The sequence below is a fragment of the Lithobates pipiens genome, unplaced genomic scaffold (assembly GCF_037356315.1).
Source record: "Lithobates pipiens isolate NorthernLeopardFrog02 unplaced genomic scaffold, aLitPip1_a1.2 Scaffold_13, whole genome shotgun sequence".
Classification (NCBI taxonomy): domain Eukaryota; kingdom Metazoa; phylum Chordata; class Amphibia; order Anura; family Ranidae; genus Lithobates; species Lithobates pipiens.
In genome coordinates this window covers 482,741,972-483,030,329 of record NW_027507718.1, presented here as the reverse complement: position 1 = coordinate 483,030,329, position 288,358 = coordinate 482,741,972, and the positions used below count along the sequence as shown (strand labels likewise).

Here is a 288,358-nt window from a genome sequence, read left to right as displayed (position 1 = left end):
ACACACATTACACATAGTTAGGCACATATTATACCCGTTGATTGCCCTAGTCTTAGTCCATATAATTCAATATTGAGTTGACCCACCCTTTGCAGCTATAACAGCTTCAGCTCGCCTGGGAAGGCTGTCCACAATTTTTAGGAGTGTGTCTATGGGAATGTTTGACCATTCTTCCAGAAGCACATTTGTGAGGTCAGACACTGATGTTGGACAAGAAGGCCTGCCTCGCAGTCTCTGCTCTAATTCCTCTCAAATTGAGGTCAGGACTCTGTACAGGCCAGTCAAATTCCTCCACCCCAAACTTGCTCGTCCATGTCTTCATGGACCTTGCTTTGTGCACTGGTCCAAATCATTTGGTGGAGGAGGGGGTTGTTTCTCAGGGGTTGGGCTTGGCCCCTTAGTTACAGTAAAGGGAACTCTGGTCCTTGGACTTTCTAATATAATACAAGACTATGGACTTTTGTCATGTTATTTTAATTGTGCATAAATCAATATGATTAGCTTATACTATCTAACACTGCGGGATACCTATTGCTCTAGTTCCCTGCATATTTATGTGTATATTGTTTCTTCCATGTGACAATGGAGAACAAATGTAGACACCTTCCAAAGGGAAGTCAGATCACAGCAGGGAAACAAAAGACTTTGGAGTAGTCTGGGAGCGTTAGAAGCTATTCTTTGAGTTAGAAATACATACAGTAATGGAATATAATATTTATTTTAACCCCTTAGCACCGATGTAACACAAATATATGGCCCCGTCGCACTGGGCTTTTTGCCATGGGGCTGCATATTTGCGTGCCTTCCTTTGTGCTGGGGGCGCACCGCACAGCGTGATCCCAGCACAGTGACTGGGGTCTTACCAAGAGCCCCGAGCCCCATTATAATGCTCAGGACCCGGAACGGCCGATTCCACGTCACCTGACCACTGTGATAGCCTCCGATTGACTACCACAGTGATCAGTCAATGTGAAGCCACCCCTGTGTTTTTTGTCTCTGTGAATGGACAAGCGTGGAGTTCGGAAGAAAAGCAATTCATGCGGCTATGTCCTTGTCTATTTAAAATACGTTTGTTAGCATCAAACCCAAACGTGTAAAATAGTTATTTATTATTGGTATGCTGCCATAGAGGTACCAGGAAAATGGAAAATGGTATCATACTTACTGTAATTTTGCTTTCCTAGTGCCTATCCATGGCCACACACTAATGATAGCGCTCCACCTTGACTCCTCCCTCCGGACCAGTGAATAGCATAAATTAAATACATGGTCGCCCCCCCCCCCCAACATTCCCCATAATATAGAATACCGAGGGTGGGAGCATATGCTGCCATAGATAGGCACCAGGAAAGGAAAATTACAGTAAGTATGATACAATTTTCAGTTTTCCAGGCGCCTCCATGGCAGTATACCAATGATAAATAACTAGCTTATTTAGTTCCACCTTGTCTGGGAAAAAGGAGATGTGGTTGTTGCCTATCCCAAATTAATTCAGCTCTGAAATTCTTCTTCCAGATCTAATGGTCAGAAGAAAATCCATCTACAGTGTTAATTTCCATATCAAGGTATGCTCTACAGGTGCAAAAGGTTGATTGGTTAAAACCTCTTGTATTAAGGAAAAAGCCCCTTTAGGAAATGAGCGCCTATTAGGTGGATGGATCTTCAAAACACCTCTGAAGGAATATGATGACTAGAGGGTCTTTTGCCCATCCTGTGTTAGTTGCCGCCAAAATTGCTGCTACCTGAACCTTAAGGGAGCTTAGGCCAAGCCCTAGATCAAGGCCAGTTTGAAGAAAACCCCAGTAAATTAGTGGTAGAAGGGGAAACTGGGTCGATACCTTTATCAGCAGTGTATGATATAAACTTTTCCCAGACCCCTGAATATATGGCATTCATTGTCGATTTATGTTCATGCTCCAAGCAATGTTGACATGGCCTCTTGAAAACACCCTAGAGATTCGAGCCTCCACCTTTCAGCCTCTATACTCGAAGATCCAGCTTCTGCGAATTTGGATGAGCTAACTCTCCCTGTCAGAAGTTGTGGAAAAGGAGGAATCCTGATTGAAGGAGCCACACTGAGGTGCATGCTTAGGGGAACCAAGGTCTCTGGCTAATATAGTAAGACTGCCATCACCTGTACCGATTCCCTTTGAAGTCTCAGGAGGAATTTCAATATGAGGGGGCGAGGTGAAAAGGCATATGCTGTTATGAAATTTATGAAAAGGGAATGATGGGACATCTACCTCTTCCACCTGTGGATGAGGGAGGCGAGAGAAGAACCTCATTAGCCTTGCTTTCTCAGAGGTAGCGAATAAATCCACTTCAGGAAACTCCCAAAGGTTGACGATCTGGTGGAACATGTGGGGATGAAGCGCCCACTCGTTGTTGTCCCTGAAGTTCCTTGGCAAAGCGTCTGCTTCTGTGTTCAGCTTGCCCAAAAGTTACATCGCTCTTAGGTATACTAAGTTCCTTTCTGCTCAGATCATTATTGGTTCCATTTCCCTGAGGAGTGTTCTGCTGCGGGTGCCCCCCTGCCTTTGTAAGTATGAAACTTCTGCCCTGTTGTCTAGGTGCAAAAGCACCCTCTGACCTGAGGTGGTAATAAAGTTAGGGCTAGAAAAGCTGCTCTCATCTCACGAATGTTTGAGACCAACCTGTTGGCGGCAAAGGACCATCTTCCACCCTTGCCCAATTGCGTCGGACGTAATTATGGTCCATGAGTGTGAATTCAAGCGATGGGGCCTGAAGAGATTTTCTGGCTTTGTCCACCAGTGCAGGCTTATGTGCATCACTGATGTCAGCAGGACTGTTTTAGATAGTCATCCTCTCCTCCATTGTGTCAGGAAACCCGACTGGAAGTTTCCCAGATGCCAGTAAGACTCTGAAATGAGAACCTCAGAACTATGAGGCTCACACATCATGAGGCTGTTAGATGACGATTCTGCATGACTCTGGGCATCCTCTGAATGATGAACTGTATCTTCAGTTGCCGCAATGAGACTGTGCCATGTTGCATGTTGAACATAATTAAGTTCAGTGCTCGCAACCTTTCTTCATAACTAGTCTCGCTCTATTTCCAGTACATCTTTCCTGAGGACTGGTGCCCAGACCTGGACGGCATACTCCAGACCAAAGCCTTGTAGAGTGGGAGAATTATCACTTTATCCAGTGGTGGTGCTTCCATAAAGGGCACAGGAGCGCCACCCCCCCCCCTCCTATCACTCTCTAAGCACCTTAGATAGGTTCATGCATTGCAGGAATCTATCTATGGTCGCTGCTGACACCCCACCCATCCCGACCCCATTTTCGGGCACCGGGCATCTGAATTACACCAGTGTATGTTAACAAAGTGAAGGAATTTGCTTTGCTAACATTGAACCGCCTCTCAGACAATAAGGTTGCCGGGCCTTGTTACCTGTCACCTGATTGGCTGAAATGACAGACACTGTGATTAGATGCCTATCAGGCGTCCAATCATAGCAGAGGACGAGAGGACGTGTGGGCGGGACAAGACATCAGGATCGGGGAAGAAATGGAGGACACCAGACACCACTCGCCACCTGCTGCCGTCACCTGCTGCCCACCCGAGACAAGGTAAATGCTGGGCAGATGGCGGGCAGGGGGCACAGTGGCAGCACTTGGGGCACAGCGGCAGCACTTGGGGCACAGCGGCAGCATTTAATGGGCACAGTGACAGTGTTTAGACAAAGTGGCTACGTTTGATGGGCACAGTGGCTGCATTTGATGGGCACGGTGGCTGCGTTTGATAGGCACGGTGGCTGCATTTGATGGGCACAGTGGCTGTGTTTGGGGAAAGTGGCCACGTTTGAAGGGCACAGTGGCTGCATTTGGTACAGTGGCTGCGATTGATGGGGGGGGGGGTTCCAAATTTTTCTGTTTGTTTGCGCCCCCTCAAAAATTTTGAGCACCAGCTGCCACTGGCTTGCTTTGTTAGGCTCAGCAATGGCATGCAATGCCAAGCTGCTGCTATCATCTACTAGGACCCCGGGTCCTTTTCAATCCTAGATTCCTCTAGAGGTTTACCCCCTATTGAGTAGATTGCATTCATAGTTTTGCCACCCAAATGCATTATTTTACATTTTTCTACATTAAACCTCATTTGCCATATAGTTGCCTGCCCATTAATTTGTTCAGATCTTCTTGCAAGGTTTAAACATCCTGCGGAGAAGTTATTGCCCTGCTTAGCTGAGTGTCCGCAAATACAGAAATGTAACTGTTTACCCAATCCTCCAGGTCATTTATGAACAAATTAAATAGGATGGGTCCCAGCACAGAACCCTGGGGGATCCCACTTCCCACCCCTGACCATTCCGAGTATTCCCAATTTTATTTGCAAAATCCAGATACACCAAGTCTATGGGCCTTCCTTTATCAAGATAGCAGCTCACCTCCTCATAGAAGGTTAATAGACTGGCTTGGCAAGAACAGTTATTCATGAATCCATGCTGATTACTGCTAATGACCCCGTTTTCATTACTAACATCTTGTATATAGTCCTTTATCATCCCCTCTAAGGGCTTGCATACTATTGATATTAGGCTAATTGGTCTGTAATTGCCAAGGATGCATTTTGGCCCTTTTTTAAATATTGGTGCTACATTGACTTTTCTCCAATCAGCTGGTATTATTCCAGTCAGTAGACTGTCAATAAAAATTAGGAACAATGGTCTGGCAATTACTTGACTGAGTTCCCTAAGTACCCTCGGGTGCAAGCCATCTGGTCCCGGTGATTTATTAATGTTAAGTTTTCCAAGTCTATTTCTAAATTCTGTTCTCTGCTAGCCATGAGGATGCTTCCTGTGATGTGTTATGAGGACAAACGCTGCAGTTTTGGTTACTGAGGCCCTCCAATTCCTTTGTGAAGACTGAGGAGAAGAATAAATTCAATACCTTTGCCATCTCCCCATCCTTTGTAACCAGATGTCCTTCCTCATTCTTTATGGGGGCAATATGGTCTGTCCTTCCTTTTTTACTGTTTATATACTTAAAGAATTTCTTGGGATTTTTTTTTGCTCTCCTTCGCTGTGTCTTTCGTGTTCCATCTTAGCTGCCCTAATTGCACCCTTACATATCTTGTTGCATTCTTTGTAAAGTCTGAATGCTGATGATAGTGGTAGAGAGGGACTAGGGCAGATATTAATACCTTTGTGAACAACCGAGGAGAGGTGCACAGACCGAAAGGCAGGGCTTGAAACTGTATGTGGGCATGACCCACTGTGAATCTTAGATACGTTTGAAAAGAGGATAGGCACATGTAGTTACGCATCTTGTAGATCTATCAAGTCCCCTGGTTGTACGGCCTGGATGATTGTGTGTAGTGACTCCATATTGGAGACCTTGAGATAGATCTAAAGAGACTCAACCAATACATCTATCACTGGCCTCCTATCGCCTGTCTTCTTTTTTACTAAAAGCAGGGTGGAATAAAAACCTGTGAATTGCTCTGGTCAAGGAACAGGCATGGCTGCCCCTGGAGCTGCAGTGATGTTATAAACTGTCTTAAGGCAATCGCTTTTTGCAGGGAGTCCGATATCTCTTTGAAGGCTCTTTGCGGCAGCCGATGGGAAAAATTCCAAAAGTGTCTGTAATGAATTGTGGACAGCACCCATGGGTCCCAACATCTGAAAGCCCGTACTGGCAAACCATGTTTTAGCCTGGCCCCTACCGGGAGCATCTGGACTCTTCTGGCATCAAAGGGACCTTGTCCCATCCTGGGAAGTGAGAAGAGTCTTGTTTCTTTTGGCACCTAGGAAAGTTGTCCTTGAATTGACGTGATTGCCTAAAGTCTCTGAAATTCGACTGCCAAAATTTTTACGTATAGACTTCTCCTTTGCATTTTCCTATCCTGGGGAAGTAAGCCGGATTTTCCCCTTGTTTCTGTAGAAATAGCCTTGTCCAGCTTTTCCCCAAACAAGGATTTTCTGTAGAAAGGGATTTTGTACCAATTCTGTTTTGATGCCAAGTCGGCTGTCCATGGCTTTAGCCATGGGGCCCGCTTTGCCATAACTGAATGTAACATGGATCTGGCTGAACAACGAAATCTGCTGCCAACTTGAGCCTTGATTATATCATCCTTAGGGACCTCCTGGCATAAGGCTGTCTCGGTATTCTCAGTCCATGCTCTAATGGCACTCAAGACGGAGATAAGAGCAATAGCAGGCTTACAAGCTGCTCCTGTGGCCACGTAACGTCTCTTAAGGTCTATGTCCATACGTCATTCCAAGGGGTCCTTGAAGGATGCTGTGTCTTCCATAGGTAGGGTTATATTTTTTGCTAGGCATACCACCGCCGCATCCACCACTGGCATAGGGTTTAGACACTGTGTATCTGTATCGGCTAATAGATATAATTTTGTTAGACAACCCAAGGAGAATTTCTTGTTCATCTCAGGGAAAGATTTTTTTTATTATTTAAAAGAAAGGAGGAAAAAAAAAAAAGCCTATCATGACCTAAGGAAAGCTTCTGTGCATCCACCGGCATTCACCAATCCATATGACGACAGACTGCGTTCCTATGTGGAAAATCTGCAAGCAAAAAACCCCAAGATCCACAGAAGGGGTTCCAAATCTTATCAATGCTGTTAGCAGCCCAAGAACAGGGAAAGGCTGAACCCTGCGGAAACTGCCGACGGCAGAGGCAGGGACATAATGCTCCTCTTCACCAGTCAATGAGGAGAAATAGGAGAATGTTTGGAGGGGGACTATTTCTTTAATTTATGCTATTCACTGGTCCTGAGGGAGGATACAAGGTGGAGCTCTATCATTGGTATGCTGCCATGGAGGCACCAGGAAAGATACACAGGGGGTTATTTACTAAAGGCAAATCCATTTTGCACTACAAGTGCACTGCAAGTGCACTCGCTGTAGATCTGGGTGGGACATGCAAAGAAAATAAAAATACAGCATTTTTGCTTGCAGATGATTGGATGATAAAATCAGCAGAGCTTGCCCTCATTTCAGATCTTCCCCTCGGATCTAAAGCGACTGCACTTCCAAGTGCACTTGTAGTGCAAAGTGGATTTGTCTTTAGCAAATAAACCCCACTGTATCTTTCTCTGTCCTTGCAGAGATAGAAAAATGTGTACAAAAGTTTGTGTAGAAAAATAATAATAATAATTAAAAAAATAAAATAAAGACAATTAAAAAAAAAAATCTAGATCAAGGTTTGATCCAGAATTTTTTGGATTTTTTTTTTTTTTTTAGTCAGGTAGGATTAAAAAAATAAAAAGCAAAATGTGCACGATCGGAAATCCCACCAGCAAAAGTCAGATGAGAGCTTTTGGTCGGAAATTCCGATCCTGTGTATGCTCCATCAGACTTTTTTGCTTTTCTTTTTATTTCTGCCAGCAAAAGATTGAGTCCAGGCTCTCTATTTTTTCGGATGGAAAAAGTTCTGATCGGAAATTCCGATCGTCTGTAGCAATTCCGATGCGCAAAATTCGTACGCATGCTCGAAAACAATTCGACACATGCTCGGAAGCATTGAACTTGATTTTCTTGGCTCGTCGTAGTGTTGTACATCACCGCGTTCTTGACAGTCAAAAGTTTAGAGAACTTTTGTGTTACCGTGTGTATGCAAGCCAAGCTTGAGCGTAATTCTGTCGGAAAAACCATCCAAGATTTTTCCGGTGAAAACTCAGATTGTCTGTATGCGGCATAACATTCACATATGTGGTATTGCTGTGATTGTCAGGAGCGGAAAAATCTGTCGTGGGTTGTTCTTTGGTGGTAGGTTATGGTAGTAGTAAGAAATATACAGCTAAATTTAATATAATATATATATATATATATATATATATATATATATATATATATATATATATATATATATATATATATTTTTTTTTTTACTATTTTTGGCCATTTACCACCATATACCACCAAATGAAAGCCCAATATGCCCTGAAAGCCCCATATACCACCAAATGAAAGCCCAATATGCCCTGAAAAAAAAAAAGGTCTAATCCACCTGGATGCACAAAATAGTTGTGCATCCAGGGATTTGCTTATCCTCAACATATGGTGGCCTTTATCAAGCAAACGTCCCTTCTCTATTTAAAAAATTGACTAAATTGCTGTCCTTTTGGAGTCACTTTCCATTGTCTTGGTTTGGCAGGATCAATGCTATAGGTATGACTGGCCTCCCCAAGCTGTTTTAGGTCCTGCCAGTTCCAATCCCCCCCATATACTTCGCATTCACCAACGCAGGGTTTTAAAGTTTTTTATTTGGGGGACTTCAGTGCCTAGAATTAAAAAACAAAATTCTATTTACCCGGAAGATCAACGGCGGCCTCTCAGTCCCTAATCTTCAGGCATATTATTTGGCGGCCAACATTGCCCCTCTGTCTCACCTCCACAAGTCGCATCATTTGCTACTTTAAGCTATTATCGATTTAGTTGTCTCATATCCTGCACCCTTATCTTCTCTGCCATGGCTCTCTCCTGCATCCCGCCCATCGACCTTTGCCCAATCCTGCCTCACACCCTTCGACTTTGGGACTCGGTTAAATATTCAGCCGGTCTGATCTCGCCCCATCTTCCCTGCTATGTGTTTTGCGCTGTCCACAGTTCCCATGGAGCTCAAGAACCCTGGGCAGTTCGCTTGGTGGGCTGAACATGGGCTTACTGACATCCATTCTCCCGCTAGGAGACTGATGTTTGACACACTAAGGTCATCCCATGAAATTATGTTGTGGGAACACTACCGTTAAATGCAAATTCATCATTTTGTCTCACAACTCCCTAAATCCTAGTCCCAATCCCAGTCCCCCCTTACGCGCTCACACTGTTTGCGTACACTCTTCCAATTAGACATCAAAAAAATCCGTATGAAGCTCTCCTTTGTAAGCCTATTAAGGAGTTACTATGGCCCAAGCGGCAACTAGCGTTGCACTTTTGTGCACCAACAAACTCACCATAGCGAGAGCCTGGAAAACCCCAACTCTGTTTTCGAAGCAGTCAAGCTTTGTATGACCAACATTATGGTCAACAAAAAATTGACAGCCATTTTACTTGACACCCATGAAAAATGTCTCTGGATATCCCATGTTCAGTCTTCGCGTTTTGATAACCTCCTTATGTCAATCTGAGGACTTTAATCCACAGTTCCCTGAGACCTCTTTATTTGTCTCTTCTTTTTTTTCTCTTTCTCTACCTTTCCTGGAATCTTCCTCTTGAATCCGGCTCACCAGCTTTTTCTCTTAAAAGCCCTTTCACAGTGGCTGTCAGCCTCCTTTGCGGTAAAGCGCCGCTAAAACTGTTGTGTTAGCAGCACTCTTCGGCCGCTAGCGGGGTGCTTTTAACCCCTGCTAGTGGACGAAGAAAGGGTTAATAGCGCCCGAAAAGCGCCGCCGCTGAAGCGATTTGCATTCGCATCGGCAGCGCTGCCCATTAATTTCAATGGCAGGGGCGGCGGAGGAGTGGTGTATAAAGATGCTGCTTGCAGGACTTTTTTTCTAACGTCCTGCAAGCGCACCACCCCAGTGTGAAAGCAGTCGGGCTCTTACACTGAGGCTGCAGGGGAGGCATTTTTCCAGGCTCTTTACAGGTGTTATATTTAGCCAAAAAGTGCCTGAAAAAGGCCCCAGTGTGAAAGAGGTCTAACTTTGCATTCTTAATTTTTGTGTAGACCAGGGGTGCCCAACCAGTGGCCCGAGGTGCCCCCTGATGTGGCCCGCGGTGCCCTCTGATGTGGCTCGCGACCTCCTGCTCTGGGATGGCGGGTTGGCAAGCCTAGATTGTGGGTTGCCAACCCGCCATCCCAGAGAATCAGTGTTGTGAATAAATCCACATAAATCCCCCAAAAAAACACATTGGCAGAGGAAGCAAGTGGCTGCAAAGCCGCATAAGCCGATGCTTCCTGTATAGCGCCAACTCCTATCACTGGTGGATTGATACCAAATGCGATCTGCCTGGGACAACAGCCGGCGTTACCTGAAAGGAAAACTGTTATTAAAGGTACATTTATTACTTAAATCACAGTGTGTATATGGGCATATCTGTTCTGCGGTGGTTACTGGGCTGCTTTCAAACTGATCCGCAGGTACAGTGCAGAACACCTGCACTGAGCCATAGACTTCTGTTATTACCTGCAAGTTTAGTGCACTTTCAGAAAGTGCACCACACCTGCAGGATATAATAGAAGTCTATGGCAAAGTACAGCTAACCTGCAGGAAAGCCACAGGTGTACTTGTCTGCACCCTCTGTGTGGGTAAACCACAGCGCATCAGTGTGAAAACAGCCTTAGGCCCCATTGACACTATCAGTCTGACCCTCCATTCACCTCTATTGAGCCGCACATGTAAACGTACTTGTGGCCGTTTACACCCCACCTACCTCCAATCCGATTCCTTCCCTTCTATCTGGGCAGATGGGATCCAAGGGCCCATAGAGTAGAGTGGGTTGTATCCACATCCACTCTGCATATGCAGAGTGGACATGGAACTGTCATCCTTCTGCTACACTCATTGTGGTCCGTGACCGGTTACCAAGTCGCTTAAGTGGCCCTCAATCTTCAAAAGGTTGGGCACCCCTGGTGTAGACCTATAAATTGTGGCCTGGTTATCGCATAATTGAGCTTACAGCTCTTCTTTGTTTTTTATTCTATGTTCTCTTCGGGGATTTACAATTCCTCTGGTTTGATAGCTCAACTAACCTTACAAGGGTCACTCCATTTGTGCTGCCTCAACGGGGCATAGAATTTATATAGACTGTTTCCTAACCATTTTCTATGGACGTTTATAGTTCACATGTTGCCATCTAGTGACCTTTTGTAGTAATGCACTTGTTTCTTATGTTCTTTTTCCCTTATGTTATGACACACTTCCTTTGTATATAATGTTCCACCCTTCTTCCTGTGATTGTACTTCCTGTGTCATGGATGCAGCTACAAGCCACATGTAGGAGGGCGCATGTATTCTGCATTGTAAGTGTAGCGCCGGCTCCTGAAGAACACGTGCTACGTGTTTTTTTTTTCTATTTAAAATTCCTATAGCCACAGTTGGGTTTTAGGGTCAATTATACCAAATTATGGTTTCAATACCAGTCTAGCTGGATTGCACTGGGTTCTGCTTGGCCACTGGGGTCACTGTCACCACTGGCAAGTGTGAGAACACAGTTTAGCTGGGCTTATTGAGTGCCATTCTATCTCGGAACCAGCCCAGTGGGAGTGTCACCTTGCTGTGCATTCTGGGAGAGGGTACTTAAGGTACTGAGATCACATGCTTCTGCATTCCCCGTCCAGAAGATCTTTCTGTCTGCTTGGTCCTGGTCCTTCTGACCAGCCCCCATGGCCCTCATGGTCTGAGGTGCAGATCCATCCAATCTCAAGTCTCAGGGCTGGCTAGCCCGAGGCAAAGTAACTGGGAGGAGGATTCAAAGGTGGTCCAGTGCCATCTCATCTGTGGAGAGGCCCAGCAACTGGAGAAGCAACCAGAGGAGGACTCTTTGGGAGAAGGCCGCGCTGTAGGCTGGCTTCTCAGAAGGAGCCCGGAGGCTCAGTTGAAAGACACCAAGTGAATCTACACTCATACGGTATTGTATGATAGCTCTCTGAATTTACCTATGTCCCTCAGTTACATTCAAGTCTGTAGCAGAGACTTTATTCACAAGTGTTCTACATCCAAGTCTGTGGCAGAGACTTTGCTTTATTTAAACACTCTATCGGCTGCTAGGCATGGTGAGAGGAGGTCTATCAGGTAGCTGTGAGAATCCAGTTGTGAGCCGTAATTCTCTGGATTTCTATAGTGAGAGACTTCTTATCTTTTGCAGTTCCAAGAGTACATGAACTTCCTACCCAACCTTCTACCCTTCATTGAGAGGCTGTTTTGTCTACCTGTTGTCAAATAAATATCCCAAAAGTGGATCCAGTGTCAGTTTCTGCAGTTCTTTGGGCCATCTACCTTGGGAAACCCCTAGATGTACCCAAGGTCAAGAAGGTAACAGTAAGCCCAGTTAAATCAGCCGCTCCTTTGGGAGTCAGTGCTACATAAGCTACAGACAATATCATCTTTTCACTACATAAATACTACAACCTATTCATCTGTTTGTATCCTGTCATCCGCTGTAACCTGATGTTCAGAGTAAAATCATCTTATGGATGAAATCGGTATTTGGTGAGTTCAAACTATCTGATGAGGATTGTCCTCGGTGATTATATCTTATACAGGCCAGGCATAGAGGTCTCACAAGGGATAAATCGCTTCGTAACAATCGAGTCAGAATACCATTCAGATGAAATTTAGTTTTGCTCATTCTGACGTTGTGCAGTTCTGGTTTACTTATTTCTTTAGTTGCAATGATCCACATCAATGTTATGTTCACAATCTCTATACTTGTGTACATTCTGTATGTTATGCAATTGTCATCCCATCGGCTCTGTTGTGTATGTTTTAAAAGACAATAAAGACTTTTGTAAAAGAGAAATTCAAATGAACATTCTGAAGTCGCTAGTTTTATTGAAATTTTACATGTGTGTACACACCATAACCTCCTGCTTATAGCTTGACATCAAAACCAGCTAATCGTCTAGCTATATCTGAATACTGGGGCCATGCTGACTCTGTCAATTGCTAGTTGGTCAGATATCAACTTGGCAAACATTTCTCAAAAACACTCTATTGGACAGAGTTCTTGGAGGAGTGTCTAAGCTGTTGGAGTATACCATAGCTCCCAACTGTCAGTGATTTTGAGGGACTGTCCCTGATTTGGACCAATGTCCATATTCCCCCTTCATTTGTCCCTCATTTTAGTCTGATCCATATAGTTGTGTATAAAATGCACTTTTTATCTTTCCACAAGTGCTTCTCAGTGCTAAACCTTTCGTTCAATTTCGAAATTGTTGCCTTTGTACATTTTAAAAGCCAATATAAAGCAATAGTAGTGGTAAAAAAAAAGCCCTTGTGGATTTAATGAACATTTTTTTGGGTTAATTCTCCTTTAAGGGGGTGTGCCAGGGGGGCGTGTCCTATGCCTACATTTGTTTACTAGTAGGTGTCCCTCATTCCCATCTGAAAATGTTGGGAGGTATGAGTATACTGATGTCCCTGCCATGTTTATAGAACCAGCTTGAGATCATGTGTGCTTTGTGACATGGCCCATTATCCTGCTGAGCACAGGGAAAAGAAAACCCTGACTTTCTTTGTCTGGTAAAAGGGAAGAGCTGATCTGTTTGGACCGCCTAGAACCCAGGCATAGGTGAGCGCAGCCTATTGCATTAGGGTGTGTACCCGAAAGCTCAACCACACATGCCTTTCTCTGCAGCCTCAGCTGCACTGGACAGTGAATGAATGGGAAGTGCTCTGTGTTGAGCCGCTTCCTGTTCATTCACAAACTGAAGCATAGTAAACACGGTTTACTATGCTTCAGTTATGAATGAACACAGCGAGTGAGTGTCTTCAATGTGTTCGTTTGGAAAAGGAAGGAACTGGTAAACGACATAGTTACTAGCCCCTTACTCCGCTCTCCATCCTGAAACATCCCCTCCAGCAGCTGAGAGGAAAGGAAGAAAATCTGCAGCACTGCAAAGCGGGGGCACCAACACAGGGGAAGCCTAGGTAGTGGGGGGAGTCTGCACAGCAACTCTTGATTTGGTTGTGCCCAGGCATACCTGGCACACTCCCTGTGTATGCCTATCGACCCAGGAACTGTTTGCACCTTCTGCTCCTCATGTTCATACACCCTAAACTGTGCATATAGAGTGATCACTATAAACTGTAGGAATTATTTTTGTTGCTGTTTGAACTAACCACATAAATAAAACAAATGCAACCGTTTCTGGCTCCCAACCAGCAAAGTGATTATTTGTAACACTAACAGTCTACAGCAGATCGCTATCATGTTGGTGGTTTGCTAGTAAAAGTGATTTTAATGACTATTCAGCTAGTTTCATGCATAGCGGTATTCATGTAAGCTGTTTATATGGCAGATGATGCCTGAGATTTATAAACCGGTTTATTACATGTAATACTTGAGCATATTTCTTTACTGGGACAAAGTCATGATCTTGACGGTATGTCTATAAAAAGGTAAATATAATTAAGGTCATTTATTAAACCAGTATAAAGAATGGCGACAAAAAAAGTCATGGGTCGTGTTTCCTGATCTAGGTAGGATTGCTTACATGGTAACTAGGTTCAGAATCTATGCATAAAGTTGCGCAATTCAAATAAAGGAAAATCACAAGCTCAGCTTCAGTGAAAGCCACGGGTCAGCGCAAGCAGAAGATCCAAATATCGGCAGATGAACTCATATGTAGATCTTTTTTTTTATATTTGTTTCTGCAGAAAAAAATAATCTTTATTTCACATGTTATCTGAATCAAGCGTCACATTTCCTGTTCAATAAAGTTGAAACAAATCAAGATGAAAGGTTAAAGTGTTACTAAACCCAGGACCCTGTATTCACTATATTTCTGGTCTCCCACAGTACAAAGATCATGGGAATGCAATTCTTTTTGTAAATATAAACGGATAATTACCTTTTCTCATCAGCAGTTTGTAGCAGTCTTGTGACTTCTATCAAAAAATCTAAAACTTCTATTAAAACTTGTAGGAGGAATTTTCTTCTCTGACTGTTCTATGAGGTTGCATGCCCCCTGACCCTCTGTCTGGACAGTGCTGATTGGCCCTGTGCTGATCACATGCACACTCTCCCCCTCCAAAAAAAAAAAAAAAAAACTCTCTATACACACCAAACTAAGCCTATGCAGAGTGCTCCCAAGGCCATTTACTATCAGCAGATGGATTAGGGACAGTAACAGAAGGGGGACATCAGAGAAGTCAGGATCAAAAGCCTTTTTTACACAATGTGGAGGATTAACCCCTGAGGTTCAACAGTGAGAATATATATATAGCGTGTTTAAAGTACTGCGGAAACTGTTGGCGCTATATAAATCCTATATGATGATAATAATACTGCACATACAGACTGATGTTACTACTGTGGGTTTAGTAATGCTTTAAGTATAGCCAACACTATTCTTTTTAATTGTAGGCCCCATTCACACCTGATCGTTTGTAGTTTGAAGCATGATGCTACAAAACGCTGCAGGGTAGGGTTGCCACCTGTCTGGGATTCACACGGACAGTTTGGGTTTGGACTCGTGTTCGGGTTTCAAACTGTTTGAAACCTGGACACATTATTCAGACTGGACTATGGCTTCCCAGCAGGGTTTCAATTTGAAGTCTAGCAGCCTCAGATACATCTGGATGAGCGGCGCTGACTGCCTAGGGGTGAGTGCGCTCACCATCCATCCCTGTTTCTGACTGAAGTCTCCCCCCTTCTCTCTCCTGTCCCTGAGTGAGTACACTAAGGTAAATCTGAGTTATCAGATCACCCCTTACATCAGAGTTCCCCTTTACACCAGGAGCCACAGAGTTCCCCCTTACATCAGAGTCCTCTCCATGCATCAGCGTTCTCAGTGTTTCCCCTTAAATCTGGGTTCCCAGAGCATCCCTTATGTTAGAGTCCCCAGAGTTCTCCCTTACATCAGAGTCTGCAGAGTCCCCCCTTACAGTGTAAGGAAGCTCTGCGAGTTCAGATGTAAAAGGGGAACTCTGTGGACTCTGATGTAAAGGGGGACTCAAATAACTTCATATGATTAGAAATGTTATTTAATTGCAAAATATACCGTATTTATCGGCGTATAACACGCACTTTTTCCCCCTTATAATCGTGGGAAAGTCGTGGGTGCGTGTTATACGCCGATCCCCACTGTCTGTGAGGCTAAAATACTGAGCGGCGCCAAAAAAGACCGAGCGGTGCTGAACAAGACAGAGCCATCTGCTCGGCTCCGCTCGTAGTGCCGCTCGCTCCAGAAACAGCAGGGAGGCAGGACTACGAGCGGAGCCGAGCAGACGGCTCGGTCTTTTTCGGCACCGCTCTGTCTTTTCGGCGGCGCTCGCACAGTCTGTCTCAGCGGCGGGATATTTAAACATGGGCAAGGCTGCAAACGGCGCTGGGCGAGCTGGAAATGACACTGGCAAGCTGCAAATGACACTCTGCAAGGCTGCAAACAGCGGTGGGCAAGCTGCAAATAACGCTGATCATTCTGCAATTATGGACAAGGCTGCAGATGCACACTGATAAGGCTGCTTTGACGGGCATTTAAATGTAAGTTTTTTTTCCCTTAAACTTCCCTCCTAAAACTTTTTTCCTTAAAATGCCCTCCTAAACTTGGGGTGCGTGTTATACGCCGGTGCATGTTATACCCCGATAAATACGGTATGTATAGTTTATCCACTTAAGGACCAGGCCTCTTTTTCAGACTTGGTGTTTTCATGTTTAAAACTGTTTTTTTTGCTAGAAAATTACTTAGAACTCCCAAACATTTTATATTGTTTTTTTTCTAACACACTAGAGAATAAAATGGCGGTCATTGAAATACTTTTTTTTACACCGTATTTGCGCAGCGGTCTTACAAGCGCACTTTTTTTTGAAAAAATTCACTTTTTTGAATAAAAAAATAAGACAACAGTAAAATAAGCCCAATTTTTTTTTATATTGTGAAAGATAATGGTATGCCAAGTAAATTGATACCCAACATGTCACGCTTCAAAATTGCGCCTGCTCGTGGAATGGCGTCAAACTTTTAGCCTCAAAAATCTCCATAAGCGACATTTAAAAAATTCTACAGGTTGCATTTTTTGCGTTACAGAGGAGGTCTAGGGCTAGAATTATTGCTCTCGCTCTACCAATCGCGGCAATACCTCACATGTGTGGTTTGACCACCGTTTTCATATGCGGGCGCTACTCACGTATGCGCCCGCTTCTGTGCGCAAGCTCGTCGTGACGGGGTGTTTTTAAAAAAAAAAAATTTTTTTTTCTTATTTATTTTAATTGATTTTATTTATTTTTACACTGTTTTAAAAAAAAAAAAATGGATCACTTTTATTCCTATTACAAGGAATGTAAACATCCCTTGTAATAGAAAAAAGCATGACAGGTCCTCTTAAATATGAGATCTGGGGTCAAAAAGTCCTCAGATCTCATATTTGGGCTAAAATGCAAAAAAAAAAAAAGAAAATCTGACATTTAAAAAAATATATACCTTTAAGAGGTATGGGCGGAAGTGACGTTTTGACGTCGCTTCCGCCCTCCTATGGTATAGAGACGAGTGGGGGCCATCTTAGCCTCACTTGTCTCTATGCCCAGCTAGGAAGAGGACCCGATCGCCTCCGCCGCTACCGACAGCTCCGGTAAGGGGCGGAAGGTGCGGGAGGGCGGCGGGAGGGGGGATGGCACCTCTCCCGCCGCCGATAGCGGTGATCTCGCGGAGAATCCGCCGCGGAGACCACCGTTATCGTACAGCCGACCGCCGCCTGAAGAGATGGATATCTCGGTTGTGGCAGCAGCTGCTGCCGTTACCGAGATATCCCTCTTCAAAAAAAGGACGTACATCCCCGTGAGGCGGTCCACAAGTGGTTATACTATAAAAAAGATTGCTGTGCACCGCTAAAGTGTTCGGGTTTGACTTGAAGAAAAGGTGGCAACCCTACTGGAAGGGACAAAATCTATTATTTTCTATGGAGATAGTTCACATCTCCACTCCAAAATGCCTGAAGCCAGAAGCTCCAAAATGCTCGAAACTCAAACAAGTTATGGAACTTTTTTTTAGGCAGATTTGGGCATTTTTTGTGCTCAGGTGTGAATGGAACCTTAGAGTAGGGGAAAGGTGAAAAAAACTTTGCAAATTTATTTTTTTATTTTTTGCTGTCTTTTTTTTTTATTTTATGTGAAGGAGGAAAATGATGCAAAAAGGAGACTCCCCCTTAAAGCGCCAAGGCGAGGGTGACATCATCATCCCCCAGTGTAGACATAGGTGTACTTCAGCTCAATAAACACAGTTCGGTTCTGGGATGCCTCTTGATTTTGCATACTTTTATTAGTATCTGTGACTGAAAATGCTTGAGAAACGCTCGCCTAAAATACTTTTCACTGCAGGTCTGTAGAGACACAGAAAAGTAGCTCCCTTTTCACTCCTGCACCACCTCTGCGTAACTTCCAGGTCATGGCTGGTGCACAGGAATACTGGTTCTCTGCCTCTCTATAACCCTGTGTGGCAGACTGCATTGCCAGCAGGGAGACCTGGAGCTAGTTGGATAGCAGTTGGAAGCAGCAGACCAATGAGCTCATCTTATTTGCATTTATACATTCAATAATATATTAATTAACATGTTGCATCCTCCTAGGTAGGTGCTATGATTAGGTAAATATTGTTCTGGCTCACTGTATTTATTGGAGCTGTATTTCATTGTTAGGCAAATTTAGTTTTTAACTGCTTACCCCTGGTTATCCTGAAATGTTCTGGAAGATAGTGGGCAGGAAGAGTAATTAGCAGAGGAATAGTTATTAGACCAATCCCTTGGGAGAGGTGCCCAGATGGTGACTGGGAGTCTGTATAAATACTCTGGGACTGAGATCAGCCTGTTCTTTTTCCCTTAGGAGTAGATCGCAGCCTAGGGGGGCTGTTGGCCCCCTGGGCTATTCTGCTGTGTGCCTGTGGGCTATCAAGGCCTCAGTGGAGCTAACTGGCGGCCTAGTTTGTTGAGGGGCTGTTGTCTGAGGAGTCTGGTACCACGGGGGGGGGAGATTTTGGAGGATATTGAAAGGAGGCAACCAATTTTCCAAGGACATTGAGAGAGATCCTAGAGGCTGTGTGCTGCCACCCCCCTTATGCTAGAGTCAGTGTGTTTAAAGGGGACATTTTGACCCCATACAAAGGGTGCTGCTTCAGGCTCTAGTAGATCCTTATATACTGGAAACCGCTGGGAGTGCAGGCAGGGATAGAGCTTGTCTCAGTTCTTTAGAAGTCATTGAGGAAGGAAAAGAAGCCCTAGGAGCCGCACATCACACAAAACCATCATATAAAAGGTGGAAGCAGCCTCACCCTAGACCAGGCCATACCCTCAATGGAGTGAGTGATCTGAGTTGTGTGTTTAGCTACGAGGAAACTACTGGGTAAAGGGATCCTGGCATCTGCTTAGCAGTTCCTACGGGGGTAGCGCTACAAATAGCTGCATCAATTTGTGTCTTTTATATTTGCCATCAGCTTTTCAGACTCGGTGTGATAGCAAAAAAGTTAAGTAAGGAAAAAAAAGAAAATAGAGTTAGATAAAATAAAACATTTTAAAGCCCCCCCTCGTATGTGAACCTAGCACAAATGTGTGTGTAGGGTGTGCACAAATGCCTAAAACATTATAAGGCAACACGTACTGAGTATTGTCTTGTCATTAGAGTGAAACAGATAATTCTAGTAACATTATTTTCGGTTAGCTCTAAATTGATGAGCTGCAAAGGTCTTTAAACCTTTTAAATGTTGAATATCATAGTTTGTTGCTGTTTCACAGGGCAGACAATTTTGAGGCTTAACAGACTGGGTATCTATGTACTTGATATAACCAAATTTTTCTATATATTACTACAACAGTTGGAGATCATATGGTGTTTGTGTGCACTAAAACAAATGTTATTTTTTTATTTATTTTTTTAAACTCCATATCTAATAAACAGTAGTGCAATTATTCTAAATAATACAATTGCAACTTCCACCATTTTATGGGACCGGCTCTCTGCTTTCAGAACATACATCATTTTTGAGTTTGAAGAAGTGCGTTTTCATGAGCATGTATGCGAAAAATTAGCAAAAAAGTTAAAGCATAAAGACTGAATTTATAACATATATTATATATACTGTATATTTGCTGCGGTTTTACTGGACTAATGAAAAAAAATATATATTTGTATGATATTATTCCTGGGGGATATGCAGCACGGTTGTTGTGTTTGTAAACTTCATCAGACTCACCGTAAATGAACCTGGGAATTCAGAAGAGCCTCCAAAGTGCGTCATTTCATAAAGAGATGGTTCACAAGGTAGCCTATTGTGCTCAGTAACCTGGAGAAGAAAAATGGGCTGAAACCAGGCTCTGGAGGGACAATGGGCCTCTTGTTCTGGTCTATCGAAGAAGAACAAGTTGTCCTAGAAAAGAAGTATGCGAACGTAGCATGGTTCCCAGGCATTGGAGTAAGGTCACCTGAGGCCTCTTTCAGACTCACTCCAGAAAATAATGGGCAACACTACGCTTTCCTACACTGTTTTCTTATTTTGTTTTTTAGAGAGCACCCAATGTCTGGGTGTCCACAATGTGTTCTGTCTGACACAATCTCCTGCATTTCCTAATTTCATCCAGGACTCCTATCCCACAGCGCCGATATACGTCCTCTCTTTGAAGATTGGCTCCAGATCCTGCCCCGCCCGGCTGGCAGTTCGGACCCCTTCATATTCCACAGCCTGCTGCCCCGCCGTCAGCAGAGATCAGGACGGAGACGCCGTCCATTGTGGGTAATAAGTGGGTCCTTTTGCCACCCTTCTGCCCCCACCCATCAGACATGTCTTACAATCCCCTACCTTCTATACCCTGGTCATGACCACCCAAGCTTAGTCAAACAATGGCAACACATGCCCCCTGATCCCCAGTCGTAATGGAAAACACTATTTTTATTGTATCGTGCAGTACATCACAAAGTAACTTGAATCGTTTTTTTTTTTGGCCTTAAGACTCACCATAAATGAACCTGGGAATTCAGAAGAGCCTCCAAAGTGCGTCATTTCATAAAGAGATGGTTCACAAGGTAGCCTATTGTGCTCAGTAACCTGGAGAAGAAAAATGAGCTGAAACCAGGCTCTGGAGGAACAATGGGCCCTTGTTCTGGTCTATCGAAGAAGGACAAGTTGTCCTAGAAAAGATGTATGCGAACGTAGCATGGTTCCCAGGCATTGGAGTAAGGTCACCTGAGGCCTCTTTCAGACTCACTCCAGAAAATAATGGGCAACACTACGCTTTCCTACACTGTTTTCTTATTTTGTTTTTTAGAGAGCACCCAATGTCTGGGTGTCCACAATGTGTTCTGTCTGACACAATCTCCTGCATTTCCTAATTTCATCCAGGACTCCTATCCCAAACTGTGTTCTTCCCACTTTCCTGCTTATGATAGATTCTGGGACAGAGGCTAGACCTATCCGTTCTAAAAGAATGTATTGAGCTCCTATCACCGGGTTGCAGCCTCCCTCCTACAAGGTCCTCAGCCAGCTGCAGAACCCCAAACCTTCCACAATGACTCACAACTCCCATAGTGTCTTCCAACCTTACATAGTGGACCACAATGCAACTCAGCCCCCACAGTGCCTCCAACTTCCCAACATACCTCTCCAGCTTAATGCAGAGCCTCCAGACCCCCATAGTGTATTCAAAGCCCCATAATGTTACACACTGCTCCCTGTCCTCTCACAGCCAACCTAGAGATATTTTTAGACAGGCCATGGAGGATACTGAGTAGAGCTGCACGATTCTGGATAAAATGAGAATCACAATTTCATTTTGCTTAGAATAAAGATCATGATTCTCTGCGTAACATTATCTTTCATGTTATACAAAAATGAGGCTAACTTTACTGTTTTATTTTTATTTAATTGAAGTGTATTTTTTCCCCAAAAATTGCTTTTGACAGATCGCTGAGCAAATACAGTGTGACATAAAATATTGCAATGGCCCCCATTTTATTCTCTAGTCTCTCTGCTAAAAAATATATTTAATGTTTGTGGGATCTAAGTATGTTTTCCAGCAAAAATTACTGATTTTAACTTGAAAGCAACAAGTGTCAGAAAAAGGCTTATTCTTCAATTGGTTAAACTGCCCTAATTTGCAGAATGAAATTCATACCTTTGATCTGAAAGAATCAAATGATACAATGTTTCTTTTTGTCTCACAATGTTGTGATAAACTTTGCAGCTGCCTTTTTTTTTTTTGACAGTTGTAAGCAAATAACGGCTCTGCATGTGTTACATGAATCGTGAAAATGCCGGATTAAGATCGGGAGGGGGGGTTGAATTTAGATCACATTTTTTTTTAATGATTAATCGTGCAGTTATAACACTTAGGTATGAAATGGGAAAGGGCCAGATTTTTCAACCACTTCTGGACCGCCGCACGCCGATATACGTCCTCTCTTTGAAGATTGGCTCCAGATCCTGCCCCGCCCGGCCGGCAGTTCGGACGCCTTTATGTTCCACGGCCTGCTGCCCCGCCGTCAGCAGAGATCAGGACGGAGACGCCGTCCATCGTGAGTAATAAGTGGGTCCTTTTGCCACCCTTCTGCCCCCACCCATCAGACATGTCTTACAATCCCCTACCTTCTATACCCTGGTCATGACCACCCAAGCTTAGTCAATGGCAACACATGCCCCCCGACCCCCAGTCGTAATGGAAAACACTATTTTTATTGTATCGTGCAGTACATCACAAAGTAACTTGAATCTTTATTTTTTTTTTTATGCCTCAAAACTTCAGCGGCACTTTGGGTCTAGAACTACACCCGCACAGAGAGCACGTCTGTTCTTTGCAGCGGTGGACTTAACATCTCTGTCAGACAGATGCGGCTTCCTGGTATGCCCATGTTGATCTATTTTACAGCCCAAATGTGCGTACTACTGCTCCCCCCTTTTTGGTCACAGGATCACCTGGAGACTTATCCCATCCTGCCGGTGCCACCACTCCCTTCCCCTGTGAACCCCATGCAGCCCCCACCTGATGTTCGGGGAGGTCACCATCAGGGGAATGGTGAGGCTGGTACTATTGCGGGTTTGTGCTTTTTGGTGGAGAGGAAGTGATCCAGGCCCTCAGGCAGTCAGACCTCACATGCAGAGTCCCTTTGCTTATTTTGGACCTCCGGACATTGGGGGGAGGAGCTGGACACTATAATACTCGTGAGGTACCGTGTGGTAGACAACTAATAGAGACTTGGGTTATTTTGTGTAGCATGGTTGCATCAATAGTTGGGAGTTCCGTCTGTTCCCTCCCCCAACCCCCCCTTTTTTTTATGGGAGGGAATTCCCTCATGTAGGTGGGGAGAGTAAGGATGAAAAATTCCACTAGATAACGTCACCATGGTTACCCCCTGCTTACCACGTGAGTGGGCAGCGGGAATGATGTTGTTTGGAGGTGGGCCGTGGGGTCGGACTCTGGAACAAGAGCTCTGGGGTATCACCACCCGGAATTTCTTTCCTACAGCCCTCGCGGTTCCCCTGTGTGTCTCACGGCCTGACATGAGAAGGGAAACAACACGTCTGTCCTGGGGACCCGATTACCCCACTTTTGACCTAATAGTATAGCTGGTCATTGATGATGCTGTTTTGTAAGCCGGGGTCATGATCCTAAATTTGCTAATAATTATGGTCATCAATTCGATCTCAAAAGTTTTACCTCTCAGGGGCTGAATGTACTCCTATGATTTTGGGTGGGGTGCGGTTTTGGCTCATTACATAATTATTTCTATACTCTACAGGCTCCCCTGCCCATGCTCATTGGTATGGTGATACGAGGGGGCCCTTTGGGTGTGATTATTCTAAACTTTACCCTTATCATGGTTATATTGTTTTTGGTTTTGTGTTATTACAGCTATTTCTTTTACCTGTGTACTGACATAGAAAAAATGAATTATCATTGCCGGGTGTGGGGAAAGAGGTCCTGGAGTTCACTTTCCGATCTGTCTGTCCACCAACCCAAATAGGACTGTGCTTTAAATCTGGTGTATAGCTGGTAAGCGCTATAGAATATCTTTGCTATCTTAGACTAATTCTGCCGTTCCGCTAGTGCGGACAACCCCACCCTTTTCCCTTCATAGGGCCGTAGTGCCCAGCCTTTCCCATCCCTTCCCACCCCCTTTTTCTCCCTCTCGCCTTTTCTCTCTCTTCACCTTATCTTGCTTTTCCTACTACTTATCTTGGTCCCGCTTCTCTTATCCTTTCCTGACATTTCCTATTAAGATGACTTCTCTTAACACGAAGGGGTTGAATTCCCCTGAAAAAACACGTACAGATGTGGCATTTGTACAAGAAACGCACTTTAAACAAGACAAACTTCCCTTTCTCCAATCCAGATTCTTCTCTCTGGTCTACCACTCTGTTATATTCTTAATATCTAAATTTAAATTGGCTTTATTATACTTTATTTAGAATATGAATTCTCCATTGTGTGAAAGAAAAACTTTGATTTGGTCAATCCCTATGTTATGACATGCAGTAATTGAAAAAGTAAACATTTAAAACCTGTCAGGATTTTGATGAATATTGTAAATCTTATATATGCTTTTAAGAGACATGCTGTCATGGTTATGCAGTGATCTTCCTGTGTTTGCTTACCTCCCCTCATGTCTTCAGACTAAGAGGCCAGCCATTTCCACCTGGTGGTTTTTATAACCTCTCCTCTAAGCATGGCTCCACCCCAGGCCCTATCAGGGAGCCCTATATTAACCTGTGCACTGCAGGCCATCGGTGCTGATCAACCTTTGTGTGTTAGCTTCCTGTTTCCTGCCATGTGCTCTGCTACTGTTTTCCGTTACCGACTTTGGCGTGTCTTGACTATCCCTGTTTGCCTGCGATCCTGACCTTTTGGCGTGTAGCCGACTATTCTTGCCTGCTTGTGGCCCCGACCTTGGCTTTGTCCCGCACCATCCCTATCCTCCTGTTGCCTACTGTGGGTGTGAGCTGGGGGACCCTGGAGGTCGCGACCTGGAGCCAGCTGCAGCCAAGTCCATCCTCACCACCAGAGGCGCTGGTGAACACCTGCTGGCTCTTAGACTCCGCGCCCCAGGGAATCTTACGCTCTAACCCCAGTGGGATCTGTCTCCCATCTGCAGCAGTCAGCCGTAGGGTCCACAACCTTGCGGTGCACTCCTGATCCCTACGGTGTGCACCTGTCACCTCGCCTCAAGGTGACCTGACACATGTCTATGTAACTGATATGTTGTTTAGTTTTTCCTTCCCCCCCACTTCATTAGAATGGTACACCAGATTGCTATGGTAACCACTCTTTAGCCCACACCCTTGTGAAGGAGGGTTTATTCTTTTGGCGCAAATTTAGAAGCTTGAGTTCATATAAGCGAAAGGCTGAAGAGCAGACGGTCTCTTGGATTCCTACAGCTTTGAAAGATACATCTCAGCACACAGACTTTTCAGCATACAAAGGGTTATTCCGCCATTTTAGAACACATGGTCAAGCTTGAAGAATTATTGTTATATCTTTGAAACTAAAGAACGATACTAGAATTTTATCATTGTACTATTTTTGTAAGTATTATTTTCTACTGTAGTGTGTACAATAAAACACACTTTTTGATTTACGCTGACTCAGAACTAATTAAGGAAATTCGTCTCACAATCTCAAGTTTGTCTCACCAGATATATATAAGATATATATATATATATATATATATATATATATATATATATATATATATATATATATATATATATATACATTTTTCAAATATTTTTACACTCTACTAACTCCTCTTCCAAGACTAAGGGGGTTTCCATTCTGATCTCTAACAAGCTCCCATGGTCCTTTCAGGACTCTCTGACAGACCCCGAAGGTCGACTCCTTTTTCTCAAGGGTCGCATCGGGGAGACTCTATTCACATTCACAACGATTTACGCACCCAATGATCACCAAGACAGATTCCTTCGGGCTACCTTGGACAGATTGGTGGAATATAGAGAGGGTCAATTGATATTGGGTGGAGATTTTAATGTTCCTCTTTCACCCTCATTTGACACCTCTACGGGTAGTTCTTCGGTTCCCATAGCAACTAGGAAGCGAATAGCAAGGTCTCTTCTAAAGGAACAATTAGTTGATGTCTGGCGTCTCCAACATTCAGGAGAGAGAGACTACGCCTTTTATTCTCCCCCACACAAATTATACTCCAGGATCGATTTTTTCTTAATACCACATGATTAACTACACTTAGTGAGCTCCTCCTCCATCGGCCATATCACATGGTCTGACCATGCACGATAGCCATTACCTACATCCTTGCTGAGAACCCTTCACCCGGGTCTCTATTCTGGCGCCTTAATGAGAGCCTCCTCCAGATACCTGAAGTCCTAGCTGAAGTGACCAGGGAGTTAGACCTCTACTACCAAGAAAACTAAACGCAGGATTGTGATTCGGGGATCGTTTGGGAAGCGCACAAATTGGTGCTTCGCAGGGTACTTATCACACACTGGGCTCGTATCAAAAGAACACGGAACAAGCAACTTGCAAAACTACTTGCTGATCTAGCCCCTACAGGATCAAAACATAAACACTCCCCCTTCCATCAGAACTTGAATTAGGGACCCTACATGCGCAGATAATGGATCTACTTCATTATAAAGCGAAAGCGGCATTACAATTTTGCTGTAAACTGACGTACGAGTCAAATGCGAAGTCTAACTCTTATATACCGCAATTGACAAACACAACAACACTACTCTGATCCAGATAGCCAAAAGATTTGGAAGTTTTTACTCCGATTTTTACAATCCACCTGACTCAGGCTCCAAACAGGAATATATTGACAGCTATATTACAAATTCTGGCCTTCCGTCACTCCTGACAGAGACCCAAGAATACGTGGATGACCCGATCACCTTAGAGGAAGTCCAGGCAGCCATAGGTTCCCTGAAGATGGGTAAAGCCCCGGCCCTGACGGATACACAGCTCAATACTACAAGACTTTCCTTCCTATTGTCGGGCCACGTTTAGTGACTCTATTCAACACCCTGGGCTCAAGTGGGGACTTCCCTAGGGACACCCTTAGAGCCCACATCTCGTTGATCCACAAAGAGGGTAAAGACCTGGGTCTCTGTGGGAGTTACAGACCCATTTCCCTTCTAAACCTAGATCTAAAGTTGTTCTCTAAAATCCTGGCCACGCGGTTAGCGCAACACCTCCAGTTCCTGACACACAAAGACCAAGTAGGTTTTATTCCCTCTAGAGAGGCAAGAGAAAATGCCATTAAGGTGCTTAATCTAGTCCACAAAGCAAAGTCTTCCGGTACCCCCTGTATTTTTGTGAGTACAGATGCCGAAAAGGCCTTTGATCGGGTAAACTGCAACTTTGTTCTTGGTTCTACGTCACATAGGCCTGGGTGAATGGATGTTATCCTGGATAAGCAAGATTTACTCTCACCCCTCAGCCCAAGTAAAGGCGAACGGGGTGCTCTCACCTTCCTTTGACATCGGAAACAGAACCAGACAGGGATGCCCCCTATCACCCCTCCTCTTTGCTCTCTCTTTGGAACCCTTCCTCTCCACAATCAGGCGAAATCCAGACATAACTGGGCTCCAAATGGTAACACTAATTGTAAAATATCTGCCTATGCGGATGATATGCTGTTTTCTCTGACAAACCCCAGAATTTCCTTACCAAATCTCCTTTGGGAATTCCAGACATATGGGAAGATCTCTCACCTAAAAATAAAATCAGAGGCCATGGGGGTTGCAGTCTCCCCACAAATCTTACTAGACTTACAGTCTAGTTTCCGATTTAAATGGACCGACATGGCCCTTAAGTATTTGGGCGCTTGCATTCCACCTGAAATCTCAAATACATTTACGCTGAACTTCCCCCCCTCTTTTAACCAAGACACCTACCTTAGTTCATAAATGGCACTCTGGCTTTCATTCCTGGTTCTGGAGATGGAATCTAATTAAAATGAATATACTTCCTGAATGTACTTATCTCTTTCAAGCTCTTCCGATTCAGATCCCAGCCCCATTTTTCAAACAAGTTCAATCTCTACTCACCCAGTTTGTCTGGGCCCATAAAAAACCCAGACTCAAGCGGTCACAGCTGACACTCTCTAAACAACAGGAAGGGTTAGTTCTCCCTGATCTGCGACGTTACTACCTGGCCTCCCACCTTGGCCGCATTTTAGACTGGAACCGTAATAAAACTACAAAGCTCTGGGTGCAATTAGAACAATCCCAATCCAGCATCCTGATGAAAAGTGCCCTGCGGTGCTACAAAGATCTACCACCAGCTTTGAAGTCACATCCTACCATAGGTACTTCTCTGAAAGTTGGCCACCTAGTAGCTAACCAAAATGTAATCACATCTATGACTTCCCCCCTGTTCCCAATACTTGGCCATCCGAAGTTTGAAACGGGTTTACATTCCCTAGAGTATAGCTCTCTGAGAAACTCTAATCTAGACCATGCGTCTAAATTTGTCATTAATGGAAAGTGGCCATCCATTTCATCCTTAACCGAGCCAACAGGAACTTTTCAATTTCCGTTCTGGAGGGCAGCACAACTACATCACTTCCTTCACTCCATCCCCAACCCCCAAAACTTTGCTCGCCAACAGACGGAGTTTGAAAACCTATGCACGAATGAGGGTCCCTTAGCCCACATCCTTTCCCAAACATACGCTCTCCTGAACACACTACCGGAACATCCACATTTATCATCTTTATCCAATTGGGAGCGAGATCTAAACTGCTCGTTCTCACCAGCGCAGAGACAGCGTATTCTCACCCTAGCCCTTAAAACCTCACTATGCACTAGAATACAGGAGACAAACTTTAAACTCCTCACCCTTTGGTATTTGACACCTGCTAGGCTACATAAATATTTCCCCTCTTCTTCGGACCGATGCTTGCGCTGCAGTGTGGAGGAGGGCACGCTGCTCCCCATCTTCTGGTCCTGTCCCGGATTAACGGACTTCTGGAAAGAGGTCAGACGCATAACACAAAAATTCACAGAATTCCCCATCCGAGAGGAGGCTGCATTCTTCCTCCTTACACCATTCACAGATTCCCATTAAGAAGTATAAAAAAATCGCTATTAAGGCATTTATTAAACACAGCAAAGTCCTGTATTCCCCTCTACTGCAAACAAAGCACCCCTCCCTCCATTGTACACTGGATTACGAAAATAGAAGAGGTCAAAAAAATGGAGGTCCTGATACTCACATGACAAAATAAACAAGAAATTTTTAAACAAACATGGGATCAATGGAATACCTTTATATACTCATCTGAGGGACGCTGCCTCCTGGCACCCTAGTGACACGAGCTTTACCTGCTTAGGCCCCAGAACCTTGACTACTATCGTGTCTCAATCACTTATCTCTTCCCCCCTCTCTCTTCCTCCTTTTCCCTTCCCCTCCTTTCCCCCCTTCACCTCAACTTCTTGAAAAAAGTGAAAAGCTGGGAACGACGGCCCCCATCCTCCCCGGTAGTGATGGACTACCCCCGGTGGAATTAGGGCTTCACAATCCCGGATCTCCATACAGTATTTTGCACTTCCATTGAAACATTAGGTTATGTTTAAGACAAAATCCCATGTTGCAGATATACCGACATGTAGTGTTGTTATGATGTATTTTGTTTTGTATCCTTATGTATTTGTATGTAATTCGGGGACCGTCTTCCCTTGTTTGGAGTTGAATAAAACAACATTTGAAAAAAAAAATTGTGTTAACTTTAAAAAAATAAATATTTTTTCCAAAGTGCACTTGTAAGACCACTGCGCAAATGCGGTGTGACAAAGTATTGCAACGACCGGCATTTTATTCTTAAAACGGAGTTCCGCCAATTACTGCAAATAAAGGCAGCTTCTAACTTTTAAAATAAGGATACTTACCTGTCCAGGGCGCCCGTGGTGTTGGCACCCGAAGCCAATCTATTCCTCAGCTGCCGAGTGCTGCTGCCGCCATCTTCGGTAAGGGCTTCACTTCCTGGTTCCCTACTCCACATGTACGACTCCACGCTGCGCTATCCCACTGGTCCCTGCTGTCTCCTGGGACCTGTGTGTCTCCCAGAAGACAGCTGGGGGATGGAGAAGGCGCCGGAAGTGGTGTAGCTACCCGCGGGTGGCTCGGGTATCTGTGCCCGGAAGTGGGAGCAAAATACCTGTATTAGACAGAGATCTGCTCCCCCCCCACCACTGAAAGGTGCCAAATGTGACACCGGAGGGGGGGAGGAACTAGAAAAGCGTAAGTTACATTTTTGGGTGGAACTCCGCTTTCATTTACAAAGGTTTTATTGGAAGATTCACTGACATACAAAAAGTGCGTATATAAGAAGCAACATACGTAAATGTTACAGAAAGACAGAATTGTACCATTAATACAAAAACATCAACTACACAATTGGGCTCTGTATATATTGTCAGCAGTCCAAATAACAAAACAAATGAGATTAGTGAGGGACATCCCAATGCTCCCATTTCTTATCGAAGAGATGAATTGTGTCATACAGGGTGTGGTAGATACGCTCAGAAAGCCAGATTTTTTCCATTCTGGCTGGGACCTGAGGCCAGAATACCAAGGCGGAATGCCAGTTCAGAGCTGTCATCTAGTGGATGGCTACAAACATTGTGTGAATTAGTTTCTGACAGGGAGCTGGAACGTCTGGGATAGTCGTAAAAAATATGCACATCTGTACTGTCAGAGTGAGCTGGTGACCCGCTATCATGGAGGCCCTGGTGGCTGCCTGTTGCCAAATTGGCTTGAGGTTGCTGCAACTCCAAAAAATGTGAAGGAGAGAACCGGGTTCAGGTTAGCCACGAAAGCAGGGTGGAACTCCGCTTTAAGACTTTCATCCTAGAGCAGGTCAAGTTTTTCTATGCAGCTGAGAAATAACCATTTTTGGAAAGCAAATTTAATGTAGATAACTCCAGTGCATGCATCAAGCTGACTAATGAATAAGATATTCAAGAATGAAAAGGCCCACTAACTATCCCCTTCCACCCGATATTGATAAACTCCCACAAGTCGTATTCACAAACTTAGAATGAAATAAAGACTTATAATTACTGTTCTCATCACTGACTTCCACTGTTATTAAAGATTAAGTGACGGAATTTGTGCTGGAAGCAAGCGTTCTACTTTGCCCTATAGAGTTCCACACGCTTTAGAGACTGCCATTAACACAAACAAGAAGAACTTCTATACCAATTAATGAATATGGCTATAATTAAGCAGTGGCGTTGGAGCGTTGGATTACGAACATGCATCCGCCTCCGAAACACTTGGGTGCTGACACCAGCCTAACAGGCATTCTTAGTGCAGTGGGAGAAAACACTAATGTATATTTTTATCCTAGCAGGAATTTCAGCTCCTACCATCAAAGAGCACAAAGTATACATAAACCCAATCATATAAGCTTTAACATGTTGCAATTTCAAAGGTAATTTTCAATATTTTTAATCTGCTGCTTTTATTAAAATAATACTTGGTGATAGTTATATAGTTAATCATATTGAAAAAAAGACACCAGTCTCTGCAGTCATATCCTTTTATAAAGGCGGCTGTTCAGGCATTACCTGTTATAGGGTGACAACACTGTCCCTATCTTCCAAAATGTGATTCTGTGTTGTCCAGTGCTAAACCTTTCATCTGATTTCTAAATTGCTGCATTTGTAAATTTCAAAACCCAGTATAAAGGAATAGTAGTAGTGAAAAAATCACTTGTGGGTTTAACCAATCTTTTTTATTTTTTGTACAATTCTCCTTTAAGGGGGCGTGGCAGGGTGTGTGTCCCATGCCTGCATACTTTTGCTGATAGGTGTCCCTCATTCCCATCTCAAAAAATTGGGAGGTATGCTTGAAATCTCATCTAGGTGTTTTAGAGGCTGTGGTCAGGAGGATTCACTGTACCATACATGGTGGACCTGTCCTAACATTAGGCACTTCTGGATGAGGGTGCGTGTCTTAATATTCTCTGTAACTATGATTATTATTTCTCAAAAAGCACAATTAGCTCTTTTAAATGTACCTATTGATAATATTCTTAAATATACACAATGATTTTTTTATATGGTCTTGGAGGCTAAAATCTATATCTGGACTATTTGGAAGACCCCAGTGGTAGAAATATTAGTTATGAAGCATAAGTCCACTTGGATTATGTTAAACGATAAATTGGCCAGTATACTGCCAGACAAACAAGCCGAATTTGTGATCTTTGGTTTTGCTACTTACAATCCTCATCTTTATAAGTGCTGGCTGGTGAGTGAGGGGTGCAGAGTTCAGGTTGGGTTTTCTGTTTTAATTCCCCTTTCTTACTACCTTTCTATTTCTTCTTTTACTTTGGGTTGTCATTTTCGAATTAAACTGTTGATCGATAGTTGATATGGTACCTGTTACGTACCTGGTGGTTTTGAGCCCGAATTGCAGAGAAAGGCCTCCCCTATGGTTCCTACTCACGGCCCCCTGGAATGGGAGAGGGAAGTGGGAGCATGGGGGGTTCCTTGGACTCCAGTAGGGTTAGACAGGACTAAAACCCGTGTCTTCCAGCCGGGTGTACCCTTGCTGAAGGTTCTTGACTGCTTTGGTCAACCCTGCCAGGTGAAGGCACAGTTTCTCTATAGGAGAGGTTCCCTGTTCGGGTTCAGACATGGCTGTCTGCTACAGTTGCGTACCTAGTGGTTTTGAGCCTGAACTGCAGAGAGAGGCCTCCCCTATGGCTCCTACTCACGGCCCCCTGGAATGGGGACAGAGGGCACAGGAGTGAGAAGTGGTATGAGTGCCTGACCAGATCAACAGTCAGTTCAGGAGACTGGAACTGGAGAGTAGATTGGAACAGGAGTGCTGGACTGGAACGAGGAACTAGCAGCAGGCAATTGGGCTGGAGACCGGAGTGCTGAGCTTGAACCAGGAACTAGCAGCAGGCAGGAATACACAGAGAGAGGTCAGGTAGGCCGGGTCAGATATCAGGCAGACAGCAGAGGTACCAGGGAACAGGCAGAAGAATGGTCTTGGCAAGCCGGAGGTTAGATGCAGGCAAATAGCTGGAATGGTCTGAAGGTGTTCTGTATTTATACTAATGATAATATGTATTGTGTCTTCTGAGCTAGATGACAGCAAGTCTAACCTTAAAGGTCAGACCTCTGAGTCACCTAGGCTGGTTAAATGACTATTTAATTAGCTCATGTTAATTTATATTTCTGGTTACAGTTTGTATTGTTAGGGTAATATGATCCGGAGGGTAAATCTCCTTCTCAAGTGTATAAAAGCCTGTATTCTTGTTCAAACAAACTGTCCCAGCTTTGCAGCCAAATGAGTCCTGCCTAGTTCTTGGATGTAACATGTGGCTATAAAATCTAAAATCTATATTTAGACTGGAGGAAGCGGTATATGATGGAAGCACTTAAGCGGAGTGTGGGACATTCCATTACATTGGTGGCAAGCAGTGGAATGCTTCCTGCAGTCTGGGACATCCAAACCTCCATGTGAATCCAAGGTCTGGATAGCAGAAGAGGAGAGGTACAGATACCAGCTGCCATGGAAGTGGAATTCAGGAGAAGGTTGCGAGAGATGCGGATACAGCACAGGGGACCAGTGTGGGAGCAGGTCCTGTGAGGATGGTATGATTCTGTCCACTGGGAACTTTGGAAGGAAGCACTAGCCTGTAAGCAGCGACACCAGGGAAAAATTCTCTCCTTCCAGGAAAGGTACTGGTCGCAGTACGAAGTGCAAATGGTGTTTTTGGGGAGACAACCACACAAAGAATGGAAAGCTGAGTTAACCAGGGTGGTGCAGGTAGAGATGTGGTTGGACAAGAGCTACAGATCCCTCCGCTGGTGTGTAGCCCAAGTAGGCCCATGGACAGTGGACGATGACCCCAACAGAAGGCTTTGACTATGGTGGCCTGGGGCTGTTATTAGAGAGGCTGTCCCTAATTTTGGGAGCAATTTGGAGTGGCGTTTGGACGAAATCTTGGAATACAGAGAACGAATGCTGAATGTCTCATAAGTTCCCTGGGCACTGGAAGATTTGGAGTTTCTAGCCAATCGGGAATGGGAGCTGGAGATTGCCTACAGATGGCTTCTAGATTCTGCTAAGTCGCAGGTCTGGGCTCCCTTTGCTTGAGACTATCCAGAAGTACCAGCCAACAGTCCGAAATCCTGGCTGCAGAATCGGCAATGGAACAGAGTAACAGTGTGCTTTGCCCATCTCCGCCCACAGCTATGCATGCGGAGGTCTTATGGCAGATGTAGTGAGTGTTGACTGACCTTGATTATCCTGTTTCTGCACAAGATGAGCTGCGATGGAGGAATGCAGCTGTCCAGCAGCCGGGTAAAGGTACAGGAGATGGAGCAGCCAGCTCATCTTCCCATTTGCAGTTCCAGAGCTCGGAAGAGGAAGCCATCCTCATTTCTCAGCCACAGATCACAAAATGTATGTATTTCATTGACTTTTCATTGGAGAATGTTATGGATTATGAATCACCTGCCAATGTGTTGGCACTGGGCCCAAGTGCCGTCAACACATCATGGATTTTCAGCAGTTCAAGAGACTAGTGATTTATTCAACTTCTCTACTGAGGAACAACAACTGAGTGAGCCCCTAGCAGAAGAGCTGGTATCAGGGGAGAACAGGGGCGTAACTATAGGGGGTGCAGCAGTTGCGACCGCAACCGGGCCCTGTGATGCAGGGGGCCCATGCAGCCCCCTCTACATATGGCTGCTCTTTAGTTGTGCATTCCCCGCATGACCTGTGTCCTCAGCCGGCTCCTCAGAGTACCCCTCTCCTGCTCCATGCATTGCCACTCAGCCCGATGTCTGTTCTCCCCAGCCAGAGTCCCGCCCACCCCGAGTCCGGCCCACTCTGCACTGCAAACTTTTCCCGGGTAAACAAACTTTAAGCACACAGATGCAGTGCAGCCCTATGAGAGCCGGCTCCCCGGAGGACACTGCAGGCTTGTCTGCCAGCCCCCCCTCCTCCTCGTCATACACAGATGATGAAAGGTCTTTCTGGGAGATATGCTGATCGCCTGTGCAGCACACTGGATGGAGCCCAGGCCAACATGGATGAGTGCATGGCCTACAGCTTGGTCATGGTGAGTGAGAGGACCCCATCCCGCACACACCATTACATACCCCCTCCATCTCCCCCTGGGGACAGGGACCCCTTCTCACGTGGGGACAGGGACCCCCACTTCCCCTGGGGACAGGGACCCCTTCTCACCTGGGGGCAGTAACTTCATCTGCCCTGGAGAAAAGGACCTCATCTCTTCTGGGGACGGGGACCCCATCCTGCCTAGGGACAGTCCCCCAATGGGGCACCTAAAAATAAATAAAAATACTGATACCAGTGGTGGAACTACAGGGCTCACAAAGGTCATACCTGTGACCACGCCCTGGAGTTCCACCGCCGGACTCGGAGGGAAGGGCCCTGGCTGGGGTTCAGGGGGGCCCTTCATGGTTTCTTGCATTGGGGCCCTGAAGGTTCTAGTTACGCCACTGGGGGAGAACATCTCTGAGCTCTGCCCAGCACCAACAGCAGCTTCAGGCTTCCCGAGAGAAGAGGCAGCCGGCCTTTTTCCCACTACCTTGACAAGGACATGGGGTTTCCTGTCAGCAGCATCTGGGAGTTACAAGTCACTTCTCCAGCTGAAATGCTGACAACTGAACTGAGGGTCAAAGACCTCTGCCCCACCCCTGCAACAACTCCCCAGAGGCGGTCACTCCCAAGCAGCAGACCAGGATCCAGGGGGAGAAGGGAGAGGAGGTTGTTGTCAAAAGTCAGCTAAAGTGGAGGAAACTGTCTCCCCAATAGTTAGCTAGAGCGGATGATGCGAGAGCTAAAGCGCTAACAGGGCAGAGTGCTACTGGCCTCTGCCCCCCCACAAACAACTCTGCATAAGCTTCAGGGAGAGAATGCAATCAGCACCTCACAACTGCAGCTTGAGCTGGTGTCGGTGGATGGGCCTTGCGCTCTCCTCAACAGCAACCCAGCAGAAGGGCTGACAACAGGGCAGAGTGCTGCCACAGCTTCAGGGTGCTGGGACGATCAGCCCTTCTCCCCTGCAAACCAAGCCCCAGATCAAAGCAGTGATGCTTCTAATCCCAGCTGAATCTCTGCCAACAGGACAGAGTGCTACCAACCTCTGCCCAGCACCGGAAACAACTGTGGAATTCCAGGGAGCCAGGACAGTTGGCCCCGCTTTCCCGCGACAAGTTGATGTAGTGAAACTTCTACTCCCAGGTGAATCGCTGGCAACAGGGCAGAGTGCCGCTGGCCTCTGCCTAGCACCCACAGTGTCTCCACAGCTTCAGGAAGCTAGGGCATGCGGCCCCTCTGTCCATCAGCAGTCCTAGCCCCAAAATGTTACAAACCACCCAGCTGAAGCATTGGCAGCTGGAAAGAGAGTCAATGACCTCTGCCCCACACTTACTGACGACAACTTTTCCTTGCACTATTCACTGCAGCCAAGAATGGAGATCATGCGGACTGACTATGTGACTATGTGAGTTCTCTCTGCCTGATTAACGCATGTCCAGACCATGTGGAGTTCTGGGACCTTGTTAGACCTTGTTGATGGGGATAAATGTGACAGACTCACCCGGGACAGAGGCTTTTGGATGGGACTGAATGCTAGCCTCTTGCCTACCGACTATGGGCCCTGGCATTTGAGGGAGCTACAAGCATTTAGGAAGATGTTCTGTTATGTAATGCAAAAGGACATTATTAAAAAGGCCATGATGGTCTCTGCCAGTGTGGGACTCGTAGCAGATGCTGATTTCATCAGCAAGCCAACTGTCTGGGGCCCCCGCCATAACAGCGGCGGATCCAAGCGGGGCAACGGGGCAATTGCCCCCTCCGGGAATATGGCCAGCGGGTGCCAGCGCGGCCGGTTCCGCGGTGCCAGCGTGGCCGGTTCCGCGGGTGGCCGGTGAGGGGGGGGGCAGCTGGGCAGCTTAGGAGGGCTGCTGGCCAATCAGGAAGCCAGCGGGCAGGGGAGCAGGGAGATGACATCATCTCTCACTGCCCTGCATCCTTCCAGTTCCGCCCTGACTGTGCGGGAAGCTGTGTGCAGCAGAGAGATTACATCATCTCTCTGCTGCCTATCTTCACTCTGGGACTCGACAAAAGAACACCTTAGCAGAAAAGTAACACAGTAGGTGACAATCCGCAATGTGTGGCAGGCTACGTGGCAAGTGGCAATCCACAATGTGTGGCAGGTGACGTGGCAAGTGACAATCCGCAATGTGTGGCAGGCGACGTGGCAAGTGGCAATCCGCAATGTGTGGCAGGCGACGTGGCAAGTGACAATCTGCAATGTGTGGCAGGCTACGTGGCAAGTGACAATCCGCAATGTGTGGCAGGTCACGTGGCAAGTGACAATCTGCAATGTGTGGCAGACTACGTGGCAAGTGGTAATCCGCAATGTGTGGCAGGTGACGTGGCAAGTGACAATCAGCAATGTGTGGCAGGCTACGTGGCAAGTGACAATCCGCAATGTGTGGCAGGTGATGTGGCAAGTGGCAATCCGCAATGTGTGGCAGGCGACGTGGCAAGTGACAATCCACAATGTGTGGCAGGCTATGTGGCAATCCACATCTGGTGGCAGGTGACGTGGCAAGTGGCAATCCGCAATGTGTGGCAGGTGACGTGGCAAGTGACAATCTGCAATGTGTGGCAGGTGACGTGGCAAGTGACAATCCGCAATGTGTGGCAAGCTACGTGGCAAGTGACAATCAGCAATGTGTGGCAGGTGACGTGGCAAGTGACAATCCGCAATGTGTGGCAGACTACGTGGCAAGTGGCAATCCGCAATGTGTGGCAGGCTATGTGGCAATCCGCATGTGGTGGCAGGTGACGTGGCAAGTGGCAATCCGCAATGTGTGGCAGGTGACGTGGTAAGTGACAATCCGAAATGTGTGGCAGGTGACGTGGCAAGTGACAACCCGCAATGTGTGGCAGGCTACGTGGCAATCCGCAATGTGTGGCAGGCGACGTGGCAAGTGACAATCCGCAATGTGTGGCAGGTGACATGGCAAGTGACAATCCACAACGTGTGGCAGGTGATGTGGCAAGTGACAATCCGCAATGTGTGGCAGGCTACGTGGCAAGTAACAATCCGCATTTGGTGACAAGTGACGTGGCAAGTGGCAATCCGCAATGTGTGGCAGGTGACGTGGCAAGTAACAATCCGCATTTGGTGGCAAGTGACAATCCACGTTTGGTGGCAGGCGACATGGCGAAAGACACCCTCAGGGCTCCCATTGATTCTGCATTATGGTGAGTTGAACCATTTAATTTTATATTACAATGTATTAATAGAAATAATGCGCTTCAATCATCCTGACACCATAACAGCCATGGTGCCATAATGATTGAAGTGCCAATACCAGCCATTTCCCATATAAATTGCCCCCCAAAAAAACATATTTTATAGAAGTGCCCCTCCCGAGACTAGACTCTGGATCCACCCCTGCGCCATAATGGGTTTATTGTAAGTAGGTCTGCTATTGCCTGAAGGAATTCTGTATTTATACTTATGATAATGTGTATTGTGTATTCTGAGCTATAAGACAGCAAGTCTGACCTCTCAGTCACCTAGGCTGGTTAAATGACTAGTTAATTAGCTCATGTTAACTTATATTTCTGGTTACAGTTTGTATTGTTAGGGTAATATGATCAGGAGGGAGAACCTCCTTGTCAAGTGTAAAAAAGCCTGTATTCTTGTTCAAATAAACAGTTCCAGCTTTGCAGCCAAAACAACTCCTGCCTGATTCTTGGTTGTAAAATGCGGTTATATCATTTAATATCTATATTCAGACTGGAGGAAGCAGTATAGGCCACTGAATAGCACTAAGCTGAGATACCATATGAACAAGCTAAGCGGGGACTTAATCTGCTGTTGCGACCTAAAATTGGTTATTTTTGAGCCTTCATGACCTTGGATTGGTTCAGCCATACTTAAGCTGTACTTCTAAGAATAATAGTAGTAGTAGAATGTTTTGCCAGTTTTACGTTTTGATGCGGTGACCCAGAGGTGAAGCAACCAGGAGCAGTCCAGGCCCTTTCAAACTATGCGTTACTGTAATGAACCATCTGAATGGGCCCTAATGTTACTATATGACACCAGAGATTGCTATACATCTACACCGTTACCTTTATCTGTACCACAACATTACAGGTATGCTTTAAGGTACTTCTGTTGGTGCCATTTGGACCTATGCCTATGAGTTTTGAGTCTGTGTTGATGGTATCAGTTTTAATTGCCAGGTGGATCTGACCGGCAGTTGACCTTCTTCTGATCTGCATTTATTATTATTATTATTATTATTATAATATGCAATTGCTTGCTTCAAGTGGGTTTTTACGTCCCCATTCTGGGGGGGGAACGGGCAATGCAAACTGGCACTGGGAATGCAAAACTCGTCTGTCCCGAAAAGCCCATTGACACAGGCCCTAAAGGTAGCTAATGGGCTGTGGCAGTACACAGAAGGTATGTAGCTGTGCCTTTATGTACGTTTAGGTGAACTGTTGTGTGTCTGTACAAATACTCAGTTCTGCCAACTCTTCTGTTTGCAGCTGCTAAACAAATTCCTTCAATCATATAAGTCAAATGAAAAATGAACTGGTCCCCAATTAACCAGAAGATGGTAGCATTCCTCAAGGACTTGGTTCATATAGTAAATTTGAACAAATTTGGACACCATGTATAGCCCACTATCTTTCCTGCAGACTTTGTTTCACAAAAAAGTTATTACGTTTTTAAAAAGTTGACAAAGCAAGGGGGGTACCCATACAATTATACAGTCATAAGAAAAGCATTAAGTATGTTGGGTAGCGAAATAACACCGTAAGTGGGTAACAGAAATTCGATTATAATGCAATACAGTGGTTGCTGTGATATGTGAAAAAATAATAAAACGCATAGTGGTTATCTGCATTAGGAGCCATCAGCAGAAAGATAAACCCCTTATCATATAGCCAACAGATGGATACGGTAAGGAGGTTAGAGTTGATTTGGGTTTACCTTTACCATCACAAACCTTCCAGGGTCTTCTGCGGGGAAACATCCTCACAGCATGATGCTGGCACCACTATGCTTAACAATTGGGATGGTGTGTTTATGATCATGTGTAGAGTTTGGTTTAATGGCCAAAGGGTTCAATCGAAGAAGTTTATTGAGCAATATTTATAGGTGACTTGTATTAAAAAATAGCGCATACTTGTAAAAAAACTGAGAACGTTTACAAAACTTCATAAACTTTCTCAAAAAGGCTGCTAAGATGCTACTGCAGGAGAAGCACTGCCCTCTGATTGGGTAGTGCAGAGTAGACGTTTTTGCATGTAAGTTATTTTTCTGTGCTAGTGTAGCACACAGACTGGATTGGTCTGGCGGTTTGGTCCCAGATTAAATTCCCTGTTTGGCACATAACAGCCAGGCACACCACCAGTATTTTCATACTTGAAGACAACCTCTTTTTGGGGTAGAACTTGGATGGGGTAGGGGTGAGCCTTTGGATACTCCAACAAAAGAAATAGAACTGACAATGAGGAGTCTAATCTGATCCAAACATCATGATGAAGACATCCCCTTTGAAGTTGTAAAACTGAGAAGCAAGCAAACAGGAATCATAATAGAGATGCAGAAAGTTATAATTCTGAGCAGCAGGCAAACTGGTATACCAATGGAAGGTGCCGCCCTAAATGCAGAAAATAGTAGCCCTAGAGGAGTTTAAGAAAGTCTCTAGAGCCCAAAAGGCTGGTACTTGCTGTTTCAGATTTCCAGGCAGCCATGTGCAGGGTCAGCAAATGTCAATGCTCCAGCAGCCAGTATCCTGGATCTGTAGTGGACTTGTGGAAGGATAGAGCAGAGGTCCCCCACCCAAGCTGTAGCTGAGACCCCACATAAATGCTGAAGCCCAAAGTGAAACTCCCAGAGATGCCACAGCCATGAGGCTGGGTCTTCCTCCCCCAGGAACAAGCCTCCTCTGTTCTGGGCCTTAGCCCATTTATACCTCCTCCAGCCCCCTGCTGATCACCTGCCATACTGACCAGGGATTGGTTGGAGAGATATTAATATGCAGACAGGGGTCATATTCTCCCACCACTATGTCCCAGGATCCCCTGGGAGAAAGGGGGAATTGATTGAGCCCAAATCTACCGAGCCCAGAGCTGTCCTAAGTAATCAAACCATGCCTCCTTGATTACAGGAAGGCCAAAAACTAAATTTAACAATAGCAGCAGCTTTATGAGGTGCTACACTAGTTAGAAAAAGAGAGAGAGCGTGCAGCCTCATTGTTTTGCAACTATAGCTCTGTGCACAAAAAGAATAGTCTGTCACATTTCAAGGAACTTGTGAGGGAACCCCGATGTTTCATTTGCCTTTGTACTTTAAACAAGGATTCAAGAAACAGGAGCCCTGTTTCTTAAATCCTTGTTATTGCCTGCATGCCCCTTATCCTGAATGGGCTGCCCATTTCTGGACATCTCTCTTTCTTTCTCTAACAGTCTCCCTACTTAATTATTTTTTTTTATTCATTAGATACCGGTACTTATTATTGTGTAATAAAAAATGATTCCAGAGTATTTTGTTCACAAACATGTTAAATAAGACCTAAAAAAAAAAAAAAAAAAAAAGAGGACACCGATAAGTCGCGAAATAGATTTATCAGAAGCAATACCATATATGAGGATAATAATAGTGAAAAGAAAAAATACCAAAACCGTATCAGTCAGATGATGCCATACTCCCTAGTTATCTCTCGCCTTGACTACTGCAACTCCCTCCTGTCATGGTTATGCAGTGATCTTCCTCTGTTTGCTTACCTCCCCTCATGTGTTCAGACTAAGAGGCCAGCCACTTCCACCTGGTGGTTCTTATAACCTCTCCTCTAAGCATGGCTTCACCCCAAGCCCTATCAGGGAACCCTATATTAACCTGTGCACTGCAAGCCATCGGGGCTGATCAACCATTGTGTATTCATTGTGTGTTTGGCTTCCTGGTTCCTGCTTGCCGTGTGCTCTATGTTTGACTCTTACCGACCTTGGCGTGTTCTCAACGATTCCTGTCTGCTTGTGACCTTGACCTTTTGCATGTCCCTGACCATCCCTGTCTGCCTGTGACCCTGAACCTTTGCCGTGTACTCTGTTGTTCCTGTCTGCTAGTTGCCCTGACCTCTACCGTATCCCCTTACTAGGGGATCCTTACTCATTCCAGCCTGCTGCTTCCTTCTCCTGTAGTCTACTGTGAGTGTGAGCTGTGAGACCCTAGGGGCCGCGACTTGGAGCCAGACTGCAGCGAAGTCCATCCTCACCACTGGAGGCTCTGGCGAATACCCGCTGGCTCATAAGCCCCGTACACACGAGCGGACTTTTCGACATCCAAAGTCTGACGGAATGATTCCGTCAGACTTTTCGATCGTGTGTGGGCTGCAACGGACTTTTGATTCGCAAAAGTCTGACGGACTTTAGAAAATGGAACATGCTTCAAATTTTTCCGACGGAACTCCGCCGGACCCGGTCCCTCCGAAAAATTCGCTCGTGTGTATGCTATTCCGACAGACTAAAACCGACGCTAGGGCAGCTATTGGCTAATGGCTATGAACTTCCTTATTCGAGTCCAGTCGTATGTCATCACGTTCGAATCCGTCGGAGTTTGGTGTGATTGTGTGTGGCCAAGTCCGCTCAGTCGAAAAGTCCGTCAGAACTCTGTCAGAACTCCGGCAGAACTCCGGCAGAACTCCTTCGGAAGTCTGTCGGACATAAGTTCTCTCGTGTGTACGGGGCTTTAGACTCTGCACCCTGGGGAATCTATGCTCCAGCTTCCATTGGGATCTGTGTTAGTGATCCAGTAGACCTGTGTCCAGAATCTCCCTGGGTACAATCCGCAGCAGTCAGTCCTAAGGTCCACTACCTAGCGGTGCACTTCTGACTCCTACGGAGTGCATCTGTCACCTGGTCTCAGGTGACCTGACACCTCCTCATTGGCTCACCTTTAAATAGACTACCCCCCCTTCAGTCCATCATGAATGCTGCTGCCAGACTCATACACCTTACAAACTGCACAGTGTCTGCTACCCCTCTCTGCCAATCCTTCCATTGGATGCCACTTGCCCAACAAATTAAATTCAAAATACTAACACTTACTTACAAAGCCATCCACAACTCTGCCCCCAGCTACATCACTGGCCTAGTCTCAAAATACCAACCGAATCGCCCACTTCGTTCCTCCCAAGACCTCCTGCTCTCTAGATCCCTCATCACCTCCTCCCATATCCACCTCCAGGACTTCTCCCGAGCCTCGCCCATCCTCTGGAGCTCACTACCCCAATCTGTCAGAATGTCTCCAAAGTTATCCACTTTTAGGCGATCCCTGAAAACTTTTCTCTTCAAAGAAGCCTATCCTGCCTCCATCTAACAACTGCACTATTTTCTCCATGAGCTCATCCCCCACAGCTGTTACCCTTTTGTATAACTTGACCCTCCCTCCTAGATTGTAAGCTCTAACGAGCAGGGCCCTCTGATTCCCCCTGTCTTGAATTGTATTGTAATGTCTACCTTAACGTTGTAAAGCGCTGCGTAAACTGTCGGCGCTATATAAAACCTGTATAATAATAATAAAATGTCTTAGGGAACCGACATTGACATTTTTATCTACAGCTCATGTAGATTAGCAAGATCAATAAGTTATAAAATCATGATAACAAATAGATAAAGATTGGGGAATACCTTGAATACACAATGCCAAAGGTGGTTAATATTTAACATACTCTGCTCTATATGATAAACCAAGAATGTTTTTTAAAATATGAATTCTGTCCAGAAGAAAGACAGACTTCCTTACATTGGTAATGCCTGTATTGGTGTTTAGTGAAAGGCTTCCTTATTTTGGCAGTTAGGTCCCCCTTTACATTTATATTAATTAGAAAATGCCCTTTACATTGGTGGTCAGTTGTTAGAATGTTAACTATACAGACAGCTAAAAAGATCATTGGTGTGGCTTTGGCTCTGGCCAGTGACATTGACTCTGGAAGTATGTACGCACCATCAAGTTGTAGGCAAGGGTTACATTTAGTGCCCCTTTTAGGGTAAGCCCTCTTCCTTGGAGGTTTGTCTTTAGAGTTGACCCAGCCCACTTCCTAAATTAGGAAGGTAAGAAGCCAATCCAAGGGTCTTGGGATGTCGGCAACTCGAGGAGTAAGTAATTCCTGTTAGCAGAAACCCTCCCTTTAGGAGCCTGGGGAAGTCCATGGGACCAGTAGAGGTCTATGAGCAGCATGCCTGAACTGTAAATGGCACCGCAGTACCCTTTCTGAAAATATGTCACAGTTCACCAGTAAGCCAGAAATTGGAAAGCATTGTTACTGTCCTTTCTGTTCTCCAAAGCTATGGAACAATGTGTTTGTTACACTGAAGGTTTTTCATCTTTATTCATGAAGGTAAAAAAACCTTCCGTGTGCTGCTCCACCCCCCAGCCCCCTTAATATTCACCTGAGCCCCCTCTTGACCCAGCAATGTGCAATGGTAGCTTTGCCATTGGCTCCCACTGCTGTCAATCACAGCCAGTAAGCCAATGAGGAGCGAGCAGGTGGCTAGGCTGAGCTTTGGCACTGTGTCTTATGGACGCATAGAGCACGCACCAGTGCCCCCATAGCAAGAGGCTTGCCACTGGGGCACTGGTCAAGGGGGAGAAGCCAGAAGCACTGGCGTCAGACCTGAGAAGAAAAGGATCAGGGCTGCTCTATGCAAAACCAAGTGTGAGGTGTTTGTTATTTGAAAAAAAAAAAGGACCTTTAATATCACTCACTATTTCAAGAGTTTGAGTAAAGTTAATGGAAAATAAACTTCTCATGTTTCATGCACATGGTGATAGAGAGTTAAAAGAACCATGGGCCAGGAGGATTAGTCAAAGAGCCCTTTGGCCTGCATCCACCTTGGACAAGGTGTGAGATGGTGCTGGAACCGATGGGTGCCCCTGAAACTCTGTAACCACTTGCTGCTGCCCATACTGATCCCCTGCATGGAGTTTGTGTGTAAAACAAAGTTAAAGGTCACTCTGCCTCACCCCAAGGTACCCCTCGCAACTTCTGGAGGAACCCACAGGTCCCACTGAACCGTGGTTGAGAATAGCTGGCCCAATGTATTCTCGGAACTTTCAACAGAACCCTCAATGAAATGAACATCTAGTTATATGGAAGCCAAATATGCTGAAAGGTACTGTATTTATTTATGTATTATAATGTATGTATTAAAACAGATATTGTAAGTAGAAATTTTTCATAAACGAAAAGCTATAAATTAAACAAGTGCAGTCTCCTTAAAGCGGAACTTTAGTCATTTTTTCATCTTTTCATCTATGAAATCTTCTGCCCGCGTTGTTTTAACTTTTGATAGTAAAACATTTTTTTTCTGACAGTAAATACCTTATACAGCCCACTTCCTGTTTCTATGACATCATGCACAGCTCTCTCTCTCTCACTCTTGTGAGAGTTTGCCAGGAAGGGAGGGGTGAGTCATAAGAGGGCCAATGAGGGCTGAAGAGCTGGAGGTGTGCCTCTGTGTGTCTGTGTAAATCCAGGAAGTGAACAGACAGCAGCTTCAGCTGACCACAGTTAAAATGGATGCAGCCAGACTGAGCGGATGGAAATTTCTGCTGCATATTTGGCACGTACAGAATCACAGTATATATAAAATAATATGCAATGTAGTTGGAGGGAAGCTTCAAAATGGCAAAGATGTTTTTATTACAAATTATGTGAGCAGACTGCAGTTCCTCTTTGAGGGTCTCAAGTAAGGTATTATAATAGGGTATTGTGGCAATGTGTGCTGTGTAATACAGTATGTTGCAGTTGCAGGGGGACTCAAGTGGGTGCTGGGTGCCTGGTCCCATGTCAGGAGTTTCTTTGAGCAGTGTGTGTTATCCTAATTATACTGCATCAATAATTTATTATGTACCTCACTCAATTTATTATATACCTCACGTGTAACTACCTGCCATATTAAATATATGACCAGACAGACACACAGACAGTCTGCAGGACCCTGGCATTACACCCACGATCTGCTGATCATTGGTGCAATGCTTTACAGGTCCATTACAAGAAAAATAATAGACACATTTTTCTCTTCCTGCAAAAAGAATGTGCATTTATAATTTTTTTGTAAAGGTGAACTTAACTCCTTTAATACATTAAGGTAAAAAACTTCCAGGTACAGCCCCCCACAGCCCCTCCTTATACTTACATGAGCCCCATCTTGATCCAGCGATGTGCATGAGAACAGCGGCTCTACTGAGTCTCTCTCTCCTCATTGGCTCACAAAGCAATGGCTACTGAAGAGAGAGCAGGGGTGGAGGGGGGGAGCTATGCTCTGTGTGTGAATATACAATGTCCATTCACAGGAGGGAGTCTCAGGGGCAAAACTGCTTAGGTTATCCCATAGCGAGAAAATTGTATTGGGGGCACTTTGCAGGTGGGAGGAGCCAGCACCTCCAGCGGGGTGCCCAAAAAGAAGAGCATCAGGGCTGCTCTGTGCAAAACCATTGCACAGAACAGGTAAGTATAAAATGTTTATTATTTCTGAAAAAATTAATTACAAACTCTAGAATCACTTTAATAATAAAACCTCAACTAATAAAACATATACATACTGTATATCAAAAGTCATAAAACATGTGCATATATCATAAAATATCATAAAAGTCACGGCTGACATCGTACCACGTTACGCCACTAATTGTGTGCATGCATGATAAGGTGTAACACGATGTCAATCAAAAGTCCCATTATTAATGTCGATTGTATTTTAAATTGATGTTTATATTGAAAAAAGTTTTACAACTGAAGATGGTCATTAACTGATTTCATTTCAGCCAGTTCCTGATAAACTAGCCAAAAATTGCTAAGTGGTGGCCCTATCGTCCCTCCTTAAGCCTCATATCCTTTGAATAAAAAAAAAATCAAAAGAGCAGGGCGGAAAAATGTCAGCAGAACAGCAGCTGCATCCCACTAGATGCAGCTGCTGTTTGGGTATCCTAACAATACATAAGCCTGGGAGATTCATCCATCCACACAGGCTGAACTGGGCACAGCTTTACTGGTCATGTACTGTGAACCGTAGGTATAACCATTTTTCTCTGCTTTGATAAACTGGATCGTCTAGTTGCATCGATTTCTGTGTAATAAAGTGGTGACAACCCTTCTTGATCTTTGTACACCAATTCTGCATACCGAGTCTAAACCTGTACTGCCAATTGTGGCTGTCACTAGCCAGCTTAGTATAAAAAGAACAATGTTAAGGTTTATACACCCAAGAAAAACGTTTGAAGTGGCTTAACCTGTATTCAGTATTGAAAGAGTTTTTAAGACTTAAAAGGATGCAGTCACATCCAGTCACAACCCACCCCAAAAATAAAAATGAATACACTGAATACACTAATCAGCCATAGCTTTATGTCCACCCTCCTAATATTGAGGTTGATTTACTAAAACTGAAGAGTGTAAAATCTGGTGCAGCTGTGCATAGCAACCAATCAGCTTCTAACTTCAGCTTTTTAACCACTTTCTTACCGGGCACTTAAACCCCCCTCCTATCCAGACCAATTTTCAGCTTTCAGCGCTGATGCATTTTGAATGACAATTGTGCAGTTATACAGCGCTGTACCCAAATTAAAATTTTATAATTTTTTTCCCCCCAAATAGAGCTCTCTTTTGGTGGTATTTGATCACCTGTGTGATTTTTCTTTTTCTTTAAAAAATTTAAAAAGACCGAATTTAAATTTTTAGTTTTTTATTTTGTTATAAAATTAAAAAAAATAGGTAATTTTTGTCCGTCATTGATGTTCACTGATGAGGCGGCAATGATGGGCACCGATAGGTGACAGTGATGGGCACTGATAGGTGGCAGTGATGGGCACTGATGGGTGGCAGTGATGGGCACTGATCGGTTACACTGATAAACAGCACTTCTAGGCACTGATTGGCACCACTGGTGGGCATTGATAGGTAGCACTTGTGGGCATTGATAGGTGGCATAAATGAGGCATAATTGCCTCTTCCTTTTCGAAACCGATGTTCCTTTAAGATGAGCCGGTGAACGGCTTTTTTTTTCCTCCTCCGCTGTCAGCATGAGGAGGGAAAAAAAACAATCACCAAGCTTTTGTTTTGATCATTGGCTGACAGCTAATCACATGGTAAGGGGTCGCGACCGTCCCCTTACACGGATCAGTGATCACCGAGTCTCAGTGACTCTGTGATCACGGTGCATGCAGGGAGCGTGCACAGGGGAGGCCATCATATGACTGCCTCCTGGAAATTCAGATCTGCGATGTGGCCATCATTCAGCCATAGCGCGGATGTCAAGTGGTTAAATTAAGCTTTGACAATAAAACCTGGAAGCTGATTGGTTTCTATGCAGAGCTGCACCAGATTTTACATTCTCCAGTTTTCAGTTGCGGTTGGAGCTCCAATTTTCTTTTTGGGGGGGGGAGCGGCAAACAAACCCCCCCGCCCCCCGTCAGGTCCGCACTCACCCCATCCATGGTCATGGCTTCCTCAGCTTCTTCTACTGGCTAATCCGGTCTTAAGATCCGCCTCCTGTCCTGATTGGCTGGGAGGAGAAGCAGTTGGGTTTGCTGCCCTCCGTCCACTGCAGGGTCTTCTACAGATGGATCGGGGTAGCACACAACACAACAGGATATGCACAATCATTTGTTGATGTCTGGAAACAGATGCTATGTATATTGTATTTTGTCAATTTTAATGTTTCTATACTATTAAATTACGTATTGTTATTTCAATTTAATCTTGTATATTTTGTATGGCTACTTGCCCATGTCAAAGTCCTCTCCCTAGAGGAGTAAAAGTGTGTTTTTTTTCAATTTATTTGGTATATTAGGATGGGGCAATGTTAAGGCCTTTCTAGATTTGTGATGTTCAGCACCTGGTTCAATCTGATTCATGTAGAAATTAGGGGGCGGCTGCTGCTGCCAGTTTTAGTAAATGGAGTATGTCTTCCTTTTACCGCCAAAACAGCCTTAACCCATCAAAGTCATGGACTTGACCTCTGAAATTATGCTGTGCTATCTGGTGGCAAACTATAGGCAAAACATACTTTTTAAAATTTTGGGTAGAGTAAGGAGATGTTATAACCCGTCAGATTTTTTTGTTTTTATGCCATCTGTGTCTCATCGCGGAGATTTCCCTTTACTTCCTGTCCCATAGCCAAACAGGAAGTGAATGGAAATCCCTGCAAATTAAGGGAATTCCTTGGGGACCCCCAGATCACCAGAACCAGTGTCCCCATTGGAAGATTTCCCCTCTATTACTTTTCTGGTGACAAATCATAATTTGGAACTTTCATTTACTTTCACTTTCAATGATAATAATAAACAGGACAAATAGAGAGAGTGAATTTCCCTAACGAGGGCACAGACTGCAAAAATACTGACCGGTGTTCCATCTCCACTCTATCCAAAACTTAAAAAAAAAAGTTACAAGGATCGGACTTGTTTTTCTTTTCAAATGTTTTTATTGAGATTTTTAGCAGAGTTAGTTACAACAAGGGTTACAAAACAAAAAAAAAATAATATATAGTAATAAAAGTAGCATAACACAGTATAATGTAGTGACAGGGTTTTCTCAGCACAATATAGCATATAAACAAATAATCCACAATAAAGAATAAAGTAGTATTCCCAAGTATCTAATATTCATAGTCATAAAGGGACTCGAACAAGAGTAAGTCTCTTAGAATTTGTATAATAAAGTCCGTAATATAATTATTGTAAGATTTATAAATAGCGATATGGATAATGGCCACTTCTGGACCCCAAGACACCCCTCACAGGGATCTATCTGTGTCTTGGAGTACCTAGTCCAACATCCTAAAGGAAATTCAAACACAGTAGTTATCTTTTATGAAGGAAAATAAAGATCTATTCTTACTCCGCAGCTCATTTCAGATAAACAGACATGTGATATATTTGTCACTTTGCTATGAAATTATTTTTAAAGCCATCCAAAAAAAAATATTAAAACGCACAGGAGTTCTTTCTTCTATATGATTAAAGAATCAGCATTATCTAAATTGTGGAAGTATAATTTTTGTACCATGTACTCCAAGGTTCCCATAGTTGTTGTTCCTTAATATATAGGGATTTGTCATTAGGAAATAACAATTCGTAGGAGTGGTGGAGTTGGGTTAATTCTATAACTTCTGTCATAGTAAGAAGAGAGTCAGTTTTCCATTTTCTAGTTATGGATAGTCTCGCAGCTAAAAGTGTATGTGTTACTACTTTACGATATTGTTTGGGAATCGTATGTAAATTCATATTCAGAATGGCTAGTTCTGGTGAAAGTTGAAGGACAATACCTGTTACGGAAGTGAGTAAATGGGAGATTGCCTGCCAGTAGTTATGTAAGCTTGGGCAGTCCCACATAATATGAAATAGGGTCCCCAATTGGGTACAATTTCTCCAGCAATTAGGTGACGAGTTCCCCTTGAATTTTGCTAGGATATGTGGAGTCAGGTATTGTCTTTGAACAATTTTCTGTGCCAGTTCCCATAGTGTAACACATGCAGTGGCCCTATATATGCTTCATAGGGAAGCCATCCATTGTTTAATTGAAAAGTCTTGCCCCAAATCTTGTTCCCATTTAAGGAAGGAAGGTAGTTTGCTGGGTATGTTTTTTTCCCCTAGAATTGGGTATATTGTAGCTACTCCTTTCTGTGAGGTGGCATGGTTATTGAGGAAAGACCATATTTTAACCGGGATTGAAGCTCTGAGTTGTGGATTGTGTAGCAGACACTTTTCTATTTGAATATATGTAGATCGCTCAGAATTCGGAAGCTGTAATTCATTACTTAACTGAGAAAAAGACTTTAATGAGCCCTGTTGGAAGAAGGAACCAAGTTTGATATCCCGACCCAAATTCCAGTCGTGTATTTGTACGCCAGGAATTAATGTTGGTATAATTGTTAGAGGAGGGTTTAACACCGTGATTGGAGTTTTATCCCATTTTTATGTGATGATTCTCTGCCAAGAGTGTAGCGTCGCTTTCACCGTTGGTGGGTATTGAGCTGTAATTGTGGACTTAATTTTCCTACTAAGTAACCAGAATTGCATATTAGGCTGTCGTGTGAGGTCTTTCTCAATTTGTCCCCATAAAGTTTTAGGAGTAGGCAAGAACCATTCTTGCAATTGGGTCAAAAGAGTTGCGTCATAATAATCCTGTAGATCAGGTACGGTCGCACCACCTATATTTCTATGTTTAATTAGTATATGGTATGCGCAACGGGATTTTTTGCCATTCCATAGATATTTTCCCAAACTGCTTTGTAAGGATTTAAAGTAGTATTTAGGGATACATATTGGAAGGGACCTGAGTTGATATAATAATTTTGGTAAGGTCATCATTTTGAAAGCTGCCAGGCGACCAGCCCATTTAAATTCGAATTTACTAAGTGTTGTCAGATCTGTTTCAAAATGTTTCTTAAATGGTAAAAAGTTTGTTTTAAATAACTGTTTTGTTTTGTTAGTGGGAGTGATTCCTAAGTAAGAAATCCCCTCGTCTTTCCAGTGGTAGGGGTATTTATTAGACAATAACTGCCTGGTTGTGTTATCTAATCCTAGGTCTAAAATATTGGACTTAGTTTCATTGATTTTATAATATGATGCTGCTCCAAATGTCGTTAGTATATTTTGGAGATTCGGGAGAGATGAAATAGGATCAGACACTATAAGCACTATGTCATCTGCGAAACAGACTTATTTTATTATCTATTTGCCCAATTTTTATACCAGATAGTTTTGTGTCAGATCGTATACGTTCTGCTAGAGGTTCGATGGCTAAATTAAATATTGAAGGAGATAAGGGGCAACCTTGTCGTGTTCCATTCGAGATGCCAAAGGGCCTAGACATCATATCATTTGTGTATACTCTTGCTGAGGGGCCCTTATACAGTGCAAAAATTGCCAATAAAATATTTCCATGAAAGCCGAATTTTAAAAGCACTGACTGTAAATAGCCCCAATGGACCCTATCAAACGCCTTCTCTGCATCCAAAGAAAGGAGCAGAGAAGGCGTTTGATGTCTCTCAGTGAAGTGTATAATATCAATCAGACGTCTTGTTGCATCTGAAGATTGTCGACCTTTAGTAAAGCCAGATTGATCTTTGTGAATGAGGTCTGGTATGTAGTTCATCAGTCGATTCGCAATTGCTTTGGCGTATATTTTGATGTCAATGTTCAATAATGAAATCGGTCTGAAATTTTGGGGAGCATTGGGATCTTTGCCTGGTTTCGGCAGTGTTATGATCAAGGCCTGAAGCATCTCAGCCGGAAATTCTGATTTGGATGCCGCTTCGTTAAAAAGAGCATTAGTGGGGAGCCAGTATATCTCGAAGTAATTTATAGTATTCTCCTATCATTCCGTCTGGGCCCGGAGATTTATTGTTGGGCAGGGAGTCTATAGTTCTAGCAATTTCTTCCACTGAAAATGGGACGTTAAGATCAGAGATTTGATCAGTAGTTAATGATGGGAGACTAATAGTATCTAAGAAATCACTTATTATCTTTGGGGTAGGTGTGGGAGTTTGAGAATCATCTTTAAGATTGTAAAGGGAGCTATAATAACAGCTAAATGCATTCGCTATGTCTTGGGGGTCTTGCAATTTTTCTCTAGTAATAGGGTGGTATAGATATGGAATCTTTGATTTGGAATATCTGCCTTTGATCTGAAGTGCCATGTTTTTTCCTGCTTTGTTGCTAGTATGGTAATATTTAGCTTTAAGTTTTCTAGTATGTTTTTCTAATGTATCCAATAAAGTTGTTCTGAGTTCCTGTCGTAATATTTGTAGTTTAGTTTTCAGTTGTTGTGATGGGTGAGATTGGTTTTGGGAATCTAATGTTTTAATGTCAGCAGTAAGTTTCTCAATGAGTTTCGTTTTATTTTTCCTGAATTGAGCATTCAGTTGCATTAGGATTCCCCTACTAAATGCTTTATGAGCACCCCATAGGGTGGCGGAGTCTGACACCGATCCCACATTATATTTAAAGAATTCAGTTATCTGGTTTTGTATAGCTGTAGCATAGGTAGGCATTTTGATAAGATATGCATTTGTTCTCCATAGAAAATGGATCGTTTGAGAGTGTTTAGGTAGAATAGTCATACTAATTGGGGCATGATCAGTCCAAGTGATGGGTGCAATGTCAGACTCCCTCACCCGCTGCAATAACCACTTATCCGTAAAAATATAATCGATACGAGTATAGGTATTATGTACCAGGGAATGATATGTGTATTCACGATCTCCAGGATGATGGCATCTCCATACATCATAGAGATCGCTGTTATTCAAAAAAATTTTAAGTGCACAGTTGGTTCTGGTTTTGGGATTAGAAGTGTCTAGTTCTTGTTCATGTATTGTGTTGAAGTCTCCACAAATTATTAAGGCACCTTTTCGGCATTTACCTATTTTTCTCATCAGGCCATTCAGAAAATGGGATTGCCTTTTATTAGGCGCATACACATTTACCAATGTAGTAAGTGTATTATCAATGGTACATATTAATATGAGGTATCGTCCATTGGTATCTACAATAGATTCATGCAATTGAAAATTAACTGAATGATGTATGACAATAAGTACTCCTCTTTTTTTCTGTTGGCCTGATGCTGTAAATATGTGAGGAAAGTTCTTATGGGTGCAAGTGGGAATAGCGCCTGTTTTGAAATGGGTTTCTTGTATACACAATATTTGACATTGCTGGGTGTTAGCCATTTGCCACATCGACGCTCTTTTTGCTGGATGGTTAAGACCATTAGTATTTAAAGATATTAACTTTATACTCATAAAAGGATATTAATAAGATGGAAAAAGTAAGTACATACTAGCCTGATAATAGCTTTAAATTCTACTTCCATGTGAACAATCTGTAGTCTGAAATGACTATGAATGTCCAAAAACTTAGTGACTGAAAAGCTTTGATTCAAATTTTGTAGGTTCACAACATACCTGTCCCTTTGAATGCTATGAGTTGTTTATAGGATACTGTGAAGAAAAAAATAAAAGTAAAAGCACAAACAAAAATATAACCAAACATTAAACTTAACTTGCAGTGGTAAACATTTCAATGTATACTGCAACATTAGAATGGGGAATTAGTTCAAAGGTCAGCTGTTCCAAAGATTTAGTATCGCACGGCACGGCGGGCAAGCTGATAGATCGGTTTCCTATAGATAGGATTGTATTTTGACCGGATCTAGTCAATGAAAGCTAATGCCATTGTGGCGTAAGTTTCTCCGGATTCTTCTTAGCTCCGATAGGTGGAGTTGGTTCGGGGATAATACCCCATGCGTGAAGTAACTTAATGCCTTGTTCCACAGAAGTGATTGTATGGTAGGTGTCGTTCTTCTGTATCAGTAGTTTAGATGGTTGTTTCCAACGGTATTCAATTTTATGATTACGCAGAGCTTTTGTAATCGTGGAAAGTTGTGTTCTCATATCTAGAGTATGTTTGGACAAGTCAGCATAAATCTGGATTGTATTATATGGTTGTGGAAGTTGTCCTAGATGTCGCACTTTATATAGGATTTGTTCTTTAACATGATAGAAGTGTACTCTAAGTAGTACATCACGTGGTATCTGTGGAGGGAGAAATGACGGTTTCGGAATCCGATGGATACGATCAATTGTGAGCTCTAAGGCTGGTATAGCTGGCAGCAAGTTGGAGAATAAGTCAGTGGCATATTTTTTAAGATCAGACTGCTGTATATTTTCAGGGATACCCCTGATTTTGAGATTGTTCTTCCTTGAGCGGTCTTCTAAATCTGCGACTTTAAATTTAAGCCACTCTTTTTCAGCTTTATTTTCTTCATGAGTATCTATTAAATCATTAATAGTATTGGTTATGTCTCCCATAGAGTTCTCAATAGTGTGTACTCTTTCACCTAAGGAGTTCACTGCTTTAGAGAATTGATTTGTGAGTTGTAAAATATCCGTATGAAGCGAAGTATGTAAAGTTAATAGCATTTCTTTTAATTGGGTGTCCAGAATAGGCTGGTTATTAGTGGGGAATGCGGCTATAGGTGAAGCTATAGGAGTTATGACTGTGTTATCTTGACTAATATGAGGTATTTTATAGCTTACCTCCTGGCCTGTGAAATCCAGTTTGATACGAGTTTTAGCCGGGCTGCGACATGTAGGGCTGAGGTAATCTTCCTCATGAGGAGATTCCAGATGTGTTTTCTGAGGTGATTCTTCTAGAGCAGCATCAGGCCTGTCAGTGTATTGCGCTCTCCCTGAGGAGGCTGTTGCTGGTACAGCAGCTGTGAGAGGATCTGTGCCATCTTTTTTTCTCCCTCCCGCTGACTGAGAGGAGAATGTCGTTAGTTTTTTCATTTTCCGTTCGTCTTTCCGCTTTTTTGACATCACCTTCGGATTCAGGAACTCTTCCGTCGTCTGTTCGTATCTTTTTTACCGATATTGGCTGTGAATTGTCGCTAATATGCCCGTTCGTGTCACGGAGCTCTCTCACAGAGCTTCCATTCAGCTCATGCGCTGGCCACGCCCCGGACTTGTTTTTCAAGTACATCCACCAGGTGCTTGAAATCTGGATAATATGGAGGTCAAGTCAACACCTAAAACTCGTTGTGCTCCTCAAACCATTCTTGAACCAACTTGGATGGGGAAGGGGTTGTATGGGATGCCCAGAACTGTATTGTAATAGATAACAAATGAAAAATAGTCACACACTGGAAGTCCAAAATCTTACCTGAATATATTCTTTATTGTCAAAGGTTTGCCAGACAAATACAGGGGTTTCACAAGCATGTAGCTTGTAACTTTTTTGACACTTTTTTTGGTGAATGTTTTGGGGTACAATGTACCCGATACCCATTCACATAGGGGGACAGACGGGATCTGGGGATCCCCTTGTTAGGCCCCTTCGATAAGCCCCCCACCCGCAGACCCCCACAAACACTGGGCAAGGGTTGTGGGGAAGAGGCCCTTGTCCCCATCAACATGGGGACAAGGTGTTTGGGGAGGCCCTAAAGTACCCTCCCCATTTTAAGGGCATATGGCCTGGTACGGTTCAGGAGAGGGGGGGCACTCTCTCGTCGTCCCCCCTTTTCCTGCAGTCTGCCAGGTTGCATGCTCGGATAAGGGTCTGGTATGGATTTTGGGAGGGACCCCCACGCCATTAAAAAAAAAAAAAAGTGGAGCAGGGTTCCTCTTAAAATCCATACCAGACCTGAAGGACCTGGTATGGATTTTGGGTAGGACCACCACGCCATTTAAAGAAAAAAAATTTGGTGCGGGGTTCCCCTTAACCACATGCCGATCCCCTGCATGAATCGCTGTAGCTGTACGGTAGCCGCTTTAAGGGGTATATGGGGTGCGTCACTGAGGAGCGCTCGCGACAGAGCTGGAACATGGGATCTGTGTGTGTAAAATCACACAAATCCACGTCCTGACAGGGGAGAGGAGACCGATTGTGTGTTCCTAGTATATAGGAACACAGATCGGTCTCCTCCCCCAGTAGTCAGTCCCATCCCCCCACAGTTAGAACACACAGTGAGTGAACACATTGAACCAGTTGATTGCCCCCCTAGTGTTAACCCGTTCCCTGCCAGTGACATTTATAAAGTAATCAGTATCTATTTATAGCACTGATCTCTGTATAAATGTCAATGGTTTTTTAAAAAAGTGTACGATCTGTCCGCCACAATGTCGCAGTCCTGATAAAAATCGCAGATCGCTGTCATTGCTGGTAAAAAAAAAATATATATAATAAAAATGCCATAAATCAATAACCTATTTTGTAGGCGCTAAAACTTTTGGGCAAACCAATCAATATACGCTTAGTGCAATTTTTTTTTTTACCAAAAATATGTAGAAGATTACATATCGATCTAAACTGAGGAAAAAATAAGTTTTTGTTTTTTTAAATTTGGGATAAGTAAAAAATATTGTGTTTTTTCAAAATTGTCACTCTTTTTTTGTTTATAGCGCAAAAAAATAATAATCGCAGAAGCTATCAAATACCACCAAAAGAAAGCTCTATTCGTGGGAAAAAAAGGACATCAATTTTTTTCGAGTACAATGTTGTACGACCATGCAATTGTCAGTTAAAGCGACATAGTGCAGTATCGCAAAAAATGGCCCAGTGAGAAAGGCGGAAAATCCTTCTGGGGCTGAAGTGGTTAATATCCATACCAGCCCTAAAGGGCCTGGTATGGATTTTAGGGGGGACTCCCACGCCATTTTCTTAACATTTTTTGGTGCAGGGTTCCCCTTAATATCCATACCAAACCCAAAGGGCCTGGTAATGGACTGGAAGGGACCAATGCCATTTTATTCACAGATTTTTATGTATATTGCCGGTATCATGTCAAATAGTGTCCCCCGTCGGATAGTGTCCACTGTGTACTGCGCATGCGCAGTACACAGGACAAGCAGATTCAGAAAATATCTGAACATGAACGGCACCTGCGCCGTGAGTCCAGGTTCTAGCCCCACCATCCAAGTGGACATAGAGTTAGAATAAAAAGAGCTGAGAGAAGCGAGGCCGTGCCCGAAGTGTGGCGAGCGGCCCTCTAATATGTGCAGCCCTATGTCCACTTGGATGGTGGGGCTTGCACCTGGACTCACAGCGTAGGCGCCGTTCATCTTCGGAGATTTTCCAAATCTCCTTGTGCTCTGTACTGCGCAAGCGATGCGCCTGCGCAGTTCAGAGCGGACACTTTTCGATAGGCGGACTGTATCTGTCAGAACACCGGGATCCGGCAATACATTACAGCCGCAAGCAGTTTTAAATTAAATTTTTTCCTTTACAAATGTAATTTTGCTGCTCTCATTCATAACACTATGTACAGCCACGATGTAAGCAGCCTTACATAGTGTGGGGCGTAGACTGCCTGCCTTTGACCAATCATAGCTCTCACAGCAGAGCGCGCTGTGATTGGACTAACGTTTGACTCGATCATCGGGCTCATCCCTACTGATAGGTCCCTTCCACCGCTCTGACTAGATCACTACTACTTTTACATGGTAATGTCTGGGCTTGCACACAAAGTGGATTTATATTTATATTAATGTTTTTGAGCACTTTTGTGTGCGTTACTGCAAGTTTAACGCCATATAGTTCTGTGTGTCACTGTACATTTGGCGCATTATATTGCAGTATATTATAGTGTATCTGTGGAGTGTGTCTGGGTAGTGTGAGTACTCAAATTAAAGTGCACCAAACACTGATTTACATTGATTAAAGTGCATCTACGTACAGATTTCAACTTCTTCTTTACATGTGCTTTTAACCACTTAAGCCCCGGACCAATTTGCAGCCAAAGGACCAGGCCCCTTTTTGCGATTCGGCACTGCGTCACTTTCACTGACAATTGCGCGGTCATACAACATGACTCCCAAACAAAATTGGCGTTCTTTTTTTCCCACAAATAGAGCTTTCTTTTGGTGTTATTTGATCACCTCTGCGGTTTTTATTTTTTGCGCTATAAACAAAAATAGAGCGACAATTTTGAAAAAAATGCAATAATTTTTACTTTTTGCTATAATAAATATCCCCAAAAAATATATAAAAAAACTTTTTTTTTCCTCAGTTTAGGCCGATACATATTCTTCTACATATTTTTGGTAAAAAAAAAATCACAATTAGCGATTATTGATTGGTTTGCGCAAAAGTTATAGCGTTTACAAAATAGGGGATAGTTTTATAGCATTTTTATTATTATTTTTTTTTTACTAGTAATGGCTGCAATCATCAATTTTTATTGTGACTGCTACATTATGGCGGACACATCAGACATTTTTGACACATTTTTGGGACCATTGTCATTTATACAGCAATCAGTGCTATTTAAATGCACTGATTCCTGTGTAAATGACACTGGCAGTGAAGGAGTTAACCACTAGGGGGTGGGGAGGGGTTAAGTGTGTGTGTGCTTTTTTAACTGTAGGGGGGCGTGGCTTGGCGTCTGACATTACTGATCGTCTTTCCCTATAACAGGGAACAATCAGTGACAGGCTCAATAGGAAGCATGAGGAGAGGTTTGTTTACACAGACCTCTTCTCATTCTTCAGCTCTGTGACCCGATCGCGGGACACGAGCGGCGATCTGTTCGCTGGTCCCGCGGCCACGGTCACGGAGCACTCACGACCCATGGCTGGGCACTTAAAGAGCAACGTTCCTGTACGTGCTTGTGACCAGCCGTGCCATTCTGCCGACGTAAATGTGCAGGAGGCGGTCCTTAAGCGGTTAAGCACCACCACCTCCCTCCCAATGATGTCTGGGAGGACAACAAGAAGACGCAGACGTTCCCATGGGACTGTAAGTGGGCCATCAACAAATGTGTCCACAGGCAAAGGTGGATGTGGTGGTCAGTCCTCAGGCAGGGTATCATTTTCTCTGTTTAGTGAGTTTGCCCATGCTATCCAGCCACAGCATGCAGAGGAGGTGGTGGACTGGCTTACTAAACCTTCCTTATCCTCCTCATCCTCTATCACGCAAGCAGAGACAAGTGTGCAGTCCCCTGCAGTTACCAGAGTTGATAAACCTGCCTCCTTGTCCACATCTATTCCTGCCATAGCCCCAACATCAGCCATTGAGGAGTCAGCTGAGTTATTTGATCACAGCGTCAGCCACTTGCTCTTTGATGATGCCCAGCCATTACTGGATTCAGATGTTTTTTCTGAGGTTGAGAATGACGGGAACATGAGCCTAGAGAGAGGGAGGAACACTGGTAGACAAATTGGCATTCATGTTCACCAAGCCGCAGTGCATTGCCAAGTTGTCTCCAGTGGTAATGATGAGGTCACTGATGCGACTTGGGTGCCAGATAGAGCAGAGGAGGAAACTGAAGGTGAGGCGGCACAACCCCAAGGAGGCTGACATCAAGAAACAGTAAAGAGCAGCCACCTTATTCCATCACATTCTGCAGCTGTTATCTCCCGGCCCACTCCCCAAATCTCAGCTATCTTTTCAGCACATCTGCAGCAGATTGCTTTCATCAAGAGTACCTCTAGGGTTACAGTGGTAAGGCGCCACTGACACCCGAAGACCAATTTGTACACACCCAGTACTTCTATACAAAGTCAAAGTGACACCAGAATGTATCCAAAAAATCTCTAATCTTGTTCCCAGTGCACTACATTGTGGCCGCATCATGCTCCCCAGCTGTTTCTGAGCAAAATAAAGGCAGCCTGCAGGAAAAATTTCATTTTTTTTTTGGCTTTATCAATGCAATTATTGCTGCAGCAGATTCTAGACATGGTACAGATCTGCCACTTTACAGGTAGACTAAAGGGACCCCCCAGGCACTATATTGGAAGGAATTTTTCATTTTTAGGCTTTCACTTTAAAAAATAAAATAAATCACTGCAAAATGACGTTTTTCACAAACTTTTTTGTTTATTGATACATGTCCCCCAGGGCAGGACCTAGACCCCTATAACCATTGCAAGCCCAATTACTTGCATATGAGCCTTCAAAATGGGCACTTTTGATTTTTGATGTTCGGGTCCCATTGACTTTAATGGGGTTTGTTATTCGGGTCCAAACTTTCGCAGTGTTCGGAAGTTCTGGTGCAAACCAAACAGAGGTCTGTTTGGCCCATTCCTATTCACCACACACAGCCGCAAAGGCAAGAGAATTCTTGTTGGGCAGTGTAATAGTGCTCAGATGAACACACAAAGCCCTTGTACACACGGTTGGACATTCCAACGGAAAATGTCCGATCGGACCATGTTGTCGGATAATCCGACAGTGTGTGGGCTCCATCGGACTGTTTCTGTCGGAATATCCGACCGTCGAAGTTTTAGAGCTGGGCTATAAAATTTTCCGACAACATGATCCGATCGGACCTTGTCCGATCGTTTGTAGAGAATTCCGATCAGACAAAGTGCCACGCATGCTCAGATCAAATTCCTAGACCAAAGCTATTGGCTACTAGCCTGAACATAGTCCCATCGTAACGAAAAAACGTTATCACGTTCTGAACGATCGGATTTTGTTGTCGGAATGTCCGACCGCGTGTACAAGGGCTTAGACTTAGTTTTCTTTCTCTGTGAATGGACGGGGCAGATAGATTGCATGTTTCTCTGTGTTTGCAGAGGTAGAAAAAAAAAGATGATTAAAAAATTGTTATAAAAGAAATACCTAGATCAAGCTTTGATCTAGGTCAGCCCCTGGGTTAGTGTTTGGGTCAAGGTCAGGATCAGTATTTTTTGGACAGGATTTTTATTTTTATTAGTATCAGTGTGACAATGTTAACAGTAACTGTGAGCGCAAGGTACAGTGTAATGTAAAACAGTATGATAGTAATTAAAAATCACTATTACTGAGTCTGTATTTAAAGGAGCTCATTAGTCCATAAGAACATCAATAGTCCAAAAGTAAAGAAAATGGTGGGATGATAAGGACGGATGTTATCCTCAGAGAGCTGGCTCTGTGCACAGAAAGAGAAGGGCAGAACAAAGGAAGAGCCACCTAAATGCAGTATTAGAAGCTGATTTTTCATGGCAAGGTATACATAAACACTCACAAGAAGTAAGGAAGCTACAGGCTCATCTGTATAAGTAGTCCAGAGGGCTCCTCGTGCACAGCGCTGGAAAGATCAGGCCCAGGTAAGTATCAAGGGGCTGCTGTACAAAGGAGGTTTTAACCTTCATGCATAGAATGCATGAAGTTAAAAAACCTTGAGCCTTTAAAACTAACTTTCAACTGTGGATTCCCACCATTAGCCTCATTTAAAAGTGTAGTGCTACCCCCATAAGAGCCTGGTTTACCTGGTTCTTCCCAAAACAGTGCAGAGGCTACCAATCGCACAGGCAACAGTCAGTGGCGTCGCTAGGGGGATGCGGGGGGTTCGGTCCTGGAGGTAGCAAAAGCCCTGGCTCACTTTGGCAGTTTTTTTTTCAGCCGAAACACCTCTGACACTGAGGCCGTGCCTGGCCTGTGTTTTCCTCCTCCTCTCTCACTACTGTGCTGCTGGGCCTGTGTATCATGTGTGGTATGTTGGCATGGTGTCCGCCACCCAGTTACACCTGCATCGCCCAAAGCTGGTGTGACAAGAGGGAGGAGTGTTTGTGTCTGGCGCTGTGTGCCCTGTGCTGGTCCAATAAGGGGGAGGTGATATATAATATAGCTGTGTCCAGCAGCACCTCTCCCCCTGGTTATCAGATCAGCTCAGGGTGGGCGGCTCAGCTACTATACCTATATATTGTATATAATATAGCTGTGTCCAGCTGCAAATGCCTGTCTGGTAACTGGGGGGGGGGGGGGGGGGGGTATTGCTGCTGAACACAGCTCAGCTATATTATATATAGGTATAGTAGCTGAGCCACTCACCCTAACCAGGAAGGGGGGTATTAACGCACCAGGTGACACCAACTCTAGTGACGCCACTGGCAACAGTCCATTCACTCTGGCTCAATTAAACAATCTAGGGGATGTCTTCATTAAGCTTTATTGCTAGCAGAATTTGCAACAGGGGAGGAGTTGGTGTGATATGGGGCACTCCAAAAGTGCTACCTGTAACAGGAGGACACATTTCACTAGGTGAATCTTCTTTGAACAGTCTTTAGGCCAGAAATATATAGGAAGGCCAGAACTGAGACCCCTATGTACTGTCCCAGACTACTGCTGGTACCCCAAAGGTTGAACTACACACACTCACGAAGATCCTAAGCTCAGGTCAGTACTCACAATGCCCCAGGGCAGCTACACACCTTCCAGCTCCACCAGGCACTATTCAGTGAGTTCTCCAGACCACTGTTAATTTCATCCACACAAATATTTTCAAAATAATTTTCCTCAGCTGCATGTTTCCAGTGATGAAAACTAAACAAAAATAAAATCTGAATTAAGTCAATTGACGAAAACTATAACGAAAATAAATTCAAATTTTCGTCAATAAATGAAAACAGAAACCCACCCAAACCACCGATTTCCTTGAAGCTCCGCCTATCTTTTAAAGCCCCAGCCCCTTAACACTACTGGCAAACTGTATTGGCTGAGAGATGCAGGCTCCCATCAATGCTTTCCCTTTCCTATGCAGTTTCACACACTCATTCACACTATCTCTTTGGCGTCCTCTGCTGGCCTTTTCTAAATTGGCAACACAATTTTATCCCCAGCTATAATAATAGCACATTAAAGCCATAGTAAAGCCTGCTTGGTGATTTTTACTTAAAATGAATACCTCTTAAACGTGCACACTCTAGGAGATATTCACTCTGGATGCAGCCAGTTATGTCGCCGGCTGAGTGCTATGGCTATTAATCACTTTAAGAATAATATAGAGTTAGATTTTTAAGAACATATGTTTACAGAGGCTCTTCCCCTCCACTGATATGTAAATAAACCAGTTAGAGAGGTTTAGGAGCTGAGACAGCAAGTTGGTATACAAGAAGTTGGTGTGAGGGGCTTGGGGTCTTTCAAAAGAAACATGTGGTCGGCCAACAGTTATGTTTGAAGAGACAATGAGGAAAGACATGGCTACCAGAAGCTGGAGAGTTTTGGAGAACTTTTGAGGTGGACTGAGCAAGGAACCATGAAGGACATTACATCTTAAAGTGGTTGTAAACCCTTACAACCAACTTTGACCTACAGGTAAGCCTAGATTAAGGCTTACCTGTAGGTCCAAGAAATATCTCCTAAACCTATACGGTTTAGGAGATATTTGCCCGAAGACAGCCACCGCTGTCTCCGGCACATGCGCCGTAGACAGCGGCGCGCAGGCGCACTGGGGCAGGCCGCAGATCGCGGCGATATGCCGCGAGCGTCAGCTCCCGTGCGCATGCGTGGGAGTGATGTCATCGCAGCTCTGGCGAATCACAGCGCCGGAGCCGCAAGACCCGGAAGTTGCTCTGAGATCCATGGCAGCGGTGAAGAGGAAGACGGAGGACTGCTTCGGGGGCTTCATTCTCAGGTAAGTTATTCATAATGAGCTAGTATGCTATGCATACTAGCTCATTATGTCTTTGTCTTGCAGGATTTTTTAAAAAGGGCTTACAACCACTTTAAACCCTAAGCTGAATAACTGTTTAGTTTACTTATTGCTTATATTTGTAGGCATATTTTTGTAAGCTATGAGTTGTGTTGTATTGTGTATTCTACAGTTGTATGTGCAGCTCTCCTGTTTAGTAAAGCATTGATACACTACAGAAGTCTAAGCTTCCTTGGTTTTACCACAAGAACTTTAATAGATAGACGCAAAGCAAAACATTGGGGGCTCATCCGGGATTTGAGCTAAAATCTCAACTGAAGTAGACCTGTTTTCTGTTGTGTGTTTTGCTTGTACTGGGGGAAAATGCTATGTACACTGTTTAGGATGAGTAATGCCTCGTACACATGATCGGACATTCCGACATCAAAATCCCACGTTTTTTTTTTCTGACGGATGTTGGCTCAAACTTGTCTTGCATACACACGGTCACACAAAGTTGGTCGGAAATTCCGAACATCAAGAACACGGTGACGTACAACATGTACGACGAGCCGAGAAAAATGAAGTTCAATAGCCAGTGCTGCTCTTCTGCTTGATTCCGAGCATGCATGGCACTTTGTGCTTTGGAATTGTGTACACACGATCGGAATTTGCGCAAACGGATTTTATTGTTAGAAAATTTAAGAACCAGATCTCAACTTTTGTGCGACGGAAATTCCAATGGAAACTGTCCGATGGAGCCTACATATGGTCGGAATTTCCGCCAAAAGGCTCCCATCGAACATTTTCCATCAGAAAATCTTACCGTGTGTACGAGGCATAAGGCTGCAAAAGTTTCTGGTGTCCAGGAGGACTTGAAGGCGTGCACCCTTCCTACCTGGACCAGAAATAGTCAGTGGATGTCTGTTGTAAAGGAGCTGGCTGGATATGCTTCTCCTTTAAACAGAGCTTGGGGGGTGGAATCTCTGATCTTTCCTCAGATTTTAATCTCAAAAGTTTTGGGTTCGGTAAGGGAGAGATGCGGGCAGTTGCTGTGTTTGGTTTGTACTTCCTGCATGCTCTACATATTGAAAAGAGGGAAAAGGCAGAATTAGAAATAGATTTACTGAAGAAGCAGCTTGCAGTAGCATCCAAGTGTTTGTAAGAAACTGCAAGCAAGGCAAAAGATTTAGAAAGGAGGGTAATCAAAGTTAAACCTGCAGTGGCTTTGAAGTGTGTTAAAATCCCTTTAGGCTGAGCTGAAGATTTGAATGAGCAGTGTGCAGCCTTCATAAACAATTCTAATGGTGCCCTGACAAAGGCCCAAAGCTTGTAAGCAGAAGTAGGACATGTGCCACTGTTACTTCCCATAAGCGGGAAGCTGAGGATTTGATCAGCTCAAATAACCGAGCTGAGTCATATACAAGGAAGGCAAGGCCTATGATCTCCAGGAGACACATGTGGATTGATTTACTTAAGGTGGGGGTCCCTGGAGAGGAAATAGATGGTATTCCTTCACCAGCATTGCTGAGGAAGTGGAAGCAAGTGATTGGGACTGGTAGATTCAGTCACGTTAAGTGTTTCTGTTGCCATAAAATGGGGAATTTTACAAACATGTGCCATGCTGTGAAGACTGGACAACAGCAGGCCTGTGTTCTTCCCAGGACAGCATGGAGGGACATTCAAGTTTATTTGTTACATTGGAAGTTAATGCCTTTCTGTGAAAGTGTTTCAAGGCAACAATGGGCACCCTACAATAGTTTTGCAGTTAGAAATGGGCAGATAGAGAAATGTGAGCAGTGAGCTATGTTTTTGGCACAGTTGAAAGGAACATATAATCTGCTTGGTCTCTTACTCTTTTCAGGTACTGAGCATCGAGGGGTGGAGCAGGAAGAGCAGATGACTATGCTAGATGGGAGGAAGCAGACCAGAAGAGAGCCTGAGGAAGATGCTGTTGATTTCCTAATGGTGGCTGAGTTAGAGTGGACTTTCATCTGAGCCTTTCCTTATGACCAAGAGGACAAGAGATTTTCATCTGGGGCTTTCTTTACACAAACTGCCAAAGACATTGTTAACCCTGCTCAAAAGTAATGTTTCAGCCTTCCAGGGACAACAAAACAAAAGTCTGACCGCCCAGAAGATATGGGGGGTCGAAAGGGAATTTTTTTCCTCCCGCTTACAATATGGGGGGTTTATTTTGCTCTTTCCTGGACAAAGGGTTTTAAGAGATGTTGACATTTCCTATATTATGCTATGAAGTCAAGAGGTGGTAGTGTTGCTATGGCTATTAATCACTTTAAGAATAATATAGAGTTAGATTTTTAAGAGCATATGTTTACATATGCTCTTAAAAATGCATAATGTTTTCCCCTCCATTGATATGTAAATAAACCAGGTTTTGGAGCTGAGACAGGAAGTTGGTATATAGGAAGTTGGTGGGAAGGGCTTGGGGTCTTTTGAAAGAAACATGTGGTCGGACAACAGTTGTGTTTGGAAGGACAATGAGGAAAGACATGGCTACCAGAAGCTGGAGAGTTTTGGAGAAACTTTTGAGTTGGACTGAGCAAGGAACCATGAAGGACATTACATCTTAAACCCTAAGTTCAGTAACTGTTTAGTTTACTTAATGCTTATATTTGTAGGCATATTTTTTGTAAGCTATGAGTTGCGTTGTATTGTGTAATTTACAGTTGTATGTGCAGCTTTCCTGTTTAGTAAAGCATTGATACACTACAGAAGTCTAAGCTTCCTTGGTTTTACTGCAAGGACTTTGATAGATGCAAAGCAAAACATTGGCGCATGTGCTCTGAAGGTACGGCATAGCTTGCACCAGCACAATAAATTATCAAGCTGCCCATTTCATTCTCTCAGTCTCTCAGGCCTCAGAATGCAAGGGGAAGCAATCAAACCTACAACCTGTGAGATCTAGAACAGCACAGAGAAATCAATAACTGCTCCAATTATTACAGAGGGGCAAAAAGAAATAAATGTACCTATCATCCTTGCAACCTACCTAGGAGGGTACTACATATGTAAATTTGGAAGGATTCCCTTGATGTTCAGGATCCATGCTCCTTTATTTGTATCGCTTGCTGGCTGGTTGCTCAGGTAAGCAGTAATGGAAGCACTATGTGTACATTGGAATTCCAGAGTTGGAGTTTGGTTGTTGCAGCCTAGGAATGTGTTACTGTGCTGACATGAGCGGAAGTTCCATATAGCAACATTCCATAGAACTGCAATAGCTTAAAGAGTGCGGAATCCAACATCTAGAGAAGAGGGTGTGACAGGCTCCCTGCCATTTCCAGGACTGAGTAGGCTTCCAACATGTGTGATGCAAGCGTTGATTTCCACAAGTAAACCCACTGATTTAAAATATGCCGACAACATCTGAGACGTAAGCCATTAAAAATTCAGAAATGTGTCATTGTGATGACACAAGCTGTAGCTCCATCATGCAACATCCAATAGAACTGAAATAACTCAAACAGCATGGAATCCAACATCTAGAGGAGAGGATGTGATAGGTTCCTCGCCATTTCCAGGACTGAATGGAGTCTTCCAACCTGGGTGGAGCAAGCATTGATTTTTCCCAGTAACTCGACTTCTAAAACTATTATAAAATACACCCAACAACTTCTGAGATGTAAGCAATTAGAAATTCAGGTTCAAATTGAAAAGTTTCATTGTGGTAGCAATATTATAAGCGTCTAAGTCAATGGGCTTTGGACTTGGTGTCAACGCCATTCGTTTGAGAATAGTATGAGGTGCTTCTAAGGTCATTCAGAAATCACTTATGTTGTGATTTGACCTTCTTACCTGTTTCAAGCAAATTCTACATGACCATAGATTTGTATGGCAATGCAAAACCTGTGACCAATGATGTCCCAGAGGTAACTTTTATCCTTGGCCCACATCTCCTTTGCTGTTATGAAACCTGTGTTATAGTAAACCAATGCTTTGTCTATGCAGAGAAATGAATGACTGGAAACAAAACCAGGCTGCCCACTGGAATATTTACTCCCCTTCATGACCAGGCCCTTCTTTGCGATATGGCACTGTGTTCATTTAACTGACAATTGCGCGGTCATGCAATGCTGTACATAAATTAAATTGATGTTCTTTATTCCCACAAATAGAGCTTTTTTTTGGTGGTATTTGATCACCTCTGCATTTTCTTATTTTTTGTACTATACATAAAAAAGGGCATTACATTTTTGAAAAAAAAAATATTTTTCACATTCCGTTATAAAACATATCCAGTAAAAATCTAATAAAAAAATCAAATGTCTTTATAGATTAAGGCCAGTATGCATTCTGCTATATATTTTTGGTAAAAATTCCAATAAGCGTATTTTGATTGCTTTACACAAAACATATAGGGCCTACAAACTATGGGATATATACTGGAATTTTTTATACTAGTAATGGCGGAGATCAGCGACTTTTAGTGGAGCTACTATATTGCACTGGACAATCGGACACTAACTAACTTGGCTTGTCCCAACTCAAGAAGCAAGGGATTATGCTATTAAAATATTATCTCTTATCTCACACTGCCAGCTACAAAAAGTCCCATTGTGTCTTCTTTCGTTAGATGCAGAAAAGGCATTTGATTGCCTAGATTGGGAGTTTTTGAAAGCAAAATTAGAACCACTAGGTTTATCTTCAGGCTTAATTCAAAAACGTATGGCCTTGTATTTTGCTCCATCAGCTTGTATTAGAGTGAATGGCCTACTTTCAGACCTGGTTCATTTATCGAATGGAACCCGCCAGGGGTATCCCCTCTCGCCACTCCTGTATATACCAGCAATGGAGCATTTGGCGATGGCCTTTCGCGCTAACAACTCAATACAGGGTGTTGAAATTGCTGGTAAGCAATATAAGATCAGTTTGTTTGCGGACAATCTCTTGCTCTACATAACTAATCCAATAATTGCATTTCTGGCACTTTTAAAGGAATTGGAACTTTTTGGTACTCTAAGCAATTTAAAAATGAATGCAGCAAAATCACATTGTCTAAATATTACTATTGTGGAGGACATTCAAGTTTCTCTTGCTGATAATTTTCCGTCCCAATGGGCCCAGTATTCTATCAATTATTTTAGGATTCAGATACCTAGACAACTTTATAAATTGTACAAGCTCAGGTACTTGCCACTTGTGAACATTATGCAATCTCGTCTTAAGAAATGGTCACCAATGCGACACTCATGGCTGGGAAGGATGTCACTCTTTAAGATGGACATCCTTCCTAGATTTCTTTATATTTTTCAAACAATTCCAATCAGGGTTCCACATTCTTTTTTTAGATTGACCCGATCTATATTACTAAAATATATTTGGTCTTGATTCCTAGCTAGACTCAGATATGAAATCTTAGTGAAGAGAAGAGATGCTGGCGGCACAGGCCTGCTGCACCCAGAATTATACCATGCATCGGCTTTACTTAGTAGGGTGCTAAATTGGTTTCATCATGGATCTCTCAAGCAGTGGGTTACACTTGAGTCTAATTTAGTGCCTGTAACACTGACTTCTCTCCCATGACTTCTTCCTATTGATCAGCCACATTCAACAAAAGTAACTCCTTTGATTTAGTCTCTATTGACTCCAATATTGGGTAACCCAGGTTTTCCATTGGGAATGGCAGAAAAAAAATTTCTTTGCTGGAAACCACTACATCATTCGCCTATTTGTCATTCATGTACAGATAGAGGATGAAAACCATGGGTGAGCTTAGTTCTTGCTCTCGCCTGAAGGCAGATGAATGGCTTCAATACTTTCAGCTAGGTAATTTCTATAAAGGTTTGAATAGTTTAAGTATCTGTAGGGACTTAACTCAGATTGAGGAGATGTGCCTTTCTGACTCAAAATGTCGACATGCATTATCTAAAACGTATGGTATTTTATTATCGCACGCATTTCCAGATCGCCCTTTTTATGTCCGAGACTGGGAGCGAAAATTAGGTAAAAATCTGTCCCATGAAGACTGAGACAAGGTGTTCTACCTCACCTTTAAAATAATTTTGTCGTCTTATTCACAGGAACGTAATTATAAGATTATGACAAGATGGTATTGCTGTCCGGTCTTACTAGATAAAATGATTCCAGCTATGTCTGACCTATGCTGGAGATGCGGTGAATCGAGAGGCACATTATTGCATCTATGGTGGTCTTGTTCGAAAATAAAACCATTTTGGTCAGGTATATTTAAACTAAGTCATGTGGTCACTGGCAGGAGACTCAGAGGTAGCGCTTCTCTCTTCAATTCCTGGGTTGATTAAATAAATTAAAAAGGGAATATTTTGATTTTTTTTGGTGGCAAGAAGAGCCTTAATTCCAAGACATTGGAAATCCCAAATAACACCAACAATATGGGAATGGGTAGTAGAGATGAACCATATAATTCAGATGGAAGAGCTGGTATGTACAGTAAATAAAGTGGAGTTGCTGGAGTCTCCTCAGATGTTATCTTTTCTGTAACTGTCAGGATCCTGTCTGTTCGATGCTATATTTAATTTATTTTTTCCTCTTCCCCCTTCTTTTTTTTAATTTATTTTTTATTTTTTTTGTTTGTGGGTTGTTTGGTGTTGTTGTTTGTTTATGTCTTGTTTTTTTGTGTTTTATTTTTATGCATGCGTATATGTATACAAAAATTGGCATTGATAGCAAATATGTCGGCAGGTTATGTTTAGGCAATTTTCAAAAAATGTGGAAAGCCTTTGCAATGCCATTACTTCTTAATGGCGCCTCGATCGCGGCAAAATCACAACAAAATTGTGGGATGCGTGTCTTCCAAAAGAAGTTCATACACATTCTTGTAAAATGTCCTTATCTTCACAATTTTATTTGTAAATGAATGAAGTGCACTAAAGTCTAATACTTAGAATGTTTACATGACTAAAAGAGCCTGCTTCATGAATTTTACAACAGTCGTTCTATCATCCTGTCACTGCATTGGCTAGATATGATTTTATTGCTATCCTATGTTTACTATACAGTAGCTTACAATATTCTGCTACAGTAAGTACCTGGCAGAAATCTGACACTATCAGCTCTCTACATGGATATATTCATTTGCACAAATGCCATTAAAGGTGCACTTCAGTCAGATGTAAATATATTTACATTTACACAAATTGAGCTTCATGGTGCACCTACTTTGTTCCATTGCGACAGCTCAAGCAGAAACAGTCATCCAGAACACAAAAGCAGTTGGAAGGTTTCATTGGAGGTAAGATCATCAGAGGCGGCCATGTGGAAGGACATGCTTGAATGCTATTACTTTGAAAGGTTAATGTTTATTTATCATAATATTGACAGAAAGAGCCATCAACGTGTAGCAGCTGCTGGATATTGTGGTCACCCTGCCCCGGCCTGGCATTTCATTCCCAATCACTCTTGAGACAATGAACAGTCCATATGTATGTTTGTCCAGATCCTCCTTTGTTACTCGAGTAGGCTCCAAATTGCACCCGGACCCCTCAGGCTCAAGGTCTGCCCCCCCAGACTGGGAAATACCATCTTCAGCTTCTTCTACACAACTCCTCCTCAGCTGGGCTGACTCTAGGTATTTAAGAAGTCCTGCCCTCTGCCAATCCAGGTTGAGGATTGGTCAGGGCTCCTTAAAACACCCCAGACAGTTCCACCTCTCTCCCCCCCTCCTTCCTTCTAGAATCCTCTAGAAGCAGAAGGGAGGTAATGATGCTATCTATGAGTCACCAGCCTATTCTGAGCCACTCCCAGCCCGCACAGATCAAAACAAACAGACCTCATCCCTCTTGGACGAGGGGAAGTGATGCTCTCTCGCTGGGGGAGGGGCCTGATCATGGTGCCGAAATGAGCATGAGAAGGCGAGCCGTGAAGATCTGTGGTAGACCCGTGGCGTGAGAGGCTGCGAAGTCCCCATGGTGGCCCTGATCTTCGCTGAAATCCATTGCTTCCCGGCTGGACATGCGGGATATCGGAGCACGGTGAAGAGTGTGCTGGACAACCAGAGAACCCCCTGCTGCCCCCCCCGCTATCCCCCCTGCCTGTAAGACGGCATTGACTGGCCGGGTGTGAGAAAGCCGCGCCGGGGAACCAAGCAGATCGATGAGTGGAGGAGAGTGAGCGGAGTGTATGGTAGAGCAGTGACCGGAGAGGCCGAAGCTGGTGTCAGCTGATGATATCCAAGTCTGACTGCCTGCATACCAGCCTGTCAGCAATTGTAAGAGATCGGGGGAGAGTGGTGAGTTTGGGGACAGACATGGAGCTGGAGCAGAGAGGGGGGAATCCCTGAGTCTGATACAAGAAAGACAGTATCATAGCACAAGCTCATACAGCTCTGCTCTCCTGAAGTTGATCTGCCGGTGCCACTGCCTTTTGATTGCCCTCTATCCCCTTCCTCTACTTTATCCCTGAACTTTTGTATATTCTGCCTGAAGAAAATGGAGGGGGAGAGGAGAAGTAGGAATACCACATGGGCTCCTAGTAATGCCGGGAATAAAGAAATGAGTGGACAAGAAGGGGGTGAGTGTTAACTTGCACTTAAAGTGATGAACGTGAGTGTTTAGCTTACAATGAACTGCCTATGAAACATATTATAAATTGTTACGACAATATGTTCAAGCCACACAGGAAGTTGCCTAAAGAAGTGTCAATGAATCCGCATATATACCATTTATGAAACTGGTATGATTTCGCTATGAAATACAGAAGAATGTGAATAGCTAAGGAAACTGTTTATAATTTTTCCATAAAAATGCCTCTGATTCATTTATGATATCGCTCACAAACTATATATGAAACGGTTTAGGAACTGTCTATGATAGGATGGAGGAAAGTATTTCTTGTAGAGTTCTATATAATCCCTTAATGAACTATGTCACCAGTAAGGTCCATTTGAAATAATACCTGCCTAGGACACTGTGCATGAAACACATATAGCTTGGAGCATGAAATGATTATTAAACAGCTCACAAATGTTTTACGAAACTGTTTGTTTAAATATACGTGAAATTGTCTATCAATTGTCTATGAACTGACATTGAATGGTCTGGTCTGGGGAAAGATATTTTTTGAATAAGTTCTATATACCTCTTATTGAATCGTGTGATTAACGGATACAAACCAGATTGGGAAGAGGGAAGAAGGGAAGGAAGGAAGGAAAGAAATAGAAAGGAAAAGAGGAAGTGGAAAGTAAGTTGAACCCCCCTGAGAATTACTGGAGGACCTATATACTTATACGGGTCTAAGGAAACTGAAGAAGGTACATCAAAACGAAAATCAAACTGGGGAGACGAAAAACCACAAGCAAAAAAAAAAAACTATGGGAGGGAGAACTATAAAGTGTAATGAGCCAAAAACCCCAAAAGAAAACACAAATACAAGCATAATTAAGAAATTTCTGACAAAAGACGCAAGCCCTAAGAGCCCAGGACCAGAAAAACAGCAACAAATGAATAAAGACAAGAAAAAAGACCCTGGAAAAAAGAAAAGCGAGACCTCTGACCAATCCAGAGAGGACAGAAATCAAACTGGAGACAAGTAAAATGGACGAATGAAGTGCTGGTGCCCAAATACCAACAAAGCTGGAAATGATAGCCATGTTCACAAGATTGGAAAACTCTATTAAATCAGAAATTTCCACATTACGAGCTGATTTGGGACAGTTGCTGACACGAGTAGAGGAGACAGAAGAGAAAACAGATAAACAAGATCAAGAATTATTAAAATGAAAAGAACAAGTTAAAGAAATGCAATTAGACCAGAGGAAAATTTTATATAAATTAGAAGCTCAGGAAAATCAAAACAGAAGGGAGAATCTGAGGATCCGGGTGTTACCAGAAGAAAAAGGAAAAAATTTAAGAAAAATAAGGAATAAAATATTTAACCATCTGTTGGAAAAAGTGGCAGAGGACTGTCTCAAGATTGAGAGAGTGCACAGGATCAGAAAGCTTCAAAATTTATCAGCTGATTTACCCTGAGATGTCATAGTGAGATTCCAACTATATGAAGAAAAAACACAAATCTGGGGGGAAATAAGAGGAAGACCACCACTAAAATATGAAGGGGTTGATCTTCAAGTTTTCACTGATCAGGCGCCTGAAACAGGGGCAAGGCGAAGACACCTGAAACCTCTACTTGAGCAAATGCGAACAATGAATATTAAGTACAGCTGGGCGTTCCCAGCATGCCTAATAGGCCAGAAAGATGGAAGATCAATGAGATTAAGGTTTCCTGAAGACCTACAAGAATTTTGTAATAAGTTGGACCTACAAGTGCCGGTCATCTCAGGATGGTCAGAAGAAACTTTCTTACAGAAAGATGATGAGAATTGGCAAAAGTCACTTAGAGTCACAAGAAAGACCTAAAAACAAGAACTAAGAACCCCCTAGAGAATGAATAGAAAATGTGGCCTGGGAGAATGTGATAAGATAGACAGAGTCTAAGTTAAATAGAGCAGAAACATAGGAGAACAAGTAGGAACAACAACAGCAGAACAGGCTTGGGTGAGCAAGACGAGGAAATGGGGTGGATGGGGCGGGATTGATGACAGCAGGGTAAAAGGCAGAGAAACTCTGGTTGCTGTCAGACTCCTGGCCTGCCCCTTTTTTTTTTAACTGTAAGGAGGGGAGGCAGGAGAGGAAGGCATCCTGAGCCCTCATGACCCACTGATGGTAGGTGGGTGCTCTGGGTGGTGGAAGGCCTGTTCAGAAAGACCTGTCTCCTGCTTACCAGGGTTCCTGAGGCTGGCTTAGATCCCGCTGCTGACTCTGGTCCATCCCCACCTTCAAGGACCTGGGATTCCCTGGTCGCCCATTCCTCTTCTGAATCTTCACTAGGGGATGACCACTCCGCCAACCACTCAAGGGACCCAAACTCGGCCTGCACTCTGGGGGAGCGCTAATCAATGACCCGGCCCTCACTTTACCTCTCCAGCTCACCTGAAGGGGCACCTTCTTCTGGTAATGGCTCTCTCTGGACTGGGATGATAAGGGGCTTGGAGTTGGCCAGTTTTTCAGGGGTTGAATCTGGCTCCTGCACTTCACTATTTACAGTCACCAGGTCCCTGGCCAGGCAACAGGTCACAGCAGTCTCTTTTGCGCTAATGCCCTCTGTTTTATGGGGGGAATCATCAGGTTGCAATTCCGCTCCGCCTTTAGGGGGTGATGCTAGGTCCTCACCAGCCCTCCGGTACCTCCGCGGTTGCAGACTACAAAGTCCTGAAAGCAGGTCTATGGTGTAATACTTTGGCTCCTGCTGGATAAGCCAGAATTGGGTAAGTGGTTCTCCACAATGGCTGCACCAGGCCCAAGTAGTGACCACTGTGGTCGGAACCCAGCACTCTGGACAGAGCAGGCACAGTCGCTCCGCTCCATTGACCACCCCGAGGGCGAATTTCCATGAGGCTCCAGTCGAACACCGGTATCCACCAGTGTCCTTTCCTGCATCTCAGGCAACCATTTTAAGGTGGGTAGTAGCCGGCTACTTTCTGCCATCTTCCTCTGCCTCGTGGTGTCTGCTGCTAGCAGGAAACTGTAGGTCTTCTCAAGGGTCTGGCACCGCCCCCTTGCTTCCAGACAGACTTGTGCCTGTGGAACTGATAGGCAGACTCCTCCCTGGGCACACTGTTGTAACCCCTTGTTAGATGTACTGATGTTTGCAGTAATACTGATGCCAGCAGGACTTATCCAGACTGTACCCAAGCACCTGGGAATTGATGACCGCTGACTTTTGCGGTGGTTGCCAGTAGTAACAATAAAGTTTGTAACCAATGTCTTACTGAAGGGTACTATCTAAGCACAGTCCCGCCCACAATCACCCGTAGGTTTATGTCACGGGTGCTCACCAAGGCCGAGATGCTGAGAGCGGCTTCCCTTGCAGCTGAGTGCACTTTACCCCTGAAGGTGGTAAAGAGGGTATAGAGCACAGAGAGGTATGGGTCACAGCAGGTATATGGGTATTGAAAGGAGGACTCTTGCAGAGTGGAGATGCTAAGCCGAGATGAACCAGACACCTGGACTGAAGTAGGAGATTCGGCTGAGGTTCTAACCCAATAGACCCAATAGTAGTTTGGACTGACTGCAGGAGGATGCTGGGGTTTAGGCACTGAGCACTCAGTGGAAGCAAGTCCTTAATGCAAGCCGGGGTCATACACAGAAAGCAGGCCGGTGGAAAAGTCCTTTAAAAAAGCTGGGGGTCAAACACAGAAGTTCGCCGGCTTGATCAACCTCGGTTGCTAGGGGCAATGACTGGCAGGTTGCCCATGAACAGGTGCTCCCGGAACAAGACCCTAAATGTACTGGTACCCCTGTAGGGGCTGCTGGATATTGTGGTCCACCTGTCACCCTGCCCCAGTCTGGTATTCACTTCCCAGTCACTCTTGAGACAATGAACAGTCCGTATGTTTGTTTTGTATTTTATTGAGGGATTTTGAACTTGGATAGGGTAAGGAAGATTATGGGATTTGGCAGAATCAATATCAGAATCAATAAGGCGATCAGTTGGAACCTCTATTTACTCTTCTAGAGTTCCGGTTTCCTCCTGCACAATGCTTATTTGTAGACTGTTCCTCTCTCTCCTGTACAATACTTGGTTCCTGGTACAGCTAGCACATGTTTAGGCCCGTCTCTTGTTCCAGCCAGGCCTTAGCAACTGCCATTTGCAGACAGGGAGTGCAGGCCCCTTTAGTGTAGCAACAAAAATAGAAAAGTCTTTAGTGCTAGCTGACCTTGGTGGACTACTGCTTCCAGTCAGTCCTCTTCAGGCCCTGCCAACCCTTCTGGCTTCAGCTGCCCAACTTCACTGCCCATGACTTCACAATCCTTCCTGCTGGTTCTACATCCATCTCAGAATGCACACTCCCAGTCCACTCCAGCATGCCCCCCTAGCTCTAGCTCTCCCAACTGTGCCTGTCACTCACCAGCCCTCCTGGAGGCCCTCCGGTGGATCCATCCTGGAGACTTGCCCGGCCACCCTAGCTTCTGCTGTCTTTCTCTGTTCCTCTCTGTGCCTCCTGTCCAAATCCTCTTTTGTTACTCAGGTAGGCTCCGATTTGCACCTGAACCCCACAGGCCCAAGGTCACTCCCCCAGACTGGGGAGTGCCTCAAAGGCCCCGACAACCTAGTGCTCCATCTCCAGCTTCTTCCTTCCCAGCTGGGCTGACTCTAGGTATTAAGGGAGGCTTGCCCCCTGCCAATCCAGGTTGGAGATTGGTCAGGGCTCCTTAAAACTCCCCTACATAGCTCCACCTCTCTTCCACTCCTTCCTTCTAGAATCTTCTAGAAGCAGAAGGGAGGAAACTGAAAGATAATTCAATCTGTGAGTCACCAGCCTACTCTGAGCCACTCCCAGCCTACACAGATAAAAAAAAGGCTTAGCTGTAAGCTAGGCCTGACTAAATTTTCCTGCACTACAAAAATCCTACTTCTAGCACCTACCTAAAGTACCTACTACCTACTACCTTTGTGCCATTGCAGTGGCCACTTCTTCAAGAATAGTGTATGAAATTCTGAATAAAAAATACATATGGAGTAGAATTAATTGTATTACAGTAAAACTATAATATATACCTGAAAAATGAAATCTATAATGTAGTGTTAAAAAAAAAAGATTTTGGTAATAAAATTTCCTTTATGTTGGTTGTTTTCTCTTTTCCTTTTTTCCATGCACATAAAATGACATAAATTATAATACAATAAACACCTTGATATAAAGAAAAATAAAAAAAATAAAAAAAAAGTTTGTAATTCTATTACATGTCTTTGTAAAAGAATAAAAATGATTGGAAAAAAAAGTTAAGGCATAATAAGACTCATGACTGTTTCCAGGACTATGAAAATATTGTAATTACCGGTGCATAGAATAGTGGAGGTAAATCTAAATAGTGTAAATAAAAATCCTGATGATAAAATGATAATGCGATAAATTATTTTAATTAATAAAGGATATAGTGTTTTTTTATAAGAAAAAAAATATGAATCAATTTTTTTCATGAATAAAATTTATGGAGATGATCAGATAAAATTAAAGCTTCTAATAAATAAAAATATAGGTAAAATGGAATAAAATCAACATTAGATGTTTAAGCTCACAGAAGATGATAAATATGCCCATATAAAATAGAAGTGTCCATACAGAGTCAATTGGATTGTGGTCTAAAGCTGTGCTTGAAGGCAAATTCCTTCTTTTGCAAGAAATTAAAAAATGCACCCACAGTAATTTTAAAATATGTGGATTTTAAAGCAGTAGTAAACCCATTTAGACTTTCCAAACTAACATTTTTCCAAAGGGACAAACTCCAAAAGATTTCTGGTACATGAACAGAACAAACAATTTTTGTTTAATATGTACTGTTTTTGTACAAGAAAAATCATATGCGAAAGACTGCGCATGATCAAAAACAATAAACAACAAAAAAAAAGCCTTTGTTGTTGTACGAGAATGTTCATACGTTATTTCCATCCTCGGTTCCGACATGCTGTGAAACATCAAGGAAAACCGGACGATTGTTCTTATAGTGTTAACCCACCTTAACCGAACAGGCTTCCGTTTATTGACTACATCATGACAATCCTTTGTATACACAGACAGGAGATACGCTATAGGTAAATGCTTTTTAATCTTTACCACCATTTCCTGGTTACAGGTTGAATTGATTGGAGAGAATGAGCTTCTGTTATACCTTATTATGTATTTGCAGTGTTAGTTTTATAGAGTATAAAGGTAAGGTGTATAGACTTGTATTAAAAGGGAAAAATCAATTAGCCCATCTGGTGAGTGTGATATTCTTATCCGATCCTGGTCATTTGTGGTTTCCTGTTGTGTCCAGGAGCTGGCATTGCTTTAATCATACCTCTCAACTTTTTGAGATGGGAATGAGGGACACCTATCAGAAAAAGTATGCAGGCATAGAACACAGCCCCCTTGAAGTTGTATTTGTACAAAAAAACAAGATTAATTAAACCCACAAGTGCTTTTTTTTTACCACTACTATTGCTTCATATTGGCTTTTGGAATTTACAAATGCAGCAATTTAGAAATCAAATGAAAGGTTTAGCGCTGGAAAACACTTTTTGATAGATAGAAAGTGCAGTTTATATCTATCCATATAGATCAGACCAAAATGAGGGACAGAGGGACATTGCTCCAAATCAGGGACAGTCCCTCAAAATCAAGGACAGTTGGGAGCTATGATTTTAATGTGTACCTGTACCGAAGCAAACCTCGTAGAGCCCAACTGTCCCTCATTTTGTCACTTGTTCTCTTTAGTTGTCCCTTTTTTAAGCCTGATCTATAGACCTCTATAATACATTCATCGTTATAATACACCACAGCAGTGTTTCTCAACCTCAGTCCTCACATACCCCGGGGTAGGCCATGTTTGCAGGTTTTCCTTTATCTTGCACAGGTGCTTTAAATCAGTCAATGGCTTGGTATTTTGGGCAGCTATTTTATCTAAGTTACCGAAGTTATCGAAATTCCTAAAATATGGCCTGTTGGGGGTACATGAGGACTGAGGTTGAGGACCACTGCACTACAGCTTTCATCCAATCTCTACATCAGGGATATGCAATTAGCGGACCTCCAGCTGTTACAAAACTACAAGTCCCATCATACCTCTGCCTCTGGGTGTCATGCTTGTGGCTGTCAGAGTCTTGCAATGCCTCATGGGATTTGTAAATCTGCAACAGCTGGAGGTCCGCTAATTGCATATCCCTGCTCTACATTATTGCATTTATTATTTTAAAAATCTAGTATAAAGGAAAAGTAGTGGTGGGTAACTGGGGGAACGGCAGAGGTGTGTCCTCTGCCTACATCAGCCTTTCTTAACCTTTTTAGCACAGGGGAGCCCTTGAAATTATGTCACGGTCTCAGGGAACCCATGCTAAAAATTACTAGATCTACAACTCATGATACATTGGTGTGATGGTCAGTGGGAAGAATGCTCCTAAAGCCTTGTACACAATGAGAATATTGGACAAATGGTCGGTTTTTTGTTGCATGCTAGTCTTATATCGAAAATTAAGAGGTTGCTAAAGTTACGAAAATTCATTTACGACAGAATACAACTTCTGAAGTTGTGTAATGTGTTGTATCATATTCTTTAGTTTCCGAGCATGTGTGGTCTTGGTCTTCTGATTTTTTTCGGATGAATACTGTACTGATTTAATAAAAATCATTCGCTCTGCTATCGTCCGAGAAAAAATGTTGCGGTTGTCCCTTACAATATCGTTGGATGAACTGTTGAGATTGGGTCTTGAAAGCTGTGTACTAATGATCAGATTATTGTACGATCACTCCGAAAGCGAGTTTTGTCATCCGATTTTCTGATCATGTGTATTAGGCATTACACTTGTGGTCATTGGGAAGAATACCCCCTTACAGATAGCTAAAAACATCAATGGTGTCAGTGGGAACTAATCAGAGAGGCAGAAATTGTTTATAACTCAAGAAACCCCTAGCATCCTCTGGTGGAACCCTGGTTAAAAAAAAACCCTGGCATACATACTTTCTCATTTCAGAAAGATGTTTGGTATGAAAATTATACTTACTATAACAATCTAATAACTATGGGTGCCCCATAGTCGAGGGTGCTGTGTTCTTCCACTTTCAACTTTATCTCTTGAAGTCTGGGCTAAGCTTGGCCCCCTTCCTCTACCTAAGTCTTATTGTTGGCCAGTGAGATTGGCCTTCACTTTGTGCAACCCATGGCAAGGCTTAGGAGGGTTAAGGCGCTTGAGTTTTTGTGTTCCTTAGGTAAAAGAAGTTAAGATTTGGCAGCAGTTCCCACTTAAGAAGTGCAGAGGTACTAGGGGTTCCTCTTTCACCTCCTGCCCAACACTCATGAAGGTGGTGACGGCACATAGTCGCATAAGTGCTGGCGTTTGCAGGCTGGACCAGATCTGTGTTGCAGCCAGGTGAGTAGACGTTGAAGAGTACGGGAACAACGGGTTACTGGATAAGGAGACGAGGACAGATTACAGACGGTTTTCCGGGTCAGCCACAGCCGGGGGCAGGGTGGTATCAAATCAAGAGGCAGAGGCAGAGACAGAGTCCAGGAAACAAGCCAAGGTCAGGAAAAATAAGACAAACAGGATACAAGGCAGTAGGCAGTATACAGAAAGCAAGCTAGGTCATATACGATGAGGCCAAATCAGCTGAGCAAGCTGAAGACCACTCAAAAACATCCTTCTGTGGTGCTTCAGTTTACACTGAGCCACTGAGCGCCAGTATCAAGTGTGCATGATAATTTTTGCGAGCGTGCATGCTAATTCTTGTGCATGCTAACATGCTTACACCTGCTTGCTAACGCACAACCGGCATTTCCCTTATGCACAGAGGTGTGGGCATTGTATTGCGCTCATGCATATGCCCACGCTGGTTTCTTTCTGATGCTGAGAATCTGGGCTTCCTTACAGGTACCCTCTCCCAATAGTCATTCAAAAGGTTGCAGGTTTTTATAAACATTTTCTTACATGCAGGCAGCCCCATAGCATATTGTAATAACAGGATGCTGAGGGGGGCCCCAGACTTCAGTGCGGTCCATTATTAATATGTTATAGTAAGTCAATGCCATCTTTACAAGTCTTTCTTTCAGAAGGAAATCAGCAATGGAAACCATTGTATTCCTTCGGAATACAGGTTTCTTTATTAAAATTGAATGATTTATCACATTACTCGTGTACCTGCAAGCATACTTTGCCCGTCTAGGCTCTGAGGAAAGGGGTTCTCCCCTGAAACGCGTCAGCTATTGCGTTGGGGTATCGGTCAATTTACTTGACATCAGGTCCAGGCTTGTTGATGTTCGGAAAAGTGGATCCTGTTGTATTGATTATGCCTTTTATCAATACTCGTTTGTGAGTATTCATTTTGCTTTGTGTTTGATTTGAATAAAGCTCTATCAGTGGTAATGCACTAGGTCAGTGCGCCCCCTTTTTTGTTTTGTTTCCTTTAGCCTTTGAATACCCATCATTCTGAGGAGGGCTGCAAGATGCTAGGCACTACCTTGTGAAGCCGTTTGCACCACATACTGAGGACCTTGACACCATAGCGCAGGAGAAGTGTTCTCTTTCTTGTGTTACTGTACTATTTCAAATAGTAGTGGTGACCTTAGTGAACTTTGTGGGACAACATTGGGAAAAGCTACTAGACTAGAAGTGGCTTGCCAGACAAAAAGACTGGAACAAACTAAGAAACCAAACTTTGTATTTTATGCACGTAAAGTAATCTTATTGCACTGGAAAGAGAATGTTCCTCCCAGAATTCAATCCCTGTATGGTATTATTAATGGTGAACTCCCTAAATTTAAAATTGTGTATAAAAACAGAGCTTGCTTGAAAAAGTTCCATAAGGTGTGGCAACCGTGGTTGGATGTCTCTAGTTCTTTCTGGGGGACGGTGCTATCCTCGCAGGACCCCCTGGGGGGACTGTAGGGGTGGGGCCGGGGCCTCGGGCAATGTAGAGGGTGATGCCGGGTATAGGGGGGAGGGGCGAACCAAGGTGGTAATCGGCTATTGTATGACCTTACGAGGCTGCTATTTATGTTAAAAATAATACTGCACAGTGGGACGGTGACTTGTGTGAGTGTGCTGTGTGTGTGTGTGATGGAACGCCTGTATGTCCTTTGTTGTGTCTTTGTTTTGTTGGGGGTTTTTCTGTGTTTTTGCATATAACAGTAATAGTTCTGTTTACTCCAGTGGGGCATCTCCACCGATACCTCTGTATGCACCTCTGGAGGGAGACTATTCGCCATATATACTGATTGTTTTATATGCTGTATGTTGGATTTTTTTTTTTAAATAAACACCTTATAAAAAAAAAAAAAAAAACTTTGAACCAACTTCAAACTATATTGCTCTTGTATCCTCTGCAATAAAAGAGAAGTACAGTACAGCAAAAGTTCATTTGGCTGTACTTCTCCTGTGGAACACAGGTTTGCCAGTTCGTTCTGCACTCCTGTGACCCATTTTCAGCAGACAGTGGGATAAAGCTTGCAACAATATTGTCGGGATCCGTCCACAACCAAGGACCGAGACCTGGCTCAGCCTCTCAGCGAGCCACTGAGAGCCTGAGCCAGCCGCTCCCGCCCCTCCATTTTACCTATTTTGTTACATTACAGCCTTTAGTTCAATGTTTTTTTAATCTGAATTATATGTGATGGATCAGAACACAATAGTCTAAATTGGTGAAGTAAAATTAGAAAAATATATACATAAAACTATTTTTCAGAAATAAAAAACTGCTAATTGGCATGTGCGTATGTATTCACCCCCTTTGTTATGAAGCCCATAAAAATCTCTGTTGCAAACAGTTGACTTCCAAAGTCACATAATTAGTGAAATGATGTCCACCTGTGTGCAATCTAAGTGTCACATGATTTGTCATTACATATACACACCTTTTTGAAGGGCCCCAGAGGCTGCAACCACTAACCAAACACTGCCATGAAGACCAAGGAACTCTCCAAACAAGTAAGGGATAATGTTGTTGAGAATTACAAGTCAGGGTTAGGTTATAAAAAAAATCCAATCTTTTTATGATCCCTAGGAGCACCATCAAATCTATCACAACCAAAGGGAAAGAACATGGCACAACAGCAAACCTGCCAAGAGACAGCCTGCACACCAAAACTCAGGGACCGGGCAAGGATGGCATTAATCAGAGAGGCAGCACAGAGACCTAAGGTAACCCTGCAGGAGCTGCAGAGCTCTACAGCAGAGACTGGAGTATCTGTACAAAGGATGACAATAAGCCGTACCCTCCATACAGTTGGGATTTATGGCAGAGTGGCCACAAGAAAGAGATTACTTTCAGCAAAAAACAAAATGCCACGTTTTGAGTTTGTGAAAAGGCATGTGGGAGACTCGCAAAATGTATGGAGGAAGGTGCTCTAGTCTGATGAGAATAACATTGAACTTTTTGGCCATCAAAGAAAACGCTATGTCTGGCGCAAACCCAACACATCACATCACCCAACTGTGCTGTGGGGATGTTTTTTAGCAGTCAAGACTGGGAAACTGGTCAGAGTTGAGGGAAAGATGGATGGTGTTAAATACAGGGATATTCTTGAGCAAAACCTGTACCAATCTGTGTGTGATTTGAGGCTAGGATGGAGGTTCACCTACCAGCAGGACAATAACCCCAAACACACCACTAAAGCAACACTTGAGTGGTTTAATTGGAAACATGTAAATGTGTTGGAATGGCCTAGTCAAAGCCCAGACCTCAATCCAATAGAAAATCTGTGGTCAGACTTAAAGATTGCTGTTCACAAGCACAAACCATCCAACTTGAAGGAGCTGGAGCAGTTTTGCAAGGAGGAATGGGCAAAAATCCCAGTGGTAAGATGTGGCAAGCTCATAGAGACTTATCCAAAGCGACTTGGAGCTTTGATAGCCTCAAAAGAGGTGGCTCTACAAAGTATTGACTTTAGGGGGATGAATAGTTATGGACATTGACTTTTTCTGTTATTTTGTCCTATTTGTTGTTTGCTTCATAATAAAAAAAAAAATCTTCAAAGTTGTGGGCATGTTTTGTAAATTAAATGATGCAAATCCTCAAACAATCCATGTTAATTCCAGGTTGTGAGGCAACAAAACACGAAAAATGCCAAGGGGGTGAATACTTTTGCAAGGCAGCTCTTGCCACATTTTCACATTCTAATCTCTCCTTACTACAGTGTTGTAAAAATTGCGTTACCTACAAAGTTCCTTGAAGATATTTCAAAAGAGTTTCAAGAAATTAAACAGTTTAGAAACCACTGGATCATTCTTCTCCCACAGAGGGGCAGCTCAGGCTACAGCCTCGCCGGACTGGAGGGAAATAATATATGCTACCTTTTCCCGATCAGACGGGGAGTTTTGGAGCTGGAGTTCAAAATGAATGGTACATTGGCTAAGGAACCCCCTGCAGGCCTGGGAGTCCCCAGAGTAACGGGAGGGACGGAGCTGGTAAATTCAAAGGGTTTGTGACTGTTACTGGAACAGATACACCCGCAGATTGCGGTTGAGATTGTCGAATCGGGGGTCCTGAGGAGATGGAAAGCCAAATCCTGAAGGAATCACATGACCTGGGTCTGATTAGATTCCTGAATTTCGAGTCTGCAAACTATGTCCTGCAGCTGATCATCGGCGGGTAGTGGCACATCAGCCGGGTCCATGGTCCGAGCAAACTGTCAGGTCGCCTGAGGCCAGGTGACAGATACACATTGCTGGGGTTAGGAGCACACGGATAAGGTTGTGGATCCTTTGGCTGACTGATGCGGATGGAGCTCTGGGTGGTTCAGAAAAGCAGCTCCACCTGAGCACCGACATGGATCAAACAGGGAGCTAGTGTGCGGAGTCTAAGAGCCAGCAGGTTTTCACCAGAGCCTCTGATGATGAGGATGGATGCTGCAGCTGACTCCAGGTCTTGGCCCCTATGGTCTTCTAGCTCATTCTCATGGCTGACTCTGGTGGATGGAAAGGAAGCAGCAATCCAGGGCAACAAGGAATAGTCAGGAGGACAAGCCAAGGGTCGGGGCAACAAGCAGACAGGGATGGTCAGGAGAACACGCCAAAGCTTGGGGCCAGGGCCGCTGATAGAAATCATGGGGCCCCGTACAGCCTACCTGATGGGGCCCCCTTCAGCTCCACCCCTGGTCCCTCCTTCAGCCCCACCTCAGACTCCACCCCTGGCCCCTCCCCAGACCCTGCCTTGAAACGGTCTTTGCAGCACATTACGTCATTGGCAGCATGGGTGGCACTGTCTCTGCAGGCAGCACATGCGCATGTGCTACCTGCAGACAGTGGCACCCATGCCGCCAAAGCCATATTGTGCTGCAGACAGTGCCACCCATGCTGTAATGTGCTGCAGACAGTGCCACCCATGACACTAATGCCATAACGCATGTGCTGCCTGACGAAAGTGTCACCCATGCCGCCAATGCCATATTGTGCTGCAGACAGTGCCACCCATGCTGCCAATAATGCCATTGGTGGCATGGGGGGCACTGTCTCTGCAGGCAGCACATGTGTTATGGCATTAGCATCAAGGGTGGCACTACCTGCAGCACATTGTGGCATTGGCGGCATGGGTGGCACTGTCTGCAAGCAGCACATGCTTTATGGCCCATAATGCATGTACTACCTGCAGACAGTTCCACCCATGCCGCCAATGCCATAATGTATAGATGCTGCTGCAGTAGTAATGGATCTTGAACCCCCCCCCCCCCCCAGCAAGCACATACCTGTGTTAGCCGAGCCCCAGGAGTCACTTCCTCCCTGATCCTGCTGCTGCCTGGACTGAACTGCAAGTGCCCACAAACTATTCTGGTCAGATGCCTCTTTTTTTCTTCTCCCCCGCTGGCGCCGCCACTCGCCTCACTGCTTCTTCTCTCAGGCCAAGTGAAGAACAGAACAGAGGAGGAGGAATCACTCCGTGGGCCAGGGAAGGCACTATAGAGGACGCGGGCACGGAAGAGAGATTCTGACATTCTTCCGCACCCGATATAGGAGAAATAGTCCCTTCCCCTGCCGCCACCTACATAGACACGTTGAGCTATTGGAATAAAAAAATAAAAAGATTTGGTGGGGTAGGGGCGGTTTGTTGTTGGTTGGAACAACGTTTGGTCATGGTGGCTGGAGGATTTATTTTTCTTTTTTTTTTTTTACATTAGTTGTCTGTTCAGGTTGCCCGGGCCCCCCTGCTGGTCGGGCCCGGTACAACAGGGTCAGCTGTACTGGCCTATCAGCGGCCCTGCTTGGGGCTACAAGCAGACAGGTATAGTCAGGATAACAAGCCAAAGTCGGAAACAAACGTAGAGCAGACGGTAAGAAACACACAGGGAGGCCTTAACACACTATTGCTCGGGCAAGGCTGGCTTTCAGTGCATTGAGTTACGTAGCGTTTCCTGTTAGAGCAGGGTTTCTCAACCAGGGTTCCATGGATCCCTAGGGTTCCTCCAGAAGTAGCTAGGGGCTCCTTGAGCAATGAGCAATTTCTGCATTTCACAGCTATCTGTATAAGGGTAATTCTTCCCTGTGACCATAAGCATATGGACCACTATTCCCACTGACCATCTCACTAACATACCATGAGTTGCAGTTAAAGTCATTTTTAGAAGGGGTTAACTGGGACCGGAAAGTTATTTCAACGGTTCGCCTGTGTTGAAAAGGTTGAGAAAGGCTGCGTTAGAGGCTGTGATAGAGTCATGCTGAGAGAAGATTACTTAAACATGTATGTGATACACAGACCAGAGAGGTAAGCAGACAGACAGGGCATGAAACATTACCGCAGATTCATGACAGTGTGTTTGTGTGGAGCTCCATTGCTGCTCTGCAACTACTGTCAGGTTGTTCCTCCATGATCAGAGTCCAATGCAGATTCTAATATATATCTGTGAAGTCACTGGTTTCTCTGAATCCATCCAAGTTTCATCCTGTGTTAAGCCTCGATAAAGAGGGAGTGGTGTTGCCCCCAAAACATGTTGGCTGAGAAAGGGATCTCTTCCATCCACCAGTAGTTCCAAGACTCTTCCCCAAAACCTTTCACTGTTCTCCAAACCAAATTTAGCCTGTCTCAGTCTGACCTCTTCACTTATCTCCAAGTGAAACATTGTCTTGATAAAGTCAGAGCTCCTTTCTACACGATCCCGGCAGCAGCATGGGAATATCTAAATTGTCCCTCCCCTAAAATGAAGGGAATATCCCTCATGTATAACATCCTACACCTAAAACACCACTTCCTGAAATCAGCATCCCACACACATTGGGAAAATGACCTGGAAACATCTTTTACAGAACTACAATGGGAACAAGCATTGAAATCCATCTATACAGCCACAAAATGTTCCGCACTTTGGGAACTCACTCAAAAGCTGTCCCTTAAATGGTACTTAACTCCCTCAAGGTTAGCTTCATATGACCCCAAGACACCTGACAACTGTTGGAGGTGCAACTCTGCAAAGGGTGATTTACTCCATATTTTTTGGAATTGTAGACATGTCCAGAACTTTTGGAATACCGTATTCTGAATCATTGCTGACGTAACGCATCTCCATATCGCCCCCAAACCCCAAGCCTAGCACTTTTGAACCTGAACATAGAAGATATTCCTTACCCTCTTTGACATGTAACGACTCACATCCTACTAGCAGCAAGATTTCCATAACCAGACTATGGAAAACGGATAAGACTCCCTCAACTGCCCAGCTTCTAGAATTAGTCAACCTCCACTACGTTTATGAATTAATGATGGCCTCAAGTGAGGGATGGTTGCCCAAAGAAAAAAGTAGGTGGTCACCGTGGGAACAGCGGTCGGGAGCCGCTGGTTTCCTATGATATCCACCATTAATATCTTGATATATTCTTACTGTGACCTCAGGTGATACATTACATGTCTCACTCAAACCTATGAATATAGAGAATATGCTATACTCAAGTTCCACGACACCACCCTCCCCTGGAACACAGTTGAGTTCCCATTGGGGTGTCTAGGGGAGGAAAGAGCGAAGTAAGATTGTATATCCACTGAGATAGCATATTGGTGTAAACATTTGTTGGTTGCACTGTTTCTGCTGTAGATATGTTTGACCACAAACCAAGTCAGCCTCTCATAAATGTAAATGTATGTTACCTTGTAAATCGTTATACAATGTACAAATTGTATTCCCTTTTGAGTATTTTCATAAACAATAAAAAAGAATTGATAAAAAAAACATGTTGGCTGTTTTTATATCACTTTTTATCAATAATTAATGTGTTAATTAATATGATCCTAGATTATTTTATCTGATTTTGGCCTGGCACTCCTTTCTGTATTTTTATGGTTTGAGGTTGGCTGTTGGGTGACCATCAAGAGAAGCCTTGATGTGTGAGAACCTCCTTGCAAGAGCAGTTGAGCTCCTTTGAAGATTTCCTTCTTCTGAATACTCTTGCAAGTCTAAAAGTTCCCAGCGCTGCTGAAAAGGCAGTACAGCCAGCCATCCTGTACTGGGCCTGGGCCCCATCAGTTCAAAAGGGGGGCCCAGTCACCTGCTGAGCAGATGGGTCGGTTTTACTGTTTTATTGTGGACACTAGTCTTCTTCTACCTTCCCTTGCAATGCTGCCAGCTTCTCTCTCTGGCTGTAATACAAGGGAGTGATTCTTACACATACACCCCTTCCATCTGCTGTCTGGGCTCCCCTGTGTGCCCCTTTCCCCTGCAGCACTGCTGGTTTCCCTTCTCTCCTGCTGGCAGCTGCTGCGGGCACACAGGGGGATGGTGGAGAGTGGGGGAAGGGGCTGGTAAACATGTAATTCATTAGCCCATTAATTTCCTAAATGAACACAATGAGTGATCAGTACCTCATGTGTCCATTCATCACTGAAGCATAGTAAACTGGCCTTACTATGCGTCAGTTTGTGAATGAGCAGGAAGCCTCAGAGCGCTTCCAATCAGATTCCTTCCTTTCTCTCTCCCTTTCTATCTTTTTCTCTTTCTCTCTCTCTCTCTCTCCCTCTATCATTCCTTCTTTCCTTCTCTCTCCCTCTATCTTTCTTTCTCTCTCCCTCTATCCTTCTTTTTATTTTTATTTCTCCCTCTTTCTTTCTCTCCCCCTCTTTCTTTCTCTCTCACTCTTTCTTTCTTTTTCCCTCTTTCTTTCTTTCCTCCTTCCTTCATCCCTCTCTGATTCATTCTGACTTTCTCTCTCCCTCTTTTTTTAGATTTAGCCCAGCGCCAGCCTGCCAGAATAGTAAGGATCTGTGAGAGCAGCTTCCCTGCATGGCTCTGCTTGAGGAGACCATATCTGTATTTTTCAATAATGCCCCTATACTGTACCCTCCTGCACCCTGTAGTGTGTCCATTTACTCACCCCCTGTACTGTGCCCTTCTGCTTAGACCCCTGTACTGTATCCACTTACCCTCCCTCTGTACTGTGCCCTCCTGTCCCCTGTACTGTGTCCACTTACCCCCCCCCCCCCCCCTGTACTGTGCCCTCCTGCCCTCTGTACTGTTTCCACTTACTCACCCCCTGTACTGTATCCTCCCCCTGTACTGTGCCCTCCTGTCCCCTGTACTGTGTCCACTTACCCTCCCCCTGTACTGTGCCCTCCTGTCCCCTGTACAGTGTCCACTTAACATTTCCCTGTACTGTGCCCTCCTGCTCAGCCCCCTGTACTTTATCCACTTACCCTCCCCTTGTATTGTGCCCTCCTTTCCCCTGTACTGTGTCCACTTACCCTCCCCATCTGCTGTACCCTCCTGTCTGCTGTACTGTGTCCACTTACCCTCCCCCTCTGCTGTGCCATCCTGTCCCCTGTACTGTGTCCACTTACCCTCCCCCTCTGCTGTGCCCTCCTGGTCAGCCCCCTGTACTGTCTCCACCTACCCACCCCCTGTACTGCGCCCTCCTGCTCCCCCCTGTACTGTTCCACAGCACTGCAGTGCCAATGGTATAGCAAGCATTGCAGTACCACTTCTGTACGCCTGACAGCAAACTTCAGAGCCAATGAAGGTCCTTTCTCTGCTCCAGTCACATGACACAGCTATGGGGAGAATTTCCTCTTATTCTGAACTGCTGCTCCTTCTGGTAATTTAAGGGGGTGGGGCTGGGGGGTCTGTACTGAGAGGTTAGTCTGGGAATAAGTGGTCTGTACTGAGGGGGTGGGTGTCAGAAACCATGAATCAGGCTGAGACAGAAGTACAGTTAAATCACACTTGTTTAATAATTATAAAAAAAGGTAAACAGAGTAAACGTAGTCAAAACATAGCCAGAGTTCAGGAACCAGGACGGATAGTCAGGCAAGCCAAAATGTTAGGGAGCCAGAGAACAGTATAGTAGAACAGCAAGCAGGATCTGGAGCCAGAAGGAATGCCAGCCAAGCAAGTCTTTAACAGGAACATAGGAGAGCGTCTCTGAAATAGGACCAAGGTGAAGGCAGAGATCATCTGGGCTGAACAGCTTAAGTAAGCAGGACTGACAAGCAGGATATCATCAACAGGTGAGTCACTGTGGAGAGATAGGAACTGCCAATTATCCGACATCTGAATGGCCAGCTCAGGGAAGGAAGGGCTGAGCCCAGCCCTGACAGTACCCCATCCTCAATGACCCCTCCCCCTTGGAGGACCACCAGGCTTGAGGGCAAAAAAATCGATGGAAATCACGGAGGAGGACAGGGGCATGAACATCTGAGGTTGAGACCCAAGAGTGTATCCTCTCCAATGCACCAGGTACTGTATGCGCCCAGGGAACCTACAGGAGTCAACAATGGACTGTACTTCATACTCCTCATGGTTCTCAACCTGTACAGGGTGAGGACGAGGCACCGAGGTGGTAAAGCGGTTGCAGACCAAAGGTTTTAATAAGGAGACATGAAATATATTTGAGATACGCATATTAGGAGGAAGGTCTAATGCGTAAGCCACTGGGTTAATCCTGCAAAGAATGCAGTCAGCATGGAGTCTGTACCTATCATTAGCATGTTGCAAAGCCTCTTGGACTTGTGCCCAAGTGAAACGAAGACCACGGAGATGCTCCTCTAACGCAGGGATACTTTGCAGAACAAATGAGTCAGGCAACATGGAAGGTTGGAAACCATAGTTTACCATAAACGGGGACAATAAGGGCCGGTTCACACAGGGGGCGACACGAGGCGACACGACTTGCCGTGCCGCGACCTGACAAGTCGCCCCCGTTCTGTACAATGGAACCGTTCTAAGAGGAGCGACTCGAGTCGCTCCGACTCAGAAAAAAGGTTCTTGTACTACTTTTGGGCGACCTCGGGGCGACTTGCATTGACTTCTATACAGAAGTCATTTGCAAGTCGCCGCTGAGGTCGCGGCGAGGCAAGTCGTGTCGCCTCGCATCGCCCCCTGTGTGAACCGAGCCTAAGGAAGCATCATTCAAGGCAGTATTGTGAGTGAACTCCGCCCACAGTAAGAGGTCTGATCAGTTGTTATGATGGTCAGAAATATAACAATGTAGGAACTGCTCCAAGGACTGATTGGCTTGTTCTGCTGCCCCACTAGACTGCAGGTGACATGCAGAGGAGAAAGCAAGCTGAATTCCCAACTGTGCACAAAAGGCTCGCCAGAACCGGGACACAAACTGACTACCCCTGTCTGAGACAATCACTTTGGGTAGCACATGTAAGCGAAAGATCTCCCGAGCAAAAATGGAAGCCAGTTTCTTAGAAGTGGGCAACTTCTTATGTGGAATACAATGAGACATTTTCGAGAACCAGTCAACCACCATAAGGATAACTGTGTTGCCCTGGGAGTTGGGTAATTCCACAATGAAATCCATAGACTGGTGGGTCCAGAGCCTCTATCCATTGGGTATGGTTTGTAGTAGGCCCACTGGAAGGTGTCGTGGAGTCTTACTCGTCAGCACATAGACTAGGCCACCAGAATGGTTGGGAAATGTACCAAAAGAGTTGATTCTTCCCAGGGTGGCCAGCAGCCTTGGGAGAATGGGAAGTCTGGAGCATGGCAGTATGAAGACTCTCTGGGAAAAAGCAGTGGTCACAAGGTTTCTCAGGAGGAGCATGGACCTGAGTAAGAAGAATTTTGTCACCCAAAACCGTGACAGGAACTCAAGGTTTGGGCGTTCCCTGGACGGGTAGGACAAGACTTCAAAAAGTGACCTGCCTGGCCACAATAAAGGTTTATCTTCACTGACTGACTCGATACCAGGAGGCATGGGAGGTGAGGGAGGCATGGGTGGGACTGCGAAGCGCAGAGACAAATGTACAGGAGGCTTCCGCAAGCGCTCCTTAAAAGAGAGTATTTCTCTGAGTCTGGAGTCAATTTAGATAGCAAACATGATCAACTTCTCCAGATCAGTGGGTAGATCTCGGGCTATCTCATCCTTGATGGTATCTGAGAGACCATGAGAAAATGCAGCCACGAGGGCCTCATCCTTCCACGCAACCTCTGCTGCCAGAGTACGGAATTCAATGGCGTAATCTGCAACAGTTCTCGTACTCTGTTTGATGGACATAAGGCATTTGGCAGCAGAAGCGGAGCATGCGGGAACGTCAAATACCCTTTTAAAAGAAGACAGAAACTCAGAGTAACTCAAAAGCAAAGATAACATGAAACCTACTTTGCTTCTGTCCATGGGAAACACCTGGGGCAGCATGTCAAAGTATATCTCAACCTGGTTGAGAAACCCTCTGTATTGGACTGGATCACCCCCAAATGGCTGAGGAAGAGGGGCAGAAGCAGACATATCTCTTATAGAGGCAATACTCGAGGCGGGTGCCTGCACAAATTTGTAATATGAAGGGATGGGGATAATGGCACCCCATTTGCGAAGCTTCTTTTGGGTGACAGGCGTTCCACTATTCTGTTTGTGCGATTTTGCCAGGATTTGTCGGGTGACATTCGCGGCAAAATTGTGCCACAGTTGGGAAGCCATGCCATGCGCTGGTAAAGTGTTCAGGTTTGGCTTGAAGAAAACATCACCAAATTTGATATTTAGGGGAGGACTAGTGCCCCATACCTGGTATTATTGGGAGGACTAGTGCCCCACACCTGGTATTATTGGGAGGAATAGTGCCCTTTCGCTGGTATCATTGGGAGGAATAGTGCCCCATCGCTGGTATCATTGGGAGAAATAGCGCCCTATCGCTGGTATCATTGGGAGGAATAGCGCCCTATCGCTGGTATCATTGGGAGGAATAGCGCCCCATTGCTGGTATCATTCGGAGGAATGGCGCTCCATCGCTAGTATCATTGGGAGGAATAGCACCCCTTCATTGGTATCCTTGGGAGGAATAGCGCCCCATCGCTGGTATCATTGGGAAGAATAGCGCCCCATTGCTGGTATCATTGGGAGGAATAGCGCGCCTTTGCTGGTATCATTTGGAGGAATAGCACCCCATCGCTGGTATCATTGGGAGGAATAGCGACCCATCGCTGGTATCATTCGGAGGAATTAGCGCCCCATCACTGGTATCATTGGGAGGAATAGCACCCCATCGCTGGTATCATTGGGAGGAATAGCGCCCCATCGCTGGTATCATTGGGAGGAATAGCACCCCATTGCTGGTATCATTGGGAGGAATAGCACCCCATCGCTGGTATCATTGGGAGGAATAGCGCCCCATCGCTGGTATCATTTGGAGGAATTAGCGCCCCATCACTGTTATCATTGGGAGGAATAGCACCCCATCGCTGGTATCATTGGGAGGAATAGCACCCCATTGCTGGTATCATTGGGAGGAATAGCGCCCCATCGCTGGTATCATTGGGAGGAATAGCGCCCCATCGCTGGTATCATTGGGAGGAATAGCGCCCCATCGCTGGTATCATTGGGAGGAATAGCACCCCATCGCTGGTATCATTGGGAGGAATAGCGCCCCTTCGCTGGTATCATTGGGAGGAATAGCGCCCCTTCGCTGGCATCATTGGGAGGAATAGCACCCCATCGCTGGTATCAGTGGGAGAAATAATGCCACATTGTTGATCTCAGTTGGCAGAATACTGTCTCATATCATTGGGAGGAATAATGAGTGTCCCAAGGGACCGATAAAAGCAAGCAAAGGGTCACAGTTTGGAGACAAGTGCTCTGAAGCATCAGTAATTGGAGATTTGGATTGCCGTATTGACACATCACCGTATAGACTCCGCTTCACAATATTATGAGTGGACATTGTTAGTTCACCCAATACTAACCAACAACATGGCCGCCTCCAAGGTGGCGACAACTCTTTCCTCTTTAGCCCGTGTTATGTCAAAACAGCAACTCATCCAAATCCTCAATTACTGATGCTTTAGAGCAGGGGTAGACAACCTTAAAAAGGTAGAGATCTACCCGAACAACAGGGGAGAAGATCGCCAGGCACAGTGTCGCCTCCTCACACCAATTATAAATCTTTATTTGCTTACTACCGTGACGCAATCACTTGCATTGTACGGCAATCATGGGTTTAAATCAAGTGGTGTGGAGGCAACATATCTCCTCCTCAGCAAACCCAGGCCGCGATCTACCAGTCACCTCTCCGTGATCTACTGGTTGCTGACACCCCCCCCCCCCCCCCCCACTTTACAGTAAGCGGATGTGATAAATAAAATAAAAATAAAATAAATAATAAAAAATATTTTTTTTTAAAGCGCCCCTGTCCCCTCAAGCTCGCATTTGTAAATGTTGTTCACACTACACATGTGAGGTATCGCCGCGAACATCTGACCGAGAGCAATAATTCTAGCGCTAGACCTCCTTGGTAACTCTAAATTGGTAACCTGTAGTACTTTTATAAAGCCTTGCCTATGGAGATTTTTAAATACCATAGCTTGGCTCCACTCCATGAGCACACACAGTTTTATCACGTAAGATATTTAAGTACATGGCGTAAAGTCATCTTTTATATTATATAAAAAAAATTGGGGTATGCTTTGTTTTAAATCAAGTGTATTCCCCCCCCCCAAAAAAAATTGCGTGTGAAAAACCGCTGTGCAAAAATCATGTGACATAAAAAATTTCAACGACTGCTATTTTATTCTCCAGGGTCTCTGCTAAAAAAAAATATACATATAAAATGTTTGGGGGTTCTAAGTAGTTGTCAAGCAAAAAAAAAAAAAAATTTTTACTTGGAAGCAACAAACGTCAGAAAAAGGCTGGGTCCTTAAGCGGTTAAAGCGCCGCTGTCCTCACATGCAAAACTGAAAACATACGTAGGTTGCACCACACATGTGAGGTATCGCCACGAACGCAAGAACAATAATTCTGGTACTAGATCTTCTCTGTAACTCCAAACTGGTAACCTGTAAAAAAAAAAAAATTTAAGTACCGACCAATGGAGATTTTTAAGTACCAAAGTTTGGCGCCATTCCAAAGATGTGTGTGCAATTTTAAAGCGTGACATGTTAGGTATCTATTTACTTGGTGTAACATCAGCTTTTATATTTGACCCAAAAAAATGTGGTTATATATCGTGTTTCTTTACATTAAAATCCATTAAAGTGTATTAAAAAACAATGTGTGACATAAGTTGCAACAACTGTCCTTTTATTCCCTAGGGTCTCTGATTATTTATATATATATAATGTTTGGGGGTTCTCAGTAATTTTCTAGCAAAGAAAAAAATTATGTTTTAATTGTAAGTGAGGAATGTCAGGATTGGCCTAGGAAAAGGGGTTCATGGAGCATTAAAAGTATAATCCCAGCCCTAGAGATCAGTGCCAGCTGATATACTGAGGAGATGCTGGGGGGAAGGGAATGGAACAAACGTTGTCACCCCTCCCATCCAGCCATGTGCTCTCCTGGACCTCCCCAGCCACTGGCCATGTGACCGTCCAGTGAAAGTTGCCTGACTTTGCAGCGCTGGGTGAATCCCGGGGAAAGTTGCTCATTGGCTGCCCCTCTGGCACGTATTCTTTCAGGAATCCGCTGCCTGACATCATTGACTCAAGCTCTGGCCGCGCGCCGCGATTGGCTGGTTACCCACCCACCCCCCTTTCTTTTATATCTCGTGCCCGGGCAGTACACCGCCCCTCGGGCGGATCCGCTACACAGTGATGGAGATAGCCGGTCTTGGTGACATCACGCCGGAGGGGGGGAGAAGAGATCGGATAATACGGGGCGGAGCATCGGCCGGCCAGAATACTGTAACCCCGGACTCCCCAACCCCCACTATGTAGTCTCTAGGCTCTTTATATATATATATATATATATATATATATATATATATATACACACACTCCCCCCTCTACTGTGTACTGCCCTTTCTGTATACTTTGCTCTTTACGGTATACTGCTCCCCTCTGTATACTTTGCTCTCTGTATACTTTGCTCTCTTTATACTGCCCCCTCTGTATACTTTGCTCTCTGTATACTGCCCCCTCTGTATACTTTGCTCTCTGTATACTGCCCCCTCTGTATACTGCCCCCTCTGTATACTGCTCCCCTCTGTATACTTTGCTCTCTGTATACTGCCACCCTCTGTATACTTTGCTCTCTGTATACTGCTCCCCTCTGTATACTTTGCTCTCTGTATACTGCTCCCCTCTGTATACTTTGCTCTCTGTATACTGCTCCCCTCTGTATACTTTGCTCCCCTCTGTATGCTGCTGCCGCCCCTCTCTGTATACTGCCACCCTCTGTATACTTTGCTCTCTGTATACTGCTCCCCTCTGTATACTTTGCTCTCTGTATACTGCTCCCCTCTGTATACTTTGCTCTCTGTATACTGCTCCCCTCTGTATGCTGCTGCTGCCCCTCTCTGTATACTTTGCTCTCTGTATACTTTGCTCTCTGTATACTGCCCCCTCTGTATACTTTGCTCTCTTTATACTGCCCCCCTCTGTATACTTTGCTCTCTTTATACTGCCCCCCTCTGTATACTTTGCTCTCTGTATACTGCCCCCCTCTGTATACTTTGCTCTCTGTATACTGCCCCCCTCTGTATACTTTGCTCTCTGTATACTGCCCCCCTCTGTATACTTTGCTCTCTGTATACTGCCCCCCTCTGTATACTTTGCTCTCTGTATACTGCCCCCTCTGTATACTTTGTTCTCTGTATACTGCCTCCTCTGTATACTTTGTTCTCTGTATACTGCCTCCTCTGTATACTGCCCTATCCGATGGCCCCTTCTGTGTATTATCTGATCTATCACCCCATAAGTAATGACACCCCTGTACTGATACAGCCGTACCCCATCACCATTACTCCCTGCTGACCTGATCACTAAGACCCCGTTCACACTAGAGGCGTTTTTCAGGCACATTAGCGCTAAAAATAGCACCCAAAAAATGCCTCATCTGAAATCTGAGAGCCCGAGTGCTTTCACACCAGGGCGCTGCGCTGGCAGAATGTCAGAAAAAGTCCTGCAAGCAGCTTCATTGGGGCGCTTTAGGAGCGGTGTATACACTGATCCTAAAGCACCCCTGCCCATTGAAATCTATGGACAGCTCTGCTGAAGTACCTGCAAAGCGCTGCGACGCTTTGTGGGCACTTTTAACACTTTATTTGGCCGCAAGCGGGGTTAAAAGTGCCCAAAAAGCACCACATAAATGATAAAGCGCCGCTGGGACTCCCACGCTAGCAGTGTGAAAGGGCTCTAATGCACCCTGCTGACCCGATCGCTAATACTCTTCACTGACCCGATCACTAATACTCTTCACTGACCCGATCACTAATACTCTTCACTGACCCGATCACTAATATTACCCGCTGACCAGATCACTAATATTACCTGCTGACCAGATCACTAATACTCTTCACTGACCCGATCACTAATACTCTTCACTGACCCGATCACTAATACTCTTCACTGACCCGATCACTAATACTCTTCACTGACCCGATCACTAATACTCTTCACTGACCCGATCACTAATACTCTTCACTGACCCGATCACTAATATTACCCGCTGACCAGATCGCTAATACTCTTCACTCACCCAATCACTAAAACTCCCTGCTGACCCGATCACTAATACTCTTCACTGACCCGATCACTAATACTCTTCACTGACCCGATCACTAATACTCTTCACTGACCCGATCACTAATATTACCCGCTGACCAGATCACTAATACTCTTCACTCACCCGATCACTAAAACTCCCTGCTGACCCGATCGCTAATACTCTTCACTGACCCGATCACTAATACTCTTCACTGACCCGATCACTAATACTCTTCACTGACTCGATCACTAATACTCTTCACTGACTCGATCACTAATACTCTTCACTGACCCGATCACTAAAACTCTTCACTGACCCGATCACTAAAACTCCCTGCTGACCTGATCACTAATACTCTTCACTGACCGGATCGCTAATACTCTTCACTGACTGGATCACTAATACTCTTCACTGACTGGATCACTAATACTCTTCACTGACCCGATGACTAATACGCTTCACTGACCCGATGACTAATACTCTTCACTGACCCGATCACTAATACTCTTCACTGACCCGATCACTAAAACTCCCTGCTGACCCGATCGCTAATACTCTTCACTGACCGGATCACTAATACTACCCACTGACCGGATCACTAATACTACCCACTGACCGGATCACTAATACTCTTCACTGACCCGATCACTAATATTACCCGCTGACCAGATCGCTAATACTCTTCACTCACCCAATCACTAAAACTCCCTGCTGACCCGATCACTAATACTCTTCACTGACCCGATCACTAATACTCTTCACTGACCCGATCACTAATACTCTTCACTGACCCGATCACTAATATTACCCGCTGACCAGATCACTAATACTCTTCACTCACCCGATCACTAAAACTCCCTGCTGACCCGATCGCTAATACTCTTCACTGACCTGATCACTAATACTCTTCACTGACCCGATCACTAATACTCTTCACTGACCCGATCACTAATACTCTTCACTGACTCGATCACTAATACTCTTCACTGACCCGATCACTAAAACTCTTCACTGACCCGATCACTAAAACTCCCTGCTGACCTGATCACTAATACTCTTCACTGACCGGATTGCTAATACTCTTCACTGACTGGATCACTAATACTCTTCACTGACTGGATCACTAATACTCTTCACTGACCCGATGACTAATACGCTTCACTGACCCGATGACTAATACTCTTCACTGACCCGATCACTAATACTCTTCACTGACCCGATCACTAAAACTCCCTGCTGACCCGATCGCTAATACTCTTCACTGACCCGATCACTAATACTCTTCACTGACCCGATCACTAATATTACCCGCTGACCGGATCACTAATATTCTCTGCTGATCCACTCACAAATACTTTTGCTGGTCCGATCACTGATACTCCCTGCTGACCCGATCACTGATAATCCCCGCTGACCCGATCACTAAAACTCCCCGCTGACCCGATCACTAAAACTCCCGCTGACCAGATCACTAAAACTCCCGCTGATCCGATCACTAAAACTCCCCGCTGACCCGATCACTAAAACTCCCCGCTGACCCGATCACTAATATTCTCTGCTGATCGAATCACAAATACTTTTGCTGGTCTGATCACTGATACTCCTGATGGTTTGATCACAAATACTTTTACTGACCCAATCACCAATACTCCCTGCTGACCGGATCAGGAGTACTGTGTGCACTTCTCCCAGCAGTGTTCTGGGATTGGGTGGCAGCCCGCAGTATCGGTGTCCTGTGTACAGATCTCCCCTGCCCCACACCCCCCTCCTCCCTCCTCCTCCTCCTCCTCATCATCATCGCACGCTACCTCCCCCCCACTCCACTCAGCCAAGGACTGTTACTACATGTTTCCTGTGAACTTAGCACAATGATACCTCCTATGGATGGCTGGATGAGTCTGTCTCTGCTCCCTTTCACTTTTTCTGCCTCTTTTGATTGCCCTCATCATTCCTAGGATTATCATATCCCTGACTCTGACTGGGAACGATGTGGATGGAGAGGCGTTGGGACTGATCGCACTTTCCTGGAAATGTAAGTGGTGTGTGTGTTGCTCCTGATTGTTGGGGGTCCTTGTTAGCGAGTGACAGTCCCACTTATGGGCTCACTCCTGGATGTCCGTCCTTGTATTATGGAACGCTTTACAAAGTATCAGCTGGCTGAGTGCGAGATCGAAGGTGGGACATATGATGGATAGAGATGAGGAGCTCCTTGTACGCAGGAGCTTACCATCTAAATTGAGTGGAAGAATTCTCCTAAGTAATCTCAAAGCCTGTATGTACTGGCCCTTTAAATGCAAAGAATAGACTCCTTGCAGGCATGTTACATGTGTGTTCCCTGCTTGTGCTGCCATGTACCTAACCTGCAGAATAAGCCACTTTAACCCCCATTATTGCGCGTAATATATATATATATATATATATATATATATATATATATATATATATGCATTTTTTTTAATGTCGTGTGCAGTACAGGGGCTTTCTTGGGCAGGATAGGATGGTGCATTTTTGACTCCACAGACTTTAATTATAGAGGGTGCCTAAAAAAACTATAAATATATAACGTATTTCAACTTTTTTTTTTTTTTGTTTTTAATATGCTCACATTAAAGTCTATGGGGCCAAATCTGTTTGTTTTTGCCAAAGCTCCTGTACTTTAAGTGGCAGCTTTTGATCTTCATGCGTCTGATCATTCAGAATCTAGGACAGTGGGAATTTCCATGTTGACCGTGATAAAGTGCACAGGCATGTATTTCCACTTTTGCAGTCAAATCTCACCCCCCCCACCTCACTCTATATGTCCCATTCACACACCATACCAGAAAATACATAAAAAATGTATTGTGTGTTCTTACACGGCATATGTTAATATATATATATAATAAAAATGTTAGTTTTCCTGTTTACACAGCATAGTCTTCCCTTTCACACAGCCTAAAACATAATTTTAAAAATATGTCTTCTCTTTCACATAGCATACCTAAAAATAATAATAATAAAAAAAGAATAATATTTGTCTTCCCTTTCACCCAGCATACCCAAAAAATAATTTAAAAAAATGGATGTCTTCCCTTTCATGCAGCATGCCCAAAAATAATTGTAAAAATATTCATGTCTTCCTTTTACACAGCATACCCAAAAATAATAATAATAAAAAAAATTGTCTTCCCTTTCACACAGCATTCTCAAAAAAATAAAAATAAATATGTCTTCCCTTTCACACAGCATACCTAAAAATAATTGAAAAAAAAATGTTTGTCTTCCCTTTCAGACAGCATACATAAGAATAATTATGTCTTCCCTTTCATACAGCATACCCAAAAATAATTAAAAAGATATTTATGTCTTTCTATTCACTCAGCATATCTGAAAATTATTTAAAAATAAAAAATTGTCTTCCCTTTTACACAGCATACATAAAAATAATTATGTCTTTCCTTTCACCCAGCATAACCAAACATAATCTCCCCCCAAAAAATCTGTCTTCCCTTTCAGACAGCATACCTAAAAATAAATATGTATTCTTTCACACAGCATACCCAAAAATAATCGTCTTCCCTTTCACACAGCATACCCAAAAATAATTAAGAAAAACGTGTCTCCCCTTTCACACAGCATACCTAAAAATAATTAAAACAAATATCTGTCTTCCCTTTCACGCAACATATATAAAAAAAATGTATGTCCTCCCTTTCACCCAGAATACCCAAAAATAATTTAAAAAAATTTGTCTTCCCTTTCATACTGCATACCCAAAATTAATTAAGAAAAATATTTGTCTTTCTATTCACTCAGCATAACCCAAAATAATTGTACAAATATTAATGAATATCCCTTTCACGCAGCATGCCCATTTTTTTTTAAATGTATGCATTCCTATTTACATAGCATAGCTAAAAAATTTTTTTTTTAAATATTTAGGTCTTCCCATTCACACAGCATACCTAAAAAATAAAATATGTCTTCCCTTTCACACAGCATATCCAAAAATAATTTAAAAAAATGTATGTAATCCTGTTTACACAGCATACCTAAAAAATGATGAAAACAAATATTTGTCGTCCTTTTCACACAGCATACCCAAAAATATTTTTAAAAATATGTGTACACAGCATAATAAAATGTTAAATAAAATATAACAATAAAATGGAGAACCCAGCAGTATATATAAGGTGAATTCCTGACATCAGGTATCTCGAAGGGAAGGTGACATAGCCCCCAGAGTTGGGGATCCGAGTGCATCTGATGGTCTTAGTGAGGGGGGGGGGGGGTAATCAATATTATATAACATGTATCTGTATGAAATCACCTGTAATAAAATTAGAGCAGGGTTAGAATTAGGACACTCTAGGCTGCTTGTATCTAGAATAACATGCATTGTGCAATTAGGAGACAGACTGAAGGAGACCTGACATACAATGTACCACCCAAGCCTTGAGATCCTTAACTCTTTGTTAGGACAGCCATCCAGTTTACAGTTGATAATGAGATCTGCAGGCACAGTATAGTCAGAGTTAATGATGGTAAACATAACTTCCCAGCCCCCTTCCTATGGCAGGACATACATATTTCAAATCTCAGCCGGTTCAGCAGGGACCGGCCTGAGATTCGAGCCATGTATCAACTGGCTGATTGTACCAAGTTGATCGATCAACTTGGGTACAACCAACATGCCGGGTTTTACCTGTGACTCTTGCTAGTGACTGCTATAGCCACTAGAAATAATCACTGTCTTCCCCCAACCCCCCACCCCCACTGGAAGAAGACAGTGGCCCGGCAGGAAGGATTCCTGCAGCGATACTCTCTGTTAATAGGGGAATCAAGTGAATTTCTTTCCCGTTGCTTGTATAACAGTGTAAATTTGCTGTCCCCTCAAAATAACTCAACACACCATTAATGTCTAAATCGCTGGCAACAAAAGTGAGTGCACCCCTAAGTGAAAATGCCCAAAATGGGCCCAAAGTGTCAATATTTTGTGTGGTCCACAGGTTGCCACTGGAGTCCTCTTCCACTCCTCCATGATGACATCACAGAGCTGGTTGATGTTGGAGACCTTGTGCTCCTCCACCATCCATTTGTGGATGCCCCACAGATGCTCAATAGGGTTTAGGTCTGGAGACATGCTTGACCAGTCCATCACCTTTACCTTCAGCTTCTTTAGCAAGGCAGTGGTTGTCTCTCTTGTTTGGGGTCATTATCATGTTGGAATACTGCCCTGCGGCCCAGTCTCTGAAGGAAGGGGATCATGCTCTGCTTCAGTATGTCACAGTGCATGTTGGCATTCATGGGTCCCTCAATGAACTGTAGCTCCCCAGTGCCGGCAGCACTCATGCAGCCCCAGACCATGACACTCCCACCACCATGCTTGACTGTAGGCAAGACACACTTGTCTTTGTCCTCCTCACAGGACATGGTTCCAGTAATCCATGTCCTTAGTCTGCTTGTCTTCAGCAAACTGCAGGCTTTCTTGTGCATCATCTTTAGAAGAGGCTTCCTTCTGGGATGACAGCCACGCAGATCAATTTGATGCAGTGTGCGGCGTATGGTCTGAGCACTGACAGGCTGACCCCCCACCCCTTCAACCTCTGCAGCAATGCTGGCAGCACTCATACGTCTATTTCCCAAAGACAACCTCTGGATATGATGCTGAGCACGTGACCTAAAGTTCTTTGGTCAACCATGGCGAGGCCTGTTCTGAGTGGAACCTGTCCTGTTAAACCACTGTATGGTCTTGGCCACAGTGCTGCAGCTCAGTTTCAGGGTCTTGGCAATCTTCTTATAGCCTAGGCCATCTTTATGTAGAGAAACAATTCATTTTTTTCAGAGTTCTTTGCCATGAGGTGCCATGTTGAACTTCCAGTGACCAGTATGAAAGAGTGAGAGCGATAACACCAAATGTAACACACCCGCACACTAACACACACACACTAATGAGTCACGTGATACCGGGGAGGGAAAATGGCTAATTGGGCTCAATTTGGAAATTTTCACTTAGGGGTGTACTCACTTTTGTTGCCAGTGGCTTAGACATTAATGGCTGTGTGTTGAGTTATTTTGAGGGGACAGCAAATTTACACTGTTAGGCTCGGTTCACACCAGACGCGGCACGACTTGCCGCGCCGCGACCTGCCGCGACCTTAGCGGCGACTTGCAAAACGACTTCTGTATAGAAGTCAATGCAAGTCGCCCGAGGTCGCCGCAAAAGTAGTACAGGAACCTTTTTTCTAAGTCGGAGCGACTCGAGTCGCTCCTATTAGAACGGTTCCGTAGTACAGAACGGGGGCGACTTGTCAGGTCGCGGCGCGGCAAGTCGTATTATACAAGCTGTACACTCACTACTTTACATTGTAGCAAAGTGTCATTTCTTCAGCGTTGTCACATGAAAAGATATTATAAAATGTAACACGTATAAGCTTGGTGTTCTCCCATCTTGCCATCTAAATTGAATGGGAAAAAAAACAAAAATCATGCTTTCTTGTTTTGCATCCATATTGGGATAACTCCCTGCTATTTATTCATGTCTCCCCATTCACACAGCATACAAAAAATAAAATAAAAGTGTAAAACAAAATTTCTTACCGTTTTAGTTGTTTCTTTACAGCAGGACTATACACCAACACCAGACACTCTTCTCAGCATCTATTTAGAATAACCTGCAATGTGTAATTAGGGAACAGACTGAGGGATAGTTTTTGTTTTTTCTATAGCGGTATTAAACCGAAAACCAAAAATATATTGCAACTTACTGATCATTAGATGTGGTGGCTGCATTCATTTTCCATTTTTATTTGCTTTTTCCCTCTCTGTTTTCACCTGGTGATCTGGTCAGTAAAACACCTCCTGTATTAGAGTGACCCCCACTCTGGATGAAGGAGCACAGGGGGCATCTTTGGACAAAAGCATTGTCAGTCTGGGGGAGTGTTAGGTGTACTAGCAGATTTAGATTTAGTAACAACTAAAGGTGCACCGAATGGAAATTTTGGTGGTGAACCAAAATGATAGTTTAAAAAAAAATATATATAAATTGTCACTTTATCTTAAAGTGATTGTAAAGACTCGCTTTAAAAAATAAATAACAAACATGTTATACTCATCTCCTGCAGTTAGATTTGCACAGAGCAGCCCAGATCCTCCTCTTCTTGGGTCCCTCTTTGCTGCTCCTAGCCCCTCCCTCCTTTGAGTGCCCCCTCCACCAGCAGCTTGTTATAGGTTGTCACCCAAGCCAAGTCTGAGCTTTGTGTATCCATTCAGACACGGAGCCCTGACCTGGCCCTGCCCCCTCTCTCCCCTGATTGGCTGATTGACTTTGATTAACAGCCGCGGGCGCCAATAGCGCCATTGCTCTCTCAGCCAATCAGGAGGAATGTACCGGATGGCTGAGGGGATCATGGACATTGCTAGAGAGAGAAGGAGCTCAGGTAAGTATTGGGGGGTGCTGGGGGGGCTGCTACACACAGAAGGTCTTTTATCTTAATGCATAGTATGCATTCAGATAACAAACCTCCTGGCTTTATAACTCCTTTAATTCATTCTATACATCTACAAAAAAAGCCTTCTATGTGCAGCAGTCCCCCTAATACTTACCTGAGCCCCATCTAGATCCGGTGATGTTGTCTCGGCTGTCTTGGACTCTCCCTCCTCATTGGCTGAGACAGCAGCGTGGCGCCATTGGCTCCCATTGCCATCAAAGTCAGTTAGAGAATAGGGAGAGAAATGGGGCGGGGCTTGGCCTTGGCTCCATGTCTGAATGGTCACAAGGAGCTGTGACTCGGCTCGGGTGCCCCTATAGCAAGATGTTTGCTGTGGGGGCACTGAACAGGAGGGAGGGGCCAGGATCACAGAAGAGGGACCCGAGAAGAGGAGGATCAGGGCTGTTCTGTGCAAATCCACTGCACAGAGGAGGTAAATATAACATGTTTTTTTAACTGAAACAAGACTTTAGTATTACTTTTCCTGTGGGACCACATATTTGCCTATTTCACTTTGTGCTGGAAACATGCCGCACCGAGAGCCCAGGGCCTAATGCTAATAATTGTGACCCGGCTCTCCCAGTTCCGGGTCACCCGATTGCTGTGATGACCCCTGGTTGGCTATCACAGTGATCGGTCACTGTGAAGTCCGCCCCTGTTTGTTCTTTCTCTATGAATGGAGAAGAGAAATACTTAGCATCTCTCTCTCCTTGCAAAAAAAGTGTGTGTAAAAAAAATAAATACATTATATTTATATTTATATATATATATATATATATATATATATATATATATATATATATATATATATATATATATATACTCATTTATTTGTTTATTTCTATTTGCCAGTTTTTTTTTTTGTGTCACTGTGTTTTAGGAAGGAACTATTGTTTCTGGGCTGTACTACGGTACATATAACAACTAACATACACATATGTGGTATCACTGCGATTGTCAGGAGTAGAAGAGTCTAAAGGAATCGTAAAGCTTAAATTTTTTTATTTTATTTTTTTAAAATAAAAATAACAAACATGCCTATACTTACCTGCTCTGTGTAATCCTCTTCTGGATTCCGGCGCCCCTGGCCCTGTCCTCTTCATTGGGTGCCCCCATGGACAACCACTTTCTATGGGGGCACCACCCATGCAGGCTCCTGAGTCCCGCTGGTGCATCCATTGACACAGACAGTGGGACTCAGCCCTGCCCCCCCCCCCCGCTCCCATGTCACAAGCTGTGACCCAATGGCTCCTGCTGCTATCAATCTGTCCAATGAGGAGAGCGACAGCGGCTGGAGCCACTGCTCTTGGACACATCGCTGGATGGGGCTTGGGTAAGAAAAAAAGGGGAGGGGAGAGCTGGGGAGGCACTGCAGCACAGAAGATTTTTCACCTTAATACATATATTGCATTAAGGTGAAATACCTTGAGACTTTACAACCCCTTTAAATTGGGTTGTATATATATAATTTGTTTTTACTATTTGGGGCTAGTTTTCCTTTTGATATAAAATAAAAAAATCAGGAGATATGCATTACCATTAACCACCAAAAAATAAATAAATAAATGTGGTAAAATCCACCTGGATGCACAAAGTTGGTTTTGGTGATCTGTACAGTTTTACTAACACATGTCAAGGTTTCATAATTGTGCTTAGGCATTTCTATTTGTTTTGCCCGTAGGCACGAAGGGGTTGAAGCTAGTCCTAGGCTAATATTTAAACACTGTACTGTTTTGCCATATATGAGGCATTATACGAGGATTACACAGATGTCTGTTTAACTACTGATAACGAGCATTTATTATCCTGTCTACACACATAACAATACGATTATTTGCTATATTGATAGTCTTTATGAAAGAATCTACAAGCATTGAGAGTATACATAAATGGTTACATGCGAGCTTACGTCAGCGCAGTGAATTCTGAGAAGCGCGCTGGCCGTCATCTTACCGTGAAAGGAGTTTGTTGTCTGTTTGCACAAGATTTAAACACGTGTGGACACTTATCACTTGCAGTGAATCGCTAAGCACAATACATACAGAGCTCGCTTATATACCATTCGGAGGAACAAATAAAGATATTTGTTCACAATGGCAATATATATATTCTTATCAGGACAAACCATTATGCAGAACCTTCACTACCTATGGTTAGATGTATGGTCAATGCAATTGCACTTCCTGCAAATTCTTGATGCGTAACATGTGCGGGTCGGAGAAGCGTGCATTTTCGCGACCTGCAGGCAAAACGCAGCTCAAGATTGCATGGTGCCATAGCATGCGGCTTTTTTCCCCCAGTGTTTTTTTTTTCTCCACATGTACAACCGTCTATTCAAATGCATTTGCGTGGGCACAACAGCCCATTCACCACCACAGAACCACAAGGACGTAAACCAAGGCTTAGACACAGGCATATATTTATCCAGGGTGAAACATTTTTGGGCGCTTACTGGTCTGCATTCGTCTCAGGGTGCACATTAGAGGTGGACCGATATGGGTTTTTCTCTGGCTGATGCTGATATTTAGAAATCGGGTCGGCTGATGGCCGATATGATACTGATTTTTGCTGCCAATATTTTAGGCTGATTTTTTTTTTCCTTTTTTTTTGGCAGGTACCACTGGTTGGCACTGGCAGGTTTCACACTGAGCCCATATAGTGTAACTGTGTGTGAAACTGACATATGTACCTGAATACAGAGAGGGAGACCAGCTGTCAAAACTCAGCAGTGATGTCGGGGCCCAGGGTGAGCGGGACCCAGCAGCTATCAATAATTGGGCTGCTTAAGAAAGGGGTGAGGCCACCTACACGTAGCGGCCCACCCAAATCCCATCCCATTGGCTTGTGTTTGATAGCTGCTGGGTCCCGCCCACCCCTGACATCAATGCTGAATTCTGACAGCTGGTCTCTCTCTACATTCAGTTACATAATGTCAGTTTCATACACTCAGCAGCTCTGGGAAGCGTCAAGCACCGCTCTGCCAATGGAGTGTGGGGAAGGGAGGAGGAACACTTGTGGGTCGACAGGGCACGGTGCGATTAAATTGGCCGAATTTGCATAATAATCGCCCAATGACGATTTCTTAAAAAATGCCAAATATTGGTCGACCTCTAGTGCATGTTGCCCTAATCATTTGTACTGCTTTGTTCATTATCCAGCCGCAGTACTGGTCAGGCTCTCATAGAGAAGCAAGGGCTGGTCCTGGATGAAACTGAAAGTTCACTTGAGTTTTACCACATTTTAGTGTTTTTCTTTGCATGGTTCTTCTTTTGCTTTTATATTACACGTATGACCATACATTTTCTGAAATTTGGTTAGCCTAATTGTGCAGTTGAGGATCTATTATGTGAGTTGAGGTGTGAACTTGTGCCAGAAGATAGAACAAACAGCCAGAACTTATTGTATGTACAGCTAGACTACAATCTAGTTTTTTTATCTTATTATTCCACTATCTGTGTGTGTACTAGGGGTTCAACCGATCCGTGATCCGAACGGGTCACCCCGCTCGGATCGGCACATGCCGCGATCCGGGGAGCGCTCCGCGGTCTCGGCCTTAGGAAAGGCCGCGGCTTCAGCCTAGCTCCGAAGCGGCGGCCATCTTTCTACACCCAGGCGTTTACAATGTGATCGCTCCGACGGAGCGATCACTTGTAAACAAACCGGCGTCATGACATGACGTTGGTTTCTCTCTGTCCTCTGTACTGATCTGTACAGTGGAGGGGAGAGGTCGGGTGGAAGCAGCCATCCCTCCATACCCTGCCAATACCCAGCCGTGCCCAGCCATACTCAGCCAATATTACAGTGGGGGAGATTGTGGATATTACAGTGGGGACTATATGGTGGTGGAATTTTCATAGGTTTTCAAATTCAGTTATTTGCTGATCCGAAAAATGATCCGACCTGTGACTCTGATCCGAGGAACGATCCGATCCGTGAGTTTTTTGATCCGTTGCACCCCTAGTGTGTACTTTTTATTTTTTATTTTTTTTTTACATCTGCCACACATTAAGGTACCTGTAATATTCTCTGTAAAGTGCAGAGATGCATGCTGCGTGCTTTCAGCATTTTCTTTTTTGATTAGCTTCATTTTATTTTGTGTTTTTTTTTGATTAGCTTCATTTTGTTTTTTGTTTTTTTTTACAATGAGTGTGAGGTTCACATATGCTGGTTGTGTGTTTTTGGTGTGTGTGGTATGTGTATGAGATTTGCCCAGGGGCAAACAAAAAAAAATCTAGGAAATAATTCATTAGTCATAATGTGAATGTGCTTTTGAGATGCATTTTTAATGCAGAGTAATTTGAATAGAGGAACATAAACAAAACATAAACTGATATCTTTCTGATCTCAAAGTCCATATGCATTAGCACTAAATGTGCAAAAAAATTTAATTGGTATATTCTAAAATAAGGAGGGCATTTTTTTTTACCTTCTTTAGGTGACAGAATACGTCTTAATTTAGCATGTGAGTAATAAAGGCAAACTCCAAACTTTTGCAAACTGTTGCAATTGGCTGTCCAGGAATACAGAGGCAAAGTGCAAAGAGACTTTGCTGAAGGAGATGCAGCCTGATTTTTCTTTTTAACTACTGTAAATGATGTTACTAATTTTCCTGATAAATATCCCTCCTGGATATGTAACCTCTAACAATGAGCTTCCTATTTGCTCCCTTCCAGTCTGTTTATATTCCATTAGAAGAATTTTGTTATTTATTTTATAAGTGCAAAAAAAAAAAAAACTTGCAGGGGCTTTTTGACCCTTTTGATGCCACAACATATGGCATACGGGGGGGGGGGGGGGGGTTCACAAATGCTCCCGGCTGACAAGTCGGCTTTCAGATGAGAGGGTGGCTGATCATTCACCTGATTGTCCCATGCAGCCCTGGTATGTTCACCCCCCCCCCCCCCATTCCATATACACTCCCAGGTTGAGGGAAGGGAGACCAACTCAGCTGTTCCCTGATTTCGATGATCTCACTGATCTCCCTTACCTAGTAAAAACTCAGACGCAACGTGTATCACATCACTTTTGGGTTTGCTTTCACTTTCCCCAGCAGCTCTTACCGGGGAAGTAGCTAATGGAGGAAAAGTTCATAGTTTTATGTATGTAGTTAGGTTCAAATTGGTGGATGCTGTATCCATACACCAGGGCTAATGCAAATGGCCATCTAGAGAATACATCATCCAGATTAGCGTATTTCTGCGGTTTCCGATCAAACATGGACAGGAAGCTTCACTGACAGGATGACACTGTTTTATGACTGTTTGTTTGTAAGCACACATGGAGCGATTACCTGCGGTTAGGGACAGATGTATGTCATATATTATAAAGAAAGCTTAGCCTATCCTAGAATATAAATACTTTTTATACAAATGATACCAACATCCCAATGTGATTATATAACTGCACATCAGTATGGTGCTCACAGGCATGGTGACGTGTACACTTGCGGCTGCATTGTGCGAGCGGCATGGGACACGGGATAGGGAGGGGCTTTAGTTAGAGAGCCCAGGTAAATTGGAAGGCACTCCTGTCCACCCCCAGCATTAAGCACCAAGGGTACATGTCCTACACCGGATGTAAGGATATATTTGATAATTGCACGCACAACTGAGTTTTTTTTGGGCTAGTAGATATCATTATTAGGATACCTATTTTGGCACTTTACGTTCTCTTATATTCACCGACTGACACAGCTTCTCTCTATAGACCATTGGGTTGTTATGCCACCTTCAGGAGAGGACTAGGCATTACATGTTAACATGTGATAAAGCTAGAACTTTCTAGTTCCGCCCAAGGGGCGGTCCCTTAGGTAACAACCCCTCAGCATGCGACTGCAGCCTCAGTTTTATTTTGCCTAGTGAAGGAGGTCGATTCGGGGGTCCCTCACCTCCCCTCTCTTCTCTCCCTGTCCCTATCTTCCATCCCCCCTCCCTGTGGGGGATGCTGCATTTGGCTGCTGAGCAGTGTGTGTGTCTGTACAGGGGCTCTCCGGGGGGGGGGGGGCTCTCCCCTGTGTGGGGGGGGGGGGCTGCGCTGGCTGCGTTCTGTGATGTGTTTTTTTATTTCCCTGGAGGTGCCTGTGAGGCTGTGTCTGTGATCTCTGCAGCGCTGATCACCACCATTTTCAGTCACTGTTCCATAGGATTTTTTGTACTCGCCGTAAAATCCTTTTCTCTGTAATTCACCGACTGACGCAGCACCCGCTGCTGTAGCATGCTGAGGGGATGCTACCTAAGGGACCGCCCCCTTGGGCGGAACTAGAAAGTTCTAGTTTTATTATCACATGTTAACATGTAATGCCTAGTCCTCTCCTGAAGGTGACATAACCCAATGGTCTAAAGAGAGAAGCTGTGTCAGTAGGTGAATTACAGAGAAAAGGATTTTACGGTGAGTACAAAAAGTCCTATTTTTTTATGGGCTTTTTCAAGCGTTTTTTGCGGCGTTTTTTACCGCGATTCGCGGCGTTTTTTACCGCGATTCGCTGCGTTTTTTGCCGCGTTTTGTCGCGAATTTGTGCAGGGCAAAAGGTCACCAATGTTAAGCATTGCAGATAAAGCGTCAAAACGCCCATAGAAACGCTCGTTGTCGCGCTAAACGCTCGAATCGAGCGTTTCCATTAGTTTCTATGGGAATGAAAACGCCCAAATCAGCCCGATTCACGCGACAAAAAAGGGTCCGGAACTTGTTTGAGCTTCAGGCGTAGGGCTTCAGGCGACTTGGAGTGGAGATGTGAACCATCTCCATTGAGAATAATGGATTTTTTCCCCTCCAGCGTTTTGTAGCTTCAGGCGTAGGGCTACAAAACACTCAGGTGTGAATGGGGTCTTAAAGGGGTTGTAAACCCCTGTGTTTTTTTTTTTTTTAAATAACAAACATGTCATACTTACCGCCTCTGTGCAGTTCGTTTTGCACAGAGTGGCCCCGATCCTCCTCTTCTGAGTTCCCTCAGCGGTGCTCCTCCCTGTATCGTGTCCATGTTGAAGAAGGCTCTCCTAGAGAAGACACCCATGCGGGTGCGTTACCGAGTACCGCATCTGTGTCCATTCACACAGAATGTAGGACTCGGCCCCATCCCCTGGTGCCGCATCATTGGATTTGATTGACAGCAGCGGGAGCCAGTGGCTGCGCTATCAATCTATCCAATCAGGACAGGGGACACCAGCTAGAGCTGGTGTGCTCATTAGCAGGCAGAGGATGACAGCTTTCAGGTAAGTAAAATGGGGGGCTGCAGCACTACAGAAGGTTTTTCACCTTAATGCATAGAAGGCCAAATAAAAAAAAAAAAGCATAATAATATTATTCTTGATATCACTAGAGAAAAAAAGCTTTTGAAAATTAGTTTGCAATAACTCCATCAGATTCTTCAGCAAAGCAGCTTCATTATTATCCCATTAAAGAAGAGAATTGTGCGCTGCATTTCGAGATTTCATAAATTGCCACGTCACGAATGTTAATTCTCCATTACGAACGCTAGTTTACAAAACCGACCGCTTCCGGCTTGTCCTTGCTTGTGAACATGCGCGTTTGTACTTTGGACTTTTGTCCGATGGACTTGTGTACGCATACTCGAAAAATCTGAGATAGACATTTGTCCACGGAAAATTTTAAAACCTGCTATCCAACATTTGTCCACAAAAAATATGACAATTTTCCGATTTCCGCCAACATCCTGTCATCACACAATTCCCGCCATTAAATCAGATTGTGTACGGGGCTTTAGGCCGACCTCTACGTAGACTATGCCCCCTTCGCTCTATTATAAATGATGCTGCCAGACTCCTCTACCTTACCTACTGCTCAGTGTCTGGCCACCCCTCTCTGCCGTTCCCTCCACTGGCTTCCGATTGACCAGCGAATTCAATTTAAAATACTAAGACCCCTTTCACACCAGGGCGTTTTGCAGGCGCTATAGTGTTAGAAATAGCGCCTGCAACCCGCCCTAAAAAAAGCTGGACCATTGTTTGTAGGGCTTTCACACTACAGCGGTGTGAAAAGTCAGGGAAAAGTCCTGCGAGCAGTTTCTTTGGAGCGGTGAAGGAGTGTGTTTACCGCTCCTCCACCGCTGCTCCCCATTGAAATCAATGGGGCAGCGCTGTAATACCGCCGGCAAAAAAACACTATTACAGCGTATTGCTGGCGGTTTTAACCCTTTCTCGGCCGCTAGCGGGGGGTAAAATCGCCCCGCTAGCACCCGAAATGCGCCGCAAATCCGGCGGTAAAACGCCGCTAAAAATAGCAGCGTTTTACCGCCCGCGCTATGGGCGGTGTGGTGTGAAAGGGGTCTAACATACAGAACCATTCACAACTCTGCCCCCAGGTACATCCCCAATCCTGCCTCCAAATATCACCCAAACCGTCCTCTCTGCGCTTCCCAAGACCTCCTGCTCTCCTTCTCCCATGCTCATCTCGAGGACATCTCCAGAGCCTCTCCCATCTTCTGGAATTCTCTATCTCAATCAATATCTCCTACTCTGGCCACCTTTAGACAATCCCTGAAAACTCATCTCTTAAGAAAAGCCTATCCCGCCTCCACCAAACAACTGAACTTATATGGCATTGTGCTCCTAAACCCGTGTTTGCAGCTTTTGGCATTTTTTGCCATAGCCCTTGAGCACAACTCAATAAAAGTCTATGCGTCCAATGATAGGCTTTTACTAGAGTTTAGAAGCAGTCAAAGCTTCTTTTCCTGAATGCAGAAGAACCTCATTCAGATGAAGAGAGTTTTGGCAGAAAAATGCTAGACTTGTCATGTGTAAATGCATCTAAACGCATGTTAACGCTTGAGTGTTAATTTATTTCAGTGGCCAGAAAAAATGTGATTAACACCCAAGCAATTGGCACTGCTAAATGTGGGTAAACGCTACTAAAAGTGGTACATGTTTACCAGTCTTCAGCATTTTTTCTGCTACCAGGTGTAAGGCATCTAGGGAGCACCGCTGAGCAGGCGGGTGGCTGGTCCTTGTCCACTCTGCTTATGCAGAACAGACAGAGCCTACTCTCCTCTATGGGCAGTCCTTTGTAAACGGACCACCTGTCTGTCCGTTTACACCCGACTTCCATCTCATCTGCCAGATGGGTGGGGAACGTATCCCTATCCATCTGTTTTTAGCGGAACTGATCAGATGTCGGCAGGTGTCAACAGACACATACTCGTTGACACCAGCCGCTCCACAGAGGAGACTGGAGGGTCTAATCGGGTGTGCCTGAAAGATGACCGGTGGACTGGAATGGTCCGCAGGTGTATAATGGGCCCTAAGTGAGTTATTTTGTTTGATTAATGGCCAGTGATTTATCACCTTTTGGGTCATTGAATACTTTGGGTGGATACTTGTCTTTGTTCCCTCCATACATACATACCATAAATTATGGTACCTTAAGGCCAGCTTTACACTGAGCTGCCGCCATGTTAGCGCTACAGCACTGCTCGATTTAGCGGCGCTTTTCGGCTACTAGCGGAGCGCTTTTAACCCCCGCTAGCAGCCGGAGAAGGGGTTAACTAGGCCCCTTTTGCGGCGATTCCAAAACACTTTTCAGGCATCCATTTCAATGGGCAGGGGTCCCAAACTGCCCCAAAGATGCTGCTTGCAGGGACTTTGCGGGACGTTAGGAAAAGCGCACAGCCCCAGTGCGAAAGGTCACACTGAAATAAATGGGAGGCGGTTTCCACCTGAAAACCACCTGAGTGTAAAGCTGGCCTTAGGCTGGATTCACACCTATGCAGTTTTAGTGCTTTTTGCATTTGCACTACAAAAAGTGTTCCATAGGAAACCATGGTAAATGGACTGTAGTGCAAATCTACAAAATGCAAAAAGCATTAAAACTGCATAGGTGTGAACCCAGCCTAAGGCTGCATTCACATTGGTTGGGGGTTCCCCTCCATCCAATTTGCATGACAGGAGACTGTGACCAACTTTCAATGGAGCCGATTCACACATCCTGGGGGCGGCCTCGACGTGTAGTATGAAAAGGGTCCCGTGCGTCTTTGGCTCCGTTTCAAGTGCGAATTATGTAAAAAAATCGGTGCTGATTAGCACCTAAAACGGTGTACAAGGACACACCGGACCAAAGGAATACAGTGGATAGTGGCGCAGGTTATAGTATACAAAAGGTAAAAAGGTAGTGGTGCGCGGTACTATGGTGAAGAATCTAGTTAAAACAGGTTTAATATATTCAATAGGTACTCAAAAGATTAGAAGATAAATGTAATATCGTCTCCACTACAGGTAATAAATGGAACGTAGAAAAAGAAAAGACAATATATGTATATAAAAAATATAAAAAATATATATATATGTATATATAGTGAGGGACCCTCACTCCTATGCGTAGTAGTATTTTGAGTGGTAGACAAATGGATAATAAAAACAATTAATGATAAATAAGACTGGTGGTCCCAATTTTATACTTAGCAGGTTATAGTATGTAGCATGAGGTCCATACAAGTGTCCTTTGAGCTATTAAGCTCTGTGTGAGAAAACAGTCTATGGAGACATGGCAGCCCTGCAGGGCGAGCCGAAGCACACTCTAAACATGTAGAGAGAAAAAACAGGAAGCAGGTGCCTCCTAGATATGACTCTCTTGTCATTTAAAGTGGTTGTATACAATTTTTTTTAACTTTTACCTACAGGAAAGCCTATAATAAGGCCTCTTTCACACTGACGTCCCGTTCAGGCCCGCCTGTCAGTTTTTCAGGCGGACCTGAACGGGTGCTCCATAGAGGTCTATGGAGCGTCGGATGTCAGCGGTGACATGTCCGCTGACATCCGACCCGCTCCGATCCGAAAAAGTGTAACGGAGGAAAAAGCTATTTTTCCATCCGTCTGCGGATCGGATCGGGTGACGACGGGCACTGCGGTCCGTCGTCATCCGATCTCCCATAGGGGAGAGCGGCGCTGTGACAGGTTCGTCCCTGCGCAGTGTGCAGAGACGGAGCTGTCATCTCCCTGCTCAGCGGGGATCGGCGGAGTGATCCCCGCTGAGCAAACGGACATCCACGGGGCGGATCAAAACTGATCCGCCCCGTGTGAAAGGACCCTAAGGCTTACCTGTAGGTAAAAAAAATATCTCCTAAACCTGTACGGTTTAGGAGATATTCCTCTCGGTATGCGCCGCTGACTGCAGCGGCGCATGCGCACAAGGGGATTCTTGGCTGAAAGTCCGGCAGTGGCCGGCCCGGCCGGGATGAAATCTCCCACGCGCGGGAGTGACGATATCGCAGCTCCGGCCACTCACAGCACCGGAGCCGCGATACCCGGAAGAAACGCAGAGGGAGCATATCAGCTCCCTCGGCGTGGATCGGGCCAGATGTCGGGGCCTCGTTCTAAGGTAAGTATTTCATAATGAGCTAGTATGCGGTGCATACTGGCTCATTATGCCTTTTGCTTTGCAGGTGGTAAAAAATAAATAAAAATTAGCCGGTTTACTACCGCTTTAACCACTTGCCGACCGCTGCGCGCCGATTAGCGGGGTTAGCGGCCGCACCCACCATGTACAGCGTGACCGTGCCTGTGGACTCGATGTCCGCCGGTCTCCCAGCGATTGTGTCACAGAGCCGCAGGACTAGGAAGTAAACAAGGCATTTCCCCGTTCTGCCCTGTGACATGAGAGAGATCACTGCTCCCTGTCAGAATCACTCCCTAGGACACACTTAACCCCTTGATCGACCATGGAGGGGAGCGCTGGAACACAGCTTGTGACGTAATGACATCATGGACGTAATAGCGACGCGTTTCCGAGCATGAGCACTAGGGGGGATGTCTTTAGTGTGGGCTCGTCACTCAAGCTGAGAGAAAGGAGCGCGCACTAAAGACAAACCCCTAGTGCACATGCTCGGAAATGCATCGCCATTACGTCCGTGACGCCATTACGCCACATGCTTTGTTCCAGCGCTCCCCTGTGATCCACCAGCTGCCTTCCAAGCCTCACTTTGGACTCTGCTCACACACTGAAAGACCCCTGCTGGACAGGACGCCGGCAATGCTTGGATTCACAGGACGTGACCCCTGCTGGAAGCTGTGATGGAGATCCGTGTTACTTAAAAGTGAGTGTTTTTAATGCGCTTTGTCTATTAAATTACTAAAGTCTTATCTAAGGCTGGATTCACACCTATGCATTTTGCAGATTTGCACTACAGCCCATTTAACATGTTTCCCTATGGAACACGTTCTGTAGAGCAAATATGCAAAATGCATAAAGCACTAAAAATGCATAGGTGTGAATCCAGCCTAAGAGACGTCTGCTTCCTGTTTTTTTTTTTCTCGACACACCAGACCGCCTGCTGTGAGCTGTGGCCGCAGGTAGTGTGAACCCAGCCTAAAAGTCCCGCTATTAGCCCAATAAATAAGCTATCCTTGGCTTTGGGTGCATGTCGGTCCCTTCTCACCAGGGATTGCTTCATGTGCAATTTCATATTAAAAAGCCACAGAATAAAAAAGCTGCAGAAAGTATCAGACTATTATTGCTTTATACAGGCTTCCAGTCTGCCTTTGATTGAAAACCTAAATACTGCAGAAATACACTGATATGGACGGTGTACAGCAGTGTTTGTCAACTCAGTCCTCGAAGCGCCCCCAACAGGTCATGTTTTCAGGCTAGCCATTATTTTGCACAGGTGATTTGATCAGTTTCACTGCCTTAGTACCGTATTTATCGGCGTATAATATGCCAAGTTTAGGAGAGAATTTTAAGGAAAAAAAAACCCTTACATTTAAATGCCCATCATTGCAGCCGTGTCCATCATTGCAGCCGTGTCCATCATTGCAGCCTTGCTCCAGTGCAGCGTTGCCCCCAGTGTCTATTGCAGCCTTGCCCCATTGCAGCCTTGCCCCAGTGCCCATCACTTGGACGATTTAAATTTGGCGCCGCCAAGACTTGCCGGAGTGGAGAAAACACCACCAAGATCGCAGGGACTGGGCGGAGCCAAGATACACATAGCCAAGTGTACTCAGCTCTTCTCGGCTCCGCTCACAGTCACGCCCACTCCCGCCCTATGATGGGCATAACACAGGTCCAATGACGGGACTGGGCGTGACTGTGAGCAGAGCCGAGTACACTCGGCTATGTGTATCTCGGCGGAGATCGCTCCACTCACAGTCAGCGGAGATCGGCGGGGGGTAGGCGTATAACACGCACCCACGATTATACGCTGATAAATACAGTAATTACTACAGCCTTTTCATCTGAGGGAAATCCTGAAAACATGACCTGTTGGGGTGCCTTGAGGACTGGAGTGGAGAAACACTGCTGCACAGCATGAGCCCCAAAGGTCAGAAGATTGGGATTTGTGCAGTTTCGCGTACTTGGAACCGCCTCCGCTACAATAGCGTGACTCCTGGAACATTTACATGCACGTGTTTTGTTTCCCTTGTTCTTTTTGTGCAGCTGTGTTTCCTTCACGTAAGTTCATGTAACATAAAACGCACAGAGCTAGCGAGGAGTAGTAGGAAGGGAATGTGTTTAAAGTGTGATGGGACCGTTGTAACTTAATAGCCTTTAATTATTCAGTTTCTAAGTCGGGATGTAGAGCAGTTTATGAGGAAGCATGGGTCTGGATATATTTGTTAAATGGATGTTAACGTTTATTGCATGTAATAACTGTTGGTGTAAGTTTGAGTTGTGTTAGTGTGTTTTTTTTTACTTTGCGGTGTATATTTAAAGCTGGCGCATGTGTTATGATCGTTTATTGGAAGTAAAGCTATTGCCACCCTTTAGTATGCCGGTGCAGTTATTTAACCACTTCAGTACCAGCCTGAAAAGCCCCTTCATTACCAGACCTTTACGAAGCTTTCAGTGCTGTGATAGTTTGACTGACAATTACTTTGTCATGAAACAGTGTACACAAATTATTTTATTTATTTATTTTTGAGGCAGAGCGTTCTTTTATGACTTTAAAATGTTTTTAAGCCCTGCATTCACAATGGGGGGTTATTTACGAAAAGGCAAATCCACTTTGCACTACAAGTGCACTTGGAAGTGCAGTCGCTGTAAATCTAAGGGGTAGATCTGAAATGAGTGGAAGCTCTGCTGATTTTATCATCCAATCATGTGCAAGCTAAAATGCTGTTTTTTATTTTCCTTGCATGTCCCCCTCGGGTTCCAGCTTTTCAAGTGCACTTTCAGTTCAAAGTGGATTTTCCTTTAGTAAATAACCCCCTATATCTGGTCTCCTACAGTACACAGAACATGGAAGTGCAATTATTTTAGCAATTATAAACTGCTAATTACCTTTTCTTATCAGCAGTATATAGCAGTCTTAAGACTTCTAGCGGTTCTTGGGAAAGCTTGTAGGAGGCATTTTCATATTGCGCTGGCTGTCCTATGAGGCTGCAGGACCCCTGACTCTGTCTATACCAGTGATGGCGAACCTTGGCACCCCTGATGTTTTGGAACTACATTTCCCATGATGCTCAAACACTCTGCAGTGCAGTTGAGCATCATGGGAAATGTAGTTCCAAAACATCTGGAGTGCCAAGGTTCGCCATCACTGGTCTAGACAGTGCTGATCACATGCACTCTCAAGAAAAAAAAAACAACTCTCTAGTAATACACACCAAACTCTGCATGTGCAGCCTGACTCCACTTTTATGCAGACCTGTTCTGGATTCATTGGAGGAAGATCTGTGCATACAGGATCAAACAGCCTTTTTACACACTGCAGAGGATTAACCCCTTAGGTTACATAGTGAGTATAACAAGCATGCTTTACTGCATATACAAACTGATTTTACTGTTGTGGGTTTAGTAACACTTTTTAACGTTATGACTCACTCACAGGTTAGTGTTAATAAACCCACAACAGTAAAATCGGTCTGCATATGCTGTAAAGCATGCTTGTTCTACACGCTGTGGAACCTAAGGAGCATTGTGTAAAAACGCTGTTTGATCTAGGGCTGCAACTAACGATTATTTTCATAATCGATTAGTTGGCCGATTATTGTTTCGATTAACTGGTTAATAACCTTTAAAAAAAAAAAGTGGGTCAAATTGATGTTCATTTTCAACCACAGTGATGGGAAAATTTGGAAATAATAGAAAACCTCTTAGTCAAGGGAATTTTCAGACAGTGTATGTGGTTTTCCTTCAGAAATTACATTAATTTTAAAAACAGATTGTTAAAAACAAATGAAAATTTCAAACAAAATTCTTTCATTCAGCGAATGTACAAAGATTGTTCATCTGAATATTCTCATCTGAAAATTGATCTGTGTGACCAGCATAAGGCTCGGTACACACCTATGCAGTTTGCTTTTGATCTGTTTCTGCAGTGCTTTTTGCTGTACGTTTTGATTTTTGCGCACATGATTTTATGGCAATTTGCATTTTTGCCTTTTTTTTGGGCAGATTAAAAAACACAAATTGCTGCAAAAACACATTACATGCTTTTCTGCAGCTTCTCCATTGAAGTATATTGAACCAATAAAGCACCATTTTGCGTTAAAAGTCCCTGACCCTTTCAGATGTGAACGTGTCCCATAGGAAACCATGTAAATGAACTGTAGCGCATTTCTGCAAAAAGCACCAACACATAGATGTGAACAAGGTCTAAGCTGTTTACTAACATAATGGGGTTAAAAAAATTTAAATTAGCCCTTTATAGTAGAAAAAAGCAGATAATCACTACTGTAAGGGGTTCATTTTTATTTTTTTACTGTGGAACAGTGAGTAATATTTACAGTATCGATTATTTGCTCATTTTAGTTTTTTTTAACCCCATTATGTTACTGGGCGATTAATCGATTATGAAAATAATAATCGATTAATTTCATAATCAATTAGTTGTCGATTAACCGGTTCCCGACCAGCGCACGACGATGTACGTAGACAGAATGGCACGGGCAGGCATATTGGCGTACAGGTACGTCCAATATTCAATGCTGCCCTGCCATCGGGAGCGCGCCGCCGGCGGCACGTTCCCGCGCTGGTCGGGACCCCCGTGAGTCCGGTTGCGGGACCCGCGGACTCGATCGCCGCGGGCATCCCCGCGATCGTCTCACGGAGCGGCCGAATGGAGGAAATGCCGTGTAAACAGCATTTCTCCATTCTGCCTAGCAACTAGTGACGCTGATCTCTGCTCCATGTGATTGAAGCAGAGATCAGTGTTCACTAAATGAAAGCCCAACCCCCCCACAGTTAGTAACACATCCCTAGGAACACTTAACCCCTACACTGCCACCCACTGGTTAACCCCTTCACTGCCAGTGTCATTTACACAGGAATCACTGCATTTATATAGCAGTGATTACTGTATAAATGACAATGGTCCCAAAAATGTGTCAAAAATGTCTGATGTCCCCCCCACAATGTCGCAGTCACAATAAAAATCGCTGATCGCCGCCATTACTAGTAAAAAAAAAAATAATAAAAAATTATTAATAAAAATGCTATAAAACTATCCCTATTTTGTAAACGCTATAACTTTTGCGCAAACCAATCAATCGCTTATTGCGATTTTATTTTTTTTACCAAAAATATGTAGAAGAATATGTATCGGCCTTAACTGAGGTAAAAAAATGTTTTTTTATATATTTTTGGGGGATATTTATTATAACAAAAAGTAAAAAATAATGCGTTTTTTTCAAAATTGTCGCTCTATTTTTGTTTATAGCGCAAAAAATAAAAACTCCAGGGGTGATCAAATACCACCAAAAGAAAGCTCTATTTGTGGGAAAAAAAGGACGTCAAGTTTGTTTGGGAGCCACGTCGCACGACCGCGCAATTGTCAGTTAAAGCGACACAGTGCCGAATCGCAAAAAGTGGTCTGGTCTTTGACCAGCAAAATGGTCCGGTCTGTAAGTGGTTAATCGATTAGTTGTTTTAGCCCTAGTTTGATCCTGTCTTCTCTGATCCTCCCCTTCTTCCACTGTCCCCAAGCCATTTCCTGATAGAACAGAGGCTAGGGGGTGCTCTGCACATGCCCAGCACTGTCCAGACAGTCAGGGGTCCTGCAACCTTAATATAGGACAGTCAGAGCAGAATGAAAACTCTTCCTACAAGCTTTGACCAGACACTGATAGAGGATACAAGACTGCTATATACTAAAATAATTGCATTTCCATGTTCTGTGTACTGTGGGAGACCAGATATAGTGAATGCAGGGTCCCGGGTTTAGTAACACATTAAGTCCTGCTAGATCACTTCAGGTTGACCCCTTTTGCAGGTATAGCTATGTAAAACATTTAAAATAAGTGCACGGTTTAGGAGATATTCTCTTTGCATGCAGCCACTGATATCAGCGGCGCATGCGCTCTGAATGCCCGGCTGAAGGTCCGGCAGACGCTGCTGGACCTTTCCGGGAAGAAGACTGCCATGAGCAGGAGTGACATCATTGTGGCTCCGGCCACTCACAGTGCCGGAGCCGTGAGCCCGGAAGAAATGTCGAGGGCAAGATGTCCGCTCCCTCGGCGTGGACTGGGCCGGCGATACGGGGGCTTCTATCTATGGTAAGTATTTCATAATGAGCTAGTATGCTATGCATACTAGCTCATTATGCCTTTGCCTTGCAGGTTTTTTTTTTTTTTAGATGTGCGGGTATACAGCCGCTTTAACTGCTTGCTGTCTGCCTACCGCCAAATGACGGCGGGGGGGGGGGGGTGCAGCTCACATTCTGGGACGACGTCCTATGACAGCATCACAGAACAGACGCTCTCGCGGGGGCATGCAGCTCGGCGATCGCGGCCATGCCATGTTGCTAGGACACGACACGATGCAACCCCGATCTCTGTAAAGAGCTGCGCTGTACTCTTTAAAGTAATCGGCACTCCTCGCCTCACACTGGCAGAGTGTGAGGAGAGGAGAGCTGATCAGCGGCATCTCCTCACAGGGGAACATCTAGGGATGTAATCAGGGCACTGATCAGCAATAAATAAATACATAAATAAATAAATACAGTGTCACAAAACAGTGCCCACCAATGCCAGCATATAGTGCCCATCAGTGGCAGCAATCAGTGTCCACCACGGCCCACAAGTGCCACCAATCAGTGCCATTAGCAATGCAAGTCAGTGCCGTCTATCAGTGCTGCCCATCACTGCTGTCTATTAATGGCCATCGGTGCCCATCTGTACCACTTATCTGTGCTGCCTATCCATGCCGCCCTTCAGTGCTCATCAGTGCCACATATCAGAGCCACCTATCAGTGCCCATAAGCGTGGCATATTAGTGCCTCCTCATCAGTGCTCATAAGTGCCGCCTCATCAGCGCACATCAGTGAAGGCAAAAAATAACTTTTTGTAAAAAAAAAAAAACAGCAGTGATTGAATATCACCAAAAGAAAGCTCTATTTGCGTGAAGAAAATTATAAAAAAATTGTTTGGGTACAGTGTAGCATGACCGCGCAATTGTCATTTAAAGTGCGACAGTGCTGAAAGCTGAAAAATGGCCTGGGCAGATAGGGGGTGTAAGTGCCTGGTAGGTTAGTGGTTAAGAGTTACTTGACACCAGTTGCCCCACCCAAACCCTGCCCTGCCCCGCCCCCACTCCTAAACATGCCCTTTTTAGCACATCTATGTCCCAAATCCCCCTCCCCCTAGCATACCTCTAATTCTTTCCACCATAATTCTTTATAGCACTGATCACTATATTGGTGTCAGTGTCAGAACGTCTGCCCTAATATCGCAGTCCTGCTATAAGTCGCTGATATCACAGTCCTGCTATAAGTCGCTGATTTAGTAAAAAAAAAAAAATACAAGTAAATAAATATATCCATAGTTTGTAGATGCTATAAATTTTGCATAAACCAATCAATATACGCTTATTGGTATATTTTTTTTTTTACCAGAAATATGTAAAATACATATTGGCCTAAATTTATGAAGAAATTATTATTATTATTATTATTTTTTATTGGGTATGTTTTATAGCAGAAAGTAAAAAAATTTTTTTTTTTTCTTTAAAATTGTCTTTCTTTGTTCATAGTGCAAAAAGAAAAAAGGAGGTGGTAATCAAATACCACCAAACGAAAGCTCTATCTGTGGGGAAAAAAGGACATCAATTTTACCCTCTGGAGGTCAAGCGGTTAACTGGTTCCCGACCGGCTCACACAGATATACTGCGGCAGAATGGCTCTCCTGGGCAAAATCCCGTATATATCGAGTCCCCCCGCTGCGCATGGCTATCGAGTCCCCCCGCTGCGCATGGCTATCGAGTCCCCCCGCTGCGCATGGCTATCGAGTCCCCCCGCTGTGCATGGCTGGCGGGCACAATCGCCACCACGTGAGATCACGTGCACGAGAGCCAGCATGGATGTTTCTGTGTGTAAACACACAAATCCCTGTGCTGTCAGAGGAGAGGAGACAGATTGTGTGTTCCCACAAAGTAGGAACAGCGATCTGTCATCTCTCCTAGTTAGTCCCATCCCCCCACAGTTAGAACACAGTGAGGGCACGCACAGTTAACCCCTTAATCGCCCCCTAGTGTTAACCCCGTCCCTGCCAGTGATATTTATAGCACTGATTGCTCTTTGAATGTCAATGGTCCCAAAAATGTGTCAAAAGTGCCTGATCTGTCTGCTGCAATGTCACAATACCGCTAAAAATCGCAGATCACCGCCATTACTGGTAAAAATAATAAAAATACCATAAATCTTTCCCATAGTTTGCAGACGCTATAACTTTTGCGCAAACCAATCAATATACGCTTATTGCGATTTTTTTTTTTTCTTTTACCAAAAATATGTAGAATACATATTGGCCTAAACTGATGAAGAAATTTTTTTTTTTATTTTTTTTAATTGGGGGATATTTATTATAGCAAAAAGTAAAAAAAAAATATATTTTTTCAAAATTGTTGCTCTTTTTTTTTTTTATAGCGCAAAAATTAAAACCGCAGAGGTGATCAAATACCACCAAAAGAAAGCTCTATTTGTGGGGAAAAAAGGACACAAATTTTGTTTAGGTACAGCGTTGCATGACCGCGCAATTGTCAGTTAAAGTGACGCAGTGCTAAATTTTGAAAAGTGCTCTGTTCAGGAAGGGGGTAAAATCTTCCAGGGACCGAAGTGGTTAAAGCAGAACTAAACTTGAAGAAGTTTCCTCATTCCAGGGAGGCGGCATGTTAATCCCTCGCCAGTCGCTGTCATCCTCTCCCCGGCTGCTCCTAGCACCAGGTTTTTGATTGGCCAGTCTGGGAAAGACTTCATTATGTGTATGGAAGTTTTTTTTTTTTTTTTTACACCAGAGTGTACATTTAATAGAAAACTGAGAGCAGGCAGATAAGTGTTTTTATTTTATTGCCGTATATATTAGCGAAGTAATACTTTTTTAAAATGAAGAAGTGGTTCATGCCTTTCACGCCTGTGTGCATTGTTGTTAACCACCATTTCCGTTGGCTTTGCTTACAGTGGTTGGAAATTTACTTGAATAGTTTCATAATAGTTTCATGTAGGGATGCACCGAAATTTCGGCCGCTGAAACATATCCGATAATTGAGCTGAAAATGGGGTGGGGCCTGGGCGGGGGAGAGCTCCGCCCCCGCCCCTGGTGCCGCCCATCATGGGAGATCTGTAACGCAGGAGAGCCGCCTCCGCCGTCTGGCTCAGTAGAGCGCCGGGAACATCACAGCTTTAATTTCAATAGCTGTGTGTTCCCCTGTCGCGCGCTGTCGCATACAGCCCCTCCCCCTTGTCCGGGGAACTGTGATAGACAGATTACCCTTCCAGATTGGACGGGTGATCTGTCTATCACAGTTCCCCGGACAAGGGGGAGGGGCTGTATGCGACGGCGAGCGACGGGGGAACACACAGCTATTGAAATTAAAGCTGTGATGTTCCCGGCGCCCTACTGAGCCAGACGGCGGAGGCAGCTCTCCTCTCTCTTCGCCGCATCGCTGGCTGCACGGGGACAACACACTGGCTGCACGGTGGCTGCACTGGGGACAACACACTGGCTGCACTGGGGACAACACACTGGCTGCACTGGGGACAACACACTGGCTGCACTGGGGACAACACACTTATCTCTTTTATCATGTCGCCAGTCTCTGACCACCTCCTGTACCAATGCCGCCAGGCTCTGACCCTCTCTTGTACCATGCCGTCAGTCTCTGGCCACCTCCTGTACCATTCCGCCAGTCTCTGACCAGCTCCTGTACCATGCCGCCAGTCTCTGACCAGCTCCTGTACCATGCCGCCAGTCTCTGACCACCTCCTGTACCATGCCGCCAGTCTCTGACCACCTCCTGTACCATGTCCCCAGTCTCTGACCACCTCCTGAACCATGTCCCCAGTCTCTGACCACCTCCTGTACCATGTCCCCAGTCTCTGACCACCTCCTGTACCATGTCCCCAGTCTCTGACCACCTCCTGTACCATGTCCCCAGTCTCTGACCACCTCCTGTACCATGTCCCCAGTCTCTGACCACCTCCTGTACCATGTCCCCAGTCTCTGACCACCTCCTGTACCATGTCCCCAGTCTCTGACCACCTCCTGTACCATGTCCCCAGTCTCTGACCACCTCCTGTACCATGTCCCCAGTCTCTGACCACCTCCTGTACCATGTCCCCAGTCTCTGACCACCTCCTGTACCATGTCCCCAGTCTCTGACCACCTCCTGAACCATGTCCCCAGTCTCTGACCACCTCCTGTACCATGTCGCCAGTCTCTGACCACCTCCTGTACCATGTCGCCAGTCTCTGACCACCTCCTGTACCATGTCGCCAGTCTCTGACCTCCTCGTGTACCATGTCCCCAGTCTCTGACCACCTCGTGTACCATGTCCCCAGTCTCTGACCACCTCGTGTACCATGTCCCCAGTCTCTGACCACCTCGTGTACCATGTCCCCAGTCTCTGACCACCTCGTGTACCATGTCCCCAGTCTCTGACCACCTCGTGTACCATGTCCCCAGTCTCTGACCACCTCGTGTACCATGTCCCCAGTCTCTGACCACCTCGTGTACCATGTCCCCAGTCTCTGACCACCTCGTGTACCATGTCCCCAGTCTCTGACCACCTCGTGTACCATGTCCCCAGTCTCTGACCACCTCGTGTACCATGTCCCCAGTCTCTGACCACCTCGTGTACCATGTCCCCAGTCTCTGACCACCTCGTGTACCATGTCTTCAGTCTCTGACCACCTCGTGTACCATGTCCCCAGTCTCTGACCACCTCGTGTACCATGTCCCCAGTCTCTGACCACCTCGTGTACCATGTCCCCAGTCTCTGACCACCTCGTGTACCATGTCCCCAGTCTCTGACCACCTCGTGTACCATGTCCCCAGTCTCTGACCACCTCGTGTACCATGTCCCCAGTCTCTGACCACCTCGTGTACCATGTCCCCAGTCTCTGACCACCTCGTGTACCATGTCCCCAGTCTCTGACCACCTCGTGTACCATGTCCCCAGTCTCTGACCACCTCGTGTACCATGTCCCCAGTCTCTGACCACCTCGTGTACCATGTCCCCAGTCTCTGACCACCTCGTGTACCATGTCCCCAGTCTCTGACCACCTCGTGTACCATGTCCCCAGTCTCTGACCACCTCGTGTACCATGTCCCCAGTCTCTGACCACCTCGTGTACCATGTCCCCAGTCTCTGACCACCTCGTGTACCATGTCCCCAGTCTCTGACCACCTCGTGTACCATGTCCCCAGTCTCTGACCACCTCGTGTACCATGTCCCCAGTCTCTGACCACCTCGTGTACCATGTCCCCAGTCTCTGACCACCTCGTGTACCATGTCGCCAGTCTCTGACCACCTCGTGTACCATGTCGCCAGTCTCTGACCACCTCGTGTACCATGTCGCCAGTCTCTGACCACCTCGTGTACCATGTCGCCAGTCTCTGACCACCTCGTGTACCATGTCGCCAGTCTCTGACCACCTCGTGTACCATGTCGCCAGTCTCTGACCACCTCGTGTACCATGTCGCCAGTCTCTGACCACCTCGTGTACCATGTCGCAAGTCTCTGACCACCTCGTGTACCATGTCGCCAGTCTCTGACCACCTCGTGTACCATGTCGCCAGTCTCTGACCACCTCGTGTACCATGTCGCCAGTCTCTGACCACCTCGTGTACCATGTCGCCAGTCTCTGACCACCTCGTGTACCATGTCGCCAGTCTCTGACCACCTCGTGTACCATGTCGCCAGTCTCTGACCACCTCGTGTACCATGTCGCCAGTCTCTGACCACCTCGTGTACCATGTCGCCAGTCTCTGACCACCTCGTGTACCATGTCCCCAGTCTCTGACCACCTCCCGTACCATGTCCCCAGTCTCTGACCACCTCCCGTACCATGTCCCCAGTCTCTGACCATCTCCTGTACAAAAATATTTTTTTAAAACAGTCATTTTCGGTATTGGTGCTGTTTCGTTATTGGTTTAGATTTTCGGCCTAGTGTATTTTTCATTTTCGGTATTGGTTTCGGCACCAAAAAACCCATTCGGTGCATCCCTAGTTTCATGTGGGACCATCCTTGCCACCCCACTGATAAGCGATCAGCGATGGATCGCTTTTGCTTTTTGGAGGGCATTTGACAGGCAGTGAGGAGACGGTATGTGGTCTCCTTGCCACCAGTTTTACCTTGAAAATGCAACCATGTGACTGTAGGCTGTACTATTAGAAGACAGTGAAGTGCAGAGGCTTCTATTACAGGAAAAGTTTCATATATTTTTTGAAGTTACAAGGTCACTTTAAGGGGACATGCAGATGGGCACAATAAACGCAGCATTTTATCAGTGTGTTTGTTTTAATGGATCTAAACACAGGTGTACTTTTGTCATTGAGCTTATGCAAACATCAATAAACCCAGATCCATAAAGTGGACTATATTTAAAGTGTTACTAAACCCACAACAGTAAAATCAGTCTGTATATGCAGCATAGCATGCTTGTTGTATGCACTGTGGAACCTAATGGGTTAATCCTCTGCATTGTGTAAAAAGGCTGTTTGACCCTGTAAGCACAGATCCTCCTACACTGTCTATCTGGGGAAGGCCGGCTAACACAGGCAGGGTAGACAACCTGCACATGCTCAGTTGTGTCTTTTATGCTGGAGAGAACAGTTACTCGTTCTAGGAGCTAGCCAGGTCACATGATATTGACATCACACATGTGGGCGTGTATACAGTCTGCAGTGGAAATCTCCTCCATCCTGAACTCTCAGCAATGGAGAAACTGCGCAGTTTATCATGTAACCGTGGTATACAGGTCATCCAAAAAGGTATATAGTGGCAGTATTTTAATGTAAAAAGAAGATTTATAAGCTGTGGACACTGTGGCTGCGAAATTATGGCGGATACATCGGACACTTTTGGCATTATTTTGGGACCATTCACATTTATACAGTGATCAAAAATGCATTGATTACTGTGTAAATGTGACTGGCAGTGAAGGGGTTAACAACTAGTTGGCGCTGTAGTGGTTAAGTGTGTCCTAGGGAGTGATTCTAACGGTGGGGGGAGGGGCTGTGTGTGACACGACACTGTTCACCACTCACGATTACAGGGAGCAGTGATCAGTGTCATTAGGCAGAATGGGGAGATGCTTGTTTACATTAGCATCTCCCCGTCCTTCCTCACCGTGAGACGATCGCAGGTACTCCCACGGACATCGGGTTTGCGGGACCGGCAGTCACGTAGCCCCCGGCGAGCGCACGCCTGCAAGCTGCCTATTAAAGGGCAACGTACAGGTACGTTATCTGCCCTTCTGCTGTAGTATATCTGTGTGAGGCAGTCGGAAAGCGGTTGAGGCTTTATACATGTAAATTTTTGTGCTAACTGTACATGTACAGTATACATGTATTTTATATTTTATTATGGCCTGCTCAGGGACAACATGTAAATATCAATAATGTGTAATTGACCTCATTGCACACTATTGTGTTGATGTGTCTGCCCTAAATTGCCACCTGCATCCTAACAACCAAGGATGCCAGGCAGCAGGGGCTGCCTGTGCCCTAGCAACGATATGTATTTTCGCTGTACCCATGTAAATGATAGCACAGACAGGATTTTATGGCTAGTATAATCCTACATAAAATGCATACAGTCATGTGCATGGCCCTAAGGCACGCTTGTTAACCACTTAAGGACCAGGCCTCTTTTTCAGACTTGGTGTTTTCATGTTTAAAACTGTTTTTTTTGCTAGAAAATTACTTAGAACTCCCAAACATTTTATATTGTTTTTTTTCTAACACCCTAGAGAATAAAATGGTGGTCATTGAAATACTTTTTTTTACACCGTATTTGCGCAGCGGTCTTACAAGCGCACTTTTTTTAGAAAAAATGCACTTTTTTGAATAAAAAAATAAGACAACAGTAAAATTAGCCCAATTTTTTTTTATATTGTGAAAGATAATGGTATGCCAAGTAAATTGATACCCAACATGTCACGCTTCAAAATTGCGCCCGCTCGTGGAATGGCGTCAAACTTTTAGCCTCAAAAATCTCCATAAGCGACATTTAAAAAATTCTACAGGTTGCATTTTTTGTGTTACAGAGGAGGTCTAGGGCTAGAATTATTGCTCTCGCTCTACCGATCGCAGCGATACCTCACATGTGTGGTTTGACCACCGTTTTCATATGCGGGCGCTACTCACTACTTAATTGATTTTATTTATTTTTACACTGTTTAAAAAAAAAAAAAAAATGGATCACTTTTATTCATATTACAAGGAATGTAAACATCCCTTGTAATAGAAAAAAGCATGACAGGTCCTCTTAAATATGAGATCTGGGGTCAAAAAGTCCTCAGATCTCATATTTGGGCTAAAATGCAAAAAAAAAAAAAAAAAAAAAAAAAAAGAAAATCTGACATTTAAAAAAAAATATACCTTTAAGAGGTATGGGCGGAAGTGACGTTTTGATGTCGCTTCCACCCCCCTATGGTATAGAGACGAGTGGGGGCCATCTTAGCCTCACTTGTCTCTATGCCCAGCTAGGAAGAGGACCCGATCGCCTCCTCCGCTACCGACGGCTCCGGTAAGCGGCGAAAGGTGCGGGAGGGCGGCGGGAGGGGGGGTGGCACCTCTTCCGCCGCCGATAGCAGTGATCTCGCGGCGAATGCGCCGCGGAGACCACCGTTATCGTACAGCCGACCGCCGCCTGAAGAGATGGATATCTCGGTTGTGGCAGCAGCTGCTGCCGTTACCGAGATATCCCTCTTCAAAAAAAGGACGTACATCCCCGTGAGGCGGTCCACAAGTGGTTAAACTCATAAAAAAAACTGGGCAGAAATAAGAGGACAAACTTGCTTTGTTGTTTAGTCATGCCTGACTCTCCGTGGCCTCATGGACCATAGAGTGCCAGGCTTTTCTGTCCAACACTGCCTCCCGGAGTTTGCCTAATTTCATGTTCATTGATTCGCTGATGCTATCTATCCGTCTTATTTTCTGTTGTCCTCTTTTCCTTTTTCCTTCCATGTTGCCCAGCACCAGGGTCTATTCTAATGAGTCCTCTCTTTGCATTAGGTGGCCAAAGTATTCGAGTTTCAGCTTCAAGATTTGTCCTTCCAGTAAATATTCCGGGTTTATTTCCTTCAAGATTGACTGGTTTCATCTTCTTGCCATCCAAGGGACTTTCAAGTGTCTTCTCCAACATCATAGTTCAAAAGCCTCAATTCTTCAGCATTCAGCCTTCCTTATGGTCCAACTTTCACAGCCATAGGACTTGGACCATAAGGAAGGCTGAATGCTGAAGACTTGATGCTTTTGAACTATGATGTTGGAGAAGACACTTGAAAGTCCCTTGGATGGCAAGAAGATGAAACCAGTCAATCTTGAAGGAAATAAACCCAGAATATTCACTGGAAGGATAAATCTTGAAGCTGAAACTCGAATACTTTGGCCACCTACAGGGAATGCCATATTTTTGTCTATACGACAGTTTGTCAGTATGGTGCTATCTCTGCTTTTTATAATGTTGTCTAGGTTTGCCATTGCTTTCCTCTCAAGAAGCAAGTGTCTCTTATTTTTATGGCTACAGTCACTATCTGCCGTGAACTTGGAGCCTAGGAAAATAAAAATCTGTCACTGTTTCCATTTCTTTTTCTATTTGCCAAGGAGTGATGACTAACTTGCTTACTTCCAGAAAAGGGTTAAGGCTCTGTGGAATTTAAAGTGGAACTTCAGTCCATTTATGTGGCTTCACCCCCCAGGTGCTGCCATTATGGCATGCGCTCCCATGGGCTCTGCATGGCCTTCGGGTGTTGGTAGAGTCCATCAGCGTGTCTGTGCATGTGCTGTGGAAATGCCACTAAGGAATGGAAAGATTCCAGCTTCCCTTTTAGTGGTCTTTGCATGTGCCCTGCTGCGCATCTGGGCACATGCTGGGGGTGGCGACAAAATCTCGCTCTGGCAGGGAAAATAAAGTAATTTTAAGAAAAAAAAAAAGGAAAGTCCACTGGTAACAGAGAGAGGGGGGAGGAGGCGTGGGTCAACCTCAGTTAGGGTGAAGATCACATACTTGGTATGTGATATGACACTTCCGAGTCTGGGATGCGCGCATGTGGGCCGCCAGTGGACCGTTCCCACTGTGATCGCACATAGCAGGAGTACAGCAGCAGGTACCGTGGACTCAATGTCTGCTGGTACCCAATAATTACACAGTACTCAGTCAGAACGGCAATCTGCCTATGTAAACAAGGCAGATTGCCATTCTGTCAAAAGGGAAAGTAATAATCCTGTGTTCCTGCAAAGCAGGAATGCTGATCTTTGCCTTCCCCTAGTCAGGTCCCCTCCCACATAGTGAGTAAGCACAGGCTAGGCACACAGTTAACCCTTTGATCACCCCCAGGGCCACTTCTAAGGCAGTACAGCCAGCCCTCCTGTAGTGAACCCAGGCCCCATCAGCTCAAAAGGGGGCCCAGGCACCTGCTAAACAGGGGGACTAACTGTACTGTCATATTGCAGCTAACGATCCTCTTCTGCCTCCTCCTGCCAGCTTCTCCTACTCTTTCTCCCTTTGGCTGCACTGCAGGGGGATTGGTTCTAGCACATGTGCCCCTTCAATCTGCTGTGCGGGCAACCCTGTGCGCCCCTTTCCCCCACAGTGCTGCCAGCTTCCCTCCTCTCTTTTCCTGCCAGAAGCTGCTGTGGGAACACAGGGATGTTTCAGGATGGAGAGTAGGTGAAAGGGCCGGTAAATATGTAATTTACTGGCTCCCTCCTATCCTGAAGGAACACAATGAGCGATTGGTACAAATCACTCCTGTGTCCATTTATCAGTTTGTGAATGAGCAGGAAGCCTCAGAGTGCTTCCTATCTATTCATAAAGAAAGGGACTGATAAATCTATGTCCCCAGTGACTTTCGGCCGGGGGGCCCTGTCAGGTAGACTGTTTGGAGACTTGTGATTTCTAACAGCATCCCTGATTGCCCCTGATGTTAACCCCTTCCCTGCCAGTGTCATTAGTACAGTGACAGTGCTTATTTTTTTTAGTACTGATCACTGTATTGGTGTCACTAGTCTGTAAAAAGTGTCAGTGTCCAATTTGTCCACTGCAATATCGCAGTCCTGATCGCCGCCATTCCTAGTAAAAAAAAATTAAAATCTCATAGTTTGTATAACTTTTGTGCAAACCAATCAGTATATGCTTACTGGGATTTTTTTTTTACAAAAAATATGTAGCAGAATAAATTTTGCCCTAAATCGATGAAGAAATTAAATATTTTTTATTGGGCATGTTTTTTTTTTTTTATAACGGAAAGTAAAAAATATTGTTTTTCTTCAAAATTGTCAGTCTTTTTTTTTGTTTATAGTGCAAAAAATAAAAACGGAAGAGGTGATCAAATACCACCTAAGGCCCGGTTCACACCGCTGCGGGGGGAGATCCGGATGTGATTCGCACAGCAAATCACATCCGATCTCCGTAGCGATGCGAGTTCAGCCATACAGATAGTATGGCTGAATTCGCAGCGCTCCCGCAGCAAACTCGCACGGGACCCTTTTTTGGGTCTGCAACAGAATCGGATCGCATGGGGGTTCACACCATGCGATCCGATTCCTGTGGGAGTCGGCAGATCGCACTGCGATATGCGGACGGATCTGGGGGTGTCATTAACATAACATTGACACTCCCAGCCGTCCGCATAGGGCAGTGTGAACTGCCGGCGGGAGGTGTGCGATGCGGGTAAACGCCGCGGATTCGCGGTGTTCCCGCATCGCTATAGTGTGAACCCGGCCTTAAGAAAGCAGTATCAGCAGAGTGTCTGTTTTTTGCAGATACGTTTTTTTTTCTGAATACCTTCAAGCAGAATGAATACAGCTGGCGCTCTTTAGTTCTGTGTGGTTTCTGTTTAGATATGGGATTAACTGCCAAATGTAACGTCAGTATATTGGTTGGAGAAATGCAAATCTCACGACTGTGTTTTATGAACTGTACTTGAACAGTATGTATGTGTGTGTGTGTGTGTATATATATAATATAATATTTATGCTCAAAAGTTTGCATACCCTGGCAGAATTTGTGACATTTTTGCATTAATATTGAAAATGTGATCGATCATGCCAAAAAAAACTGTCTAAGGACACCAATCATATGAAGCCATTTATTATCACATTTTTTTTGATCCTTTTTAAATCATAATAACAGAAATCACCCAAATGGCCATGATCAAAAGTTTACATACCCTGGAATGCTTGACCTTGGTACAGACACAGAAGGTGGCACACACAGGTTAAAATGGCAATTAAAGGTTAAAGCGGTGTTCCCACTATAAAAAAATAAAAATAAAAATAAAAGTCAGCAGCTACAAATACTGCAGCTGCTGACTTTTAATAATCGGACACTTACCTTTCCCAGGGTCCAGCGATGCGGGGGATTGAACCTCGCTCGTCTCCCCCTCCATTCGACGGTGCCGGCATTTTATGTCTTCACAGCCGGGCACCCACTGCGCATGCGCGAGCCACGCAGTGACTGGCCGCGCAATCATCTGGGACCTGTCACGTGTCCCAGATGATTGACAGAGGGAGGGGAAAGAGGCGATCTCCCTTCCTGCGCAGAGGGAAGTGACGTCAGGAGCCCAGGCACTGGAGTAGGCAGATTTCGAGAGGGACCACATAGTAACGGGGAAAAAAGGTAAGTACATTAATGGCATTTCGTTTTTTTGGGTGGAACACCACTTTACTTTCCCACATTTGTGACTTTATACATAGGCACTAATGGCCTGTATACACGGTCAGACATTCCGACTACAAAATCCGTAGGATTTTTTCAGATGGATTTTGGCCCAAACTTGTCTTGCATACACACGGTCGGACATTCCGACTACAAAATCCGTCACATTTTTTCCAATGGATGTTGGACCAAACTTGTCTAGCATACACATGGTCGCAGAAAGTTGTCGAAAATCCAATCATTCAGAATCCGGTGACGTAGAACACATACGACAGGACTATAAAGAGGGCAGTAGCCAATAGCTTTCGTGTGTGTGTGTATATATGTATGTGTGTGTGTGTGTGTGTGTGTGTGTATATGTATGTGTGTGTGTGTGTGTATATATATGTATATATAATGTATATGTGTATATATATATATATATATAAATGTGTGTGTGTGTTGACATGTCATATCCCTGCACTTTTCACTAGCTGTCAGCTGCTGTAGCCAGGCGTCTCTTGGGCAGATTTGTAATGCGAAGAAAGTATTTGATACAGATCTAGAGACAAAGCATATGAAACCCCCTTCCTGTCACTGGGGCCCCTTATACTTCAGTGTCAGAGTAGATGTAAACCCTACACCACCATGACGTATGTAGGGGAGTTGGGTATGATAACTGTGATTCCTCTTGCTGTTATACAGTTGTTTAAACACTTCTCCCCCTCTCCCCCTTGCATGCAGGGCTTATCATAGTGCGTCCCTCCTGGTGTTTTAGGTGCTGCGTCCAGCCCTGCTACTTGCAGCCTGTCAAAATCTATGGCAGGCTGCGGCCTGGTGCACTGAATCACCAAGAGGGACGCACTACAGCTAGGTGACCCTCCTAAAACTGGACACACACACACACACGTACACACCTGTGAAAATTGGGGACTGCTTCCTAAAATTTAGCGTAGATGTTAGTGTCTGTGTTCTGTGCCTGCACACTGCATGATCCATTCACAGGCAATGCCACTGCGCAGGGACTTCAGAGGTGACGTTTGTTTACGTCACCCTCATAGTGGTCGGTTTGTGATGCACCAAACTCGAATGCAATGTTCTGTAGGCTTCATATGCCTGGCGTAATTTCCTGTGTGTGAAGGTCGCCACATACAGCCTGCGTTACAAGTGAATGGCTGTACATGACACGGCTCTGCTTTTGTGGGCGCCCTGTACCTGCACATACACGTCCAACGTACTTTTCGAATGCAAAATTTGTGCACTTGAGGTGAAACTATGTTAGAAAAAAGTAAACTGTGCTTAACCACTTTCAGACCGGACCATTTTGCTGGTCAAAGACCAGACCACTTTTTGCGATTCGGCACTGCGTCGCTTTGACAATTGCGCGGTCGTGCGACGTGGCTCCCAAACAAAATTGACGTCCTTTTTTCCCACAAGTAGAGCTTTCTTTTGGTGGTATTTGATCACCCCTGCGGTTTTTATTTTTTGCGCTATAAACAAAAATAAAGCGACAATTTTGAAAAAAACGCATTATTTTTGACTTTTTGTTATAATAAATATCCCCCAAAAATATATAAAAAAAACATTTTTTTCCCTCAGTTTAGGCCGATACGTATTCTTCTACATATTTTTGGTAAAAAAAATCGCAATAAGCGATTGATTGGTTTACGCAAAAGTTATAGCGTTTACAAAATAGGGATAGTTTTATAGCATTTTTATTAATAATTTTTTATTATTTTTTTACTAGTAATGTTGGCGATCAGCGATTTTTATTGTGACTGCGACATTGTGGGGGACCCATCGGACATTTTTGGGACCATTGTCATTTATACAGTAATCACTGCTATATAAATGCAGTGATTCCTGTGTAAATGACACTGGCAGTGAAAGGGTTAACCAGTGGGTGGCAGTGTAGGGGTTAAGTGTTCCTAGGGGTGTGTTACTAACTGTGAGGGGCTTTCATTTAGTGAACACTGATCTCTGCTCCAATCACATGGAGCAGAGATCAGCGTCACTAGTTGCTAGGCAGAATGGAGAAATGCTGTTTACACGGCATTTCCTCCATTCAGCCATCCCGTGAGACGATCGCGGGTATGCCCGCGGCGATCGAGTCCGCGGGTCCCGCGACTGGACTCACGGGGGTCCCGACCAGCGCGGGAGCGCGCCGCCGGCGGCGCGCTCCCGATGGCAGGGTGGCATTGAAGATTGGATGTACATGTACGCCAATATGCCTGCCCGTGCCATTCTGTCGACGTACATCGTCGTGCGCTGGTTGGGAAGTGGTTAAAATCACACTGCCTGGACCTCACACTAATGCTGCGTACACACGATTGGAATTTTGGTCAGAAAAGGCTCTGAGGGTTTTTCCGATGGGATTTCACTCAAGCTGTCTTGCATACACATGGTCACACCAAATTCCAACCGTCTAGAACGCGGTGGCGTATGACGGGACTAGAAAAAGGATGTTCAATAGCCAGTAGCCAATAGCTTCCGTCTCGTAGTTGAATCTGAGCATGCGTGAGTTTTTGCACGTTGGAATTGCATACACACAAACGCATTTTCGTATAGGAACTTTTTCCGACAGAAAAATTTAGAACATGCTCTCAATCTTTTGCTGGCCGAAATTTGGCCAGCTAAAGTGCGATGGAGCATACACACGATCGCATTTTCCGACCAAAAGCTCTCATCGGCCTTTTGCTGCAGAATTTCCAATCATGTGTACGCGGCATAAGGCTTAATGTACACGGGACGTTTTTACAACCTCTCCTGAACGATTTAACTTGATGGATAGTAAGGCTGCTTTCACACTGGGGCGGTATTCAGGCGTTACAGCGCTAAAAATAGCGCCTGTGTAGCGCCTGAAAAAAAACGGCCCCTTTCACTCCAGTGTGAAAGCCGGAGGGCTTTCACACTGGAGCGATGCGCTGGCAGGACGGTGAAAAAAGTCCTGCTAGCCGCATCTTTGGAGCTGTGAAGGAGCGGTGTATTCACCACTCCTAAACCGCTCCTACCCATTGAAATCAATGGGACACCGCGGCAATACCGCCGGCAAAGCGCCGCTGCAGCAGCGCTTTGCGGGCGGGTTTAACCCTTTTTCGGCCGCTAGCGGGGGTTAAAACCACCCCGCTAGCGCCCGCAGACCGCCGCTAAAACGACGGTAAAGCGCCGCTAAAAATAGCGGCACTTTACCGCCGACGCCGCTCCCACCCCAGTGTGAAAGCAGCCTAACCCACGTTTAAAACGTCCATTTAGCCGCATTTGCGTTTAGAAGCGGTTGAGAAAAAAATTATTTTTTTTCATTTTTTTCAAAATAGCCAAAAACAAAAAACGATTTAGAATAAAATGCCTCTAAACTCAGCATCTGAACTAATTTTTTTGCTTTCCGAAAAAGGCCTCTAAGCTCAACTGCCTAAAAATGATATTAAACAAACCTGTGTACATGTACACATAAGATAACGTTGGATGAGTTCAGGGGCAGCTGATAAATGCATCCAACTGCCTCTGAACGTCTGTTTACCAGCAGCAGTGTGCATGAGGCCTAAAAACTGCCTGCACTGTAAAACGCTGCATTTTACCATTGGTCTATTGTGAATGAAGCCGGAGCCGATGTGCGTAGCCGCGATTTCCACCAATGACCTGCGATCGCACCTCAGAGAGCCAGAACGGGGATCTGTCGTTGTAAACAACGTTCTGTCAGGGAAGTAGAGAGAGATCTGCTGTTCCTAGTGATCAGGAAAAGTGATCTCTCTCTACTCCCTGTCCACTCCCCCAATGGTCCCAAAAAAGTGTCAAGTGTCTGATCTGTCCACCGTAATGTCGCAGTCCCGCTAAAAATCGCTGATCACCGCCATTACTAGTAGAAAATTGTAGACGTTATAACTTCTGCGCAAACCAATCAGTATACCCTTATTGCGTTTTTTTTTTTTACCAAAATGTAGAAGAATACATATTGACATAAACTGATTTGGAATTTGTTTCGTTTTTTTGGATATTTATTATAGCAAAAAGTAAAAAATATTGTTTTTTTTAAAAATTGTGTTGTTGTTTTTTTGTTTATAGCGCAAAAAATAAAAGCCACAGAGGTGATCAAATACCACCAAAAGAAAGCTCTATTTGTGGGGAAAAAAAGAACGTCAATGTTGTTTGGGTGCAGGATCGCACGTCCTCGCAATTGTCAGTTAAAGCGACGCAGTTGCGAATCACAAAAAATTGGCTGGTCATTAACCACTTGCTTACTGGGCACTTAAACCCCCCTCAGTCCCAGACCAATTTTCAGCTTTCAGCGCTGATGCACTTTGAATGACAATTGCGCGGGCATACAACACTGTACCCAAATGAAATTTTTATCATTTTTTTCCCACAAATAGAGCTTTCTTTTGGTGGTATTTAATCACAGCTGGGAGTTTTATTTTTTGCTAAACAAACAAAAAAAGATGCAAAAAAAAAAAAAATCATGTTTAATAGTTTGTTATAAAATTTTGCAAACAGGCCATTTTTCTCCTTCATTGAAGTGCGTTGATGAGGCGGCACTGATAGGCTGCACTGATAGGCTGCACTGGTGGGCACTGATAGGCTGCACTGGTGGGCACTGATAGGCATAGTTAAGGCGGCACTAATAGGCACAGATAAGGCGGCACTGATGGGCAAAGACGGGCACAGATAAGATGGCACGGATGGATGGCACAGATGGGTGGCACGGATGGGTGGCACTGATAGGTACCACTGATAGATGGGACTGCTGGGCACTGATAGGTGGCACTGATAGGTGGCTCTGATAGGTGGCACTGCTGGGCACTGATGGGCGTCACTGCTGGGCACTGATGGGCGGCACTGCTGGGCACTGATGGGCGGCACTGGGGTGCAGCACCTTTGTTTAGGCAGACTGTGGGCACTGCTGGGTGGCACTGTGGGCACTGCTGGGTGGCACTGTGGGCACTTCTGGGTGGCACTATGGGCACTGCTGGGTGGCACTATGGGCACTGCTGGGTGGCACTGACAGGGGGGACACATTTTTTATTTAGGCAGGCAAAGCAGGGGGCAGGTGGGCACTGGCAGGGGGCAGGTGGGCACTGGCAGGGCTGGCCGTGATCGGGACTGATGTCCCGATCACGGCCGCCGGTGATCGGCTTTTTTTTTCTCCTCGCGCTGTCAGCGCGAGGAGGAATAATAGCCGATTACCGGCTCCGTTATATCACATGATCAGCTGTCATTGGCTGACAGCTGATCACGTGATAAGGGGTCAGGATCGACCCCTTGCATGGATCGGTGATCAGGCGAGTCTCGTAGACTCGCCGATCACAGAGCGCGCCGCGCGCGCCCCTCAGGGGGCGCGCAGGCCGCTCGTGCACGGGACTACATCAATAGACGTAGTCCCGGAAAATGAGATCCGCGCTGTAGCCGTCATTCGGCTATAGCGCGGGTCTCAAGTGGTTAAGGGGGCAAATCTTCCAGTCCTTCCAGTCCACATACTGAAGCTGCTGACTTTTAATAACTGGACACTTACCTGTCCCAGGGTACAGCGATGCGGGGGGGGGAACGAAGCCCCGCTTGTCTCCCCCTACGTTCGGCGGGCCGGCATTGCAACTGTGGGCACCTGGCTGTGGCTTCACAGCCGGGCACCCACTGCACATGCGCAAGTGGCGCCGTGATTGGCCACACGGTCATCTGGGACCTGTGACGTGTCCCAGATGAATAATAGGAGGGAAGGGGCAGAGCTGAGCCCTTCCTGTGCTGAGGGGAAGTGATGTCACCAGCCCAGGCACTGAAGGAGGCAGACTACGAGGGACCCCCTAGCAACAGGCATTTAGAGGTGAGTTAAATTTTTTTTGAGGGAGTCCACTGTAAAAAAAAAAAAATATTAAAAGCCAGCAGCTATAAGTACTACAGCTGACTTTTAATAAATGGACACTCACCTGTCCAGGGTCTGGTGATGTCTGCAGCCGAGGCCGATCGATCGCTTGGCTCTCGGCTGCTGCCGCCGGCATTCTCAGGGAGGGAATCAGGAAGTGAAGCGTTGCGGCTTCACTTCCCAGTTCCCTACTGCGCACGCGCGAGTTGCGCAGCGCAATGGGAACGGTCTGCGCTGTCTCTGGGGCGTCTGTGTGTGTCCCAGCAGACAGTGCGGCTGGACAGGAAGAAGCATAGACTCCCATGGGAGTCTATGCCCAGAAGTGGGTGCAAATACCTGTCTTAGACAGGTATCTGCACCCCCCTCCCCCCTGAAAGGTGCCAACTGTGACACCGGAGGGGGGGAGGGTTCCGATGAGCGGAAGTTACACTTTAGGGTGGAACTCCGCTTTAAGTGGTTAAAGCTCTGTGTGCGTAAGGCCTTATTAGATGGATTTAGAAGCAATCCCATTTACAAAAGCAGGACTGTTTCCACAGGCTTCAAAGACTCCAGCTGCTGACTCCAACAGTGGGTCAGATGGCTCAGTACAAACTTCTGTGTTTATAGAGTATGATGTTTAACCATGCTTTCCCATTAACTTCTATTGATTGGCTTTGCTGGCTGAGCATTTTATGTGAAAGACATCTACATTGGAGACTTAGCCTAACGCTGCCAATGCTCTAGTAAAATAGGGAAGTTCTCGTCAGTACATTTAATGACTTGATAAATGTTGTTCAAATATACTTTCCAAATTTTTGCTTTTAACCAATTAAGGACCGAGCCTCTATTTGAGATTTGTTGTTTACAAGTTAAAAACAGTTTTTTTGCTAGAAAATTACTTAGAACCCCCAAACATTATACATTTCTTTTCTAACACTCTGGAGAATAAAAAGGCAGTTGTTGCAATACTTTCTGTCACACCGTATTTGCGCAACGATCTTACAAGCGCACTTTTTTTGGGGGAAAAATTACACTTTTTTTAATTAAAAAATAAGACAACAGTAAAGTTATCCCATTTTTTTTTTTGATTTTGTGAAAGATAATGTTACGCCAAGTAAATTGATACCCAATGTGTCACGCTTCAAAATTGCGCCGCTCGTGAAATGGCGACAAACTTTTACCCTTAAAAATGTCCATAGGCGAATTTTAAAAAAATTCTACAGGTTGCATGTTTTGAGTTACAGAGGAGATCTAGAATTATTGCTTTTGCTCTAACAATTGCGACCATACCTCACGTGTGGTTTGAATACCGTTTTCATATGCAGGCGCGACTTATGTATGCATTCGCTTCTGCGCACGAGCTCGGCCGGACGAGGTGCTTTTTAAAAAAAAAATGTATTTTTCTTATTTATTTTACTTTTTATTTTTTATTTTTACACAGTTTTAAAAAAATAAAATAAAAAATTGTGTCACTTTTATTCCTATTACAAGGAATGTAAACATCCCCTGTAATAGAAAAAAAGCATGACAGGACCTCTTAAATATGAGATCTGGGGTCAAAAAGACCTCTGATCTCATTTACACTAAAATTCAATAAATAAATAAAAAATACATTTTGTCATTTAAAAAAATAATTTAAAAAAATGGCCCTTCCACCCTGCAGTGTTATGGAGACGGGTGGGGGTCATCTTCCCCTCACTCGTCTCCATACCCAGCTAGTGACCGCATCCGATCGACTCCGCCGCTGCCTGGGGCCCCTCTCCATCCGCCGATAAAAGTGATCTCGCTGCAAATCTGAAGTCATGGTAGTAGACACCACTACTTCCAGGTCCATGCCAAGCGTCTGCGCTAATGTTTTGACCACACGAGGTCAGCTGCTCGGCACCAGTGCCCTACAATAGAAACCTACCGCCAAATTGACACCACTAACCATTACCAATGTGAGCAAACCTTAAAACGGAAAATTTTGAAGAACGTTCTGCTAGAGTATACCCAGCTTTAATTAGGCTCCGTTCACAGTAGTGCAATTTCTCCTGCAACCGCTCTTCAAATCATAACAGTGGAAATCACTTAAAATGGAAGTAAACCCATCCATTAACAGTTTCAAAAAACGGTTACGTTTCCGGCAGGTGCTGGAAATTTAACACTCCCATTGGTTGTGCTCTTAACCAAACTGCCAAACCATCCAATGGCTGGTGTCATAACTGATCACATGTGCAGCACCATGGCAGTTGTAGATTAAACAGAGGCCTAGATGGCAGCTTCCTTGACTGAACATGATGGGAAGGTTTACTTCCGCTTTAATCCCTCCACTGGCTTCCGATTGCCCAGTGAATTGAATTCAGAATAGTAGCAACAATACAAAGCAATTCGCAACTCTGCGCCAAACTACATCACCAATCGTGTCTCCAAATATCACCCACATTGTCCTTCTCCACTCCTCTCAAGATCTCATGCTCTCTAGCTCTCTTGTCTTCTCTTCCCATGACCATCTCCAGGACTTCTCCAGAGCCTCTCCCATCCTCTTGAACTCTCTACCCCAATCTGCCTGGCTGTCTACTATTCCTTTTAAGTGATCCCTGGAAGCTCAACTCTACAGAGAAGCCTATGCCTGCGCCTAACAACTGAACGTTTAATTCTTCCATGAGCTCATCTCTCCCAGTTATTAACCTTTCTGGAACTTGCCCCACCCTATTAGATTGTAAAGGCTTATGAGCAGGGCTCTCTTAACCCTCTTGTATGTGTGTTGCAAATGGTGCTTGTGTCATGGGGTGACACACACAGATCACACAGCAGTGACGTCTGTTCGTTGGCTGATGGCTGCGCCTTCTATAGTTCAGGGCAATGTTTCCCAACTGCATTCCTCAAGTACCCCCAGCAGGCCATGCTTTGGGAATTATTCTAGATCAAATAGCTGTCATAAATAACAAGCCATTGATTTAAATCACCTGTGCAAGGTAACAGAAATCCTGTAAGCACGGGGTGGATTTGATTTAAAGTGGTAGTAAACCCGCACATTTTTTATTTTATTTTTTTAAACCTGCAAAGCAAAAGGCATAATGAGCTAGTATGCACCGCATACTAGCTCATTATGAAATACTTACCTTAGAACGAGGCCCCGACATCTGGCCCGATCCACGCCGAGGGAGCTGACATGCTCCCTTGGCGTTTCTTCAGGGTATCGCGGCTCCGGCGCTGTAAGTGGCCGGAGCCGCGATATCGTCACTCCCGCGCATGCGCGCAGGAGATTTCATTCCGGCCGCCGGCCACTGCCGGATTTTCAGGCCAAGAATCCCCTTGTGCGCATGCGCCGCTGCAGTCAGCGGCGCATACCGAGGGGGATATCTCCTAAACTGTACAGGTTTAGGAGATATTTTTTTACCTACAGGTAAGCCTTATTATAGGCTTTCCTGTAGGTAAAAGTTTAAAAATCGAGTATACAACAACTTTAAGGCTGGGTTCACATTGCAGCGATGCGGGAACGCCGCAAATCGGCGGCGGGTTCCCGCATCGCATAACTCCCGGCGGCAGTTCACACTGCCCTATGCGAACTGCTGGGAGTGTCCGTGAAACGTTAATGACACCCCCAGATCAGTTCGCATATCGCAGTGCGATCTGCAAACTCGGACAGGAATCGGATCGCATGGTGTGAACACCCATGCGATCCGATTCTGCTGCGGACCAAAAAAAGGGTCCTGTGCGAGTTTGGGCCATGTGCGATGCGAATTCAGCCATACTATCTGTATGACTGAACTCGCATCACACAGAGATCGGATGTGATTTGCACTGCAGTGCGGTGCGAATCACATCCGTTCTTATAAACCGCTGCAGTGTGAACCCAGCCTAAATCAAGTCGATTTAAATCACTAGTAAAATTGCTTGATTTTAATCAACTCTATTAAAATCATAATTTTTAAAGAGCAACTGTCATCTCTGTCCCTCATCAGTTCCTCCTCTGACCCGCTGTTGACCCACCGACAGTCCCATTCACTTTAATGGGACGGCTGGTGATGCGGCAGTGACACCACAAGGTGAGGGACATGGCGGCAGCAGATGAGTGGATGCCCGCTAACGGGCGCTGCCATGATGGATCTGAAATGACAGGTGCTTTTTAAATGTAAGGACTCATTCTTGCTGGTAGTTAGAATCTTTAATATTTGCAAACAAAATGGGTTTCCTATTTAGAATAATAAGCTGTCAGGTTAGTAATACAGTGATATCAGAACCGATTTAATCATACAGTTTTTAGTGTACATAGATTTGCAAAACAATGGGATAAAGGAATATTCCTGAACTTTGTTTTACCTCATATTTACTGTGAAATTGTGTGAATCCATCAATGCAGTGCATGTTATCTCAGCTTGCATTCATTGAATGAGTTTACTAAAATGTAAATCTTGCAAAATATACAGGCTTATGCTACATAACTAAGCTCCATTTCATGCTGAATAAACAAAATGATTAATGTATCTTAAATAGAAAACTATCTTTTAGATAGATTTTTTTACTCCAAAAGCATTTTATTAAAATAAATTAAAAGCATTTTACTCAAATAAATTTGATAAAAATTAAAAAAAAATCATATTTTTTTGTTTTGTATTTAAATCATTGATTTATATCCACCCTGTGTAAGCATGACCTGTTGGGGGTACTTGAAGACTGAGGTTGGGAGGCACAGAATCAGAGGACTATACAATGTGGAGCCATGGTTGCCTTTGTTTTGACTTCTGGGTTGGGTGAGTGAAAGTGGGGCATCAGCTCTTGGACTGAATTGAATTTATGTAGGAGATAGCATCGCAGAGAAGGTGAATATTGCAGTGGAAACTACTTTTTGGTCCTTAATAGAGCTGCACGATTCTGGCCAAAATGAGAATCACGATTTTTTTGCTTAAAATAAAAAGATCATGATTCTCACAGCGTAAAATCTTCCACATTATACAAAAAAATTGGGCTAACTTTACTGTTTTTTTTTTTTTTTATTCATTTAAAGTGTAATTTTTTTCCCCAAAGATTGCATTTGAACGACCGCTGCGCAAATACAGTGTGACATAAAATAGTGCAACAACCACCATTTTATTCTCTAGGGTCTCTACAAAAAAAAAAAAAAAAAAAAAAAAATATATATATATATATATATATATATATATATATATATATATATATATATATATATATATATATATATATATATATATATATATTATACATAATATACACAGTGCCTTGCGAAAGTAATCGGCCCCCTTGAACTTTTCAACCCTTTTGCCACATTTCAGGCTTCAAACATAAAGATATAAAATTTTTATATTTTTTGTGAAGAATCACCAAGTGGGACACAATTGTGAAGTGGAACGAAATCTATTGGATTTTTGAAACTTTTTTAACTAATAAAAAAAATAAAGTGTGGCGTGCAACATTATTCAGCCCCCTTGCGTTAATACTTTGTAGAGCCACCTTTTGCTGCGATTACAGCTGCAAGTCGCTTGGGGTATGTCTCTATCAGTTTTGCACATCGAGAGACTGAAATTCTTGCCCATTCTTCCTTGCAAAACAGCTCGAGCTCAGTGAGGTTGGATGGAGAGCGTTTGTGAACAGCAGTTTTCAGCTCTTTCCACAGATTCTCGATTGGATTCAGGTCTGGACTTTGACTTGGCCATTCTAACACCTGGATACATTTATTTGTGAACCATTACTTTGTAGATTTTGCTGTATGTTTGGGATCATTGTCTAGTTGGAAGATAAATCTCCGTCCCAGTTTCAGGTCTTTTGCAGACTCCAACAGGTTTTCATCCAGAATGGTCCTGTATTTGGCTGCATCCATCTTCCCCTCAATTTTAACCATCTTCCCTGTCCCTGCTGAAGAAAAGCAGGCCCAAACCATGATGTTGCCACCACCATGTTTGACAGTGGGGATGGTGTGTTGAGGGTGATGAGCTGTGTTGCTTTTACGCCAAACATATCGTTTTGCATTGTGGGCAAAAAGTTCGATTTTGGTTTCATCTGACCAGAGCACCTTCTTCCACATGTTTGGTGTGTCTCCCAGGTGGCTTGTGGCAAACTTTAGACAAGACTTTTTATGGATATCTTTGAGAAATGGCTTTCTTCTTGCCACTCTTCCATAAAGGCCAGATTTGTGCAGTGTACGACTGATTGTTGTCCTATGGACAGACTCTCCCACCTCAGCTGTAGTTCTCTGCAGTTCATCCAGAGTGATCATGGGCCTCTTGGCTGCATCTCTGATCAGTCTTTTCCTTGTCTGAGCTGAAAGTTTAGAGGGACGGCCAGGTCTTGGTAGATTTGCAGTGGTCTGATACTCCCATTTCAAAATGATCGCTTGCACAGTGCTCCTTGGGATGTTTAAAGCTTGGGAAATCTTTTTGTATCCAAATCCGGCTTTAAACTTCTCCAAAACAGTATTACGGACCTGCCTGGTGTGTTCCTTGGTCTTCATGATGCTCTCTGCACTTTAAACAGAACCCTGAGACTAGGGATGCACCGAAATTTCGGCCGCCGAAACATATCGGCCGAAAATGCCCTTTTCGGCAATTTGCCGAAAGGAAAAAACGGCCGATAATTGAGACGAAAATGGGGCGGGGCCTGGGGGCGGAACTCCGCCCCCACCCCTGGTGCCGCCCATGATGGGGGTGAATAGCGCGGGACTGATGCAGCCAGCGATGCCCCTCTGCAGTGAAGAGAGCCGTCTGGTTAAATAGAGCGCCGGGAACATCACAGCTTTAATTTCAATAGCTGTGTGTTCCCCGTCGCGCGCCATCACACACAGACCCTCCCCCTTGTCCGGAGAACTTTGATAGACAGATCACCTGTCTAGATTGGACGGGTGATCTGTCTATCAAAGTGCCTGGACAAGGGGGAGGGGCTGTGTGTGACGGCGCGCGACGGGGAACACACAGCTATTGAAATTAAAGCTGTGATGTTCCCGGTGCTCTATTCAACCAGACGGCTCTCTTCACTGCAGAGGGGCATAGCTGGCTGCATCAGTGGGGGCATAGCTGGCTGCATCAGTGGGGGCATAGCTGGCTGCATCAGTGGGGGCATAGCTGGCTGCATCAGTGGGGGCAAAGCTGGCTGCATCAGTGGGGGCAAAGCTGGCTGCATCAGTGGGGGCAAAGCTGGCTGCATCAGTGGGGGCAACGCTGGCTGCACTTATCTCTTTTATTATGGCCCCAGTCTCTGACCACCCCCTGTACCATGTCCCCAGTCTCTGACCACCTCCTGTACCATGTCCCCAGTCTCTGACCACCTCCTGTACCATGTCCCCAGTCTCTGACCACCTCCTGTACCATGTCCCCAGTCTCTGACCACCTCCTGTACCATGTCCCCAGTCTCTGACCACCTCCTGTACCATGTCCCCAGTCTCTGACCACCTCCTGTACCATGTCCCCAGTCTCTGACCACCTCCTGTACCATGTCCCCAGTCTCTGACCACCTCCTGTACCATGTCCCCAGTCTCTGACCACCTCCTGTACCATGTCCCCAGTCTCTGACCACCTCCTGTACCATGTCCCCAGTCTCTGACCACCTCGTGTACCATGTCCCCAGTCTCTGACCACCTCCTGTACCATGTCCCCAGTCTCTGACCACCTCCTGTACCATGTCCCCAGTCTCTGACCACCTCCTGTACCATGTCCCCAGTCTCTGACCACCTCCTGTACCATGTCCCCAGTCTCTGACCACCTCCTGTACCATGTCCCCAGTCTCTGACCACCTCCTGTACCATGTCCCCAGTCTCTGACCACCTCCTGTACCATGTCCCCAGTCTCTGACCACCTCCTGTACCATGTCCCCAGTCTCTGACCATCTCCTGTACCATGTCCCCAGTCTCTGACCGCCTCCTGTACCATGTCCCCAGTCCCTGACCATCTCCTGTATAAAAATATTTTTTTAAAAACAGTCATTTTCGGTATCGGTGCTGTTTCGGTATCGGTTTCGGTTTTCGGCCTAGTGTATTTTTCATTTTCGGTATCGGTTTCGGCACCAAAAAACCCATTCGGTGCATCCCTACCTGAGACTATTACAGAGCAGGTGCATTTATACAGAGACTTGATTACACACAGGTGGATTCTATTTATCACCATCAGTCATTTAGGACAACATTGGATCATTCAGAGATCCTCGCTGAACTTCTGGAGTGAGTTTGCTGCATTGAAAGTAAAGGGGCCGAATAATTTTGCACGCACCACTTTTCAGTTTTTATTTGCTAAAAAAGTTTAAAATATCCAATAGATTTCGTTCCACTTCACAATTGTGTCCCACTTGTTGGTGATTCTTCACAAAAAATTAAAATTGTATATCTTTATGTTTGAAGCCTGAAATGTGGCAAAAGGTTGAAAAGTTCAAGGGGGCCGAATACTTTCGCAAGGCACTGTGTGTGTGTATATGTGTATATGTATATGTATATATATATATATATGTATATATGTATATATATATATATATATATATATATATATGTATATATATATATATATATATATATATATATATATATATATATATATATATATACATATACATATACATATATAAAATGTTTGGGGGTTCTAAGTAATTTTCTAGCAAAAAAAAATAATTTTTAACTTGAAACCAACAACTGTCAGAAAAAGGTTTATTGTTTAAGTGGTTAAACTTCCTCATTTTCACACCAAAGTGTATTCCCTTGAACTAAAGGGAAAATTGTTTATAAGAATCTGGAAATACGTTTTTCAAGATCGCAACGGGGAAAAAATCACGGTAACGTTTCTTAATGATTAATCATTCAGATCTAGTCCTTAACCACGTAAGGACTGGAAGGATTTAATCCCTTAATGACCAGGCCATTTTTTGCAATACGGCACTGCATCACTTTAACTGACGCTATACCCTGAAAAGCACAAAATGAAAAGCACAAAATGAAAAGCGCGAACCAACACTCACCAAACTTCTACGAACACGAAATTAGCAGAAGGAGCCCAAAGGGTGGCGCTAAAGAGCCCATGTACCATGTAGTATGTCACTACATTCGTGTTTGTTGGCCGACAATTCCTTGCCGTTTGTATGCAAGACAAGTTTCTAGCCAACACCCTTTAGACAAAAGTCCGAGGTTTTGTCTACGGAAAATCCGATCGTGTGCACGAGGCTTTAGTGTCACATGCTCTGTCATTACATATACACAGCTGTTTGAAGGGCCCCAGAGGCTGCAATACCTAAGCAAGAGGCACCACTAACCAAACACTGCCATGAAGAACAAGGAGAACTGTCCAAGTAAGGGACATGTGCCAACAGATGCAGCTTGTCGCTTGCCAGGTGGGGATTGTCGCTTGCCAGGTGCGGGTGGAACAGCAGTGATGTGGGGCAGGCAGTCAGAGTTGTCCTATCTCTGCTCGCCCGCCAAACCTCAGTGTAGTGTTTGTGGCCGGCTGTGAAGACTGGAAGGTGGTGATGCCGGGTGGGTGGCGAGAGGTGATGTCTTCTCTCTGCTCACCCGCCGATGCCGAACCTCTGAAAGTGCAACCTCCGCAGTGGCCCGGCTGCAAACAGGCTACGGCCTGGCAATGGGCCGGGGGTTGGGGACCCCTGCTTTAACCTCCTTACGAACGTGAGAAAATATTTGTTTATATGGATGTTGTTTGCTGGCTTCCCCAGCACAGTTCCAGATGTGGGACTGCATTTGAGTAACGAATTCCACAGAGATTTCATCTTTAGTCACCTCTGAGGTTTCTGAGCATGCTATTCCCCTTGAGATGTATGCATTAAACAATGCTTCTATTTTTTTCTGACAGCTCTGTATTGTTTTTCTATAGCAGGGGTTCTCAACGATTAGTGGCTGTAAATCTCTCTACAGCTATCTATTGTGTGTCTTCCATCTCTATCTATCTATCTATCTATCTATCTATATATATATATATATATATATATATATATATATATATATATCTCATAAATACAAGTTCATATATTAAAGTGTCCCAGTAAAGATGCTTCCAACATAGAAGTCCATATAAGTACTCTTCGGTGCGATGATGAAGACACACATGTATCCACAAGTGCACTAATTCCCCCATCACTATGCACATACCAGAGCAAGCAAAAATAAATCTGCCTTTATATGCTTTAAAGCATGCTTATTATACTCAATGTAGAACCTAATAGGTTAAGCATCCTCGTTCTGTAAAAAGGCTGTTTGATCATGTCTTCTTTGATCCTCCGCTGCCTCCACTGTCCCCAATCCATCTCCTGATAGAACAGAGTCTTGAAGGCACTCTGCACATGATCAGTTTGGTGATTATTGCTAAAGCAATTTTTCTTTCTTGGGAGAGTGCATGTGATCGGCACAGGGCCAATCAGCACTGTCTAGACAGAGGGTCAGGGGTCCTGCAGCATCATAGGACAGTCAGAGGAGAATGAAATCTCCTCCTAAAAGGTTTAACTAGTGCTCGGCCAGACACTGATAGAAGTCACAAGACTGCTATATACTGCTGAAGAAGAAAAGGTATTTATCAGTTTATATTTCAGAAAATAATTGCATTTCCATGTTCTGTGTACTGTGGGAGAGCAGATGTAGTGAATGCCGGGTCCTGGGTTTAGTTACAATTTAAAAGTGCACCCAATAGAAAATAGTGACTTTTTCAATATATTTAGACAGGCAAACATTAGATCTCTATTTAAAGCGGAGTTCCACTCAAAGTGAAACTTCCACTTATCTGATTCCCCCCCCCCCCCCAGTGCCACATTTGGTACCTTTCAGGGGGGAGGTGGGTACAGGTACCTGTTTTTGACAGGTACTGTACCCCACTTCCAGAAGATCGGGCCGCAGCCCAGTCTCCTGGAATTTCAGCCCCTTCCTCCGCTGCCAGACCAATTAGAAAGTGCAGCAAGCTGTGCGCATGGGCAGTAGGGAACCGGCTGTGAAAGCCAAAGGCTCCACTGCTGGGTTCCCTTACCAGGAATGGCGGCGGCTGCACTCGACAGCTGATCCGAAGATCGGCTGCGGTGCAGACATCGCGGGCTCCCTGAACAGGTAAGTCTCCATATATTAAAAGTCAGCAGCTACAGTATTTGTCATGGGAGGTTGGACCTCCTCTTTAAAGAGTGCCTACAGAAAAAGGTGTTATACTTGAATAAGCGCACACACAAAAAAAGTTTTCAATCATTTAGTCAACAAAAATAATAATATATACTGTGTGTGTGTGTAATAAATATATAATTTATTACAGTATATAAGCCCTTGTACACACGGTCGGACATTCCGACGGAAAATGTCAGATCGGACCGTGTTGTCGGATAATCCGACCGTGTGTGGGCTCCATCGGACTGTTTCCGTTGTAATATCCGACCGTCAAAGTTTTAGAGCTGGGCTATACAATTTTCCGCCAACATGATCCGATCGGACTTTGTCCGATCGTTTGTAGAGAATTCCGATCGGACAAAGTGCCACGCATGCTCAGATCAAATTCCTAGACCAAAGCTATTGGCTACTAGCCTGAACGTAGTCCCGTTGCAACGAAATAACGTCATCATGTTCTGAACGATCGGATTTCCAGTTTCGGACAAAATCCGTCGGACCAAATCCGACGGATTTGGTTGTCGGAATGTCTGACCGTGTGTACAAGGGCTAAGACCTACTGTGAACGCCGCTGGCCTCAAAAGTTGGTATTGCCCCCTGTAGCATAAATGTCAACTTATAGAGATGTGGCCACTTTGCAATGCAACATTTCTTAAAGCGGAGTTCCACCCACTTTTGAAAGGTGGTCTTAAATGAAAGACCACCACTCCACCCCTCGCTTGAGTCGAACGATTAGTTACAATGGTGGCACTTGAAACCCGATGCGATGAATGGATCGGCCTTGTGAGGGCCGACATCGTGGGCACCCTGGACAGTTAAGTGTCCTTATTAAAAGTCAGCAGCTACAGTGTTTTTAGCTGCTGACTTTAAAAAAAAATGTGGCTGTCCACTTTAGGTTGCAACATTAGGAGGTTTCCTTGCACAAGCTGCCTGTTTCAAAATCACTACCTGCAAAATTTCACTAGGAAACAAATCTGGCCTTTGACTTGGACAGACCTTCTATTTCTTATTTTTGCACCGGTCCTTGGTGTGTTTGCTAGTGAGCTCTGGATCAGCATTGTATTGGCTAATTTCCAATTCATTTTCAAACTATTGGAAAGATTGCCTTGCATTCTCATTAAACACATTTTTATATGATGTAGAATTTGTAGTTGACTGTATGACTGCAAGCTCTCCAGACCCTGAAACAGCAAAGCAACTCCAAACCATAACATTTTCACCACCATGTTTCACAGTTTTTATGAAATTCTTTTCCTGAAAAAATTCTTTCTCTTTAACACACCTCTCATGCAGGTTGAACTGGTGCAATCCCTTTCTCGTTGTAAATGCATACCTGTGGAGCCACTTAAAATTCTTAAAGTGGTTGTAAACTCTGTTACACCATGTGTACCTACAGGCAAGCCTGTAATAAGGCTTACCTGTAGATACTGTCACACACTTTGCAGCACAACACGTGTCGCTACTTGGAGATGTCTAGCTTGTATTTGACTTCCACTTGCAGTTTATTTTAGCAATTCAGGACAGGTACTATTTGAAATGTGAAGTGGAATATGTAGAATGTATAGATATATTAATGTTTAACCAGATGAAAGGTTTACGGGCTTGGTATTTGTTATGCTTGCGCCAAGGAAACCATAATGTTTCTTATACAACTGGGATCATCAAGTGTGCTCTCATCTTCTAGATATGGGGAGTCTGTATTTGCACAATTGTGCAATGTTCTCTGCCTACACACCCGCCTTAGAAAATTAAAATTACTTGCTGGAGCTAACCATCGGCAGGTTTCCCTTTCAGTTTACGTCTTCTAGAAGATGAGTTGTACAGTTTGCAGGTTGGCATCTGTTTGAGGCTCATAGCAAAGTAATATTGTGTAGAGCTGCTGATTGCTATCATTTAGTTCAGAGACAAAGTATTGTAGAGGATCTACATGACAGTCTGGTAACTATAAAATATTGCTTATTAACGTATTATTCCAGTTTCACTTTGCCTGCTGTTATGTAAACTGGTGCCTGAGGAAAGGGTCCTTAGCGTAAACCCGGAAAGTCATAATACTAGGCAGCGAATAATGGCGTGCTGGTGATACTTCACATTTTAGATTAGATAAGAGGAGTGACCCCACCCTTTAAAAACCTCTGTCCTTGGTTTCAATGAAGGGTGAGACTGTATGAAAAAAAAAATCAAGAACTTGTCCTTTGCACAGTTTAACTGACCCGTAGTGCTCTGGGTATCTTTTTTGTATTTGAAACAAAGATTGTGTGAGTATAAATAACTTTTTTTCATTTAAAACGTGCAATAATCTTAATCTGAAGCCCTGATGCACACCATGTGGCCCTTTGGTACTTGCTATGTGGCTCTTGGGGGCCCTTGCCAGTAAAAAAAAAAATATTCTTGGTGAGTGGTCTCTAGTAGCCAATGGTTTGATTTATTTATTTTATGCCATGCTACCTTTTTTTGGTAAAGGAAACCTCAAATGCAACACAAGTAATATTAAGAGGCTTGTAGGAAGCACATGTGGACTTAAAGGGGCTTTGATAGTCATAGTGTGAAGAGACATTACATGTGACTGCTAGAGATCACTGCTATCATGAAGCATGCCCCTGGTCTCCAACTATTCCTTTAGAAAGGTGTAATTCAGATGTCACACTCCTAAGCAGCCTATGTACCTGGTTAGTGGATGGAAAGCAGCCTCAGCCTAGGTTCGTCCCAGGCCATGCTACTTACGTGTTTCATCCTGCCCACAGGGCTTAGTCATAGAGACCTGTATAAATAAGCCCTGTTGCCATAGTGAAACATGTCAGGGATGTGTCCTGGAAAGAGCCTAGGCCAGGTGTAGGCAACCTTTTGGGGGCTGAGATCTATCTGGACAACATGGAGGAAAGCAAAGTTCCCAGAAGGGGGGTACTAGGCGCCCTTAAAAAAAACAAAAAACTATCAAGCACCCAATAAAATGACATAGATGCAGTGTCCTGTACCCCCCAATGCAGTGTCCTCAGCCCCTTCCCATCACCTCTGCCCCCCATAGCAGTGTGTCCTCCCCCCAAAGCAGTGTCGGGAGCAGAAGCTGCTGGTGCTAACATTTCATAGCAAGCTAATGAATAGTTTCTAGGACCCCCCAGCAACCAATCACTGAGGCAGCTCCCGCCCCACCCTCCATCCAGCACTATGCTGCTTCCCGCTCTCTGCAGTGAACGAGAGTTACGGAGGCTGGAGGGAGGCAGAGCCGTGGTCATGATCCACCTGTCAGCTCCCTGCGGTCTACCAATTGTCAGTCCCGACAATTGGTAGAACCAGAAATACAGGCCCCGAGGTTTTGTGGAAATTCTGATTTCACCAGTAAAAGTTGGTCTTAGCCCCTACTCTCCACTGCTCAAGGTCCATTATTGGGTCTTCAATGGAATAAACAGTAACCAACAGAGAGGGGTGGGGGAGTGCAGACTATCTTGACACATGCCTGGCCATCAGCAATGTTTTCTCCAAGTTACGGCTCGGGGCACTTGTTTGAATTTAAAAGAGAACTTCACTGGAAAAGCTTCAGAGAACTTTCTCCTAAGGAATGTACCCACTGAAGGCTTAGCCTTAGTCCTGGTTCTATTGGTTGTATTGAAGTGCAGAGCACTTGTCTATGGACCTCAAGTCGCATCAAAGTCAGACCAGAGTAGTGCAGGGACTACTTTGAAGTCACTGTGACTTGATGTTGCACATATATGAAACATATATGAATGGTACTTATTGGAAATCATGGGGTATGACCTGTCCTGTGACTTGGGACTGCAAAGTCGCATGACAAGTCGCACGAGTGTGAAAGGGGCCTGTTTTCAGGATTTCCCTTCAGATGAAATGGCTGTGGTAATTACTAAGGCAGTGAAACTGATCAAAGCACCTGTGCAAAATAATGGAAAGCCTGAAAACATGACCTGTTGGGGCGCCTTGAGGACTGGAGTTGAGAAACGCTGTTCTACAACATCTATTAGGTTTATATTGCTGTCTGTGTCCCCGTTAGGGAGATTCTCACTCCCTATTTGTCCTGTTTACCATTATCATTGAAAGTAAAAAAAAATACAAAATTTTCTGTCCCCAAAGCAGAAATAGAGGGGAAATCTTCCGGTTCTGGTGACAGGTTTGTGTACTGCCCATCCAAAAATCTGATATCAATCCATTGTCTGCCGCAAATTTACTAGCCTGTAATCCAACATTTGTTGGTTGAAAATTGGACAACAATTGTCAAAAGGAGCATACTAATGCCGCGTACACACGGGCGGATTGTATGGCCTACTTAGTCTGCCAAAACACATTTCAGCAGACAGTCCGCTCGTGTGTGGGCTTCAGCTGACTTTTTCAGCGTGCAGTCTGGCGTACTAAGTATTTCGGAATTTCCGTAATACTGTCCGTCATACTTTGGTTTCAGCGGACAATCCGCTCGTGAGTAGGCTAGTTCGACGGACTAAGAATGGCGCATGCTCAGAAAGGATTTACACGGCGGAAGGTTGCATTGCTGTGTATTGGACTTCCTATTTCTAGTCCCGTCGTACGTGCTGTACACGTCATCGTGCAAGCTTTCAATGGACTGTTTGTGCATCCGTGTGTGGTCAAGTCCGTTCATTCGAAAGTATGACGGACTGTCCGTCGGATTGTATGACGGACTAAGTAGGCCATACAATCCGCCCATGTGAACGCGGCTTTACGGTCAGATTTTGGGACAACAATCTGGCAACAGACAATCCCCTGCCAACAATCGTACCGTATGTATAAGGCTTTAGTCACATTCAACAGGATTTGGACTTGTTCTGTAATGTTGATCTTTTATAGCTTCTCCAAACTACTTCTTCAGCTGTATGAGCATTTATCGTCTCTTTTGAGGACAGTGAGGAGCACATTTTGGACAGAGAGGACAACTGATTTGCAAGTCATGAGAGAGGTCATCTACATCAAACCGGAACGGCCTTCATTGACCAGGGTTGAAGGACTTTGATCCATTTGCCTTCCACATATAATGCCATTATAACATGTCTACCCTGGCGTTTTGATAGCAATTCACACCTTTCTGTAAATGGAAAGATTAACATTTGTGAAGCCTCGCTAACACTAAGGATGGGATTATGTAACAAGGACAGCATGTTTTCTCACCTCCCATCCTTAGGACTGTAACATCTGACTTTCCATGCTAATTGATCAAGGTGTTGGTGCTACCTATGTATATATAAAGCTGGGAAATCTTACTGACAGTCATTAGAGCCCGAAAAATGCCTTTCTAGAGCTTCCACATTACAGAACAAGTCCAGCTGAATGTCACTAACTACTACTAGATACATCTGGTTGAAGGCCCCATTCACACCTGAACGTAGCGTTTTCAGGCAGAAAATCAAGCGATTTTACAGCGTTTTTTATCGCATTTCGCCACGATTTTATGCAGGGCAAAAGGTCACCAATGTAAAAAGAAGAAAAACGCCCAAATCTGCCCGATTTGAGCAACAAAAAAAGGGTCCAGAACTTGTTTGAGCTTCAGGCGTTCGGCTTCAGGCGACATGGAGTGGAGATGTGAACCATCTCCATTGAGAATAATAGATTTTTTCCCCTCCAGCATTTTGTAGCTTCAGGCTTCAAGCTACAAAACGCTCAGGTGTGAATGGGGCCTTACACTTATTGTTGTCATTCCAGCAATCTCCAGAAACTGTCTTCCCTAGGTTCTCTTAATCCTGTGCATGGTCACCTGGCCCCTATTCAGAGGAGAGCTATACTCTGGTGGACAGCTGGAGACCGCTAGGAGCAGAGCTTTCCATAAAAAAAGGAAGTGGCCTTGGCACACATGGGCAGGAAGAAGGGGACCTGGCATGGATGCGGTCTGAGAAAAGGCTGTGCGATGACCCAAAGTAAGGATCACTGAACCTTTGGCAGAGGATGCACTCAGCAGGGTGGGGCTGTGCAATAAAGGACAGCTTGTAACAAAAACACAGTTGTCCATTAGCCATTTGATGACCAGCCACAGTACATATATACTGCGACTGGGCGGCACATGCAGGCAAAACTACCTCAATTTGCCTGCTCTGACTAAGGGGGACGCACGTTTAAAAATAATAATAAATGTTAGAGGTCGACCGATATGGGTTTTTCTCTGGCCGATGCCGATGCCGATATTTAGAAATCGGGGCGGCCGATGGCCGATATATGATGCCGATTTTTGCAGCCGATTTTTGTGGCCGATTTTTTTTATTTTTCCTTCATTAAATCTAACAGTTTAGGCGGCTGTGGAGGAGGTGGGGATACAGAGAGGCGGCTGTGGAGGTGGGGGGGTACAGAGAGGCTGCTGTGGAGGTGGGGGGGTACAGAGAGGCTGCTGTGGAGGAGGGGGGGTACAGAGAGGCGACTGTGGAGGAGGGGGGGTACAGAGAGGCGACTGTGGAGGAGGGGGTACAGAGAGGCGACTGTGGAGGAGGGGGGGGTACAGAGGCGACTGTGGAGGAGGGGGGGTACAGAGAGGCGACTGTGGAGGAGGGGGGGTACAGAGAGGCGACTGTGGAGGGAGGGTACAGAGAGGCGACTGTGGAGGGGGGGTACAGAGAGGCGACTGTGGAGGAGGGGGGGTACAGAGAGGCGACTGTGGAGGAGGGGGGTACAGAGAGGCGACTGTGGAGGAGGGGGGGTACAGAGAGGCGACTGTGGAGGAGGGGGGGTACAGAGAGGCGACTGTGGAGGAGGGGGGTACAGAGAGGCGACTGTGGAGGAGGGGGGTACAGAGGCGACTGTGGAGGAGGGGGGGTACAGAGAGGCGACTGTGGAGGAGGGGGGGTACAGAGAGGCGACTGTGGAGGGGGGGTACAGAGAGGCGACTGTGGAGGGGGGGTACAGAGAGGCGACTGTGGAGGGGGGGTACAGAGAGGCGACTGTGGAGGGGGGGTACAGAGAGGCGACTGTGGAGGGGGGGTACAGAGAGGCGACTGTGGAGGGGGGTACAGAGAGGCGACTGTGGAGGGGGGTACAGAGAGGCGACTGTGGAGGGGGGGTACTGAGAGGCGACTGTGGAGGGGGGGTACAGAGAGGCGACTGTGGAGGAGGGGGGGTACAGAGAGGCGACTGTGGAGGAGGGGGGGTACAGAGAGGCGACTGTGGAGGAGGGGGGTACAGAGAGGCGACTGTGGAGGAGGGGGGTACAGAGGCGACTGTGGAGGAGGGGGGGTACAGAGAGGCGACTGTGGAGGAGGGGGGGTACAGAGAGGCGACTGTGGAGGGGGGGTACAGAGAGGCGACTGTGGAGGGGGGGTACAGAGAGGCGACTGTGGAGGGGGGGTACAGAGAGGCGACTGTGGAGGGGGGGTACAGAGAGGCGACTGTGGAGGGGGGGTACAGAGAGGCGACTGTGGAGGGGGGGTACTGAGAGGTGACTGTGGAGGGGGGGGTACAGAGAGGCGACTGTGGAGGGGGGTACAGAGAGGCGACTGTGGAGGGGGGTACAGAGAGGCGACTGTGGAGGGGGGTACTGAGAGGTGACTGTGGAGGGGGGGTACAGAGAGGCGACTGTGGAGGGGGGGTACAGAAAGGTGACTGTGGAGGGGGGGTATAGAAAGGTGACTGTGGAGGGGGGGTATAGAAAGGTGACTGTGGAGGGGGGGTACAGAAAGGTGACTGTGGAGGGGGGGTACAGAAAGGTGACTGTGGAGGGGGGGTACAGAAAGGTGACTGTGGAGGGGGGGGTACAGAAAGGTGACTGTGGAGGGGGGTACTGAGAGGTGAATGTAGAGGGGTGGTATATAGAGGTGACTGTGGAGGAGGATCATCCATTTTCTAAATGGCAGGTTTCACTTTAAAAGGATATTAATTTATACAGTAGCATACTCCATTTTTTTGACTCACCGTGCATACAAGCTGGCATCTATCTGTATGCACGTGACCCAATAGCATGCACCTAGCCCTGATGAGCTGACCAGCCAATCACAGTGAGATAGAAACAGGCTCCGCCTCCGCAGGGAAGGAAGAGGATCTTAGCTAGTGCTGGCTACGATCTCCTGCGGAGGCTTGTGATATGTTAATGATGTTCCTCTGCTACTGCCTGGGGAAGGGAGGGGCGGGGCAGTGCAGTGCCAGTGAAACTTTCTCCTTCCACCCTATAGTGGCCAGCCGCACGGGTGAAGGATGGAGGATCAATTGTACATGCTGCTGCAGCGGGGACACAGGTCTGTACTGCAGGCGGCCGGGTATAGTGTTACCCGCAAATCGGCGTGGTATGCACAATAATCGGCCGATGCCGATTTCTTAAAAACGGCCAAATATCGGCCGATATATCGGCCGACCGATATATCGGTCGACCTCTAATAAATGTATTGATTTTTTTTTTTTTTAACATATCTCCCAGTCAGTGTCCCTGATCTCCACCACACCAGTCATATGATGACGCTGTGCTTCACTAGTGACTGTATGTAAAAGAAAAATAAAATTGTTTTCAATTTCTTAATTTTCAAAAAAATTGGGACTAAAAAAAATACAACTTTAGAAAACTTGCCATGCCTCTTACTAAATGCCTCAGACTGCCTACTTTCCAAAAAGGGGTCATTTGATGGAGGAGGGGGTTATGGTGTGGGGTTGATTTTCAGAGGTTAGGCTTGGCCCCTTTCTTCCAGTAAAGGAAACTCTTGGCATCAGCATACAAGACTAGTACACAAAGTAAGGTCCATAAAGACATGGATGAGCGAGTTTTGGGGTGGAGGAACTTGGCCGGCCTGCACAGAGTCCTGACCTCTACACCATAGAACATCTTTGAGATGAATTAGAGCGGAGACAGCGAGCCAGGCCTTCTCGTCCACACCTTGTGGACAGCCTTCCCAGAAGAGTTGAAGCTGTTATAGCTGCAAAGAGTGGCCAACTCAATATTGAAACCCACGGACTAAGACATGGCTGACGTTAAAGTTCATGTGCGTGTAAAGGCAGGCGTCCCAATACTTTTGACAATATAGCGTATGTAGCAAGGCAGCACAGAAATTGGCACAATACAATATTCTAATGAGGACTGTCGTCTGCTTCTTCCTTGCACTCTGGTGGCACAGAAGATTACAGTGGTGCACTGTTCCTAGCCTCAACTGATCTCTTCTCAGCAGGATACGTCTAATGAGCTTCGGACAAAAAGTTTCTGCAAAGGGCAATCTCAGCGTTTTTTTTGTTTTACTAATGTAGCCTTGGAAGAACATTATAAGTCATCATTACAGCAGTGCCAGGTAGACAGGATATTGCTAAGGTGTGCATGCAGTGTTCCCAGCATTGCAATGGGTGTTTTTGGTGAGCACATTTTTTAAATGATTACAGCATTTTCCTTTAACCACTGGAGTACCAGCCTCTAAAACACCCTTCATTACCAGGACATTTTTCAGTTAGTGCTGTGAAACGGAAAGAGCTTTCCTCTGGTGGTATTTATTAACCACTGTTTGTTTTTTTTAAGTTATTGTAAACCCTCACATATATACCCAGTGAAGTGACTATCCTCTGGTGATACACAAACAAATCCTCCAACACAGTGGCGGCTGGTGAAGTTTTTGGATGGGGGGGCGCCAGACCCCGCCCATCATGACCCCGCCCATCATTCTGGCCCCTCCCACTTCTCATAAACCACACCCCTTATGTAATCTGAAAAAAAAATTGGCGTGGGTTCCCCCTCCGAGAGCATACCAGGCCCTTAGGTCTGGTATGGATTCCAAGGGGAACCCCCTACGCCGTTTTTTCGGAAAAACGGCGTGGGGGTCCCCCCCAGATCCACACCAGACCCTTATCCGAGCACGCTACCCGGCCGGCCAGGAAAGGGGGTGGGGACGAGCGGGCGCCCCCCCTCCTGAGCCATACCAGGCCGCGTGCCCTCAACATGGGGGGGGTGCCTTGGGGGAGGGGGGGCGGGCGGCCCCCCCACCCCAAAGCACCTTGTCCCCATGTTGATGAGGACAAGGGCCTCTTCCCGACAACCCTGGCCGTTGGTTGTTGGGGTCTGCGGGCGGGGGGCTTATCGGAATCCAGGAGCCCCCTTTAATAAGGGGGCCCCGGATACTGGCCCCCCACCCTATGGGAATGAGTATGGGGTACAATGTGTAAAATAAAAAGGTTATGGCGCTAAACCCTATCAGTGATGTGATGAGTTAACCTATCATCAAAACCTGGTGTTTATTTTTTATATAGAAAGAAAAAACTGTTGGTGGTAACGTGCATAGATTTCCTAAAATAATTTTATCCTAAAAAAATATTGTGTGTGATCAATGTGGAGTCAACATTCGTGTTCCATCATAATTAAAACCAAAGTGGGTATTGAATTATCTTATACGTATCAACCTACTATGGGTGGGTACTAAAAACATGTAAACATTCATTTAGGTATGCAAAAATGGTGGAAATATTGTTAATATTCAACAATGTGCTAGTTCAGAACAGACTGTGCAAACATGTGCAAAAAAAGATGTGCAAAAAAGCAACTAAGGATCAGAACAACCAGGGATCAGAAATAATTCAACCAAAAAATCGCATGAAGACGCAAACTGTGCAAAAAAACAACAACTAAGGATCAAAACAACCAGGGGTCTGAAATATTTTCAACCAATAATCGCATGAAGACGCATCTATGTCCAATGTAAGTCCAAAGTTAATATTTGGCTTAATAATACTGCCTCTTCAGATTATTGTTGTAATTGATGCATAAAGTCAATAGGGAATATTTGATTCACTCGTGCAAATAGTGCGGGTTTTCAATTAGAGAACTTCATCCCCGGTGCGCCACTCAGTGCTATAGTATGTAAATGCTCTCACCAGAGTTAATGCCCCTGTGGGGCTGGATGGACCTTCACAATGTAAGCCACTGTGTCGCTCTCTGGCTGCTGCTGGTGCACTGGGTGAAGCTTCGTTATTCCGTCCGTATGGTATCCAACGTTAATTATATATGAGGAAAGACATATCCATAGTGTAATACATTCTTAACCAAATCGTTCGTTTATTGGTATTAAAAACTACTCACATTTAATATTAAAAGCATATGCGTATGGAAAAACTCAGCCGTTCGTCTCAAACGAGTGCACACAGCGTGGCCACGCCCTACGCGTTTCGTCACTATGACGTCCTCTGTGTGCACTCGTTTGAGACGAACGGCTGAGTTTTTCCATACGCATATGCTTTTAATATTAAATGTGAGTAGTTTTTAATACCAATAAACGAACGATTTGGTTAAGAATGTATTACACTATGGATATGTCTTTCCTCATATATAATTAACGTTGGATACCATACGGACGGAATAACGAAGCTTCACCCAGTGCACCAGCAGCAGCCAGAGAGCGACACAGTGGCTTACATTGTGAAGGTCCATCCAGCCCCACAGGGGCATTAACTCTGGTGAGAGCATTTACATACTATAGCACTGAGTGGCGCACCGGGGATGAAGTTCTCTAATTGAAAACCCGCACTATTTGCACGAGTGAATCAAATATTCCCTATTGACTTTATGCATCAATTACAACAATAATCTGAAGAGGCAGTATTATTAAGCCAAATATTAACTTTGGACTTACATTGGACATAGATGCGTCTTCATGCGATTATTGGTTGAAAATATTTCAGACCGCTGGTTGTTTTGATCCTTAGTTGTTGTTTTTTTGCACATAGTTTGCGTCTTCATGCGATTTTTTGGTTGAATTATTTCTGATCCCTGGTTGTTCTGATCCTTAGTTGCTTTTTTGCACATCTTTTTTTGCACATGTTTGCACAGTCTGTTCTGAACTAGCACATTGTTGAATATTAACAATATTTCCACCATTTTTGCATACCTAAATGAATGTTTACATGTTTTTAGTACCCACCCATAGTAGGTTGATACGTATAAGATAATTCAATACCCACTTTGGTTTTAATTATGATGGAACACGAATGTTGACTCCACATTGATCACACACAATATTTTTTTAGGATAAAATTATTTTAGGAAATCTATGCACGTTACCACCAACAGTTTTTTTTCTTTCTATATAAAAAATAAACACCAGGTTTTGATGATAGGTTAACTCATCACATCACTGATAGGGTTTAGCGCCATAACCTTTTTATTTTACACTTTTCATTTCCCTCTCCTCCCTACTAAGGAAGTGAGGGCTTCAGGCACAGGCAGCTCTAACCCAGTATATTTTCTTTTCTCTCTTCACTTTTTTATTAATTTTATTTCACATATTTCTATCACATTGGAGATCTGATTTTTCCATAGCGCGACTTTAGTTATTCATTTATGGGGTACAATGTACCCCTACCCATTCACCTGTGAAAAAAAGTACAAAAAAAACACAACACAGGGTTAAAATATTTTATTGCACAGCTCCGGGGGTCTTCCGTCTTCGGGGGTCTTCTCGCCGGACTCCTCCGCTATCTTCTTGTAGCTCTTTTGCTAGCGGAGGAGCCCGGCTTTCTTCCTCGCCGCCGGCCTCTTCTTCCGACTTCGGGGGTCTTGTCCCCCTCTTCGGTTCTTCTGCCGGGCCACCGCGCCTTCTTATAGCTCTTTTACAGGCGGTGGCCCGGTCTTCTGTCGCCGACGCCGCCCGTTCTTCTTCTTCTCCAGGAGATGTTGACTCGACGATCTCTCCGGCCGGAATGCCAGGGACGTGCTGCGCTGCCACTTATATAGGGACAATGGGGCGGTATCACATGGGTTGATGTCACATGGCGACAGTCCCAGCATCCTCCGGGACTGTGACATCTGTGAACTGTGAACGCTAGTCGGCGTTCTGCAGTGCGCCGCAAGGCGGGTTTTTAACCCGCAAATGAAGCGCCATGGATGCAATCTTGTGATTGCATCGACGTGGCGCTTCTCATAGTGCACTGTGACCGGCGCCACAGTACACTATGTTAAATTGTTAAATGACATTTATTTTTATTTTTTTAAATGTCTTAAAGGGCCCGTTTATTTTATTTTTTTTACTTTTTTTAAACTTTTTTTTTTTTTACACCTAGGGGGAGGGGGGGGCGGCGCCTGGGCGCCCCCTATGGGCGGGCCGCCACTGCTCCAACGTACGTTGTACCTGTTTATCTGTGGTATTTTCTCTACATCCTTTCAAAGTGCATAATTCATAAAGCTTATCTGAGGTGTTAGAGATAAGGGGACAGAGAGCTGAATTAGAGAGAAGGGACACAACCCCCTTCACACAGGAATGGAGCTGAGGCTGTCAATCAGTCCTGAGGTCCCTCCGCTGTCACCCTTTTTCCTTTGGTGTCAGGAAAACTTGGTAGAAGTGATTTATACTGATAGCAGAGGAACAAAGCAGCAGACAGAAATTACATTTAAGCCGGCCATAGATGGTGTGAATCTCAGCTAGTTCAGCAGGGACCAGCCTAGATTTCGAACCATGTAGTGGTAGGTTAAATTTACCTAATTTGATTAATCAATCAACTTGGGTACAACCAGCCTGCCAGATGTTGCATGCAATTATTGCAAGCGGATGTTCAATTTTGAACATTTTAAAGAGCAGGCAAGGAGTTGCAGACCATCTTTTCTCATGATTTCTGCTAGCTCTAACAATCTCCTGATCATATTGGGTAGTAGCACCCTACTTCTGCTCTAATTAATAATGGTGGCGGCTGCATACAAGCAGAGGCGTTCAGAAAAAGTTTATTCTATCAAGTAACAATGTTCTATTTGCATACTGTTTGCAGTGTATAGCTACTAAACAGCAACATGAAATTACATATTGCTGATTTGGGGTAACATTGTCTGTTTACTACCGGTTTACGGAGTTAACTGTGTGCCTAGCAATGTGTAATAAGTGCTGTATTTATTTTCTGATCTGGCAGTTTTTTTCTCCCTGCTTTGAAAGCAGAAGAAACAGACAGATCACTGTGCACACACAGTTCTGTGTTTTTGTAAACATAGAACCCTGTCTGTGATTGGACAAAGTCAATCAGCTGATTGTAGACTAAATCATTGGCTGAAATCTGTTGCCAAAGTCGTGCTGTATCCAATAACCTCGAACCTTGGAGACAGCGATTGTACAGGTATGCTGTGCTGCTCGCCCGTAGTAAAGCTACTGTGAGCGGGTGGCAAGCAGTTAAAGAAGATCTATTATTACAATTTTTGTTTTACAGTTCTGTCCCCTATGGGGCAGATACTTTGCCTCATGTTTCTAACCCTGGTTATGAATACCAACCTGCCCCAGTCTTCTGCTGCCACGGCTGTCTCAACAACAACTTTGAATGAGACGACTGATTAATAGCTGCAGCTTGTTTTGACTGTTAGCATTCTTCTTGCTGTTGCTTGTCTCAAGAAAGTGATGTCACAGAAATCAGTTGTGCCCACAACAGGGGAAGGGAGTGCAGTAATATCACTTTGTCATATGACCGTGCTCAGGCTTAGCAATTGGCTGCTAGGCATGATCACTCTCAAAGGGGAGGAGGTCACATGCTCCTACATACCTGGAAACCCTGGCTGACAGGGAATACAGGCAAGGGGGTTGGCAAGAGTCCCTTTGCAGAGACACTGTCACTTTGCCCTGCATTTCTGGGCTGGCAAGTGTCTCTTTAAACTCTCAGAAGTAAAAGCCTAATACAAATTCAGTAGTGACATAACCACATGCAGATGGAACTGCAGCATGTGGTGGAGGATGCGGGCATCTAACAAAATATTTTAAGGTGGATGCTGAAGATACTTTGGCCAGTGCAGTGCTGTATGCAAGCGAAGGTCAGAGGCACCTGCGATACAACAGAAGGATTATTCCTTTTCTTTTTTTTGCATTAAACAGTTTTATTGAACATTATTGCAGAGATTACAATCACAGTATGCAACACGATAACAGATGACAAGTGCTTCACATCAAACGTAGCATCACAGATTAGTATATTCTTACGTAACAGCATGAAATAAGTGTTACACTATAGCGATGTACAGTTATAGACATTCTAATATTACCGACAGTGTTCCATGCCTCCTAGGTACAGGTGTCGGCTTCTTGTAGCCATTTATCCTAGACTTTATTGTATTTAGTTGGGCATCCCCTGTTTTTATATACAAGTTTTTTGTATAGGAGTGTCATATTAACTTCCCTTTTCCATTCCGCTACCCTGGGCGGGATGGGCCTCATCCACTGCCTAGCTATAACTTTCCTGGCTGAAAACAAGGTTTCTTGTAGAAATATTCTGGTAAATTTATCTAGGACTCCAGGGAATATCCCAAGGAGACGGGGTTTGGGGTCAGGTGCCAGGGGAGATCCCATGACATCGGGCAAGAAGGACACTATTTGTTTCCAGAAGTCCTGCAGTTTAGGGCAAGACCAGACAAGGTGAAAGAACATCCCCGTTTCAAGGGTACACATTGGGCACGTAACAGGTTGGTTCCTTTTGTACCTGGCAGTCCTGAGGGAGGGTAAGATATGCTTTATGTATATTTGGGACAGTCTATCCGGAAGCTTAGGGGACACCATCCTGCAAGTCTCTAGAGCCTCTTCCCACTCTTCATCTTCCATTGTTCCCACATCTCCCTCCCAACGAGACTTTAGGGCATAAGCTAGTGTCGACGAGGTAGGAACTGTGAGCATGTTGTAGATTATTCCTTTTCTTTAAATAGGTTCCCGTTTATTTATTTTATTTTTAACGCCGGAGTTCCATTAATAATGACAGAAGTCATTTCAAGAAACACCTAAGCTTCTGTGACTCCGAGACATGTTCAGCATTCTCGCTTCTGGTGCTGAGTGCTTGTGTAAGGTTTTTTTATCAGCTATTTAGAGCTTAGTGCTTGCCTAGCTTATAATAGGGCAGAATAAGCAATAGTGAGACTTTTTTTAGTCACGTACAATGCTTGTCTCTGTATTTGGCAGCACATCTCAAAAAGGTGACATTGCTGAGCTTAACAGCATATAAACTAGCAAAGGCAAAGCCGACATTAGCTGACTGCTGGATGTAATGGCTTGTGATATTAGAGCTCATTATAGCACTGTCATCGCTGTGGAGAAGATATTGATCTTTATGCTGAATAAAGCTATATGGAAATCGATGGTCCTGAATCTTCATTCCATCAAGGTGTCAGATTGTTCACCCAGAGGTGGCCTGATGTGCCCCCAATTTGGCCATCAATGAGCTGTCAAAGGTAATCAGATAATGTGGATAGTCTAAGAACTTGTCATTTCTGCAGTGCCATCTCCTGTACCGACTGTTCCTTCTAAAGCCCCCTTTTATATCCATTTCATAAGGGGAAAAATGCCCCTTACATTGGTGGTCAGGGGTAGAATGCAACCCTTAGGTCGCGTACACACGGGCGGACTGTTCGCCCAACTTTGTCCGCTGAACAGTGTTTGGGCGGACAGTCCGCTCGTGTGTGGGCTTTCAGCGGACAGTTTCAGCGGACAGTTTGACGAACAAGGTTTTTCGGAAATTCCGTAAAACTGTCCGCTGAAACCTTGTTTCAGCGAACAGTCCGCTCGTGTGTAGGCTTGTTCGTCAAACAAAGTTGCGCGCATGCTCAGAAAGGATTTTCACGCCGAAAGTTATAATGCAGTGTATAGGACGTCGTATTTTTCGTCCCGTCGTACGTGCCGTTCACATCATCGCGCACGGTTTCAGCAAACTGTTCGTTCATCGTGTGTGGCCATGTCCGTCCATGCTAATTTTGAGCGGACTGTTTGCCGAAACTGTTTGACGGACAAAGTTGGGCGAACAGTCCGCCCGTGTGTACGCGGCCTTAGTGTGGCTCAGAATGGCACTTTGAACCACTTCAGCTCTGAAAGGGTTTTCCCCCTTATAACCAGGCCATTTTGTGCTAATTATCACTGCGCTACTGGTAACTTACTAAATTACTAAATCACTAACTGGCAATTGCATGTATATTGATTTGTTTGCGTGAAAAGTATAGCGTCTACAAAGTATGGTGTGTATATATATATACTGGATTTTATTTCTCTTTTTATACTAGTAATGGTGGTGAACAGCGATCTAGTGGGACTGTGATAGTGTGGCAGGAATACTGAAACTAACTGACACTGGGTGGGAACTCTCTAACTGACATTAATACAGTGTGTGACATCACTCTGACACTAATTCTTTGATCAATGAAATATTATACACTTTCAGTGTACTAATGACACTGACTGGAAAGGGATTAATATCACAATTCATTGCAGAGACACCAATGATGAGGCACAATTCCTCCCAATGACACCAATGATGGGGCACAATTCGTTGCAGAGACACCAATGATGAGGCACAATCCCTTCAAATGACACCAATGATGAGGCACAATTCGTTGCAGAGATACCAATGATGGAGCACCATTCCTCCCACTGACACAAGCAATGGGCACAATTCCTATCACTTATACCAAAGATGGAGCATTGTTTAACCCAACTGATGCTGGGACATTTTCTACTCCCCTTGGCCAAAGTCCAGCCCCCTAAAGTCTGAAGGACAGTAAACTGGCCCTTTGTTAACAAAGTTTGGAGACCCCTGCTACAGAAGACGTTCATAGAATAAGGACAAATTACATGAGACTGCTAGAGATTATGGTTAATAAAGGCCCCTTTACAAACCAATGCTCGAATTGACTGCTGGGGCCCAAGGGCCATACTTCAGATGACGGCCGGTGGCCCTCGCCCACACGTTGCACACCAGGGCTTTAGATCAGAGGTCTCCAAACTGTGGCCCTTGTTGTTTGCTTATATATGGCCCTTTTGGCACTTTTTCATCCCGATACTAACAATAGAGCATAATTCCCCCACTGACACCAATGAAGAGACAAAATTCCTACCAATGACACAACGATGGGGCACAATTCCTCCCACTGACACGGAAAAGATGGGGCATTATCTTTTTCCAATGATGCCAGGACCTTTTCTACACTCAACGGCCACTGTCTGACCCCCTTAAAGTCTGAAGGACAATAAACTGGCCCTTTGTTTAAAAATTTTGGAGACCCCTGCTTTACAACTAGGTGAATAACGTGTAGCACGATAGTGACATCACCAAATCCCCACTCTAAATCTGATGAGCCTAATCAGTGATGCAGTGCCTTAGATGATCTTGCACTGCAGATATAAAGCTATGAGGCTCAAGATGCGAGAATGCACTGCTGTTTTTCAGGAGAAATTTAGTCACACTAAGCTGCGATTTGAAAAAATATATTCAATTATCTATTCCTAAAGCCCAGCTCCAGGAAAATAAACAACTGTCTTTCAGTGGGGCTGTGCCTGCACTAGAAGGGTTCATCGCTCATTCATGTTTAGGGTAACAATAAAAGATATACTTACCTGATCCTCCACTCCTCCCCACAACTAGACCAGTCCCAGCAGTTTCTGCACCCCACGCTCCACTAGTCTAGGGTCCTGATGCCATAAAGGCGAGAACAGGGTCCAAAGCTCTGCTCTGGACGCAAGGAGGCCACGGTATAGTCGACCACTGGGTAGTGGGGGAGTGCCACCTGCCAGGGGAAAGGAGGATCATGTAAATATAAAACTCTTTCTCCTCTCCCCTAAACAAAATGAGCAATTAACCCTTGCAGTAGAGGTGCAGATTCTATGAGAATCTTTACTTTTTTGAGTTCAGTTTCACTTCATGGTGCAAATACAGGTAAAAGTTTTTTTTATACAGTGGGGAACTATAGATGCACCAATACCATTTTTTTACAATGAGTACGAGTACCGATTATTATTATTTTTTTTTATACTCGCTGATGCCAATTACCGATACCTACCACAACTGTTTTGTTTACACTTCAGCTGCCAGCAATGGTACAAAGCATTGAAAAGTTATTTACGAATGAAATACATTTTTTTTTTTGCGCTTTTTTCAATCTGAAACATGTAAATATATGTTAGAGGTGTAAAAATATTAATGAACAAAGCACTCGTGGACATTGCTGGACAGAGGGACCTTCGGGTAAATGTTAAGGGGGCTGCTGCACACAGAAGGCTTTTTATGGTAATGCATTAAGATAAAAAAAAAACTTCTGCCTTTACAACCACTTTAAGGATGCGGTGGCCCCGCTCCTTAACAACCGATAATTGACGGCTTTTTTTTTTTTTCTACATTTTCAGCTGTGAGTGGGGGAATTCCGTTGACAGCTGAAAGAACTGAGCCTGAAAGGTATCAGGTATCGGACCATTTGCTTATGCAAATGCTTAGTATCGGCACTGATACCGGTATCGCGCAACCCTAGTTTGTACATATGCTGTCTGTGACCCTCTAGTCTGCAGAAGCTACTAGTTGCTGATAGTCCTCATCCGGTTCTCAATGCAAAAGCTGCAGTGCGATTCACAATGTCATATCTGGTGAGTTTAGAGGCCCAACTAATGGACTTTGCTTCAAAACATACGATGCCTCCTGTCCTTTCTTCGCTAGGACATATACTAAAATTGGAACGATACAGAGAAGATTAGCATGACCCCTGTGCAAGGATGACACGTAAATTCATGAATCGTTCCATATTTTTGTGTTTTTTTTTATTCTGAAAATCTTTTGAATAAAAAGTTTTGACAAAAACATAGGATGCCTCCTTATATTACAGCTTATATTATGCAGCTATTACCTTTTGTACCACCACCCCCTCCCTTTAGAATGTAAGCTCTACGAGCAGGGCCCTCCTGTACCTTTTGTATTGTACTGTAATTGTGTTGTCCCCCCTATACATTGTAAAGCGCTGCGTAAACTGTTGGCGCTATATAAATCGTGAATAATAATAATAATATTACGCCTTTAAGAGCCCTTTCACACTGACAGCACGGGGGCGTCAGTGGTAAAGCACGGGCTAAACCTAGCAGTGCTTTACCGTAGTATTTGAGGTGCTTTTTGGGAGCTAGTGGGGCGCTTTTAACCTCCGCTAGAGGCTGAATAAAGGGTTAAAAGCACCGCTGCCAATGCGATTTGGCGGCGCTGCCCATCAATCATCATGTTACCAATCTGCCCAGTGAGGAAGGATACAGTGGCAAGAGCCACTGCTCTCATGCAAATCTTGTGTTCAGGCTTAGGTAAATATTAGAGGAGGCTGGGGAGATGCTACTGCTCAGAAGGTTTTTGGGCAGGGGTGCTTTAGGAGCTGTATATACACCGATCCTAAAGTGCCTCAAAGAAGCTGCTTGCTGGACTTTTTTTGACATCCTGACAGCGCAGCGCCCCAGTGTGAAATGTCCAGATGAGGCATTTTTCAGGCGCTATTTTTAGTGCTAAAGCGCCTGAAAAATGCCTCCAGTTTGAAAGGGGTCCTAATGTGCAACAATAAATGAGGATGTTCCTTATACAGCTGTGTGAACACTTCCCCTTTAAAAGTTGGCATGGATTCTAATGCTGTGGGCATGTGCGGGCAGAGAGGAGCAGAGAAATGTTTAAAGCGGTAGTAAACCCGCTATTTTTTTTTTTTTTTAACACCTGCAAAGCAAAAGGCACCGCATACTAGCTCATTATGAAATACTTACCTTAGAACGAGGCCCCGACATCTGGCACGATCCACGCCGAGGGAGCTGACATGCTCCCTCTGCATTTCTTCCGGGTATCGCGGCTCCGGCCCTGTGAGTGGCCGGAGCCGCGATATCGTCACTCCCGCGCATGCGCGCGGGAGATTTCTTTCCGGCCGCCGGCCACTGCCGGATTTTCAGGCCGAGAATCCCCTCGTGCGCATGCGCCACTGCAGTCAGCGGCGCATACCGAGGGGAATATCTCCTAAACCATACAGGTTTAGGAGATATTTTTTTTACCTACAGGTAAGCCTTATTATAGGCTTTCCTGTAGGTAAAAGTTACAAAAAAGAGTATACAACCACTTTAATTAGAGATTTTTGGTGTTTGTTTAGTCTTGCCGCTGAGACACAGAGCGGTAACAAATCTCTACAGTGGCTCCTCTTCCCACGGTCCTTGTCACATTTCTAAACTCAGGACCAACAATGCTTTGTAAGCCTACTTCCATCATATACTACAGCTTAATTATATTATATTGCTGCCATTTTACATCCCCCTTTGATTTTAATAAAAGCTTTCATATGGTCGATAGAATGCACAATGCATACATTTGTTGTTATTTCTGCATATACCCTTATCTACCCAGTGATTTACAGGCTTTAAATGTTTCTATGCTGCTGAAAACTGCATTATTTTTAGAAGTTGATTCTGGCTGTGGGACAGAGTTAGGCCGCGTACACACGCGGGGACTCTTCGGCCAACTTTGTCCGCTGAACAGTGTTTCGGCGGACAGTCCGCCCGTGTGTGGGCTTTCAGCGGACAGTTTCAGCGAACAGTCCGCTGAACAAGGTTTTTCGGAATTTCCGAAAAACTGTCCGCTGAAACTTTGTTTCAGCGAACAGTTCCCTCGTGTGTAGGCTTGTTCGACAAACTAAGTTCCGCGCATGCTCAGAAAGGATTTACACGCCGAAAGTTATAATGCAGTGTATAGGACGTCGTATTTTTCGTCCCGTCGTACGTGCCGTTCACGTCATCGCGCACGGTTTCAGCAAACTGTTCGTTCGTCGTGTGTGGCCATGTCCGTCCATGCTAATTTTGAGCGGACTGTTTGCCGAAACTGTTTGATGGACAAAGTTGGGCGAACAGTCCCCGCGTGTGTACGCGGCCTAATACTCAAGGGGGGGGAGATTTATGGACGCATTTGCGACTGTTCGGAAGATGTTGCAGCTCCGGGTCTCGTGACGTTCTGGCACAGAGACAAATCTCATTTGCAGTGCTCTTTCCCCTGAGATTTGTCTTTTTTTTTTTTTTTTCGGTTTACAACAGTTTTGAGATGGAATTGGCACCAAATTAGCCTAAAAGTTGCAGATGCAGAGCTCCTCTGCTATTCAGCTGCTAATGTCAGCTCTTGTTAACGTAAAATTAAACTTTCTAACTTTCTGTTTTAAAAAAAATTATAATAATAAACATGTCATACTTGCCTGCTCTGTTTTCAGAGGTTTTGCACAGAGCAGCCCCGTTCCTCTTCTTCTGGGGTCCCCCTGCTGGCCCTCCTGGCTCCTCCTCTTCGGCGAGTGCCCCCATAGAAAGCCACTGTCTATGGGGGCACTCGTGCGGGCTTGCTCCTGAGCCGCCCCGTTTGCGTCAATTAACGCAGACCTGGTGGCTTGGTCCACCGCCTCCTCATCACAGCATTTGATTGACAGCAGCGGGAGGCTCCCGATATTACCGATCTTCCCAGTGAGGAGGGATACAGCGGTGAAAGCCACTGCTCTCTTGCAAATCTCGGGCTCGGCTTAGGTAAATATAAGAGGGGGCTGGGGAGATCCTACAGCTCAGAAGGTTTCTTACCCGAATGCATTAAAGTGGAAGTAAACGCCCATCTCTGACTTTTACCTATAGGTAAGCCTATAATAATGTTTACCTGTAGGAACTGTAAATATTCCCTAAATGTGCATCAGTTAGGAGATATTTACTGTACATGCAGCCGGAGACGTCACCCTTTCGCTCTGAAGGAATGGCCACCCGGGCCTGGGACTTTAAAGGCACCAAACTAAACACCATGATTATAAATCTAAAAAGCTGTTTTTTTTTTTAAATTAATATACACCATTAAAAAATGACCAAAAGAAGTTCAAAACACGTAATCAGTAGAAAGAGTACCGGTAAGAAAAAAGAAGCTCAAAACAAGTAATCAGTGTGTATTGAGAACCACCACACAGAGCAACTTTAAAGCATGAAGTATGTTTATATTATAATAATGAACTCTAACACATTTGAACTCATAGGGAGTATGAGTCTTCATCAGGGGCTAAGAAAAGTGGTGGAATCTGCAACATAAATGCATATAAATGAAACTGACCAAATACAACAATAGCCCTATTGTATATCAGACAACTCACAATTACAATTTTATATCATGGTATGAAATAGTATGAGTGCTTTTCCAAGGAGAACCTTGAGTTCTAAAGTTTGGTTTCTTAGGATTGGCTGCACGGGGTAACCCCCCTAAAGAAGAATCATGTGCTCTATGAGTTGAAATGCGTTGGGGGCTCATTATTGTAAGTTAGACATACTTTATTCATTCAAGATGCTCTGTGTAATAGTTCTTAATATACATTGATTACTTGTTTTGTGCATGTCTGTTTTTATTAGAATTACTGGACCCTTTGGTCCTTTTTTAATGGTATATATTAATAAAAAATTACTTTTTATATTTATAATCATTGTGTTTTTAGTTTGGTGCCTTTAAAGTGCCATTCCATATATTGTCGACACAGTTTATAATGATATTGCAGTGTTTCTTTTATATTAGTAATAAAAGTGATGCGTCTTCATCTGACTGCTCTTCTCCCGGCCATCTGACTGCTCCTTTCTCGGCCATCTAACTGCTCCTCTCTGTTTGCAATTGAACAGGGCTTTACAACAAAAAAATTTACTCAAGGATGCAATCAGAATGATAAATGTCTCCCAGATAACAAATCTGCTTCATCGGGAGATATGGGAGACATAGCCACAATATTACAAAATTAATATTAGCAATTATACATCAACATTTACGAGCTTAAAAATCAGCATTCAACCACCAATGTGCTGAAAATTGTTCTAGATGTATTAGTGAATAGTAGAATATGGTCATGAGTCCGCAGGGACATGTAAAGTTGAAATTGGAATGGATGTCTACTGATGTAATGATGACTAATAGCAAAAGTCTGCGTCGATATAAACATATTATTTTTCGTTAAATACGGGTACTGCTCTTTTTGACTTTCTCTGGAATTATATTCCATCCATAAAGCAGTCATTATCCTAAGGGTGCTTTGGTCTTTGGTCAGATAAGAGTGGATCTTGTCTGCTACGAAGAAGCCTTTCTGGCAGAACTTGGCAGCTGGCCACGCAAGTTGCAAAGCTGGACTCCTGCTTATCCCTATGCCATCTTGCTTTCACCTTGCTTGAACCTTCGATGTTCTTGCTGCCAGCCCAACACACTATTGGTTTAATTACTATTTGGAATAAGCAGGACTCCTGCTTATCCCTATGTCATCTTGCTGTCACCTTGCTTGAACCTTTGATGTTCTTGCTGCCAGCCCAACACACTATTGGTTTAATTACTACCGGTATTTGGAATTAGTAAGATCCACTCCCACCTGATTTACAATTCTGTCTGCTCATTACAGATTTAATGATGAGTATTGCTCTGCAGACTTTTCTGTGGCAGCAGTTTGTACTTTTCTGCAAGGTTGTCTATTGATCCTCCGGAGAAGAGTTACTTTATTTCTCATGGTGCTCCCCTCTGTTGCTCACAGGTCTGCTGCATGAAGACAGGCGATTCTACGTTTCCCTCTATGTTGCACTCCGTGGTCTGTGGGTGATGTGCATCAGAGAGTCAAAAAATGAGGCCCACCTGTAAATGCTGCTGCAGGATCCTATTCAGGTATGTGTACTGTATCTTTAACTGTTTGGTCCATTTATCCCTGCAATTTTTGAGAAATGATAAGTCCCAGCACATCCTGACAGCCATTTTGGGGGCATCAATAAATAGGCAGATCATTAGCTTCCATTTTAGCTTGGTGTGAATTTACCAGATGTCAGGAAATATAACCCAACTGTTAGAGCAGGGTTTCTCAACCATGGTTCCCCCAGAGGTTGTTCCTTGGGCAATGTGCAATTTCTGCCCCTCAAGTTCCCACTGACACCATTGTTTTTTTTTTTTTGTTTTTTTTTTATATCTGTAAGGAGGTAATTCTCCCCTATGACCACAAGTGTAAGGAGCATTCCTCCCACTGACCCTCACACTAAAGTATCATGGGTTGTAGATATAGTACATTTCAGCAGGGGTTTACCGAGACTGGTAAATTCTTTCAAGTGTTCCTCAGCGTTGAAAATGTTGAGAAAGGGTGTCTTAGAGACTGGTGGAACAATACTAACCATTATATGAACACGTGCCTGGAATCCCAGTTGGTTCCACGTTGTGACTGAGAGGAATTTTGAACTCAACTAACCTCCCTTTCACCTCACCTGAAAAAAAAAAAAAAAATCAGGAACACACTCAGCTTGGAGGGAAATCGAAAAACGCTTCATATTCCAGGACCAATAGCCTCTTCTTAATTGATCCATGTCTAGTTTTCCCTCAGGCCACGACTGAATGCTTATTATCTTTGGTACTGCTGAGGTAGTAAATACCTTCAAGATATCCTAGACTCAGATGGCCAGGTGTTGCTGTTTCCTTTTCTTTGGGTATGCTCTAATAAGCCCGTAATATACTGAACTGTGCTCAAATAAAGATCTCTTGGGCTCAAAAACAACTTGTAGCGCCCACTCTAAATGGCATACTAAATTTTTCTTGCAACAAGCGCTGCAGCTATTAACCCACTGCTAAACCCATCCATTAGAACCCACTTATATACCACAAAGCATAACTATCAATTCATAACCAAGTGAGGGTCACTTCTCCAACTATCTCCTATTGATACACTAGACATTCAGCAACAAGGATGGTTTAAAGCAGCCATTCTCAACCAGGGTTTCCTTGGATCCCCTAGAGTTGCACCAGAAGTGGCTAGGGGTTCCTTGAGCTGTGGCTAACTGACCTCCCACATGATAGGCTCTGCATAGTTCCATCTCCAAAACCACTTAGCAGAAACCGAGGCATGATGACTGTAAAGGTTCCGGCCACCACTGTAAGGGGAGCATCTTCCCACTAATCACCAATGTAAGGGACATTTTCCCAATGACCACCAATGGACTAATCTTAGCAGGGGTTCTCTAAGACCTGAAAATTATTTCAGTGGCTCCTTTGGGGTAAAAGAGTTGAGAAAGGCTGTTTTTAAAGTGTGGAAAATAATTATAAACTAGGTGTATTAAGAAATGCAAATTAAAAAAATACAAAAGGCATATCTTGTTTTTAATATACCCTGCTAATGGATCCCAACGGAAGACCTTATCAAAAACACAAAATGCACCGTTTATGGTAACCTCGAGCAAAGGATATGGATTATGCCCCCCATATTTATTTTTTGGCCACAAACATTCAGATTTATGACACGTATATTAGTGTGCAACAGGGAAATATCCCCCCATTTAGTGCTCTTGTATTGTACTCGTGAAGCACATTCCTACTCCTCTGATTTTGCTTCCACTAAACTTCAACACCTCTGTGTCTTAACAGAAAGAAATACATTATGAAAAGCTGGCAACTGCTGAATCCTCCCACTGTTCAGAATCATATATTGTAAAGCGCTGAGCAAACTGTTGGTGCTATATAAAACCTGTATAATAATAATAATACCCAAGTATTACCTAAGCATATGAGACCTACACAGATATGCTTACCAGTCAGGAATGCTCCGTCACCTAGACCTACACCCCCCCTCCCGTTGTGAAACTTGCACTTCTCCAACACAAATGATGAAAATTGTTGATACGTGCAAATATACACCATGGTACCTCACAACACAAATACAATAGGTACACTGTGACAGCTATATGAAATCATTAACCAAACTTTTACAGCCACTATGATGACATTTATTACTCAGCTTATCTTCTGCTGCTTTTCCCTATTTATTTAATTTATTTTATTCGATCTGATTATTTTACTGTTTATCTGTATATTCACCTGTCTGTTGTCAGGCTTTATAGAGTCCTGGAAGCTGCCACACCTACAGAACAGAACAAAAGCCATCATACTCGCCATGATTTTTATTGCATTTATCTCACTGCCATATTTTTTTTTCTTTAGCCAGGTACACATGGGCCGACTGTCGGGAGACATTTGCTGGTTCAAAAAAAAAAAACTGTCCGACATTTGGCCCATGTGTATATGTTGTACGAGCATGCTGGAAAACCAGCAGCCATCCGACTCCCGATCAGCACTCTCAGCCAATGGCAGAGAGTGCTGATCGGATTTTTTGGTCAGGGGGACCATCCCCCTGTCAGAACACAACAGCTCCACCGGGGCGATCGCTGTACTAATGTCAGATGGTTAATGCAGCTCTTTATCCACTCCCTGTCATATTTTTTACTGTTTACTTTATATATTGACTTTTAACGAGGAAAAAATAAAATGGGAAACAGCCGGGGAAAATAACCAACTTCTGCATACAATGCCATATTACAATGTAACTTCTGTACAAGTGGAATTCTGGGATAACCCTAACTACTTTTAAAACTGTCCCCCTCCCCCGCCTAACACTATGCTTACTAACCTCTGAAAGAAATGTGTGTATATTTACCTATTTTCAGGCCGCTCCAGTCATGTGATCCGGCTCCCCTGTCAGCCAGCGCCGCTGCAGGGGAGAGGAGGGAGCTCTGACAATGAATGGGTCATTGAAACCTATGGGTGACGTCACCACTCTAGGCTTTACCAGCCTTGTCAGAGCGTTTTCGCCTCTCCCCTGCAGCCTGGTGATGGCTTACACAGTGTAGATCCTGTGATCAAAGCAGCCCGAAAAGAGGTAAGTATACAGATCTCTCTTAGTTTAGTAAGCATAGTGTTGGGAGTGTGGGTGGGACAGTTTTAGGAGTAGTCAGGTTTATCCCAGAATTCTACTTTTATTATTATTATTATAAATCGTTTTATAGTGAAGTACAAAACATACATAAGTATGAGCACAACCACAAACATAAGGCAAAAGGAACAACATACAGTAATTCAAAGTGGCCTTAAGGATTGTAACAACTGGTAAGACTCATGTACAACTGACCAGTTAGGCCGTATCAGTTCCAAAAGCCCAAGGAATCCTGGTGAACCCACCCCACCCAGCCCCCGTCCCCCCCAGAATTCCACTTTAAGGCCATTTGCACATGGACGTAAGAATTTCCAAATTTACAGATGTTTCTATTCAGGATCTTGTTCACAATAAGATCCTGAGTAAAATGTTCAATAAAGACTTAACGGGGCGTTCCGGCCAATACATTTTTTTTTTAAAGTCAGCAGCTACAAACACTAGCTGCTGACTTTTAATAAGGACACTTACCTGTCCAACAATCCCGCAATGTCGGCCACCCTGACCCTGGTCCATCGGATTGGCTGCCGGCGCCTCCATCCTAACGAAGGGAAACAGGCAGTGGATCCTGGCGGCTTCACTGCCCGTTTCCTACTGTGCATGCACGAGTCATATGGCGCTTTGTGAATGGCCCCTTTATTTTCTGGGACACACACATGTCCCAGAAGGCAACGGGGCCACTCACCGAAGAGGAGGAAGCGCCACGGAATAGGAAGAGGCAGATTAGGAAGACTGCCTAGCAACAGCGTTTCAGGTAAGTGAAACTTTTATTTATTTATTAATGCATTTTTTTTTTTTTGGGAGCGGCCCGCCATTTTAAGTGCTTGTAAAAGAGTTTAAGGTGCATAAGCGTAAACAAACATAAAATTCTTCATTGTTACTTTTGCAACATACACACATAAATTACTGCACTTAAACATTATATTTTCTAGTTTCGTTTAAGGTTCTGTACTCATCGTTTTTTATTACTCATCTTTAAGCAGCTGTGTGTATGGTTCCATAGACTACAATGCATCTAGATCCAGATTAGTAAAAAACGCAGCATTTTTTTACTCCCATGTTGAAGAGGCCTAAGAATACAACAACCTCAAGGCTGGGTTTATCCTGCCCCACAGATCAGCTCACAACAGGCGTCCGATATGTCCCTGTTCACCATTTCAAGTCCAATTTTATCCCGAATTTTTGGCTGAATTTGGACCTGAAATGGACCAGAAGACTCACAGGACTCCTGTGCAATTTTCACCATAGCTGCAGCGGAGGTGTGTGAACTGGATCCATAGAGAGCTGGTCACAATCTCCTAAGATGGGAATTGGATACAGGGAAATACACCTTCAATTTACAAGTGTGAACCCATCCTAAAGATATACACAGTGTGGTGAGACAACCATTTCTCATTGGTGTTCTATGTATAGGGTGGATGCACACGGCCGTATCTGGCCATGTGGCATCAATTATTTCCCTACCAAAGAGCCCATATGTGCTGCTTACAGCCGCCTGTAGAAGTCAATGGCTGTAGGCTACACCTCTGGGCTCCCTGGTAGGGAAATACCCTGAAAATTACACTACATGTGCATTGACCCTACACAAGTTGTTCGCATGTATGTGAACAGGCATAAAACTCTGGATGTCAAAATTTTACAATAAATGGGCAGATACAGCCATGTGCATGAGCCATTACACATGCAATCAGAATTCAGGAAATACTGGGCAGACTTCAGAAAATTGATTCTGGTTGATTGATGGGTTACTGAAATTTGATGCCTGAGCTAGCTAAAGTTATTCATAAGTGTCAGATCAATGTAGAGACCTGTTTAGTCCCTTGTTGTTCTTAAGAATACTGTTAGTTTCTTTTTTTGCTGTGCTATGTGTCATTCATTACCTGTTATATTTCTTTATTATTAATGCTCATCATCTATATGCAACTGCATACAGTGGATATAGAAAGTCTACACACCCCTGTTAAAATGTCAGGTTTCTGTGATGTAAAAAAATGAGACAAAGATAAAACATTTCAGAACTTTTTCCACCTTTAATGTGACCTATAAACTGTATAACTCGATTGAACAACAAACCGAAATCTTTTAGGTGGAGGGAAGTACAAATAAACGAATATGGTTGCACATTCTTCAACTAATACTTTGTTGGATCGCCTTTTGATTTTATTACAGCACTCCTCAGCATGGCACATCTTGACTTGGCAATATTTGCCCACTCGTCTTTACAAAAACATTCCAAATCTGTCAGATTGCGAGGGCATCTCCTGTGTACAGCCCTCTTCAGATCACCCCACAGATTTTCAATGGGTTTCAGGTCTGGCCTCTGGCAAGGCCATTCCAAATCTTTAATCTTCTTCTGGTGAATCCATTCCTTTGCTGATTTGGATGTATGCTTTGAGTCATTGTCATGCTACAAGATGAAGTTCCTCTTCATGTTCAGCTTTTTAGCAGAAGCCTGAAGTTTTGTGCCAATATTGACTGGTATTTGGAACTGTTCATAATTCCCTCTACCTTGACTAAAGCCCCTGGTCCAGTTGAAGAAAAACTACCCCAAAACACGATGCTGCCACCACCATGCTCCACAGTGGCTTTGGTGTTCTTTTGGTGATGTGCAGTGTTGTGTTTGCACCAAATATATCTTTTGAAATTATGGCCAAAAAGTTCAACCTTGGTTTCATCAGACCATAACACATTTTCCCCACATGCTTTTGGGAAACTTCAGATGTGCTTTTGCAAAATTTAGTCAGGCTTGGGTGTTTTTCTTCATAAGAAAAGGCTTCAATCTTCTCACTCCACCCCATAGCCCAGACATTTGAAGAATATGGGAGATTGTTGTCTTATGTACCACACAGCCAGTACTTGCCAGATATTCCTAAAGCTCCTTTAATGTTGCTGTAGGCCTCTTGGCAGCCACCCTGACCAGTTTTCTTCTTGTCTTTTCATCCATTTTTAAGGGATGTTCAGTTCTTGGTAATGTCACTGTTGTGCCATAGTTTCTCCGCTTGATGATGACTGCCTTCACTGTGTTCCATGGTATATCTAATGCCTTGGAAATTCTTTACCCTTCTCCTGACTGATGCCTTTTAACAATGAGATACCTCTGATGCTTTGGAAGCTCTGCGGACCATGGCTTTTGCTGTAGGATGTTAGGAAAGACCTACTAGAACAGCTGAACTTTATTTGAGGTTAATCAGAGGCATTTTAAATGATAACCAGTGTGTGCCGACCCCTATTTAACATGCGTTTGAATGTGATTGCTTAATTTCCAAACACAGCTACATCCCCAGTTAAAGGGGGTTTGCACACTTATGCAACCACGTTATTTTATTTTTTTATTTTACCCCCCCCAAAAAAAAGATTTCCGTTTGTTTTTCAATTAAGTTGTACAGTTTATGTTTATAGGTCACATTAAAGAGGAAGTAAACTCTCCCACTCTGATGCGTCTCTTCATTTAGTCCATTATAATAAGTAATTATCAGACTATAGCCACTGTAATTCAGCCCAAATCTCATATTACTTACTGTTTAAAGAAACTTAAAAAAAACTTGTTTCCAGGGGTTAGGCAGCGCCATCTTAAGTATTGTTTTCTGAGTCCACAGTGGAGTGTATTTCCGCCCTTACATGAGCACTTCCTGTACTGTTAACCAAGCCTCCTTCTCAATCCAACGTTTCTATGGCAACCCTGCTTCCCTGTTCATAGCTGACTTGTTTTATTTCATAGTATTTACTTGTGCCGATGTCTAATGTTTCCCTTTGTCAGTCTTATCAGCTTCAGCTGATCTAAACATGGAATGGTTTAGATCAAAGCATAATTATGTGTTAGAATGCTCCAGTCAAAGTCCAGACCGAAACCCAATTGAGAATCTGGGGCAAGACTTGAAAATTGCTGTTCAGACGCTCTCCATCCAATCTGACAGAGCTTTAGCTATTTTGCAAAGAAGAATGGGCAAGTATTTCACTCTCTAGATGTGCAAAGCTGGTAGAAACATACCTATAAAGACTTGCAGCTGTAATTGTTACATTTATTGGCAGATTTAAATACACTAACAGATTGAAGCCAAACTCAAGCTTATACTTCATACAGTTACATCAAACTGTTTTTTTTTCGTTTTGGGATAAAGGTTTTTCATGAATGAATAAAAGCAGATGATTTAAATCACCCCTGCCGCCAGTGTTAAATGGGCTGTTTATCCATGTAAACAGATATATTCTGCTGGAGAGCTTGTGCTTCTGAAAAACAATAGACTTGCTGGGAGAATCACCAAATGAAAATAGAAGAAAGCAGTGGCAACTGGTGACATTTTAGGATGGGGGCACCAGACCCCACCCTTTCTCTTTGCCCCCTCCCACTTCTTGAAATGGGCGTGGTTTCAGCTAAATAGTGGGTGTGGCTCTAAGGTGGTGTGGTTAGTGTCTGAGATGAACGAGGGCTGGAGGGACAGCAGGCCCAGATTTTACACAACAATAGAAATATGTGTATTCTAGAAAGTTTAACAATCAGCAGATAAAGATATTCCAAACACCTGGTGTTAGCACTTCAATCATTCCAGCACCATGGTTGTTATGGTGTCAAGAGGATTGAAGCGCATTATTTCTATTATTACATTGTTATTACAACTCACCATAATTCAGAATCAATGGGAGCCCTGAGTGTGTCCACTAGCCACATCGCCTGCCATCAGATGCCAGTAGGTGTCCCCAGCGGAGTCCGTCCTTACATGCAGCCTATGTCACATAAAATGCAACCTGTGTCGCCACCAAATGCAGCAGCATGTGTCGCCACCAAATGCAGCAGCATGTGTCACCACCAATTGCAGCAGCCTATGTCACCACCAATTGCAGCAGCCTGTGCCGCCACCAAATTGCAGCAGCCTGTGCCGCCACCAAATTGCAGCAGCCTGTGCCGCCACCGAATTGCAGCAGCCTGTGTCGCCACCGAATTGCAGCAGCCTGTGTCGCCACCGAATTGCAGCAGCCTGTGTCGCCACCAAATTGCAGCAGCCTGTGTCGCCACCAAATTGCAGCAGCCTGTGTCGCCACCAAATTGCAGCAGCCTGTGTCACCACCAAAATGCAGCAGCATGTGTCCCCACCAATTGCAGTAGCCTGTGTCACCATCAAATGCAGCAGCCTGTGTCACCACCAATTGCAGCAGCATGTGTCACCATGAAAATGCAACAGCCTGTGCCACCACCAATTGCAGCAGCATGTGTCACCATCAAATGCAGCAGCCTGTGTCACCATCAAAATGCAGCAGCAGCCATCACATCTAAGAATTGGTGAGCTGAAATATAATAAATGTTTGGGTTTATTACCACTTTAAGGTTACTTTGCCAGCCTTCATGTTCAGGTCTGTAAAAGGAAGCAGAGTTGAAGTTCCAATGCAGTGACAGAAAATGGGATTTCATGGTAAAGCAACTATGTAAGCATGTACTCAGTCTCAGATGCTTAAGCCCACGTTCACATTGGGGCGATTTGGCAATGCGATTTGACACGTCAAATCGGTGGCTATTGGCAGCAATGCCACCATCCAAATCGGTGCAGTGCCGCACCGGTTCCAAAAAGTACTCCCTGTACTACTTTTGGCAACTTCGGGGGGGGGGGGGGGGGATTTGTATAGACATTAGAGCTGCATAATTAATCGTTAAAAAAATCGTGATCTCGATTCAACCTCCCTGATGATCTCTATTGCAGAGTTTGCCAATTCTTTCATATAACAAGTGTAGAGACTAAGGCCCCTTTCACACGAGGCTGTCCGTATTTATCCATCCGCTTGCTCAGTGGACCTGTCAGAGAGTCCGCTCTCCCCTATGGGGGGGATCAGATGATTACAGACCGCCTGTCCATTTTCATCCGCTCCGATGCGCTAGATGGATGGAAAATAGGGTTTGAATGCGTCTGAATTTTGCGGAGTGGATCGGATGTCAGCGGACATGCCGCCGCGCTGTATGGAGCGACCGTTCAAATCCGCTAAAAAAACTGACAGGTGGATCTGTATGGTCTGCATGTGTGAAAGGGGCCTTATCTACTCACTCAGCTGTCAAAAGAAAACATCTGGGCAGTCTGCCAAGTTTTTAAGATGACATTGTTACTAACTCTTCCGTCTTAGATCAAAGGGATAAACTTGTGTGTAAAGAAAAAATCCAGGCAGTTTTTAACAACCTGTAAATGCAGGAGGTTTAACCACTTAAAGTGGATGTAACCCACTCTCATCCTTTCTAAACTACTGCAATATTGGTTATTTAGAAGGATATACATGCTTCCTGCATGTATACTTATCTTATCTCCCCTCTGTTTGCTATGAAACCCGAAAAACTGCAGATTTTGTGGGCGAGTCTGTTTTCCAGGGCTCAGTGGGTGGAGTTGTGATGTCAGTAGACTCCCCACCCATCTCTACACTCCCCTTATCAACATGCATTTTCTCCTGTGTATTTCTTACGCTGAACTTCTGCTATGATCACTAACATCCAGTCAAAACCCAGAAAAGTCCCCACATGACTTCAGCATGCCAAATCATGCTAAGGTGTGGAACAGCCAATCCTTGCAGAGCTGCGGAAGAAAGGAGTGGGGGTGGGAATTCAAAAATAATGTATGTCTTAGGCTAGCCGCTAGTGCATAAGATATGTAAATCATCTGTCAATCGCAGCAAGGGGGAAGAACGGACAAAGATTTCACATGTTTGTCACTTTTATATCACTGAAAAAAAGATATGAGGATTACTCAGAGCTAGATTAACTCTTTGTGGCAAGACTGGGCACAACTGATCTGAAATCCCATACTCTATATTGTGCCAGACAAAAAAAATTAAAAAATCAGGTTTACATCCACTTTAAAGTCTAAATCTTTTTCTGACACTTGTTTAAGTTAAAATCAATATTCTTTGCTAGAAAATTACTTGGAACCCTCAAACATTATATTTTAGCAGAGACACTAGGGAATAAAATGTCAATTGCTGCAATATTTTATGTCACACTGTATTTGCCCAGCGGTCTTTCAAACGCAATTTTTTTGGGGGAAAAAATACACTTAAATTAATAAAAAAAAAAAAAAAAACAGAAACAGTAAAGTTAACCCTTTTTTTTGTTTGTTTGTTTTAATGTGAAATATGTTACGCCGTGAGAATCGTGAGAAAATCGTGATCTATCTTCTAAACAAAAAAAATGTGATTCTCATTTTAGCCAAAATCGTGAAGCTCTAATAGACGTCTGTGCAGAAACCCGCGCAGATGTCTGTCAAATCGCCCCGGAAGTCGGACTGACATGCGGGTATGAAATTATTCGAGTTCAGGTGAACTCGCGCAATTTCTAACCCATAGTCAGTGTGAACCAGCGCTAAGTACTGAACCACATCTTATTCATCTTTCCCATTGACAATCAATACTTTTCTTAATTTCATAATCTTGTTTTAAAATTGACATCCAGCTCATATTTAGAGCAGAGTTTATATTTAACAGAGGTCACAGATTGCTCACTACCTCCGGGACAGTGATCGGCTGTCGATATAGATGTGTCACTGCTATGTCAACATGTTGGGAAATAAACAGGCTGAACTCTCGGTAACTAGAATAAAGCTGTCTTAGGCTAAATAGAATAGGTGGAGGTGTCTGCAATGACAAGGTTTGGGGAAAATGAAACATCATTGCGGTTTTTCTGTTCTTCGCTCTGCTGAAACAAGCAAGTTCTGCATGATCTCAGGCACAGCATATTGCATCTTATTTGCTGGTGTACTGCGAGTCAGTTAAAGATATAAAAAAAAAAAAAATCTAATTTAAAGAAAACCTCTACTTGGCAAAATATCTCCTTAAAGTGTTACTAAACCCACAGAAGTAAAATCAGTCTGTATATGCAGTAAAGCATGCTTGTTATACTCAATGTGGAACCTAAGGAGTTAATCCTCTAAATCCTTGTGTATAAAGGTTGTTTGATCCTGTCTTCGCTGATCCTAAACTTCTTACGCTCTCACAAGGTTTTTTTTTTTTTTTTTTTTAATTGGGAGGGTGCATGTGATCAGCACGGGGCCAATCTGCAATGTCCAGACAGAGGGTCAGGGGTCCTGTAGCCTCATAGGACAGAGTAGTATGAAAAAGCCTCCAACAAGCTTTAAGCAGACACTGATAGAAGTCACAAAACTGCTATATACTGCTGATAAGAAAAGGTATTTAGCAGTTTATATTTACCAAAATAATTGCATTTCCATGTTCTGTGTGCTATGGGAGACTTGTGAATTCAGGGTCCTGGGCTTAGGAACACTTTAACTTCAATACTTACTAAGGCTACATTCACATGGCACTTTATCAGCAGATAGTTTGCTACATTCAGAGATGGCCAAAAGCTACCTCTGGACGCAGCAACACTCTGGGTTTTTTTTTTTACGAAAGCCAACTCCACTTTGCACTACAAGTACACTGAAAGTGCACTTGGAAGTGCAGTCGCAGTAAATCCGAGGTGGACATGCAAGGAAAATAAAAAACAGCATTTTAGCTTGCACATGATTGGATGATAAAAATCAACAGAGCTTGTCCTCATTTCAGATCTACCCCTCAGATCTACAGCGACTGCACTTCCAAGTGCACTTGCAGTGCAAAGTGGATTTGCCTTTCGTTAATAACCTCCTCTGTGCTATGAGTGCATACAAACTGACCAATTAGCTGTGATAGTTTGTGTGCAGCCAAGATGCAACAAACACTGACCTTGGATGCATGCTGCCAAAACAGCCCTGACCCATAAAGGCATGGACACGATTAGACCTCTGAAGGTATGCTGTGGTTTGTGGTACCAGCTGTAAGTAGCAGATCTTCCAAGTCCTGTAAGTTGTGAGGTGAGGCCTCCATGGAACAGAATTGGTTTTCCAGCACATCCCACAGATACTTACCATTTTCTATGAAGGGGGGTGTACTCTAATGTTTAGGTAGGTGGTATGTGTCAACATCCACCTGAATGGCAGGATCCAAGATTTCCCAGAGGAACATTGCCCAAAAGCATCACACTGCCTCCACCAGCTTTCCTTCTTTCCATAGTGCATCCTGGTGCCATCCCTTCCCCAGATAAGCAACACACGCACATGACGTGAAAGAAAACATGATTCATCAGACCAGGCCACCTTCTCTGTGGTCCAGTTCCAATACTCACATGCCTAGGTGTGTTGTAGGTGCTTTTGGCTGTGGACATCATTGGTTGCTATGATGTCCGCTGTACAGCTGATTGTGTCCTAGCAGCCAAAGACGAATTCTTGGCCCCATTCATCTGCCAGATGGTAAATTCTCTGTCCAACAGCCGAATGTAAACAAAGTGGCAGGGATGCAGGCTCATATGGTTGGCCAGATGTGGCCATTGGGAACATCATCCACAGATTGATCTTCATGGTGCCACAGTGAAGGGAATATAACCTTCTTGCAAGACAGGGACAGCAGGCATCAAGCAGATGCACACTAACCCCCGAAGAGCATAAAGCCTCCATGGAACAGAATTGGTTTTCCAGCACATCCCACAGATACTTACCATTTTCTATGAAGGGGGGTGTACTCTAATGTTTAGGTAGGTGGTATGTGTCAACATCCACCTGAATGGCAGGATCCAAGATTTCCCAGAGGAACATTGCCCAAAAGCATCACACTGCCTCCACCAGCTTTCCTTCTTTCCATAGTGCATCCTGGTGCCATCCCTTCCCCAGATAAGCAACACACGCACATGACGTGAAAGAAAACATGATTCATCAGACCAGGCCACCTTCTCTGTGGTCCAGTTCCAATACTCACATGCCTAGGTGTGTTGTAGGTGCTTTTGGCTGTGGACATCATTGGTTGCTATGATGTCCGCTGTACAGCTGATTGTGTCCTAGCAGCCAAAGACGAATTCTTGGCCCCATTCATCTGCCAGATGGTAAATTCTCTGTCCAACAGCCGAATGTAAACAAAGTGGCAGGGATGCAGGCTCATATGGTTGACCAGATGTGGCCATTGGGAACATCATCCACAGATTGATCTTCATGGTGCCACAGTGAAGGGAATATAACCTTCTTGCAAGACAGGGACAGCAGGCATCAAGCAGATGCACACTAACCCCCGAAGAGCATAAAGTGGGGAAAATAAGTATTTGATCCCCTGCAGATTTTGTACGATTGTCCACTTGCAAATAGATGACCCCAAGAACGCAATTCCTACAGTCAAGCATGGAGGTGGAAACATGATGCTTTGGGGCTGTTTCTCTGCTAAACATAAAGGCCGACTTTGGCGCATTGAGGGGCCATTGGATGTAAAGAGTGGACCAAAATCCCTCCTGAGATGTGTGCAAACCTGGTCACCAACTGCAAGAAACGTCTTACCTCTGTGCTTGCCAACAAGGTTTTCTCCACCAAGTACTAAGTCATGAATTGCTTGGGAAACAAATACTTATTGTACTCACTGAACTGCAACTTAATTTATAGAATTTATTTTGTTTGTTTTTTCAGAATTTTTGGTTGATATTCTGTCTCTATCATTTAAAATACACCTATGATAAAAATTATAGATCCTTTATTTATAAGTGAGCAAACTTCCAAAATCTGCAGGGGATCAAATAATTATTTTCCCCACTGTAGGTATGAGGGTCGAATGAAGCATGGCGTGATTTGGAGGTGATATTAGGCAGAATGTGAAATAATGATTTGAAGATCTTTATAAATTGGCCCTGAAGTGTTCTTTCCCACGGAATATAGCAGAGGTGACCTGAAGCAAATTTAATTTTGAATAGGAACATGTGTGAGAAGATTAGAGAGCAGGTATTGTGACCTTTTCCACACAGTACATTTGTCAATAAATCGGGTGATGTCAGTGCATATACATGAAGACCTTTAGCCTGTATCAAGTCGGCTTATGCCGCGTACACACGATCAAACAAGCGGGTGGAAAAGTCCGGCAAACTCAAGTCCGCCGGACAATCCCCCCGTGTGTAGCCTCCGGCATACTTTTTTGACCCGAAAGTACGGCGGACTTAGAATGCCGTGTTGCACTCCAATCTTCCCGCCGGACTCGCATTTCGGCGGACAATCCGGCCGTGTGTATGCCAGTCCGCTGTACATTTGAAATGAGCGGACTTTTCCCGCCCGGAGAAAAGTCTGCTCATTTCGAGCGGGTCTCCAGGTAGGCGGGGCCCGCGAAGGAGACGCCGCCGGCCCCGCCACCTGGTATGGACTTAAAGGGGAACCCCAACGCCGAAAAAAATCGGCGTGGGGGTCCCCCCCAAGTCCACAACAGACCCTTGTCCGAGCACGCTACCCGGCCGGCCAGGAAAGGAGGGGCGAGCGAGCGCCCCCCCCTCCTGAGCCGTACCAGGCCGCGTGCCCTCAACATGGGGGGTGCCTTGGAGAAGGGGGGTCTTCTGTCGCCGCCGCCGCCTTCCATTCTTCTGTTCTTCTTCTTCAGATGTTGCCTCGCCGAGTCCTCCACTCACAATGACAGGGAACGGGCACGCGGTGACTTATATAGGGACAAGGGGCGAGGTCTTCGGTGGATGTCACATGGGTTGATGTCACATGGGTTGATGTCACATGGCGACAGTCCCAGCATCCTCCGGGACTGTGACATTGTAAGGGGGCGGGGTCACCATGTGACATGAACCCATGTGACATCCACCGAAGACCCCGCCCCTTGTCCCTATATAAGTCGCCGCGTGCCCGTTCCCTGTCATTGTGAGCGGAGGACTCTGCGAGGCAACATCTGAAGGAGAAGAACGGAAGGCGGTGGCGGCGACGACAGAAGACCGGGCCACCGCCTGTAAAAGAGCTATAAGAAGGCGCGGTGGCCCGGCAGAAGAACCGAAGAGGGGGACAAGACCCCCGAAGTCGGAAGAAGAGGCCGGCGGCGAGGAAGAAAGCCGGACTCCTCCGCTAGCAAAAGAGCTACAAGAAGATAGCGGAGGAGTCCGGCGAGAAGACCCCCGAAGACGGAAGACCCCCGGAGCTGTGCAATAAAGTATTTTATCTCGTGTGTTGTGTTTTTTTTGTACTTTTATTTTACAGGTGAATGGGTAGGGGTGCATTGTACCCCATACTCATTCACATAGGGTGGGGGGGCCGGTATCCAGGGGCCCCCTTATTAAAGGGGGCTCCCGGATTCCGATAAGCCCCCCGCCCGCAGACCCTGACAACCAACGGCCAGGGTTGTCGGGAAGAGGCCCTTGTCCTCATCAACATGGGGACAAGGTGCTTTGGGGTGGGGGGGGGGGCGCGCGGCCCCCCCTTCCCCAAGGCACCCCCCATGTTGAGGGCACGCGGCCTGGTACGGCTCAGGAGGGGGGGGCGCTCGCTCGCCCCCCTTTCCTGGCCGGCCGGGTAGCGTGCTCGGACAAGGGTCTGTTGTGGACTTGGGGGGGACCCCCACGGCGATTTTTTTTCGGCGTTGGGGTTCCCCTTTAAGTCCATACCAGGCGGCGGGGCCAGCGACGTCTCCTTCGCGGGCCCCGCCTACCTGGAGACGTGCTCGAAATGAGCGGACTTTCCTCCGCGTGTGTGGGCGAATCCGTTCATTTCAAAAGTAGGGCGGATAGTACGGCGGATTTAGTACACCGTATTAGTCCTCTGAAAAAGTGCCGTGTGTGGGCAAGTAGCCTGTTCGGAAAGACTGACGGACAGTAATTTTTTTCCCCAAAAGGTACACTTTTCATAATTTGAGGTTGTCTTGGATCCAAGCTCACATGGATAGTGCCTACCTTCTGTAGAGGGACCCCTTACCCCTATAAAATATGAAGTGTTTCTGGTTCCGGGAAGGATAACCATTGTGACAATAAAACACACACAGTACGAAAGATAAACTTTTCCACTGAAAATAATAATGTGGTTCAGCTACCTGCATTTTCTTTCATAGAACAGTTTTCTGTGTGTCATGTTCAGACCAGAACGCAGTATCACACTGCATTCCAGTGAGGAGTGATATGTTTATTTTAACTATCTCAATACCAGGCACTTACACCCCCTTCTTGCCCAAGCCTATTTTAAGATTTCAGCGCTGTTACTGTTTAAATGACAAATGCGCGGTCATGCTACACTGTACCCAAACAGAATTTTTATCATTTTGTTCCCACAAATAGAGCTTTCTTTTGGTGGTATTTGATCACCTCTGCATTTTTTTATTTTTTGCTAAACAATTTAAAAAAAGACTTAAAATTTAGAAAATTTTGTATATATGTTTTCTCCTTCACTGATGGGCAATGATAAGGCGGCACCAGTGAGGTGGTGCTGAAGGGCCCGGATGATGGGCATTGATAGGCAGCACTGATGGGCACTCATGGGTGGCACTAAAAGGCTGCACTGATGGGTACTTATGGGTGGCACTGATAGGCAGCACTGCTGGGCATTGATAGGCGGGACTGATGGGCACTGATATGCGGCACTGATAGATGGCATTGATAGGCATCATTGATGGCACTGGCAGGCATTGGGCATGGACACTGATTGGCAGCTGCCTGGGCACTGATTGGCATTTCCCTGATGGTCTAGGGTGGCATACCTAGTGGTCCTGGCAGCATCCTGGAGGAGCTGCGCTGATGAACAATCAGCACAGACCCCCCCTGTCAGGAGAGCAGCCGATCGGCTTGCCTCTACTCGCATCTGTCAGCCGCTCTTCCTGTTTACATCGTGATCAGCTGTGATTGGATAAAGCTGATCACATTGTAAAGATCCTTTGTCAGAGGTCAGTGTAGCAGTGTGTCAGACCGACACGCCGCACCACCGATCGCCACGATGTGTGGCCCTATTTATTTATTTTTTGGGCCAGTTATCCTTAACCACTTCAGTACAGGGCACTTTCACCCCTTCCTGCCCAGGCCAATTTGCAGTTTTCAGCGCTGTCGCACTTTGACAATTGTGCAGTCATGCAACACTGTACCCAAACCAAATTTTTATTATTTTGTTCACACAAATAGTTTCCGATCGGACAAAGTGCCACGCATGCTCAGATCAAATTACGAGACCAAAGCTATTGTCCGACCGTGTGTATGCAACACCAGTTTCGGACAAAATCCGTCTGAAAAAATCAGACGGATTTTGTTGTCGGAATGTCCGACCGTGTGTACAAGGGCTAAGAGAAACAAACGGGAGGACTGGGGGTTGGGACTTTAAATGAAGCAGGCAGGTGTAAAAAGTTTGAATTTATTGGAAGTCAGTGATGAGTTACATGAAGGTAATCATGAGTGCTTGAACCAGACCAGACCACACGGGTCTCTCGAACAACTCCGGAACCTCGAACACGTGACCCACACCCGTTTAAGTACCCCTTTCCAGACTCCTCAGCGGGCCCCGGCACTCCCACTGATTGGCTCCGAGAAGGCCGATACCCAAACACCCAACCAGACTTAGTTCTTGTCTGTCATGTGCACCTCACCGTCCACATGACCAGGGAGAACTTTCAAACACAGCCTGGCCAGACTGGTGTTAAGGCCTACCTACACAATTAACCCTCAGAACCTTTACTGTTCTGAGGCCAAAAACTAAATTTACAGGCGTGTGACATTTGATCCCAAATGTCATCCGCTACAAATCCCCCCCCAGCCATTTAGACGATGTCCCCATCGTCCAGGTAACAGCAGGGCAAAAATCCTATACAATAACAAAAAAACTAAACAGTGCCTGAGTTCTTGTTTTTGGTGTTGGGGAAGGGAAACCTGTTTAACCGATTCGCGCCCGCCCTATAGCCGAAAGACGGCTACAGAGCGGACGCTAACTGCCGGGAGGCCGTCCCTGGACGTCCTCCTGTTTACTTCCCCTCTGCACGCATCAGGGAAGTTCTGTGTTGGCCGCGTCCCTCGGACACAGCCAGTCACCACAGATCACTGTAAACGGCCAATCACAGCGGCCGTTTACAGCGCGATCGGCGTGTCCAATGAGAAACATATGAGATCATCTCTCAGCGCCGCTCTCCCTCCTCACACAGACAGCGTGTGAGAAGGAAGAGATCAACGGTTGCAGCGTCCGTAAGTTAAAAAAAAAAGGAAAAAAAAAGTGCCATCCTCGCCCAGAGCCACCTGCCCCCCGTGCCACCTGTTAGTGCTATCTGTCCCCAGTGCCACCTGTTAGTGCTATCTGTCCCCAGTGCCACCTGTTGTCAGTGCCATTTTTCCCCAGTGGCATCTGTCGTCAGTGCCATGTATAAGTGCCACGTGCCATCTGTCATCATTGCCACGTATCAGTGGCATTTCTCATCAGTGCCACCTGTCAGTGTCATAAATGCCACTTATCAGTGCCATCTGTCAGTATCACGCGTCATCGGTGCGCATTAGTGCCATCTGTCATCGGTGCCATGTATTAGTGCCATCTGTCATCGGTGCCACATATTAGTGCCATCTGTCATCAGTGCCACATATTAGTGCCATCTGTCATCAGTGCCACGTATCAGTGCCACGTGTCATTGTCCTGGTGCTCCAGGGCCTTCAAAAGTGTAATAGGTAGTCAACAAGTTAGATGTGTAATTTATGCTCCTAGAACATGTATCGGCACTCCCTGCATTTTTGGTCTCTCTATGTGGCCAGGCTGTGAAAAAGTTCCACACATGTGGTATTGTAATACTCAGGAGGAGTAGCAGAATTTTTCTTGGGGGTGTCATTTGTGGTATACACATGCCATGTGAGAAAAATAATCTATTACAATGCCAATTTTGTGGAAAAAAAAATAAAAAAATTAAAAAATCTTAATTTTGCAAAGAATTGTGGGAAAAATGACATCATCAAAAAGCTCACCATGCCTCTTACTAAATACCTTGGAATGTCTACTTTTCAAAAAGGGGTCATTTGGGGGGTATTTGTACTTTCCTGACTTGTTCGGGTCGCAAGAAGTGAGATAGGCCACCAGTACATCAGATGTGATCAATTTTGTATGATTCGCACCACAGCTTGTAGACTCTCTAACTTTCACAAAGACCAAATAATATCCACTAATTTGGGTTATTTTTACCAAAGATATGTAGCAGTATAAATTGTGGCCAACATTTATGAAGAAAAATTAATAATTTGCATAATTTTGTCACAGAAACAAAGAAATATGCGTTTTTTTCAAAATTTCCGGTCTTTTTTCATTTATAGCGCAAAAAATAAAAACCCTAGAGGTGATCAAATACCACCAAAATAAAGCTCTATTTGTGGGAAAAAAAGGACAAAAAATTCATTTGGGTACAGTGTTGTATGACTGAGTAATTGTCATTCAAAGTGTGAGAGCACCGAAAGCTGAAAATTGGTCTGGGCAGGAAGGGTGTTTAAGTGCCCAGTAGGCAAGTGGTTAAACATCAACACTTATCACAATGTTACATCAATGCTGTATGCATACCACCCAACTAACTATCTAAGCCCACCCGGAATCCTCCGATGACCTTGATAGCTGATCTCGATGCATCCTGAAAAAAAAACATAATACAAAAAGGCAATACTGTACACTATACATCCTAAGTTTTGAAGAGCAAAATTCCGGTATTTTCACAACGGAATTCCTCCTTCAATAGCATGTGAAATAGCATGTATAAGCCGCACCTTCAGAGCACATGTGCCGATGATGTCATCAGTTGCATGCACTCTGAATATCTCCTAAACAGTGCAAGTTTAGGCAATATTTACAGTACCTACAGGTAAACCTTATTATAGGCTTGCCTGTAGGTACAAGTGGTAGTACAGAGTTTACTACCACGTTAAGCTAGCCATACGTTCTGTCTTTGAATGAAATAAATCTAACCGATTAAATTCAGTTTGTTTTGTTGTGATTGGCCACAGCTGATCGCATGGCACCGAAGGGCTGTGATTGGCCCAGTCTGCATCATGTGCACCAGAAAAAAAATCTTCCATTTGCGCCAGAATCTCCCACTGCAGACCAAACAGTGACTGTTCCTCAACAATTTCCCACCCAGTCCTTTAATCTTCAGATCAAAGTTTGTTGAGGCACAGCCTTTATTTTGACTGATTAAAGCTCTCAATCAGCATTAACTATTTTTAATCCTTCGTAAACAAATACAGTTATATTATATTTACTTGATTTAAACCTTTTTTTTTAAATTTCTTCATTTGCTTCCTGGTTTCTGGAAAATGATGTCATGCATCCCAGGAGTCTAAGGGCAGATGGATTCCAGGAAGAACAGGCTACATGAATCCTCTGCCCTTACTCAAGATGGCCACAGCTAGACGTGGAGGGGCGGTTTAATGCGATTTCTCAGCAAAATAAAGCATGGAGACACGGATGGGTGGCAGGGGTTTATTTGACTATTAACAATGAATGCAATAGAGTTTGTGGTGCACAGATACAGTTACATTCTGCTTTAGGCAGGACACTGGCAAAATTCGATACCTAAATCTCTGGTTGTTGTACTGCCAGTCCTCACATGCTTCCAGGTACAGCAAATGCGATGGGGAAAAAACATGAAAAGAATTGTATAATGGAAAACAGTTGGAATACTCCACACACAATAGTTCAACTATTCCGTTTCCTGGCAGCAGTAAAGAATGGATTGTTCAACAATTCACAACGTTCTTTCGAGACTAAAGCGTGATCATATTGCACATGTGATATAATCTTGCAGACACGTAATATGTGACGAGCACAGGAAAGGTACTGATTTGCAGGAGACTTAATCTGCCATTGCTAGCATAATAGGTTATGGTGTTTACTGGATGTGAGACTCCTATTTGTTTAATGGAAAACTCTTATCCCCGTTTTCCAGCCCCCGGAAATGCTATACTAGTGCATTCCTGCCATCTACAGTGCCCTGAAAAAGAATACACCCCTTGAAATTTTCCAAATTTTTTTGTGTTACAACCAAAAAACGTAAATGTATTTTATTGGGATTTTATGTGATAGACAAACACAAAGTGGCACATCATTGTGATGTTGAAGGAAAATCATAAATGATTTTCCATTTTGTTTTACAAATAAATAAGTGAAAAGTGTGGCGTGCATTTGCATTCCGCGCCTCTGAGTCAAAAATGTGTAGAACCGCCTTTCACTGCAATTACAGCTGCAAATCTTTTGGGGATGTCTCTACCAGCTTTGCACATCTAAAGAGTAACATTTTTGCCCATTCTTCTTATTTTGTAAAATATCTCAAGCTCTGTCAGATTGGATGGAGAGCGTCTGTGAACAGAAATTTTCAAGTCTTGCCACAGATTCTTATTTGGATTTAGGTCTGGACTTTGGCTGAACCATTCTAACAGATGAATATGCTTTGATCTAAACCATTCCATTGTAGCTCTGGCTGTATGTTTAGGGTTGTTGTCCTGTTGGAAGGTGAACCTCCACCCCAGTCTCAAGTTTTTGCAGACTCTTTTGCAGATTTGTGGCGTGCACGACTAATAGTTGTCCTGTGGACAGATTCTCCCACCTGAGCTGTGGATCTCTGCAGATCCTCCAGAGTTATCATGGGCCTCTTGGCTGCTTCTCTGATTTAATGCTATCCTTGTTTGTCAGTTTAGTGATGGAGCAATATTCTTTCCACTGACACCAATGATGGGGCACTATTCCTCCCACTGACACCAATGATGAGGCGCTATTCTTTCCACTGACACCAATGATGGGGCACTATTCCTCCCACTGATACCAATGATGGGGCACTATTCTTTCCACTGACACCAAAGATGGGGCGCTATTCTTTCCACTGACACCAGTGATGGGGCACTATCTCTTCTATTGACATTGACGGGGGGCATTATGTCATCCACCTACATCAGGGGTGCTCAACCTTTTGAAGAGCGAGGGCCACTTAAGCGACTTAGTAACCAGTCGTGGGCCACAATGAGCAGATGACAGTTCTGCGTCCACTCTGCATATGCAAAGCAGACACAGCCCACTCTACTCTATGGGCCCTCTCATCTGATCAAATGGAAAGGGACAGATCCACTTTTCGTTCTTTTATCAGATCGGATTGGAAGAAGGCAGGTGTAAATGAACACAAGTCTGTTTACCTCTGCCGCTCCATAGAGGTGAATGGAGGGTCTGATTGAGTCAGACAGATCATGTTAAAGGGGCCTAAGGCTACTTTTACACTGATGGTCTGCGGTCTACCCATACCCGTGGCTTTTCTGCAGGTTAGCTGTACTTTGCCATAGAATTTTATCATATCCTGCAGGTGTGGTGCACTTTCTGAAAGTGCACCAAACCCACAGGTAAAACCAGAAGTCTATGGCTCAGTGCAGGTAAGCCGCAGGTACACAGTGCTACACCTGTGGATCAGTTTAAAAGCAGCCCAGTAACCACTGCAGAACAGATATGTCCCTATATACACTGTGATTTTAGTAATAGACTTGCTGTCCCAGGCAGAGTGCATTTGGTATCACTCCACCTATGACAGGAGCCGGTGCTATACAGTAAGCATTGGCTTATGCGGCTCTGCTCCGCAACTGCTTGCTTCCTCTACTGCTTTCTTCATTCACAACACTAATGCTCTGGCATGGCGGGTAGGCAACCTGCAATCTGGGCTTGCCAACCCACCATCCCAGAGCAGGAGGTCGCGGGCCACACCAGAGGGCTCCGCAGGCCATGTATGGCCCCGGGCCACTGGTTGGGCACCCCTGACCTACACCAATGATGGGGCATTATTCCTCCTCCTACTAAAACACAGGGATTCTGTTCCTTTTTATTTTACTTCCACTGACCACCAAGACTGAAGCAATGTCCACTCCCACTGGCCATAGTCCAGACTAAAAGTCTAAAGGACAAGCAGAGAACTCTATTAAAAATTAAATTAAAATTACATACTGGCACCTTTTAATTCTGGTGACAACTATAGAGTGTCTTTTCTGCAACTGTAACCAAAATCTGGAATTGGATGTGGGATTTGGCACCTTACAAGGGGAAATAGAGAAGTGGTATACAGCATATAAATGTTATAAAGATGACGCTGTAATAGTTTATTCTATAGTCACTGCATGTGATGACTGAGTGTTCCAGAATGGAAGTAGGACAAGGACAATTGCACTACTTTTAGCTGTCCCTCCTGCCTGTAGTTCAGCTCTTCTGCATGCTCTGCAATATATAGTTAGCCCATGAACTGGTGACCGGATCTGTCAGCTGTTGTTAGAACTTATTTACGGTGTAGTACAAATTTCCCTATGTGCAGATGTTTATTTTATTCCTGGAATTTCACAATCCTTTGTACTGCTATAATTATAATTTGTTCTGTATACTTTTCTGTAGCTGCCAGATTAGTACTTTTGCTGCCGAAGCCAAATTTGCATTTTTTGAACACGTTTAAAAATCACTTTAGGTTTGAAGATTGCATAAACCCCCCACCCAACATTATCTATTTTCTGAAAAAAAGATACCCTAGAAAATAAAATAACTGTAGTTCCAATTTTTTGTGTCACATGATATGACCTCAAAAGTCTAGGAAATGCAAAATTTCGGTAAAAAATGCACTAAAGCTAATTTTAGGGTGCATAAACGCAACAAATGACCCAATCACATATAGAAATGGTGCACTGTCTGTTTAAATCTTAAATATTCTGTGATTCTGTACTTGCCAAATTTGCTGCAGAAATCTCTCACCGATGAGTCTGGCTGCAGCCATTTTAACTGTGGGCAGCTGAAGCTGCTACCTGTTCACTTCCTGGATTTACACACACACACACACAGAGGCACACCTCCAGCTCTGCAGCCCTGCAGCTTTTATTGGCCCTCTTATGACTCATCCCCCCTCCTTTCCTGGCAAACTCATGAGAGTGAGAGAGAGAGAGAGAGAGAGAGAGAGAGCTGTGCATGATGTAATAAGCCTAGGCTAATGACCAGACAATAAACAGGAAATGGGCTGTATAAGGAATTTACTGCTAGAAAAAGAATGTTTTGCTATCCAAGGTTAAAACAACAAGGGCAGAAGATTTAATAGATGGAAAGTTGAAAAAATTACTGAAGGTCCACTTTAAAAGCTCAGAGTTTCAGATTGTCTTTGTGTGGTCACATGACCTCCCACCGCTCTCCTCCACTGATCTAAGGGCTACAGCAGGTGGGGCTGAACGGACAGCACAGTGGTCACGTGACCTCCCTGCTGACATCAGAGGGGGATCTCAGCCCCTCTCACAGTAGCCCATAGATCAGGGGAAGAGAGTGGTGGGAAGTCATGTGATCACACAGGCGATCTGAAAGAAGGTATTTAAACAAGCATTTGCACTTTGTATAACAGAGGGGTTGACTATAATCCTACTCTGACTTTACAATCTCTTTAAATTTGCATGCACCCATGAAATGGTGACAAATGTCAGTACCCTATATTTTCCATAGGCGATGATTTAAATGCCACTACAGGTCATGAGGTTAGAGTTTCACAGAAGCTCTGATGCTAAAATTATTTCTCTCATTCTAACGTGCACACCACTATGTAACATGTATATTGCAATCAATGTTTTGGTGGCCGGAAAGAAGTTCTGTGGGCAATCACTTCAGATTGAAGGTGAGAATTGAGGCAACATCCTCTATTTTTTAACCCTGATTTATCTTTAAATGGATATTATTTTTATGCTGGCGTTCTTCTTTAAAGATTTTTTTGTTTTTTTATTTTATTTATTTGATAAAAAAAAAAAGCTTTTGCATACAGTGCATCCGGAAAATATTCACAGCGCTTCACTTTTTCCACATTTTGTTATGTTACAGCCTTAATCCAAATGGATTAAATTCATTATTTTACTTAACCACTTCAATACAGGGCACTTAAACACCTTCCTGCCCAGACCAATTTTGAGCTTTCAGCGCTGTCGCACTTTGAATGACAATTGCGTGGTCATGCTACACTGTACCCAAATGAAATTTTTATCATTTTTTTCCCACAAATAGCGCTTTCTTTTGGTGGTATTTGATCACCTCTACGGTTTTTATTTTTTGCGCTACAAATAAAAAAATACCGAAAATTTTGAAAAAAAAAATGTTTTTTTTGTTTCAGTTTCAAAACTTTGTAAATAAGTACGTTTTCTCCTTCACTGATGGGCACTGATGGGGCTACACTGATGGGCACTGATAAGGTGGCACTGATGGGCACCAATGTGGCACCAATGAAGTGGCACGGATGGGCGGCACTGATGGGCGACACGGATGGGCGACACGGACGGACACTGATAGGTGGCACAAATTGGCACTGATAGCTGGCACGGATGGGCGGCACGGATGGGCATGGATAGGCGGCACAGGTGGGCATGGATAGGCGGCACAGGTGGGCATAGATAGGCGGCACAGGTGGGCATAGATAGGCGGCACAGGTGGGCATGGATAGGCGGCACAGGTGGGCACTCATAGGCGGCACAGGTGGGCACTCAGGCGGCACAGGTGGGCACTCATAGGCGGCATCGGTGTTATAGTAATGGATGCCAATCAGTGCCAAACAATGCATGCCAATCAGTGATGCCCATTGTGGCCACTGATTGGCATCCATTATGGGCACTGATTGGCACCCATTGTGCTGACTGGCACCCTGGTGGTCTAGGGAGGATTATGGATTTTTATTACCTTTTCCCTGGTGGTCTAGTGGTGTCCCTGGTGGTCCAGTGTGGGCATCCTCGGGGAGGCTGTGCTGATAATCGATCAGCACAGACCCCCCCTGTCAGAGGAGCAGCCGATCGGCTCTCCTCTACTCGCGTCTGACAGACGCGAGTGAGGGAAAGCCGATCACCGGCTCTTCCCATTTACACTGTGATCAGCCGTGATTGGACACGGCTGATCACATGGTAAAGAGTCTCCGTCGGAGACTCTTTACCGAGATCGTAGTTGCCGGGTGTCAGACTGACACCCCGCAACAACGATCGCCGCGATGCGCGCCCCCGGGGGCGCGCAGCGGCTCATTATCCTAATCACGTCATATGACGTCCGGTTAGAATAATGAAACCACTTTGCCGCCGTCAATTTGTAATAGGGCGGGCGGCAAGTGGTTAAAATTCTATAAACAATACCCCGTAATGACAACGTGAAAGAAGTTTGTTTGAAATCTTTGCAAATTTATTTAAAAAAATCACATGTACATAAGTAGTCACAGCCTTTGCCATGACACTCAAGATTGAGCTCAGGTGCATCCTGTTTCCACTAATCATCCTTGAGATGTTGCTACAACTTGATTGGAGTCCACCTCTGGTAAGTTCAGTTGATTGGACATGATTTGGAAAGGCGCACACCTGTCTATATAAGGTCTCACAGTTAACAGTGCATGTCTAACCACTTGAGACCCGCGCTATACCCGAATGACGGCTACAGCGCCGATCTCCTTTTCCGGGACTACGTCTATTGACGTAGTCCCGTGCACGAGTGGCCTGCGCGCCCTGTGATCGGCGAGTCTACGAGACTCGCCTGATCACCGATCCGTGCAAGGGGTCGATCCCGACCCCTTATCACGTGACCAACTGTCAGCCAATGACAGCTGATCATGTGATATAACGAAGCCGGTAATCGGCTATTATTCCTCCTCGCGCTGACAGCGCGAGGAGAAAAAAAAAGCCGATCACCGGCGGCCGTGATCAGGACATCAGTCCCGATCACGGCCAGCCCTGCCAGTGCCCACCTGCCCCCTGCCAGTGCCCACCTGCCCCCTGCTTTGCCTGCCTAAATAAAAAATGTGTCCCCCCTGTCAGTGCCACCCAGCAGTGCCCATAGTGCCACCCAGCAGTGCCCACAATGCCACCCAGCAGTGCCCACAGTGCCACCCAGCAGTGCCCACAGTCTGCCTAAACAAAGGTGCTGCACCCCAGTGCCACATATCCGTGCCCAGCAGTGCCACCTATCAGAGCCACCTATCAGTGCCACCTATCAGTGCCCAGCAGTCCCATCTATCAGTGGTACCTATCAGTGCCCCTTAGTGCCACCCATCTGTGCCACCCATCCATGCCATCTTATCTGTGCCCGTCTTTGCCCATCAGTGCCGCCTTATCTGTGCCTATTAGTGCCGCCTTAACTATGCCTATCAGTGCCCACCAGTGCAGCCTATCAGTGCCCACCAATGCAGCCTATCAGTGCCCACCAGTGCAGCCTATCAGTGCCGCCTCATCAGCGCACTTCAATGAAGGAGAAAAATGACCTGTTTGCAAAATTTTATAACAAACTATTAAACATGATTTTTATTTTTTTTTTCATCTTTTTTTGTTTGTTTAGCAAAAAATAAAGCTCCCAGCTGTGATTAAATACCACCAAAAGAAAGCTCTATTTGTGGTAAAAAAAATGATAAAAATTTCATTTGGGTACAGTGTTGTATGTCCGCGCAATTGTCATTCAAAGTGCATCAGCGCTGAAAGCTGAAAATTGGTCTGGGACTGAGGTGGGTTTAAGTGCCCAGTAAGCAAGTGGCTAAGCACAAACCAAGCCAAGAAGTTCAAGAAATTGTCTGTAGACCTCTGAGACAGGATTGTATTGAGGCACAGATCTGGGGAAGGGTACAGAAAAATATCTGCAGCATTGAAGGTCCCAATGAGCACAGTTGCCTGCATCATCTGCAAATGGAAGAAGTTTGGAACCACCAGGACTGTTCCAAACTGAGCGATCGGGGGGAATGGTCCAGCGTTTTTCTGTGGAGAGAGGACAACCTTCCAGAAGAACATCCATCTCTGCAGCACTCCACCAATCAGTCCCTTATGGTAGAGTGGCCAGACGGAAGCCACTCGTCAAAAGGCACATGACAGCCTGCCTGGAGTTTGCCAAAAGGCTCCTGAAGCTTTCCCAGACCATGAGAAACAAAATTCTCTGGTCTGATGAAACAAAGATTGAACTCTTTGGCCTGAATGGCAAGTGTCATGTCTGTAGGAAACCAGGCACCGCTCATCACCTGGCCAATACCATCCCTACAGTGAAGCATGGTGGTGGCAGTATAGTGCTGTGGGGATGTTTTTCAGCAGCAGGAACTGGAAGACTAGTCAGAATCCAGGAAAAGATGAATGCAGCAATGTACAGAAACATCCTTTATGAAAACCTGCTCCAGAGCTCTCTGGGGCGAAGGTTCATGTTCAACAGGGCAACAACGCTAAGCACACAGCCAAGATAACAAAGGAGTGGCTGCGGGACAACTCTGTGAATGTCCTTGAGTGGCCCAGCCAGAGGCCCGACTTGAACCCGATTGAACATCTCTGGAGAGATCTGAAAATGTCTGTGCACCGACACTCCCCATCCAACCTGATGGAGCTTGCAAGGAAGAATGGGAGAAACTGCCCAAAAATAGGTGTGCCAAGCTTGTAGCTTCATACTCTAAAAGGCTTGAGGATTTAATTGATACCAAAGGCGCTTCAACAAAGTTTTTCATTTTTTATTTTTAATAAATTTGCAAAAATTTCAAACAAACTTCTTTCACGTAGTTATTATGGGGTGTATGTAGAATGTTTGCGGAAAATAATTGTTTTAATCCATTTTGGAATAAGGCTGTAACATAACAAAATGTGGAAAAAGTAAAGCACTGTAAATACTTTCTGGATGCACTGTATCTGCACGTAAAAAAAACTAACTGCTGTGCAAATGCTAAGGTTTTATAGCAGATCTCAGCCCAGGAACAAAATGTACCGTAATTTATTGCAGCTTACCAGTCTTTAGGTGTGGTGGCTGCATTTGATTTAAAAAAAATATATTTTTTAGGCTAAGTAAATTTTCAGCAAGTACAGAGAAATTGTTAATCCTGCAAGAAATTAAAAGGATAGTTCACCTTTACAAAAAAACCTGCCTATGTAGATAAGGGATGTTTGTAGATTAAAACAAATGGCACAGCTCTGACTAAAGATGAATAATACCCTATATGTCTAGACCATTTACATAGCTTTTGAAGCCTGATTGGAATACTTCCAGGACTTTTCTAGGTGAGGCCTAGTCATCACTGCTCACCTCCACCATCACAGGAGTGAGCTCTTTCTCTGATTCAAACCCCCTCCTGTGCTCTTTCTCTCAGCCGATGCAGAATCTCTGAGCTCAACATTTGAGAGCTCACTCTTGTGGGGGTGCGGGTGAACAGTAATGACTAGGTCTCTCTTAGCAACATCCTGGGAGTATTCCAGTCAGGCTTCATAAGGTATGTAAATGGCCTACACCTATAGCAAAGGCTTTATTCAACTTTAGTCAGAGCTGCAGTTTGTTTTTATCTACAGATGTCCCTCATCTACATAGGCAGTTTTGTGGTAAAGGTGAACTATTCCTATAAGTTTTTCTTTAGCCACTTCCGGACCGCCCACCGTCATTATACATGGGCTGTTTGAATAGGGCTATCGTTGTTATGGCAGCAGCTAGCTACCCTAACCCCGGTATCCTCTTCTTCAGCGGGAGGTCCGCTTTCAGATAAAAGTGGTCTCTGGCGGATTTGCCTCAAGATTCAATTTTATCAAAGGCGTAGGGGTCCTTCTTCCTGTTGGGTATGGAGATGAGTGAGGGGAAGATGGCCACCACCCGTCTCCATACCATTGCAGGGCAGAAGCGACATCAAAATGTCACTTCCACCCAAAGCTCTTAAAGCAACAGGTTTCTTTTTTTTGCATTTTAGTGTAAATATGAGATCTGAGGTCTTTTTGATCCCAGATCTCATATTTAAGAGGTCCTGTCATGCTTTTTTCTATTACAAGGGATGTTTATCTTCCTTCTAATAGGAATAAAAGTGACACAATTTTTTTTTAAAAGAACAGTATAAAATTAAAAGGTAAAATCAATAAGAATTTTTTTTTTTTAAATACGCCCCGTCCCGCTGAGCTTACGTGCAGAAGCGAAACACATATGTGAGTAGCGCATGAAAACGGTGTTCAAACCACACATGTGAGGTGTCGCCGAGATCAGTAGAGTGAGAGCAATAATTCTAGCCCTAGTTCTACTCTGTAACTCAAAACATGCAACCTGTAGACATTTTTAAACGTTGTCTATGGTGATTTTTAAGGGTAAAAGTTTGTCGCCATTCCATGAGCAGGCGCAATTTTGAAGCGTGACAATGTTGGGTATCCATTTACTTGGCGTAATATTATCTTTCACAATATAAAAAAAACAATTGGGCTAACTTTACTGTTGTCTTATTTTTTAATTAAATTTTTTTTATTTTTTCCTCAAAAAAAAGTGTGCATGTAAGACCGCTGCGCAAATACGGTGTGACAGAAAGTATTGCAATGACTGCCATTTTATTCTCTAGGGTGTTTATAAAAATATATAGAATGTTTGGGGGTTCTAAGTAATTTTCTAGCAAAAAAAAAAACTTTTTAACTTTTAAACAACAAATCTCAGAAAGCGGCTCGGTCCTTAAAGTAGAGGGCCACCCTGGAAAAAAAAAATATTAAAAATGTTAAAAAAATCGAAAAAAAAAAAAATGAAAAAAAATTTTTTTTTTACTTACCAGAAATGCCTGTTGCTAGGCACATAATCCTAATCTTCCTCTTCCTCCTCCGGAGATCTTCTTTCTTCTCTCCTCGTCGCGTTGTCTTCTGGGTAATGGGTCGCACTGTGTTCTGGGAACTGTGTGTACCAGAACATAGCGCGTCCCATTCCCAAAGTGCTGCGTGACTCGCGCATGCGCAGTAGGAAACAGGCAGTGAAGCCGCAAGGCTCCACTGCCTGTTCCCCTTAGAAGGAATGGCGGCGCCGAGAGCCGAGGGACGGGTCGGCCTCGGGCGGCCGACAACGGCAACAAACTTTGACACTTAAAAATCTCCATAGGCGACGTTTAGAAATTTCTACAGGTTACCAGTTTTGAGTAACAGAGGAGCACTTGGGCTAAACTTATTGCTCTCACTCTAACGATCGTGGCAATACCTCACATGTGTGGTTTAAACACCGTTTACATATGTGGGTGTGACTTACGTAGGCGTTTGCTTCTGAGCGCAAGTACGGAGGAGCAGGGCGCTTTAATAAAAATGTTGCCGCTTGACACCGCTCCGGTCCTCCCAAGAGCATAGAGTCGACTTCCTGCCCATCAGGCCACAGGACTGGATCTTCGCGGCTTCCAATGGCTCTGGTAAACTGAGACCACCGGGACACAGCGGGGGTGGGCATCTCTCCTGCCACCCATAAAAGTAATCTTGTGGCGAATGCGCCGCGGAGACCACTTTTATGTTAAAGCGGACTGCCTGTTGTAGAGAAAAATACCGGTGTTATGTGATAACAACGGTATTTAACATCAAAGTACCGACGTATATCCGCGGTGGACGGTCGGGAAGTGCAACTTCCTGTGCACTGAACCAAAACCTCGAACAATCAGCTTTCCTAGATATCTTCTGTGAATTACACACCCCTTTCCTTTTCTGTGTTAAGGGCCTTAGACACGGGCAGCATTGACTGGCTCAGTAGAAATAGGGTGGCATTCGGCTCATGGTCTGACGATCAGCGCCAATGGCTGAGATGATTGGCGTGCTGTGGGGGAGCTCTGGCAGGGCAATAGCACAGCAGTGGCGATTGCTGTACTAACATCGGATACTTAGTACAGCGGCTCCTCCTGAGCTCTTCAGATTTTTTTCATTCAGTCCGCTGGGTTGAATGGAAAAAAAACAGATAGTGTGTACTAGGCTTTATGAGGATGAGGAGAGGGGGAGGGGTTTGTATTCGGAATGAGGAGAGCAACCTTAGGTGACTCCAGAGGAAAATAAAGGAAAAAAAGCCTGAAAAAATAAATAAATGCAGTCGTCACATCTAAGGACTGGTAAGCTGTATTATGTTACACTTTTGTTTTTTAGTTTAGATGCACTTTACTGGCCACATTCCAAAAATAGAGGTTAAATGAGGTAATCTTATATTGTTTTCTAACAGCTTGCAAACAGAGCAGTAATTAGTGTAATAAAATTGCGAGTGACATTAACCACTTGCCGCCCGCCCTATAGGCAATTGACGGTGGCAAAGTGGTTGCATAATCCTGATCGGACGTCATATGACGTGATCAGGATTATGAGGCGCTGCGCGCCCCCGGGGGCGTGCATCGCGGCGATCGTTGTTGCAGGGTGTCAGTCTGACACCCTGCAACTACGATCTCGGTAAAGAGTCTCCGACAGAGACTCTTTACCATGTGATCAGCCGTGTCCAATCACGGCTGATCACAGTGTAAATAGGAAAAGCCGGTGATCGGCTTTTCCTCACTCGCGTCTGTCAGACGTAAGTAGAGGAGAGCCGATCGTCTGCTCCTCTGACGGGGGGGTGGGGTCTGTGCTGATCAATTATCAGAACAGCCCCCCCGAGGATGCCCACACTGGACCACCAGGGATGCCACCAGACCACCAGGGATGCCCAGGAAAAGGTAATCCTCCCTAGACCACCAGGGATGCCAGTCAGTGCCACAATGGATGCCAATCAGTGCCCATAATGGATGCCAATCAGTGCCCACAAAGGGCTTCACTGATTGGCATGCATTATTGTTTGGCACTGATTGGCATCCATTAGTACAGTATAACAATACAATGCCGCCTATGAGTGCCCACCCGTGCCACCTATCAGTGCCCACCTGTGCTGCCTATCAGTGCCCATCCGTGCCACCTATCAGTGCCCACCCATGCCCATCTGTGCTGCCTATCCATGCCCATTTGTGCCGCCTATCCATGCCCATCTGTGCCGCCCATCCATGCCAATCTGTGCCAGCTATCAGTGCCAATTTGTGCCACCTATCAGTGCCCATCCGTGTCGCCCATCAGTGCCGCCTATCAGTGCCACATATCAGTGTCCATCAATGCCACCTCATCAGTGCCACTTCATTGGTGCCACATCATTGGTGCCCATCAGTGCCACCTTATCAGTGCCCATCAGTGTAGCCCCATCAGTGCCCATCAGTGAAGGAGAAAACGTACTTATTTCCAAAGTTTTGAAGCGAAAACTTTTTTTTTTCGAAATTTTCGGTATTTTTTTATTTGTAGCGCAAAAAATAAAAACCGTAGAGGTGATCAAATACCACCAAAAGAAAGCTCTATTTGTGGGAAAAAAAATGATAAAAATTTCATTTGGGTATAGTGTAGCATGACCGCGCAATTGTCATTCAAAGTGCGACAGCGCTGAAAGCTCAAAATTGGTCTGCACAGGAAGGTGTTTAAGTGCCCGGTATTGAAGTGGTTAATAAAGAGAGGATAATAAACCTCATAATAACATTTAACCCTTTTTCTGCCAGAATTATTTTTTTTTTTTTTTTTTTTTTTACAAGAATCATTTTAGGTTTGAAGATTAGTTTATATTCCCCCCCCCCCCCCCCCCAAACAGTATATATTTTCTGAAAGCAGAGACCCTACAAAATAAAATTGTATTTTTTTATGTCATGCGATATGATTGCAACAGTTTATCAAGCGCAAACTTTTAGTAAAAGTACAGTAAAGTTCATAAAAATATTAAAAGGAGAGGTGGTGTCAAAAAGTAGATACCAAACATTTCAAGTGTTAAAACTGCGTGCGTCTGTGAAACAGCGACAAACTTTGGTACTCAGAAATTTTCATAGGCGATGCTTTAAAAGCTTTTACTGGTCATCATTTTAGAGGTAACTGTGGACTATGGCTCTAGAATTATTGCTCTCACACTGGTATGTATCGTAGCGCATCAACTTTTGTATACATAGACACCCCTGCATTTACATACATAAGGGTGGAGGGAATACATTTTTTTTTTTTTTTGAAGGAGAGTCTGGGTGTACCTTTTATTAGACCCCTGATGTCTCCCCTGCACTCAGCTGAAGCTAATGGAGCTCAGATCATGCTCTATTAGCTTCTTCCCCAGCAGAAACCGGAAGTGACTAAATCCTAATCACATCCAGGTTCTTGCTAGCTAGGGAGGATCAGCGAACAATCGATGGTGGGTCTCCATGCCCCCTACTTGATGTCTCCCGCCATGCGTGTACTGGACCCACAGATAGGATTGCGAAGCCTGGGAAACAGGGTTTGTCCATTCAAGGGGGTCAGTGCAAGCAATCTAGCAGCTGTAAATTTTATATAAAAATTCTCTACTGCTGCCAACGCATTGGTGGCGGTGAAAGAGTTTACACACTTTTTTTCTATCAAGGTTCTACTATGCATTCTTTTATTTAACAGTTAAAGTAGATAAAAACCCAATCTCATAAAAGCTTTAACATGTGAATGTCATTTCCAAAAGCTGTTTTCAGTCTTTAAATCTGCAGCTTTGATTATAATAAAACCAGATGGTTCTCCCATGAAGGTTTTTGTTAAGACACTTCCATTTTCAATAGGTTTTTGTATTTTAAATAGCAAGATTACAATTATAGAGGAATGATTTATACGTTGTAATGCTTAATCAAGACACGAGGAACTCAAAAGAATAATGAAACGTGAAAAACTACATATAGATATCGGCCACCGACGGCCTACCAAGTCTACGCCTACCAAATAGGTTTGTGAAAACCGGACCCCAAGTAGGAGAGTCGTAGTAAAGAATGGAATGCTTACCCTAAAAGTATATATAACATCATGAAGCCACACATGGTTTACAAGGTGGCACATATTACCCAGAATGATGGTAGCAGAACTTCAAAGAGGCATGCTCCAACTGCAAGATTGAAAACTCTATAGAAAGCCATAGGTAGAAAGAAGAAAAAAAAATAGAAAGCAAGGAAAAATATGGAGGGCGGGGGGAGAAAGGGAGGGAAAGGGTAGGAGATGGTCCCGAATGGGCCTCCACACCGATGGGAGATCCCCCATTGATAATAACAAATCTCGGCAACCTAGAGTGACCAAACTGAGTCTTCAAGATCCAGTTTATCATTTAAAACTGCTGCCATTTTCTTATTAAACAAGTACCGTGCTATTTTTTTTATCTTACGAGCATGTTTGTTGGAACCCCAGATTTCCATGTCCTCGCTAAGGACAGAGAGGGGTTTGAGGTTTAATAAGGCCTCATAGAGATTCTTGGAAATACCGGGGGTTATTTACTAAAGGCAAATCCAGTTTGCGCTACAAGTGCACTTGGAAGTAAAGTTGCTGTAGGGGACATGCAAGGAAAATAAAAAAACAGCGTTTTTGCTTGTACATGATTGGATGATAAAATCAGCAGAGCTTCCCCTAATTTCAGATCTTTACTTCAGATTTACAGCGACTGCACTTCTAAGTGGACTTTTAAATGCACTTGCAGTACAGAGTGGATTTGGCTTTAGTAAATCAACCCGACTGTGTTCCAAGACTGTATAAATCAAATAGTACGCTCTTGTCCAGAACCTCTTAACTCCCCGGCATTCCCACCACATGTACTAGAACAGCCTTTCTCAACCTTTTCAACACAGAGGAACCCTTGAAATAGTTCTCTGGTCTCAGGGAACCCCTGCTTAGAAATCCACAACTCATGATACATTAGTATGATGGTCAGTGGGAAGAATGGTCCTTACGCTTGTGATCATTGGGAAGAATTACCTCCTTACAGATAAGCTAAAAAAATCAATGGTGTCAGTGAGAACTTATCTGAGAGGCAGAAATTGCCCAATGCTGAAGGAACCCCTAGCAACCTCTGGAGGAACCCCTGGTTGAGAATCACTGTACTAGAGTGTCAGCCAAGCCTCAGCCCCCTGACTTTCAGATCTCATTGTAACAATCACTGGACCTGTCAGTAGTCATAAAGTTAGGGCTGATCAGTATATATATACAGTAAGGGGTGTGTGTGTGTGTGTGTGTGTGTGTGTGTGTGTGTATATATATATATAATGCAAAGAGCCTGTAGTATGAGCATTGTACATAATGTTAAACTGGACTTTTTCTCCTTTTTCCTAGGTGTATGTTGTTCTTAGGTTTTATAATATGTATCCTCTATATCTGCAAAGTGGGCCTGGATGCAGAGACGTGTGACCTTAGAACGGTGGACCCTGATCACATAAAGGTATGATAATTTTAATAAATGGTCAAATTATAATTCTGTATAATGAGTGCACAGAACTTTGTAAAATTGACCAGTGTGTTAAAGAGGAAGTAAACCCTGATGAGTTTACTTCCTCTTTGATTCCCTGCAAAGGTAAAGCATAATGGACTACTATGCATTGCATAGGAGCCAGCGAAGTCACCGCTGTCCCCTGTAGTCCGGAGCATCCATCTTCTCGGTGGGTCTCGCTGCTCTGCCGATGTCATTCGGCGAAGCCGCAATGACGTCACTCTCGCGCATGCGCACGGGAGCCGCCACTTGCGGCATATCACTGTTGACAGCGGTGCGCCTGTGCGCCACTGTCTACGGCGCATGCACGGTTTAGGAGATATTTCTTGGACCTTCAGGTAAGCCTTAATCTAGGCTCACCTGTCGGTCAAAGTTGGTTGTAAGGGTTTACAACCACTTTAAAGCTGAACTGAGCCTTTATATTGGTCCAGGTTGGTTACATTGAATTCTTCATATTCCACATCTTTAGAGTCACAGGGGATGTAGAAATTCACTGTTGTGGTCTGTGCTACATACAGTCTCTTCCAGGTGCTGCTCAGACGACTTGCCTTATGTAATGGTGGAGGTGCCGAGTGTGTGCCCCCCCGTGTTCAGTATACGGAAGGCAAATTACTTGAGCAGCACCCAGTAGAGACCAGCATTGAATGTATGTACCTCAGGCTACTACAGTGAATTTCTGCATCCACAAGCTGGACCCATAAAAGTGAAAAAAAAGAATATTTCTTGAATTCAGCTGAATTTTCATATGCCTTTATTAATATTTGGGGCTAGTGTAAATGGGCTTTTGAGATGTGCTCGCCAAATGATCACTACCCTTCAGGCTTTAGGGGGGCCGGGCTGTTGCCAGTGGGAGTACAAAAATTCCTGGCATCAGTGTCATAAGTAATGATTTTATAGGGAGGCATAGTGCCACATTTTATGGTGTCAGTGAGAGGAATGGTGCCCCATCATTGGAGTCATTTGGAGGAATAGAGCCTCATCGATTGTGTCAGTTGGAAGAATAGAGCCCCATTGCTGTTGTCAGTGGAAGGAATGGTCCCCCATCATTGATGTCAGTGGGAGGAATGGTCCCCCATCATTGATGTCAGTGGGAGGAATGGTGCCCCATCATTGATGTCAGTGGGAGGAATGGTCCCCCATCATTGGTGTCCATTGGAAAAATAGTGCATCAAGAGCCAGATAAAGGGAAGCAATGGGTCACATCCGCCCCCAGCCACAGTTTCGAGACCACTGCTCTGTAGTATTTCCCTTTGCTCCTCCCTGCCATAGGTCCTGCAGGCAATACTTTTGAACTATTGTTTTATACAAATTCTCCTTTGCGGTGAACTAAGGAATTTTTGCAGTTATACCCTGAGATTTTGTTGCCACTTTCATTGTTATTATCATGCTTTTTACATACCATTGATATTAGTGCTACATGTATATTTATACTATGCTATCCACCAATGTATTATATGTGTGTTACCATGTACTATTGATACCGGAAATATGTGTTTACATTTTAGTATTAAATAAAATTAATTTATGTTCACCCATTTACCTTTTTTGCTGCCACGCGCTTCATGTAAAGTCCCACCCTCCTTGTAAATAAACCCTCCTCTTGGCTATGTTCCTGATTAGTAGGAACACAAGATCTCTCTCTTTGTCTGTGACAGAACAGCAGTCTGCCTTGTTTACATAGGCAGATTGCCGTTCTGTCATTTCCCTGAACAATTGTGGGTGGCCGACAACCATCACAGCTGCCGGGCCCACTAATTGGCTCCCGTTATGTCCAATCATGGCGGAAGTGGGGCGCCGGCGGTGCATGGGCCTGCCCTAGACAAGGGAGTGCGGACAATGTACAGGTATGTTGTTTCACGCAGCCCGGCCACCCTGCTGTAGTATATATGCGGTGGGGGGTCCGGAACTGGTTAAATACTTAATCATTTTTGAAAATAATTTTTCTCTTCTTTTAACAGCAATTTTTAAGTTAGTGAAAGGGTCTCTTTGATAAGAAACTTTTCAATTTGATTGCCAGTCGGATCTAAATTTCTTCTGAGTGATAGGCTAATGTAGATTGGTTCAACATGTTGTAGATTTTTAGTCAATAATTCAAACAAATGAATGAATAACAAAAATAGTTGGGGGCCAATAATAACAAACAAATGAATAACAAAAATAGTTGGGGACCAATAAAAACCTGAAGTGAGTACATCAAGTATTAGGGTCTGCACCCAGAGCCCCCAACGCAGAAGTGTACAGTGGGCAGACCCTTGTCGTGGTCTGTTGCAGATCCTCTTCCAGGTTGTGATATGCTATCATGCAGAGTAATCAAATCCCGATCAGGACAATAGACAAGCTGGAGTAGAAGATATCATTTTACTTCCAGGCTGGATGAATCTCTCCATTCTCAGTTCTGCCCTTCTCCTGGGAATACACAAAGGGATCAGTGTTTGTTATGCCCTAGATGCCTCCCTTGGCGTGATACATTAAGAAGAACCCGAGGAGCTTGTCTCATGTGTAACAGTAACTGCTTTGTTATTTTGCTATATATATAATTACAGCTTTCCAGGTTGTCCCTTGGGATTTGTAGGTTTGGCAGATTAGCCAGTTGGGAAAAAAACACACAGGCATTGTGGTATAAGCTAACCTTCTGGCTGTCTGAATTTATAGCAGGAGCAATAAACGCAATAATGCAATAACAGTTTGTGCGCTGCAGTATTTAAAATGTAAAACATTAACCTCTTTCCGACCGTGTAACACATATATATGGTGGCAGGATAAGTGTGCGCCGGGCTCACGATCTGTTCCCCTCCTTGCCGCTCCCTGGATTGCTGGCCACAGTCCTGGGCTATACATCTGGATAGATGACCACAGGCACTACCGGATTCCTAGAGTGCCCGCAGTATCTCATTCCTACAGCGGTGGAGGTGGCACAGCCTTCCATTCATCACACTGGCTTCTGAGTGAGTGTCATTTTCACAGAAAGTGCAGATGTCCACAGGCCATTCATTTTATAATGTTTGTTTGATTACCATTTTACCATCTTTTTAGACTGTTTTTACTTATCATATTTGCCAATAAACATTATAGTAAATACGGCTGTCATCTTTAATATTTTTACCACTCTTTGGATCAGCGCTCCCTGAGTTGTTTTTATTTGCTTGTCCTCATTTGGTGTCTTGAGTCAGGGTGCAGCGGCCTGAGTTTGGTATTTTTTTTAGACTGGGTTTCCATTTTTTTTGCGCCTGGCTCGCTGTGGACTTTAGTGCTTAAACACCCAACCATTGCACACACATTGATCAGCCAGAACCTGACCACCCACCTAATATTGAGTAGGTCCCCCTTTTGCCACCAAAACAGTCCTGCCTCACTGAGTCATAAACTCCACTAGACCGCTGAAGGTATGCTTTCGTGTATCTGGCACCAAGCTGTCAGTAGCAGATCCTTTAGTTCCTGTAAGTTGCCTAGTGGGGCCTCCATGGATGAGACTCGTTTTTTCAGCACATTCCACTGATGATCAATTGAGTTGAGATCTGGAGAATTTGGAGGCCAGGCAACACTCTGAAGACACCTTCTTCCGTTGCTCCTGTGGTCCAATTCTGATGCTCACATGCCCATTGTAGGCACTTTTGGTATGTGGACATGGGGCAGCATGGGAATTCTGATTGGTCTGCGGCTTTGCAGCCCCTATGCAACAAAGTTCAGATGTCTTTCTGTTGGAACCAGCATGAACTATTTCAGCAATTTGAGCTACAGCAGCTCTTCTATTGGATCAAACTGCACAGGCCAGCCTTCGTTCCCTACGTTCATCAGCGAGTCTTGGCTGCCTATTACCCGCTTGCTGGGTTTCCTTCCTTGGACCACTTTTCTTAGGTGCTGACCACTGCAGACTGCGAAATTCCATGGTTGCAACAGTTTTGGAGTTGTTCTGATCCAGTCTTCCATAGTGGTCAGAGGTTGTCTGCTGGAAGCACCCTTCCAACCCACTGACCTAGCTGTTGAGGACTGCTCTTAGTCACAGCTTTTGATCAGGAGCCAGCTGGATGGACTACCAAACATATGACTGCTGTAAGAAATGTCACAGCAGTCACGTGATTAGGAAGCCACTCCACCTTCCTACATTAAGCCCCAATTAAAGGGCTGTGGGGAAGCGTTCTAATGCTGAAAATCCTAGTTACCCTGCGGAATCTTCCTTAGAAACTGCATCACTGATGCAGAACAACAATGCAACCAAATGGCAAATATGGCCAGAGCTCCAGCTCACAAAGACCAACTACGGTGTTGACCGTTTTTTCTGTTTGGACATTAATGCTATAAAGTATTTGTATTTGTTCTTGATCAGTGACTGGAAAAGACACCCAGAATTTCTAGATAGAGTGGGCAGCAGTTGCAGCCACCATATGTTTCACATCTCAGGTTTCCTTGAAAGCAACACAGTCTGAATAAAAATAAAGGAGCAGCTATTGTCAGGTTAGCATTTAAAATGCAGGCTTCAATTCTGTGATGCTTATGCAGGCCTGTAGAAGTAGCCGAATGCTCCGAGCGCATAGCCTTGTTGTCATCCCACTTGTCTCCGACCTCTGATCCTTCGGGTAACATCATGTCCGCAGTGCGTTCTACGCTGGTAAAGTGCGACTTCCTGCATGTCTTGAGGCTCCAGGAACTGTCTTTATCGTTGCAAAGCAGCTGGAACTGTATTACCCACAACCTCACAGGCTGTATAAGGATGATCCCTCCTAAGAGATCTACATACCGATGAGCCTATATTTACTTACTGTAAGTTTTTTTGTGCTCTCTTTATGTAATAAACTAACTGGGATACTAGACTTAGTTGGTGTGTCCTTCCCTCTCTCCTTTGCTTCCTTTGGTTTTATGCAGAGCTGCCACAACAACTCTGAAGGCAGCAGCCACAGGTGGTCCCATATACCCTTCCAGCACTGACATTCATGGACCTTCCCTTACCCTGACCAACTGATCTTCTAAGCCCTTGTACACACGGTCGGACATTCCGACGGAAAATGTCTGATCGGACTGTGTTGTCGGATAATCCGACTGTGTGTGGGCTCCGTCGGACTGTTTCCGTCGGAATATCCGAAGGACAGCGTTTTAGAGCTGGGCTATAAAATTTTCCGACAACATGATCCGATCGGACAAAATCCGATCGTTTGTAGAGAATTCCGTTAGGACAAAGTGCCATGCATGCTCAGATCAAATTCCTAGACCAAAGCTATTGGCTACTAGCCTGAACGTAGTCCCGTCGTAATGAAATAACGTCATCACGTCCTGAACGATCGGATTTTCCGACAACTTTGTCTGACCATGTGTATGCAACACCAGTTTTGCACAAAATCCGACGGATTTTGTTGTCGGAATGTCCGACCGTGTGTACAAGGGCCTAGAGATATTCTAGCTTGCTGGACTATACATTATAACTCTACACACTCTTCTCCCTTTGTGATCCTTATACTGTAGCTCCTTCACTTCTCTTTATGCTTTGCTGATTAAAGCTTTCCATACACTGGTTTTTCATTCAGCGAATGATCGAATGAGCAGGGTCTTCCATACACTAATTGAAATATGTCTGGTCCCTGCTGAACCAGCTGAATTTCAATCAGTGTATGGCCAGCTTTAGATGACCCAGAACTGATGGCTTTCATTCTACCTTAGCACTTCCTTGTTTTTTTTAAAGCCTAACAGGGTTGCCAACCGTCAGTAAATTTATGGAGAGTTTTTAAAAAACAGTATTTACAACTGTCTTTTAATATCAGAGACTGACAATTTGTCATGCTGTGTTGGCTTTTTAAGTTTATGTTTCAATATGTTTATTGAAGGTTTTCAGTACAATACAAACAAAAGTCTCATTAATGCGGCTAAGTATTACATCTAGCACGATGCACAATTGAGTAATACACCGGTCATTTCCTAAAACATTCTGTCGGTGGCAACTCAGGTCCTATAGCTAAAGACTCTGGATCACACATGACCCCATCTGCTGATGCTGTTACCTCTTATGTTTTAGGCTTTTTAAGTTTAAACCAGGCAAATTGCTTCAATAAGAGTTGTGTGATTATTCAGGTTGTCAGAAAAAATGTGTTCCATCAGTGAATTTTCCATATTTTGCTAGTAAAAAATGCTGCGGGAGGTTGGCAACACTGAAGCCTAACTCCAGCTTTGTTGTCACTTTAAACAGTGTGAACCAGGCTGCCCATCCTGCCAAACCTCAGGGAACCCCTACCAACCTCATAGGTATAGTTGAAGTTGAGAATGACTTCCTTAGACTGTCCTTAAACCCTTCCCAGTCACTCAAATTCGAAAGTTTAACATGTTCTTTAATTTTAACCATTAACAATTAAAGCAAATATGTTAAAAGAAAATTGGCAACCCACCTGTATAATCCTAGACCATCCATTCTCAGTATTTTTAATTTTTTTTATTGAAACAGGTTTGCTGTATCTTCCTGCAGACTCAACACCCCAAACCCCATAAAACGTAGTCTTATTCCGCGTACACACCACCGGACTTTTTGATAGCAAAGGTCAGACGGAACGAGTCTGTCAGACAGTCCGATCGTGTGTGGGCTCCATCAGACCTTTGCTCGCCAAAAATCCAGCGGACTTTAGAAATAGAACATGTTTTAAATTTTCCCGCCGGAACTCTGCAGGACCAAGAAATCCGTTCGTGTGTATGCTGGTCCAACGGACAAAAACCGACGCTAGAGCAGCAATTGGCTACTGGCTATGAACTTCCTTATTCTAGTCTGGTCGTACCTCATCATGTTCAAATCCGTCGGACTTTGGTGTGATTGTGTGTGGCCAAGTCCGTTCATTCAGAAAGTCAGTCGGGAAGACTGTCGGACCTAGTCCGTCGAAAAGTCCGGTCATATGTACACGGCATTAATGTTAGCCTTAACCCCTAGTTCTTAATCCTTTTTTTTTTTTTGTCGAGTTATTTTTTATTGAAGAACAAAATTCTTCAAGGTTTTCAAGATTTTTTTTTATAACAGGACCCTTACCTTGAAAAACAACTCATTAAGTTTAGAAGAATTTGTGTTTATAAAGACTTATAAATCATTGTTTTTTTTTTTTGTTTTTTTTTTATGAGTGATCGCATGAGCTCTCTTCTTAGCTGCATTAACTGATCTTCCTAATGATTAGCTGTGCGGGAAGGCATGTTAGCACAAGTCTGACCAACAGAGTGTAGGTGGGCTGTGCTCCCAAGTAGAATACAAATAAGAAAATTGACCATGTTGGAATGGATGTGCCCTCATTCTTAGCTCTTGTACACACGGTCCGAGATTCCGGCAACCAAATCCGTCGGATTTTGTCCGAAACTGTTGCATACACACGGTCGGACAAAGTTGTCGGAAAATCCGACATGATGATGTTATTTCGATACGACAGGACTATGTTCACGCTAGTAGCCAATAGCTTTGGTGTAGGAATTTGATCTGAACATGCGTGGCACTTTGTCCGATCGGAATTCTCTACACATGATTGGAGTATGTCCGATCGGAGCATTTTGTCTGAAAATTTTACCAACAAGTTGGAAAACTTGTTCTGTCGGATACTCCGATGGAAACAGTCCGATGTAGACCACACACAGTCGGAATATCCGACAAAACGGTCCGATCGGACACATTCCGTCGGAATCTCCAAAGTGTGGTCAGTTTAAAATAGAAAGTGGTACAAAGATCAACTCCAGACACAACTTTTTACTTTTTTTTCTAATATATATATATATATATATATATATTCCCCACAAGCCACAAAGGATACAAATCTACTTTGGGTGCACCAAAGGCCGCTGCATACCCAGATATTGCCTTAACAAAATTAACAGAAACCGCATCAATGGGCTGCATATAACCTGTGCAGAGAGCAGATCTGTGGGAGGGGCCCAACAGGGCAACCTGCAACAGACAGGGCCGGGAGGGGGAGGATACCAGACAAATTACTCTGCACAAACCAAGAAAGCAGCAGTGATCGGTCTTCATTACATGCAGTTCCTGCGTAGAGACAAAGGAAAGGAGATGTTTGATGCTGGATTGCTGCACAAATCTGAAAGAAACTCACAGAACACCAAGATCCAAGTAAGAAAACAGATACCTCTTCTATTTAAGCAGTGGCAGCTGGTGCTTTTTGGGGGTGCAAACAAACTGAAAAATACTGAACCCCCCATCAATTGCAGCCTCATTGTGCCCATCAAATGTAGCCATTGTGCCCATCAAATGCAGCCATTGTGCCCATCAAATGCAGCCATTGTGCCCATCATATGCAGCCACGTGTTCCCATCATATGCAGCCACGTGTTCCCATCATATGCAGCCACGTGTTCCCATCATATGCAGCCATGTGTTCCCATCATATGCAGCCACGTGTGCCCATCAAATGCAGCCACTTGTGCCCATGATATGCAGCCATTTTTGCCCATAAAATGCAGCCACTTGTACCCAGTATATGCAGCCACTTCTGCCCATCAAATGCAGCCAGGCACGTCCCCCGGCTCGGCTGTCACGTCACACACCAACCACCCTGCGGCCAATCCAGCGGAACTTACCACTCTCCTGGAGTGATGGGGCTTCCTCCTCTTCTGAAATGGTGGGAAGCGGCGGCTGTGGCTCCTGTGTCCGCTCGGCTCCTCAGGCTTCATCCGCCATGTCTCCTCTTCAGCCAAAGCGTTAGGCATCCAAAAGGATCGCCTAATGCTTTGGCCAATCAGGAGACAGGTCTCACTGACCTGCCTGCTGATTGGCAGGGAGGAACGTTAGTGTGAAAATAGCTAAAATTAATTTTCTATGCCACACAACAGGGTGGGATTGGAATGCAGTGCTCTGTGCCCCGAGCCCACCCTATTTTGAAGTCAAAATACACACCCCCGCCATAGTATTTCATGTGTCTGGCGTCTTGAAAGGGGCCGGGCACATGAATGGGGGGGGGGGGGGGCAACACCACAATGCACAGGCTGCCACCTAATGCCTAACCTTACTTTTTACCCCTAAAATTCTTGACTTGGTTTCTACAAACATAACCTCTTTCCGTAAAAGTGGAATTTTAAGAATACTGTATATCTGAATATATGCTGTCCCTTTATGACATAGATGATGTACCGGTATTTAGTACCATGGGCATAATTATCTATACTTGCAGTGTGTCCTTCTACTGATAGGAGATGTTTAATAGGTAAGGTAGGGTTTTCTCTGCTGCTTTGATAACAATCATAATGCTTGTTATCTTTGGAATGCTCTGCCATTAAAATCTGCTGAATATATTCATTTTAGTTACCTCTCAGAGTAGCTTTCTTTTTGTCTTTAGTCAGGACATTGAAAGATTTGCTTAATTTACAAGAACTCTGACTCTATTATTAAAGGAGAGCTTGAACAAGCAAAAAATGAAACCTGGTAAACGGATAATACTCTGAAATTCACAAAATAATTTATACTCAAATTAATGTTTTTTCCCACCAGACATGAAAATTGTTCTATCTTTCCATAGCAAGTGATTAAAATAACCCATGTAATTCTAAATGTGACGCTGTAGTTCATCCATTGATAGAGATTTTAGTGCACTTTGGAATTGTCATTTCTGGGCCTACTTGCTTGCTTTACAGGATTATTGGACAAGACTACAGATGCACTTTAAAGAGAAACTGTCACCTTCTCATTCAGGGTGGAGAGACAGATTATCCTGATAGCCCACCCCCTGCAGAAGTCCACCCTGAATAGACTAACTTTACGCTCCCCGTCTTGCCATGTGACAGGCCCAAACGTTATCACATGGGAGAGATCACATGTTCCTCCATACCTGGAGCAAGGGAGCAAGAATGGAACAGGGAGGCAAGGCAGTGCAGATGGGTAAGGTGTGCATGATATGTGCTTGTAAATGAGATCTGTAGCTTTCTAGCATTTAGGCAATCCAGTTTATAAAAGATCCTAGCCTGAAGCGAACTTTTCCATTCTCCAAGCATGGAAACCTCTCCAAGCTGTGCCTTCATAATCTGCTCAGCCAGTTGTTTTAGGCATGGTTTTGTCCTTTAAATTACGCATTTAGAACGATGAATAATGCAACAAATTTTACTTGACATATACTGTATGTATTACTGAATTTCTATTTTTGCCTGGGGCTCTCCTTTGTAAGCAGAACTAGGAATTTGGTAAAAAGTCCCTAACAGATAGCAACGGTCATCCTTTTGGCATCCACCCAAACCAAAACACAGATTTTTTTGGTGAACCAACCCCTTAATTATACTATGTTCTATTCTCTCTTTTTAACGAATTACTTCAGAAAATTGCACTTTGTTTTTGTAACAAATGTATCGTATTCAATTTTTTCACATTAGATATTAGGGGAAAAGAATCCTCAAGTGTACCATTTCACAAAATGTGACAGTTTTACAATCCACCTCAAGAAATATATGCCTGAATAGAGGTACTACCTGATTGGCAAGTATAAAAAAGTAGTAAATAACCAACCATAAAAATAGTAACTGTGCAGTCTAGTTTCTAGATCAATATACGAGTATGATGGACGGTCGTAGACATCCCAATCTGCCACCCAAAGTCCCTTCCACATACCACAATGAGTATTAAAAAGGTCAGGTTGTGTTAATTTCTTGGTCATTATAATTGTATAATAAGAATGGTTTCCATCTCCAAAAAAAAGCCATAACAGGTTTGTTCCCCTCCAAACATGTTTCAAAATGTTCCTGGCACATTTGGGTTTGGATGACCAATGGGAGAGCTTTCAAAGTAGGTGGCTTAGGTGAGACAACCATTAAGTCAAAATTGGATGTTCCAATGTACAGACTGTGGAGCTTATATAACAACTGGAGTTACTTTTCCTTAACCACCAGTTGGCATCAGATGTGTACTAGATGTATGAATCTGCTTGCTGGTTGTAAGGAGAGAACTTAAAGAGGGATTCCACTTAAAAAAAATATATTAAAAGCCAGCAGCTATAAATACTACAGCTGCTGACTTTTAATAAATGGACACTCACCTGTCCCAGGTTCCAGCGATGCCGAGGCCGATCGATCGCTCGGCTCTCGGCTGCTGCCGCCACCATTCTAGGTGAGGGAATCAGGAAGTGAAGCGAATCAGCTTCACTTCCCGGTTCCCTACTGCGCATGCGCGAGTCGCGCAGCGCAATAGGAATTGTCCGCGTTGTCACTGGGACCCGTGTGTGTCCCAGCAGACAGCGCGGCAGGACAAGAGTCTATGCCCGGAAGTGGGTGTAAATACCTGTCTTTGACAGGTATCTCCACCCCCCTCCCCCCTGTAAGGTGCCAATTGTGACACCGGAGGGGGGGGAGGGTTCCGATCAGCGGAAGTTCCACTTTAGGGTGGAACCCTGCTTTAAGTTCTTACAATAGTTGATAAGCCATTATGTGGCATCTGGGTCTGCCTTTTAATGCTGGAGTTCACTTTGAATGATGAAGATGATTAGATTGTTGTTCATTGGTGTGAAGATCTGGGATCGTCCATCTCTCTGCACTGATTTCCCTACAGACCTATGTTCCAGGGTAGCCTTTGCATGTTCGCGTAAAGGCAGGTGTCCCAATACTTTTGGTAATATAGTGTATTATAGCTATGAATGCAAAAAAAAAAAAAAAAAAAAGCACACGTCCGATTAAATGAACAGGGCAGTAGATTTGAGAATCCAAATGACCCTGAAACTTATGAAAGGAATCTACCAGGCTAATGCCACATTACAGACCATGGTATGCATTGATAAGTGTCGCTGAGTCGGCCATGTACCAACCTTTCAGGATCACCTGGAGCACGCTGCATTTTCATTTAATGCATGGTAGATATTATTGTAGGGATGATAGAGAGGGACCCTGCTGTGACCCCTGGTCCTCCTCCACTTTGAGTTCTGTTAGAGAACAAAATACATGTTTTTCCAGATTGCATCACAATAGTTCAGCTGGAAAGGGCTGGAAGAGACTTGAAAATGTCTGCTACATAATACCAAGAGTCTTAATGCTAGCTTTCAATAAAAATGCCTGAGGCCTCAGGAGAGAGAAGCTAACAAAATGACACGTTAGCACAAATGAAAATTCTCTGGTGATAAACTGCAGTCTTATAAGAAATGGTCTGCTTTTACAGTTTGGGCTTCTTTTTAGAGATGATTATGGATGTTAACATTTGTGATGTAGTGTTATTTCCCATACAGCCAAAGTATATAATGTCACTGTACCCCCTCATTCCTACATTGGATCTAAGCAGCTCAGCAGCTAAAAATGAGATAAAATGCATACAGTGCCTTGAAAAATTATTGATACCCCTTGAAATGTTCCATATTTTATCATGTTACAATCAAAAACCTAAATGTAGTTTATTTGGATTGTATGTGATAGACCAACACAAAGTGGCACATAATTGTGAAGTGAAAGGAAAATGATAAATGGTTTTCAATTTTTTTTACAAATAAATATCGGAAAAGTGTGGCGTGTATTTATATTCAGTCCTCCTGAGTCAGTACTTTGTAGAACCACCTTTCACTGCAAATACAGCTGCAAGTCTTTTTGGGGATGTCTCTACCAGCTTTGCACATCTAGAGAGTGATATTTTTGCCTGTTCTTTGCAAAATAGCTCAACCTCTGACAGATTGGATGAAGAACGTCCGTGAACAGCAATTTTCAAGTCTTGCCACAGATTCTCAATTGGATTTAGGTCTGGACTTTGACTAGGCCATTCTAACACATAAATATGCTTTGACTTAAACCATTCCATTGTAGCTCTGACTGTATGTTTAGGGTCGTCGTCCTGCTGAAAGGTGAACCTGTGCTCGTCTCAAGTCTTTTTGCAGACTCTAACAGGTTTTCTTCTAAGATTGCCCCGTATTTGGCTCCATCCATCTTCTCATCAACTCTGACCAGCTTCCCTGTCCCTGCTGAAGAAAAGCATCCCCACAACATGATGTTGCCACCACCATGTTTCATGGTGGACATGATGTGTTGAGTGATGTGCAGTGTTAGTTTTCCACCACACATAGCGTTTTGCTTTTAGGCCAACAAGTTTTGGTCTCATCTGACCAAAGCACCTTCTTCCACATGTTTGCTGTCCCCACCACATGGCTTCTTGAAAACCGCAAACGGGACTTTTTATGGCTTTTGTTCAACAATGGCTTTCCTCTTGCTACTCTTTCATAAAGGCCAGATTTGTAAAGTGTGCAACTAATAGTTGTCCTGTGGACAGATTCTCCCACCTGAGCTGTGGACCTCTGCAGGTCCTCCAGAGTTACCATGGGCCTCAAGGCTGTTTCTCTGATTAATGCTCTCCTTGCTTGGCTTGTCAGTTTTGGTGAACGGCCATGTCTTGGTAGGTTTTCTTTGCAGTTGTGCCATACTCTTTCCATTTTTGGATGATGGATTGAACAGTGCTCCATGAGATGTTCAAAGCTTGGAATATTTTTTTATAATCTAACTTTGCTTTAAATTTCTGCTCAACTTTCCCCTCGACCTGTCTGGTGTGTTCCTTGGCCTTCATGATGCTGTTTGTTCACGAAGGTTCTCTAACAAACCTCTGAGGGCTTCACAGAACAGCTGTGTTTATACTGAGATTAAATTACACACAGGTGGCCTCTATTTACTAATTAGCTAACTTCTGAAAGCAATTGGTTCCACTAGATTTTAGTTAGATTTATCAGAGTAAAGAGGATTGAATATAAATGCACGCCACACTTTTCAGATATTTATTTGTAAAAAAATTGGAAAGCCATTTATCATTTTCCTTCCACTTCACAATTATGTGCCACTTTGTGTTGGTCTATCGCATAAAACCCCAATAAAATACATTTACATTTCTATGTTTCTCGTATCCCGTGACCACGTCCTTGGAGTGACGAAACGCGTAGGGAAGAATGGTGTGCTGACGTCACCGCGTTCTTCGCTAGTCCCGGAACTATGGGCGGTAGTCGAGAGACGGCCGGCTCGTTCATTTTTATTCCTTGTTTACAGTCGGAACATGTGAGTTCATATGTATTGATTTTAATGGAATAAATTTAAGGGGTTTTTATGCTATGCCAGTATCTTTGTCTTTTATACGGATTGATCTATTGCGGCTTAATTTCCTGCACTTTTGGAGAGAGAGGTTTCCTGCCTAAAGGGTTCATCCCGATAATATATCCATGCGCTTTTTGGTCCCATTGAACAGGGATCTTATGTTCCGGTAAGCGGCCAGAACAGCTATTGGTGGTGCCAATTTCTTGGTCTCCGCAGCACTTTTTCCCATTGGTGTTTATTTCTGTTCTGCACTGGACTTCTCATGAATTTCTTTGCACTTGGAATTCGTTGGGACTTTTTTATGGATTTTCATTTATTATAATGTTTTATTATTAATTACCATAATTTATTATTGTATGTCTTGCATCAATTTATTTATTCACTTGATATTTTCAGTAATTTGTATTCACATTCACCACGTTTAATTATGAATTCATTTTTTATTCATTTTTATTTAAATGCATTTTTATATTCTCGTGGTAGAGCACCATCTTATTTATATTTATATTTTATTATCACTTTCATTAACCACTTTTAGACCGGACCATTTTGCTGGTCAAAGACCAGACCACTTTTTGCGATTCTGCACTGCGTCGCTTTAACTGACAATTGCGTGGTCGTGCGACGTGGCTCCCAAACAAAATTGATGTCCTTTTTTTTCCCCACAAATAGAGCTTTCTTTTGGTGGTATTTGACCACCCCTGCAGTTTTTATTTTTTGTGCTATAAACAAAAATAGAGCAACAATTTTGAAAAAAAACATTTTTTTTTTACTTTTTGTTATAATAAATATCCCCTAAAAATATATAAAACATTTTTTTCCCTCAGTTTAGGCTGATACATATTCTTCTACATATTTTTGGTAAAAAAAAATCGCAATAAGAGATTATTGATTGGTTTGCGCAAAAGTTATATAGCGTTTACAAAATAGGGATAGTTTTATGGCATTTTTATTAATAATTTTTTATTTTATTTTTTTACTAGTAATGGCGGCGATCAGCGATTTTTATTGTGACTGCGACATTGTGGCGGACACATCAGACATTTTTTACACATTTTTGGGACCATTGTCATTTATACAGTAATTACTGCTATATAAATGCAGTGATTCCTGTTTAAATGACACTGTCAGTGAAGGGGTTAACCAGTGGGTGGCAGTGTAGGGGTTAAGTGTTCCTAGGGGTGTGTTACTAACTGTGGGGAAGCTGGGCTTTCATTTAGTGAACACTGATCTCTGCTCCAATCACATGGAGCAGAGATCAGCGTCACTAGTTGCTAGGCAGAATGGAGAAATGCTGTTTACATGGCATTTCCTCCATTCAGCCGTCCCGTGAGACGATCGCGGGTATGCCCACGGCGGTCAAGTCCGTGGGACCCGCGACCAGACTCACGAGGGTCCCGACCGGCGCCCTCGCGATGGTAGGGCGGCATTGAAGATTGGACGTATCTGTACGCTAATATGCCTGCCCGTGCCATTCTGCCGATGTACATCGGTGTGCGCTGGTCGGGAACCAGTTAATGAAGCACGCATTTTTTTTACTTAATTAATATTTTTTAGCGCAGCTCCTTATGGTATAGAGGATTTACATTTCTAGTTGTAAAATGACAAAATGTAAAAAATTTCAAGGGGTATAAATACTTTTTCAAGGCACTGTAAATGTGAAGTGATTTACCTATCAAAGATAATAGTTCAGTTTAGTCACTCTTGTGATTCACATACCACCGTGACACCAGAAAATGGAGAGTGACCCCACTGCTCAGACCCCGCATGTCTGCAGAATTTTTACACCACCTCCCTTCCTCCAGACCGTTTTGCACAGAGTTGCCCCGATCCTCGACTTCTGGTGTCCCTCAGCAGCTCTCATGGCTCCTCCTCACTTCAGATAGCCCCCTAGAAGAAGCGATTTCCTGGGGGGGTTATTTTGCGGGCACGCTCCCGAGTCCAGCATTCGGCATCCATAGACAGGAATGCCGGACTCGGCCCCGCCCCCCGGGTCATTGATTGACAGCAGCGGGAGCCAATGGCTGCGTTGTTATCAATCTATCCAATCAAGAGCCAGGACCCCGTGGAGAGAAGGACAGTCCGTCTCCTGGTATCATCCACCAGAAACTTATTTGGAAGCTGCTCAGACAGAACATGGTCTGCCATGGTATTATGTCTGAGCAGTTTCCAATAAAGTTTCATGTGGCAGCGGTGTGTGACCCTCCTTTTCAACTAGCATAGAATTGTATCATTCTCATATTAATTGTAAGCAGATGTCCAGAGCACCCCTCCGTTACAACATCAAATGTCAAGAGCCCCCCATCATCAGAAGTCCAGAGTCCCCCACCCTCCCTTAAGCCGGTCATAGAATGTTTGAATCATGGCCGGTTTAGCAGGGACCCGCTGAGATTCAAAGCATCATTTGAGGTACTACTTGAGTACAACCAACCTGACAAACTTTGCATGCAATTATTGCTAGTGGTTTTTATAGCTGCTAGCAGTAATTGCTGTGTTCCCTCGCCCCCCCCCTTCTTCCCCCTCCTTCCTGCCAAGAGAACACAATTATTCAGCGGAAGTGATTCCCCATTCAACACTGACTGTATTGATGGGGAAATCAAGCAATTTTCAAGAAAATTGCGGTATCTATGGCTGGCCTTACATTGGTCGGCTGGTCTTACATTACAATTCACCCAATCACTTTGTGCTGATGTCGGGAAGAAGCTGGAGTGGAACTGGGAAGCAGAATGTACATGGTTTGTGAGTCTGTGAAATTGTCCAATTGCATCTGAGCTCTGCCAGCAGGAGGGGAAAATACCCCTAGAGGTAGAGTGGCAGAGTTTAAGTCCAAAAAACAGACTTCACAAGAAGTGAAGGCAGGCGAGATAAAATAAATGAAGAAGATATGAAGTGTCAGCTGAGACCAGGGGAGGCCGAGACAAGTGGGTGCAGCAGCTGCACAGAGAGGTGCAGGATCTATAGCAAGAGTTCTGTCCTCCTCTCTGCTGCCTACTGCTGAGACGGGACAGGGGGTAGAGATGAGTCTCTCAGCATCTACACAGAGAAGCACAGGATCTGGCAGGGGAGTTCTGTCTTCCTGCTGAGACAAGGTTGGGGCAGAGACTAGGGAGTTGCCGCAGCTGCAGAAGAGGTCCAATGGCCACATTAACCCCCCTGGCAGTATTCCCGAGTCTGGCTCAGGGTGAAAATTCAGTACCATTAGCGGTAACCCCAGGGCCGTCTTTAATATTGACTGGACCCTGGGCAAACATTTTCTTGGGCCCCCTCTTCCACACAATTTTGCTCTCCACATGCTTTGAGGCATACAGTAAATAGCAGCTAGACTTAAATTCAGTTTACTGAATCAGATCAGGCAGCATTTGGGATTGGTTGCCAGATGTTATAGTGTATTATTACCGCTCACTGACTGGCTGCTAGAGGTTACAGCACACATTATGGCTCACTGTTATTTTCTAGAGGTTACAGCACATGACTTCTGCTTGTTGATTGGTTGCTAGAGATTACTGTACCAATCAATACTGCTCACTGATTGATTGCTAGAGGTTACTGAACATCTATACCACTCACTAATTGGTTGTTAGAGGTTACTGTACAGCATTACTACTCACTGATTGGTTGCTAAAGGTTACAGCACATCATCTCCTCACTGCCTGCCTTTGCAAAACAGGCTGATGTTCGGCTTAATGACCACAGTTGTAGGCAGGACTTTCAAGCATGCCCCTTTACCTCCCCAGTGGGCAGCATTCAGCAGAAGTAATAGTGGATGTGACCTCAGGGGGACATGATATACATATGAATGCCACATCTATTTACATATCAATGCCACGGTCCATGACTATTTGCATATTATTGCAGCTACTTTTTACATATCAATGCAGATTATTTACATGTAAACACAGGGTCTGCAGGTAATTCACCTGTACATGGCAATAGGGCAAAGCTGAGCAGCCGCAGAAGTTTACACTGAGATATCGGGACACAACACAGGACTAAATTTTCAAGGGATAAGGGAATTTAAACTGGTATAGTTGGCAAGTATGGGGCAGCTGCTTTGGGCCCCACTACAATGATGGGGCCTAGGGCAGCTGCCCCTTTTGCCCTGCCTTAAAAACGGTCCTGGGTAAACCCGAGCTAGACTCGGGATCACATGGCTGGATACAGGATGAGTTTATTTACCTTGTCCCCTGGATCTAGCAATGTCTCCCCGCACTGCGAGCTCCGCTCGATGTATCACATCGCAGAGCTCCGTTCCCTGCGAGCGTTGCGATGCACGGGGATGGAGAACGGCGCCAAATTAAAAAAGTAAAACACACACATTACATACAGTATAATGTAATCTTACAGATTACATTACTGTATGTAATTATTTTCACATCCCCTTTGTCCCTAGTGGTTTCTCCAGTGTCCTACATGCAGTTTTATATCATAAAAAACTGTTCTTTCTGCCTGGAAACTGGAGATTGTCCATAGCAACCTAAACTATCCCTATACATCAAAAGAGGTTTTAGACCAGCTAGAAAACAGCGATAATAAATTAGAATCACTCGCAGAATTGAGGGATAGCGATTTGTGGGGAGATCCGTCATCAAATACTGAAAAGTAATGACAGTGACAATTCTGCAACTGAGCAAATTTCAGTGTTTTTGATTTGATTACATTATTGAATATTTTTTATTATTATTATTATTATATTATTATTTGGTATAATTATTTATAGTTATTTTTTATATTATCATTTATGTATTAATTTTTCAAACTTTATCATACCCGGGATGTCTGCTAGACTCTGGTTTGGACAGATTTAAGTGAGTTATTCCTAAGAATTACAGGACTACAATATAAAACACCAAATTTTCATTCAAAATAATTGTACCGCTTTCAGCACCTAAAATCTGAAATAATCGTACTGCCAGGGAGGTTAAATGGCACATGGGCCTTGTGGTTGACACACAAGCTTTAGAGCTTCAATGGCTTATACTGCAGCTTCTTCCTCCCCAGTTCAAAGCTCTGCTGCACAGAGGAATACAGCAGCAGATTAACTATTAAAAAAGTACAAACAAGACTTTTTTTTAATTCAATTTAACTAGATTAAATGTGAGTGGACTGTAATTCCAATATCCATAGTTCTGCAGTGTAGATGGAATTCATTATGACCTAACTTTATTTATTATGACCTAACTGTTTTTTTTTGGTTTTCCACAGCGTGCGCACACATTTGCCAAGAATGTGTTGGAAGCAAAATGTCGGCCGGGATTTTCCAGAGCAGAGATGAACCGATTGTTTCCCAACAAGTACGACATGAGATTACCAAGCTTTATCAAGAAAAACAAATACCTCAATGAATCCTTCTACCAGTATGGTCCTCCATTTGGATTTCGCCAGTATATTAAAGAACTGAATGACACACTGGACATGATGCCTGAAGATGAACTTCCCAAGGAACTAAGAGACAAACAATGCAAACGCTGTATTGTCATAGGGAGTGGGGGAATCCTTCATGGTCTGGAGCTTGGACATATAATTGATCAATTTGATGTTGTAATCAGGTAATATAATTTATGTTACTATGTCAAAAAGAGTTGATAATCCAAGGTTTCTACTACCTAGTCACATGTGCTGGGGCCAGTTTGGGTGAAGGCCAGTTACCCTCCTAGTATGTAGAACTATGGGCAAAAGTCAACAGTTAAAAGCTGTTTGTAAACAAAATCAGACTGTACCCTTTCTACAGTGCCTTGATTCATACCCCTTGAAATATTACACATTTTGTTATGTTACAACCAAAAACGTAAATTTATTTTATTGGGATTTTGGTGTCAGATTATTAAGCAGTGATAAATGACTGCTCAGTACACGGACATTCTCAGAGGAGACCCCCCCACCTTTTGTTAACAAAATAATTTGTCCCCCTACACAATAGGGTAGGCGATATTTAAAAATAACATGAAAGAAACCCATAATTTTAAAGAGAGAATCTCAGCGAAAAGCACAAGGCCTTACGTCCTTTCTTATCCACCTGCTTTCAACCATCATCCCACACATCAGTAACAATGGTTACCATCCTGGATCAAGTCTTACAGACATCCTTGACACGGGTAGGTAAGATCTGGCCTTGCCCACTTACTTAATTTTAACCCACTACTTACCACTATCTTATAACCAGCGATAAATAACCACACTACACCATAGGTGGGGTAAATGGCCAAGCATGGCCTTTTATTAACAAAAATAACTTTATTAACACGAACAACTTTATTAAACAGTTCCAGTCACAATGTACACCCACCTAAACTTTACCTGTCCTATATACTGTAAATATTTTGAGATCCTTGATGGTACCAATCTATCCTCTACCCCTTTTAATGTGTCTGAGGCACCATCTAGCTGAGCTGCCACCCCAGCCACTACTTATGCCGGCTCGGAGCCTAAACCCAGCTGAGCTCAGCCATCCGAGGGTCCTTACAATACCCAGTCACTATCCAGTGACCCATTCCCACCATACCGTAGATGATTCCCCACCGCTTAACCGAACACACCAACTGCTACCACCGCCAAGGACCACAGAAGGCACAACCTAACCTAATTTACCAGAACAGCCCCATGGCAAATGTCAAGGGCGGGAGGGCGGGACACTTGTTAAAAGCTTTCCTCCCTCTGTGGTGACCCCTCCCTTCTGCCAACTTTTATATAACTAATTCAAGCCCCCCCCCCCCCTGCACCAAAACTTGGCCAATGACCTCAAGACCCCCTGCCAACACCCCCAGACACACCTTTAACCCTTTCCTGCTGGTTAGCCTTACCACCCTGTCATGTTCCCCCTCTGCTGATTCTGTTCCTCCCCCAGCTAAGGGCTTTCTTTCATTCCTGCATTGTCTAGACAAGGCTAAAAGAAGGAGAAATAACTCAGAACACAAGTCATGTTGAGCTTCCTGGTGACTCCATTTTATTGCATGTTAATAGTTCATCAAACATTAAATATACCCCAAAAGTGGCACCAGCCTTTCTGCACCTTTATGTGCTTACCATACAACCTACCAAAAAACAAGCAGCTGCCCCTTTAAGAGATTAATAATAATAACAAAATATACAAACAAGGTTCAGCGCTGCTAGGAGGTGCAAAAAAAAAAAACTATAATGAATTAATCTTGTATTTATATAACCAAAAAGCAAAAGCAAAAAAAAGGTAAATTTAAGCCTCCATGCACACTGGCTTTAAAATCAGTGCTTCTGCAGGAGTTTCGTTTTCTGTCTTTAAAAGCAGCTCAGTGTTATCCTATGTGTCCATGCACATTAGGATAATTGGAGGCATATTTTGAGCTCCGCATTTAGAGGCAGAAAAAAAAACCCTTGTAGCATTTGTATTCAGCCCCCCTGAGTCAATACTTTGTAGAACCCCCTTTCACTGCAATTACAGCTGCAAGTCTATTGGGGATGTCTCTACCAGCTTTGTACATCTAGAGCGTGAAATTTTTGCCCATTCTCTCCAAAATAGCTCAAGCTCTGTCAGATTGGATGGAGAGCGTCTGTGAACAGCAATTTTAAAGTCTTGCCACAAATTCTCAATTGGATTTAGGTCTGGACTTTGACTGGGCCATTCTAACACATGAATATGTTTTGATCTAAACCATTCCATTGTAGCTCTGGCTGTATGTTTAGGGTCGTTGTCCTGTTGGAAGGTGAACCTCCGCCCTATTCTCAAGTTTTTCTAACAGGTTTTCTAATACGATTGCCCTGCATTTGGCTCCATCCATCTTCCCATTAACTCTGACCAGCTTCCCTGTCCTTGCTGAAGAAAAGCAGGGAAACCCACACCCAATTCACATACCGTAAGTGTGAGCTCAGCCTAACAATTCCCCTAATTTGCAGGGATTTTCTCTCACTTTCTGTTTCGCTGTGGGACAGGAAGTGAAGGCAAATCTTCAAAATGGAACACAGATGAAGAAAAAAAATCTCACAGGGGTATAACCCTCCCTTACTCTATCCAAATTGAAAAAAAAAGTTATGCCTAAAATTCCTTAAAGTTGTTTAACCACTTAAGGACCGCCGTATTGCCATTATACGTCATCAAAATGATACAGGCAGGCACAATCACGTAGATCTATGTGCCTGCCTTCCAGCGGGTGGGGGGTCCGATCGGACCCCCTCCCGCTGGGTACGGCGGTCCGTTTCCCTCCAGCAGCGATCCGTGATGAGGGGATGGCCATTGGTTTTCGGCCACCCCCTCTGGATCGCTCCTGGCCAATGACGAACTTCCTCCCACTGTGTATTGTTTACACAGGAAGGAGGAAGTGATGTCATTCTCCTCGGGGCGGTCTTTTTGACCGGACTACGAGGAGAAGACTAATAGTAAGTGTGCACCAACACTACACTGACATGTAGGTACACACAGGTACACAAACCCCCCCCCCGATCCCCCCCCCCCGATCGCCCCCCCGATCCCCCTCCCCCCCCAGTCACAGTGTCACTGATTGCATTGATCATTTCTTTACTGATCAATGCATTCAGTGTCAGTTGTAAAAGTAAAAACTGTCAGGGCAGTTAGTGTTAGGTCCAGGGTAGCCCCCTATCACCCCCCAATAAAGATTTAACCCCCTGATTGCCCCAAGAGTTAATCCTTTCACCCCCTTTTGCCAGTGTCACTAAGCGATCATTTTTCTGATCGCTGCAGTAGTGTCGCTAGTGTCGCTAGGTAGCTAGTTATTTTTTTAGGTTCACCGCCAGGTTTTTATATCGCTAGGTACCCCGATATACTACCCAATAATGGTTTTAACATCCTGATTGCCCCTAGTTAACCCTTTCACCCCCTTTTGCCACTGTCACTAAGCGATCATTTTTCTGATTGCTGCATCAGTGTCGCTACTGTCGCTAGGTAGCTAGTTATTTTTTAGGTTCACCGCCAGGTTTTTATATCGCTAGGTACCCCGATATACTACCCAATAATGGTTTTAACATCCTGATTGCCCCTAGTTAACCCTTTCACCCCCTTTTGCCAGTGTCACTAAGCGATTATTTTTCTGATCGCTGCATCAGTGTCGCTACTGTCGCTAGGTAGCTAGTTATTTTTTTAGGTTCACCGCCAGGTTTTTATAGCGCTAGGTACCCCGATATACTACCCAATAATGGTTTTAACCCCCAGTTTTTTTGGTAGCATTTTATATTTAAATCCGGAAGGCAGTGCTTGGTTTTCGGGGTCCCGTACGTGGCTAGGCTCCCAAAAAGTCCCCCACATGTGGTATCCCCGTACTCGGGAGAAGCAGCAGAAATTATTTTGGGGTGTAATTTGACTTCTGCCCATAGCATGTGTGAGCAATATATCATTTAGTGACAACTTTGTGCAAAAAAAAAAAGTTTGTAATATTCCCGCAACTTGTGGCAAAATATAAAATATTCCATGGACTCAACATGCCTCTCAGTAAATAGCTTGGGGTGTCTACTTTCCAAAATGGGGTCATTTTGGGGGGTTTTGTGCTATTTTGACATTTTATGGCCTTCGAAACTGTGATAGGTAGTGAGGAGTTAAATCAAAAATTTGCACCCTTAGAAATCCTGAAGGTGGTGATTGGTTTTCGGGGTGCCGTGTGCGAATAGACTCCCAAAAAGTCCCACACATGTGGTATCCCCATACTCGGGAAAAGTAGCGGAATATATTTTGGGGTGCAATTCCACATATAACCATGGCATGTATGAGCAATATATCATTTAGTGACAACTTTTTGTAAAAAAAAAAATTTTTTTTTATTTCTTGTCATTATTCAATCCCTTGGGACAAAAAAAAAATATTCAATGGTCTCAACATGGCCCTCAGCAAATAGCTTGGGGTGTCTACTTTCCAAAATGGGGTCATTTGGGGGGGTTTTGTGCCATCTTGGCATTTTATGGCCTTCAAAACTGTGATAGGTAGTGATAGGTAGTGAGGAGTAAAATAAAAAATGTATGCCCTTAGAAATCCTGAAGGCGGTGCTTGGATTTCGGGGTCCCGTACGCGGCTAGGCTCCAAAAAGTCCCACACATGTGGTATCCCCGTACTCAGAAGAAGCAGCAGAATGTATTTTGGGGTGTCATTTCACACATGCCCATAGCATGTGTGAGCAATATATCATTTAGTGACAACTTTGTGCAAAAAAAAAAAAGTTTGTAATATTCCCGCAACTTGTGGCAAAATATAAAATATTCCATGGACTCAACATGCCTCTCAGTAAATAGCTTGGGGTGTCTTCTTTCCAAAATGGGGTCATTTTGGGGGGTTTTGTGCTATTTTGGCATTTTATGGCCTTCGAAACTGTGATAGGTAGTGAGGAGTTAAATCAAAAATTTGCACCCTTAGAAATCCTGAAGGTGGTGATTGGTTTTCGGGGTGCCGTGCGCGACTAGACTCCCAAAAAGTCGCACACATGTGGTATCCTCATACTCGGGAGAAGTAGCGGAATATATTTTGGGGTGCAATTCCACATATAACTATGGCATGTGTGAGCAATATATCATTTAGTGACAACTTTTTGTAAAAAAATTTTTTTTTTTTTTTTTTGTCATTATTCAATCCCTTAGGACAAAAAAAATAAATATTCAATGGGCTCAACATACCCCTCAGCAATTTCCTTGGGGTGTCTACTTTCCAAAATGGGGTCATTTGGGGGGGGGGGGTTTGTACTGCCCTGCCATTTTAGCACCTCAAGAAATGAGATAGGCAGTCGTAAATTAAAAGCTGTGTAAATTCCAGAAAATGTACTCTAGTTTGTAGACGCTATAACTTTTGCGCAAACCAAAAAATATACGCTTATTGACATTTTTTTTACTAAAGACATGTGGCTGAATACATTTTGCCCTCAATGTATGACTAAAATGTAGTTTATTCGATTTTTCTTATAACAAAAAGAAGAAAATATATTTTTTTTTTCAAAATTTTCGCTCTTTTTCCATTTATATCGCAAAAAAAAAACCGCAGAGGCAATCAAATACCATCAAAAGAAAGCTCTATTTGTGGGAAGAAAAGGACGCAAATTTCGTTTGGGTGCAATATTGCATGACCGCGCAATTACCAGTTAAAGCAAAGGAAGCAGGAAAAAGACCTCTGGTCCTTAAGGTGTTTATTGGTCCGGAGCTGAAGTGGTTAACCACCTCCCGCCTGCTATATAGACAAATGATGGCTGGCTGGGTGCTCACTGGCTGGGTGCTCACTTTTCATCATATGACGTCGCCCCAGTCTCCGCGGGTGCGCAGCACGGTAATCGCGGGCACGCTGTGTTCCCGGGACATGGTGGAACCCCGATCTCTGTAAAAAGCCGATGACGTGGCTCTTTACCCATGTGATCAGCTGTGTCCAATCACAGCTGGTCACATGTAAACAAGGAAATTCCGGTTATCGGCTCTCCTCGCCTCACACTGACAGAGTACCTCCTCACAGGGTAGACTTGTACAGATAATCAAGGCACTGATCCTCAGTACCCTGATTATCAGTGCAGCTCCAACAGTGCCCATCGGTGATGCCAATATGTACCCATCAGTGGTGCCAATTTGTGCGCATCAGTAATGTCAATCTGTTTCCATCAGTGCTGCATTTCAGTGCCCCTATCATTCAGTGCCACATAACAGTGCAGCATATTGGTGTCTCCTCATCAGTGCCCTTCAGTGCCATCTCATCAGTGCTGCTTATCAGTGCCTATCAGTGAAGGAGAAAAATTACCTATTTACAAAATTTTCTGACAGAAACTAAGAAAAACTTTTTTTATTCACATTTTTCGGTCTTTTTTTCATTTTCTTTTTTTTTAAGCAAAAAATCAAAAACCAAATTGTGATTAAATACCACCAAAAGAAAGCTTTATTTGTGTGGAAAAAATATATAAAAATGTCATCTAGGTACAGCGTAGCATGACTGCACAATTGTCATTCAAAATGTGACAGCGCTGAAAATTGGCCTGGGCAGGAAGGGGGTAAATGTGCCCAATATTGAAGTGGTTAAGGAGACAATCTCTAAAGATCTAGATTTTTGTCTTGCTGTGGTGGACTTTACCTGTCTATGCAAGGTGTCTATGCTTTGAGCCTTGGCCTGTCACTTTGATGATGGAAAAAAAAAATTGAACACTAGTGTTATTCCATAGAGTAAAGCCTCTAGCGGCTCTTTATCATCATTCTAGTAGTGCTTTTCGGCCAATAGCGGGGCTCTTTTAACCCCCGCTAGCAGCTGAATAAAGGGTTCAAAGCACGGCTACCGAGGCACTTTGCATGCGCAGTGCGAAACCACTCGGGCTTTCACACTGGGATTGCAGATGAGGCATTTTTCAGTCGCTTTACAGGCGCTATTTTTAGAGCTAAAGCACCTGAAAAACGCGCCCAGTGTGAAAGGGGTCTAACGGATTATGGTGGGTACTCATTTTGTTTGGATGATCGGTGTATGTGTGTGGGGTAGAGACATTGAGCTGTAAACTCCTTAGCGTGCAGGGACTGATGTGAATGGTGCTACATAAAGTATGCAATGATATATTAGCACTACATAAACCCAGGAATTTAGTAATATATCTTGAGATATTCTAGAAACAAATTCCTTGTCTTATATCTCTTGTTTAAATTATAATGCCAACTAATCTGTTCATTGTCGTTTGTATCTTAGACTAAACAATGCTCCAGTCCACAGATATGAGCAGGATGTTGGAAATAAGACCACCATGAGGATGACGTATCCTGAGGGGGCTCCGGTTTCTGAACTGGAGTATTTCAGCAATAGTCTGTTTGTCACCGTCCTCTTCAAATACGTGGACTTCCTGTGGTTGCAAGCGATGCTGAAGCACGAGACACTGGTGAGTCAGCTATGTTCAGAGCGGATATATGGCACTTGTATTTGGCCACATGGTTCATATCCGTCAGGTTGATGAGTCTGATGCGCCATACACACGATCGGACTTTCCGACAACAAAACTGTGGATTTTTGTTCGAAAGTTGTTGGCTCCAACTTGTCTTGCATACACACGGTCACACAAATGTTGGCCAATTATGAACATAGAGTACACGATATCTCCATTACGAATGCTAGTTTTACAAGACTGAGTGCTTCCAGCTCCAACTTGATTCTGAGCATGCCTGGACTTTTGTGCGACGGACTTGTGTGCACACAATCGTAAAGTGCGACAACTAAAATTTGTTGCCGCAAAATGTGAGAACCTGCTAGCCAACATTTGTTCTATGGAGCATACACACGGTCGGACTTTCTGCCAACAAGCTCACATCCAACATTTGTTGTCCAAAAATCCAATCGTGTGTATGGGGCATTACATTCCAATACATCAAATAATTAAAGTATTGTCTCCTGGGATTAGTTGAAGGAGTTGGAAACCCGGGAAGCAGCCAGACGGCGGTTCTGAGATGCCTATTTCAGGCAAGGAAACTGATTGCCCTAAGATGGTTGTCGGTGTCTCCTCTGTCCAGTAGGGAGAATGGATAAATAGCATGAATGTGGTAATTCTTAAAGAGAAAGCGTTATATATAAAACAAGGGACTTTAAAGAAAATATGACAAGATGTGGAAACCTTGGTGGGAAGCCATAGGGATTGATATGTGAATAATAATAGTGTGGAAAAATATTCAAATGATGAAAAGTGACCCAATAGGAATTAAAGTAAGAGGGCAAATGGAGAGGATGGAAGTGTGCGAGAATGGGGATGAGAGGGAAGTGTGATAGAGTAGGAATCTAGATTAAATGGAACATCAGATAGGATGGCCCCCATGATACCAATCCCCTCTTAGCCCTTGTACACACGGTCGGAGATACCGACAACCAAATCCGTCAAATTTTGTCCATCTGATTTTTTCCAACGGATTTTGTCCGAAACTGTTGTATGCACACGGTCAGACGGAAAATCCGACGTGATGACGTTATTTCCTTACGACGGGACTATGTTCACGCTAGTAGCCAATAGCTTTGGTGTAGGAATTTGATCTGAGCATGTGTGGCACTTTGTCCGATCGGAATTCTCTAAACATGATCGGAGTATGTCCGATCGGAGCATTTTGTCGGAAAATATTTCCGGCAAGTTGGAAAAGTTGGTCCGACGGATATTCAGATGGAAACAGTCTGATGCAGACCACACGCAGTCGGAATATCTGACAAAACACTCCGATCGGACATATTCGACGGAATCTCCGACCGTGTGTACAAGGGCTTAGGCTACCCAAGATATGAACGATTTCTTTTTTTTTGTTATATTCTTATCTGATAAGGCAATGGGAGGGAGGGAGGGAGGGGGGCTGAGGGGATGTTTGATTTTAATGTATTTTGTAAACAAAATAAATATCTTAATAAGGGCCGGTTCACACTGCAGGCGAGGCGAGGCGACTCCGACTTGCCTCGCCGCGACCTGCCGCGGCCTCAGCGGCGACTTGCAAATGACTTCTGTATAGAAGTCAATGCAAGTCGCCCCGAGGTCGCCCAAAAGTAGTACAGGAACCTTTTTTCTGAGTCGGAGCGACTCGAGTCGCTCCTCTCAGAACGGTTCCATTGTACAGAACGGGGGCGACTTGCGAGAGCGAGGCGAGGCGAGTCGTGGCGCCTCGCATCGCCCGCTGTGTGAACCGGCTCTAAAGAAATAAAGTTTAAAAAAATAAAAATAAAGATCTACTGTTGTTGTCACTGCAGTAGACAAGGGAAAAACTTCCAATGGAGACACCTGTTTCAGTGACAACGGAGATAGGTTTTCCCTTAAAGCGCAACTTCACCCAAAACGGGAAGTTTTTCTTTTCTCTCCCCCCCTCTTCTGCTTTATATGGCACCATTTTGGAGGAGCAAGGTATCCTGAAAAGTTTTTGTAGCTGCTGACTATTCATCTTTGAAGAACCGCTTTAGTCCAGGTTTACACTACTGCGATCACAGACATTGCATGTGATTCGCACCTGTGGTGCCGATCACATGCGATGTCTGTGAGATGCGATTTCAGCCATACAGTTGTATGGCTGAACTTGCATTAGATTTGCAGGAATCCCCCACCCTGAAATCGGATTGCATTGGGTGTTCTCACCTATGCGATCCAATTCCTGTGCGAGTTCACAGTTCGCACTGCGATCTGTGAACCGATCTGGGGGTGTCATTAACAATGTAATGACACCTGCAGCAGTACGCAGAAGGCAGTGTGAATTGCCTGCGGGAAAGGAGCGATGTGGAAACCGGCTCTGGAATCGAGCTGGATCCTGAATCGCACTAGTCTTAACCTAAGCTTAAAGTGATACTAAACACGTGCTGTTTCATTTACATTGCCCCTTCTATTTCTGTATATGGATGATGGCACTGTAATTATTTTAATAAAGAAAACATCTAAGTACCCTTTTCTTAATTGATTTACAGCTGTAACATGACCCAGATCTTTCCCAGCTTCTCTGCAGCTTCTTTTCTTCTGCTGCTGATCACATGTTAAAAACAAAACAAACAAAAAAAACTGCCTTTGGAATACAGAGTAAAAATAAATAATATCCATAAACTGTATTAAATGGTCATACAAATATATAATTGAAATGAAATCTTTATTGTTGTTTGCAATAACATGGTGTGGGCCCATTTCTGCCAGGCACAGGCTGTGGCCTAAAATAACAGGGAGGTGAAGCCTCCATCAATTAAGATGCAAAATCCCATCTCTTCAGAGATGTCCACACGAGTCCCTCGGCTGTCCGGGACTCCCCTCCTGATTGACCGAGACACAGCAGTGACCCCATTGGCTCCTGCTGCTGTCAATCAAAGTCAGTTAGCCAATCGAGAGAGAGAGGGGTATGGGGCCGAACAGCAGCTCCGTGTCTGAATAGACACACAGAGCTGCAGCTTGGCTCGGGTGCCCCCAGTGCAAGGAGCTTGCTCTGGGGGCACTGGACAGGAGGGAGGGGCCAGGAGCAGGGAAGAGGGACCCGAGAAGAGGAGATTCAGGCTGCCCTGTGCAAAACCAACTGCACAGAGGAGGTAAGTATATTATGATTATTATTTTTATTGAAAAAAAATGAGACTTTACAATCACTTTAACTCCAGAAAAATCTCCTCACTTCTGTTGTGTCTCTGAAACAGGAAATGAAGGGAAATCTTCAACATGTGACTGGGGTTATAACTATTCCCTACTACAAAAAAAGTTTAGTTTTCATCTTAGTTTTGGAAAGTGCGTGGGAAAGTTATGCTGACCATACACTATACGAAAAATCGTCTGAACCCATTTTTCAAAAAACGAACATTCGGCTGCGAGCGCAAATGATAGTGCCATCATGTAATGAATGATAAATCGTTCAGTGGACATAAATGAATGTATTTTTTGTTTGTTTTTTTACATATACCTAGTGCAGACAATTCGGATGGGAAACACATTAACCTTTCAATTTATCGTTCATTCGGAAGAAAATTTCTAAACTTTTCCTTCGTTTTTTCGGCTCAAAAAACATCCCAACGGTTATCGATTTTGTGCCCATTCACTTGCCAAAAAAACCAACCGAACTGTCTAAATGACTGAATTTCGACAGATTTTTTTGTATAGTGTATGGCCAGCACTAGAACTCGCTGTCCAGTACTCCATTATGCCGCGTACACACGACCAGACTTTCCGAAAGGCTAGGTCCGACAGGATCAGTCCGTCGGACAATCTGATCGTGTGTGGGCTAATCCGATCGTTTTTTCGTTATAAAAATCTGATGGACCTAGAGATAGAACTTGTTTCAAATCTGTCCGACGGACTCAATCCCTATCGGGAAAATCGTTCGTCTGTATGCTGCTCCGAAGCTATTGGCTACTGGCTATTGAACTTTCTTCCGTCTTACGTCATCACATTCAAAACGAACGGACTTTCGAATGGACTTGGTCCGTTCATGTGTGAGCAAGTCCGTTCATTCGGAAGTCCGTCGGAACTCCACTGAAAAGTCAGTCGGGAAGACCGTCGGACTTAGTCTGTCGGAAAGTCCGGTCGTGTGTACGTGGCATTAGAGAGATTTCCCATCACTGCCTGTCCTGCTGATAACGGTTTCACAAGACAGGAAGTGAGAGAAATATCAATTTGAAAAACAGACAGAAATAAAAATGCTTTTTTATAGTAATGTAGGGGAAGGCTAGAACCCCTGTCAGATTTTTAATGCTGTCTGTGTCCCTGTTAGGGCTCGTTCACAGTAGCTGTTGGGGGCAATAAAACCCTGCGGTTGAACCATACTTTTAAAACCCCCCAACAGCTACCTTCTTTAGCTACAGAGGCCGGGGTGTGCACATGCTGCAGCAGGAATTATATCCCCTATTGTTGAAGTGAATGAAGCGACTCTGCAACCACCCCTGTACGCTGTTTGCCGCGAGATAGTGTGGGTGCAAGAGGTTAAAGCAGGTGGTCAAATACTTTCCAAAGAGCGATACAAATGTAGGTCACTCGTAAGAGAGTAGAACTAGTGTGAACAAGCTCGATGTGCGCTTGTGCCCTGGTCACGTCGCTCCCGTTGATCAGCAAATCAGCTGTTGTGCTATTCCATACAGCGCTTGCGTACTACATACGGAGCACTTCTCGATGGGGGGCACTTCGACAAAACACAGACTCTGTGAATGTGATCAGCAGCTATGGAGCTGCTGCATCACTTTCGCTTTTAAGCCAGGAGTCGGCTAAACAAAACCCACACAAACTGATGGCTTAGATGGCATCAGATTGTGATTAAAAGTTTGCTCTTTCAACATACATCGTAGTACGTCCAAAGAGCTGAACTGGATATACAACCACAATTCCAAATAAGTTGGGGCACAGTGTAAAATCTACATAGAAACAGAATTAATTTGTTTTCAAATCTCATAAACCTATATTTTATTCACAATAGAAAACAGTCCCGGGTCTTTGTTGTATTTTCTCATATCAAGATTCCCCAAATATTTTTCAATTGTTGAAAGGTCTGGACTGCAGGCAGGCCAGTTAGGAACCTGGACTCTTCTACTACAAAGCCATGCTGGTGTCATAGAATGCAGTACAGACAGTCCTCAGGTTACAAACAAGGTTCTGTAGGTTTGTTCTTAAGTTGAATTTGTATGCAAGTTGGAACAGGTACATTTTGTAGGTGTGGCTCCAGCCCAAAAATCTGGGGCAATAAAACCCTGCGGTTGAACCATACTTTTAAAACCCCCCAACAGCTACCTTCTTTAGCTACAGAGGCCAGGGTGTGCACATGCTGCAGCAGGAATTATATCCCCTATTGTTGAAGTGAATGAAGCGACTCTGCAACCACCCCTGTAAGCGGTTTGCGGCGAGATAGTGTGGGTGCAAGAGGTTAAAGCAGGTGGTCAAATACTTTCTAAAGAGCTATACAAATGTAGGTCACTCGTAAGAGAGTAGAACTAGTGTGAACAAGCTCTTAAAGATTTCCCCTCACTTCCTGTCCTGCCCAACAGGGGTTCCAATCCTTCCAACTCTATTTTAAAAAAAAAATGGCTAAGGAGGGGACTTCCAGGGAAGGCAAAATGTATGCAGCATAAACTTCAGCTTTAGCCTTTGCAGCAACAAATATTTTCTCAAAGTTGCTGTTGAGCTTGCAGGTGCATTTAGAAAGGATTAAGTAAGCACAGCAAGTGATTTAGTCATATCCTTGCTGTGATTCTAAATATGTATGATTTTTGTTCCGAAAAAAAGGTTTGTGCAAAGAATGTCCTATAAATAGCATTTCCTCCTTTGAAATTGTGCAACAGGGCTGCGTGGGTGACACTTCCCATTTTTCTTTTCTTGCAAAGCACATTTTTTTTTTTTATGTGCCAAACTTGTACACACAGCACAGCACCAGTGAGTTATCCATGCCCATAATACAGCAGAGGATCAGGGTAGGGGAGGTGGGGTCTCCTAATAATAAAGTAGGGGCTGCATCAGGTGACCGGCGGCCTGGAAGTCTCACCACCCGATGCTCTACCAGCATTGTAAGATTGATATCTTTGCAGTAGGCACCACTTCTAATATGCCTATATGAAGTTTGGCTCCAGAGCAATTTTTTTTTATGTAAAAATCTTAATTTTTGCCATTACATTACTTAAACCCCCAAAACATTATATATTTTCTGAAAGCAGAGGCCCTGTAGAATAAAAGGATAATAAAATGTTTGTCACATGATATTCGCACAACTGTTTCTTAAATGGAAATATTCAGGGAAAAATATAATGAAATTTATTTTAGTGCAAAAGCACACCGTATTATACCCATTTTTGGTTGAAATATAAAAGACGAGGTTGCATCGAGTTAAATAGATACTAAACATTCCATGTCTTAAAAATTGCATGGGCCTGCAATATCGCCAAAAAACTATGATGCCCAAAGATCACCATAGGTGACACTTTAAAAACCTTTACAGTTCATCAGTTTAGAGTTAGCCAGGAACTTTTGTGCTAGAATTATTGTTCTCACTCTGACATTTGCTGCGATATGTCACACTTTTAGTGCAGCAGCGTTTTACATACGTGTGCACACCCTGGGCTTGCGTTTGCGCAGGTGTACAGGGCAACGGGGGTTTTGGCAATTAAAAAAAAAAAAAAAAATATATATATATATATATATATATATATATATATATAGTTGTAATTGATTTTTTTTTTCTTATTTATTTTGACTTGATTACTATGACAAGGGGTTAATAAACCCTTATGTGATAGCATTGGGGAGGTGACCGGTACTCTTTATGAAGACATTAGGGGTCTAGTCTCCCCTTCCCTTTACCCCATCTTACCAAGCACAGACCGGCTTGGTTAGATGTGTCCCCTGGCTGTGCTGACCAGTAAATGATGGATCTGAAACTGGAAATGACATATATTCTGGTTTTATTGTTTTAATGCAAGATCAAGGCATGACTTTGCATCAGGGATGCACAATTGGAGAACTACGGTCTCCTCCGCTGTTGGTATAGGTTTAAATTGTGCCTATGAAATGGTATCTCCCATCTACGATGTGCGCTTGTGCTATTCCATACAGCGCTTGCGTACTACATACGGAGCACTTCTCGATGGGGGGCACTTCGACAAAACACCGACTCTGTGAATGTGATCAGCAGCTATGGAGCTGCTGCATCACTTTCACTTTTATGCCAGGAGTCGGCTAAACAAAACCCGCACAAACTGATGGCTTAGATGGCATCAGATTGTGATTAAAAGTTTGCTCTTTCAACATACATCATAGTACGTCCAAAGAGCTGAACTGGATATACAACCACAATTCCAAATAAGTTGGGGCACAGTGTAAAATCTACATAGAAACAGAATTAATTTGTTTTCAAATCTCATAAACCTATATTTTATTCACAATAGAAAACAGTCCCGGGTCTTTGTTGTATTTTCTCATATCAAGATGCCCCAAATATTTTTTCAATTGGTGAAAGGTCTGGACAGCAGGCAGGCCAGTTAAGAACCTGGACTCTTCTACTACAAAGCCATGCTGGTGTCATAGAATGCAGTACAGACAGTCCCCAGGTTACAAACAAGGTTCTGTAGGTTTGTTCTTAAGTTGAATTTGTATGCAAGTTGGAACAGGTACATTCTGTAGGTGTGGCTCCAGCCCAAAAATCTTTTTTTTTAAAGTTTTTTAGATAGCATAGGGAAGGGTTATCAACCCTGTAATGCTTGTTTTGCTGTCCGTGCCCCTGTTCAGAAGATTTCACCTCCCTTTCTGACCCTGTGACAATTGGATTTTGAAAATTTTGGGCTGTCGTGGAAACCAGGATTGGTGATAAAGCTTCAGTGGAGACAGCTTTTTCCCATGACAACTCTTACAGGAGTGAATTTCCTTTCCTAAGGGTAGATTTCCTCTGGCTTCCTCTTGTGTCCCTCTTCTTGTAAGTGTGAGACGTATGTAAGTCGGATCTTTGTAACTCAGGGACTACCTGTGTGCAGTTTAGCAATGTCCTGCTGAAATATGCAAAGCCTTCCCTGAAAAAGACGTTGTCTGGATGGGAGCATTCACTGCTCTAAAGCCTGTATATATTGTTCAGCATTGATGGTACCTTTCCAGATGTGCAAGCTGCCCATTCCATATGCACTAACGCACTCCCATACCATCAGAGATGCTGGTTTTTGAACTGAACGTTGATAACAAGCCATAAGGCCCCTCTCCTCTTTATTCAGGAGGACCGGCCACACATGGTTGTCAAAAAAAAAAGGTAAAATTTAGCTTTGTCTGACAAACAGTTTTCCACTTTGCAACAGACCATTTTAAATAAGCTTTGGCCCAGAGAAGGGGGCGGCATTTCTGGATCATGTTCAGATATGGCTTCTTCTTTGCATGATATAACTTTACCTAGCATTTTTAGATTTGAATTGCGGTTGTAGATTGTCATACTGGGGTCTATTTACTAAATCCGGAGAGTGCAAAATCTGGTGCAGTTGTACATGGTAGCCAATCATTTTCTAACTTCAGCTTGCTTTCACAATAAAACCTGGAAGCTGATTGGTTTCTATGCAGAGCTGCACCAGATTTTGCACTCCAGTTTTAGTAAATCAACCCCACAGTGTTTAGTGATGGGGTTGGATGTGGTGATCGGGTCTCTTTAAGTGACCTTGTTGCATTGCCCTGCATGGACCAGTGTTAATTTTGGCATCAAATTTCGATTTAGTTTTAGTCTTAGGACTAAAATGGCATTTTCGTTTTATTCCAATTTTAGTGCTCTGCAAGTGTTTTAGTTTTAGTCATAGTCTTTGACCAAAATGCCATTTTAGTTTGAGTCCCATTTTAGTCATCGTATTTTAGTCGACTAAAATCTCCAGTACATTTTATTCGAATAAAATAAATGTAGTCAACTAAAATCGAATGTGCACAGTACACAGCCCCCTCCCTCTGCACAGTACACAGCCCCCTCCCTCTGCACAGTACACAGCCCCCCACAATACACAGCCCCCACCCACTGCACAGTACACATCCCCCCACAATACACAGCCCCCCACCCTCTGCACAGTACACAGCCCCCCACAATACAAAGCCCCCACCCTCTGCACAGTACACAACCCCCCACAATGCAAAGCCCCCACCCTCTCCACAGTACACAGCCCCCCACCCTCGGCACAGTACACATCCCCCCCACAATACACAGCCCCCACCCTCTGCACAGTACACAGCCCCCCATCCTCTGCACAATACACAGCCCCCCAAAATACACAGCCTCCCAGGAGACCCCTAGTCTCCTGGGACAGCAATGGCAGCATACTCTAAAGTTAAGAATAAATCACTGCCAGCCCTTTCTAATACACTGCTCCTCCTGTGTCACTCTCAATGTAAATCAAAGTCTCTAAATACCTCAATAGCTTCGTTCTTTCGTTTCATGGATGGTCATGTGACCACTCTCCTCCTCCAATCTAAATTAACACTCAGAGGAGCAGGAGGAGCAGAGCGGCTGACAAGAATGGAGCAATTTCGGTATTCGGTATTTCAGAACTGGAAGCCCAGGGCTCGGATGGAAGATGGGGGGATCAGGAGGCCCCTAATGGTGCACCAATCATAAACTCATGTAAAATATGAAAAATTTATTTTGCGGATCATGTAGATTCCCAATCCTTCCATTAAAGAGGAAGTAAACCCTGATGAGTTTACTTCCTCTTTCATTCCCTGCAAAGGCAAAGCATAATGGACTACTATGCATCGCATAGTAGTCCATTATGTGTCACTTACCTGACACAGGAGCCAGCGAAGTCGCCGCTGACCCCTGTAGTCCGCCGCATCCATCTTGTTGGTGGGGTCTCGCAGCTCCGCCGCTGTCATTCGGCGAAGCCGCGATGACGTCACTCCCGCGCATGTGCACGGGAGCCGACACGCACGGCAGCTCCGTCGCTGAGAATGCTGCGCTCAGTGCGCCTGCGCGCCGCTGTCTATGGCGCATGCGCCATAGACAGCGGTGCCCGTTTTCAGGCAAATATCTCCTAAACCATATAGGTTTAGGAGATATTGCTTGGACCTACAGGTAAGCCTTAATCTAGGCTTACCTGTAGGTCAAAGTGGTTTGTAAGGGTTTACAACCACTTTAAGGACTTACTGTATAGACCAACTATAGTCTATTACAGTTTTTCCTAAGTCAAAAGCCAGGGGAATGTTGGGAGATATTAAGATTTTCCCTTGCAGGTATAGATTATGACAAAGAGGGCAATTTTAAGGCACTCCTACCACACAAGAAGTACCAATGGGAACTAAACATTTTAAGTTATAGTGGGATACCATGACATTTATTGGTCTTCATGTCAAGGGCATGTCAGCAAAGTAAGGGAGACTTCCCTTGTCATTGTTATTAATGTCATTTAAAAAAAACATTTCAAGGCTTTCTTCCTAACCAGAAATTCGACCTCTTTCGGCAGGTACGTGTCCCAACCTGAACTTGTAGCTTTTGCTACTATGGAAAACTTTGTGTGACCATTACCCCTTTACAGCAACTGATACGACAGTAAATACCAAAACACAATTCAAAGTAAGACCAGCCAGATGCAGAAATCCTGCTAATATAAGGCTAGCATTATGATGTTTCCAAGGATGGGAAGTGTCCTTCTCAAAAGTCCCCTGGAAAATAAATTCGTTTTGCAAAGTCATGACAGGAAATCATAATTAGGGAAGTTCCTCCAGAAACAGTTACAGGAATATGGACACACACCAAGCAGTTCGAAAGCAATGTGTAGTAGCACCAAAGCATTGTGGATCCATGGAGTTTTAGCAATAGATGGCAAAGGAAACCAGAAAATAAAAAAAATCCATTCTTCACACAAAGGAAGGCCTAGACTCACTGTAGAAGCAGAGGAAACACAGATTGCCAGGACTTGAGACAATATTGCAAAAAGGAAGCACATAACCAAAAATGATATTAATGCTACCAAAACTGCCAAAACTCATAGCATAGGAATTTAAAGGGCATATGGTTCTTGGCACCATGTGCCAGAGACCTATTGGACGTTGAACTTGGTGCAGCATAGGCAACACATTTGTGATACTACCCTGGAGCCTGTCGTTTTAGATTGGCCCTCTTTTCAGATCCCATGTGAATTGTTAGCTGTTCTTTGTAAAGTTGGGAGTCAAATAGTCCCCTTTGGTCATGGCGGGTATCTATGGTGTCCCTTTTGCAAGATCTGGGTACTGTTCGAGTTTTCATCTTTCATATGTGCTTCCTTCTGGAAATGATGGTCCACTTTCAGTGGTCTTCAGGAAATACATATACCCTTTGTTTTTAAATGATCGGGTTCTACTGCATGGACTTAATCCAAATCTTCTCCTGATGAAGATTACTCGAAATGTGTTGAGCTGACTTGTGAAATGTGTTTCTTCTCATCTCATTTATGTGAAAAACATATGTCAACCCAATGTGCAAAACTGTTTATCAAATGCATATTTTCAGGAAAAAAAATAAAATTAAATTAATTTTCGTGCAAACACACACACATATTAAAATACCCAATTTTTTGTAAATGATAACAGATGGGGGTTGCATTGAGGAAATAGATACCAAACATGTCAAGTCTTGAAATTGCCTACGCAGCCGATGAAGCAAAAATGGTTGGTACCCAAAAATCTAGGTCACGCTTTAAAAGCCTTTACTGCTTGTCAGTTTAACATTAACTGTGAGCTATGGTGCTTGGATTATTGCTCCGTCGTTTGTGGCAGAGTAATATATATATATATATATATATATATATATATATATATATATAAAATCTTTAACGATTACTAAAAAAAAGTAAATAAGGAACAATATTATCATTCCCCACCCTCACCTCAGACATACATATGCATCCACAATGAAAGGGGGAACACTATGGAAGCTACAAGACTTCACTGCCGGTTTCCCTTAGTCAGGATGGAGGCGCCAGCACCCAATAGGCGATAGAGGAATCGGCTCGGGCGAGGACCCAACTGTATGCCTGGATAGGTAAGTGCCCTAATATTAAAAGTCAGCAGCTACAGTATTTGTAGATTGGGGGGGGGGGGGGCTGGAGCTCCTCTTTAAAAAATACTTTAATGAATGGAAGTCCATTGGCTGTACAGACTTCCCCGCACTGCGGACATTGACAGGTACACAGGGATAAGTACATGGACTGGATCCATGGGCTCTGCATTGGGGGCTTTGAACCCATCACTGCATACCTGTCAGACTGGGCTATGAAAGTGAGCAGACTCAGCTGACGCGCTTCCATTCACTATTATGGCTGCCTGAATGCAGCTCGCAGCAAGTACAAAACCATAAATGTACAACATTCACTTTATACGGGTCTGTGCGCCAGTGGCCAGCCCTTTGTGTATCCTTGTATTTTTATTTATTCATGTTTTACTTGTGTTTTTCAGTCTGCATGGAACAGATTGTTCTTCTGGAAGAGTGTGACGGAGAAACTCCCGCTGAAGCCCCATCAGTTTCGCATTCTTAATCCTCTTATCGTGAAGGAGACGGCAATGGATATCCTTCAGTTCCTCCCTCCCAGGTGGAAGTGGTGGGGCTGGAACAAGGTACGTCCTCTGCGGTTGTAAAAGCCTCAATATATCATAACTTTATAGTTCTTGTAAATCTTTATTGTAGATCATCGTTTATAGTACTTTCATCTTTGCTACTGGTGAATGACCTGATTTGCCTTGCCCTTGTGCTGCATTTCTGTCATTCTCAGAGTAGGAATCTAGATCAAGGAAAGGTAACCACTGCATTTCAACTGTCATGGAAAGTCCCATGAGGCATTACAAGACTGACAGCCACATGCATGATTCCCAGAGGCATGATGGGATTTGTAGTTTCATCACAGCTGGGGTGCTGAGTTCTAGATAGTGAATAGGGAGCGATGCATTGCACATTTCTGGGGTTACAATATAATTCCAGCCCATTTATTTTGTTTGGGATAGAAAGTGTAGAATGGGGAAGGGTTAAATCAGCCTACTCATTTTTTTATCACTTATTTGCATAATCTACATCCCTGGGATTATAGTGACTGGGAAGGAAATGAGAAGAAATCCAAAGGTCTACAGTCCTTCACTGAAATAGGTTTCACAGATACAATGATGGAATTGAAGAACATTTCATGAAGGAGGACAGTCCTAGTGTGAGGACCTCTGCTAGAGTAGGGGAGTTACCGTATATACTCGAGTATAAGCCGAGATTTTCAGCCTCTTTTTTGAGGCTGAAAGTGCCCCCCTCGGCTTATACTCGAGTCATCGCTGTCTGCCTGCTCGATCAGCGTGTCGAGCAGACAGACAGCGGCCATTCTATTCTAATTCAAAAGCCGCGCCTCCGGCTCCGCCTTCGCCTGTGATAGGCGGAACACTGAATTTCCCAGCAGCCTGTGTTCCGCCTATCACGGACATCCGCTCATCCTCGTACTACGGACGAGGATGAAAGGATGGCCGTGATAGGCGGAACACAGACTGCTGGGAAATTGTGTTCCGCCTATCACAGACAGGGAGGCGCGGCATTTGAACAGGAAAATGGGCGCCGACGAAGAGCGGTGATCCTGGGACGGGACCGGACGGAGGCTCGGCTCGGCTCGGGACGGGACGGGACCGGACGGAGTCTCGGGACGGGACCGGACCGGACGGAGGCTCGGCTCGGGACGGGACGGGACCGGACGGAGGCTCGGGACCGGACGGAGGCTGGGGACACAGGTAGGCTGGACACACAAGGCCTCACACACACACACACACACACACACACACACACACACACACACACACACACACACACGGATGGACACACACACAGGGATGGATGGATGGATGGATGGACGGACACACACACAGGGATGGATGGATGGATGGACACACACACAGGGATGGATGGATGGATGGACACACACACACACAGGGATGGATGGATGGATGGACACACACACAGGGATGGATGGATGGATGGACACACACACAGGGATGGACAGGCATATCTCACCCTCGGCTTATACACGAGTCAATAGGTTTCCCAGTTTTTTGGGGGTAAATTGGGGGCCTCGGCTTATACTCGGGTCGGCCTATACTCGAGTATATACGGTAGTTTGTCATCCCAGTTCAAGAAGAAAAGCGCAGTTGGAGGATATCCAGAGGTTGATGCTGGAGAGTCGAGGAACCAATACCATGTACGAAGTTTAAATCCAAAGACGGAGACAACTTGGAGTCAGGACAGGCAGCAAAGTATCAGAAGTCCAGGGTACAGGCCAGGAGTCGAGTCCAAAAAACACAATTTCTGTAGCAGAACAAGGGTTACATAGTTAGTAAGGTTGAATACCAGTCCATCCAGTTCAACCTGAGTGAGTGTCTACAATTGTACCTATCCCTCTATTGCACACTCACATCCATCCCTACCCTCAAGGAGCCCACAATCCACGGTCACCATTCATATACTAGGGCCAATTTTGGACAGAAGCCAACTAACCTACCTGCATGTCTTTGGAGTGTGGGGGGAAACCGGAGGAAACCCATGCAGACACAGGGAGAACATGCAAACTCCAGGCAGGTAGTGTCGTGGTTGGGATTTGAACCAGCGACTTTTTACTGCTAGGTGAGAGTGCTACCCACTACACCACTGTGCCACCCAGGTTGTGACGTCTACAACAAGTTGTGCTGAAATCTTCTGGTTTTCCTGTAGGGAGGGCTTATGTGCTTTATGCTTTTATAGTGTATGCAAAGATTCAGGTACTATACTGAACTTACCCAGGAATCCACTTACAGGTGGAATTACGCTGAGCATGTAGGAAAGGAGGGAATGCTTTAAAAGCTGTCCCTGGTAAAAGCTTGCCAGCTACAGGATCTCCTAAGGATACTTTAACTTCTCTTGCAGCATTGTTTTTTTTCATTAAGGACCAGCAACACCTTACTCTTCCCTCACTAGCAATTGAGGTCTTGCAGAGTTTAGGCCAGCAAAGAAAGTGACTCAGAACAAATATGCAGATTGGAGGATGTGACTATGCTGGCAGTATGCGTGCTGTAGTACAGGGATTCAAAATACTTTAAGGCCAGTAACAGCCAGTCATCTAGCATTTTCAATGGGAGTTTAGCAATAGCTACCTGCCTAATTTCTATTAAAGGCAAACACATTTCATTTACAGTTTGTGCAATATTAAAAAAAGTACCTGTAACCTGTGAAGTGCATAAGCATTAGCTTGTTGGTATGCCTGTATTAGTAGCATTAGATTGCATGACAGTGGTAGCAGAATTTGATTGTCTGTATGAGGGCAAAAGCATCCTTACCCTATGTGACAGGGGTTGCAGCATTAGACAGTGGTTGCGGCATTAAATTGGCTTTATGATGGTGGTAGCAGCATTAGATTGACTATATAGCATCAGTACAAGCATTGGATTGTCTTATGATGCTGGTAGCACTATTGTGCCCTGTACACACATTCGGACATTCCGACAACAAAATCCGTATGATTTTTTTCAGACGGATTTTGGCCCAAACTTGTCTTTCATACACACGGTCGTACAAAGTTGGAAAATCCAATCGTTCAGATACGAGGTGACGTACAACTCGTACGACGGGACTAGAAAGAGGGCAGTAGCCAATAGCTTTTGTCTCGTAATTTATTCTGAGCATGTGTGGCACTTTGTCCGTCAGAATTGTCTACACACAAATTTAAATGATCGGATTTTGTTGTCGGAAAATTTTATATCCAGCTCTCAAACTTTGTGTGTTGGAAATTCCGACGGAAAAAGTCAGATGGAGCCCACACACGATCGGATTTTCCGACAACACGATCCGATTGCGCTTTTTCCGTCAGAAAGTCCGACCGTGTGTACGGGATATTACATTGGTTGTATGACAGCGGTAGCAACACTAGACTGGCTATATGACAATAATACTGGCATCAAGCTGTATGACAGTAGTTTTGGCATTATATTGACTATATAGTGGTGGTGGTAGCAGCATTAGATTGTATGACATAAAAAGCAACATTAGTTTGCCTGTCTGTATGGCAATGGTAGCAGCATTCGATTGGCTGGATAGTGGTGATAGCAGTATTAGATGGCCTGTATGGCAGTGGTAGCAGTATTAGATTGTATAACACTGAAAGCAACATTAGATTGGCTATATGGCAGTGGTAGCAGCATTAGATTGTATGACAGTGATAGCAACATTGGATTGTCTGTATTATAGTGCAGGTGGCATTAGATTGTCTGTATTATAGTGCAGGTGGCATTGGATTGTCTGTATTATAGTGCAGGTGGCATTGGATTGTCTGTATTATAGTGCAGGTGGCATTAGATTGTGTAGCAGGAACCAAAAGAAGAGCACACACCGCTCCAGGCAAATCTTCAGGTGCAAATGGATGACAGGTGCAGACCCCCGACTCACCACCGTCCAATGCGTATAAAATGAAGAAATGGTCGCTCTCTGAATTTCCAAAAAACTTGCTTGATGTACCTTTATTGTCACAAATGTATCAGACAAACACAGGACAAGCAGTTGACATGTTTTACAAGCGATAGCTTGCTTGTTCACAACAAAAGTAGCATACACTAAGCAGGCTGTTTAAGGAGTAACCCCTAATCAGGCACACCTAAAACCACCTGCTTAGAATTAAGCTAACTGCAAAAAACATAGGGGTTACTCCTTAAACAGTCTGCTTAGTGTATGCTACTTGTCACTTGCTTGTGAACAAGCAAGTTATCGCTCGTGAAACATGTCAACTGCTTGTCCTGTGTTTGTCTGATACATTTGTGACAATAAAGGTACATCAAGCAAGTTTTTTGGAAATTCAGAGCGCGACCATTTCTTCATTTTATACGCATTGGACGGTGGTGAGTCGGGGTCTGCACCTGTCAACCATTTGCACCTGAAGATTTGCCTGGAGCGGTGTGTGCTCTTCTTTTGGTTCCTGCTACACAATCTAATGCCACCTGCACTATAATACAGACAATCCAATGCCACCTGCACTATAATACAGGCAATCTAATGCCACCAGCACTATAATACAGGCAATCTAATGCCACCTGCACTATAATACAGACAATCCAATGCCACCTGCACTATAATACAGACAATCTAATGCCACCTGCACTATAATATATAATACAGACAATCTAATGCCACCTGCACTATAATACAGGCAATCTAATGCCACCTGCACTATAATACAGACAATCTAATGCCACCTGCACTATAATACAGACAATCTAATGCCACCTGCACTATAATACAGACAATCTAATGCCACCTGCACTATAATACAGACAATCTAATGCTCCCTGCACTATAATACAGACAATCTAATGCTACTTGCACTATCATACAGGAAATCTAATGTTACTATCACTGTCATACAATCTAATGCTGCTGCCACTGACATATATTCAATCGAATGTTGCTTTCAGTGTTATATAATCTAATACTGCTACTACTGCCATACGGGCCATCTAATGCTGCTATAGTGATTGTCTGTATGCCAGTGGTAGAGTGGTAGCAGCATTAGATTGGCTGTGTGGCAATGGAACTTATATTGTCTGTATGGCAGTGGTTCCGGCATTAGATTGCCTGTCTGTATGTCAGCGGTATCAGTATTAGATTGGACAGTGGTGACAGCATTAGACGGTAATCTGCCTCAGGGCAGGGTAAACAATTCAGAGTTCTCTATAAAGTGTTATTGAGTATGCTGTCACCATATAATGAAATAAAATAATTATGTAGACTGTAAAAGCCTTTCGTTATATTATTCACTTGACCTTTGTCCTCTCTGTCTAGAATGTCCCGACTATCGGTGCAATCGCTGTGGTCCTAGCTACACACCTGTGTGATGAAGTGAGTTTAGCCGGCTTTGGCTATGACCTCAGTCAGCCAGACATCCCTCTGCATTATTTCGGTAACCTTTGTATGAACTCAATGAACAGACAGCCGATGCATGACGTCACCAAAGAGAGGAAGCTGCTACAGATGTTGGTGCGGGAAGGCGTGCTGAAGGATCTTAGCGGGGGCATTCACTGTAACTTTTGCCCCTCTTATCAGACAGGGGAATCGCTTCATGTATGATGGCATGTCCTTGGGACCTGTAATAAAAGTGAGCAACTTCCGCTACCAGTAAACTCTATCTGCCTCCTTTAACACGAAATTACATGAAGGCGGATGCTGCTGATCGCTGTGACCCTCCATTGGCGTTACCGTGACTCCAGACGAGGGCGATGATGCTGAATTTAGCAGGAAATTTGTGTAAATCTTCCTCCACCTAGAAATGCTGTAGAAAAGGATGCTATTTTTTTTTTCTGGTAATTTCATCTCTGCAAAGAATGGCACAAGTTATCCTTCAGATCTGCCCAAGGTTGTACTTGATACGTGCTGCCCTCATCAAACAAAACAGCAGATTCAGAAGTGGCTGCATTGGTCATTCATATGCAGCAGCGAGGACTCCTTTCTTTGCCTGCCATGTTGCTTTCAGCCATTTCGTTTAATGATTAATGAAGTCATGCTTGGTGGTTCTGGAATGGATCCTCTATCATTGGAACTGTTCATCCCAGGCATGGCATGGAAGCCAAGATGGGACCAGTAAACTATCACATGGTAACTTCAAAACCAATGTCATCGATGAACTCTCAGAATGTGTGAAATGGAGGACTGAGGATATTCTATTGTTTTTACTTAATTCTGCAATGCAAAATTAACTCATCATAAAGTGCTGTATTATTATTTTTTACATTTTTACAATCTCTGAACTACTATGCCTCATCATATGTTAAAACCTCACTGAAAGGGGAACTCCAATCCAGACAGAAATTACTAGAGATTAGTACATTTATATCTGGTTAAATATGTATGTTTTATTTCTTTTGCCAATTCCTTTATTGGGACCACTTAGTGTAGTAACAAGGGAGTCCTGCCCTGCTATTTCTGAGTGTCAAGTGCACATAACTCCACCATTCTCTTGCAGAATCACCTGCTGGTAAAATCTGGTATTGCTGCGCTTTCATTAGAATACAATTGTTCTCTTTGAGAACCAACGTATATCATTGGTCTACCTCTAGACTGCCAAGTATTGCTGTTATTCTCAAGGGACCCTTTAGAAGAAGGGGACCCTTCAGTTACTTTTACTAATCAAACACTGGATTTCTATGGAACAGAATTACCTCTACTGACAGGTGAAGGCCTGAAATCTCAAACCACGTACAGATCTGTGAATTGCTGTAAGGGTGAAAAACCACTCGTGGGTCAAAGAATGCTGTTTGTAAAGTGTTATTGACACTCAGTAATTATTTTTTTTAAGTAAATGACACTCAGATAAGCTAGAGTGAGGGAGGCTTACACCTGGTACACCTGAGAAGCCAAGATGGAATACTGCAGGGCACCAAAGGAAAATGAATCGCTGTTTGCACACTCAGCCAAATTCAATAACAGATTGCAAAGTGTTAAAGAGCTAACACTTGCCAAAATGTGGGAATGCAGGAGAATGATGGGTCTCTGCACCGGGGTGTGTAGTAGCTCACAATTCTTGCTGTCCAGTAGTGAGACCTGCTAGCCAGCAATGCCATGAGCAGTGGCAGCTTATATGACAGGTGTGGTTTGGACTAGTAAATATACCTACCCCTCCATTTTATTTCATAACATTAGAACAAAAAAAATCAAACAAATGCAGACACATCAAATCAGTTCCAGTCAGGCAGCTTCCATGGTACTATGGTAGCAGCAAGAGCACCCATATATACCCCACTACCACACGCATACATCTGCATGTCTTTTACATGGTACATACCCCCAGCTGTCCTGGATTCCATGGGAATTTACTGGGATTTTATCACAGATCCAGGCTTGTTCCAACACACTGCTCCATTTGAACTCATGACCAACAAAGTCAGCATAGGTCTGGCAGCAGGAGGAGGAAGGAGAGAGCAGCAGTGAGGAACACAGACTTCTGTGCAAGGTAGGTGTTCTCCACTGACATCAATGTTTACTCATACATCCCACTGGCATGGTTCTCCCCACCCCTTCACTGAACACTATTGTTCTTCCCCATCTCCGCTGGGCAAATTGTTCTCCTCTTATCTCCTGCTGGTTACTATTGTCCTGCCCCAACCCTGGCTGGTCACTTTTGTCTTGCCCCATCCCTGACTGGTCACTATTGTCTTGCCTCATCCCTGGCTGGTCACTAGTGTTCTGCCCCATCCCTGGCTGGCCACTATTGTCTTGTCCCATCCCTTATTGGTCACCTTGTCTTGCCCCATCCCTGGCTGGTCACTTTTGTCGCCCCATCCCTGGCTGGTCACTAGTGTTCTGCCCCATCCCTGGCTGGTCACTATTGTCCTCCACCATTCCCAGCTGGGCACTATTATCCTACCCCATATCTGGCTGGGTACTGTTCTTTTACACTCCCCACTAAGCACCATTGTCCTCCTCACTGGGAGATATTGTTTTCCCCATTATTTTTCTATCTTGCCTTCCACAGGGCACTGTTGTTTCTCCCAACCCCCTGCTGTTCCAACCCTGGCTGTGTTCTATTGTTCCCCCCACCCCCAATTGGGCTCTTTTGTTACCCCTAACTCCCACTGAGCACTGTTATTAAACACCTCTGCTCAACACCTCTTGTTTTTCCCAGTCCCTTATTGGACATTTATTGTTCTCCCCCACCTCTTGTTGGTCATTATTGCTCAGTTTAGATTTTTTTGGCAAGGTGTGCCGTGCTCTGTGTGTCTTCTTCATCCCAAGGTTCACTTTTTTATCCATTTCTAAAGATGGGAGGTATGGCATGGTAGCCTAGTCGTGTACACCCACAGATTTTATTAGCCTAGCTGTCTACAATATTATTTTCATGACTAAGGACTAACGTCTGACATGCGTAGGCTGTTTTACAGCTCTGTACATGTATTTAATAAAGAAATACTATTTTGGATGTCATCCTGAGTACCAACCATCCCTTTCCTTAATCTTATTTTAATGTTTGTTAGTCCAAACCAAACTTCGTATTTAAAGCCAATCTGTCAGCCATTTTTAATTTTTATATGTAAACCACAAGTCTAGTTTCAGAGGGACAGAGTAGGGATTTGTGGCTGTTAAAATAAATGGCAACCGCTTTCTCTGGTCCAGTTCTTTTGGATTTAATCCTTTAATTGCAGAGCCTTTTTTTTTTTTTTACATGCACAATAAAATGCTCTTTGTGGACTAAACCAAATTAAAGACTTTCAGCCATATAGTTTTTGATGTGGGGATTTCCAATATATGTAGCGTATTAGGCGCCTATGTGCGTACTAACCTTTAGTAACTACTGACTCTGACTCTTTTTATTTAAATATGCTATTTGTGCATTTTATATTTTTATTGAACTTTATTATGGTTATAAGGGAACTGAAAGCAAATACAAGTGGTGATAGATGCCTTTTATGAAGACCCCTGAATCCAATGCCAAGACAAATTTGCAGTTGCTTTTAAAGCTTGTTTTCAGATTTTGCCTGTCATGTCATAGTCTTTACAGTGGTGGCAGTAAAAGGGTTAATCCTTTCCGATTCACTTCAAAATCTCAGATAGCTATTGGCAAGTGAGTCTCCTCACTGGAAAAGGTTGGGATTCAAAAAAAAACCTCCAGTTATTGAATTTGGCTGATTGAAATCTGTTCTTTGATTGGAGTTCCCCCATAAAGGATATGTGCCCAGTCCGTTCTTCTCTGGTCACCCCCCAGCCAGCATTTTTATAGTAGGTGGTGCTCACCTGTAAGTCTGCTCTTCCACACTATCCTTATTGTGCAGCCTGACTGTTACCTCACAGCCTCCCGAAATCCTCCAAATTGTGCTGGGGATCCCACTCCCCTGTATGAGACGCCCATCCGAGTAATATGGAGCCTGCAGTATGCGAGCCAGAGTTTTGGAGGTTTCAATATAAAGGCTGCGTGGTACCAGGCTGGCTACACATTGAAGATTTCAGAAGGTGGGTTTCAGGTAAGTATGATCCATTATAAATTGCTTGACATGGACAGACCAGAATAGAAAAAGGAAAGATATCCTTTATTGCACTGTATATCTTAGAGCAGAACTAAAATCCAAAATTCTTACCTCTACGTCAACGGTCCGAAGTCCCACGCTGGTTTCTTCTGGGTGTCAGCCATCTTCAATGGCCAGCGTGGGTTGACATTGCATGTCTCTTTTGCAATAAAGAGCTGCCTACTCAAAGTTTTTTAATGGAGACTTTAGTTCTGCTTTAGGCCAAAACTTTATTATTCATTTTGGATTGAGTAGAAAATGTTTAAACCCTGTCAGGTTTTTTCACCATCTGTGACTCATTTGTAAGACTTTCCTTATAGCACTGTGGTGTTGGGGGCATCGGCGGTAAAGCGGCACCATTTTTAGCAGCACTTTGCCGTTGTTTTAGCTGCGCTTTTAATCCCCGCTTGTGGCCAAAAAATAGTTAAAAGCGCCGTTGCTATGGCGATTTTCCGGCGCTTCAGCGCCTCTGCCCATTGATTTCCGTGGGCAGTGGCACTTTAGGAACCGTGTATACATCATTCTTAAAGTGCCTCAAAGATGCTGCCTGCAGGACTTTGTTTAGCGTCCTGCCAGGGCACCTCTTCCGTGTGAAAGCACTCGAGCTTTCACACTGGAGTGACAGGATTAGCGCTAGTTTTAGCGCTATAGCGCCTGTAAAGCGCCTCAGACTCAAAGTAGCCTTATAGAGAAAGCCAGAAGTTAGAGGAAATCTCTCCAACGTGAGGTAGACAATTGACACATAAAGAAGTATGCAAAGCGGAAGACTTCCCCTTCATTCTTGTTTTGGTGACAATTCCAAAATGGTGGTCACCAGGACGAATCAAGAATGCGAATGCGGTGACACAGATAGCAATAAGAATCTTTCTACAAAGATGCCAGCACTCAGCCAATAAGCTTTGGAGTTTTAATGAGGTCACATCATGAAAGCCATATATAAATAGGTGTCAGATGATCAACACCACTGACATTTCGTCACTGGAGGAACCCTTTCTAAAGGTAACAGAGACTGACCACTTGAAAGAGGGGTCTTCAGCAGCCCCAAAACATATGTGGTATTGGTTATTTCACTATATATGGCTTTTGGGATTTGACCTAATTAAAACTGTGAGGCTGACGTCTTTGTCAAATGGGTGTTGACGGTGTCACAGTGGGTCGTGAATTCTGGAATAAAGAAGGAAACGTATGGGTCTGGGGTTTGATGGATTTATGACATGCAATAAAAACCCAACAGAGGATCTAACTATTTCCCATTCTATCCAAAAACTACAACAAAAATGTTTTGCCTTTGAATACACTTTATTTTCCTAACATTTACATGGTCATAGAGTCTATGTATGTATTGCATTCATGCTGTAATATAGATTCTTTATTCTAGTTTACACAAAGGCACTGCGGTCATATGGATGCAGCACTGAAAATGTAATGTACGGTTTTGATCACCAAACATCATTCATACTTTGATTGAAGTATATATTAGAAAGTATTTTCGTTTTCTTTTTTTTTTTTGCACAGAATCCATTGCTGGCAATGGTGAGATCTGTATTATTTTGTACCAGTATTAAGCTCTGGTATTCACTGGCTGATAACAGATAGTGCCTTGAAGCTTTATAATATGTGTGTTATGTATTATATATTTCACAGAGATGAAAGCCCATATTTTAGTGATTTCTACCCACAGGCTTCATTTACCGTGCTGCCTTAAGAATGTCTGAAAGTACACTTGGAAGTGCAGTCGCTCTAAATCTAAGGGGTAGATCTGAAATGAGTGGAAGCTCTGCTGATTTTATCATCCAATCATGTGCAAGCTAAAATGCTGTTTTTTATTTTCCTTGCATGTCCCTCTCGGATCTACAGCGACTTTACTACCAAGTGCACTTGCAGTGCAAAGTGGATTTTCCTTTAGTAAATGACCCCCAATGGCTCTTGCTGCCCAAAGCTTCTACCCTAAGATTCTTCAGCGTTCCCCCATATTACACCAGAACCACAGAAGGGGAATAGAATTTCTGTCAGAAAAAAAGCAAATTTCTCTACAGATAATTTCATCTGTGAAATATATATTGTTTAAAATGAATGTCACCCCAATGTAATGAAGTAATGCATACTAGTTGTTTTAGTTTTTTTTTTATTATTCCTGAGGTCTTATTAATGTTAGAACGTGAACAAAAAACATCTGGTAGCCTTCCGCCCTTTTTTAAAAAAAAAATGGCCATACTGAATTCGGGCCTCTGCAGCCTTTCAGAAGTCCAGGCCTAATAGCAAATAATCTCTATGGTGAATGCAAATGTTGGTGCTGACTGACACTTTGCTGACCAAAATGCCTCAAGGTTGAATCTACTGGTCAGCAAAATGTTTGAGCATTATCACGCTGTTTTTTTATGCTGGCATATGTACTATCTGCACACTGTGAGCCAAAAAAAACCCAGGTACACTCATACGAAAGTTGGCATGTTCATTGTGTGAACCTCAATGATGACTATGAATTTACTTGGAAGTATGCCGGGATAAGCAATAAAACTTGAAAACGCCTGTTTGTATATCCTCTTCAGTACTGTGCTATAGCTGAAAGACAGTTACAGCATGGCTCTCTGGTTCTTGGATTTCCTCCCAGAACATGTCTCCCGCATTCTGGACACGGCTGACCCTAAATCAAGGCAAAGGGGCAATCACAGCAGCCCTTTACCATGTGATCACATGTAAACAACCATGCCAGTTATCGGCATTCCTTTCCTCACACATTGTCATTGCCACCTTTCAGTGCAGCCTCTGCAATGTCTCCTTATCAGTGCCCATCAATACAGCTTATCAGTGCTGCCTCATCGGTGTGCCCCTTTAGTGCTGCCACATCAGTGCAGTCTCATTAGTGCCCATCAGTTCAGCCTCACCAGTGCAGTCTCATCAGTACAACCTCATTAGTGCACATCAGTGTAGCTTCATTAGTGCACATCAATGCAGCCTCATCAGCGCACATAAGTGAAGCTTGGACCAAAGTAACTATGTATATACCATACCTGGCCTATCTTTGTGGAAGCTTGAAATCACTCAAGTAAACACCACTACTCCAGTGATCTCCACTAGCTTCCAGGTCCTGTACCTAGTGGCTGCCCTGCCATCTATGGGGCACTCAAAATTTGAAACAGGTGCCATTCAGAGATCTCTTTGTATTCTCTAAATGAATACAATATGTTCCCTGATTGGATGAGGCAGAGATCATGACATCCCTTCTCCACATCTCCATCCCATCCAATTTAGAGAATGCTTTGCATTCAATGAGAAAAATGCAAAGCATTTCCTCAATCATGCCCTTTCCGAGTGGGCACTGTGTCAGGGGACCCGGAACTTAGTGAAGATAACTGGAGTAGCAGTGTCTGCTACAGTGTTTTCCAGCTTCTAGAGGGATCGGCAAGGTATGAGGTATATGCATAGCTACACTGGTCCAAGTTGGACCAATGTAACTTAAAAATACATTTAAAAAATGGGAATCCTAAACTGTAAGTATATGAACTTGTAAAAAGATAACCTCAGGACTGGAGTTCTTTCCATTATTTCTTCTCATATTAATACTCATATAGTGGTATATATGGTCTCATTGATGGAAAAACCCAAATATAGCAGCATATACATAGAGGTGAAACTACAGATCAAATGGCCATCCATGCAGTCATGTCCATATTCTGTATATCTGAGGTTCATATATAGCATGGTAACTTTCTGTGGCATGGATTCCAACATGGAGTGAACAGAACTTCATAAATGCCTGAAGTATTGACGTTCACTCTTTAATGGTGTATATGAACTAGTGTAAGGTAGTCCGCATTTAACTTCAATTGGATTTGTTTGTTTTTCCATCATAGGACTGTATATGTTCCTTTTTACTATATGCATCAGCTAAGCTATATGTCAAATATTATGGGCTTTGTTGCCTTGGCTATTAATATGTCGACAGAATGGCACGGCTAGGCAAATTGGCGTACCTGTACGTCCCTTTAAATTTGCCACCGTGTCATCGTGTGCGCGCCTCCATGAGTCGGGTCGCGGGTCTCGCGGACTCGATCGCCGCAGGGATATCTGCGATCGCCTCATGGAGAGGAAGAACGGGGAGATGCTAATGTAAACAAGCATCTCCCCGTTCTGCCTAGTGACAGTGTCACTGATCTCTGCTCCCTGATTGGGAGCAGAGATCAGTGACGTGTCACTTGTAACCATGCCCCCCCCACAGTTAGAATCACTCCCCAGGACATACTTAACCCTTACACTGCCCCCTAGTGGTTAACCGATGTGTCCGCCGTAATTTCGCAGTGATGATAAAAATCGCTGATCGCCACCATTACTAGTAAAAAAAAAAAAATGATTAATAAAAATGCCATAAAACTATCCCCTATTTTGTAAACATAGTTAGTAAGGTTGAATAAAGACACCAGTCCATCCAGTTCAACCTGAGTGAGTGTCTACAATTGTCCCTATCCCTGTACATTGCACACTCACATCCATCCCTACCCTCAAGAAGCCCACAATCCAAGGTCCCCATTCATATACTAGGGCCAATTTTGGACAGAAATCAATTAACCTACCTGCATGTCTTTGGAGTGTGGGAGGAAACCGGAGTACCCAGAGGAAACCCACGCCAGCACAGGGAAAACATGCAAAGGTAGTGTATTACAAAAAATATGTAGAAGAATACGTATTGGCCTAAGCTGAGGAAAACATTTTTTTTTAGATATATTTTTGGGGGATATTTATTATAGAAAAAGAATGCATTATTTTTTTTCAAAATTGACGCTCTATTTTTGTTTATAGCGCAAAAAATAAAAACCGCAGGGGTGATCAAATTCCACCAAAAGAAAGCTCTATTTGTGGGGAAAAAAAGGACATCAATTTTGTTTGGGAGCCACGTCGCACAGCCGCGCAATTGTCAGTTAAAACGGCGCAGTGCCGAATCGCAAAAAGTGCTCTGGTCTTTGGCCAGCAAAATGGTCCAGGGCTTAAGCGGTTACTAAATCAACAATAGAACAATAAACAATATAACAGGTGTTTTCGGTGTTCATTGCTTATAATATTAGTATCAAAATTACTTTATGATCTTGATTTAATCTGTTCTGATTATTAAGTATGTTGGATATATCAAATGGACACAAGCCCAGTTGCAATGGTAAAATATTTATTTATCATCATGCAAGTTTTATTGCAATCACTCTTATAGCTGTTCAGTGGTTTGCTGTTCTCAGCTTATTAAATTCCAGGGCACCATTAAGTCTGAGTACTTGCTGGAAATGATCCTCGCTGATAAGCAGTTTTTTTGTTTTTTGTTTTTGGAGAACTGCTGCCAAAGATACTCATAGAAACCACAAGGTACCACCTCACACCAAGTCCTTGGCCTTACAATGAGCTGCAAATCACTGAACAGCCACCTTCCAGTAGTATGAAATTAGGAGATTCTTCTAAGAGCCCATTAATACTATCCTGTTTTAGCAACACATTACACACAGGTTGGTGTTTTATGATGGCATCAATTTGGAATGGTACCCCAATGCACCTTGGCATTGCAGCACAACGCATTTGCATTGTAGTAAACGGTATCATACAGATGTGACCCATTTGTATGTTGTGCTGTTCTACATGAAAAATAGTACATGTCCATTTTTTCCTGCCTTATATGTACAGCAACGCATTGCACACATAGGGGTTGATTTACTAAAGGCAAATAGACTGTGTACTTTGCAAAGGGCAGTTGCTCCAGAGCTTAGTAAATGAGATAAAGGTAGATATCTGCATCAGGTATATTAAACACCGACCAGACTATTTCCAATGCACAGGAGAGATTTCGCAGAGTGCCACAAGTGCAGGGGAGCCGAGGGAACGTTTATACATATGGTATGGGATTGCCCTAGGATACGGCCCCTGTGGTCCGGGGTGACTGAGCCCATCTCCGATCATTTTGCCCTCCTGAATATATGTTTCCCCTTACGATGCCTCCTGGGAGTCTGACCAGGAGGAGGTAAATGTGCATACTAAATTGTTCCTCAGACTTCTGTACTTCGGAGTGCGGAAATTGATCGCCCAGAGATGGATTTATGACAACAAACTCAGGGAATGTGGGTGAAGATAGTAAACGCTGATGTGCTTCTATATCACATGACATATGAGGCGAGGGGGGCCCCCAAGAAGTTCAGAAAGGTATGGTTTAGGGTGGACTGACTCAAAAAATACCCTAGAGGAGGATGAGGAACAGAGCGGCGGAGGTAGATAAGTGAAGGAATCGGCAAGGGGGATTACAACGGAGGACGAGAGTATGGATATAATAAAATGGAAATATTGAAAATATATTTGAGGTTTTGTCCTTATGGTGGATGTCTAGTGTTATGACATTGGTTTAAAACAAAAGAGCAAAAATAGTGTAGGATGATTTGTAAGAGATTCCAGAAGAGATGACACCAGCAATGATGACATTATGATGACATTACAGTAGACATATAGCATTCTGTATGTACTGCTATTGCTGCCAATATAATACCCGATGTTTGTGATGTAACCTTTTAATATGCTCAATAAAAATTTTTGGGGGAAAAGAAAAAGAGGTAAAGGTTCTCTTTGCAAAGAATATCCAATCACATGCAAGGAACAAAAAAAACAGCATTTTTGCTTGCACATGATTGGAAGATTGAAGCCCTGGAGCAACTGCCCCTGCAGAGGGCAACTGCACCTTGCAAAGTGCACAGTCTTTGTTTTTAGTAAATCAACCCCAATGCGTGGATGGGGCCTAAGGCCTTCACTTTTAAAAGGTGCAGCAAGGCAGATATGGATGTTTTATTGGGAACTACGGATCACTGTGTTAAACCTTTGCTGTATTTTATTTGGTGTGTGTTTTTAGGAATGTTTATTTGTTAATTTGTATTATATCTCAGGAATATGAATATGTAATTTTTTTTTTATCACTTAAACATAAAAAGATCACGGATTCTATAAAATTGGTTCATGTTTTGTGTGTCTTTATTTCCTTAAGTATACTTACTACTTGTTTGGAATAAGTTCATTTAAAAAAAAAAAAGTAATAAATGCACATCTTTTTTTCAGCACTTACTCATTTTTTTATAGGAGCCTGGAAAGTATTTCCTTGGCGATCAGCAGATTGTGGGTGCCACGCTGGACTCCTACAGACTGCCCATACATCATATGAGCAGGCAGTTACACAGAAAGGAAGGCTTAATGAATTACTTGAGCGTTCAACAAAAACTACCAGCTGACAGCTGCAAAGGCTGTTGGTACTTGTACTTCATTGATTCACATGGATATGTATGTTCCCCGCATGGCCACACTCTTTTCAAACAGTGACAACAGGAGAAGATCCTTGGTCTACTGTCACAGGGAATGCAGGGATTGGCTGCAGAACATGTTACATGTTCCACCCTCAGAACGGGTAGAACATGTAACATTTTCCCAAAGTTGAACTTTGGCTTTAAGTACAAGACTTCATTAACCTCCCTGGCGGTACGATTATTTCGGATTTTAGGTGCTAAAAGCGGTACCATTATTTTGCATGAAAATTTGGCGTTTTATATTGTAGTCCTGCAATTCTTAGGAATAACTCTCTTAAATCTGTCCAAACCAGAGTCTAGCAGACATCCCGGGTATGATAAAGTTTGAAAAATTAAATCATAAATTATAATATAATAAATAATTATAAATAATTGTACCAAATAATAATATAACAATAATAAAAATTATTCAATAATGTAATCAAATCAAAAACACTGAAATTTGCTCAGTTGCAGAATTGTCACTGTCATTACTTTTCAGTATTTGATGACGGATCTCCCCACAAATCGCTATCGCTCAATTCTGCGAGTGATTCTAATTTATTATCGCTGTTTTCTAGCTGGTCTAAAATCATTTTTGATGTACAGTGACAGTTTTGGTTGCTATGGGCAATCTCCAGTTTCCAGGCATAAAGAACAGTTTTTATTATATAAAACTGCATGCAGGACACTGGGCAGACCACTAGGGACAACGGGGATGTGAAATATTTACATACAGCAATGTAATCTGTAAGATTACATTATACTGTATGTTTACTGTTTGTTTCACTTTTTGAATTTGGCGCCGATCTCCGTGCCCGTGCGTCGCAACGCTCGCAGGGCACGGAGATCGGCGATGTAATGCATCGAGCGAGACACGGCTCGCTCGTACAGCGGGGAGACAACGCTGGATCCGAGGGAGAAGGTAAGTAAACCTCCTCCTGGATCCAGCGATGCAGTCCCGAGTCTGACTCGGGGATACTGCTCTTGGTATAAAAAATCCACCCCGAGTCAGACTCGGGAATACCGTCAGGGGGGTTAAAGCCCATGTCCAAGGACCCCCAGTTTCTTAAATTCAGCTTTGCCTGAAATACTCACCTCCTTTCTAGCGCTGGTCCCTGCAGTATTTCCTTTTCGCCACAGAATGTCCTCATTTTTTTTCCTCATTAATATACAGGTATACCTCAATTATAAGTACACAATGGGGTCTATTTACTAAAGCTGGAAAGTGCAAAATCAGGCTCACCTCTGCATAGTAACCAATGAGCTTTCGGGTTTTATTACCAAAGCTTAATTGAACAAGTTGGGATTAGAAGCTCATTGGTTTCTATGCAGATTTTGCACTTTCCAGCTTTAGTAAATAAACCCCATTGCGTACCTAAAAGTGAGGTATGCCTGTACTCTGTACTCCATAATGACAAAGTGAAAACAGAATTTTAGAAATGTCTGAATTTATTAAAAAGAAAAAACTGAAATATCAGTATTGCTTTCTGTACTTAAGTATTCAGACCCTTTACTCTGTACTTTGTTGTAGCACCTTTGACAGCAATTACAGCCTCCAGTCTTTTGGGGTATGATGTGAAAAGTTTTGCACACCTGGATTTGAGGGATTTTCTGCTATTCTCCTTTGTAAATCCTCTCAAGCTCAGTCTGGTTGGATGGGGATTGTCAGTGGACAGTCATTTTTAGGTCTCTCCAGAGATGTTTAATAGGGTTCAAGTCAGGGCTTTGGCTAGGCCACTCCAGGACATTCATGTCCTTAAGCCACTCCTGTCTGTTGGCTGTTTACTTAGGATCGTTGTCATGTTGGAAGGTGAACCTTCGGCCCAGTGTGAGGTCCTGAGCGCTGTGGAACAGGTTTTAATTGAGGATATCTCTGAGATTTGCTCCATTCAGCTTTCTCTCAACACTGACCAGTCTCCCACTCTCTGCTGCTGAAAAATGCCCCTACAGCATGATGCTGCTGCCACCACAATGCTTCACTGTTGGGATGGTATTGGGCAGGTAATGAGTGATGCCTGGTTTCCTCCAGAAATAACGTTTAAAATTGAGGCCCAACATTTCAATCTTGGTTTCATCAGACCAGAGAATCTTGTTCCTCACAGTCTGAGAGTCCTTCAGGTGCTTTTTTTGCAAACTCCAAGTAGGCTTTTCTGTGTTTTGCACTGGCTTCTGTCTAGCCACTCTGCCATAAAGCCCAGCTCAGTGGAGGGATGCAGGGATGGTTGTCCTTCTGGAACTTTGTACCATCTCCACACAGGATCTCTATAGCTCAGCCAGAGTGACCACCGGGTTCTTGGTCACCTGCCTTATTAAGGCCCTTCTCCCAACTTGGCCGGGTGACCGGTTCTTGGAAGAGACCTGCTTGTGCCAAACTTCTTCCATTTGAGAATTATGGAGGCCACTTTTCTCTTGGGAACCTGCATATATAGCAGCCACGTAACCAACGATTTGGTAGCAATGTTACCAAAATAAAATTTTTTTGCTTGAATAAAAAGCAGAGCATATGGGTAGCTAATATCTGCATTTCATTGTATCATTTTCAGTTTGCCTTTCAATTTTTTTAAATCTAGCCCAAAAAGTGTTTTAGCGCCCTCTTTTTTTTTTTTGAAGCTCATGGGTTGCAGGTCTAAAGCTCTTTTTCTGCACCAGATGTGTTTCTGTTTTCAAAATCGCTTAATTTGAAGCCGTGCCAGATATGAATACACTGTTTACAAAAGATTAATATAATTAGGGCCTCTGAGTGCCGTCATTTTCCCAAGACACTTCCTGTATTTAAAACAGAATTTGAGATAATTAGCACAACACATTTCCCTTGTTTTCGCTCAGCTCTCACAGGTGGCAGGAATGGCGCAGGCTGACGACATGCATGAGTAAATGCCGCTGCGGCAGACCAATTTACAAAGCCCACTGCCTTGCATCATATGGTACCCTACTGTACTGGCTGTGGCCAGTCTTCTATTTTAGATATTTTTTTTCTTTCCTTAATGACCATGTTTAGCTCCCAGGCTGCACAGAATCTACACTCACCGGACACTTTATTAGGTACTCCTTGCTAGTACAGGTTTGGGACCCCCTTTTGCCTTCAACTCCCCTCATTCTCCATGGCATAGATTCAACAAGGTGTTGGAAACAGTCCTCAGAGATTTTGGTCCATAGTGACATGATAGAATCACGCAGTTGCTGCAGATTTGTCGGCTGCACATCCATAATGCGAATCTCCCATTTCACCACATCCCAAAGGTGATCTATTGGATTGAGATCTGGTGACTGTGGAGGCCATTGGAGTACAGTGACCTCATTGTCATGTTGAAAAAAACAGTGCTGAGATGATTTGAGCTTTGTGATATGGAGCATTATCCTGCTGGAAGGAGCCATCAGAAGATGGGTACACTGTAGTCATAAAAGGATGGACATGGTCAATATTCAGGTAGAAAGTGGCGTTTAAATAATGCTCAATTGGTACTAAGGGCCCCAAAGTGTGCCAAGAAAATATCTCCCACACCATTACACCACCACCACCAGCCTGAACCGTTGATATAAGGAGTCCTTAAAGTGGACCTAGCATCATAATTAATTATTGTTCCATGTTAATCAGCATGCTAAGCAATGTGTAAGTGTAATAGTTCCAAGTATGTAATACCTGTCGCAGAGATCACACTACTCCCCTGACCATGCCTTTATCTGTTTTTCTCTGCAGTAGCTGACAGTTCAGAGATGTCTGACACAGATCAGACCCTGTAAAAGTTTAAAGAAAGCTGCGCCGTTCCAAGTCCCAAACTTACTTCTCAGGTCCGCCACTGCTCTGCATGCCGGTTAATAAAAAGCTCTTCCAGATCTGTAAATGTAGCAAAAGTAAACTACAAATCCACATTCCACGTGTTATGCCGAGTACACACAATCAGACTTTCTGGGAGACTTGGTCCGGCGGACCGGAATCCATCAGACAATTCGATCATGTGTGGGCTCCAGCTGACTTTTTTTTCCCCAAAAGTCTGATAGACCTAGACATAAAACATGTTTCAAATCTATCCGATGGACTCAAGTCTGACGGACTAAAAATCGGGAAAAGCACTCATCTGTGTGCTAGTCCGACGGACCAAATACGACGCAAGAGCAGCTATTGGCTACTGGCTATTGAACTTGCTTGTTTAGTCCCGTTTACATCACATTCAAAACGACCAGACTTTCGAACGGACTTAGTCCAGTTGTGTGTGGCCAAGTCCATTCATTCAGAAATTCCGTCGGACCTCCGCCGAAAGTCCGTCGGGAAGACCGTTGGACCTAGTCCGTCAAAGTCTGGTCGTGTGTACGTGGCATTAGGTAAAGCTGATGTCTTCATAGTCCCCTCCCTAAGCTATGCTGCCTTAATGCATTTCATCCCAGTTGGGGTAAAACACATCAAGGGGTGTGCATTAGGGCGGTGACTGTTTTGGAAGTCAGCTACCTTGATTAAACCTAACAGGATGGAGTGTGGTTTTGCATTTTACTTTTTATACAGATCAGCCTCTCACATTGTGACTTACTACAAAGTTACAATGTTATAGTCTGATCACAGGAGACTAGACTGAGCAAATGCTTCATCCTGCCTGCAGCAAATTGAAGGAAACATCTCAGCCAAGGCAAAAGTCACTGGATTGTGAGAGGTATTCCTTTTTTTTTTAAGACAATTGTCCCCTTGTTGGACAATTCCCCCTCTACTCCTGTTCTGGTGGCAACTCAAAATGTTGGTATTACCTTCAATTTAATTCCTGGTGACATTGGTGATCAAGGTAATTAGAGAGGGTGAATCTACTTAACTGGAATACAGACAGCATGAGAAACATGGCAGGTGCTCTAATCCCTCTCCACTCTAAATCTAAAAAAATAAAAATAGTTTTGCATTTAGTTCTACTTTAACCTCTTGCGGACCACCCGCCTGCAATGTACTGCAGACAGGCGGCCCGCACAGGCAAAGCGACGTGCCCGTACATCACTGCCTGCTTCCACATTTAGGGCACGTGCATGTGCGCCACCCTGCCAACACCTGGGAGTCTGTCTTCAGATCCCAGCAAATGTTTCATGGCCAGGACCTGCTGAACATCTATGTGCAATGACAGGACAGAGTTCTCTGTTGTCAATCAGCACTGGTCTCTCTACAGAGGAAGTGATCTCTCTGTTTCTCTGCAAAGCAGGTATAAGAAACAAAGAGATCGTTAATAAAAAGCAACACACATTACACATTAGGCACACATTTAACCCCTTGGTCACCCCAGGTATTACCCCTTCCCAGCCAGTGTCATAAGTACAGTCACAGTATATAATACAATATTATCACTAATCACTGTATTAGTGATATCATTGGCAGTTAGTTCCCCCCCAGCGTCAGTTATTGTCAGATTGCTCGCCGCTCTGTCACAGTCCCATTATAAATCATTAATCACTGCCATTAGTGGTTTAAAAATAAATAAAAAGTCCAGTATATATACCATAGTTTGTAGACGCTATAACTTTCTATAACAAACCAATCAATATACATTTAGTTGGATTTTTATTTTATCAAAGAAATGTAGCAGAATAAGTTTTGTCCAAATTATATAATAAATAAAGTAATATAAAGAAATTAGATTTTTTTTTTTATCGGGTATGTTTTATAGCAGAAAGTTAAAAATATTGTTTTGTTTTCAAAATTGTTGGTCCTTTTTTTGTTTATATCACAAAAGTGGTGATCAATTACCACCAAAAGAAAGCTCTATTTGTGTGAAAAAAAAATGTATATAAATTTTGTCTGGGTACAGTGTTACATGACGACACAATTACCAGTTAAAGTAGCCCAGTGCTAGATATCAAAAAATGGTCTGGTCATGAAGGTGGTAAAACTTTGTGAGCGCAAGCGATTAATCAATGAAAGTGAAAAATGCAGTCACCCTACGGCATCCAACAAGCTATCTTCTCTTGCATTAGCTAGCTGCAGTCATTGTAAATATATAGGGAAGTTACAAATAATCATTTTTGGTCACTGCATTACTCACCATTTTGTGTGTTATAACATAAAAAGGTACACCACTAATTCACTAAAGTGCTTTGGAGATGTTCAGCCCTTCCACCATCCCCCCAGTAGTAACCTGAACTGAAACCAACTCTTACCAACATGCCAGTAGCATTGCAGAAAACAGCCAGGACAAGCCCTGCAATTAGGTCAATAACATAGTACCAAGGTAATAAATGGCATAGTAACATAACCTTTGTTTCCTCTAGGTTCACGCTAGGATAATAAAACAGAACATTCAATTAACTTAGACAGTAGCAATAGCAGTAATGAAAATCCCCACAAAAACAAAGAATGCTAACAGTACGGTGGCTTATTTTAGAGTGCTTAGTCCCTATCCATAATACTGACCAGTGGAGGAGCAGATTTAAAGTCTGCCGGCGGTGGGCCCTCCTAAACTTGTGTAGCACCCTATAATACTAGAAATGTAGATGTAGGTTTTTTCTTTGGTTAGAATAGGCACATTTTTGCAGGCTTGGCTGGCAGCCAAACTTGTCTGTGTTTTCTCCTGGGTTGGGCAGAAATCCAGGGAGAACTGGATGACCCACAGGCAGCTTTACTGAGACCTCTCCACTACTTCTTGAATGTTCTGGTGCCTTCTAGAAGAATGTGAGGGGAAGTAAGGTGGAGCTGCCTGGAGTATTCTGAGGGCCCTGATCAATCCCCAACTTGGATTGGCAGGGGGTAGACTCCCTCAAATACTCGGGTAGCCCAGCTGGGGATGAGTTGTGTTGGGGTGGAAGCTGGAGATGGAGTGTTAGGCTGCCGTGGCCTTTGAGGGAGCTCCCCAGTCTGGGGAGGGTGACCTTGGACCTGGGCTCAGGTGCAGACAGGACCCTCTTAAGACACACGGAGGTGTCCTGGACAGGAAGCACTGAGAGCAAGGAGAGGACAGCAGGAGATAACTGCTAGGCAAGTCTCTAGAAGCAACAGCCAGGAGGGCAGCTAGCATTAAGAACTATGCTACACCATAGGGGCCCGTGCTCCCTGCCTGCAAAGGGCATTTGCTTTGGACCTGGCTGAGTCAGTGTCAGGCCCCAACCACAGTGCTAGCTGGTCCTGGGAGTGATAGTCTGCAAGCAAGTGTATGTGCTGGAGGTGAAGAAAAGAGGTTGTATATACCAGAGGTGTATATAGTTCAGTCATTAATTTTCCTATCTTCAATCAAGTGGGCATCCCATATGCACCCAATCCCCATTCAAGTCAAAATTCTATTCCCCTAATAAAACAAAACAATGTACAAGATCTGTTTCTTGACTGAAGTGTGTCTGGAAATGCATGTGCCTGGCTGTTCAGGGTGGGAGATTGACCACAATCATCAGCAGCCCCTACGGGGGTACCGTTACACTTGCATAAGAACGTTCATTCCCAAAGTGTGAGACTATTCGTAATCCACGTAATAAGCTCTGTGTGGATAACAAATAGTAATGGGTGGGTGGGTGGGACAGATTCAGCAACAGCCATATTAAAAAGGGTGGCCAAAACACCTCTGATACAGTATGTAGGTGTCCTCCAGTCAGCAATCTTACAAACTCCTGTAGGCTTGATGGAGGTAGACGAAACAGACAGTCCTATCTCTGTCAACACAGAGCAGATAAGATGTAGGCCTCACAGCCTCTCTGACTCAGTGGAAAGGGTCTGTGGAACAAGCTGTCCCTGGCAAGAAGTCACACTCCTTAAACAGGTCTTGCGGATCTCTCTGGTGCAACAGTGACCCTCTCCTCTCTGTAAAAGCACACTGTGTTCTGCACAACAGTCTCTCCTCTGGAATCAGGTTCCTTGCTGTCCCACTCTCTGCAGCCTCCTCCCCTTGTGTCTCTTTTTCTTCTGGTACAACAAACATACCTGCCCTTCTCCCCAGACCCCTGCCACTCAGATTTACCTGCCAAACACATTTCCCCCTCTTTCATGCACCAGGGGGCAGGGCTAAATGTCAGGCTCCCAGATGCAGCCAGTCGGGCGCCTTATTCTTTCCTGCTTGCTTCTTGTGGCTGCACTGTCCAATCCAGCCTTTCGCAACCCTTTTACCCCAAAGGAACCCTTGAAATATTTTTTAGATCTCAGGGAACTCCTACTGAAATTAATTAATTGGGGGTCAGTGGGAACCATGTCTCCTTACATTGTTGGCCAGTGGGAAAATACCCCCTTTACATTGGTGGGCAGAGTGCCACCCTTACAGACAGTCAAAAAGACCATTGGTGTCATGCTACTGGCTCTGCCAAGTGGTATTGGACCTGGAAATATCACTGTACCATCAGGTGTGAGGTCAATCAACCACAGCTCAAGGAACCACTAACAACCTTTGTAGGAGCCCCAGAGTTCCATGGCACCCTGGTTGAGAATGGCTGGTCTAATCTATTTGCAGAAGACAGTAGAACAGGTTGCCTATTGCCCAGGCTTTCTGGTTCTGCATTAATAAGGGACAGTCAACCAGGTCTACAAAAGAAAGAGTTACATTAATACAAAAATTTGAAAATAAGTTTGATGGTAAAATTTATAATCTCACGGCAGCCCAGACTCAAAGATCGTCGATAGGCATTGGAAGCCACCACATGTGCCAACACCCTGCCAACCTTATCTTTTAGAACACATCTGATGTACATGGACTCTGATATAATGCTACTTAATGACTGTATAGATATGAAGTAATAGGTTGCCATTAACCAACGAAACCAAAGCTATAAAACCCATACGATCTCAAGAGAGGCAGCGGTCTTCTGGCTTCACTTTTTCCACATTTTGTTATGTTACAGCCTTATTCCAAAATGGAATAAATTCATTATTTTCCTCAAAATTCTACAAGCAATACCCCATAATGACAACGTGAAAGAAGTTTGTGTGAAATCTTTGAAAATGTATTACAAATAAAAAAAGTCACATGTACATAAGTATTCACAGCCTTTGCCATGATACTCAAAATTGAGCTCAGGTGCATCCTCCACTGATCATCCTTGAGATGTTTCTACAACTTGATTGGAGTCCACCAGTGGTAAATTCAGTTGATTGGACATGATTTGTAAAGACACACACCTGTCTATATAAGGTCCCACAGTTAAAGGGGTTGCGAACCCTTGTTTTTTTTAAATAACAAACATCATACTTACTTTCACTGTGCAGTTTGTTTTGCACAGAGTGGCCCGATCTGCCTTTTCTGGGGTCCCCCAGCGGTGCTGGTGGCTTCCCGCATCCAGTGCCCACATTGGAGAAGGCTCTCCTAAGGTGGACACCTGTGCGGGCACGCTTCCGAGTCCTGCTTCTGTGTCCATTCACACAGAATGCAGGACTCGGCCCCGTCTCCCGGTGCCCGTGTCATTGGATTTGATTGACAGCGGCAGGAGCCATTGGCTGTGCTGCTATCAATCTATCCAATCAGGACACAAGATACCAGCTAGAGCTGGTGTGTTCATTCCCAGCCAGAGAAAGATCGGTGTCAGGTAAGTAAAACGGGGGTTTGGAGGGGCTGCAGCACCACAGAAGTTTTTCACCTTAATGCATAGAATGCATTAAAGGGATTGTGAAGTACATTTTTTTTTTTTTTTTAAATAACAAACATGTTATACTTACCTCTACTGTGCAGCTTGTTTTGCACAGAGTGGCCCCACGAACATCCTCTTCTGGGGTCCTCGGCGGCTGTCTCTGCTTCCTCCCGCAGGTACTTCTCACGTTCATGCGAGCTTCCTCGCATGGTGAGAAGCACCTGTGGGCGCGCTCCCGTGATACAGCCGGTGGCTATAGCCGCTTGCTGTATCACACGGCCCCGCCTCCCGGCGCTCCGCGTCAGTGGATGTGATTGACAGCAGCGCGAGCCAATGGCTGCGCTGCTTTCCATCCATCCACTCCAGCCAATCAGTTGTGAAGAGGACGTCAGGATCGAGCGCGGGATTTTCGAGGGGTGAGGTAAGTAAAATGGGGGGACTGGGGGCGCCGGCAGTGTCAGATGTTTTTTCACCTTAATGCATAGAATGCAATAAGGTGAAAAAACATTTACCTTTACAACCCCTTTAAGGTTAAAAAACATGAGGTTTTACAACCCCTTTAACAGTGCATGTCAGAGTACAAACCAAGCCATGAAGTCCAAGGAATTGTCTGTAGACCGCCAAGACAGGATTGGATCGGGGCACAGATCTGGGGAAGGGTACAGAAATATTTCTGCAGTATTGAAGGGCCCAATGAGCACAGTGGCCTCCATCATCCGTAAATGGAAGAAGTTTGGAACCACCAGGGCTATTCTAGAGAGGGCCATCTGGCCAAACTGAGCGATTGGGGGAGAAGGGCCTTAGTCAGGGAGGTGACCAAGAACTCGATGGTCACTCTGACAGAGCTCCAGCATTTTTCTGTGGGGAGAGGAGAACCTTCCAGAAGAACAACCTGGCTCATCACCTGGCCAACACTATCCTTACAATGAAGCATTGTGGTGGCAGCACCATGCTGTGGATTCTTGATGAAAACCTGCTCCAGAGCATTCTGGACCACAGACTGGGGTGGAAGATCATCTTCCATCATGACAACCATCCTAAGCACACAGCCAAGATAATAAAGGAATGGCGGCTACGGGACAACTCTGTGAATGTCCTTGAGTGGCCAAGCCAGAGCCAAGACTTGAACCGATTGAACTTCTCTGGATAGATATGAAAATGGCTGTGCACCAACGCTCCCCATCCAATGTGATGGAGCTTGAGAGGTCCTGCAAAGAAGAATGGGAGAAACTGCCCAAAAATAGATGTGTCAAGCTTGTATACTCAAAGAGACTTGAGGCTGTAATTGGTGCCAATGATGCTTCAACAAAGTATTGAGCAAAGGCTGTGAATACTTATGTACATGTGATTTTTTAATTTTTTTTTATTTTTAATAAGTTTGCAAAGATTTTTATGTTCAATATGTTTTATTTTTTATCAACACAAAATAAACAAAGATGTAACAAGGTGCGAACCAGTAGGCACACTGGCATAATGATTTCAAGTGGTATAATTGTCAACAATGTATTCCATATGATATACATGCGTGAAAGATTAGTCAGTACCATTTAATTCAGTGTACAGATCTTATTGTGTTCCATATGCGGCTCCCGCCAGCCCGAACACGTCATTGTGTCTTATGGGCTGAAGGCACAGCATTAATTGACGTTTACACTGGTATAAGTTTTGCCATCAACACTGTGTTAGGGAAGTATGTGGATAATAGAAACCAGAACTTCTGGGTCAGGTGTACAAATATAGGTGTACATTTATGAAAATTTTGAATGGGATTGAGTAGTACAGATGTTCGCATGTAAGGAACTACAACACTGGTAGTTCCAGCAGGAAATAATGTTCATCCGAAGTAAAGGAGTAAATAAGAAAGAGCTAGATAGTAAGTAAGAGGGAAAGACATAAAAAAAGAAGAAAAGAGTATTTAGAAAAGAAAGAGGGGGAGAGGAGGGGGGAGGCAGCAAGCACTGTTCAAGGGCTACTTTAAATTGGGAAGGCACAAGCAGAGTTTCTAAATGTTGTTTTGGTGGGGGTCACGGAGGTTCCTGACAAAGAGATTCTGTTTCAATTTCTCTGACGCTGAGTATTGCCTCCAGATGCTCCAGGTAGTAGAGAATTTATCCCATGTATCCAGTAGACATGTGCGATTAGTTTCGTACGAATCGCAAATTCGTACGAATTTCCCTAAATTCGTACGTTCGGGAGGATCCGAAATACGAATTGCCATGCGTCCGAATTTTGTACGCAATACGAACTTTTGTTTACGAATATCAGATCAGTTGTCGTCGCATCGACGACTCAGTCATTTTGCTTATTATGAGGGGCTCCCATCATCCTTCTGCTATGCTGACTTCCTCCTGGGGCTGTACCTCTGCTGTGCTCATTATGAGGGGTTTCCACCATTCCTGTGCTGACATACAGAGCAAAGCAGGGGTACAACCCCAGGAGGAAGTCAGCACAGCACAGGGATGGTGGGAGCCCCTCATAATGAGCACATGGCTGCCATGCACAGCTGCTTTTGTTTTTATACCTCGCACTGTACGGGGTCAGCAGGGATATGCTGGGTCACTGTAAATTGTTTGGTGTTACCAAGCATGTGCTCTCCGCACATCCCCGGTGACCCCAAACAGTGTGGGGTGATCAGGCGAAAACTGGACCAGCGATGCATGGCAGACAATGCGCTTCTCTCTTGTATTTTCAAATCTTAATGGAACAAACTGAAGAGAAGCTGATTGGTTGCCATGGGCAACTGCTCCAGATTCTGTTCGCTTCAAGCTTGATCAATTTCCCTAAATGTCTTTTTATCTGTTCTAGCAGTCATATGTGTAAATGAGAAGAATGGTGGGGGCACATCAGGGCACATTGGAGCACATCAGGGCACATTGGAGCACATCAGGGCACATTGGGGCACATCAGGGCATATTGGAGCACATTGGGGCACATCAGGGCACATCGAGGCACATCAGGGCATATTGGAGCACATCAGGGCACATCGGGGCACATCAGGGTATATTGGAGCACATTGGGGCACATCAGGGCATATTGGAGCACATTGGGACACATTGGGGAACATCAGGGCACATCAGAGCACATCAGGGCACATTGGGGCACATCAGGGCATATTGGAGCACATTGGGGAACATCAGGGCACATCAGGGCATATTGGAGCACATTGGGGCACATCAGGGCATATTGGAGCACATTGGGGCACATCAGGCACATCAGGGCATATTGGAGCACATTGGGACACATTGGGGAACATCAGGGCACATTGGGGCACATCAGGGCACTCTCTTCTCGTCCATCCCAGATGATGTCACAAGCAAATAGGGGTAGATGAGAAGCGAGGGGAGGGATTGTGTGGAGGAGGGACAGGGACCAACTACTAAGACCAAATGGCCATCTCTGCTGCAGACAGTCAGTTCAAGGAATGTTCAGAGTGAGGGAGGGGTACCCCAGCTTTGGCAAATTGATTTTCAAAAATGCTAACTGCTCCATTAGCTGGGGGGACAACTGGGATCTTTGGGGGGAGAGGATGTTTACCGTCACAGAAAACACCCGCTCACTCTGGACACTTGTCGGAGGGCAGGACAGTAGCTCCTTGGCAATATCTGCGAGGGCAGGCCACTCCTCGCTCTTCCCCTGCCAAAAAAACATTGGATCTGTGGTGGGGTGCACTGGTGGGGCTGACAAATAGGACATGACAACCTCCTTTGCTGATATGGGTTTCTTGGGGTGCACTATGTTGGAGGTTCCCACTAGGGTGTCAAGTGCCTCAGCCAAGACAGAAGATGCTCCGCTGGCAGGAGCTCTGCTCACTTCACTAGATGTAGATGATGCATGGGAGAGGGGGTCTTCAATATCTTCTTCCTCCTCTTCCTCTTTTCCCAGACTTACCATCTGCCTTTCCCTCTGATGCACCCTGTCGATTAGTCTGTCCCACCATGTTGTCAGAGCACTACACTGCACAGCCATTTTGCCCTTGATGCGAGGGTCACACATGGCAGCCAGCATCAGTTCTGGGCAAGAGGCGGTCAACTCCTGCGTGCGCCTGCCCAACTCCATCAGAAATGTGTTTAGCAGAGCCAACACATCAGGTTGAGGGCCACCACCAGGCAAAGGTTCCTCAGCCGACTTGAATCGCTCCAATTTGCTCTGAAGGTGGTTGAAGAGTGGGAGCACATGACCAATGCTGGCATCCTCGCGGCTTAGGTGTTCTGTGACAGAGAGGAAAGGCTTGAGGACTGCCACAATCTGCCAGATTATGGCCCAGTCCTCCCTGCCTAAAGGTCTCTCTATGCCAATGTTATGATCACAGACCATGGCATGGAGAGCCTTCTGCTGCTCAAGGATGCGTTCCAGAATTGCTAGGGTTGAATTCCACCTAGTCCCCACATCCTGTTTTAGACAGTGTTCTGGAAGGCCTGCCTTCCTATTTTCCACCCTGAGGAGGTGGCTGTCCCTCACACTCCGATGGAAGTGGCCAGCCATCTTTCGACAGGAGTCCACCACTTTGGACAGCCTTCCATCGCCACCAGATATGGTCTCCACCAACCAAAAACTGTCAGTTACCACCTGGTGGAGAAGGTGGGCTGAGCAGCGCACACCCACAAAGCTGCCATCCCTTACAGCCTTGACCATGTTGCTGCCTCCATCAGTGACAACATAGCCAATCCGGTAGTTGCTGTCTGCCTGTCCAAACCACTGCAACAACATTTTCTGCAGGGCTTGCAGGATGTTTCGCGCTGTGTGCTTTTCATCAAGCACCTCAGCGTGCAGGAGGAAGGAACGGTACCCATGTTTGTCAACTACTGACGAGGATCCAGATGTTTGAACTACATCATGGGACACCTTGGCCTGCCACCAATGTGCCGTCAGGGACAGGAAGGCATGCTGGGCACTACACGCATTCCACAGGTCAGTGGTCAGGTGCACTGCCTGTCCACCTGCCCTTCCAATCTCCTCCTTGAGCACCCCGACACAAGACCTGTATAAGGCTGGCACCACAGTTTGGCTGAAGGTCTTACGTGATGGCACACGGTACTGTGGTGCAACAGCCTGCATCAATTGCTTGAAGGGCTCACCTTCCACCATGTTGAAAGGTGCTCCTCCAACTGCAATGAGCTGGCCAATCAGGCGTGTTATTTTATGCACCTGCGCCCGAGTCATACCCTTACTCTGAAAGCCACCAAAATCTTCCAGAGTGGCCTGGCTGGTATGGATTGGATGCGGGATGGTGGCTGTGGCGGTGCCACTATTGGTTCCCCTTTTGGTGTTTGGAGGAGTGGCCATGATACTTTTCTCCCCTAACAGCACTGCATGGTGGTGCACACGCATGTGCTGGTTCATGCCACTGTTATTGAGATGCCCTATGTCTCGGCCCCAGCTGACCTTCCTGCCACAGTGATTGCATTTGGCCTTCTGACCGACACCAATTCTTTGAAAATGCTGCCAAATGCTGGAACGGCAGCCACCACCTCGGACACTGCCTGATGGAATACGTTCCACTGCAGTGATCACACTCTTTTTTCGAGGTTCGGCAGGAGCGGGAGGAAGAGACCTGAACATCCCAGGTATATTGGGTGCTGTGATGGATTGAGGTCTAATGGTTGCATTGGACCATTCTGATGCTGGAGGCTTAGAAAGCACTTGGGCAGGGGTCTTTTCAGAAGAAAAAAGTAGTGGGGACTGAGGGGAGATACTTTCTGGGCTGTCGGTGGTGCCAACATGGGTAGAGGGCTGGAAATTACATTTGTCTACAACAATGTCAGGAAAGCCTGCTTCCACCTCTTTCACATTGCCAAGGGAACAGTGATCATTAGAAGCAGTAAACTCTGTCTCCTTGCTGACCACTGCCAAGCTCCCTGTAGTGCTGATGGTGATGGCACTGGCAGCAATGGTGGTGGTGACATCATCATGAGCCTCGGCCTCCTGACATGTTTCCTGCTGCATGGCCAGGATCTCCAGCTTTGGCTGCACAAATGTATGTGCACTGGGAACCCCTTTGGCCTGCCCTCTTCCATAAAAGGTACCAATGGGCAGCATGTTACCAGCAGCAGTGGCAGAGGTGGTAGCCATGGGCGTCCACAGGTAGGGGCAAGGGGGGGCGAGTGACCCCCCCTGGCAGGGCCCCCATATCCTGTGAGAACTGGCGTGGCAATGAATCTGCACAACAGCACATCTAGCCGATGGAACCAGTCTCCTTCATTCTTACCAGGGGTGGACTGAGGACCCAGAGTAAGTGGATGGGGGGGGGGGGGTACAATTGCTACTGTGGGGACAGGAGCTTCTAAATACATAACCTGTGCCAGCGGTGTATGTATTTAGAACCTCCAAAGCTCTTCTCTCCCTCCGTCTCCTGCACTGTGAGATCTGACTCACCCCCTCCCCCCCCCCCCCTCCGATCACCAGTGCAGTGGGCTGAGGGGGAGGAGCTCCCTGTATCTACTGCTGGTCGGGATGTCCACTCACACTACAGGGAGGAGGTGAGATCAGTGTTTTACTAAGTAAAGTCTCCTTGGAAGACAAGCTGACAACATTTCTGTAGGATTTATCTTGTAGGTATTGTGATCAGTGATATGAAGACAAGGAGAATGAAGAGATAGATGAGTGCAGCAGATATCTCCCAAACTGGCACACAGCCCTATCCATATAAACATCCCCCAATCACTCTGTACAGATAAAGTGAAAGTACCATTCATGTGCTGACTGTGTTTATGTGGTGAGTTTGCACTTCTGATGGTGCAGACTCAGAGCTTGGATAACACAGGGTTACATGAATTGTCATAAATACATTTCACATTATCTGGACATACATAAAGTACATAAAGAGGATGTTTTCTTTACGTACCAATTTTGTATTATGTATTGTTGTATATATTAGTAGATGTGCACAATATTTTTTTATTATTTTTTTAATTATAAACATCACTATCTGACTAAATCTCAGCCCCTTACTCCCGCCAGCCTGCATCACCCCCAGACCACCTTATATATCCAGCTGATGGACATCGCTCGGACCCTTATCTACCCAACATCCATCTTCCTCCTTGTATTCTTCCATCATCACTGACTGCAGATATACTGTACATCATCTGTCCTGTATACAGGACAGATTATATATATCTGCAGTCAGTGATGAGGGAGAAGGTCTCTATATACAGGTAGATGTATATACCCACCTTCCTTCCTGTATATAGAGACCTTCCTCCATCATCACTGACTGCAGATATACATCATCTGCCTGAATACAGCTATATACACCCACCCTCCTACCTGTATATACTAATGCCATCCACCCCCTATATATACACATATTGTCCCCCCCCCCCCGTACTGTACAGACCAAATTTGATGGGCACATGCCTGTGCTATATGTGATAATGACAGCCCCTCAGCTTCATGGCATTGTCAAAAAGGGGTGGAGCATGGGTGACCTAAAATTATGCCCCCCCCTGAAAAAAGTTCTGCGGACGCCCATGGTGGTAGCGCCACTTTTGCTATGAATTGTGCTGCTGGTTCTAGGAGGTAAATCCTGGAACAGCTGGCGACATGCAAATGTCTGCTGTTTGCCAGGCTCTTTACCACCAGCAGTCTTCACTCCCAGTCGCCTCAGCTTTATGGGAGGTGAGCTGAGCTCAGAGGGCGCAGAGACAGAACGTCCCACCTGCTGCTCATGTACACGGCTCATAGCTCTCCCTCTCCCAGCAGCACTCTTACTGCTTTTTTGGCCTTGTTTGCTGCTCATTTTTTTTTTTCCTTTAAAAGTTAGAAAAATGTAGACAAAAAAAAATATGATTTTGATTGCAGCAAACTAACACCAAAATCACAAAATGTACAAAAAATATTATACCAACAGAAAATAACAAAATAGTAACTAAATGAAACAAGAAATGAAAAAAAAAAAGATCTCTCAAAAACAAACAAAAAACGAATAAAACCAGAAACTAAACACTAAGGCCGCGTACACACGGGCGGACTGTCTGTCCAACTTAGTCCGCTGAAACACATTTCAGCGGACAGTCCGCTCGTGTGTGGGCTTCAGCGGACTTTTTCAGCGGACAGTCTGGCGGACTAAGTCTTTCGGAATTTCCGTAATACAGTCCGTCCAACTTTGGTTTCAGCGGACAGTCCGCTCGTGAGTAGGCAAGTTGGACGGACTAAGTATGGCGCATGCTCAGAAAGGATTTACACGGCGAAAGGTTGCATTGCAGTGTATTGGACGTCGTATTTCTAGTCCCGTCGTACGTGCTGTACACGTCATCGCGCAAGCTTTCAACGGACTGTCTGTTAATCGTGTGTGGTCAAGTCCGTTCATTCAAAAGTAGGACGAACTGTCTGTCGGATTGTCTGACAAGCTTAGTTGGCCAGACAGTCCGCCCGTGTGTACGCGGCTTAAGAGATGATACACTTGCAAACTACAACTGATATAAACTAAAATGAACAATGAAAAGCTAAGGATTGCAAAGATATTCGCTCAGATGCACAGAGAAATAATCGTGTAATCTGCTCCACTACACTAACTAACCCACAAAGGGAAGTCACATGATCGGGCCTGCCCTGTAGGCCTCAGCAGCAGAAGAAAACCTCTGATTGTTCAACCAAGTCACGTGTTGTTTCCGTAGTAACGAAATTTGGACATATTGTCATATTGAGGTATATATTTTTTTGCTTTAAATTCATCGTAAAGAACGTTCGTACAAGTTAACGAACCTAACGACAATTCGTATTTCGTACGAATTGAAATTGAATTTTGGACACGAAATACGAAGTACGAATTAATTCTAACATGAACTGGAATGGAACGGAACGAAACGAATTTATTGACGGCACTCGTGTCTAGTTTTCAGGGCTCTGCAAAGATTTTTAAACAAACTTCAACTTATTTGCAAGTACTGCACTGTTGTCATTGATTAAACCCATTAACATTGAAATTTCCATTGCACTGCTCTTTTGTTTGTTTTTTCCCCCACTTATTTACCCCACAAATAATCATAAACCCATCAAAAACATTCATCTGCGAAGAGACTAATGTATAATCACAGCTTTACTAAATGATGTGCCAAAAAGGATGCCAAATACGCCAACAGTTGATGTATAGTCAATGTAGTAGTAATTAATCTGTCACAACTAAGTGGTAATAATCAAGATATAATTATTGTTTTTCCAGGGAGTACTTTTAACCATACAACATGGTTTGGTGGATTCCTGCCAAGAATTATAGCAATCATTAAAAGTAAGATGGATGGAAGGATTCTATTAGTTGGAACAGATACTGTAAATTTATTTATTTGCATTATGCTTTTGAACTTTGAATATGTGACAACCCAGAAGAGTTAGTTCCCTACCACAACCCCATCCCGCCACCATCTCCTTGCACATCATAGCCCTCTCACCTGAGAGTGTCTAATTACTCTCTGTGCTGGTCAAGCTCCCCTTCCCCTCCGTTCACCTTTCTAATTAAAGTGGAGTTCCACCCAAAAGTGGAACTTCCGTTCATTTGCCTGAAAGCCACCCCCCCTCCCCGGTGCCACATTTGGCACCTTTCAGGGGGGAAGGGGGAGTGGATACCTGTCTTTTACAGGTATCCTGATACCACTTCCGGTAGTCCGGGCCGCGGCCTTTGACATCATCGACGGGGCTCCCTCCTCCTTCCCCTGCCACCGGACCAGTAGGAGAGAGGAGCGGAGCAGAGCCTTGCACATGCGCAGTAGTGTTTCCGTGATAGCAGCAGCAACATTATCTGTAGTGCCGACATCGCTGAACTCCAGGACTGGTAAGTGTCCAATTATTAAAAGTCAGCAGCAGGGGGCGTGGTCTGGACATGGCCGGATAGACACTTGTGTTTGCTGAGCTCCCGAACTTCTCCTATCCACGCCAGCCTTTTCGGTTTGATTCAGCACAATATGCACACTCCTAAGAGGAAATTGGCCAAGAGGAACCCCTATTCCACTAAACCCACTCCCTCTACTCCTTCCACGGGTGAGATCCAGCGATTATTTCGGCTGCAATCCCTGGAGCTCAAGATGGCAGATCCACATGCTGTTCCCTCGGGGAACCATGCCTCCCATGGCTCGCCTGCCTGTCCTGCAGCGTCCACGAGCTTATAGGCTTACCCTGACATCCCGCCAGCCTTCCTATTGGACCCACGCAGATCGTCATCCTACCTACCCGCGACCTACCGAGAGGACATTAAATTGTGGACACTCCTCCAAGCCCTGCCAACTAAGTCTGAAAGAGTCTCTCATCGGGCAGGTTGAGGCAGCCCATAGGCAGGAACTTCGGGTCGTGAGAAAGGAGGTACAGGCGCTCTCCCCCAGACTCACAATGGGGGCAGCCTCGCTCTTCATGCTGGACCAATGAGTGTCTGCTCTGGAAGCACAACATAGAGGTGGCAA

At 44.3% G+C, this 288,358-nt stretch overlaps 1 protein-coding gene and 1 non-coding gene across 3 annotated transcripts; both read left to right on the top strand.

Annotated features, from left to right (window-relative positions):
- The first annotated feature begins 99,727 nt into the window (after window positions 1-99,727).
- ST3GAL5 (ST3 beta-galactoside alpha-2,3-sialyltransferase 5) lies at window positions 99,728-268,139 on the top strand. 2 transcript variants are annotated; one of them, XM_077477961.1, is made up of 7 exons: window positions 99,729-99,931; window positions 176,446-176,573; window positions 212,222-212,327; window positions 231,560-231,903; window positions 238,959-239,145; window positions 251,599-251,757; window positions 256,964-268,139. In XM_077477961.1, exons 2-7 carry the CDS (start codon window positions 176,533-176,535, stop codon window positions 257,246-257,248), a joined length of 1,122 nt encoding a protein of 373 aa, XP_077334087.1. In that variant the 5' UTR covers window positions 99,729-99,931; window positions 176,446-176,532; the 3' UTR covers window positions 257,249-268,139. The 2 variants fall into 2 exon arrangements, with proteins under 2 accessions (XP_077334088.1, XP_077334087.1); XM_077477962.1 differs by lacking the exon at window positions 212,222-212,327 and having other exon boundaries at window positions 99,728-99,931.
- Window positions 171,575-171,681, top strand: LOC143980008 (U6 spliceosomal RNA). Its single transcript, XR_013274161.1, has one exon. It is a non-coding gene; the product is annotated as a U6 spliceosomal RNA (small nuclear RNA).
- Window positions 268,140-288,358: the final 20,219 nt, after the last annotated feature.

What these genes read in the sequence shown, in the direction of transcription:
- ST3GAL5 (XM_077477961.1), top strand. Translation starts at nt 176,533, where the DNA reads ATGAGGCCCACCTGTAAATGCTGCTGCAGGATCCTATTCAG. An exon ending in TGCTGCAGGATCCTATTCAG is followed by an intron (nt 176,574 to 212,221) that starts GTATGTGTACTG and finishes CCTTTTTCCTAG; the next exon opens with GTGTATGTTGTTCTTAGGTT. An exon ending in CAATTTGATGTTGTAATCAG is followed by an intron (nt 231,904 to 238,958) that starts GTAATATAATTT and finishes TTTGTATCTTAG; the next exon opens with ACTAAACAATGCTCCAGTCC.